Source organism: Bos mutus, chromosome 11 (genome assembly GCF_027580195.1).
Source record: "Bos mutus isolate GX-2022 chromosome 11, NWIPB_WYAK_1.1, whole genome shotgun sequence".
Lineage (NCBI taxonomy): Eukaryota > Metazoa > Chordata > Mammalia > Artiodactyla > Bovidae > Bos > Bos mutus.
Genome location: NC_091627.1, coordinates 65,819,155 through 66,107,512, shown reverse-complemented (window position 1 = coordinate 66,107,512; position 288,358 = coordinate 65,819,155). Strand labels below are relative to the sequence as shown.

Below are 288,358 nucleotides of genomic sequence, written 5' to 3'. Positions count from 1 at the left end.
CAGATGCATCAAATTTATGGTTTCTTCTTCTTGAGATATTTTGCCATCAGCAATGGCTCAATGTTTTTCTTAGTAACTGTACCTGTGGTTCTACTGCCTAATGCCGTTACTGTGAATTTGGACCCAGAGCTATTCAAAGCATAGACTGGGGTTATATAGATTTTTCTTACCCATGGCACTAGAAAATTCTGGTTTCTTATTGCTTCCAAGCCACCAGATAATTTTTTCCTATTCTCAGTTTCCTGAACATAGCAATTCTCTAGCTCAGTTTCAGCATCCTGATTTGCCTGGATTTAATTTCTCATCACATGTTCATGTAGATATTAAAACCCAGGCATCAAGGTCCTGAGATCCCCCATGAGACATTCAACTTCAGTAAGAGCTCACTATTCTACCTGATTTCAGTCTTTTTTTCTGGCAGGTAAGTTTTCCATTTCTTGGGTTCACATTCAAATGTACATTTCAATTATTATTTTTCCTAACACTTTCTGTGTTTGGATCCGGAAAGTGATTGGGTGGAATTTCACATCACTTAAGGCTGCCCTCTTGACTGAAAGTATCACAATATTTCCTAACATACAATTCTGACATCAGTTGGGTTTTTTCATACACGAAAGGTGAGTTGGAACACTAACTTAATTGTACATTTTGGAAAAGAAATGTTCATCTTGATTTTATATATTTTGTTTTCTGTTATTTGTTTTGTATTTTGTATTCCATTACATGACCTGAATTTTCTACTAAGTACTTCATGTTTTAGTAAAAGTTTTATTGTTGTTTACATAGTAAGTGTATAGTATCCTTAATATATGAGTAGTTCATTCAGGTAGATTCAGGATTAAACCAAATAAGTGTCACTAATTTAATCCACAAACAACTCAGACTTCTTCTGAAGCCCAGCTTCAGAGTCCAAGAGAACCTGAAAGTTGAGATGTTTGAAGTATCCACATAAGGAATACCTTCTCATTTCTTTTAGAGAATTCAGATTTGGTAATAAAATTATCCAATTTTAAACAAAGTAGCTTAAAACAGTAGTATCATCCCCTGTTTGTTATAATATTTTAAGAAGAATATAATATTTCTGCAATAATTTATAAAACTGCCAAAGGATATATAAGTTAATAATACTGTATAATAGATCACTAGATTTAGAACATCTGACTGGAAAAGCTGGAAATGAGAAGTTTAAAGTTCAAGGAGGTCTGAAATCTAACAAGCTTAATCAAAGGAAAAGATGTGAAATTTTCACAAAAAGGAGTCTGCAAAGCCACACACACAGAAAGACTCTGCCAGTGTGGGAAAAGAATGGCAACTTTTTCCTATTAAGAAAAAATAAAAATAGGTCACATTGTTGACCTTGGCCATCCTCTGGCATAGTCATGTCACAGTCATGACACAGAGCATCACATAAATGGCCAAGGGGCTCACAACATGTGAGAACAATTTCTGAAAAAGGGGTAGGAAATCAATTCATACTAATTTTATCTCCCTCTTGTTTCTGCAAAGCCTCATCTTTATTTCTTGGTGAACTTTAACCCTCTCAGACTCCTTGACACAGTTCAGTTTTTGTGCAGTTCCCCTCAGACTACAAAAGAGATCACTGGACCATAGACAGTGCAACAGATAAACATGACCCATCTTGTACTAAAAATGAGTATGTCATGCTGAGCTGAAAGAAGAGAATTAGACAGGGTAAATATGGTCCAGATGTAGGACCAGATCACAGGCAGAAGGGCATCAAGATTTACCTTTCAAAACGGCACAGCAGTTTTTTATACTTATCATCAAAAACTTGATCAGAAAACAGCTCTAAATCTAAAATTAAATTCACTCCCATATCACTGGCTAGTGTTGCTCACACATCAACCAACAGCTCAAAGAAAGACACTCATTACATGTAAACTTGTATCCATATTTTGCTGAGCACTATTGTAAAGATAAGAAATGTAGAAAAATATCTTACATTTCAAAAATACTTTGTTATTTATAAAACACTTTGCTGTTAGCATAGGCAAAGGGTAACAGTGTCTATTATATTCCTCTCAATTTCTGATTACAGTAGATACACACTCACACACACCAAATTAAACAAAAGAGAAGTTGAGTATACAAATTATATATCAAATGTATGAAGAAAAAAGAGTTGGAAAGAGGAACTTTATGACTTTCCTGTTCATAGGAATGGACGGAAAAGAATATGTATTTGAATATCCTTAAATTCACTCCCTGAGACAAAATGGCGCAGATCACTTAAAAAAACACTTTAATCTACTCCTGTTCTAATGTGTAGATCCAGAGTCTGTATTTACCAGTAAACTGGTGAACATTTGTCAGCTGCAAGAGGCATGCTTTCTGAGTTTGACAGATTTCACCAGTAACCCTCCCCTTCACCAGTGCCTCTATTTACACACCTATTTAGACACTTAAGTTTTTAAATATTCACCATGGTTCTATATTTTGATTGAAGTGGTAGTTACATGACAATATGCATTTGCCAAACATAGAACTACTCTTTTTTAAAAGAGTGAATTTTAATCTCTGTAAATGATATCTCAGCAAAAAAGAAAAAGTAAGTTAAAATATGTACAATATGCTAAGAAGTAATGGGAGGCAAGGGTACTATTGTGTAGAACTTAGACATGTTGTTGTTTCATCGCCAAGTCATTGTCCAACTCTTTCACGACCCCAGGAACTGTAGCTCACCAGGCTCCTCTGTCCACGGGATTTCCCAGGCAAGAGTACTGGAGTGGGTTGCTATTTCCTTCTCCAGGGGATCTTCCTAATGGAGAGACAGAACCCATGTCTCCTGGTTGGCAGACAGATTCTTTACTACTGACCCACATGAGATGCTCTGAACTTGGATATATTTAAGAAAAAGCATTTCAAAAAAGTGTTGAGAAAGATTGATGTTTGCAGGCCAACAAAGTCTACAGGAAGCAGACTTTATTTATCTCATAGCATTTACCAAAACAGTGTCCAGAGAGGGTGAAGAGACATATGAATATAACATCTTCCTTGAAAATGTTTCACAAATACTGATTTTAAAAAGAATGGTTAACAATCTTCTTTTTTTAAATTGAAATATAGTTGATTTACATCACTGTGTTAATTTCTGCTGTACAACAAAGTGATTCAGTTATAAATTTATACATTCTTCTTTTTAATATTCTTATGCATTATGGTTTACCATAGGACATTGAATATAGTTCTCTGTGGTGTACAGTAGTTTTATCCATTCTATATGTAATAGCTTACATCTAGTAACCCTGACCTCCCACTCCGTTGCTCCCCCGACTCTCTCCCCTTGATAATCACATCTCTTCTCTATATCTGTGAGTCTGTTTCTGTTTCACAGATAGGTTCGTTTGTGTCATATTTTAGAGTCCACATATAAGTGACATGTGGCATCTGTCTTTGTCTTTCTGACTCACTTAGTATGAGAATCTCTAATTGCATCCATGTCGCTGCAAATGGCATTATTTCATTCTTTTTATGGCCGAATAATACTCCATTGTGTATATACACCACATCTTCTTTACCCATTCACTGGTCAATGGACATTTAGTTTGTTTCCATGCCTTGGCTGTTGTGAATAGTGCCCCTATGAACATAGGGGTACGTGTATCTTTTTTAATTAGAGTTTTGTCTGCATATATGCCCAGGAGTGGGATTGTTGATCATATGGTTCTATTTTCAGTTTTCTGAGGAACCTCCATACTCTTTCATAGTGACTGCACCAGCTTACATTCCCACCAGCAGTGTAAGATGGTTCCCTGTTCTCCACATCCTTTTTAGCATTTGTTGTAGTTTTTCATGATGGCCATTCTGCCTGGTATGGGATGGTGCTTCATTGAAGTTTTTAACAAGCTTCTTTGTTCGGGACTTCTCCAGGTGCTTCATCATGCATTTCCAAGAGGGAGAAGTAGCACGTTGTATCCCACAAACTTATTTGACCATTGAATGTTTTTCTCCTCACACATATGAAATCCCTCAGCAATCAAATAGCAACCAGAGACTAATTTCATCCACCAGAACAGTTAGAGGTCCTGAAAAACTGCCGTGCAGAACAGACTGGTCTGCTGCTGCTGCTAAGTCATGTCTGACTCTGTGTGACCCCATAGACAGCAGCCCACCAGGCTCCCCCATTCCTGGGATTCTCCAGGCAAGAACACTGGCGTGGGTTGCCATTTCCTTCTCCAATGAATGAAAGTGAAAAGTGAAAAAAGTGAAGTCGCTCAGTCGTGTCCGACTCTTCACAACCCCATGGACTGCAGCCTACCAGTCTCCTCCGTCCATGGGATTTTCCAGGCAAGAGTACTGGAGTGGGGTGCCATCTCCTTCTCCAACAGACTGATCTAGAGACCATGAAATGCTGACTTTCAAATCATGGACAGATCTAGGTGCAAATTATCTCAGAGCTAAAATACACAGTTAAGAGGACTAAGATACAACAATGTGTTAGGCATGTAGCTCCTGTTTAGATGTCCCTGAGTTCACAATTAAACAAATATGTATATATATGTTACATTAAAATATGTAAATATTTATCTGCAATATGCTGCTGCTGCTGCTGCTGCTAAGTCGCTTCAGTCGTGTCCAACTCTGTGCGACCCCATAGATGACAGCCCACCAGTCTCCCCCATCCCTGGGATTCTCCAGGCAAGAACACTGGAGTGGGTTGCCATTTCTTTCTCCAATGCATGAAAGTGAAAAGTGAGAGTGAAGTCTCTCAGTCGTGCTGGACTCTTAGCGACCCCATGGATTGCAGCCTACCAGACTCCTCGGTCCATGGGATTTTCCAGGCAAAAGAGTCCTGGAGTGGGTTGCCATTGCATTCTCCAATCAATATAAATATGCAAAAATTCTGAAACAAGAAAAAAATTTGGAATAAAAGCATGTTGCTGAAGTTGCATCCTATGCAAAACATAAGAATACCATGTTCAACATTTATTTAATGTAACAAAAAAAATCTAAATGATGATGAAGCAAGAAGCAAGGAGTCATGAGAGGGCAATGTTCTAAGATGGAATGGGACAAAGAAATGAAGCTGGCAACAAAATAGGCAAAGCAACAAATAACTTTTAAAAGTAACAACAGAGTAAAAAATAATTGCATCAGGAAAACCCAAAATTGTCATCATTAGAGAAAACCAAATCAGTAAAATGAAGGCAAACTCAAAAGGTTCTCCCAGTGTTAGAAGAAATGGATAATGAGAATACAATCCAAATGAATTGGCCTAGCTTCCAAAGTTCATTACCAGCTGGCCTTTGCCAGACTCTTCATTTTACCACCATCTCAACCTCTTCACTTACCACAGCCCACACTTTAGCCTTAAATAATTACATACAACTCCCTGAATATGATGCTACTCTTTCATTACCCTAATTTAAAAGCATCAGCTATGGAGTGAAATGCCAACTCAGATTTCAGTTTTTCCAATGACTAACTTTATGATCCTGAAAAAATTACTTTACCTTTCTATGCATCAGGTACTCCAACTATAAAATAGGGATCATTCCTCAGCTTTTAATGTTTTTCTTCCTCTTTTCCAAAGAGCTAAATCCTACTCTCTCTAGATCTCAGTGTTTACTATCATTCCCTGGTCTTCTGGTCTATGTTAGACATTTTAAAAATATCCAGTTTTTTCAAAACAAGATCTATGTCTTTATTATTGTATCTTCTAGCATCTAGAATTGAAAGTGTTCGTCGCTCAGTCATGTCCAGCTCTTTCAACCCCCATGAACTATAGCCTGTCGAGTTCCTTCTCCATGGAATTCTCTAGGCAAGAATACTGGAGTGGGTTGCCATTTCCTTCTCCAGGGGATCTTCCTGACCCAGGGATCAAACCTGTGTCTCCTGCATTGTAGGCAGATTCTTTATCATCTGAGTCATCAGGGAAGCATCTAGAAGAGTGTACATTAAAAAACCCTAATAAGTATCTATTGGAAGTGCAAATAAGTGAATAAATTAAGAGGTTAATGATAATAGCTGAATAATGCTAAATTTCAATCAAAACAATAAAGATAGTAGTCTAGCTTAAGATGGTAAGAATTACTAGCTAAATAGAAATTTATGAAGAGAAGATATTGGATGCCATGGAAGAGCTTATTTTTAATCAGAAGCTAATGGTCTCAGGTTTGTTCAGTAATTTCTTGGTTTGGGTAGAAATTCTACTAGAAATCCTCTGTATTCTATTCCAGCTCTTAAATTTTAGGAGACTCTGGTTTTTAACAGATATAATTTTATGGAGGAAATGAAATTTGAAATGAGCTATAAAGAATGGGTTGCATTTCACTAGCAAAAAGAGGAAGGGGATTCAGGTTAGGGAACAACATGTACCAAAGCATGAATATTTCAGTTGTCTTACAGTGAAAAGGAAATGAATCACTGAAGTTAGATATAAGAAATAATGAAAATCCCATAAGCTGCTAACAGAATTCACTACTGTTGTTGTTGTTTTTTTTTTTTTTTTTTGATCATGCTCTATTTTGAAAACCCAGAGAAAAATCATAGTGTGAGAGTTAAATTCATATTCTCTGAAGCTAGTTGGCCTGCTTTCTGATTCCACTTCTGACACTTAGAAGCACTTTGGACAAAGTTGTAAGACTCTCAGTGCCTCAATTTACTCATCTATAAAAAGTACAATAAAAGCACTGCCTCATGAAGTGGTTCTAATGGTTAAATAACTTAATACATGCAAGTCACTTAGAACAATGACTACCACATTTAAATGCTCAATATTGTTACTTAAGAGCACAAGACTTTCTCATGAAGGTTAGGTATATATCGTTCAACATTTAGCATAGTTAAACTAAGTCTTTTCTAACTTGGAATTATAGTGACTCACTGCCACTTTAAGACAGTTTCCAGCACTAGCAACACTATCTTATTTAGGGTAACATGGGGCTTAATGCCATAAAAGTCAAAGGAAGACTAATTCCTGTGAGAATACCCCATTTTTATTGATGGTATTCAAAAATCCCCAATACAGGTGCATTAGAATGAGATTATGCTAACCAATGGGTTATTCTTAAAAGCAAAAAAATCCCTAGAAAAAATGAGAAGGAAGGGAGGAAAGAAAGAAGGAAGGAAGGGAGAAAGAGTGGGAGGAAAGGGGAAAAAGGTGGAAAGGAAAAAGAAAATAAAGAGGAAACAAAGTTTAGACTTTGTTCCTATTCAACCTGGAAAAGGGCTTCCCTGATAGCTCAGTTGGTAAAGAATCCACCTGCAATGCAGGAGAGCCAGGTTCGATTTCTGGGTTGGGAAGATTTGCTAGAGAAGGGATAAGCTACCCACTCCAGTATTCTGGCCTAGAGAACTCCATGGACTGTATAGTCCATGGGGTTGCAAAGAGTCAGACACGACTACGCGACTTTCACTTCACTAACCTGGAAAAAATTATAGCAGAAACTGTGTAAAGACCCTAAAATCTTCTTTCTAGATCACACTGCACATGAGCCATTGGTACTGTTTGTTGCCCTTGACCAGATTCATTCAGAGTTACTGAAATATTAATCTGATCTGTGATTTGGAAAATGTTTCTCAATAAAAATATTCAAAAGCCTGACTGCTTCTCAGCTCTCAGATGAGTTAAGATTTAACTCTGACATGAATTGAACCTCTCTCTGGGGATGCTTCTCTTTACGGGGGCTGAGATCACAGAGTTCATCCTTCCGGCACTAGCAGCTCTTTGATTTTTGTCAGGAAGGCCTGCCACCAGAGCGCAATGCATAGCAACGTGAGGGTATGTCTCCCCAGTTCCCTAATGAAAAGCTAGCCTGGAGAGTGGGGGTAGGTTGGAGGGTAAATTTCAAAGAGGGGAAAGGTCATACTTTCTTGGTGAAAGTATGAAGAGCTTATGGAAGAAAGAAAACTTCGAAAATAAAGCATTAACATAAATTACTGAGCACAGGCTTTCAAGTTCTATAGAAAGAGATGAACCAATGCTACTACGATAAAGGGTCCCCTTTTTAAAGGATGTGTCCATCTTTGTCCTCTTCTTATTGCTTCAGAAAATTATCAGAAATGTCGGTAGATAATTCTATTTGAGCTTCTTAAAGAAAACTTTACAGGCATTGACACTTAAAGAGATCCCACCTCTTAAAATCAGAAAGGTGTTAAGGTCATGGGGTTAGCTTTCTGGGAAGAAAATAAAATCTAACTTTCTCAGGAGAAGAGCCTTTACTAACTGAGGAGGAAATAGTTAAGCTAACATAACATAAAATGCATCAGTTCAAAGATACGGGGACACAAATCAGTGTCAATAATACGGTAAATTTAATAATCTGTAAGTAAACTAAATAATTATTTCCACAAAGTACAGATTGGGATGGGAGAAGAGGGGCTGTTTTCTACAGGGTTTGAAGGAATAACATAATTAGCCAGTTTTCTACTACCAGAGTGATAGAAGGACAAAAATATTCAGAAGGATTCAGAAACAAAAACTCAGCAGAAAGACTATGGTGAATACTTCAGTTCACTGCAGGCAAGAAGTCAAACATGGTGGCTTTGGCCTTAGGACCCCTTTTGAAGACCCCCAGAGACCATTTGTATATGGATTACATAGTTCAACATTTGCTCTTTTAAAAATTAAAACTGAAAAGTGTTTATTCATTTAAAAACAATAGCCATAAACTTGCTCTATATTAACATAAATTACATGTATTTTTACCAAAAATCTCTGTATTTTCCCAAACAACAAAAAAAATTATTGAGAAGAGTGACATTATCTTACACTTTTGCAAATCTCTTTTAATATCTGGCTTAATAAAGACAGCTGAATTCTCTCTGCTTCTGTATTCCATCTGTTGTGATATCTTAATTTTAATTAAAAATATCAAGAAAATCTGGTCTCACACAGAAATGTAGTAGGAAAAGGAAGAAGCATTTTAACAGCCTTTTCAGATAAATCTGGGTACTCTTCTCTGATACTACACTAATATCTGACAAGTGATAGCGTCTCAAAGGTTACTTGCAATGTAGAATCTGAAACCACATCAGTGGCCTTTCCATACTCTGTTACGTTGAAATGCATTGATCAGTAGGGTATTTTGAATGGATCTTTTATCTGTGCGTGATTTGTAACCTCATACATTTGTCATTTAGAAAAAATAATAGTTTGCTGGGTTATGTAGCTCTTCTATTGCAATCACATTCATTAATATCACCACCAATCTCAGAAAAAAAAAAAAAAAACACTTTAGAGAAGCTGTCAAACTCACAGTAGTGGATAGGAGCTTTACAAAAACTTAATTTTTCCCTGAAAGCTTAAATTTTATTATTGGTGATAAATACTGTTAGTGGTTTCCTTAAAGAGATTTTTTTTCTCCATTCATTATCAAGCAAATATTATCGCCTACATTATCATAGTCTTTCTGTCAATCATTCTTTCAAATAGAAATAATGTTTCATGAAAACAAATGTGTCTAGTTCTACATACTTCTCAAATGATCACTTAAGTTCTTTTGTCCGAGACAGTTACTGTGTTCCAGTGTACAACAGAAAGGATTTATGCATTTTTCCTGCCTTGTCATATAGTATTAAAAAGATGTACTCAAAGGTGAAGATTTAATACAGTAATAAGTTTTATTTTTCATCAAGAACACTCTCAGTAAAATTGTTAAAAAAAAAAGAACTTTGAGTCCAGTTTGGTAATACTGACTGGAGTCATGCTAAGGCATGCTAAGGCTTTTTACCTACCACCTTTGCTTTTTCATCATCCGTAAAAATGCCAGTATGAAGAAACAATGTCTTAGTGTTATCATAAAATATTTTCTTTTATTATAGAAGTTGCAGGTATGGAGCCCTATAATTCAAGATCCACATATACCACAAAATGATCAGCAGCACAAGTCTAGCTACCATCCATCACTTTACTACTGATCCCCTTCACTCATCGCATCCACCCCGAACCCACTTCCTCTCTGGCACCATTAATCTTGTGCTCTGTATCTGTGAGTTTGTTTTTGTTTGGTTTGGTTGGTTTTTTAGATTCCACATATGGATAAAATCATAAGGTATTTGTCATTCTCTGCTGACTTGTTTCCCGTAGCATAAGAACCTTTAGGGTTGATGCATGTCGTTGCAAATGAAGGATTTCATTCTTTTTTGTGACTTAGTAGTATTTGTGTGTGTGTGTGTGTGTGTATGTATCAGTGGACACTTGTTTCCATATTTTGGCTATTACCTCATAAACCACCAAAAATGTCTTGTGGACTCTCAAGGGTCCTCAAGTCATACTTTGAAAGCTAATAAAAATAGAGAAAAGTTGGCTAAAGCTCAAAGAATAGGAAGTATTATGAGATGCTATAGTAAGAGCAGATGAAAAAGCTTCTGATTTTTTGCTTTTTATACTGATCAATTAGGCAGAGATATGATGAGCACCATATCCTGAAAGAAGGCAAACATGAGCAGTCAGTCACCTTTTTAAAAAAATCTGTATCTTGAGTGGAAAGAAGGAGAACTAGCTACAACTGATTGGATATAACTGTATCCACAAGGCCTTGGAAGAATTTCAGCCCAAATTAAAATAGGAGATCTCTGAACTCTAGGGAAGAATGTCTTCCAAAAAAAAAAAAAAGAAATTCTAAGCAACAGACAAAATGAGGAACAAGCTAAATATGGCTAACATTTTCCTTGTCTCAACAAGAAAAGAAGGGTGGTTCCAGGTCTAAAAGAAAAACAAAAACTATACAGGAAAGTCTGATCCAAATAAGATCCAAACAAAGTATAATATGATTTGAGCAATGGATGGAAGTAAAGAAGAGAGAATCCATTTATTGAAGCCTGGAAATTTCTCTTTTGAATTAATAAGAGATTTTGACTTTGGATTTGTAGAGGAGAAAGTACTTGCATGTCTTGTAATAATATAAATACTATTTACTCTCTATATACATATATAACTGTACACAACTTTTAGGTTAATTATATACATATTTCAGTTAAATATACATGTTATTTACATACATGTAATTACATATGTATGTGCTCAGTCAGTCATGTCTGACTCTTTGCAACCCCTTGGACAGTAGCCATGTAGCTTCAAAACTGAACCAGATTGTCAGTTCCTACTCCTGGGGATCTTCCCGAGCCAGAGATCAAATCCATATCTCTTGCAGCTCCTGCTTTGGCAGGCAGGTTCTTCACCACTAGCATCACCTATATAACCAAAACAAAATAAAGATTTCAATATGGTTGCAGAACAATGTGTTAATGTCTATATTATAGATGGAGGGCAGAAGACATGTAGAGGGAATGCGAATCCCTGAGAATCTCCTCAGTAATGGGGAGTCAAGGAATGCAATTTACAATTAACAGAAAAAGAAATACCGGGAAACTTAAGTATTAAGTATTCTTTAGCATTATAAAGTTAAGAGATTTAGAAAGTCATACAACTATCATAAATTGGGAAAAGTGGGAGAGATAGGTCTTGTGAATGAGCTAAACGTTTTTTAATAGTGCTGACTCAAGAGATAATGTTTAATTATGATAAATCCAAAAATGAGAATATAAATTATATTATTTGTGGTGGTAGTTTAGTCACTAAGTTGTATCCCTCTCTGTGACCCATGGACTGTAGCCCACCAGGCTTCTCTGTTCATGGAATTTCCCAGGCAAGAAGACTGGAGTGGGTTGCCATTTCCATCTCCAGGGGATCTTCCTGACCCAGGGATGTATCTCCTGCATTGCAGTGTTCTGCATTGCAAGCCGATTGTCTACCACTGAGCCAGCAGGGAAGCCCAAATTCTATTATTTAGATGGCCTTAATATTAAAAATATTTAACAACTATTAATATTGTAGGATAGGCACATGGTGATCAGACCAGATGTCTATATGTTCAGAGCGAAAACTGCCTGGGACATACTGGCTCTGTATCAACTCTTTTTAAAACAGAATTGGGGGACTTCCTTGGTGGTCCAGTGGTTAAGACTCTGAGCTGCAATGCAGGGGATAGCGGTACAAACCCTATTCAAGGAACTAAGATGCTGCACGCCAGTGATATGGCCAAAAAGAAATAATTCTTTAAAACAAAGAAGAAGGCCGAATTACATTTGAAAACACAAACAAATCAACAGAATTAGGAAGATAACAACTACAAGAAATTAAGACAGGAGCAGGCCAAAAAGTAGTCAGGGCTAAGGTAGGAAACTGTTACTTTTCATTAAAAGCCTTTCTCTGCTATTTTAATTTTTACTATATGCATGTATTACTTTGATGAGAAATAATATTAATGTATAAAAGGGATTTTTCATCCTATTAGTTGTTAAAACTCTTTAAATATTGTGCCATCATTCTCCTTAACATCTGTAAGCAATTGATGTTCAGTAGAAATAAATTTAATAAAATATCTCCTTAGTAAACATTTCCTTGGTTTAGTAGCAGACTTTTTAATGTATCCTCATATATATTCTCAAGCATATATAATGGAATTACTTCAAATTTTAATTTAAAAGATAATTCATACTTTTATTTCTTTCTCATGATGACAGGGAAGCAATGGAAAGTATCCTAAAACATATAGCTTGTCTCTAGGGCACATTCCTTTAAAAGTTATCAATGCTTTTAAATGGTAGGAGAATCTCCTTACCAAAATTAAAGATGATGTTGGGGATTTTATTTTACTTTTAATGAATAGGCTCCAATGACCCATAACTTGTATCTCTATGGCACAATTAACTATCCTTACTGTTCTTTAGATCACCACAGAGAACAAGAGGCCTACAATAATTACTAGAAGATGTATTTTGAGGACATTGCTTTACTTGAATTTATGAGTAGCACAATTAGTCACAGATATTGTTGGGTACAAGAAATAAGTCCATGAAAAATAGTCTCCTAAGTAACATAGATGCCTGTGCTAAGAATTATTTGCATGTTGGACTAATTCATTCCGAAAGTATATGAAGTCAGTAAAGGAAATTACGTAGTAAAAGTTATCAAAACATGAAACTTAGTTGCCATTTTCATATGTTTCAAAACCTAGAATTTTGTAAACTCTTGTGTATGTTTATAGATATGAAAAAATGTTTATAATATTGGACAGCTGTTATGTTACAAGGTGTAGAGGTATGGGAAGTGGACAAGTCAGGATACTAGAGGTTTGGGTTCACTTGGAGGAGGGCCGGACACAAATTTAAAGTTACAGTCCCTCTAACCAGCACCTCCATCTTGAGTCGCTTCCTCAATGCATTATATATCAGAGTCTTTGTATAGTAGTTTGGGTCTCCAGGGTCAAATAAAACAGCATTTCAGGTCACATGGCTCTATTCTTTTGTAAGTTTCAAACTTTCAATTTATAGTTCCTTCTTTACTTATGCTTATTATTTAATTTTATAGATTTCATGCAATATAAATATGTTTATTACATAGTTTAGTCATACCTATCAAAAAAGTGGAATTTCTGCATGTAGGCATATAATATAACTACGAGAAATGGAAACGAAACCTTCCCTTTAGTGAGCATATTAAATTATTCAAATCGAATAGCTTTCCATCTGTACACATATGTCTACAACAGCCTAATCAAAAGCAAAGATAGAAAGTTAATAATTCAAAGCTTTGGTTATCTTTAATCAAATAGGTGGACTTTTGAGGCTATAAAAATCATATATACATAAATATGTAAAGTACATAAATATATAAAAAGTCTGAAAGAATATTGCTAAAGGCCTGTATTTATTTAAAGTACCAATTAAGTATTGAGTCATTTGTTAAAACCATGAGTTCTAGCAAACATCTGTAGGAAGATATCAAAATTAGTCTTAGACTTAGTATAGGTTTATCAGCTGAAGCAACAAGTTTACATAAGTCATATTACTAAAGTATTTGTTTTTATCCTATAGTTAAAGTATTTGGAAGCACAGTTCTTAGGGTCTTAGGACATAACAAATGAAAGTGTATTAAAATCTGTTTTAAAGCACATTATTTCTACCTAAAAAAGCAAATTTAATGCACTAGCTTCTTCTCCATTCATTCAATTACTTATTCACCATTCATCTCATAAATATTTATTGAGCTCTCTGCTCCTACACTACTGTAGGGAAAGCAGAAGCATAAAGTATATGGCCATAATAGCGTGCGATAAGTGCTCTGGGTTATTTACCAAGTTAGGCCATTCATGAGAACAAATAAGTTAATTACAAAAAGTCCCTCAATAATGTTACTTCCAAAGTAACTGGGTTTAAAAATAAAAAGTTGCCTACATTAGGCTTCATTATACTGTAAAAGAACTGGTGAGTGAAAAACTCTAGAATTATTATATTTACATTAAGGAAAATTAGGCAAGATGCCTATCTTCTTAACTTCATATTCATTTAATGGATGCTCATTCTTCATCTTTTCTCTTCAGTTATAGAAATATTTAAAAGGCATTATAACAGGTTCATTTTAATAAGAGAGAGGACAATCATATAGAAAATGGCTAAATTATTCTCAGTTTAGGGTTTCACTGTTTATTTATTTATTTATTTTTGCCTCAGGCTTTGGGGACATTAAGGCCATGTTATAAATCCCTGGTCACTGCTTTTTCTAAAGAGCAAAAATGAGAGTTTATTAGCATCTCAGTGGTTGCCTCAATAATGACAAAACAGTTGCTCATTACTGCTCATTAGCTTCATATTAGATTCATTTGCAGTAGCAATACATCTTCTATTCATACTCGATTGCAAAACACCCAATATGATTTGACACCTGCTGTACAATAGAATTCATTAGATAGTAATAACATAAATAGAAATTCAGGAGCTGGACTTCTATTTGCCTCTCTGATGACTCTGTACAGGAAAAGGCCTCTGAAATCATCTAGGCTAGAATAAGATAAATATGCACAGCAGATAATCAAGGTTTTCAAATACCAAATTTTTTTTGTCTACAGCAATATTCTGTAACACAATGTAATATTTTTATGAGTGACATAATTTCCAAAATAATAAAGCATCCTACTATACAGGTGAAATGAAATGTTATTTTAAAAACCATATTGAATAAAAAACAAGCCTAAGATTTTTTTAAATCACAAGATAGACCAAATTTGTTTTCATACACTTCATATTTTTCATACATTTATGCTCTAATTCATGGGAAGGAATCAGGTTTCAAAATGTACCTAATCATTACTTCTGATATTCAATTATGTTTGTTTACTTGAATTCTTGTGAATGTTGCTACATGTCACTGAATATAATAAAAGAAGAGGATTTCAAATAGTATTCTTTTGTTTAGATTCATGTCCTCTAAATCACCTAAGTGTAACACAGAAATTCAAAATGAATGACTGCTCTTGCTTACCAGAAATGTTTTAGGGAAATCTAAAGTGCTTTGTTTCAGGTAAGAAAGTCAATTGTTAACTTTTTTATATTTCCATTTTCATTTCCTCCTCTGAAGGAGGAGATGAATTTGGATAGGTGGAAACTGGGGAACAAATATTTTAGAGAAGAGAAAAGAACCGCCCTCAGTTTAAAAGTAGAAATGAGCATAGGAAATATTGATGATGTCTACAATAGCTATTTTACAATATATTGGGTTGGAAAAAGCCCGAAAGAACTTTTTGGCCAACCAAATATTTAAAGCTTGTAAATAAGATATTTTCCTATATATGCTGCCTCTTTTCAGACATCAGAAGAAGTTTTTAAAAGTCACATTACTAAAATATGTGTCATGAGTCATGAATAAGTCATAATTTATTCTGTTCCATTTCACAACCATTTTTTTAGGTATTCACACTATTCCAGGGGTTATGAAGCCATGATAGTCATACTTTTTGCAAGTAGAATTTAACAACACTTTGCCATTTCCATCACATTATAAACTCCAAAGAATCTCAATATTGGCCAACTTTTTGGCCAACCCAATATTTAAAGTTTTTAAATAAGGTATTTTCACATATATACTGCCTTTTTGCAGATATCAGAATATGGTGGTCCCCTTTATTCAGGGTTTTGTTTCATAATTTTAATTCCCTGCTGTCAACCACGGTCCAAAAATGCTATTTTATTCCTTAATAGTCCTCAATAATGATTGATTTTCTTCAATTGTATCTTTTATCAAAAAACTAATACTCAAAGCAAAGAGTAGAAATGTTTCTAACTCTTTTATATATGTGGTTATATTGGTTAAGTTTTAATAGGCTACATAAATAAAACTTCTCTTAGATAAACATTTACCTGGGTTCTTTCACTGAATCAGACAAAGAATCCAAACACTTTGTTTTGTGAACTGTCAAAAATTTTGAAGTTGATCAGGGAGTGTTGAAACATAAACTAGTTCTTCCAGTCCAGTAGAAAACCATTTTTAAAACTGTATAAGAAATAGTCTATCATATTCTCAGCAGTCGCAGTGAATGTAAAGACTTAAAGACTAGCTAGCTAGCCACTATTCTAATTCCAAAGGCCAGTTAGCTGAACATCTAGTCTAATTTCACAGTTGAAAAGCAAAGAAATTTCAAAATATTCAGGCATTAACATTCATGTGATGAAGATTTGCAGTTTTACTGATCATCTAGAAAGTATTCATCAACAATTGTCAAATACACTGTCTTCTGTTCGATACGTCTTTATAAATTAGCTTGGTCAGTATGTAGGAATTTAGATGCAAAAACTCTTTTGCCAGGAAACAAGGCTTACATAGGGATTAATTTATTAAAAGAAAAAATATCTAAGAAGATAAAGCTATTAATACTTTAAATAATCATCAAAATGGATTGTTTTTTCTTTAAAAATCATTTATTTCTTTTTTTCAAAAGCAATGTAAGCTCATGGTAGAAAATTTGAAAAATTTAGAAAGGGCACAGATTAAAATTAAAATAATTTCATATTCCAATATGAAATATTGGAATTTCTAAATACTTTTTAGAAAGCATTTACTTTTTGATACATGTATTTCTAATCTTCCAAGTATTAATTTGGTTTACAAAATAGGGATTATATTGGGTACTGTTTTTAACAATAGGGTAATTAAATGTAAGATGTCAATAAATGAAGTAAAAAGCATTTTTGACCTAATTGAATAAAAGTTAAGATGCAAAATAAATCTGATGAAATGATATAAAAATGTAGTAAGAAGAAAAAGTATAAGACATAAAAGAGGAATTAAAAACATGGGAGAACGATTGAAAATGTCGGTACCAATATTCAAAAAGATAAAATGTAAACATTCTTCCAGAGTTGTTTTAAATATCAAAATTCAGATTAAGAATACCAGTCAATCTCAAACAGACTTAAAATTCTTAGACACAATTGTATATTAATACATCTTAGGTAAATATAGTGAGTGAGTGAAGTGAAGGTTGCTCAGTCATGTCCAACTCTTTGCTATCCCACGGACTGTATATCCATGAAATTCTCCAGGTAAGAATACTGGAGTGAGTAGCCTTTCTCTTCTCCAGGGGATCTTCCTGACCCAGGGATCGAACCTAGGTCTCCCGCATTGCGGGCAGATTCTTTACCAGTTGAGCTACAAAGGAACAGCATATATAAAGAAAAGATTTCAAAATTTTCTAGCAATAGTTTTACTTTAAAAAATTGAGTAGAGAATCCTATTTCCAATAATTGGGAACTTGGAAATTTTGACCAGTCTTCCTCTGAGAACTAGGAAATTTGAACAAAAAGATTGTTTCAAATCATTAGACGATAACAGGCATTGAAAACTTATGTATCAAAGATAGAAAATGAAAAAGAAACTCAGAATGTAAAACCAGGCATTTGATAGCTTTCTCCTTAAAAACTTATACTGATTCTGGAAAATCTAATCCACCTGAGAAACTGAGCAGAGACTTCATTGGACTTGTGAAGACAGAGAAAAATTAGCATGTGTAGTCTGAAAAAATACGGAATCTGGGGGAGCTAGGGCATGGAAAGTCTATTGGGCTATAAACAAGGAGTAAGGGTGAACCAGACAGACCTTTCTTTTTAGAGACTGAAGCTTAGCTTTGAATAAAACTAATATTTGATTGATTTAAGGTAATCAGGAATTGTTGATTGTTTCTACTAGCTTTCTACCAGAAGCAAATATAAATTATCTATGGAAGACGGAAACATCATCCTATATCTCAAGTATCTCAATATCTGTCACTCAATCAATAAAAAGCATATATATGAAGAAAAAAGATAAAGTGACCTAAACTAAAAAAACCAATAGGTACTAAATATTAGTAAAGGTTGATTTCTTTCTTATTTTTATTGGGTAGGCCAAAGATTTGTTTAGTTTTTTGCAAGGGATGGCTCTAGCCTTTAGTCATTTTTAACTTAATTCGAAACAACTTCGTTACATTGTATTGTGACAGCTGTCATATTAACACGCATTTTTTAAAAACTTACCAGAATTGGTGACTTTTTGTGTGGACATTTTAATATTGAAGATGGAAAAAAACCAGCAAGTCTTTTAGCATATGATGCTTTGTTAGGGCTTCCCAGGTGATGCAGTGGTAAATAATCCACCTGCCAATGCAGTAGGTACAAGAGATGTGGGTTTGATCCGTGGATTGGGAAGACACCCTGGAGAAGGAAATGGCAACCCACTCCAGTATTCTTGCCTAGAAAATTCCATGGACAGAGGAGCCTGGTGGGCTACAGTCCATGGGGTCACAAAAAGTCAGACACAACTGAGCGACTGAGCACAACCACACATGCTTAATTATTTCAAGAAAGGTAAAAATACAACTGAAACACACAGAAAAATGATTTTGATTTGTGCAATGTGTGAAGAAAATGCTGTGACCAATTGAATATGTCAAAAGTTGTTTGCAAAGTTTTGTGCTTGCAAAGTTGAAGTTGATAGCAATCAAATCGAGACATTAACCGAGAACAATTAATGTTATACCACACAGGAGATAGCCAACATACTCAGAATATCCAAATCAGGCAGTGAAAATCATTTGCACCAGCTTGATTATATTAATCGCTTTGATGTTTGGATTCTATGTAAGTTAAGCAGAGGGGGAAAAACCTTCTTGACTGTATTTCTACAGGCAATTTTCTACTTAAATGTAATGAAGATGTTCTATTTTTAAAACAAATTGTGATGGGGAATGATAAGTGGATACAGCGCAATAATGTGGAATGCAAGAAATCATGGGGCAGGTGAAATCAATCACCACCAACCACACCAAAGGCCAGTCTTCATGCAAAGAAGGTGATGTGTGTATATGGTGGGATTGGAAGGGAGTTCTCTGTTATCAGTTCCTTCCAGAAAACTAGACTATTAATTCCAACAAGTACTGCTTCGAGTTGAGATCAACTGAAGTCAGCCATGGATAAAAGATTACAGATTTAGTCAACAGAAAATGCATAATCTTCCATCAGGGAGACCACATGTTTCTTTGATGACCAGGCGAAAACTGTTACAGCTTGACTGGGAAGTTCTGATTCATCAGCCATATTCACTAGACATTTCACCTTCAGACATACATTTATTTCAGCCTTTACAAAATTCTCTTAATGAAAAAAGTTTCAATTCCCTGAAAGACTGTAAAAGGAAGTTGGTACAGTTCTTTGTTCAAAAAGAACTAATGTTTTGGGAAGATGGAATTATAAAGTCTGAAAAAATGGCAAAAGATAGTGAAACAAAATGATGACTATGTTGATCAATTAAAAAAAAATTATCTTTTGTTTTTACTTAAAAACCAAAGGAAATTTTTTGCCCATCCAGTAGTTTAAAAGTAATATAATTAATAGATCTATTATGTCTTCTTATACCTGATCACTTTGCTTTCACATCACCTGTGATGTTCACACCTTGAATTATATGCATATTTTATTTAATTTCTAATTTAATGTTTTGCTGTGTCAGTTTTGATCATTCTTCTCTTTGCATGTCATCTACTATTTCAGGCTATTCCAGTTTTATTTTATTCCTAAAGCTCATATTTTATTGAAATCATAAAGAGTACAACATAGTTGCTAATTTTTTTCCTAAGGTAAGTAGGGTTTAGATATGCATTGACTAATGAGATTATGTTTTGTTGATTCCTCATGTTGATTTTTTTTTTCTGGATATCTCATTCTTTAATGAGGAGCAACCAGTATATCCAGGCCTACATGTTGTAAATTGACAATGTGAATATGCATTCCAAATTTTCTTCTACTCAGTGTCTACTGGGATACTGACAAAATTCTCCTCTCTTATATTAATCTGGAGAACAATACATGTGTACTCTCAAGTTTATGGTTTCTGGTTAATGCTTATTTGGTGCGACTGAGACAGAATTGTTTTATCCTCACTGTTGTTATTGTTGACTCGCTCAGTTGTGTCTGACTCTTTGCAACTCCATGGACTGCAGCATGCCAGGCTTTCCTGTCCTACATTATCTCCTGGAGTTTGCTCAAATTGATGTCCATTGAGTCAATGATGCTCTCCAACCATCTCATCCTCTGTTGCCCCCTTCTTCTGTTGCCTTCAATCTGTCCCAGCATCAGTCTTTGTCAGTGAGTTGGCTCTTCACATCAGGTGGCCAAACTGTAGGAGCTTCAGCTTCAGCATCAGTCCTTCCAATGAATGTTTCCTTTATGACTGATTGATTTGATGTCCTTGCAGTCCAAGGGACTCTTAAGGGTCTTCTCCAGCATCACAGTTCAAAAGCATCTATTCTTTGACACTCATTCAGCCTTCTTTATGGTCCAACTTTCACACCCATATATGACTACTGGAAAAACCATAGTTTTGACTGTATGAACACTGGTCAGCAAAGTGATATCTCTGCTTTTTAATATGCTATCTAGGTTTTTCATAGTGTCTCTTCCAAGGAGCAGGCATCTTTTAATTTCATGGCAGCAGTCACCATCTACAGTGATTTTGGAGGCCAAGAAAATAAAATCTGTCACCGTTTCCATTGTTTCCCCATCTATTTGCCATGAAGTGATGAGACCAGATGCCATGATCTTAGTTTTTTGAATGTTGAGTTTAAGCCAACTTTTTCACACTTTTCTTTCACCTTCATCAAGAGGCTCTTTAGTTCCTCTTTGCTTTCTGCCATAAGGGGGGTGTCATCTGCATATCTGAGGTTATTGATATTTCTCCAGGCAATCTTGATTCCAACTTGAACTTTATCCAGCCCAGAATTTCACATGATGTACTCTGCATGTAAGTTAAATAAGCAGGATGACAATATACAGCTTTGATGTACTCTTTCCCAATTTTCAAACAGTCCACTATTCCACATCCGATCCTAACTGTTGCTCCTTGATCAACATACAGGTTTCTCGGGAAGCAAAGGTAGTCTTGTATTCCCATCTCTTTAAGAATTTTCTACAGTTTTTTGTGATCCAGTCAAAGGCTTTAGCATAATCAATAAAGCAGAAGTAGATGTGTTTCTGGAATTCTCTTGCTTTTTCTATGATCCATCGGATGTTGGGAATTTGATCTCTGGTTCCTCTGCATTTCCTCTGGTTCCTCTTATCTCCACTACCTGGTTCCTTTACAATGAGAGGTCAGTCTGGTGTATTGTTTAAAAGCACAGTATCTCAAAACATATCACTCAGGTTCAAACCCAGCTCTGCAACCTATTGGAGGTGTGACCTTGGGCAAATCACTTAGCTTGTCTCTGCTTTAATTAGCATATCTCTAAAATAGAGATGATAATCCTTACCTCACAGTGCTGCTATAATTCTGTGGCAAATGAATGTAACTGCTTATTAATTTATGTTTGGGTCTTTCTTTAATATTTTTTTAAATTTATTTTTAATTGAAGGATAATTGTTTTACAATGTTGTGTTGATTTTTGCTGTACGACAGCATAAATCATCCATAAGTATATGTATATCCCCAACCTCTTTATGTTCCCTCCCACCTCCCCATCCCAGAGCACCTGGCTAAGCTTCCCATGTTGTACAGCTACTTCCCACTAACTATCTATTTTACACATGGCAGTGTATATATGTCAATGCTACTCAATTCATCCCACCCTCTCCTTCTCCTGCTTGCCAGTTGAAAATAAAAATCTCTACACAGTACTGCCGCTGCTGCTGCTGCTAAGTCACTTCAGTTGTGTCCGACTCTGTGCGACCCCATAGATGGCAACCCACCAGGCTCCCCCGTCTCTGGGATTCTCCAGGCAAGAACACTGGAGTGGGTTGCCATTTCCTCCTCCAATGCATGAAAGTGAAAAGTAAAAGTGAAGTCGCGCAGTTGTGTCCAACTCTTCGCAACCCCATGGACTGCAGCCCACCAGGTTCCTCCGTCCATGGGATTTTCCAGGCAAGTGTACTAATTCCCTTAATTCCCTATGTTTTTCTGTTTCTACTCTCACTTACAGCTGATTTTATATCCAGGCATTATAGGCTTCATCAGTCCCTATTCACCTCTGTCTAGTTTACATACTATGACTTTCAGACACTCAATTGATAGGAAATTTACTGTTGGTCAATTTTGTTTGCCTCAGCCAGGGGAATAATCACTGCTCTTTGTGGTTGAACACAGGCCTCCATTTCTGATATAGGAATGGGGAATAGGGACTCATTCCCATCTACTATCTGCCTATCCATGCAACACTTTTGGGGGCCCAGACGTGAGTGCCATCCTTATCAATCTGATACTTTTGCAAAATTAATACTTTAAGTTTGGCAACTCTGTGTATCCCTCCCCCTCATAGAACACTTTTACAGCCTCACTTTATAAAGATGAAAGAACTGAGGTTCAGAGAAACTTAGCATCACAAAGCTAGTAAATGGATAAGCTAGACTTATTTTTCACTCCCTCATACTACAAATGATTCCTCTCTCTACCCTCAAACTGGGTCAACTTTCGTTGTTCCTACATCATTAATGATGCCACTATTCCTCTAGTTTTGTGGACTAAATTTCTGAGTTCGCCTTAACACTTCCTGGTCCCTCATCATCGCTCATGTCGCATTCATTTTTCACTCCTGTTTATTTCACTTCTGAAATAGAACTAAAGCCATCCACTTCTCTCCCTTTCTACCTCCACAATATCAGTGCATGCAGACATCATCTTTCCCGGGACCCCTTCCGTAGGCTCACCCACATTCACTCGGATGTTCCCCCAATCTATCCTCCAGGATGCTGTCAATGTAGTTTTTCTGATTGTTGAAAGCTCTCAGGCACAGTCTGGCCATTTCCTACCCCTCCCAATGCTGACTCACATCCTTTCCTACTACCTCTCAGTTTAAGCATCCCTTTCTTGGGGAAGCTTTCTCTGACTTCCCTCAATTACCTGAATCCTTCCAGGTTAATTGTGTTTTGTCTGCCTCTACCCTGCCCAGAATGATATCTCTAAAAAGACAAGGAATTTCCTCTATATGTTTACCTAAAGCAGTGCCTGGCCCAGAATAGGCCCTCAAATAAATATTTAACACATTATTCACTTTATAGTAAAGTTGCAACTCTACAAGTGTTCCTGTGTTCTCAGAGGCTTTCCAGTGGGGAGCTTGATCAGACAAAGCTTAGTTGACCACCGTAGCTTGGAAGTCAAGTGCATTATTTTAAAAGCCAATCATTTGGACTTTCTGCAATACATATCAGATTTTTAAAAAATATATAGTTAATAGCCCAGAGCATCTTTTCTTTGGTAATGTCAGAGAAGACAATTGAAGTCACTGAATTTGCATTAGGAGCAGCAACTTTCCCTCAAACAGTAGCTGTCTTAGGGCAAGGGCAAATGTTCAGCAATGCTGGCTAGACTGGGTTGGTCATAGACCCTGCTCTAGACATACCATCCAATGAGATTGGTTTTGGTTACTAATACTCATGGCATTCCTTTTAGGGTTTTTTTCCAATTCTTTTCAGTTCTAAAGTTCTTACTCTATTTATGATGATTTCAACTGCCAGTCAAAAAGCTTCTATCCAAAACTGCTAGATGAGAAGATGCTTGAATTAGAATTTCTATTAATAAATATTATAAACAGTGACTTAGTGTCATTCATCTAATAAGTTATATTAAATCATGGAAGAAATACGCAAGATGTGTCTGGTGTGTTTTTCCTCCTGATGGATTTTTTCTCTGCCCAATAATAGTCCTTAAATTGTTAAGATGATAGGAGATGTGTGAAAGTGAAAGTGAAGTAGTTCAGTTGTGTCCGACTCTTTGTGACCCCATGGACTATAGCCTACCAGGCTCCTCTGTCTATGGGATTTTCCAGGCAAGAGTACTGGAGTGGGGTGCCATTTCCTTCTCCAGGGGATCTTCCCAACCCAGGGATTGAATCCAGGTCTCCCGCATTGTAGGCAGATGCTTTACCATCTGAGCCACAAGGGAAGCCCAAGAGAGATGTGTTCATGGCATTTACTCCTCCTGACATTTCATTTTTGGGTCTTGTTAATATACTGGGAGATTAAAACTAGTTCCACAAAATGAAATTGTTAACAGTTGAAATCCAGGGGTTCTCATTGTTATGCCACAAATTCAAATTCATAAAATCATTTACTGTTACATAAATGCTATTATCTGAACTAAATATCACTTACTATGGGCTCGATAAAGGACAGAAATGGTATGGACCTAACAGAAGCAGAAGATATGAAGAAGAGATGGCAAGAATACACAGAAGCACTGTACAAAAAAGATCTTCACGACCCAGATAATCACAATGGTGTGATCACTCACCTAGAGCCAGACATCCTGGAATGTGAAGTCAAGTGGGCCTTAGAAAGCATCACTACGAACAAAGCTAGTGGAGGTGATGGAATTCCAGTTGAGCTATTTCAAATCCTGAAAGATGATGCTGTGAAAGTACTACACTCAATATGCCAGCAAATTTGGAAAACTCAGCAGTGGCCACAGGACTGGAAAAGATCAGTTTTCATTCCAATCCCAAAGAAAGGCAATGCCAAAGAATGCTCAAACTACTGCACAATTGCACTCATCTCACACGCTAGTAAAGTAATGCTCAAAATTCTCCAAGCCAGGCTTCAGCAATATGTGAACCGTGAACTTCCAGATGTTCAAGCTGGTTTTAGAAAAGGCAGAGGAACCAGAGATCAAATTGCCAACATCCGCTGGATCATGGAAAAAGCAAGAGAGTTCCAGAAAAACATCTATTTCTGCTTTATCGACTATGCCAAAGCTTTTGACTGTGTGGATCACAAGAAACTGTGGAAAATTCTGAAAGAGATGGGAATACCAGACCACCTGATCTGCCTCTTGAGAAATCTGTATGCAGGTCAGGAAGCAACAGTTAGAACTGGACATGGAACAACAGACTGGTTCCAAATAGGAAAAGGAGTACGTCAAGGCTGTATTATTGTCACCCTGCTTATTTAACTTTTATGCAGAGTACATCATGAGAAACGCTGGACTGGAAGAAACACAAGCTGGAATGAAGATTGCTGGGAGAAATATCAATAACCTCAGATATGCAGATGACACCACCCTTATGGCAGAAAGTGAAGAGGAACTAAAAATCCTCTTGATGAAAGTGAAAGTGGAGAGTGAAAAAGTTGGCTTAAAGCTCAACATTCAGAAAATGAAGATCATGACATCTGGTCCCATCACTTCATGGGAAATAGATGGGGAAACAGTGGAAACAGTGTCAGACTTTATTTTTGGGGGCTCCAAAATCACTGCAGATGGTGATTGCAGCCATGAAATTAAAAGATGCTTACTCCTTGGAAGGAAAGTTATGACCAACCTAGACAGCATATTCAAAAGCAGAGACATTACTTTGCCAACAAAGGTTCGTCTAGTCAAGGCTATGGTTTTTCCTGTGGTCATGTATGGATGTGAGAGTTGGACTGTGAAGAAGGCTGAGCGCCGAAGAATTGATGCTTTTGAACTGTGGTGTTGGAGAAGACTCTTGAGAGTCTCTCCAAGGGACTGCAAGGAGATCCAACCAGTCCATTCTGAAGGAGATCAGCCCTGGGATTTCTTTGGAAGGAATGATGCTGAAGCTGAAACTCCAGTACTTTGGCCACATCATGCGAAGAGTTGACTCATTGGAAAAGACTCTGATGCTGGCAGGAGGAGAAGGGGACGACAGAGGATGAGATGGCTGGATGGCATCACTGACTTAATGGACGTGAGTCTGAGTGAACTCCGGGAGTTGGTGATGGACAGGGAGGCCTGGTGTGCTGCGATTCATGGGGTCACAAAGAGTCGGACATGACTGAGCGACTGAACTGAACTGATATGGAAAGCAATATCCACATATGTCATTTTCCTACAACAATTCTCTAAATCTCTGATACCAGCTGGGTATTCTACAATTCATTCATATTCTGACACTAACTACCCAGAGTTAGCATCAGACTCCATAGATATAACGGCTCAATCACTTAAGACTACATTCACTTCAGACACCAGTCACAATTCCTGGTCCTACACTTCTGTCAGACTTGTCTAAAACTCAGGAGCTCCCACAACCTACCCCTACCCTCAGCTTCAGTAATTATTAATAGAATGATTCATAGCAGTCAGAAAAATCACTGTACCTGGATTACTGGTTTATTGTAAAGGTTACAACTCAGCCAAATGGTTGAGATGCGTGGGGCATGGTATTAGGAGGAAGGAGCAGAGCTTTCAGGCCCTCTCCAGGAAAGCCACCCTCCCAGCACACTGAGGTGTTTACCAGCACAAAGCTCCCTGAATCTCACTGGTTTTCAAGGTCTTGTTCCTTAGACCTGCTTGATTAAATCATTGGTCACAGGCGATTAAACTCCATTCCCAGCCACTTTCCCCTACAACAAGTGTGGCCAGTTTCTCCCTTGAAATTATCTAAAGGGCCACTTTAAGTCACGTCTTGAACATAAACTCATAGTGAAAAAAGTTCATTTCTATGAACAACAGAAGACACTCCATCACTTAGGAAATTCAAAGGTTTTTTAAGAGCTCTGTGACAGGAACCACAAATAAAAACCAATTTTTTTATACTGCTGCTGCTGCTAAGACGCTTCAGTCGTGTCCGACTCTGTGGGACCCCATAGACGGCAGCCCACCAGGCTCCCCCATCCCTGGGAATCCCCAGGCAAGAACACTAGAGTGGGTTGCCATTTCCTTCTCCAATGCATGACAGTGAAAAGTGAAAGTGAAGTCGCTCAGTCATGTCCAACTCTTCTCGACTCCATGGATGGCAGCCTACCAGACTCCTCTGCCCATGGGATTTTCCAGGCAAGAGTACTGGAGTGGGGTGCCATTGCCTTCTCCGAATGAGAGAGCAGTGGCAGAATACTTGATCTAGATAATATATTTACATATTCTGATTGCTAATACCTTATGTTATGTTGAAAAAAATAAGTAAATTAAAATGTCTTCCAGTGCTAGCCTTGTAAAGAATTTAATTTCAATTATCTAAAAAAATTTTTGAATATGTAGTTCCCTTCCTATATTTTTAAAATAAGTAATACTTGCTAAAGAGTTCTGTAAAAAGAGACAGGTATAGTAACTTGTTCAATACAAACTGATTAAATTTTCCATGTTATTTTTATATTGAACTGCAATATGTTCTCAATTTACTCAAATTTTGCACATGTTATAGGTTAATCCTTTAATAATACTTTCAGAAGAAATATCACTTAACAATGATATTGCAGTGTTTCTACTTTCTTATAGCAAGGATTTAATAGCAGCTATTCTTAGCTGAGATAATTCTTTGCTAATTAGTTCATATTATCAGTTTTTTAAAATTGATACGTGTACTAAAAAGTCATGCACAAACTTGGGAACATACTATGTTGTAGTTTGCTCTAGCTGGTGCTCTTTTCTATCTTCCTAAAGAGATAAACCACTGAATCTATACAATGTACACTGGACAATGGCAGTGTAAATTATCACTACTATATGAGCAAGTATAATTCCAATTAATACAATGTCCTTTGTTATATTTACATACCTATCTTAATTTGTATTATGAGGTTTTCTTTGATTATTAATTTCGATTCACTCCTTTTTCTTTTTCTAGAATTAAGTCTCTGGGCTCTTGAGTTATACTGCCTAACTCTACCACTTACAAATCTTCAATCTTTCAACAAGTTATTTAACTCTTCTGTGCCTTGGTTTCCTCATCTGTAAAATGGAGAACATATTAGCGTTCACCTAATAATACCATTGTGAGGATAACATCTCATTGCATGTAAAGGATAAAAAAAAGACTCTAGCACATAATAAAAGGTTAACAAACATGAATTATTATTGATAGTCTTGTCACCATATTCCTATAGAACTTCTAATTTATAGACTCTTCATTGTGTTTCAATTTTGAATAGGGTTCGCATTTAAATCCAATATTTTAAATTTTCTAAATTGCTACATTTTCATGGATGCCATGTTTTCTAGACTCTTATGGGGAACATGAACTAGAGAGTTTTGAAAATTTGCTTCTGTTTCTTGAAATAAATCTCTTTTATTACCTGCAAAGGTAATTTGCTTTATCTCCTCACAGTGGTTTTCTTCCCCAGAACTACTACATATTTCCATTGGCTTGATGATTTTTCTTTTTTTTTTTTAAATTTCATTATTATTATTATTATTTGCTTTATCTCCTCACAGTGGTTTTCTTCCCCAGAACTACTACATATTTCCACTGGCTTGATGATTTTTCTTTTTTTTTTTTTAAATTTCATTATTATTATTATTTTACTTTATAATATTGTATTGGTTTTGCCATACATCAACATGCATCCACCACGGGTGTACATGTGTTCCCCATCCTGAACCCCGCTCCCACCTCCTTCCCCGTACCATCCCTCTGGGTCATCCCAGTGCACCAGCCCCAAGCTTCCTGTATCCTGCATCGAACCTGGACTGGCGATTCGTTTATTACATGATATTATACATGTTTTAATGCCATTCTCCCAAATCATCCCCCCTCCCCTCTCTCACAGAGTCCAAAAGACTGTTCTATACATCAGTGTCTCTTTTGCTGTCTCGCATAGAGGGTTGTCGTTACCATCTTTCTAAATTCCATATATATGCGTTAGTATACTGTATTGGTGTTTTTCCTTCTGGCTTACTTCACTCTGTATAATAGGCTCCAGTTTCATCCACCTCATTAAAACTGATTCAAATGTATTCTTTTTAATGGCTGAGTAATACTCCATTGTGTATATGTACCACAGCTTTCTTATCCATTCATCTGCTGATGGACATCTAGGTTGCTTCCATGTCCTGGCTATTATAAACAGTGACACGATGAACACTGGGGGTACACGTGTCTCTTTCAATTCTGGTTTCCTTGGTGTGTATGCCCAGCAGTGGGATTGCTGGGTCGTATGGCAGTTCTATTTCCAGTTTTTTAAGGAATCTCCACACTGTTCTCCATAGTGGCTGTACTAGTTTGCATTCCCACCAACAATGTAAGAGGGTTCCCTTTTCTCCACATCCTCTCCAGCATTTATTGCTTGTAGACTTTTGGATCACAGCCATTCTAACTGGCGTGAAATGGTACCTGGTTGTGGCCTGATGATTTTTCTGTTGTTCAACTTTACAGAGTGAGACTCTTGTTCAGTTGGGGGAGTTGATGTGGGATCAGTCAGCAGTTAGGAAGGTTTCATTTCTGTTTTAGTTACAGTCAAAGGGGAAAAGGAAACATCTTCATTTTCTGAGGCTTTATTTTGCTGGATCTGAGAGTCCCAAATGCCTTCAGGAGTTGTCTGGGAGAAGGACCCACATGACAAACATTTCTGCTGTGGAAAGAGGGTTTCTTTTCCACAATTGTTGAATCCCAAATTATAGGTGAGCACCTGGCCCTACCTTTTCCACCTAACGGTACTAATCTCATGGGTGGTCTGTCATGATACCAGCCACCTCAGCCAGTTTTTCTATTGGTGCCCTGTATTATTTGCCCTCCATTCACTCACTACTGGAGGGGACTAAATCTTCAGGTTCTGTTCAGAGATTGGACTTTGTCAACGACGTTAGGCAATCTTGTTTTCTTATTTCCCACGTGAAATTTTTTGTTGTAAGTGTCTTATCACAAACTAGTTTTTTATGACTTTCCATCTGCTCCCATCTGCAATAGATTTTGTAGGGACGGTCCTCTAACATGGGCCTCTTAATGGACTTCTTTCCTGTTATACAACATGTTAATGATTTTTAAAAAATTTCTCCCATTATTTATATTTCTTTGATCAATTTCTTGGAACAGTGTTAAATATATGTGCTCACATTACTATCCTGAAATGCAAATCTCCTGTTTTCTTTTTTTTTTTTTAAATGGGAGATCCTTTCTTTTCCAAAGCACTGACATTAGTGTATTATGGACCCAAATTTGAAATATGTGATTAAATATGTAATATATCTCCTTGAAAAAGTAAGTTACCTTATTTCTTGTTAATTATACTAAGTCCATTCTCTTGGATTTGTTGTTGAATTTTTGTTAAACAAATAAATAAGCAAGATACCATGAATTTTTAAGCTGCTACTTGATAATTATATGAAAATATTCATAGAATATGTTGCAATGTAATAAAGACAACAAATGTGTAGAAAATAGTCTCTCTTGGATATTAGAAAATAGAAAACATATTTTCAAAAACAAAAGCTTTGAATCCACTGAATTAAGTCCAGTTCTTTGATGAGAGGAAAGTTTTACTTTTACTTGGTTCATCCTACCTTATTAATTCTAAAAGATCTTATTTTATGACTCCTGTACATGAGTATTTTTCTCCTTTCCAAAATTCATGTTCATTTGCAGCACATATTTGTTAAGGTCTTATGTTCCTAAAATTTGTGTTTCAAAAGGTATTTTTTCATTTATAGATGTAGCATGATCTTGTAATGTTGAAGTATACTTTTTTCAAATTATAACACTTCTGCAGAAATTCTGATATGCCCTGCAGGCTCCTTAAGTATACATCTGACTTCTCCCTAATTCCTCTGAATAAAAATGATAGTCTAAAAGAAAAACACTGGTTTATATGGAGAAAGTACATCGAAATCTTTGTTTTGCTTATTTATTTTTATAGTAGAGATACTGTCTGGCTAAGAACCAAACTCTGATTTTTCCTTTTAAGTGAGTGAAGTCGCTCAGTCGTGTCCGACTCTTTGCAACCCCATGGAGTGTAGCCTATCACGCTCCTCCATCCATCGGATTTTCCAAGCAAGAATACTGGAGTGGATTGCCATTTCCTTCTCCAGGAAATCTTCCTGACCCAGGGATTGAACCCAGGTCTCCTGCATTGTAGGCAGACGCTTTACCGTCTGAGCCACCAGAGAGGTCCTTTTCTTTTTAACGCTTCTCTATATGGTCAAGGCAGAGCTGACCACTTCCAGCTCTAAGGGTGCAAATAACAGGTTCTGTCCATTCTGCAGGTTTTATTCCATTCACTTAAAATGCCTCTCTAGTCCCAGGCCTTCAGAGTTACCTACAGTACATCCTAATCTCATCCAAATGACCTCCACATAACTGTAACTATGGGTTATGTGCCCCCTTCTCTGGGAGTTTTCCTGAACCAAGCTTGGCTTATACTACCTACATACGTTCATCACTAATACACTTCTTCTCACATAGTATTGAAAAATACCTCTTTAAATGCCTTTCCTACCTAATGAAAAGCTCAGCAGGCAAGAACTATTCCTTCCTCAAATTTCTATTTAAAGTACCAGGCATAATATCTGCTCTCAGAAATATTTGTGAGTTAATTACTAAATGATGTTACCATACTAAACATTCAAATGATAAGGAGAGAATTTGAACACCACTATCACAGAGCTGGCAACCCTAAGAACATTAGTAACTACTCGTACTTTAAGTGTGGGGGTAATCTATGCTTTATGACTAACGAATAAATATTTCTGAGTTATTTTGTAAAAATTTTGCAGTCATCATGTAAATGACAGCATTATGTAATGTTGACAGGAGTTAAAATTTAGCCATGACTCATATTCATATCAGGTTTTCATGGCAAATGTGACAGAGAAATAAGACAATTATCCAGGAAATCAGGGTGTGTGGTGGGAATAGAAAGCCTTGACCTAATGAAAGTGAGTTTAGAATTTAATTCAGCTTTGATTTTCAATTATGACAGAAAAAAGAGTAGCACTCCACTTATTTCAGGATCCTTCAGGCTTCCTAACCTCCTGGTTCTGGTGCAGACTTTCTTTCTAAACAAATGCTTTTCATCAACATAACCTGTGGGATTCTGTGCATAAAGCTATACTTCTGAGGAGAACCATGCATCTAACAACTACTCAGAAGTATACTAATTCTCTTAATGCTTAAAGAGTAAATAGATATTATTCCAAGAAGGAAAAAATTGAGTATTTATACAAAATTACAGTTATAGAGGGCTTTCCTGGTGGCTTAAACAGTAAAGAATCTGCCTGCAATGTGGGACACTTGGGTTCGATCCCTGGGTCGGGAAGATCCCCTGGAGAAGGGAATGACTATCCACTCCAGTATTCTTGCCTGGAGAATCCCGTGGTCAGAGGAGCCTGGTGGGCTACAGTCCAGTGGGTCACAAAGAGTCAGACACGACTGAGCAACTAAAACACATAGTTACAGAGAAATAACTAGAGAAACTGGAAAAACTATGCACTTTCAACGTTTCAAACCATTTGAACTTTTAGAGGGAAAATATAAATCTACTTGCAAAACAAAGAAATACAGGCAATTAGGGATGGATTAAAAAGAAGCATTAAAAACAAACCAAAAAAAAGCATAAAGCAAGGGGACATAACCAAGAGTAAACACATCAAAACATGCAGAATATCTATACACAGAAAATATTAATCAGTACTTAGGGACATTGTTTGAAATAGTAAAATACTGAATGCAATCAAAAAAGATCAGATAAAGTAGGGATCCTTCGTATAATCAAATACAACTTAGCCACTAAAACTTAGAAATGAACTGTTTTCTTTATACTGACATGGAGCAGTTGTCAAGATATACTGTAAAGTGACAAAGCTAAAGTATAGATTATTGTGTAAAACAGAAAAAATTAATGTCCTATATAAATATATGTATATACAATATAATATAATATATATGACATATATGCTTAGATTTGAATCAAAAGGCTCATGAAAATAATGGTTGCTTCTGGTGAGTAGCATTTGGGGTAAGAAAGAAACTTGCTTTTCATTATATAATTTGTTGTGTTATATAACTGAATATGTTTTAATGTGCATGAATTATCTTTTAAGTTTTTTTACATAATAAGATAAAATCCCTGTTCTGACACTTAAAGTTAAAAGCCACTGGTCTAGTATGATCATTTAGACCTTAGTAAAGTCACTGTGGGAGAAGGCAATGGCACCCCACTCCAGTACTCTTGCCTGGAAAATCCCATGGACGGAGGAGCCTGGTGGGCTGCAGTCCATGGGGTCGCTAGGAGTCGGACACGACTGAGCAACTTCACTTTGACTTTTCACTTGCATGCATTGGAGGAGGAAATGGCAACCCACTCCAGTGTTCTTGCCTGGAGAATCCCAGGGACGGGGGAGCCTGGTGGGCTGCTGTCTATGGGGTCGCGCAGAGTCGGACACGACTGAAGCGACTTAGCAGCAGCAGCAGCAAAGTCACTGTGTAGCAGAGGTTCTTAACATGGTTCTGTGCCATGGACCCCTTGCTAGACCAGGAGAGCTTTTGGACTCATTCCTCTTAAAGTTTTGACTTTTTTAACTGGATAAGGTAAAATAATAGACATAGGATCATAAAAGAAATAAAATTATGAAATTAGTTATAAAACTTTTTTAATACCTAGATCTGACGTTGGGTCAGATTTTTGTAATAGTGATGAACATAAATGATATTTTGAGATATGCAAAACAGCTCTGTTATGATATGAAAATATCTTCAGTTTCTTTTGGTGAAAAAATCATAAGTAATGCTAATGCTACATTGTTTGCTACATAGGTTAAATCCCTGTTAAAATTAGTGAAAATAAATATTATATATATATATATTTTTTTCCCCTCACTTTCATAGTCACATTCACAGACTTCTCTGTCTATCCAGGAATTTACTGAGTGTCTGTGGACTCCAAATTAAGAACCTTTTCTTTATAAGAATTCTCTGATAGTAAATTCTTTCAGATTCAAAAAAAATAGTGCATATCTTTGTCATAAGGGTTTCAGATGAGTAGCTAATGTGTTAACTATAGAATTTTTCTTAATTTCCACTTATAAATATGTTTGAATATGTTTGGGATATTAATTTTTTCTAGATACCACAGTCAACAAGTCAGTCAGAGATACTGTGACAATTTTGAGTTTATACTAATCTATGAAATGAAAAATACATCAATCAGTTACCCAGTGGATCGTTTCCATGCAGACATCTGTTATTATTGATTCTAGGTTTGGGGTTTTTTTTTTTTTTTTTTTTTGGTAATTAAACTTCATCTTTTTTCTCCAGCCGGCCCTAAAATCAGTGAATTACAGCTTTTTTCATTTTCTTTACTTTTTACACAGGCCTTAGCTGCGATTCATGGGGTTGCAAAGAGTCAGACACGGCTGAGCAACTGATCTGATCTGATCTAATCTAGCTAGTAACAGCTCCCATACGTCTCCATACCAGGACAGGTGGCTACTAAAACCTACATCTTCATTTGGTTTTATACAGCAGTGCATTTTTTTAGCCTGGAATATATGATTGAATGAAATTGCTCAAATTCCAACGCCCTTGCCTTTTAAACAATCGTTGCTTCTTCATTTTGTCTCAACCAGCAATGCTGTTAATACTTTGAACCCTCTTTAAGCTGCAAAATGCCCACTTGAAAACCTTAATCAGTCAGAAAGTTGGTAAATTATACCTTTATGCTATCCATATTGAATACCCATTACTCCTGGACATAGCACATTAACTGACTCATTAGCTATTTCAAACCATATGGACTTGGGTTTGGGCGGGTCATTTTGATAATATCCTGAGGTGAGTTTCCTAATTATTGCAATTATGTGATCTCAATCATGAGGCCAGGCTCACAAAATAGTGTCAGTGCCTTTAGAATGAGTGTCAATGCACCCAGACAATGACTGAGATGAGCAACATGCTCTTTGGTTGTTATAAGTCCCTTGATACCCAAAAAGTAATTACTTGAAAAGTTCTGAGAAAATGCCAGAAACAGTCTTGAGAATCAAGTAAGCATGGAATGTTGCAGTGCTTGACAGCCATGAATAGATGGGCCAGAGCTGAAAGTGGGGAAACTTGAATATTTAATATTGATGCTGTTTAGACATTATGTTTCTAATATAAACCTCAAATAGTATTTTAAGCAACAAGCAGATTTTTTTAAAAAAGGGAATGAGAAAAGAGTAAATGTAAAAAATATGTAGTCTGTGGGAAATTCTGTAAAGATATTACAGAAAACAAATGTGGGAGATTAGAAGTTCACATACTTGAGGTGATGGAGGGGAACAAGAGTTTTTTTTTTTTTTATAACAAAGATTTTTACTGTAAAGTATACATGAAAGTTATCATTGAAAGTGTACAGTTTTGTGGCATTACATGCATTCTCATTGTTCTGCAACCATCACCACAACTATCTTCAAAATTTTTCATCCTGCAAAACTGAAATTCTAGCCTAATGCAGTAAGTCTTCAGTCTCTCCTCCTCCTGGCCCCCGGTAATGACCAATCTGCTTTCTGTCTCTGAATTTGTCTACTCTGGGTACCTCATGTAAGTCTCATCATACAATATTTATTCTTTTGTGACTATTCCTATGTCACTTAGCATATCTTTAAAGTTCATCTATATTATAGCATGTGTCAGAATTTTCCTCCTTTTTTAAGGATGAATAATATTTCTGAATGTATATATGTATTTTTATACATATCACATTGTTTATCCATTCATCTATTGGTGGACATTTGAGCTACTTCCACCTTTTAGCTACTGAAAATGAAACAGAGGAAATCCCCAAAACTTACCACTTCCTTTAATTTTTCTGGCATCTTTACCTAACAGCCAAAGATAAACATTCAGTTCAATTCGGTTTAGTCACTCAGTCATATCTGATTCTTTGCAACCCCATGAATCACAGCACATCAGGCTTCCCTGTCCATCACCAACTCCTGGAGTTTACCCAAACTCACGTCCATCAAGTTGGTGATCCCATCCAGCCATCTCATCCTCTGTCGTCCCCTTCTCCTCCTGCCCCCAATCCCTCCTAGCATCAGGAGGGATTCTGATGAGTTGATTCCAATAAGTCAACTCTTCACATGAGATGACCAAAGTATTGGAGTTTCAGCTTCAACATCAGTCCTTCCAATGAACACCCAGGACTGATCTCCTTTAGGATGGACTAGTTGGATCTCCTTGCAGTCCAAGGGACTCTCAAGACTCTTCTCCAACACCACAGTTCAAAAGCATCAATTCTTCGGCGCTCAGCTTTCTTCACAGTCCAACTCTTACATCCACACATGACCACTGGGAAAACCATAGCCTTGACTAGACGGACCTTTGTTGGCAAAGTAATGTCTCTGCTTTTGAATATACTATCTAGGTTGGTCATAACTTTCCTTCCAAGGAGTAAGCATCTTTTAATTTCATGGCTGCAGTAACCATCTGCAGTGATTTTGGAGCCCCCCAAAAAATAAATTCTGCCACTGTTTCCACCGTTTCCCCATCTATTTCCATGAAGTAATGGGATGATCTTGATCATCCATGATCTTAGTTTTCTGAATGTTGAGTTTTAAGCCAACTTTTTCACTCTCCTCTTTCACTTTCATCAAGAGGCTTTTTAGTCCTCTTCACTTTCTGCCATAAGGGTGGTGTCATCTGCATATCTGAAGTTATTGGTATTTCTCCCGGCAATTGTGATTCCAGCTTGTGCTTCCTCCAGCCCAGCGTTTCTCATGATGTATTCTGCATATAAGTTAAATAAGCAGGGTGACAATATACAGCCTTGAGGTACTTCTTTTCCTATTTGGAACCAGTCTGTTGTTCCATGTCCAGTTCTATCTGTTGCTTCCTGACCTGCATATAGGTTTCTCAAGAGGCAGGTCAGGTGGTCTGGTATTCCCATCTCTTTCAGAATTTTCCAGTTTCTTGTGATCCACACAGCCAAAGGCATTGGCATAGTCAACAAAGCAGAAATATATGTTTTTCTGGAACTCTCTTGTTTTTTCCATGATCCAGCAGATGTTGGCAATTTGATCTCTGGTTCCTCTGCCTTTTCTAAAATCAGCTTGAACATCTGGAAGTTCACGGTTCACATATGCTGAAGCCTGGCTTGGAGAATTTTGAGCATTACTTTACTAGCATGTGAGATGAGTGCAATTGTGCGGTAGTTTGAGCATTCTTTGGCATTGCCTTTCTTTGGGATTGGAATGAAAACTGGCCTTTTCCAGTCCTGTGGCCACGGCTGAGTTTTCCAAATTTGCTGGCGATTGAGTGCAACACTTTCACAGCATCATCTTTCAGGATTTGAAATAGCTCAACTGGAATTCCATCACCTCCATTAGCTTTGTTTGTAGTGATGCTTTCTAAGGCCCACTTGATTTCACCTTCCAAGATAAACATTAGCAATCAAAAATTTCTTCCTATGGCTCTAAAATACATGTGAAAGGATTAGCACAATCAGAGCTGCTGAAGTGGGTCATCTGGAGACAACACCTAAGCACTATTACAAAATCAATATGGAAGCTTTGGAGGGGAGTGGTCATGCTCAGGCTGATGTAAACAACAGAACTGTTGAATTCAGAGGTTTTCTGGGAAATGTGGGGTTTCCCTGGTCAGCAGTAAAGAATCCTCCTGCAATGCAGTAGCCACAGGAGATGTGGGTTTGATCCCTGGGTCAGGAAGATCCCCTGGAGGAGGGCATGGCAACCCACTCCAGTATTCTTGCCTGGAGAATCCCATGGACAGAGGAGCCTGGTGAGCTACAGTCCATAGGGTTGCAAAGAGTTGGACACAACTGAAGCGACTTAGCATGCTTGCACGTGCTGGGAAAAGGAAAGAAGTCTGTAATTCCACAGCTGAGTGATGAGCAGATAGCTACCTAGGGAGAAACATTTTAAATATTTAAAATCTAGAGATAGGGAGACACAAGAACAAATTCTGAGATAAATATACATTTAGGCTGGAAATGTGATCAGTGTGAGTAGGTCTCAGCTTGACAGCACTTGTGAATAGCTCAAGAGTTCTAGGCAGATATTTCCAATTTAGAGGCTGAAATAACAGGCTTAGAAATCAGAATAAATCAGGAATTAGTAGTAGTTTGTGTGTGTGTGTGTGTGTGTGTTTCATTCTGTTAGAAGTATTAAAGCACTTGATAGAGTGTGACATCATTTGTTAGTGGGAATCTAAATTCAGTGGATATATGATGTTCAGCCCATGGAGAAGACACTCTCACTGACTTTAACAATTCTAAATTATTTTTGGTCAGAAAGAGAATCATGGCTTTCTTGATATTTTATTTTGGAAGTGTTTGTTCTAAAATTGAACCTGTCCAAATTTATTCCTAGATAGCCTATCCCCTGACCCATTGAAGCAAATCTGTTACCTAAGTAAGGGCTGAATACCTTAAAGACATTTTATTTCAAGGTTTTGAAACTCTCATAAAGACCTGACTCATAAAATACTAAGCTCTTAAAGTGTAACATAATATTTTTGAGTAACTGTGCATGAGGGTGCTGAATTTAGTTGCTTAATGTGACAGCAACTTTGTGAAAAAGATTAATAATTTTTGGAAATAAAGATTATCTGAAGAGCCTCAAATATAAAGGAAAAAACCTTCACTAGAAACTAAATGTAAATGTGGGTGATAGACCTTGTTTTATCTGCCTGAGGGTTATTTTGTGGAATAAAAGCAGAAGGACAAGGTGGTAAGGCTTCTCTTCTGGACAAAGGACACTTCATATGACCACTGTTTAATTGAGCCATCCTGTCCTCAATCCCATTTAACACCCAACTTTGTACAAAGTGTAGCAGAATGGTTGAAAGTACAAATTCTGCAGCTGAACTGCCTGGATTCAAATTCTGTCTCCATTGCTTGCCTGCTGTGTGATCTTAGACAATGAACTAAACAACTCAGATCCTTGGGTTCATCTACTGTAAAATAGAGACAATAATATATATAGACATACGTATGTATGTATACATATATATATGTATATGTAAACTTCATTTTTTGACTATTAAATGAATTAATATCTAGAAAGCAATTAGAACAGGGCCTGGAACATATTAATAGCTCAATATGTGGCAAACCATTACTGTTGCTCTCACTGTGGTTTCCTCCTTTCATTTGACTTTCTAACAAGTGTTCAAAAACCATTTCTACAGTGTATTAATGCATATATATGAAATTTAGAAACATGGTAATGACGACCCTATATGCAAGACAGCAAAAGAGACAGACATACAGAACAGACTTTTTGGACTCTGTAGGAGAAGGCGAGGGTGGGATAATTTGAGAGAATAACATTGAAACATATGTGTTACTATATGTGAAACAGATGACCAGTCCTAGTTCATTGCCTGAAATAGGGCACTAAAAGCTGGTGCACTGGAACAACCCAGAGGGATAGGATGGGGAAGGAGATGAGACGGGTTCAGGACAGGGGAACACATGTACACCCATGGCTGATTCATGTCAGTGTATGGCAAAAACCACCAAAATATTGTAAAGTAGTTGGCCTCCAATTAAAATAAATAAATTCATTAAAAATAAAATAAAATTATATTTATGTATAAAAGGCCAATTCTGAGAAAGCCCAAACTGAAGAATCACACAAAAAAAGAAAATCATAGGCTAATTTTTTTAATTAAAATATTTACCATATCTTAATTATTTCTAAGTCTTTTATCTGCCTTTATGTTCATTGCTTAGGGCTTTCAGGTCAATTATGATCATGCGTAAGTCATGGTTTATCTTCTTACCTGTCTCAGAGCTGAGGGCAGCTGGGAACAGTGGCATGAACTTTTTTCAGGGACAGAATGAACCCCCTAGCTGGATTAAAGATGCTCTTATATCTTGGAAGGCTTTTTCCTAGTGTTTTTCAAGGTTGGTTCAGCTTACCAGAAGGGATGACAGTTGGGTGGCTTTTATGGAAAGGTAAGCTTCTGCTTAGAGACACTCAAAAACCTTTTGCTTGACCTTTGCAGACCACTGGTTCCTCTATTAGCCTTTCCAAGTAGTGCCTCCTTTACCTAACATTTTTCCCATACTTCTAGGCACTGTTCATCTAATTTATAATGTGTAGTAAGCATTCATCAGTTAGCAATGCTCCCTGTGATTTCAGCATAGATGACTACCCTTCATGTATTAGTGTTCTATAAAACTATGTGTAAATGAAATAAAATGTGACTCTGCTATGACTTCAACTACTGCAAGTCTTCCCTCGTTTAGCTTTCTCTGTTTCACTTCTTCTATTATGTCATAGAGATGTACCTAGCACATTTTCCCTTCTGAGAGAATAACAGAAACTCTTTCCATTGCTGAGATTATTGAAATGTCTATTGCCTAAGAGTGGGGGTTACCAATGAGACCAAAAGCAAGTGTGTGAAAGAGAAAAAGATAAAGAGTGAGGGGGACAGTTTAACATGTAATTTATATAATTAATTTCTGTAACATGAAAACATTTTATATATTTGGCTAAGGAACATTGATATGACTCCTGAAGACAACAGATGCACAGCACTCTTCCTATAAATATGAAATAGTGAAAAACAGGTTTTCAAGTAAAAAATAATTTGCAGGTCATGAATTAAGCTTGTCAGTATTGGTGTGTGCAGTTTTTTGGAGAGTAAATATAGTTCCATTTAATTTGTAAACTATATTGACATTAATGGAATAAAAGAACCATTTAATTTTTCTTTTAGCCTAGTGGCTAAAGGGAAATCTTTGTTAACTGCTGAAGACGTATGAATCTGCAAATGTTAGTGAGTTTTAGCTACCCTATGGCTTTATAGTTTTAAACTTCTATATAAAAAAGTAATAATTTAAACTATAGTACCATTTAACTTATTATTACTTTTTAATATAGAAGTTTAAAACTATGTAGCCATAGGGTAGCTAAAACTCACTAACATTTGCAGATTCATACCAGTAACACTGAAGAAGTTGAAGTTGAACAGTTCTATGAAGAGTTACAAGACCTTTTAGAACTAACACTCAAAAAAGATGTCCTTTTCATTATAGGGGACTGGAATGCAAAAGTAGGAACTCAAGAAACACTGGGAGTAACAGGCAAATTTGGCCTTGGAGTACGGAATAAAGCAGGGCAAAGGCTAATAGAGTTTTGCCAAGAAAATGCACTGGTCATAGCAAACACCCTCTTCCAACAACACAAGAGAAGACTCTACACATGGACATCACCAGATGGTCAACACTGAAATCAGATTGATTATATTCTTTGCAGCCAAAGATGGAGAAGCTCTATACAGTCAGCAAAAACAAGACAAGGAGCTGACTGTGGCTCAGATCATGAACTCCTTATTGCCAAATTCAGATTAAATTGAAGAAAGTGGGGGAAACCACTAGCCCATTCAGGTATGACCTAAATCAAATCCCTTATGATTATACAGTGGAAGTGAGAAATAGATTTAAGGGACTAGATCTGATAGATAGAGTGCCTGATGAACTATGGACAGAGGTTCATGACATTGTGCAGGAGACAGGGGTCAAGACCATCCTCATGGAAAAGAAATGCAAAAAATCAAAATGGCTGTTTGAGGAGGCCGTACAAATAGCTGTGAAAGGAAGACAAGTGAAAAGCAAGGGAGAAAGGTAAAAATATAAGCATCTGATTACAGAGTTCCAAAATATAGCAAGGAGAGAAGAAAGTCTTCCTTAGTGATCAATGCAAAGAAATAGAGGAAACCAACAGAATGGGAAAGACTAGAGATGTCTTCAAGAAAATTAGAAATACCAAAAGAACATTTCATGCAAAGATAGGCTCGATAAAGGACAGGAATGGTATGGATCTAACAGAAGCAGAAGATATTAAGAAGAGGTGGCAAGAATACACAGAAGACCTGTATAAAAAAGAGCTTCATGACCCAGATATTCACAATGGTGTGATCACTGACCTAGAGCCAGACATCCTGGAATGTGAAGTCAAGTGGACCTTAGAAAGCATCACTACGAACAAAGCTAATGGAGGTGATGGAATTCCAGTTGAGCTATTTCAAATCCTGAAAGATGATGCTGTGAAAGTGCTACACTCAATATGCCAGCAAATTTGGAAAACTCAGCCATGGCCACAGGACTGGAAAAGGCCAGTTTTCATTCCAGTCCCAAAGAAAGGCAATGCCAAAGAATGCTCAAACTACCGCACAATTGTGCTCATCTCACATGTTAGTAAAGTAATGCTCAAAATTCTCCAAGCCAGGCTTCAGCATACATGAACCGTGAACTTCCAGATGTTCAAGCTGGTTTTAGAAAAGGCAGAGGAACCAGAGATCAAATTGCCAACATCCGCTGGATCATGGGAAAAACAAGAGAGTTCCAGAAAAACATATATTTCTGCTTTGTTGACTACACCAAAGCGTTTGGCTGTGTGGATCACAATAAACTGTGGAAAATTCTGAAAGAGATGGGAATACCAGACCATCTGACCTGTCTCTTGAGAAACCTATAAGTAGGTCAGGATGCAACAGATAGAACTGGACATGGAACAACAGACTGGTTCCAAATAGGAAAAGGAGTTCGTCAAGGCTGTATATTGTCACCCTGCTTATTTAACTTATATGCAGAGTACATCATGAGAAATGCTGGGCTGGAGGAAGCACAAGCTGGAATCAAGAGAAATATTTCTCCTTGCCAGGAGAAATATCAATAACATCACATATGCAGATGACACCACCTTTATGGCAGAAAGTGAAGAGGAACTCAAAAGCCTCTTGATGAAAGTGAAAGAGGGGAGTGAAAAAGTTGGCTTAAAACTCAACATTCAGAAAACAAAGATCATGGTATCTGGTCCCATCACTTCATGGGAAATAGATGGGGAAACAGTGGGAACAGTAGCAGACTTTATTTTGGGGGGCTCCAAAATCACTTCAGGTTGTGATTGCAGCCATGAAATTAAAAGACGCTTACTCCTTGGAAGGGAAGTTATGACCAACCTAGATAGCATATTAAAAAGCAGAGATATTACTTTGCCAACAAAGGTCCATCTAGTCAAGGCTATGGATTTTCCATTGGTCATGTATGGATGTGAGAGTTGGACTGTGAAGAAAGCTGAGCACCAAAGAATTGATGCTTTTGAACTGTGATGTTGGATAAGAGTCTTGAGAGTCCCTTGGACTGCAAGGATATCCAGCCAGTCCATCCTAAAGGAGATCAGTCCTGGGTGTTCATTGGAAGGACTGATGCTAAAGCTGAAACTCCAATACTTTGGACACCTCATGCTAAGAGTTGACTCATTGGAAAAGACCCTGATGCTGGGAGGGATTGAAGGCAGGAGCAGAAGGGGACGACAGAGGATGAGATGGCTGGATGTCATCACCAACTCGATGGACATGAGTTTGAGTGAACTCCGGGAGTTGATGATGGACAGGGAGGCCTGGTGTGCTGTAATTCATGGGGTCACAAAGAGTCAGACACGACTGAGCGACTGAACTGAACTGAACTGGTAGTACCATCTAATGCAAATTAAGGGTGTCCTTCCCTTTTAAATCTTTTCCCTTAATAATTGTCTAGAACCTCCATCCCATTATATTCCAGATCTAAGGACACCCAATTCAGGATGCCCAAGGAGGCAGCAGAATGAGAAAAACCTCAGTGGAGGCCAGTGAGAATTCAGGGTTATACATGAAGACAAAACACCTCTCATATGAACTCTGTGAACACAAATAAAATCCCACAGTATTCAAATTACAACTAGGGAAAGCAACAGAAATGAGCAGTGGTGAGACAATTTGTATAGCATGAGAGCAACATTATGATGGATAACATAGCATCTAAGATGACAGAATATACATCATAAGGAGTCTTTTAAACAACAAGAGACATGGTTTCCCCTACTTATTAATAATAAAATTATGATTTCTCTTTAGGTCACATTTTAGAGATAGTGATGGAGGGAGTGTTGGAAAGGGTATAAAAGAGATTGCTGGATTTGGAAGCTAATGTGGAAATGGGGGCTGAGAGATAAAGAGAAGAGTCAATCTTAGTTTGTCAACTGTATAAATAAAAATTACTTCTTGTACATCTGAATCAAGGTATATAAATAAATGTTGATTCTAATACAGATAAAATTATTGATAGAATATTCTCATAAGCTTTTCAGACTAGGAAAACAATACTGGCTCCATCTACAAAATATATAGAAGTATAAGTATCCAACATGGGATATGACAGAGGGGAATAGGAATGGCTACATAAATAAAAAGGAAAAAAAAACACTGGTCTCTGAACAGATGTGCTTGTATTTCCATAAGTGTGGCCAGTATTTTATTTTTTATTTTACCATTGAAATAGCAAATTTTTATAATAAGTATTTGAGATAAGCTGTTTTCACAAATAGTCTGGATTTGTCTTCTATAAATTTCATAAAATTTTCAAATCAGATTTCAACTGGACCTTTGTCATGCTTTCATTAAGTGCAGCTCTATGGTTGTAAAATCGCATAGTATTTGGTGTTTTCAGGGATGTGGGAAATGGGCATGTTGGCAGCACAGGATCACTGGAGATGGTTGATGCACAGGAAGTGCGTGAAGGAAGTGAACCTAACACATGTGGGGAGGGCACCCAGTGGCCACCTGTGACTGGGGTCACCGCTGACGCCACCAAACAGCTCATGGGGATAGAACCTTCCCTTAAGTTAGAGAAGAAAAATAAACCACAGCCTACATTTTTTTCAAGAATTAGGCATTAAAACTTTAATCGTTTCCAAATGTCCAAATGGGCAAACAAATGATCCTGTGAATTTTGTTCAAAGATAATCAAAGCAAAGGGACAAAATTCTCCTCCAGGTGAATAAAACTGTTAGTAGGTAAAATATGTTAAACTTTTTATTAAAATTAAAAATTTTTAATAATCTTGTTGATCTAGTGATACTTAGTTCAGTTTTCCACTCTGCTTTTATTTTTAAAAAACTGAAAAAGGCAAGTATTTTAAAACAGAAATCTTAAGAATAATTTGAAATGAAAAAAAAGAAAAGAATAATTTGAAATGGCTGATGACAAAGTTCTAATAAAATGAGGTAAGGCTACAGTATATGTCTATCTAGTGGAGGAGTGAAATACCATGGCTGGGACTAGATTCAAAGGAAGAAGGGCCTGGTAAGAAAGACAGTGACTGCTGTTAAATAGAGCTCAAACAATCTCATAATCTAGGTCTTTAATCTAATGGGAACTATCTCACTGCTACCTCTGGATTTACCAGCTACTCTTAAAATTCAGAAGAGAGGAAATTTTTACCTTGGGATATCTACGAATCCAGATGTAGTGCGTCATACTCCAGTGTTCCCAGAGAGAGAGAGACAGCTATTAACATCATTTCCTGGTCTTCGCTATAGTTCCTGTTTACTACTGTTCTATAACGAAGATTCAATTCAGTTCAGTCGCTCAGTTGTGTCTGACTCTGCAACCCCATGAACAGCAGCACACCAGGCCTCCCTGTGCATCACCAAACTCCCAGAGTTTACCCAAACTCATGTCCATTGAGTAGGTGATGCCATCCAACCATCTCATCCTCTGTTGTCCCCTTCTCCTGCCCTCAATCTTTCCCAGAATCAACGTCTTTTCAAATGGGTCAGCTCTGCGCATCAGGTAGCCAAAGTACTGGAGTTTCAGCCTCAACATCAGTCCTTCCAATGAACACCCAGGACTGATTTCCTTTAGGTTGGACTGGATGGATCTCCTTGCAGTCCAAGGAACTCTCAAGAGTCTTCTCCAACACCACAGTTCAAAAGCATCAATTCTTCGGCACTCAGTCTTCTTCATAGTCAAACTCTCACATCCATATGTGACTATTGGAAAAACCATAGCCTTGACTAGATGGACCTTTGTTGGCAAAGTAATGTCTCTGCTTTCAAATACGCTGTCTAGGTTGGTCATAACTTTCCTTCTAAGGAGTAAGCGTCTTTTAATTTCATGGCTGCAATCAAAATCTGCAGTGATTTTGGAGTCCAAAAAATAAAGTCAGCCACTGTTTCCATTGTTTCCCCCATCTATTTGCCATGAAGTGATGGGACCAGATGCCATGATCTTCGTTTTCTGAATGTTGAGCTTAAGCCAACTTTTTCACTCTCCTCTTTCACTTTCATCAAGAGGCTCTTTAGTTCTTCTTCACTTTCTGCCATAAGGGTGGTTTCACCTACATATCTGAGGTTATTGATATTTCTCCCAGCAATTGTGATTCCAGCTTGTGCTTCTTCCAGCCCAGCGTTTCTCATGATGCAGTCTGCATATAAGTTAAATAAGCAGGGTGACAATAGACAGTCTTGATGTACTCCTTTTCCTATTTGGAACCAGTCTGTTGTTCCATGTCCAGTTCTATCTGTTGCTTCCTGACCTGCATACAGGTTTCTCAAGAGGCAGGTCAGGTGGTCTGGTATTCCCATCTCTTTCAGAATTTTCCAGTTTGTTGTGATCCACACAGTCAAAGGCATTGGCATAGTCAATAAAGCAGAAATAGATGTTTTTCTGGAACTCTCTTGCTTTTTCGATGATCCAGCAGATGTTGGCAATTTGATCTCTGGTTCCTCTGCCTTTTCTAAAACCAGCTTGAACATCTGGAAGTTCACAGTTCACATACTGCTGAAGCCTGGTTTGGAGAATTTTGAGCATTACTTTACTAGTGTATGAGATGAGTGCAATTGTGTGGTACTTTCCTCATTCTTTGGCATTGCCTTTCTTAGGAATTGGAATGAAAACTGGCCTTTTCCAGTCCTGTGGCCCCTGCTGAGTTTTCCAAATTTGCTGGCATATTGACCTCAGCACTTTCACAACATTATGTTCTAGGATTTGAAATAGCACAACTAGAATTCCATCACCTCCACTAGCTTTGTACATAGTGATGCTTCCTAAGGCCCACTTGACTTCACATTCCAGGGTGTCTGACTCTAGGTGAGTGATCACACCATCGTGATTATCTGGGTCATGAAGATCTTTTTTGAACACTTCTGTGTATTCTTGCCACCTCTTCTTAATAGCTTCTGCTTCTGTTAGGTCCATACCATTCCAGTCCTTTATTGAGCCCATATTTGTATGAAATGTTCCCTTGGTATCTCTAATTTTCTTGAAGACATCTCTAGTCTTTCCCATTCTGTTATTTTCCTCTATTTCTTTGCATTGATCACTGAGGAAGGCTTTCATATCTCTCCTTGCTATTCTTTGGAAATCTGCATTCAAATAGGTATATCTTTCCTTTTCTCCTTTGCTTTTTGCTTTTCTTCTTTTCACAGCTTTTGCAAGGCTTCCTCAGACAGCCATTTTGCCTTTTGCATTTCTGTTTCTTAGGGATTATCTTGATCCCTGTCTCCTGTACAATGTCACAAACCTCTGTCCATAGGCACTCTGTCTATTAGATCTAGTTCCTTAAATCTATTTCTCACTTCCACTGTATAATCATAAGGGGTTTGATTTAGGTCCTACCTACCTGAGTGGTCTAGTGGTTTTCCCTACTTTCTTCAGTTTAGTCTGAATTTGGCAATAAGGAGTTCACGATCTGAGCCATGGTCAGCTTCTGGTCTTGTTTTTGCTGACTGTATAGGGCTACTTCATCTTTGGCTGCAAAGAATATAATCAATCTGATTTCGATGAAGGCCATCTGGTGATGTCTGTGTGTAGAGTCTTCTCTTGTGTTGTTGGAAAAGGGTGTTTGCTATGACCAGTGTGTTCTCTTGGCAAAATTCTACTAGTCTTTGCCCTGCTTCATTCTGTACTCCAGGGCCAAATTTGCCTGTTACTGTAGGTGTTTCTTGACTTCCTACTTTTGCATTCCAGTCCCCTATAATGAAAAGGACATCTTTTGGAGGTGTTAGTTCTAAAAGGTCTTGTAGGTCTTCATAGAACGGTTCAACTTCAGCTTCTTCAGCGTTACTGTTTGAAGCACAGACTTGGATTACCACGATATTGAATGGTTTGCCTTGGAAACGAACTGAGATCATTCTGTCGCTTTGGAGATTGCATCCAAGTACTGCATTTCAGACTCTTGATGACTATGATGGCTACTCCATTTCTTCTAAGGGATTCTTACACACAGTAGTAGATAATAATGGTCATCTGAGTTAAATTCACCCATTCCAGTTCATTTTGTTTGCTGATTCCTAGAATGTCGACGTTCACTCTTGCTATCTCCTGTTCGACCACTTCCAATTTGCCTTGATTCATGAACCTAACATTCCTGGTTCCTATGCAATATTGCTCTTTACAGCATTGGACCTTGCTTCTATCACCAGTCACATCCACAAGTGGGTGTTGTTTTTGCTTTGGCTCCATCCCTTCATTCTTTCTGGATTTATTTCTCCACTGATCTCCCGTAGCATATTGGGCACCTACTAACCTGGGGAGTTCATGTTTCAGTGTCCTATCCCTTTGCCTTTTCATACTGTTCATGGGGTTCTAAAGGCAAGGATACTGAAGTGGTTTGCCATTCCCTTCTCCAGTGGACCACATTCTGTCAGACCTCTCCACCATGATCCGGCTGTCTTGGGTGGCCCCATACAGCATGGCTTAGTTTCACTGAGTTAGACAAGGCTTTGGTCCATGAGATCAGATTGTCTAGTTTTCTGTGATTGTGGTTTCAGTCTGTCTGCCCTCTGATGCCCTCTCTCAGTGCCTACCATTTTACTTGGGTTTCTCTTACCTTGGACGTGGGGTATCTCTTCACGGTGGCTCCAGCAAAGCGCAGCCACCGCTCCTGACCTTGGATGTGGGTTATCTCCTCTCAGCTTCTGCTCCTGACCTTGGACATGGGATATCTCCTCTTGGCTGCTCCTGCAGCTCCTCCTAATAACAAAGATTAGGAATATACAAAAAAGGAAGCAGTTTCTTCCAAAGAGTAATCCATTAGAATAGTTTCTGTGATTCTTGAAACTCTTGACACTTATACTAAAACACTCACCAATTTGATCTCTCTTGAAAAATACCTGTAGACCTTCTGGAAGATGGAAGATCTAATTGCAGTTTGTAAAGTGAAAGTCACTCAGTTGTGTCTGACTCTTTGTGACCCCGTGGAATATACAGTCCATGGAATTCTGCAGGCCAGAATACTGGAGTGGGTAGCCTATCCCTTTTCCAAGGGGTCTTCCTGACCCAGGAATTGAACTGGGGTCTCCTGCATTGCAGACGGATTCTTTACCAACTGAGCTATCAGGGAAACCCCCAGTTTAGTCAACCAATAACTGCAAAAAGCTAGCTGAGAAGCCTATTCAGTATTTGTTGTTGTTCAGTCACTCAGTCATATCTGACTCTTTGCGACCCTGTGGATTGATTGCAGCACTCCAGGCTTCCTTGTCCTTCACCATCTCTAGGAATTTGCTCAAACTCATGTCCATTGAATCAGTGATGCCATACAACCATCTTGTCCTCTGGCGTCCGCTTCTCCTCCTGCCCTCAATCTTTCCCAGCATCAAGGTCTTTTCTAATGAGTTTCATCAGGTGGCCAAAGTATTGGAGCTTCAGCTTCAGCATCAGTCCTTCCCATGAACACTCAGGACTGATCTCCTTTAGGATGGACTGGTTGGATCTCCTTGTAGTCCAAGGGACTCTCAAGAGTCTTCTCCAACACCACAATTCAAAAGCATCAATGCTTCAGCACTCAGCTTTCTTTATAGTCCAAGTCATCCATACATGACTACTGGAAAAACCATAGCCTTGACTGGATGGACCTTTGTTCACAAAGTAATATCTCTGCTTTTTAATATGCTGTCTAGGTTGGTCATAGCTTTTCTTCCAAGGAGAAAGTGTCTTTTAGTTTCATGGCTGCAGTCACCATCTGCAGGGATTTTGGAGCCCAAAAAGTCTGACACTGTTTCCACTGTTTCCCCATCTATTTGCCATGAAGTGATGGGACCAGATGCCATGATCTTAGTTTTCTGAATATTGAGCTTTAAGCCAACTTTTTCACTCTCCTCTTTCACTTTCATCAAGAGGGTCTTTAGTTCTTCTTCACTTTCTGCCATAAGGGTGGTGTCATCTGCATATCTGAGGTTATTGATATTTCTCCTGGCAATCTTGATTCCAGCTTCATCCAGTCCAGCATTTCTGATGATGTACTCTGGATATAAGTCATCTGCATATCTGAGGGAGTTCCTTTAAAAGTCTAAAGAGCTCTATGGAAGCTGATGCACTGCTTTCTATTTATATTACAAAGAAGATAGAGGGGAAAAAATAAAAGGGAAACCTCTGGGCATGAAGTGATCTATATAACTTAATCTCAATTTTTTCTCCACCTTCCATATCCTTCACCTATTTGGCCAGCATCCACAATTATTTTGTTTTTAGACTGGTTTCCTCACAGGCACTTTGGACTTCAACTCTAAAAGTCTCTGATTTCCCTTTCTAATGTTGTTCAGATGGGAACTTTGTGCTTTGCATCAGTTCAAGTAGAAACTGATGTTATGAAAGAAATTTTTACTAACATTTAGGAAGAAAGTTAAGTAATTCTATACTAACCAAATGTAGACTTAACCAGGAGCTAGTAGTATGGCTGGTTTGCAAGATCTTCCCCTATATTCTTTTCTTAGCCACAGTCTTTTCTCATGACTTGATTGTTCAAATCGCTAGGCTAAGGCAGACATAGGCTGCTTTTCTTGTCATATTGAGGTCCTTAAGAGTTTTCACTTTTGATTTTGTATCAGAATGGACACTTAGGCTCTGAGATGTGTTTAACTCCTGGTCTACAGTTATCTTTGACTGGTAATTGTTACCTTTTATAGTCATCCAACTTTTCTTGAGTATCTGGAAGAAGTCACATTCTTCTGGCTGCTAATAATGCTTTCTGATATTCCAAGACAAACGTCTCACAAGACACTTAATCGTTGTATTTATCCTTGTAGAATATTATTTGAGCTCTAGAGTCATCAGTCAGGTCTTCTAGTCCAAACACCTGAGTGATCAGACCTTCAGATGGTGCTAGCACCCAGGCTGTAGGTCACCCTACCTGAAAATCACCCAACAAGGGCATGCCATCCTCTCTAAGTTTCTGACACACAGAATATGTGAGCTTAGTAAGATAGCACTTGTTTTATGCCACTAACTTTGGATTGTTTATCACTCCAAATGGTAACTGAAACAGCTGAGGATATAAATTTTGGAGTCTACAACATATACATTGCATTTAAAGCTTTGGTACTAGATAGAATAAAAGATGATCAGTGTCTGAGCCCTGAATAAAGGCTGAGTTGAGACAGATTAAGCAAAGTACATTTAGAGTGAATAGCCAGTAGACTAGAAGAAGCACCAGGAGATCACTGATATCATGGAAGCCCAAGGAAGAGACCTGAGATTGGAAAGGATGCATTTTTTGGTGATGGGACCAAAGGTATGATTGCCAATTTCCTACCTCCCTTCAGAGTAACTGGCTTCAGTTGACTTGACTTCAGTAGGAGTGGAGGAAAAAATTGCTAAAGTTGAGAGGTCAAATAAAGAAATCTTTTAAATACATTTAAAATGATATTTAAAACACTTATTTGGAGTTCAAATCATCAATGGCTACTACCATTATATTCCAACTGTAAATTTTGCAATTTATATGCAGTTGAAATGATAACCATGTGCTTTCCAGTCTTTCCAGATCTACCCTTTAAAATTTCTATGGATTTTTAGGGGCTTTCATTTTCATAGCTACTTCTGGTATGTTGCTTCTTCATGTGCCATATCTGATTTGAATCACATTTGCTCAGATGTAGACATGAATTCTTCAATTTACACACTCGCACAAACTGGGAAACAAATGGGAGGAAGGTAAAAGAGAAGCTGAAATCACAGCAACTCAAACAACTTTAAGTGAAGCAATAGACATTATCATTCTTGAACGATCTCCTATAGCCAACGTCTCTATAATGATCTCTTACTTCATTCAATATCCAGCTTAATACCATCTCTCTGGTTTTCATGTTCTTTCTTTCTCACTCTTACTCCTGTAAATCTCCAAGAACTTCATATTTTTCTTAATTCTAGAGAGCAGTTTTCCCTTCAAGTTGTCCAGCCAATGAAATTTTCTTCCATTGGTGATGGTACAGTTATGAATAGATAGAAAAAAACTTTGTTCTTACTTTTGACTTATTTTAGTATTTTTTTCCTCCATGTCCGTAGACATGTTATTCAAGTCAATTTGCTAGTATATATTCTGACTTTTACTTATTTGATGATATCTCCATTTGTGTCATCATGCATAAGAATAACTTGACTGTGTTTAGCATTCTTAAGTCACAATCATTTTATTTATATCTCTGTGGTCAATTCTTTTTTTCTTTTATTTAGAGTCTTAGAGAGTAATCTTTGAGGCCCATTTAATCGCTGGTAAGTAGATTTTTGTCCTGCCATATTATGGATATTTTCCCTTATCTCTGAAGCTTGTTATCCTTTCTTTTGAATTCTAAAATATTTTTGTAAGTTTATCTTCTACATTACTAATGTTGCCTTTTCAGATGTAACAACTTGGGTTACTTTCAGCTTTGCTTTGTAATTTAGAATTATGTTATGTGTTTTTAATTTTTTTTTATCCTTGATCCATGAGAATTTTTTTCTAGAATGCTTTGTGGTAGTTAGAATAATGACACACCACCGCTGCACACCCACTAAAAATGTCCATGTTCTGATCCCTGGAAACTGTGAATGTTAGTTTACATGGCAAAAGACCTTGGAGACGTGATTATGTCAAGGATCTTGAGAAGGAAACATCATTCTGGATTATCTGCGTCAGAGCAATGTATTATCAAAGGTCCATATAAGAGAGATCAGGAAAGTCAGAACCAGAGAGGAGTACTGGAAGATGGTACACTGCTGGGCTCTAAAAGCAGAACATGGAACCACAGGCCAAAGCGTGCAGGCAGCCCGTAGAAGCTAGAAAACTCAAGGAAATTGACCCTCCCCTACAGTGTCCAGAGGAACACAACCTACTCTCATCTTGATTTTAGGATTTCTAACCTCCACTCTATAAGAAGATAAATTTGTGTTGCTTAAGTCATAATTTTGTGCTAATTTATTAAACAGGAATAAGAATTTAATACATACTACTATTAGTTTCATAGTAAAAATGGCTTCTTTTATTTTGCACATGACTCAAGAAAATTTTAGAATCGTTTTCTGCTTATTGTAGGAATTTTATTATTTGAAATAGGTAGTTTTGATTTTTCAAAAAAGGAATATAGTGTAAATTAGAGTTTCTTTCCTTGAGTGTGGTAATTTTTCTATGTTTGGTCATCCACAGATGACTGTCTGTACTTTCTTAGTCTTAGGCTAAATCAAAATAGATATGATTTTCCCACTAATATCTCCTGTATAGATCAAGTAATAAATGGAAAAGTTACAATTAATAGTGTAACTCTGATGTCTTCCCAAATCTCAAGGCTTTTGAATCAACTCCTCCATCATAGAAATGAAGTAATTCAGGCTCCCATTCAATGCGAGTGAAGATAGTGTAGTTGTTGCCCAAATAATTTCTGAGGTCTCAGTGAGTGCTTACAAATTTTAATAACCATTTGCCATTTCCCACTATGAATTATTAAGACAATGATTACTCAGAGTAATCCTAAAATGTAGATAGTATCATGTCACTCCCTTGTTTAAATTATTCAGTGGCTCCTCATTTCACTTTGGAAAAAGGAAAAAAAAAAAATCTTTAAACTCACAGACCTCAACATTATCTGTCCTGCGCCTACCTCTCCAGGATCAGCTGTCTCTGTCATCTCTCACTGTCATCCTTTTGGGGCCTTAAATACATCAAGTTTCTTCCTAGCTCAGGACTTTGCATAAATCCTTTCCTCCATGAAATGTTTTTTCTCCCCACCTGGTCTGCCTCCTAACAACTCTTCATCCTTCAGGTCTCATTTTAAGTGTCAGTCTCTCAAAGGTTTCCCATGACCTTGCCTGCCAGTTAAAATTAGCTCCTCCTGTTACAGCTGCTAATAGATTCTATAAATTCTCTCAGTGATTATTTAATGCCTGTCCCCTCTAAAAGGCAATAAGTTTTAAGAAGGCAAAGACTATGTCTTTTGTTACAGTCTACCTCCAGAGCCAAGTACAAGTAATATTTGAGTAAGTGACTGAATCTGAATTGCTGTTTCTGGTCTCTCCATGGTGATTTCTGGCCATTGCGTTTCATCCTCTGCTCTATTTTGTTAATCTTTCTTAGCCACAGAGCATGAACATCACCTCTCATCTTTGTTTTTCAGTCCCCAAGTCAGTGCTAAAGGAAGGCTGATGCCAGGTTGCAGGTTTGTTTCTATTTTTAAATTTCATGTGTTCATTCAAACTATTTGCACTGGGCACTATTCTAAATGTTTTTCTTTCTTGGTGTAGGGAACAAGATGCAGTGTTGGCTGCTCATAGTTCTATAATATGTTGCACCCTTGATATGGTCCAAATGTTTTGGTCCATGTACATGAGGTAATGCTCCGAATGATACAATGCCTGGAGTTCAAGTTTAACCCTAATATTTCTGAATTTCAGAGGATGGTGTTAGTAATTGATCACTGTTTTCTTTACTGCATTATGAACACATTGCTCTTTTAAAAGAGGATATTTGACATTGGCACTCCATGACTTCCTTTGATACCATTCTATCTATATTACTTTTAACAGAAATGCATCAAAAAGTATCTTGCATATGGCCAGTATGCATCTTTACTTTTTATTGCTAATGTGGAATTTTTTCCTCTTTCCCATTTAAAACAAATATGGTATTGGGCATCACAATCAGAATTTGAAAGCTGGAAGATAAAAGTCTGCCTTTGTCATTATCTTGCCCAGAAGCTGGCAATGATTTCTTTACCAAGCTCTGGTTTCCTTACCCTCTATCTTTCGGTTGTCTATTTATCAGTTTATTTTTGTTATGGGTAGGTACTGCATTCTAGGAAATTACTATGTATATTAAAAACTCAGGAGTATCCATATAGCGTGAAATATCCTGTAATAGATTGTCCCGATTGCTTCAGAGGAAAAATTCATGACTCTAGTAACATTTGCATTTCATAGTTGATTGAGTACCTTGTGAAATGAATGAGCACTGTCAAGAATACTTCACTCTGTTGATTCACTCCAATATACTGGCATTTGAATGTTCATCACCCCTATCAAATCAATTCAGCATTACTAACTTCACTTCTAGGGAATGGATTTTTGTAGCCTTCTTCTCCATAACCTGGCAGAAGAGAAAAGAGAAAGCTCCATGAGGTATGAAAGAGTGCTAGAATTCCTCCATTTTAGAAGTGAATTAAAGTGGCATCAGATGAAACTCAATCACATATGTGTGAGGATATGAAACACTAAGGTGTGGATAACATTCAGACAGAAAATGAGATTACTATCCACAAATAAAGTTGTTCTTTTGAACTGCATTATTGGAAAATAATCTTGGAAAGAAGAACTTCTAATACTAGTTATGGCTGTAATCCATTAGAATGATTTCCTAAGAATGGCTTATAAATATTCTCTTAAATATACTTGAATAAGAAGAATTTTTCTCTTGTGTGCTTGACGTGGCTAAATAAAGCATGGTCCTTCCAGAACTGAGACCAACACAATAGATCATTAATTTTATCCAATTGTTTCCTGAAGTGACCCCAATTATCTGATTTTTTTTCATCTAATATAGTTCATTCACAGAAAGTGGAATATAAGTAACCTTGTATTTCATTGTCCACTAAGAAAGGGAGTTTATTTGATATAATAATATTATTTTGGACCCTTTATATTGAAAAAAAGAATGTATACCCCTTTAAACTACAAAGTATCTACATTCAACTGGGTACCTAATTATCTTCCCTGAGAACTTTTTTAAAAGAACAAATGTGGTGAGGCAATGAGTATATCATTTATTTTGTTTTATAGAAATAACACTCATGTGTTTTTCTTTGTCATAGTAAGTAAAACATTTCAGAGATCTAAAATAAAATATTAATCCAATCCCAGCTTTCCAGTTCCACATGCTGACAGAACCCAACGTAACCAGTATCAGAATAATGTCTATCTTCCACATTATTTTCTATGTTTATACAAATAGAATATGTGCACATAATATGAAAATACCCAAGACAATATAAAAAGAAATTAAATCTGTTATAAAATTACTGTAATCAAAAGAATATGATATTGGCTGAGGAGCAGACCTGTCACATACACACCACTCTATATTCTGTGGGGCTATCACACATGAGCAGTTAGTGTCAGCCTCCTGCTCAAGTTTCCATTGATTCTCCACTGTCTGTAGTAGTTCTGTCCAACAAAACTTTCTATGATCACAGAAATGTTCCATAACCTGTTCTATCCAATGAGGTAGCTACAAGCTACACGTGGCTATTGAGCATTCGAGACATGGCTTGTGAAACTAAGGTACTGAATTTTAAATTGTGCTGAGTTTCAATTAATTGAAATGTAAATGGTCATAAGTGTTTTATAACTTGTGTACTGGACAGCACAAATCTGTAACGTCAAACCCAGATTTCTTATCAAGCATTTAAGATTCTCCATCATTTTATCTCAGACAACCTTAGATCAAGACCTATAGGATCTTAGAATTAAAAACAGAAAGACAGTGGTGCTGCAAATATGGGAAAAGAAAGCCTAAAAGTGTGGACTGCAGGACACAGGGGAAAACTGCTCTTACCTCTACTTTGAATATATCATCAGCTTAATTCTTATTGAAAGCACAGCTTCCACTTAAAAATCATTCAGCAAGTTCCCCTTCCTCCTTTTCCAGTTTATGTTTTTGCTTATTGCAGGCATATTGGTGGGGAGAAAGAGGATGTAAAGGGTAAATGCAGTTTTATGATTAATTAGCCTTTTATGGTTCTTCCCTTGTAGCTCAGTCGGTAAAGAATATGCCTGCAGTGCAAGAGACCTGGGTTCGATCCCTGAGTCAGGAAGATCCCTTGGAGAAGGAAATGGCAACCCACTCCAGTATCCTTGCCTGGAAAATCTTGTGGACAGAAGAGCCTGGTGGGGTGCGACCCCTATAGCCTATGGGGTTGCAAAGAGTCGGGCATGACTGGGAGACTAACACTTACTTACTTAACCTTTAAGATGGTTGTATTGGAGAATGCATACAGTAGGACTAAGAAGCACACTTTTGACTAGCCAATATTAGGTTTTATTACATTCAGTTGTTTGAGAGATAATTCAATACGTACTTCCTTCCAGTTGTTTAGCAGCAGGGCTGTACTGATTAATATCTCTGGAAAATATTTTACGGAGTCATTGACATACTAGCAAAGTAATGCTCAAAATTCTCCAAGCCAGGCTTCAACAGTACATGAACCATGAACTTCTGGATGTTCAGGCTGGATTCAGAAAAGGCAGAGAAACCAGAGATCAAATTGCCAACATCCTTTGAATCATAGAAAGAGCAAGAGAGTTCGAGAAAAACATCTATTTCTGCTTAATTGACCCAAAGTCTTTGACTCTGTGGATCACAAAAAACTGGAAAATTCTGAAATAGATGGAAATACCTGACCTGCCTCCTGAGAAATCTGTATGCAGTTCAAGAAGTAACAGTTAGAACTAGACATGGAACAACAAACTGGTTCCAAATAGGGAAAGGAGTACTTCAAGGTTGTATATCATCATCCTGCTTATTTAACTTATATGCAGAGTATATGCAAAATGCTGGGCTGGATGAAGCACAAGCTGGAATCATGATTGCCGGGAGAAGTATCAATAACCTCGGATATGCAGATGACACCACCCTTATGGTAGAAAACGAAGAAGAACTAAAGAGCCTCTTGATGAAAGTGAAAGAGAAGAGCGAAAAAGTTGGCTTAAGCTCAACATTCAGAAAACTAAGATCATGGCATCCAGTCCCATCATTTCATGGCAAATAGATGGGGAAACAATGGAAACACTGACAGACTTTGTTTTCTTGGGCTCCAAAATCACTGCAGATGGTGACTGCAGCCTTGAAACTAAAAGACACTTTATCCTCCGAAGAAAAGCTATGACCAACCTAGACAGCATATTAAAAAGCAGAGACATTACTTTGCTGACAAAGGCCTGTCTAGTCAAAGCTATAGCTTTTCCAGTAGTCATTTATGAATGGATGTAAGAGTTGGACTATAAAGAAAGCTGAGTGGCGAAGAGTTGATGCTTTTGAACTGTGGTGTTGGAGAAGACTCTTAAGAGTCCCTTGGACTACAAGGAGATCCAGCCAGTCCATCCTAAAGGAAATCAGTCCTGAATATTCATTGGAAGGACTGATGCTGAAGCTGAAACTCAAATACTTTGGCCACCTGATGTGAAGAAATGACTCATTAGAAAAGACCCTAATGCTGGGAAAGATTGAAGGCAGGGGGAGAAGGGGATGCCAGAGGATGAGATGGTTCTATGGCATCACCGACTCAATTGACATGAGTTTGAGCAAGCTCCGAGGGTTGGTGATGGACAGGGAGGCCTGGCGTGCTGCAGTCCATGGGGTCACAAAGAGTCAGACGTGAATGAGGGACTGAACTGAACTGACACACTGACAAATGACAGAAAGACATTTTATTGTGTCCTTGTCTTTCATTTATATGGGCAATCAAGATTATGTCTTTTGGACAAACAAGTTCGTACTTTGTAATGGTCTTGTATGTGAAGAATGCTAAGGACATTTGGTCCAATTGTTTATCTGATAGCTTTGAGATTCCATTTATCTGAATACTATTACTTTCAAAATTTCTATGTCAGTAACTGCTTAGTGCTCCAGGGATTGTGCATTTGTGAGTGCAAATGGCCTCCTGATTTTTATAAAACAGAACTAGCTTGTTTGGCAGGCAAAATGTTTCCAGTGAAATGATCTACTTTTCTCACATTAAATAACAAAGATTGGACTTTTGTAAATGTCTTGTCTATGCAACATTTTTAACACTTTAATTGATTTGAAATGATCTTGGCCTTGTAAAGTATGCTAGCTAAATGCTGAGGATTTTCTTTTTTCTTTGAACCAATGCAAGTATTTCTATAGCACCTGGTTCTTTGAAAAGCAGAACCCATGCCATACCTACAGGCTGGCACACCGCCAAGAAAGTCCTTTTGTTTGTGTGTGTTTGTGGTAAATCATTCATACTCTATGAGATCTATCAAAATAGTGTTGTTTGAAAACCTTGTTTTTCCCTACTTTTTTCTTCTGATGATTCATACTTCATTGCTTTCATGTCTAGATTCTCTTTTCTTTCTTGTTTCTCATCATGTTCATTCAGAAGATGTTCTTTCAGTAGTTTCAAAATTTGTATTTCTATATTCTGTCAGTTTTCATCTTGAAACATACACACAGCAATATGCTCTGAATTATAAAATTCTGCATTAAATACTAACACTTAAAAACATCCCACATATTCTCAACACAGGTTTACCTGCACTTCTGTTCTCATTTTTATTTAGTACAAATTTATTAGCATTTTAATTTCATTAGCGCTTGAAACTTTATCTGTTAGGAAGATTTTGACTGTGAGAAACATAGAACCAATGCTAAGTGGCTTTAACAGTAAGGATACTTCTGTTAATACTTCATGCATGAATATGAAAAGCATGGTGGCCTCAAGGTTAGGTGAGTAAGTGTCAGGCGAGTGTATGCTCCTTGGTTTTTGTCTCATCACAACAAAGATTTGGAGTGACGGACATTAAAGCCCCATCGGTGTGTCACAGCTCTTGGGTAGCGAACGGACCGTGTTATAGCTCTTAGACAAATCAGTGTTACAGCTCTATTTTATTTAGAAGATAGCAGGAAAATCCATCTTTGAGGTGTGAGGGCACGTTGATCCAAAGACACGAAGAGAAGAGCACCCCAGCGCGTGGGAGAGAGAGAGAGAAAGAGAGAGCGAGCCCTTTGGCTCCTCTTTTTATGTTTTTTTCTTCCCCCTGGGCCTGTCCTATGCAAGTTGGGCTTAGCCAGGAGTGCCATTCTACCTGAAGTCCTCATTCTGGTCCTTGGACCTTCCTTTGACCTTCCTCTGTTCTATTTTTGCGGGTTTTTTTCCTTCCTTGTCTTTTAGCCACTGCCATTTTGGACTCCTTTTCCCTATTCTAACTACCTAACATTCCCCCCCTCAAGACAGGGAGGCCCAATTCTTTGGGAATAGGGGTGTCGAGGTCTTTCTGGCTACTTCCTGCTGAACTGGGATGGCGAGGGGTATTGGGCCTCCCCCTCTTGCTAGTCTCAAGCCTCAGAGTCCTTATAGCAATGTCCATCTATGGGTGAGTGATACTTTCCGTGGTCGGCTGTAGTTTTATATTTTTGTTGAACTGGCACTGCATGTTGTAGCTTGTTGACCTGGTCAGAGACAAAACAGGTTAGACAATTGACAGTACATGGAGCAATCATAAGCAGCAATACAGCATAACAAGGACTAGTAGGGCCATTAGCCAATTATAAATTCACATTGCCAGGATGGCTCAAGTCCCTACTTGCTCAGGGATCAGAAGATCTATCTCCTGTCTGTTTTGGAGTACAATCTCTGTCAAGCTGTGTTGGCTCTTTAGAGCTATCCTGAGAAATCTTATCCCCAGAAACCGGATTTTGGGGGTGTTCATTTGAATGGCACTCATTTGTAGTCCTGAATAGGTATCTGAGATCTCCCAGGGGCTCACAGGTGTATTGAGTGTCCTCTTCTGTTTTCTTCCATGGCTTGATTCGTGAGTAGTGAATCCAGGAGTCATGTCCTGGCACCTTAACTGCTATGGGGGTAGAAAGTATTACAGGGTAGGGGCCCTTCCACGTGGGCTGGAGTTGAGCCTTTGGGGACCCATTTTCCAGACTTTAATTAGGACTTGAGTCCCTGGAGCATATAGTGGTGACTCCTTAGAATCTTTTGGGTCCTGGTTCATACCCCACAAGCGTTTATCCTGTTGGAATTGTCCAATGGCCGTATAAGACTGGAGGGTCTGAACCTCTGGATCTAGAAGAGGTCGTTGACATAAACAAAAGGTCTCCCATATAGCATCTCATAAGGACTAAGACCAACCTGCTCCTTAGGGGCAATAAGGGTGCAGAGGAGAGCTATTGGTAAAGACTCCTTCCATCCCAGGGAGGTCTCCTGGGTTATCTTTTTTATTGCTGATTTTAAGAATTGGTTGGCTCTTTCTACTTTTCCTGAAGACTGAGGCCTCCAGGCACAATGGAGATAATAAGTAATGCCCAATGCTTTAGAGACCCCTTGGGTGACCTTAGAAGTAAATGATGTCCCATTGTCACTTTGTAATGACCTGGGCAGACCAAATCTTGGAATGATTTCATGGAGCAGTTTTTTTTACCACCTCGTCAGCCTTCTCAATCCGGGTGGGAAAGCCTTCAATCCATCCTGTGAATGTATCTATCATGACTAATAGTTACTTATACCCTTGAGAAACTGGCATCTGGGTGAAGTCCATCTGCCAGTCTTCTCCTGGATAGGTCCCACGTCATTGGATGGGCTGGGCCAGCTGGGGTCTTCAAGCTCCTTGGGGATTGTTTAATTGGCAAGTGGGGCAGGAGGAGACCACTTGTCTTATAGTTGTTTGGAAGCCTGTTCCTCTGAAGGACCTTTCTAGTAATCTTTGGAGAGCCTTTTCCCCTAAGTGAGTGGTGGTGTGTAAGGGGTTAACCAACTTCCATTGGAGGTTCCCAGGAAGAAAGAGGAGTCCCTCCTTTTGGAACCCTCTATATGATCTTCTTGAAAGCCCTCACTCTTAGCTTTAAGAGTCTCACCTTCAGTATATGAAGGAGTTTCTGGCAAATTAGTCTGTGGAACTAAGGTGGCAACCCCTATTATGTCATGGTTCTGTAATGCTGCTCTCTTAGCTGCCCGATCAGCTGCTTGGTTCCCTCGTGCCACTTTCATGCTCCCTTTTTGGTGTCCTTTACAGTGGGAGACTGAAACCTCAGTGGGCAGATGGACTGCCTCCAAGAGTCTAAGAATTTGATCACCATATTTGATTGGGGACCCTTGGGTGGTCAAGTGGCCCCTTTCTTTCCAAATAGCAGCATGTGCCTGTAACACCAGAAAGGCATACTTGGAGTCAGTGTAAATGGCTATTCTTTTTCCTTTTCCTAGCTCTAAAGCTCGAGTCAGGGCTATGAGCTCAGCTAATTGGGCTGAAGTACCTGGTGGCAGAGGCTTAGCCCTATGGTCTGAATTGGTCAGACCGGTAGAAAGTATTGGTTCTCAGGATTGATCAGAGGACCTTCTGACAATCCCTCTCGGGGTTTTGTCCAGTGGTCCAAGGTTTATAGACAAGAGTGAAAAGGGAGAGAGCCCTTGGGGGTAAGGAGGAGGGTGCCTGGGTTAAGAACCTCACAAGGGGATATAGTGAGGCCTGGATTTTCCATCAGCATTACTTGATATCTGAGGATTCTTTGATCAGACATCCATAAATGGCCTCTCCCATTTAGGAGTTGTTTTACTTGGTGGCTGGTAAAAATAGTTTGCCTCCAAAGGAGAGTTTTAAAGCATCTTCTATCATGATTGCAATAGCTGCAAGATTTCGAAGGCAGGGGGGCCAGTCTCGGGTGGTTAGATCGAGTCTCTTGGATCAGTAAGCTACAGGCTGGGGCTCAGATCCCAACCTTTGAGTTAACACTCCCAAGGCTATTCCCTCTCTTTCATGGACATAAAGTTGGAATGCTTTTTCTGGGTCTGGCAACCTCAAGGCAGGTGCCTGAGTTAAGGCCTGTTTTAGTGTAGCCTCTGCCTTCTTTTGAGGAGTTCCCCACATCAGTAGGATTGAATCATGTCGTCCCTTTAAGCTTTCATAAAAGGGCTGGGCAATTAGACCATTGTTGGTATCCGGATTCTACAATACCCAGTTAGCCCCAGGAAAGCTCGCAATTGTTTTCGAGTTGTGGGGGAGGGCACCTGGAGGATTCCTTGTACCCATCAGAGGACAGCCTCCTAGACCCGTGTGTAATCTGAACTCTCAGGTAAGTGATTTTTGTCTCGACCATCTGTGCCTTACCAAAAAGTTTAGAACCTGAATTGCATGTTGTTGGGTATTTTCCTCTTCTGGAGAGCAGATCAGTAGGCCATCTACATATTGTAATATTTCCCATTAGGTCCCAGGTCCAGATCTAAGAGATCCCGGCTAAGGGCCTGTCCAAACAAGTGGGGGCTATCTCTGAACCCCTGAGGTAATACTATCCAAGTCATCTGTTGGTGTTTTTCTCCTGGGGCCTCCCACTCAAAAGCAAAAAGATATTGGGATTCTTTAGCCAATGGTATGCAAAAAAATGCATCTTTGAGATCCAAGACTATAAACCACTTGGCACTGGGTGGGATTTCTCCCAAGATTACATAGGGATTGGGTACTGTGGGATGGAGGGGGACTATAGCTTCATTTATGATCAAGAGATCTTGAACCATTTGCCAGGTTCCGTCCTTTTTCTTTACTGAGAGGATTGGGGTGTTGCATGGCAAATTGGTGGGGACCAATAGCCCACAAGCAAGGAATTTATTTATTTAAGGCTATAGGCCTTCCCAAGCCTCTCTTTTGAGGGGATATTGTTTCCGGTTAGGAAACCCAGTGGGATCTCGGAGGACAATGATGACAAGTTCAGCTTGGTGGGCTCGTCCAGGAATCCCCTGATCCCACATCTGGGGGTTAATTTTGTCTTTCCATAGTTTTTGGTCCCTCTATTGAAGAAGGTGTAATGGGTTAGTAGTAACCAGGATCTGTAGAGCTCTAGGGGCTGAAAAGCTTCCCATCACAAAGGTGGTCCCCAATTTAGTGAGTATATCTCTTCCCAGTAAGGGAGTAGGACACCCAGGGACCACCAGAAACTGGTGGGAAAATATTTGTCCATCCCAGCAACAAAGAAGTGCTCGGGTGAATCTTTTAGTAGTTGTTTTTCCTGTAGCACCCAAAATGGTACAGGTTTGGGAGGAGAAGACTCCAGAGTAGGAGATCAAGACAGAGTAGGTAGCTGCTGTGTCAACCAAGAAATTCTCAGACCTACCTACCACATCCAGTTGCACCCTTGGCTCCAGCCCCGTGATGGTTATCTGTGACAGGCGGGCTGGCTGGAGCAGGCTGCTTCAGTCCTCTTGAACCATCGTGAGGGTAGGCTTGGCACTTGACCTTGAGGCTCTTGGGTCCCGAGGGCAGAGTGCTGCCCAATCTCCCAGTTGATGGCATTTGTGGGAAGCCATTCTAGGAGACTTGTCATGGTTTGGACACTCTTTGGCCCAATGTGCCGCCTGTCTACAGATTAGGCATTTGCCTCATGCCTTGTCCTTCAAGGACTCATGGTGTACCATAGGGCGTCTCTGGAGGGCAGCCAGCGTCTGGGCATACCTTGTCTCTTTCCTTCTCTCCCTCTCCTGGGTCTTGGCCTCCTTCTCCTGTTCTCTGTTATAAAAGGTATTGGTGGCTGTCTGGATCATCTCATCTAAAGAGGCAGCAGGGTCCTGCTGCTGTAGCTGTTGTAACTTAATTCTGATATCTGATGCACACTGGGACAGCAATTTGTCGTTTAAAATCACCTGTCCCTGTAAGAGTCTAGGTCCCAATTGGTAAACTTTTGGAGGGCCTCTTTTAGCCTTTCCAGAAAGGCAATGGGGTTCTCGTTGGGCTCCTGAGTTATTGCTGAGACCTGGGCATAGCTGATTACTTTTGTTGGGCTGCTTTTAGTCCTGCCTTCACACAGATTAGAAAATGATCTCTTTCCCAGATGTGCTCAGGGTCATTATAATTCCAATGAGGATCAGAGGAGGGGACTGCAGTTTCCCCTACTAGGTATCTATCACTTGACATGTGAAGCCCTGTTACATACCTCCGGGCTTCCTTTAAGACCCTGGTATGTTCAGGATCAGATAAAGTTTGACTAAATATGACCATGATGTCCTTCCACGTCAAGTCAAAGGCCAAGGTAATATGTTGGAATGTATCTATATATTTGCCTGGGTGATCTGTATAGCTTCCCAGGTCTTGTTTGATCTTAGTTCTAAGAGGGAGAAGGGCTTATGGACCCGGGTTGGTCTGAATTCTCCTCCAGTTTCAACTAAGGGACATACTCGAGCTGGCTTTTGTGGAGGGGGTGCTCCTGGATATGGAGGCATTTTTGGATACATGTCTGAATTGGATAAATGTTTGGATAATTGTCTGAAGAAGCACCAGACAATTCGGGAGCTATGGGAGGCTCCAGTCTCTTTGGAGGCATGGGAGATGAGCCTTTTTTTTTTGGGGGGGGGTGTCCTTCTCGGTTGCCTGTGCCTAACACCATATGCCTAGTAGGCTCACTTTTAGGGCATACAACAATCCCATACTTAAGACATAGTTCCTTCATATCTCTTAGTCGGAAGAAAATTTGGACATAGGGAATTTCTGTCCATTTTCCTTGTCTTCTGCAGAATAATTCTAGCTGCAGGATGGTATTGTAATTTAAACTCCCATCCTCAGGCCAGTGTTCCTCATCCCCCAGTGGATATTGTGGCCACGCAGTGGCACAAAAGAATTTTAAGCGACTCCTCAGACTTAGAGGATCGAACAGCTTCCAGTTATCAAAGATGCATCTCAGGGGCGTCTGCCGGGAAGTGGATTGGTTATTTCCCATCTTAACCGGAGGTTTTCTGGAATCTGAGGCTGAGCCACATGAACTTTCTGCTGAGTTCGTTTTTCGCTGTCCCGGTTTCCAGCACGATGGGCCCTCCCCTGCGCTGGGTTTTCTTCGTGTTCAGCTTCTCCTGCAGGAGCTTCACTGAATTGGGCTCCTGCTGTACTTGGCCTCTTCCGCACAGAGGTTGTTCAGCCAGGTTAAACCCGAGTCACGGCACCATAGATGTCAGGCGAGTGTATGCCCTCGGGTTTTGTCTAGTCACAACAAAGATTTGGAGTGACGGACATTAAAGCCCCCTCGGTGTGTCACAGCTCTCGGGTCTTGGACAGATCGTGTTATAGCTTTCAGGACTCGAACGGACCGTGTTATAGCTCTTAGACAAATCAGTGTTACAGCTCAGTGTTACAGCTCTATTTTATTTCGAAGATAGCAGGAAAATCCATCTTTGAGGCGTGAGGGCATGTTGATCCAAAGACTCGAAGAGAAGAGCAGCCCAGCTCGCGGGGGAGAGAGAGAGAGTGCGAGAGAGAGAGAGCGAGAGAGAGAGAGAGAGAGAGAGAGAGAGAGAGAGTGAGCGAGCCCTTTGGCTCCTCTTTTTATATGTTTTTTTCTTCCCCCTGGGCCTGTCCTATGCAAGTTGGGCTTAGCCAGGAGTGCCATTCTACCTGAAGTCCTCACTCTGGTCCTCGGACCTTCCTTTGATCTTCCTCTGTTCTATTTTTGCGGGCTTTTTCCTTCCTTGTATTTTAACCACTGCCATTTTGGACTCCTTTTCCCTATTCTAACTACCTAACATAAGGAATCGGAGAAGGCAATGGCACCCCACTCCAGTACTCTTGCCTGGAAAATCCCATGGACGGAGGAGCCTGGTAGGCTGCAGTCCATGGGGTCGCTGAGGGTCGGACATGAATGAGTGACTTCACTTTCACTTTTCACTTTCATGCATTGGAGAAGGAAATGTCAACCCACTCCAGTGTTCTTGCCTGGAGAATCCCAGGGACTGGGAAGCCTGGTGGGCTGCCGTCTATGGGGTCGCACAGAGTCGGACACGACTGAAGCAACTTAGCAGCAGCATCAACATAAGGAATAATGGTCTCAAGGATTCAGGTTCCTCCTGTCTTTCTCTTCAGTCATTCTTTCTTTTTTAACAGTTTTGTTGAAGCATAACTTACAAACAATACAATTCATGAATTTTAAGTGTACAATTAAACGAGTTTTGACAAATGTATAATCATGTAATCACTGCCACAATCAAGAATTCCAAAAAGTTTCACTAGCCCTTTTGTAATCAATTGCATCCCCCCAATCTGCTGCTGCTGCTGCTAAGTCGCTTCACTCGTGTCCGACTCTGTGGGACCCCATAGACGGCAGCCCACCAGGCCCCGCAGTCCCTGGGATTCTCCAGGCAAGAACACTGGAATGGGTTGCCATTTCCTTCTCCAATGCAGGAAAGTGAAAAGTGAAAGTGAAGTCACTCAGTCATGTCCGACCCTCAGCGACCCCATGGACTGCAGCCTACTAGGCTCCTCCGTCCATGGAATTTTCCAAGAAAGAGTACTGGAGTGGGGTGCCAGTGCCTTCTCCACCTAGTCCCTGGCAATTTCAATGGAATTATACAGAATGTAGTCTTTTTGTGTCTTCTTATCTTAACAAAGCATCATGCTTTTGAGATCCATCCAGGTTGTTGCTTGGATCAATAATTTGTTCCTTTTTATGCTGAGTGATGGTTCATTGTGTAGGAGATATATTGCATACCATAATTTGTATACCCATTCACTAGATGATGGGAATTTGAATTGTTTCCAGTTGTTGGCTAGGAAGTTGTTATAAACATTCACATACAAGTCACTGTGTAGATATAGGTTCATATTTCTCTTGGGTAAATATTTAGGAACATGAATACTGGGTCATATGCTAATTATATGTTTAACAGTATAAAAAACTGACAAACTGTTTTCCAAAGTAGCTGTGCTATTTTGGATCCCTACCAGGAGTTTAAGAGAGTTCTAGTTACTCCACATGCACACTAAAACTTGGTGTCTTAGTGCTTTCTGAAGAGCAAAAGTTTTTAATAATTATGAAGTTAATTTATGAATATCTTTATTTAGGTTTTCAGCTTTCCCCCTGCCCCAGGTATATTCTCATTACACAAATTCAAAGATTACAAAGATTTACCTGTTCCAAGATAAAAATCTTTCTCCCAGGTTTTCTTCCAAAAGTTTTATAGCTTTAACTCTTGTACTTAGATTTAGGTTTATGATCAATTTCAAGTTAATTTTTCTGTGGCATGTAAGTTAAGTGTTGAGGTTCTTTTCTTTGTTAACAAGGAGTTGTCTGGAGCAAGCGTCAATAGCACCAAGGTTGAAAAACACTGTTTTAGGTCATAGTGAGGACGGGCTAACAATGACTGAATTAGAATGACACTGAAGTGTTTTGAGCAGAGGAGTGATCTAAGCTTTTAAAAAAAGACCATGTGGCTGTTTGTTGTGAAGGGACTGAAGGGGTGGAAGGGTGAGAAATAGGATTGCTTTTAGGATGGTACTATCAGTCTGCAGCAAAGACGTGGTTTCGACCAGAAAGACAGAAGTACGGGCAGTAGTAAGTGATGGATTGTGGGTACATTTTGAAGGTTGAGCTCGCAGGATTTACTAACTGTCATGGGCTAAATGTTTGTGCCCTCCTAAAATTTGCATGTTGAAATGTAATTCCCAACGTGATGGTATTTGGAGGTGGAGGCTTTTAGGAGGTGACTGAGTCATGAACTTCTCAGCCTCAGAACTGTGGGAAATGCATTTTTGTTGTTTAAAACCACCTAGTCTATGGTATTCTATTATAGCAACAGGAAAGGGCTATGACACCAACACAAGTAGGCATATATAGGTATGGAAGAGAGGAGCTATGTATGACGCCTTAAGAATAATCTGTTGTGCCTGGTGCTGGAGCCTGGGGAGTGGATAGAAAGCTGAACAAATTTAGAATGGGAGATTTAATGCCCAAATAAATGTTTGGCCAAGAAACAAATAGCATGTTACATATGTATCTTATGGAAATAAGAATGGATGTTACATTAATGAATGAGTATCTTAAAGCACACAATTATTCTGCATACAGATTATTGAGTTTCTTTTTAAAATGCTTTTATATCCACAACATGAAATTTTTTTTTAAGAAGTGTCTTTTCATGCCATTTTTAATTTGGCGATATTTTGATAGGTGTAGGAAGTCCTAAAACTCTATTCCATCAAAGTCATTAAAAGATCTTGACTTTCCTTTCAGTATTTGCATCCCAAGCAATTATTGACTTCCTATAGAAAATGTTGATGTATTGTTTAACAATTTCTTTCTGGGCATTTGTTTTGCCTACCCTAAAATATTATATTTTAGGAGGAGAAGAAGATGACAGAGGATGAGATGGTTGGTTGACATCACCGACTTGATGGACATGAGTTTGAGCAAGCTCCGGGTATTGGTGATGGACAGGGAAGCCTGGCCTGCTGCAGTCCATGGGTTCGCAGAGTCAGACATGACTGAGAGACTGAATTGAACTAACTGAAAATATTACAAGCTATGAGTCCTCATTCTATATTAGAAAACAGCTTATTTTTCCTTCTTACTTACTTATTACCATAATCTTGTAACCAATAAACTGACAAAGATCCTTTCCTTGACCAAAGTCTACTTAGGCTCACCTGAACTCTTTCCCAAATAGGCTTTCACTTTTGGACTTATATGGTTTCTCCATACTGTCCAATATCAGTAAGCATCTCCCAATGCTAAGTTTAGCCAGCATCTCTCAATCCTCCATTGGAGGATTCAGTTCCTCAGCTTCTACCATCCCGCAGGGTGATGTCTGATTACCCGGACCTGCCTTGGGCAAGAATTCTGTTAGCACTATTTAGCAAGTACTCTCTTTAACCCCTGATATTTCCTCGTAGTAAATATCATGGCATCCGGCCCCATTACTGCATGGCAAATAGAAGGGGAAAAGGTGGAAGTAGTGACAGATTCCCTCTTCTTGGGCTCCAAAATACTGTGGATAGTGACTGTAGCCATGAAACCAAATGATTGCTTCTTGGCAGGAAAGCGATAACATAGACAGTGTGTTGAAAAGCAGAGACATTACTATGCAGACAAAGGTCCATATAGTCAAGGCTGTGGTCCTCCCAGTGGTCACGTATGGTTGTGAGAGCTGGACACCATAAAGAGGACAGAATTCCAAAGAATTGATGCCTTCCAACTGTGGTACTGGAGAAGACTCCTGAAAATCCCTTGGACAGCAAGGAGATCAAACTAGTCAGTCTTAAGGGAGATTAGCCCTGAATATTCACTGGAAGGACTGACACTGAAGCTGAAACTCCAGTATTTTGGTCATCTGATGTGAACAGACTTATTGGAAAAGTCCCTGATGCTAGGAAAGATTGAGGGCAGAAGGAGAAGAGGGCGACAAAGGAGAAGATGGATGGAGGGTATCACCAATACAGTGAACATGAACTTGGGCAAACTCCAGGAGATGGTGAGGGACAGTGAGGCTTGGCATGCCACAGTTCATGGGGTCGCAAAGAGTGGGACTGAACTGGGCGACTGAACAACTCTTTGCCCTGATATTTCCTCTTAGTAATTTTCTATCCACTGACCCCTACCTGTTCCTTGGCCATAAATTCCCACTTTTGTTTTCTGTAGATAATTGGAATTGAGCAAAGCTATTTCTATTTCAAGAGTTCTTTTTCAAACTTTTAAACCTTTTATTTTGTATGGGGGTTCGCTGGTGGCTCAGACGGTAAAGCGTCTGTCTACAATGTGAGAGACCTGGGTTCGATCCCTGGGTTGGGAAGATTCCCTGGAGAAGGAAAGGGCAACCCACTCCAGTACTCTTGCATGGAGAATCTCATGGAGGAAGGAGCCTGGTAGGCTACAGTCCATGGGCTCGCAAAGAGTTGGGCACGACTGAGTGACTTCACTTCACTTCACTATAGCCAGTTAACAAAGTTGTGGTAGTTTCAGGTGAACACCGAAAGGACTCAGCAATACTTATACACAGGTATCCATGCTCAATGTTACAATGCTCTGTGCCAGCCAGGATTGGGGGCGGGGCGGGGGTTGGGGGGTAGGTAGAATGGTTGCATTCTATTGCAAGAGTTTTTAATAAAGTCTTCCTTATCATTTTAAGAAATGCCAGAATAATTTTTTTAATTTAACAAATTTTATTAACCTAAACCCGACTCTAGTACTCTTGCCTGGAAAATCCCATGGACGGAGGAGCCTGGTGGGCTGCAGTCCACGGGGTCGCCAAGAGTCGGACACGACAGAGCGACTTCATTTTCACTTTTCACTTTCATCCATTGGAGAAGGTAGTGGCAACCCACTCCAGTGTTCTTGCCTGGAGAATCCCAGGGACAGGGGAGCCTGGTGGGCTGCCGTCTATGGGGTCGCACAGAGTCGGACACGACTGAAGCGACTTAGCAGCAGCAGGAGGCTTATTTCCACTTCACAGACAAAAAAAATTAGAAAATGTTTTTGAAGTTTTAAAGTAATTACGGTTGCCCCCAGGCCTGGGCTCGGGCTAGGCTCCGCGGAACCCCGGGCCGGCGTCTCCGCCCTGGGTGAGCGATGCGAACCCAGGCACAGAAAGTTAGTTTGGCCCCTACCGAGGGCCGCGCCGACTCCGGGCCCGCCTCCCCGCGGGATTGGAGGCCTGCCGCCCCGCCCGGCCTCGCGAGGCCCAAGGGAGGCGCCGGGCAGGCCGAGAGCCTGGCAAGCCTCCCCTCGTCCCCGGGTCCCGGGAGTCACGGCGAGACCCCGCACTTCCGCGTCCCGCTTGCCCCGCCCGTGCGGCGTCCTAGGCCGGGAAGGAGCTGCCGTCGGAGTGAGACGCCGGGCCGGGAGGGTTCCCTGCTTACGCGGTGGGTTCTGACTTTTTAAAAACTCAGCGCGAAATCCTGGCGCCCCTTCCCCACGCGTTTGCTCAAAACGCGGGGCGGGGAAGTTAGGCGGGAAAAGGGATTGGGTTTCTTTTTCCACCGGCCTAGAGGGGCTAGAGTGAGAGTCCGGACGCCGGCGGACTTCCGGTGGTTCGGGCCGGCCCTGGGCGTGACAAGAAGTGGGGAGTCGGGTGGGTAGGAAGCCAAAGGGGGTGTCTTGGACGGCCGAGGAGTCAGGCGGGCGGTGGGCCGCGCTGACCCGCCCTTGGCCCCGCCGTCACGGTCCTTCTCCGAGGCCTCCCCACGCCTTGGGTTCAGGCCTCTGGGTACCGGTTTGTCTTCGGAAACTCATGTTAAGCACTTCTCATCCTAGCGGGGAGGGCCCTGAAACAGCAGGGACTAGCTTGTCTGGGACTTGCCTTGAGAGGAGGTTGGCGCTTCCTCCTGTGCCTTGAACCCTGGATCCATGCCGCGGGTGTTCATTGTATAGACACCTTTCAGGCCTCAGGTTATGGTGCCACGGACTTGCCCAAACGCGTTTTATCTTCTTCATACTGATGGAGAATGTATGCCCTGCTGAAAAGTTGTTATCTGAAGACTTAAGGTTTTAAATCAGCAAATAAGTGTTGGAGAATGAAATGGCAACCCATTCCAGTATTCTTGCCTGGAGAATCCCATGGACAGAGGAGCCTGGTGGGCTACAGTCCACGGGGTCGCAAAGAGTCGGACACGGCTGAGCGACTTCACTTCACTTCACCAGTATTTAAAGTCAAGATATTGGTCAGTATATATAAAGTGAAAATGTCAGTCAGTTGTGTGACTCTGCAGCCCCATGGTCTGTAGCCCACGAGGCCACCCTGTCCATGGGGCAAGAATATTGGAGTGGGTTTCCATTCCCTTCTCCAGGGGATCTGCCTGACCCTGGGATCCAACCCAGGTCTCCTGCATTGGAGGCAGATTCTTTATTGTCTGAGTCCCCAGAGAAGCCCCTAGTATAAAGTACTGGTCAGAACTTTTCCTTCTTTTGGGCACTGTTCATATGAATTCCCAGCTTCTTTTGTGTTCGAGTTAGGAGAACAAGTGAATATTGCTCTACCCAGGTGTTGCTGCTGAGTAAGATAGGGCATTGGGTTAATATAAGTGAAGCAGGGAAAGCCTACTGGAAGGAACAGAAACTTCATTCAGAAGATGGATAGATTATACAACGAAGACTACTTTGATTTCGAAGGCACTCACCAGGTTTAAAAAAAAATTCTTTCAAACTATTTGGAAGATTGTGGTTACCTTCACACTTGGTTCCAGGCTTACATGCTGTGTGTGTGTTTTGTTTTCCCTAAGAAATTTTCTAGTCCTACTCAAAAATCTCTAGTAAGATTCACTAACCTATGTACAATTACAGTTAATTGGTTAAAGTTGTGTGGCTATCACTATGGCGTTTCTACAACTGTTTTTGGTAGTGCTGCATAAATTTCTAAGGCAGGGCAGTTTTCACTTCGGTGATAATGGGAAAGGGACAGGGTAGAGAGAAGCAGAAAGAAGTTGAAACAGTAGTGTGGTAGCCTTAAAAGTAACTGCACAATGGCCTAGTGCTCTGCTTAGTTACACATCCATGAAAATCCTGGGCTTATTTAACCAATATTTATTGAGTTGTATCAGTTGCTGGATTTGATAATGACGTACATTGCCATTGTCCATGTTATCTCAGCCAAGAGCTGTATTTTTTTTTTTCTAGTGACTGAAGAGCTTTTCATCTTTGACATTTAGCATTCTCAATGAAAGGAGTATTTTCATATATATGAAATTTATTTTCTCTTTGTAGTTGGAAATTAACTCATTTAAGGTGTGTTCTGAATGATTAATAGGTATTTTGACCCCCTAACTGAATTTTGGAAATGTTAAGTGAGGTTCAACACACTTTGTTTTTTTTTAGTATCAGTGTCTCTTCGATTTCAATATTGTAATGTTGGTGAATCTCCAGTTTGAATATAATATGTGGGTTTTCCCAACCCCAGTTGACTTCAGAATCCTTATTTCTGGGAACGTGCCCCATAGAAGACATTTTGAGAAATGTATTTAAGTGGAGGTTTCTTTGTTGTTGTTTTTATTTTTAATCACAGCCTCACCCCTTCTGTCAACAGAAGTGATGCCACCAAGAAGAAAAGAGAAATACAAGCTTCCTATTCCACTTCCGGAAGGCACAGTCCTGGATGACATGGAAGGAAAACAGTGGGTGCTGGGCAAGCTGGTTGGCTCTGGAGGATTTGGTTTGATATATTTAGGTAAAGTATAAATCACCAGATTCTCTTTATGTGTGTGACTGTGACTTCTTAATATTTTGAAAATTGAAATAAAATAGAATTCATAAATGTAAGTTATATGAAGATAGGTAGTGTTTAGTAGAATGTCTCTGCTAGGTTCAAGATATTACTGACCCTAGTCTCTTCTTGTCCATGTCTTTCTAAATGACTCTTAGAAAGTCTTTTCAGAGCACAGTTACACAGTCTGCCAGACAAATGGTTAATGTTCTGTTTTGAGAGTGTGTTTTCTTGGAAACATCGATTTTTATGACTCAAGAGAACACAACTCTATGATTATGAACATTTTCCATTTGTGAATCTTAATCATTAATGTTGAAGTAGTGTAAGGTTTTGGTCATTTCTTCACTAGGTCTCACTAGAGAACTGGGTCTTAATACTCCAAGGCCATCTATTGCGTGGAATGAATTAACTTCTCTCTTGTACATCTAGATTGGTACTAGTTATATGCTATCTTTAGGATAATTAACAGACACTTAAATATAGTTTCTGTGTTTTTTGGTACAAGTAAGGAACCTAAGTTGAGTGTGTTTTTATACTACATTAAAAAAATTTTAAATCACATTGACTTTAAAAGGATTGTTCAGGGATAACAAAAGTTTTTTATAAATAAAAAACTTTTATCTATAGTTTTAAGGATCGAGGGATATCCATTACAAGATGAGATTTAATTAATAAGATGAATATTAGTGATTAAAAAAAAATCCTCTCAAGGAGAAATTCTAAATATATTGACTTATTACATCTGTGTCTGGAGGCGTTTAAGAAGTTGGTAAAAAAGCCTTCTTTGGAAGAATCTTGGGTTCCTTATTAAATATTTTAGAGTACAGGGGAGGAAAGACATTCCCTTTGCTCTCCTAAGTTTAATATCTGGGTTTATGAAATAAACTGATAGAAGGAAGATTAACAGGAGAAAATGTATACAAATATATTAATTTTTTGATGTTATGTGCACAGTAATATTACAGGGGGAAAAATAGTTGAATAAATATCCTAAAGCATGGTAAGATTTGAGAGCTTACATGCCATCTTAATAAGGAACAGTACATGATTTTTAAGAGACATTACTAGGTCTGTAGAAGAGTGGATGGGGGCTGTGATGTGATAGTCTGTAACAAAGTTTGGGAGTGATGTCAATTTCTAATCTCTTCTGTGATGAGTCAGTCTTTCCTGGTTAATGAAGCTCTCCTAGATGTAATTTAAAACAGTTGAGTTGTGGGTTGTTTTTTTTTTTTTTTTTGGTGAGAGGGTTGGGTTCTTGTCTTTAGCCAAATAAAGGGAGTTCAGAGAAAGCCTTTCCCTGCATTTGCTATTTTTCAAGTGCCTTCAGTTCAAAATAATCCTTTGGCCAAACAGGCATATTTTACGGTGACCTTTTTGAACTGTGGTGTTGGAGAAGACTCTTGAGAATCCCTTGGACTGCAAGGAGATCCAACCAGTCCATTCTAAAGGAGATCAGTCCTGGATGTTCTTTGGAAGGACTGATGTTAAAGCTGAAACTCCAATACCTGGGCCACCTCATGCGAAGAGTTGACTCATTGGAAAAGACTGATGCTGGGAGGGATTGGGGGCAGGAGGAAAAGGGGACGACAGAGGATGAGATGGCTGGATGGCATCATGGACTCGATGGACTTGAGTTTGAGTGAACTCCGGGAGTTGGTGATGGCAGGGAGGCCTGGTGTGATGCATTCAGTTCACGGGGTCGCAAAGAGTCGGACACGACTTAGCGACTGAACTGATTCTGCCACCCTTCTCATGCAAATGTGTTTCATGGATCTTGAAGGATTAAGCTCCTCTTCTAATGAAGTTGAGTTTGTAGTATTGAATAAATGGGTGAAATACAGTGAATAAGTAACTTCTTATTAATCACCTGAGTGTCTAATCTAGTTGGGAAGATAAGACCAACACAAAAGTATAGTGTGGGTTAGATAAAGAACAACTTCCCTATTTAAAGGGTTTGAACTTGCTTGGAAAATGTTAAGTACTAGATTTAGTGACACAAGCAGCACTGTTTAACAGAAATGTAATGCAAACCACATATGGAATGTAAAATTGTCTAGGAGCCACATTAAAAAAAGCAGCTGAAATTTATTTAAATAATATGTATTATTTAATGTGATATATCTAAAGTATAATTCCAACACATTATTAATATTAAAAAAGGGAAATATTTCACTTCTGTAGTTAAGTGGGACTAAACCAGGATATGTCTAGTCCCATTTTAGGGGCCCAGTAACTACCTATAGGTAGTGGCTTCCATGTTGAATGTTGCAGATAAAGACCCTGAGAGGACTTGGAGTCTACAGAGTGTATATTCTTTGAAGAATTAATTGTTGGTTGAAACTCTGAATTGATGAATTCTCTTGTATAGATGAGCGTTAAGATCTCTAGTATATTGTCTTGACTCATGGTCAGAGAAATGGAGTTGAATAAGTTATTTCTGATGTGGCTTGGATGTAGCCTTGGATTGCACAGCTTATCAGTTATTCTAATGTTTGAACTATTTTGAGTAATTTCAAAGAACTACAGAAAAGTATTAATTTAGTCTTATTTCTTTTCTCTTTTTAAATGTAAATATTATATGTGTTAATATGTATTTAAATTTAACAGCATGTTTAATGTGTGTGTATGCATACATATATGTGTATACATGTTACTTGTGTGTTTCCTGTTGTGAAAAAGGAATTTAGGCACGTGGAATTAGGAATTTAGGCTTAGTCATGTGATTTATTTGCCCCTATTGAAATATAGAAAAAACCTTGCTTCTTTCAATCTAAGTGATGCACATATTTTTTACTTAATTTTTCTCAATAATATTTAGTTTGCAACAATTTTCAAGATTTCATAGTTATGAAGTACCCACTACTAATTTTAGAACCTGGATCCTGGATATATGAGCAAATGTATGTGACTGGCGTAAGATTTTAAAGAAATGTTTAGCTATTTTGAGGAAAAGTTGTGTGTTGCAAATGTTGTTACTGTTCTATCAAAAGTGGCACTCATAAATTATAATCTCAGCTCTTCAGTGAGATGCTGTCAGCAATAAGTTTGTTAAAATTAGTTTTTACGTATTATTTTCAAGCTGAGACAATCCATATGAAATTATATCATGTTTTGCATTTTAGCATGGTTCTCATCATTTCCTGTATAGATGAAGTAGCCTGCCAGTTCAGGTTTCCCTAATACCTTCGTGTCCAGCTACATTGTTAAGCATTATATTTTCCAGATACACTTTGAGCAGACGCTTCATCAGCACTTGTCACCTAAGGCTGAGAAGAGACTAACCGCCCTGACTGACTCATCTGTGCATGTGCAACTGTCCTGTAGTTTTGAGATCAATAGCCAAAGCCTTTCAGTAGTCAGCAAGAAGTAAAGGGGAAGGGGCAGAGATGTTTTGTGTTTACTCTCAACTTGGAGAAATAATGTTCCTGTAGCAGTAACAGAAGTAGTAATAAGAGGGAAAAGAAAGTCTGAACATAAAACAAAGTTCTTCCTTTGCATTTGAAAAGAGAGGAGAGGAAAAGGAAGAAAGGAAACTGTTTCAGGGAATGCGAAAGCTTGCAGTAACCTCAGGATCAAATAAGTGAAAAAAAAAGTTCTAAAACTTCAGGAGACAGAACTAAGATTTTGAATTTTACTTTAGTGCTAGGTATAACACAGAACCAAGCAAACTGGGGAATTTCATAAATTACAGCTTAAGATTTTGACCTGAGCCTTTTGCAAACTGAGTGACTTTCATCTACTCAGGAATCTCTGTTTCTATCCTCTAGGATTGAGGTAGTAATACTTGCAATGATTAAGGTAATATTTTTAAAGAATTCGGAACTTGATAAGCCGTTCACTGGAATTGATTTATTTATTTAGAACGTCTCATTCTCAGTGATGGCTGAACTCGAAATTCGGTGTCTGGTGCTCAGATTAGCACGGTGACTAAGACATGTATGGGAGGGTTTTTCCATTTGTCCTCCCATGGACTGTGATGGGCTTAGCTACTAAATGTGGTAAAACTGAGAAACAGAGAATGTCAGTGGAAGTCTATAACATTTTACTTGCCAAAGTGTATGTTTTTCCCATTTCAATTTACAGTAGTAGCCATGATGACATAGTGAAAAGTTCTCACATAAGCTGTGTCTTATGTTTCAGATATGAAACGTACTATGTTTCAGAATTAGTCAAAAATCTAGAAAAACAGAACTGTAGCTAATAAACTTTAGCCAAATTCCTTTAAAGTCTTCTTATATGGCTTTCCCAGGTGGCTCAGTAGTAAAGAATCTGCCTACCAATGCAGGAGAGATGGGTTTGACCCCTGGGTTGGGAAGATCCCCTGGAGGAGGAAGTAACAAATGATAGAATGATTCATCTGTAGTTTTATTTTTTAGAATTTGAGCAGAGCCATGACCATTAGCACAGGCTATATGTTTACCAGTTATTTGCCTCAGAGATTGAGACTGAAGTTGGACCACTAAACCCACACAAGCCAGTTTGCTTTTTTTTCCATAATTATAGATGTCACCCTTAACTCCAGCCTGTAATCTTAAACATAACACTCTTAGTCATAAAAACTTGAGACAAATTAACTATAAAATCTGTATATGCTTTATTGACAGTAAATCAAGAGCATTATATTTTATAAATAATGTTATTATAACTAAAATTAATTCTTGAAGCATTAAGATCAATCATTTATTCATGGATAAATGTTTAGATCAAGTGACTGCCATACATTTCTTGGGTAATCCTCTCAGATTAGCTCAATTTTGTTCTTTAAAAATAGAAGAAATCTTTGTGGGGTGGGGCAGAGAGAAAATAGAGTAACTGAGAGTTGTAGATATTGTCAAAGTTTAACTTACTTATCGATGAAGAAATAGACTTCTATCTAAATAGAAAAACATTTTTATGTGTGGTTTTTATTTATTGTATTTTCTTGTTTGGTGGCTCAGTGGTAAAGAATCTGCCTTCCAGTGTGGGAGATGCTGGTTTGATCCCTGGGTCGGGAAGCTCCCCTGGAGAGGGAAATGGCAGCCCAGTCCAGTATTCTTGCCTAGGAAATCCCATGGACAGAGGAGCCTAGCGGGCTACAGTCCATGGGGTCGCAAAGAGTCAGACACGACTTAGTGACTAAACAATAACAACTTTCTAGTCAGCTAGAATGGATTGATTTTTAAGGTATGCTGAGTTATGTTCTGAAGAGCCTAACGATAATGCCGGCAACAAAATAAAGTCACTAAAACATGCATTGCTTCATAATATATTGCTGTGTTAAATGTTATTTTGGCAGTGTGTTATAGAGAACACTTTGAGATAGGCAGTTAATCTGACCTAACACAGTGCAACATTGTGGTCCCACCACAGTGCTGCTGCTGCTAAGTCGCTGCAGTCGTGTCTGACTCTGTGCTACCCCATGGACGGCAGCCCACCGGGCTCCCCCGTCCCTGGGATTCTCCAGGCAAGAGTACTGGAGTGGGTTGCCATTTCCTTCTCCAGTGCATGAAAGTGAAAAGTGAAAGTGAAGTCGCTCAGTCGTGTCTGACTCTTAGCGACCCCATGGACTGCAGCCTACCAGGCTCCTCTGTCCATGGAATTTTCTGGGCAAGATTACTGGAGTGGGTTGCCATTGCCTTCTCCCCCCACCACAATAGTTACTAGGAAATTTTGCAGATGATACCCTGGAGGTGAGAAGAAGGAAATAAATATGAAATAAGGATAACTTGTACTAGAAACTGTTGTATATAAGATAAATTAGTTCCCAGCTGAAGGTTTAAGAGGTAATAGTTGGTATAATCCTGAGAAGGCAATGGCACCCCACTCCAGTACTCTTGCCTGGAAAATCCCATGGACAGAGGAGCCTGGTAGGCTGCAGTCCATGGGGTCTTGAAGAGTCGGACACGACTGAGTGACTTCATTTTCACTTTTCACTTTCATGCATTGGAGAAGGAAATGGCAATCCACTCCAGTCTTCTTGCCTGGAGAATCCCAGGGATGGGGGAGCCTAGTAGGCTGCTGTCTATGGGGTCGCACAGAGTCGGACACGACTGAAGCGACTTACCAGCAGCAGCAGCAGTTGGTATAATCTCAACAGATGAAGAGATTGCTTGGGATTTTGTGAATTTAATAAATGTGTTGTACCTTTCATAAGAATTTAAATTTCCTAGAAGTTGTATTTTAATTTTGTATGTGCTGACCATTGGCTGTTAATTTTGAGTTTTAAAAGCACAGTGTTCATTTAATTACCAGCTAAGAAATCTGCTGCTGCTACTGCTGCTAAGTCACTTCAGTCGTGTCTGACTCTGCGACCTCATGGACTGCCCCCCACCAGGCTCCCCCGTCCCTGGGATTCTCCAGGCAAGAACACTGGAGTGGGTTGCCATTTCCTTCTCCAATACATGAAAGTGAAAAGTGAAAGTGAAGTCGCTCAGTCGTGTCTGACTCTTCAAGACCCCATGGACTGCAGCCTACCAGGCTCCTCTGTCCATGGGATTTTCCAGGCAAGAGTACTGGAGTGGGGTGCCATTGCCTTCTCCGGCTAAGGAATCTAAATACCTGCAAACGTTTGGATTCTTTGTATAAAAAGGAAGCATTCTCCTAAGGTTTACTTAGTCTTTGCTTATCTTTTTCATTTTTGTAAGTGTCCGATCTTTTTAACATATTTTATATTATGGGTCTTCATTTTCAGCATTCTACTGTCAAACTCTTTTGCTTTAAGGGAAGATTTACAAACTGCTCTGTTCTTCAATAATTTATGCATTATGTCTCTTCCACTGCACCTGTTACTATCTTACAATGGTTTCAGTGGTCAAGGTTTTTAAATTTGAAGCCTATCACTATAGGGAAGTTTCTTCTTCATGAAATGAGTTCACCTGTATTGTCACACACACACACACACACAAAACTCTCAACTTTCGGGAGCTTCTGGCTTCCTTATGAAATATGAATGGAGTTTAGCTTCTGAAGTGTTTTAGGCTTTTTTCTTTAGGTATGGAAGAAGAGTAAGAAGTAGTCTTCTTTAAGAAACAGGAATATCTATGTTTATAAAATAAATGAGAAGAAAATTAAGAAACTCTAAAGCTCTAAATAGGAGTATTCACTAGAAACTAGCTATTTGGATGATGAAAATTTGTTCACCCTCCTCACTTAACGATGTTTCAAAAATGTTCATGGATCCTATACTGCTTACATACTTGGTTTTGCAGTTCGTGCATCTTCAGAATGTTTGTCCCTTGTAACTCCATTACATGAACTGAGTATATTATGCAATTTTCTACATGAAAGGGCATTTTAAGAGGAAGGACATAAAACTCAGCAATTATTTCAAGAAAATTTTTGAAGGTTTCCATTCTTTTAAAAGGGAAAAAGACAGTCGTCCTGACTTCATTTAGTCAGGAAGACTTTGCTTTAACATCTCCAATCAAGTAATACTTGAGGGAAAAGATTCTGTAGAAAGATATCCATTGAAGGCCAGAAACATCTACAGATGCAGTGTGATCCTAGGCAATGAGGCATGTGGCCCTTCATTGGCATTATATGATAACAGGAGGATCTTCTGGCAGAAGAGCTGACTTTTGCTGCGTTCTGCATGCTGCCCCTCCAAGCCCATCTTTGATTGGCACCTATGCCCTATTGAAACTGGCATCACACCTTCTGAATGGGCACAGTGCCAGCCAAGCAGATGGGTATGGGCAAAAGCATGCCAGAAACCCAGTATGTGCATCAAGTTTAAGTATCAGGGGCCCAAACTCCCATCCAGGGATATAAAAACTGCAGTCTGTTGAGAGCTTTTTGTGCTTAAGGTTAAAGGACATGCCATTTCTACTCCAGCTTAGAGGTTGATTAATTTTGAAAGTCAAACAGGAGCTCCTGTGGCAGTGTCAAGCAAAATTCTATCTTTGGTGAATGAGAATTACTACATCATGTAGGGAAGAGAAAAGTATTGTAATGAAGTTTCCAGTGAGAGTTACTCTCCTGCAAGTGCCTCCAGCACTTAAGCAGCATGCATTCAGTGGAGATGAATATTTCTGTTCTCCAGCAGAGCCAGGTGCATTCAAAGCCAGATCTTCAACCTGCTGCAGTAAAGAACCCTAAATTTAGAAAGGGCAGGTAAAGTTTGGAAGAACTCCTTGGTGGCAGCTCTCACCATGAGCCGATGAGGCTTCACAAAAGTGTATAAAGGAGATGAAGGAAAAACTCCAAATTAAAAACCTTCAGATTACTTCAATCTGAAACAGAAAGATCTTTAATAAAGGGAAAAGTTTAGTCCTTTCTCTAAATGCAGAAAATTTTTTGAATTTTATATCAATAAAAAGTTAGTTTACCAAAACGTTAGAACCGACTTAATGCATAAGTAACAAAGCTTCCTATTCTAACATTTATTTCATTGCATGTCTATCATGTATATAAACTTCCCTTCTTGAATAATGGATTTTGCATAAAATTGAGTTCTAAATATCATATTCCTTATGATCGTCTCACACCAGCTACAGAACTGGGCAAAAATGAAAAAAAAAAGGGCATCATTTCTTGTGATCACTTTAATCGTATTCTCTAAATGCTCTTAAATTTACAAGAATGCCTATAAGACCAGCTGTGGCCAAGAGAAGCTTTTTGTAATCGCCTTATAGCCATTGCTTTTTCTTTTCCACTGTGTAAACTTTATCTATGGAGCAGATTCCATGAGACCATTGTGAATACTTCAACGTATTCAAAACATATAACTGCCACAAATTAAACTACTAAAACTAAAGCTGGTGCATTGTAACTGCCAAGTAAAGCTGGCACGTCCCTCCGTCAGACTGCGGGAGAGTATGCCATACAGTCCTCAGAAAACACAATTCATCCAGAAGCACTCTTGTCACTTGCTCTGATATTAAACCAGAGAAAGTGACATTAATTAAAGAAGTGACATGAGCCAACAAAAGCAATGAAATTCTAAGCTTTGGCTCGTGCAGACCTTACTCCAACTTGCTCTGCTTAGGTATCATGGCCATGTAAGAGGAGTATGGCTACTTCCCTTCTCCTCCTCCTCTCATCTTTCCATTCAGAAACATCGTTTTCAGGCAACTAAAATTTCATGCCCAGGGTTGCCCTAGCCAGTTGGTACACTGCAGGGTTTCCTAAAATAGTCATGTGGTGGCATGTGATGCATTTACTGCAGTTGGTAACTGCATGAGATGAACAACTAGGGACGGAGGCGAGTTGGTCTTACAAAAAGGCAAACAGCAGCCGAATTGAGCAGAGTCCATAGACTGAGTAGACTGAGAGCTAGGGGAGTCTGTTGCTAGGATCACTGGTGGAAACAAATGATGGCTGGTAGGCCTTATGAAAATTCTAACACACTAACGAGGCAAGCAGGGGAGTAGCCACCACTTTTCTTGCTTGCTCTTTGTTCCTTCCTGTAATACGTCCTTTCGCAGTGCTTATCTTATTTCCTGTGATTTCCATTTGTAAACTGTTTACCCTCCACCAATACTAGATTATAAACTCCTTGTAGGCCTTCTCTCAGAATGCTTCGACAAGGCCCGATACATAATAGCTTAAAAAATGATTGGTTAAATTAAAACTAGTCTGTTGGGGAAAAATAATTTTCCCAACAGTTGGCTTATCTGTGATGAAATTTTGTGCTGTTGGTATTATAACATGTGGCATGTGTGTAAGGTTCTGTGTTTTTAGAGTTAGAGGCCTTATTTTATTTATCTTGGGGAGCTTGAGGGGATATAAGTTTCTGTTCATTCTCTTTCCAAGTATGTTTTTTAAATATAAGAAGCCATGTACTTAATCCATAGATTATAGGATTTACTGAGGGAGTCTACTTTGCTAATGCACAGCACAGAGAGAGTTAAAAAAAAATGGACATTAAGATTAAACATTAAGTTTTGTGTTTAGAATGAAACAGTTCTACAGAGTAGCACTTAATTGAAGTAGCCTTAACAGCAAGTATAAACTTTTGTGGAGAAAATAGATGGGGTTTAATGTTAAATGGATTGACTTATAGGCATGTAAATATATTTCAAAAATCTACTTTTCAAAGAATGTAAACACAACTTTAATGGAAAATAAATTGTTGGTATTTCTATTAATCCAAGTGAATGAAAGATTTGATTAAGAGTTTTGTACGTAGTCAGAAGCTTTTGTTATAGTTTCTGGGCATGGGTGTTTTATGTTTGAGATCAGGAATTTTCTGTGTAATTAGTCATGAGGTTTAATGTACATTTTTAATATCAGACAGACAATGGCTTCAAAGAGACAGCAGTGCTGCAAAGGAGCAAGAAAAGAAGGCCAAAGTTGACACACACAGAGGCAAAACAGTGTAGGAAAAATCAACACGTTTTGCAAAATCAATCATTGAAAATGTGTCAGTGTTCAGGAGACTGTCTTTAATTTGCAATCCAAGTGAAAAAGAGTATTTAAATATGAGAGGCAGTATTATTGAGCCCAGCATGCCTGCTACCACTTGTTTGACTAGCTCAGAATAGAACACTGAGAGGCAAGGGCTCAAAGTTAAATGAACATTTATACATTTTAAAATCAAATGAAAGATTCAGAGTATATTCATGAATTAATTTTTTTTCAGAACCCTAAATTTAATCAGCTGGAATTACTTTTAAAGTGCCATTCTATTTAACTTTTGGGAATGATGAATTTGCCTTTTAATAGGAATGCTGTATTTTATCATGAAGATGAAACAAACTGTCTTTTGTTAATTATTCCCCAGAGACACTGGCCATTTTTCTCTCCTATGCTTAGTGTGGAGTAAAGGCAGCTTCCCGCAATTTATATCAAGCAAGAGCAATCGGAAGCTACAACATGTGTGAAAGAGGCTCGTGGAAGGCTTAGCTTAGCATCCATTGTAGCTGTTCTGAAGGCCACCTAATGAAATTCACAGAGGTGGTGTTAACCAAAGCCTCACTGTGGAGGCCGTGAACACAAGACACAGAGCAGTGAAAAGGAATGAAAGTAAGAATCCCTGGTAAAGACTAGCAGATGAGTCATATGTGTCTGGGGCATGCTGCCAGGCATAGTTTCTGAAACCTTTTTTAGGAAATCTTCATCCTCATCCACTACTAATAGAATCTTTTACTCAGTGTGTGCCAAGCTCTGTGTTAAATGCTTCATATGGATTATTTCATTTAATTCTCCCAGCAGCTTGACAAGGCAGTTTTGAGGCCTAGGAATTTTAAGTAATTTGTCTAATTGTCTTCCATCTCCATTTGAACTCGGGTCTCTCTGCTCTCCTGGTTGGTGTCTTTTGTCAAAGAACACTCTGAATTTATTACTAGCCAGAGAAAATAGTGACAAATGACATGCCTGTGACATGCTCATTTCTAAAGTAACTGAAATATTTAATTGATAGTATTGGCAGCTAATTTAAGAAATATGTTAGCGCTGATGCTGATAATAGTGTCATTTTCATTCAGATTGACAACTTGAGGTGTAGAGCATTCGTGATATGTTTTTAATATTTTCACAAAATCTGTGAAAGTACATCTGATATTTATAGTAAATCTAATGTTAAGAACTGGAAAAAATACATATACTAAAAATGTACCTAGAACAAACAGTATTTTTATGAAAAAAAACGTGAGAATAATCAATCAGTAGTGCATACAAACTGATGGGAAAGATTAGATTTTTCTGCTTTTTAAAAATAAGTATGTCAAAAAAAATAAGTATGTCGAGTTTATGGGGATATTATGCATTTGTTTTGAGGGTAATAAGCAACAAGGAGATCAAAAGAAGCCTCTTTAAATCCCTATGACAGACTTTAATAAGCATCATGTGAAAATAGATTTTTTTACAAATATTGAATTGTTTTTGGCATGTCTTTTTTCCATTGGGTAATAATTAAAAGATATACTATTTAGGAAACTAAGTCTTTTAAGAAAATTAAAAAAACCCAAATACTTGGATAAGTGAAATGTTGATAAAGAATATGTTTCTTTATAGAATTTGTTCATATACCAAAATATTTATAAGTATAGTTTAAAAAAATTATTCAGTCAACATATTATCAGATCAGATCAGATCAGATCAGTCGCTGAGTCGTGTCCGACTCTTTGTGACCCCATGAATTGCAGCATACCAGGCCTCCCTGTCCATCACCAACATATTATTATACACCAATATTTATCATGTACCCATAGATGATTTTATGAAAAAACTATAACATTTCATGTACAGGCAAATCTTTATGTTTTTAATGGAGAAGTGATACTTATTAGATATTGTAATGCTAGTTTCATGCTTTGATACTTTTTTCTTGCCAGTATATACATAGCAAGGAAAAGAATGAACGAAGTATAATATTGCATTAGAGGGCATGTTACTGAGCACTTTTGGTGATAGTTATTAATTTCAGTTTCTGGAGAATGTGAAGAAAAATGCTCTTCATTACACTTCATCATGTTTCTATTAAAGGATTATGTGTTACACTTCTGACATAGATTTCCAGTATCAAATGTGAGTACTGTATTACAGTTGAGGATGGAATATTAGTTATATAAACCTTCTGTCTTACAAAGTGTTAGGAGGATGGTAGAAGGAAAAGTAGTAAAACCCACTGAACAATCCCCATACAATACACTTCAAGACAAATGAAAAGAAAGCCATAGAATAGCCAGGACATGGAAGCAACCTAGATGCCATCAGCAGACAGATGGATAAGAAAGCTGTGATACATAAACAATGGAATATTACTCAGCCATTAAAAAAATACATTTGAATCAGTTCTAATAAGGTGGATGAAACTGGAGCCTATTAGACAGAATGAAGTAAGCCAGAAAGAAAAACACCAATTCAGTATACTAACACATATATATGGAATTTAGAAAGATGGTAACTATAACCCTGTATGCGAGACAGCAAAAGAGACACAGATGTATAGAACAGTCCTTTGGACTCTGTGGGAGAAGGTGAGGGCGGGATGATATGGAAGAATGGCATTGAAACATGTGAATTATCACATGTGAAATGAATTGCCAGTCCAGGTTTGACGCATGATACAGGGTGCTTGGGGCTGGTGCACTGGGATGACCCAGAGGGATGAGATGGGGAGGGAGGTGGTGGGGGGGTGAGTTCAGGATGGGGAACACATGTACACCCATGGCGGATTCATGTCAATGTATGGCAAAACCAATACAATATTGTAAAGTAAAATAAATAAATAAATAAAACTGAAAAAAAAAAGGTTCAAGAAAAAAAAAAAGAAAGTCAAACAAAGTTGCATATCTAACAGACCATTGTTGTGTGATGAAAAGGGGAAGAAGAAAAGCTGTAAGACTTCCATGAGACTAGAATTCTCATTCTAGTAGAAAACATTTGAGCAAGTACAGATGTTCTGAAATTAACTACTTTAAATTGAATGCATTATGGAATCTATGTTAAAAATAAGAGGTTTTTGGTTGGGGAAGGACCTTTAAATTCCTTCTGACTCTGAGAATCTGTGAAATCCTGAAAGATGGTGAGAGATACTAAAACATGGATAAAGGCTTTAAGGAAAGAATTGACCCAGCTGAACAAAGAGTTAGTTCTGCTATTAATAAGCAAGCAAAATAAATCTAAGCCACAGAAAAATGATGTAAAGAGATCATCAAGAAGAAAAACATAATGGTTCTATTATCTGTTTATTTAGTATGTTTTTGGAGAATAAGAATATTATATGAAAATGTAAAGACTTGCAAAATAGAGACCATGTGGAATGATATAAGGAAGATTTCCCTTATTTGAAACCTAATTTCATCATGAATATTAGTGTTTCAAAAAGTGAGAGTGGAGCCAAAACTCTTGCATAGTAGCTTTTTAAACATAAAATATATAATATCAGGAAGGGAGTTCAATAACTACTTCAGCCCTTAATTCATAGACTGACAATAGAAAGAGACCTAAGAGAAATATGGCTATCATTCCAGTATACTATTTGGCCAAACTGAATTCCTCTTAAGAGAGAAGGAAACATTTGAGGATTTAGGAAGTCTGAAATGATTTTATAATAGATTACCACAAAGATAAAGTAGACTTGAAAGTATGTAAGTGAATAAGACTTCCAAGAGATAAATGAATTACAATATTGAGAAAAGATTGATGATACAAAGTAAAAAGTTGAGTGAAAACTGGAGCTATGGACATAATTTTATAATACATTTTGCATTTCTAAAATAGAGTCAAGAACTGTGGTTAGGACTTACAGGATTACGAGTTAAGCAGAAAAGTTGTTATGTATCAACTCATCAGGCAAGCTCAAAATGTATTTAGTTAATAATAAGGAAAACATCTGAATTAGAGTATATCGGTGTGGAGTGAGAAATAAATGGATTGAAAGATAGTCTATTATAAGATAAAATGTGTAATATATACCACAACCAGTAAATAATTAGTGAAGGGGAGCAGAAAAGAATAACAATAATATAAATTTGCAGAGTGTTGTATTATAACTTGTTATTTGTTGTTTAGTCGTGTCCGACTCTTTGCAGACTCTAGGGACTGCAGCATGCCAGGCTTCCCTGTCGTTTCCCATCTTCCAGAGGTTGCTTAAACTCAAGTCCATTGAGTTGGTGATGCTGTCCAACCATCTTGTCCTCATATCATAATTGTATTATAATCAGTTCAGTACAGTTCAGTTCAGTCGCTCAGTTGTATCCGACTCTTTGTGACCCCATAGACTGCAGTACAATTGCCAGTTACCACACTAGACAAAAAACTGTCTGAAATCTATTAAAAAATATCATTGACCAAAACCCCATAACTACTTGCCAAAAGAGAAATACTTGAAAACAATAAAATATTAAGATATTAAAGAATCAAGTTTTTTCATGCACGTGTAAGCAAAGAGTAAGATGAGCATTTCAAAAAATTATCTTATTTTCTACAGTAAAATATCATTACGAGAACTAGACAAGATAAAACCAAGTGAAAATAAAACGATAGAATTTGATATGGCCAGATTGCTAGTGTTGTGTTTTTTTTCTTAGAGAAAAGAGAAAAAAAAAAAAAAAAAGAAAATCTAGCAGATATTCAAGAACATGTTACAAATATAACTAGAGGTATTATAAACAAAGTCAGGAAATGACTAATCAGTCACCTGTTAGGTCTTCATACTGGTCTCTATGGAACCCAAATATACAGGTAAAAGGAGTAGGGGCTCTGGTCCCTCCACCCATGTTTCAACCTGAGCATTCTCCATTGTTCTAATCTTTTTATCAGGCTGAAAAGAAACATTTCATTACTAAAAGAGTTTGAAGATAACTGATTATACTCTAATAATTAGTAAGCTCCAAAGTAAAGCTCCCAAAGAAAGGCAGTGCCAAAGAATGCTCAAACTACCGCACAATTGCACTCATCTCACATGCTAGTAAAGTAATGCTCAAATTCTCCAAGCCACGCTTCAGCAATACGTGAACCGTGAACTTCCAGATGTTCAAGCTGGTTTTAGAAAAGGCAGAGGAACCAGAGATCAAATTGCCAACATCTGCTGAATCATCAAAAAAGCAAGAGAGTTCCAGAAAAACATCTATTTCTGCTTTTTATTGACTATGCCAAAGCCTTTGACTGTGTGGATCATAATAAACTGTGGAAAATTCTAAAAGAGATGGGAATAGCAGACCACCTGACTTGCCTCTTAAGAAACCTGTATGCAGATCAGGAAGCGACAGTTAGAACTGGACATGGAACAACAGACTGGTTCCAAATAGGAAAAGGAGTACGTCAAGGCTGTATATTGTCACCCTGCTTGTTTAACTTATATGCAGAGTACATCATGAGAAACGCTGGGCTGGAGGAAGCACAAGCTGGAATCAAGATTGCCGGGAGAAATATCAATAACCTCAGATATGCAGATGACACCACCTTATGGCAGAAAGTGAAGAGGAACTAAAAAGCCTCTTGATGAAAGTGAAAGAGGAGAGTGAAGAAGTTGGCTTAAAGCTCAACATTCAGAAAACTAACATCATGGCATCTGGTCCCATCACTTCATGGCAAATAGATGGGGAAACAGTGGAAACAGTGTCAGACTTAATTTTTCTGGACTCCAATATCACTGCAGATGGTGACTGTAGCCATGAAATTAAAAGACGCTTACTCCTTGGAAGGAAAGTTATGACCAACCTAGACAGCATATTAAAAAGCAGAGACATTTACTTTGTCAACAAAGGTCTGTCTAGTCAAGGTTATGGTTTTTCCAGTGGTCATGTGTGGGTGTTAGAGTTGGACTATAAAGAAAGCTGAGTGCCGAATAATTGATGCTTTTGAACTTTTGTATTGGAGAAGACTCTTGAGAGTCCTTTGGACTGCAAGGAGATCCAACCAGTCTATCCTAAAGATCAGTCCTGGGTGTTCATTGGTAGGACTGATTTTGAAGCTGAAACTCTAATATTTTGGGCACCTGATGTGAAGAACTGACTCATTTGAAAAGACCCTGATGTTGAGAAAGATTGAGGGCAGGAGGAGAAGGGGACGACAGAGGATGAGATGGTTGGATGGCATCACCAACTCAATGGACATTGGTTTGGTTGGACTCCGGGAGTTGGTTATGGAGAGGGAAGCCTGGCGTGCTGCAGTTCATGGGGTCGCAAAGAGTCAGATATGACTGAGCGACCTGAACTGAACTGAAGTGAAAGTTGAATATGCAATTAACAAGAATTTATATTTGGAAGGGATTTAACAGCATTATCCAGAATAAGATTTTTTCCCTAATCGTATAAGAACTCATTTTGTGTGTGGTGATTTTAGTAAATTAAAAAAAATCAGAATTTGTATATGCCGTAGTCTTGGACACAATGGTGAAAATATATACCAGTAAGTCTCAGTGAACTCCGGGAGTTGGTGATGGACAGGGAGGCCTGGCGTGCTGCGATTCATGGGGTCGCTAAGAGTCAGACACGACTGAGCGACTGATCTGATCTGATCATCTTGCTAGCTTTGTTATTCTCTTATAACCTGCATTCTGTCTCCACAGTTTCTGTGTATTCAAATTGTGTTTATTTGAAGTTCCCTTCCCCCTTGAAGTCTATTGTTTTCCTTTTTTACATTTTCTGCCAGAGTTGTATATTTTTTGTACTTGTTTTCAATAATATTTTTGCCTGTCTTTTGTCAGAGACAAAATTTTGGAGAGTTTACATTGAAGATATGTTGAGTTTTCAATTCAGAAATACAGTATCTTTCTCCATTTCTGTAGGTCTTTGATTTCTTTCATCACCGTTTTGGCTTCTAGCATATCAATCCTGTACATGTAATGTTTGTATATATGTTTTTCTCTTTTCTTTTGAAATGTTTAATGCTATTGAAAATGATACTGCTTTTGTAATTTTGTTTTCCAATTATATATTATTAGTGTATAAAAATACAATTGATTTTTGCTTGTTGACCTCATCTTGGTAAACTTGCTTATTAGTTCTAGGATTTTTTTTTCAGATTCTTTGGAATTTTCTATATAGTTAATCATATCATCTGGGAGTAGGGACCACTTTATTTCTTCCTTTCCAGTGTGTGTACTTTTTGTTTCCTGATGTTTTGCACTAGCTAGGATTTCCAGCACTTTATTGAGTAGGAATGGTGAGAGTGGACATCCTTGGCTGTTCCCAGTTTAAGGGAGAAAACATTCAGCCTATCATCATTTATAATAATACTAGCTATATGTTGTTTCTAGATATTCTTTTTCAAGTTGAGGAAGCTGTCCTTTAGTGTCCGAGAGTTTTTATCTTGAATGGAGAGATTTTGTCAAATACTTTTTCTGCATCAATTGATGTGATCATTTGGTTTTTTTTTTTACATTCTTAATATGGTAGGTGACATTAATTTCTAACTTATTTTATTTTATTTTTTATTTTGCATCAACATGAGAGGAGGCTATTGGTCTGAGTAGTTTTCTTTTTCTTTCTTTCTTTATGCTTTTTTTTCCCCTCTACTATCTGTCTGGTTTTGGTTTTATGGGTAATGCTGGCTTCATAAAATGAGTTGTGAATTATTCCCTCCATTTTTGCTTTTTGGAAAAGAGTATACAGAATTGATGTTACTTCTTTTCCATGTGTTTTGTAGAATTTTACAGTGAAGCCATCTGGGGTTAGAGATATCTTTTTTTCTGAACAGTGTTTGTTTAAAACTTGATTTCATCTGGGACTTGTTTGGTTAATTTGTTTCATTTCAGGTAACTTTTAGTAGTTTGTGATTTTTAAGCAGTTTCATTTCATCTAAGTTGTCAAATTTCTGTCCATAGAGTGTTCATAATACTTGTGTATTATACTTTTAATACTAGTTTTCTATAGTGACATTCTGTTTTCATTCCTAGTATAGGATCATTTTTCTCTGTTTTCTCTTTTGTTAGTCTTGATATCATTTTATTGGTCATTTCAAAGAAACAGCTCTTGGTTTTGTGGCTTTACTGTATTTTTCGGTTTTCAATTTCACTGATTTCTGTTTTTATCTCCTTTCTTCCATTTGCTTTGGGTTTGGTTTGTTCTTTCCTTTTTTCCGTCAGATGGAAACGTACTTATTTGAATTTTTCTTTTGTAGTATGAGTATTCAGTGCTAAATTTGTTTCTAAGTCCTTCTTTGGCAGAACCACACACATTTTGATATGTTGTAGTTGTCTTATATATTACGTCTAGACTAATTTAAATTCCTCCAGACCATATTATAATTTTTGCTTCAACTATGAAATACATTTTAACTGAAGAAAGGAATAATCCATTGCATTTTCCCAATATTTACTATTTTTTCTCTTTTATTCCTGGTAGTCTACATTTCCTTGTATGATTTTCTTTTCTTTTTTGGATATCTTTGTTTAGCAATTCTTATATAGCAGATCTGCTGGCTATGGCTACTCTTAGTACTCCTCACTTGAGAATGTCTTTATTTAATTCCAGAAAGATGTTTTTGCTGGATATTGGATTGACTGTTATTTTCAGCACTTCAAATAGGTTGTGACTCTTCCCTCTGGTCTTCAGGGTTTCTGATGCGAAATTCACAGTAATATGAGTCATTTTACCCTGTAACTAACTATTTTACTCTAGCTCCTTTCAAGGTTTTTCTTTTAGTTTTCAGCAGTTTGTGTGTATGTGTCTGGGCGTCGATTTATTTGGGTTTATTCCAGTGGAGAATTTACTGAACTGTAGGTTTATGTATCTATAAAATTTGGGACATTTCAGCCATTATTTATCAAATATTTTTCTGCACCACACTCTTTACTTTTCTTCTTTAGGAACTGCAGTACCATGAAGAATTGTTAAATGTTCTGTTATTGCCTGAGATTCTGTTCAATTTTTTTCATGTTCTATTTTGCTATTTTTCGGGTTGGTATATTTTTATTGATCCATCATCAAGTTCCATGACTCACATGTCATCTCTGTGATCATATTGAACCCAATCATGTGTTTAAAAAATTTTGTTTTGGTCATTGTATTTTTCAGTTCTAAAAGTGTTATTTAATTTTTTCTTTGTATATTCTATGTCTTTGCTACACTAATCTGTCTTTTCCATTTATTCCAAAAGTGTTTGCTGTTACTTTCTGGAATATTTTTATTATAGTTTCTTTGAAGTCTTTATCAGATAGTCCCCAGTTTTGTGTAATTTTGGCATTGATGTCTTGAATTAGTGTGATGGTTTTGTTACAATTTATTAACTAAAGTCCATCATTTACATTTAGTGTTCACTTATATAGTAAAGTTTTATGGGTTTTGACAAATGCATGATGTCATGTATCAACCATTATAGTATCATGCAGAGTAGTTTCTCTGCCTGAAGTTTCTCCTGTGTTCTACTAATTTATCCTTCTGCCCCCTGTTTCAGAATGGCATATGGTTGAAATCTACATTATATAACTGTTTCAAACCAGCTTTTGTTTCCTTTGAATATATCCAGAAGTGGAATTGCTAGATCACATGATAGTTCTATTTTTAATTTTCTGAAGAACCTCCACACTGTTTTCCATAGTGGTTATACAAGTTTATATTCCTTCAAAGGGTTTCATTTTCTCTACATCCTTACCAGCATTTGTTATTACTTGTCTTTTTGATAATAGCCATGCTAACAGGTGTGAGGTAATATCTCATAGTTTAATTTGCATTTCCCTGGTAATCAGTTATGGTGAACACTATTTCATGCACCTATTGCCATTTGAATGTTTTCTTTGGAAAAAAATCTATTAAAAATAGCCTTTATCCATTTAAAAATTGGGTTATTTATCTTTTTTTGGGTATTGAGTTGTATCATTTTTGTATGTTTTGATACTGGATATGTGATTTGCAAATATTTTCTTATTCCATAGGTTGCCTTCTCATTTTGTTGATGGTTTCCTTTGCTATGCAGAAGTTTTTAGTTTTTTAGTTAGTCTCACCTGTGTAAATATTTTTGCTTTTATTGCCTTTGTTTTTGGTGTTAGATCCACAAGAGTCATTACCAAGACAAATATGAAGGAACCTACCCCCTATGTTTTCTTCTAGATCTTTTATGATTTTAGGTCTTACTCACAAGTCTTTAAATCCATTCTGAGTTGATTTTTATATACAGGATAATATAGGGGTCCAGTTTAATTGTTTTGCATGTGGCCGTCTAGTGTTCCTAGCACCATTTACTGAAGAGCCTGTCCTTTCCCCATTGTGTATTCTTGACTTCACTGTCAATTCATTGACCATGAATTTATAGGTTTATTTCTGGGCTGTCTGTTCTGTACCATTGATTGATGTCTGCTTTTATACCAGTACCATCCTGTTTTGATTATTACAGCTTTGTAATCTGGTTTGAAATCATGGAATGTGATGCTTCCAGCTTTGTTTTACTTGCTGTGTATACTTTGGCTATTCAGGATGTTTTGTGGTTCCATGTAGATTTTAAAACAATTTCTATGAAAAATACCACTAGAATTTTGGTAGAGATTACATTGAATCTGTATATTGTTTGACTAGTTTGCATATTTTAACACTATTAATTCTTTTGATCCATGAGCACATAATATCGTTCCATTCATTGTGCTTTCTTTCGTCAGTGTTTTAAAGTCCTCTGTGTACATAGTTTTCATATCCTTGGTAAAATTTATTCATAAGTAATGGATTCTTTTTGCCACTATTGTTTGTAGGCTGGAGTCATATGGATTTTCTCCATAGGTGTCATCTATAAACAGATAATTTTACTTTCTTTCTTCACAATTTGGATGTCTTTTATTTCTTTTTATTGCCTGACTTCTCTGGCTAGGACTTTCAGTACTATGTTGATAAAAGTTGCAAGAGTGGGGATCCTTGTCTTGTTCCTGATCTTAAAGGAAAAGCTTTCAGCCTTTTACTTGGGTACGATGTTGGATGTGGGTTTCTCATAATTAGCCTTTGTTAGGTTTGGGTATGTTCTTTCATTACTCAGTTTTTGAGAATTTTTGATCGTGAAAGGATTTTGAATTTGTCAAGTGCTTTTTCTGTATCTATTAAAATGATCTTAAGGTTTCTATCCTTCATTTTGTTAATGTAGTTGATCATGTTAATTGATTTGCATATTGAACCATCCTTGGATCCCCAAAATAAATCCCACTTGATCATGGTGTATGAGTCTTTAATGTACTGTTGAATTCAATTGGCTAATGATTTGTTGAGTACTTTTGCATGTATGTTCATCAGAGATCAGATCAGATCAGTTGCTCAGTTGTGTCCGACTCTTTGCCACCCCATGAATCGCTCGCATGCCAGGCCACCCTGTCCATCACCAACTCCCGGAGTTCACTCAGACTCACGTCCATCGAGTCAGTGATGCCATCCAGCCATCTCATCTCATCCTCTGTCGTCCCCTTCTCCTCCTGCCCCCAATCCCTCCCAGCATCAGAGTCTTTTCCAATGAGTCAACTCTTTGCATGAGGTGGCCAAAGTACTGGAGTTTCAGCTTTAGCATCATTCCTTCCAAAGAAATCCCAGGGCTGATCTCCTTCAGAATGGACTGGTTGGATCTCCTTGCAGTCCCTTGGAGAGACTCTCAAGAGTCTTCTCCAACACCACAGTTCAAAAGCATCAATTCTTTGGCGCTCAGCCTTCTTCACAGTCCAACTCTCACATCCATACATGACCACAGAAAAACCATAGCCTTGACTAGACGAACCTTTGTTGGCAAAATAATGTCTCTGCTTTTGAATATGCTGTCTAGGTTGGTCATAACTTTCCTTCCAAGGAGTAAGCATCTTTTAATTTCATGGCTGCAATCACTATGTGCAGTGATTTTGGAGCCCAGAAAAATAAAGTCTGACACTGTTTCCACTGTATCCCCATGTATTTCCCATGAAGTGATGGGACCAGATGCCATGATCTTAGTTTTCTGAATGTTGTTGAGCTTTAAGCCAACTTTTTCACTCTCCACTTTCACTTTCATCAAGAGGCTTTTGAGTTCCTCTTCACTTTCTGCCATAAGGGTGGTGTCATCTGCATATCTTAGGTGATTGATATTTCTCCTGGCAATCTTTATTCCAGCTTGTGTTTCTTCCAGTCCAGCGTTTCTCATGATGTACTCTGCATATAAGTTAAATAAACAGGGTGACAATATACAGCCTTGATGAACTCCTTTTCCTATTTGGAACCAGTCTGTTGTTCCATGTCCAGTTCTAACTGTTGCTTCCTGACCTGCATACAAATTTCTCAAGAGGCAGATCAGGTGGTCTGGTATTCCCATCTTTTTCAGAATTTTCCACATCAGAGATACTAGTCTGTAATTTTCATGTAGTCTTTGAATTGATCGTTTCCATTGTCCTTCTAGTTCTATTTCATTTATTTCCATTCTGGTCTTTATTTCCTTTTTCTACTAATGTTGAGCTTCCTATTTCTAGTTCTTTGATATGTAAAGTTAGAATATATATTGGATTTTTCATTTTTCATAGTATAAAACTTTATTGTTACAAATTCCTTCTTAGAACTGTAACCCATAAGTACTGATACGTTTTGTTTCCATTTTCATTTGTCTCAAGTTATTTCTTGATTTTTGAAAAGGTGTTCTTTGAGCCAGTGATTGTTCAAGAGTATATTGTTCCAGTTTCCATATATTTGTGAATTTGCTAGTTTTTCTCTTGTAATTGATATCTAATTTTGTATCATTGTGGTCCAAAAAGGTACTTGGTAATACTTTATATGATTTCATTTTTCTTAAGTTTGTTACAACTTGCTTCATCACCTAAGATGATCTAGCCTGAAAATATCTTCCCTGTGTACTTAAGAAGAATATATTCTGCTGCTGTTGTTGGACTCTTCTGTGTATGTCTATTAGATTTCTCTTATATAATGTTTAGTTTACATCCATTATTTCCCCATTAATTTCCTATCTGGATGATCTATCCATTGTTGAAAGTAGGGTATTGAAGCCCTATACTATTTTATTGCTATTCCCCCCTTTAGATCTGTTAATATTTGCTTTACATATTTAGGTTCACCTATCTTGGGTACATAGATATTTACAATTGTGATATCCTCTTGATGAAGTGATCCCTTTATCATTATATAATGATCTTACTTGTCTCTTGTTATAGTTTTTGGTTTAAAATATATTTTGTTTGACATAAGTGTAGTTTCCTTTGCTTTCTTTTGGTTTCCATTTACATAGAACATCTTTTTCCACCCCTTCACTTTCAGTCTTGTATGTCTTTGAATCAGAAACAAATCTCTTGTAGATGTCATATAGTTGGGTCCTTTTTATTTTTTTATACATTCAATCACCCTGTCTTTTGATTGGTTGATGAAGCCTGCTTTCTTGGTAAAAGTATGGGCAGTTAAAAAAATGTTTTATGTCAGGTTGAAAAGAAAATATATTCTTTTTTTTAATGTGGCCTTTAGATAAAAACTGTTAATTGTATTGTTTCAATTTATTTTTGTTGGTTGCCTATACATTATGAAATTGTATTAAAATCTTTCATGATTTTTCCAGCTTTCTTTCAGTTAATTTCAGCTAATTAGTTTCTTATCTTTTTATTTTGTTTCTCTGTATCACTATGTTTTAGTTGTCTTATAAATAGTATACATGTATTTATTTTTTAACAACCTTAAAGTTTCTTTAGCTGGTGAGCTTAATCTACTCAAATTTATTATTATTATTGACATTTTTAAAAAATCAAAGATATTATTATAATGTACATCATCATTTTATATATGTATGTTAAGTCTCCACTGTGTGTGCTGCTAAGTTGCTTCAGTCGTGTCTGATACTTTGTAGCCATGTGTACTGTGGCCCACCAGGCTCTTCTGTCCATGGCGTTCTCCAGGCAAGGATACTGGAGCGAGTGGCCATGCCTGCCTCCAGGGAATCTTTCTGACCCAGGGATTGAACTCATGTCTCATGTCTCCTGCATTGGCAAGCAGCTCTTTTACCATTAGCACCACCTGGGAAACCCTAAGTCTCTACTAGGTGCTTGAAAGTTCATAATTGTCTTCCTCATGAATTATTTTTGTTTATTTAAGATCTACTGTATATGTAATGCCTGACACTGCCCATTAAACTATGACACAGTACCTTTAAAATAATCTTACATATGGAACACTCAATTGTTGCAGGCTGTGTAAGTCTTTGGTTGCCAATTTCAGAATCTCAAATGAATTTAACTAAAAGAGAGATTTATTAACTCTTGTAAGTGAGAAGTACAGGACTTTTTTGGCTTTAGGTATGAGTGACTCCAGGGCTTATGCAGTGTCACTAGGGCTCTTTCTCTCTCTGTGTCTTAACCCTACTTTTCTCAGTTCTGGATTTTATTTTCAGGCTTTATTTTCCATTTACTGGAGAAAAGTGATCCCTGATATTTCTAAGATTTTGGTATCCTTAAAGTTTATCATCTGTCTTGTGTTACTTAGTTACATCAACTGCTACGGAAGACTCTTCTGCCTAGTTGAGCACTTTGCTTTTTCTGAACTAGTTATGGTGGCCAGTGGGCTTGTACATTCTAGATCGTCAGGCTTGGTCATGTGCCCAACTCTGGAATGTAAGGGAGGATACACTATGATCGAAGCCCTACTAGGTCTACACAGATAGTTTGAGGTTGGGTTCCTCAAAGGAAAAATCAGGGAAAGTTTCCAGTGGATAGAAAAGAGATGCTAGGAAGGCAAATACCATGTATGTGTACAATGCATCCCTTTTCAGGTCATCAGACACCTCTTCAGAAATTTAAATAAAGATGTGAAACTACTTTTTTTTTTAATTAAATTTTATTTATCTTTAAATGAAACAAAGATGAATATTTTTAATGATAAAAGTTACAATTCACAAAGAAGATAGATAAAAGATTAATATACTGCTAAGTCACTTCAGTCATGTCTGACTCTGTGCGACCCCATAGACGGCAGCCCACCAGGCTCCCCCATCCCTGGGATTCTCCAGGCAAGAACGCTGGAGTGGGTTGCCATTTCCTTCTCCAATGCATGAAAGTGAAAAGTGAAAGTGAAGTTGCTCAGTTGTGTCCGACTCCTAGCGACCCCATGGATTGCAGCCTACCAGGCTCCTCCGTCCATGGGATTTGCCAGGCAAGAGTACTGGAGTGGGTTGCCATTGCCTTCTCCAGAGGATCCTCCCAACCCAGGGATAGAATCTGGATCTCCCACATTGTAGGCAGATGTTTTACCATTTGAGCCACCAGGGAAGTTTACAGTAGAATTGTTTAATTAATTAACTGATTATTATAACGAGACCTCCTTGATCACTAGGACAATTTATTTGTTCACTGTCCATCTCCATGAGCCTTCTGGTCAATTGATTTTGAATTTAGGCCCTCCAATATAATCTGACTTGGAACTTTATAGAGAATATTGTATAGCTATCAAATGACAAGTGTGGGAATGATTCAAGTGTATGTCAACACATGATTATGTTCATGTGAAATCATACGAAGAGAAGATTCAGATTATAGAGTGGAAAAGGTATATGGATTGAAATCAGCAAAGAGAAAGACATTGGACTGGTTGGATATCTTTTCCCCTACTTGCAATGTAATAAGTTACATATCGAATTAAAACTCTCGTTTTCTTTTTGGGCTTTTATGTTTCTTATATTCTGCTTTTCTGGCCACTTGCTTTCAGAATAGAAGCAGGGAGTCTCTACCAGCTTCTACCTCAGGAAGCAAAGACCATTCAGTTCAGTTCAGTCACTCAGTCGTGTCCGACTTTTTGCGACCCTATGAATTGCAGCACACCAGGCCTCCCTGTCCATCACCAACTCCCAGAGTTTACTCAGACTCATGTCCATTGAGTCGGTGATGCCATCCAGCCATCTCATCCTCTGTCATCCCCTTCTCCTCCTGCCCCCAATCCCTCCCAGCATCAGAGTCTTTTCCAATGAGTTACCTCTTCGCATGAAGTGTCCAAAGTACTGGAGTTTCAGCTTTAGCATCATTCCTTCCAAAGAAGACCCAGGACTGATCTCCTTTAGAATGGACTGGTTGGATCTCCTTGCAGTCCAAGGGACTCTCAAGAGTCTTCTCCAGCACCACAGTCCAAAAGCATCAATTCTTTGGTGCTCAGATTTCTTCACAGTCTAACTCTCACATCCATACATGACTAGATGGACATTTGTTGGCAAACTCATGTCTCTGCTTTTGAATATGCTATCTAGGTTGGTCATAACTTTCCTTCCAAGGAGTAAGCGTCTTTTAATTTCATAGTTGCAATGACCATCTACAGTGATTTTACAGCCCCCAAAAATAAAGTCTGCCACTGTTTCCACTGTTTCCCCATCTATTTGCCATGAAGTGATGGGATCAGATGCCATTATCTTAGTTTTCTGAACGTTGAACTTTAAGCCAACTTTTTCACTCTCCACTTTCACTTTCATCAAGAGGCTTTTTTGTTCCTCTTCACTTTCTGTCATAAGGGTGATGTCATCTGCATATCTGAGGTTATTGGTATTTCTCCCGGCAATCTTGATTCCAGCTTGTGCTTTTTCCAGCCCAGCATTTCTCATGATGTAATCTGCATATAAGTTAAATAAGCAGGGTGACAATATACAGCCTTGACATACTCCTTTTCCTATTTGGAACCAGTCTGTTGTTCCATGTTCAGTTCTAACTGTAGTTTCCTGATCTGCATATAGGTTTCTCAAGAGGCAGGTCAGGTGGTCAGCTATTCCCATCTCTTTCAGAATTTTCCAGTTTGTTGTGATCCACACAGTCAAAGGCTTTGGCATAGTCAATAAAGCACAAATAGATGTTTTTCTGGAACTCTCTTGCTTTTTCCATGATCCAGCGGATGTTGGCAATTTGATCTCTGGTTCCTCTGCCTTTCCTAAAACCAGCTTGAACATCTGAAAGTTCACAGTTCACGTATTGCTGAAGCCTGGCTTGGAGAATTTTGAGCATCACTTTACTAGCGTGTGAGATGAGTGCAATTGTGCGGTTGTTTGAGCATTCTTTGGCATTGCCTTTCTTTGGGATTGGAATGAAAACTGACCTTTTCCAATCCTGTGGCCACTGCTGAGTTTTCCAAATTTGCTGGCATATTCAGTGCACCACTTTCACAGCATCATCTTTCAGGATTTGAAATAGCTCAACTGGAATTCCATCACCTCCACTAGCTTTGTTCGTAGTGATGCTTTCTAAGGCCCACTTGACTTCACATTCCAGGATGTCTGGCTCTAGGTGAGTGATCACACCATCGTGATTATCTGGGTCTTGAAGATCTTTTTTGTACAGTTCTTCTGTGTATTCTTGCCACCTCTTCTTTATATCTTCTGCTTCTGTTAGGTCCATACCATTTCTGTCCTTTATTGAGCTCATATTTGCATGAAATATTCCCTTGGTATCTCTAATTTTCTTGAAGAGATCTCTAGTCTTTCCCATTCTGTTGTTTTCCTCTATTTCTTTGCACTGATTGTTGAGGAAGGCTTTCTTATCTCTCCTTGCTATTCTTTGGAACTCTGCATTCAGGTGCTTATATCTTTCCTTTTCTCCTTTGCTTTTTGCTTCTCTTCTTTTCACAGCTATTTGTAAGGCCTCCCCAGACAGCTGTTTTGCTTTTTTGCATTTCTTTTCCATGGTGATGGTCTTGATCCCTGTCTCCTGTACAATGTCACGAACCTCTATATATAGTTCATCAGGCACTCTATCTATCAGATCTGGTCCCTTAAATCTATTTCTCACATTCACTGTATAATCATAAGGGATTTAATTTAGGTCATACCTGAATGGTCTAGCGGTTTTCCCTTCTTTCTTCAGTTTAAGTCTGAATTTGGCAATAAGGAGTTCATGATCTGAGCCATAGTCAGCTCCTGGTCTTGTTTTAAAGACCATTGCCTAGTTTCAATTACTGTATTGAGTGGACCAGGGTTAGGGCAGAATTACTTCTCTTCAGGCTTGGGGACCATACTGGTAAAAATAGTTTGCCCTAGGGTGGGAGGAGGAAGGGGTTTCCTCATCTTTTCTTCTGTCAGGACTGGACCCCTTTACAGACTTTCTTCACTATTTTGTTTCCTAGGTATGGATAATTCATTCTTCCTGTGTTTCCCTTGGGACTACTGCATGGGTGAAAATGTAATGACTTTTATGTGAATAAAGATGTAAATAAGTTTAGTTTCTTTGTTACTGTGAAGAGGTATGGCTTCACAGTTTAACTAAAATTGAAATAATTTCTTCAACTGAGTAATAGCATTGCTAACATCAAAGTTTTTGGAGATTGATTAAGAAAATTGTGCATGAGTTGGCTTAATTGTGAAAGAGATTTAGTAAATTTATAACATTTTTTGCGTGTATTAAGTAATACAGTAGAGAAAAGACAAGGTGATAGGTAGGAGAAAGGGGTTAATGTTAGTAGTAATGAAAGGACATAGCATTTTGGTAAATACACTGAAAATTCACCTGAAAAATTTAATCTTATTCTCAATTTAAGTTTTTAATACTAGTTTGACCTTTTTACCTTTACTTTCCTAATATGCTAGCCTCTTGATAAATAAATATTTGTTAGTTGAATGAATAAAGAGATCAATGAAGAGTAAATAGATGAATGACAAAATTCTAAACCTTCACAATACAAATAAATATACATGTCAACTTCTCTTATTAAGATTTGAAAACAAAATAATCTTTTAATTTAGATAATGTAGATGAAATGATTGATTTGGTTTAAGAATTTCAACAGTGAACTTTTCATAAGTTGGATTACTATGTCTAAAATGCAAATAGTAATAAAATGAAGTAAGATAACTTGAATTTGAAATGAGCTTATATAATGAGATACATACTCTTTAATTTAAGAATAGTTGATTGCTACATTCAGGAGATGATTCTTTTTAAAGGCTTTATTCTCTTCAAACTTGATTTACTTTAGAATTTTGCCAAGTAAAAGTTGTTTTGAAGTTTCTACTTAAAATGAATCAGTTTTCACTTTGAATTATCATAGATTTTAATTTAGCAAAATGGAGTGAATAGATTATACTGTATATCATTTTGGGGTGTAATGCTGTGTGTCTAGAAAATAGTTTCTCCTGCATTTGGATCTATATGATTAATATAATCTACTGGTTTCCATGTTTGCATATTTGAATATGGCTTATGGTAAAGAGTATAGGCTATGGTGTCAGATTTGAATTTCATTCCCCAGTCTGCTACTTAGTGAGCAGATTATTCAACTTGTTAAACCTTAAGAAGGATCTTGTATAAAACAGAGGTGGTACCATAAGAGGTTCTTAGCACAGTGTCTGGGGACATAGTAAACAATCAGGAATTGGAAACAACCGTTTTTTCCCCTCACTGTCTTTGTTTTGCAGCTTTCCCCACAAATAAACCAGATAAAGATGCAAGGCATGTAATAAAAGTGGTAAGTATTACTCTTAAATTTATGTTTCACATACATTTGACTTTTTTATTTTCTGTTTTATTTCATTTTTGTAAAAATGTTTCTCATCTTAGTCTTCATGATTTTATGATTAACACAACAAACATTATTATATATTTTTACATTATAAAAATTTAAAGACTAGGGAATTTTGTTGTTCTTCATTGACGTTCTTCATTGACATTTATCATCCTTGTATCTTATCTAGATATCTATTTTCTCCTTCTCTTTTCCTCTCTGTTCTAGATGGTGAAGTCCATAATGGCAGGAATGAGGTTTTATTTGTGATTGCACCCCCTGTGCCTAGTATAATTAATGAAATATAGGAGAAACTCAGTAAAAGTATCATGTATGAATGAACCACCAAGGTAGTTTGCAGTGTATCCACTGTTTTGCATGTTAGTACACATGAATGTCTGTGTATGTGTACAATTCTCTTGATGAAGGTAAAAGAGGAGAGTGAAAAAGTTGGCTTAAAACTCAACATTCAGAAAACGAAGATCATGGCATCTGGTCCCATCACTTCATGGGAAATAGATGGGGATACAGTGGAAACAGTGGCAGACTTTATTTTTGGGGGCTCCAAAATCACTGCAGATGGTGACTGCAGCCATGAAATTAAAAGATGCTTACTCCTTGGAAGAAAACTTATGACCAACCTAGACAGCATATTCAAAAGCAGAGACATTACTTTGCCAACAAAGGTCCGTCTAGTCAAGGCTATGGTTTTTCCAGTGGTCACGTATGGATGTGAGAGTTGGACTGTGAAGAAAGCTGAGCACCAAAGAATTGATGTTTTTGAACTGTGGTGTTGGAGAAGACTCTTGAGAGTCCCTTGGACTGCAAGGAGATCCAACCAGTCCATTCTGAAGGAGATCAGCCCTGGGATTTCTTTGGAAGGAATGATGCTAAAGCTGAAACTCCAGTACTTTGGCCACCTCATGCCAAGAGTTGACTCATTGGAAAAGACTCTGATGCTGGGAGGGCTTGGGGGCAGGAGGAGAAGGGGATGACAGAGGATGAGATGGCTGGATGGCATCACTGACTCGATGGACGTGAGTCTGAGTGAACTCCGGGAGTTGGTGATGGACAGGGAGGCCTGGTGTGCTGTGATTCATGGGGTCACAAAGAGTCGGACACGACTGAGCAACTGAACTGAACTGAACACATGAGTGTCTGTGTATGTGTACAATTCTCAGTGTTTTTAGTAAGTTCTTTCCATAAGAAGACTGCTTCCATGTGTAAGACTATATAGTGATACCATTACAAAATATTAAAAATGAGATTCTTTATTTAGTGAGAAAATCTTGAGATTTTTGTGATTCAGGTACTATTATTTATTATATATGTATATTCGTATTTTCACATTTGAAATACCAATTCCATCTTTAAAACTTTTTTCTAATAAAATCAATTGTTCTTTTCTTTTATAGGAATATCAAGAAAATGGCCCATTATTTTCAGAACTTAAATTTTATCAAAGAGCAGCAAAAAAAGACTGTAGTAAGTAAAATAAGTAAAAAGACTGTATTAAGTAAAATAAGTAAAGTAAGCTACTTCTATATATATGTTTGCTAAGTGGGAGTTAGTATTTTTGTCTTTTTCTGGCCTTATGGAAAATTTTTTTCAATTAGAAAATTTTATTATAAAATGATACAGTTAATTGTTATGTAAAAACGACAGAGGTATATAAATAGTGATATTATGTACATAATGGGTTATATATTTCAAATCGAAGTTATTTGTTACCTTACATAAAATGTTGGATTGTTGATCGAAGCCACCAAGAGTTCTTCACGTGTAAAAGATGGAATGAAATTATTTCTTTTGCAAAAAACCATTTGGATGGAAAGGATATAAAGAAAAAACATTAAAATGGGCAGTAGATTATAAATTAAAGGAATGACCATAGAATAGATTAGGCCAAAGCATATGAAAATGATTATAAACATTAAAATGATTTAGAAAATAAGTTAAAAATATTGAAAATTTTTATGTTGGGAAATTAATTGGAGCTGAATATCAGATGTAAGAACTATTAGTTAGAGGATTAGACTATGAAGTAAATATGAGCAAGGCTAAGAAGAATAAAAGCATTTTGTAAAAACTATATGATACAGATGGATTTGTAAAGCTTGAAGGAAATTGATATGAGTAATGCCTGTATAATCAAGGTCATTTACATTATGTTTAGGAAAAAGAATGATGAGTCTCACGTCAATAATTAACTTTGTTTTCTTTAATAAAACCTTCTGAACATCAAGACTGTAGTCTTTACTAACTGCTTAAACTATGTCAGAGTGACAAATAGAATCCATTAAACGTCATTGTTTATCAGTAGAGCTGTCTTAAACATTAAGCATATTTGGTAGAAAAGTGAAAAATTAAATAAGCTGCCTGATTTTTAAGTGGATTTGTTTTTTTTTTTAAACAAAATTTAATCAAAACAGTTTCTGTACAATATAGTTTCAGAGTAAGATGATTCTCCTGACCAATTTCTATTTTTTAAAAAAACCTTATTAATATTTGGCTCTGCCAGGTCTTTGTTGCTGCTTGGGCTTTTCTCTAGTTGCAGTGAGTAGGGGCTACTCTCTAGTTGCGGTGCACAGCACAGGCTTCTCGTTGTGGTTTCTCTTGTTGCCGAACATAAGCTCTGGGGCGCATGGGCTGAGTAGTTGTGAGGCAGGGGCTCAGTTGCTCTGCAGTAATGTGCAATCTTCCCGGACCAGGGATTGAACCTGTGTCTGCTGCATTGGCAGGTGGATTCTTTCCCACTGAGTGACCAGTGAAGCCCCTATTTTTTTTTTTTTTTTGCTACTCTGGTTTTAGGTTTTTAGTAATAAGATAGAAAAAGCTGTCTTTCTACTGCTCCTTTGGTAGTTATCATATTTTTTTTATTTAAAAATTTAACAAGCATATAAGGGAATGAATTTTGTTAATGAATAGAACTGCTACTGCTAAGTCACTTCAGTCGTGTCCGACTCTGTGTGACCCCATAGACGGCAGCCCACCAGGCTCCCCCGTCCCTGGGATTCTCCAGGCAAGAACTCTCTGGGTTGCCATTTCCTTCTCCAATGCATGACGTGGAAAGTGAAAGTGTTTTATAGTTTCTGGTCTTACGTTTAGATCTTTAATCCATTTTGAGTTTATTTTTGTGTATGGTGTTAGAAAGTGTTCTAGTTTCATTCTTTTACAAGTGGTTGACCAGATTTCCCAGCACCACTTGTTAAAGAGATTGTCTTTAATCCATTGTATATTCTTGCGTCCTTTGTCAAAGATAAGGTGTCCATATGTGCGTGGATTTATCTCTAGGCTTTCTATTTTGTTCCATTGATCTATATTTCTGTCTTTGTGCCACTACCATACTGTCTTGATAACTGTGGCTTTGTAGTAGAGCCTGAAGTCAGGTAGGTTGATTCCTCCAGTTCCATTCTTCTTTCTCAAGATTGCTTTGGCTATTCGGCAAAACTAATACAATTATGTAAAGTTTAAAAATTTAAAAAAAAAAAAAAAAAGTGAAAGTGAAGTCGCTCAGTTGTGCCCAACTCTTAGCAACCCCATGGACTGCAGTCTACCAGGCTCCTCCATCCATGGCATTTTCCAGGCAAGAGTACTGGAGTGGGGTGCCGTTGCCTTCTCCAAATGGATAGAAACATTTGGATAAATAGTGTGTCCTCAGTTGCTCAGTCGTGTCCGACTGAGAGCCCCATGGACTAGCCCACCAAGCTCCTTTGTCCATGGAATTTTTCAGGCATGAATACTGTAGTGGGTTGCCATTTTCTGCTCCAGGGGATCTTCCTGACTCAGGGATCAAACCTGTGTCTCTTGTGTCTCCTGCATTGCAGACAGATTCTTTACCACTGTTCCACCTGAGAAGCCCCCATACTACACTTGATCTTAGCTAAAAGGGTGAGAAGCAATAAATGATATTGGTGAATTTTATGACTATGACTATTTTTGTTTTTGTTGCGTATTTATTTATTTACTATTATTTTTTTGGAGTATATTTAATATACAATATTGTATTCATTTCTTCTGTACTTTCTTTAGATTCTTTTTACATATAGATTATTAGAGTATTGAGTATAGTGATTATGACTTTTTAAATGTTAGAAATCTGTATTATGTATTTAATATTATCTGTTAATTATTGCAATAAATAGAATTTGAAACTGTTAGCTAGATATATTTGATTTAAAAAAATATATTTTTAGGAAGGTCTGATTTCTATTTGTTAGCTAAATAAATTTAAGCATCTACACAAGTGTAAGAAATACCTTTCTAAAAATACATACTTTTTTCCTATTAAATTTGTCTTTACAGTCAAAAAATGGATAGAACTCAAAAAGCTTGATTATTTGGGAATTCCTCTGTTTTATGGATCTGGCATAACTGAATTCAAGGGAAAAAGGTAAAATGGAATTACTATAATCAGATATTGTCCTGTAACTATCTCTTATATGGTCTGTTAGTTATTTGTAGCTATATAGCTAGTTACCTAAAATGTAGTGGGTTATAATGACAAACTAATATTATCTTAGTTTCTGTGGGTCAGTTATCTATATAAAAATGGCTTCCCTAGATAGTTCTGGCTCAGGACTTCTCATGAGGATGTAGTCAGATGTCTTCTGGCTCTAGTCATTTTGACTGAGGAAGCTCATTCATGTGGCTATTGGCAGGCCTAAGAAGATCTGATTCTAAATTCACTCATGATTGTTGGCAGGCCTCACTTCCTTACTATGTAGGTCTCTCTGTTGGCTGCTTGAGTGTCAAAAAGACATAGCAGCCAGCTTCCAGTAATTGAAAGAGAGGACAGAGCACACACGAGAGTATACAGCCAAGAAGAAAGTCACAGTCCTTATGTAATCTTATTTTAGAAGTGATATCCCATCATTTCCCCTTTCTTAATGGTGCATCCATACCATATAATACTGTGCAGCCCATTAAAGAAATCAATTAGAGCACTACCAGTTGATTTGGAAGGATTTCAATGAGGTATTATTGAAAAAAGTGTGATGCAAAAAAGTTCTTATAAGAAGATCACATTTTTGTAAAACAGATGTAAAAATTTCTATATGCCTTTGTGTGTGGCTACATAGATACAGAACAGGGGCTGATGTGAGTATGTAAGTGAAGGGAAGTGAAGAAGAGGAGGAGGTCTCAAACAAAAGAAAAGGAAGAAGTGCATTTTTTTAAAAAACACAAGTTTATAAATGTATAGAGAAAGTAAATATGATTTTATAAGGTCAAGAAACAAATGTAAATAAAATATTCTGTATGGGAAAATAATTTGCTCAAGGCCATATGTCAAGAAGGTAGTAGAATCAAAATAAATTAAGTTCAAGACTAATTTAGAAGGACTCCTCTTTTCATGATCTAAGACCATGTAAGTGGCTCAGCACAGCTTGCTCTTCTACTTGGAAACTATCTGCAAAGTAAATACTTAGTAATGTGTTTCTGCAAAAGGCCAAGATTATTAATATGCATTCATTCTCAGTTAGTTCAGATTGGATCATTCTTCACTGTTAGGTTGGGGGCATTTTTCCGTTGTTTCAAATTCGTAAATGGACCGTTTCTGCATTGCCGTTTTAACATCTCCTTTTGACTTCTCCTTCTTATAGTTACAGATTTATGGTAATGGAAAGACTGGGAATAGATTTGCAGAAGATCTCAGACCAGAATGGTACTTTTAAAAAGTCAACTGTCTTGCAGCTAGGTATCCGAATGGTAAGAAAGAATGACTCATTTCCCATGCTCCATTTTCAGATTATTTACTTGTTACAACATACAAATTGTTGCCCTTTGTGGAATTATCAGAGAATGAAGGATTATTGCCCTAGAAATGTCAGTTATTGAGAGTAGACGCTATTTTGGTGAAATTGATAACAGTGGGCTCTGTAAGTGACAGAATGTGCTGTGTTTGGCACTACAAACTCAATTAGGCTTTGGTTCTACTGTCTGATTTTTTTTTTTTTCCTCACAGCTTTGTTTTACATACCAGGACAAGCTTGCATTGCTATAAGAATAACCTCTCTTTGTCAGTTATTTTTATGACTATGCAAAGTATGGCAAAATATATTATTTTCCAAACTACACATGTGATAAGGGGGTGCTATAAAGTTTTTATTATGAGTTTGGGATGTTGGTAGTCATTAACGTGGCCATGAATAATATCAGTGTATACTTTCCCAAATAAGAAGCAATGAAGTCTTACTAGCACCCATGCACACATTTTGTTTATACCACAAATTTGTCTTATCTTGTGGGTGTTTGGTTTGCCTAAACTTCATTTTATTTTTTCCAATTTAGATAGAATGTGACTGCCCCTGCCAGGTTGGGATGTGGCAAATAGAGTTCATTAATTTCCCCACTCGTCCTCTAGCCAGCCAACAAGTGTTTTTTGAGCACTAGGTGTAGGTAACATGCAAGTCGCAAGGGCTTCAGAGAGGAAACAGATGTTTTCTGTTGCTCTACAGAGGGAGAATGGCTTTCTCTGTGGTAATGGACACGGTGTTTTGCTGAGTGGGCGTCATGATTATTTCACTTCAGTTCTCCGATTTTGCCATGTTTCTCCTCTTTGGACAGAAGATTTGGGCATCAGACTGTCGGGGGTATTGCTGAGTCTTGGCTTCCTTTCCATCAGAGGTGCCCTTAAAACATTAAAACATTTGGTGTTCAAGGATCCTTTTATGCAACTTTTCCCCAGGATGCACGACCAGAACATGTGATAATTTTAGAATAGATAAATGCACAATTGGGAAATACATCACTTTGTCATTGTTAATATGAAAAAAAATGTGTTATTTTCTATTCAAAATGCTCAGGTTGATCATGAGTTCTAAATTGACATCAGTATAACTGTATATATTTCTTTTTACAGTTGGATGTTCTGGAGTATATACATGAAAATGAATATGTTCACGGTGATATAAAAGCGGCAAATCTACTCTTGGGTTACAGAAATCCAGATCGGGTAAATACAGTATTAAACTGTTGCCTTCAGTAAGGATCCTCAAAGTACTATACTGAGACAGATATTCAGAAAACAAACTCCTAACTGGGAAGAGTTTGCAAATGAGGACTTAACATGATGAGTGTTATAATTTATCTTATCTTGCTTATCTAATTTAATGCACTAAACTAATAAGTAGGGCTTCCCTGGTGGCTCAGATGTTAAAGAATCTGCCTGCAGTGCAGATTTCAGCTTCAATCCCTGGGTTGGGAAGATCCCCTGGAGGTGGAAATGGCAACCCACTGCAGTATTCTTGCCTGGAGAATTCCATTGACAGAGGGGCCTGGCAGGCTAGTCAGTGGGGTTGCAAAGAGTCAGACACAACTGAGCAACTTTCACTTTTTGAACTAATATGAGGAAACTGAGACCTGGTTCAGTTCAGTTCAGTCACTCAGTCGTCTCCAACTCTTTGTGACCTGATGGACTGCAGCACGCCAGGCTTCCCTGTCACCAGTTCCCATCACCAATTCCCGGAGCTTACTCAAGCTCGTGTCCATCAAGTTGGTGATACCATCCAGCCATCTCATCCTCTGTCATCCCCTTCTCCTCCTGCCTCCAATCCCTCCCAGCATCAGGGTCTTTTCCAAGGAGTCAACTTTTCGCATGAGGTGGCCAAAGTACTGGAGTTTCAGCTTCATCATCAGTCCTTCCAATGAACACCCAGGACTGGTCTCCTTTAGGATGGACTGGTTGGATCTCCTTGGAGTCCAAGGGACTCTCAAGAGTCTTCTCCAACACCACCGTTCAAAAGCATCAATTCTTCAGTGCTCAGCTTTCTTTATAGTCCAACTCTCACATCCATACATGACCACTGGAAAAACCATAGCCTTGACTAGACGGACCTTTGTTGGCAAAGTAATGTCTCTGCTTTTGAATATGCTATCTAGGTTGGTCAAAACTTTCCTTCCAAGGAGCAGGCGTCTTTTAATTTCATGGCTGTGATCACCATCTGCAGTGATTTTGGAGCCTAAAAAAAATAAAGTCTGACACTGTTTCCACTGTTTCCCCATCTGTTTCCCATGAAGTGATGGGACCGGATGGGACATTTTCTGAATGTTGAGTTTTAAGCCAACTTTTTCACTCTCCTCTTTCACTTTCATCAAGAGGCTTTTTAGTTCCTCTTCACTTTCTGCCATAAGAGTGGTGTCATCTGCATATCTGAGGTTATTGATATTTCTCTTGGCAATCTTGATTCCAGCTTGTGCTTCTTCCAGCCCAGCGTTTCTCATGATGTACTCTGCATATAAGTTAAACAAGCAGGGTGACAATATACAGCCTTGATGTACTCCTTTTCCTATTTGGAACCAGTCTGTTGTTCCATGTCCAGTTCTAAGTGTTGCTTCCTGACCTGCATATAGGTTTCTTAAGAGGCAGGTCAGGTGGTCTGGTATTCCCCAGCTTTACTGAGGTTTAATTGACAAAAATTGCATATGTTTAAGTTGCACAACATGAATTTTTAAGGTACACAAAGTGATGATTTATTATACATATGTATTGTGAAGTGGTTAATCAAATTAACACATCGATCACTTCAAATAGTTGCTTTTTGTTTTGTTTTATGGTGAGAACACATAAGATGTACTCTTTCAAAAAATATGAAGTACATAGTCACCGTGTTGGGCATTAGATCCCCAGAACTTACTCATCTTCTAACTAAAAGTTTGTACTCTTTGACCAACTCTCTCCATTTCTTCCAGCTCCCTCCCCCCACCAGCCCCTAGCACTACTGTTCTACACTCTGGTTCTATAAGTTACCTTTTGTATATGCCACATGTTAGTGAGATCATGCAGTGTTGTCTTGCAGTGTGTCTTATTTCACTTAGCATTATGTCCTCTGGGTTCATCCATGTTGTTGCAAGTTGTGTATTTCTATCCTTTTTATGATTGATTGTACATGTATATAGCACATTTTCTTTATCTGTTTATCCATCAGTAGACACTAAGGTTGTTCATATGTCTTGGCTACTTTTAATAATGCTGCAATAACAGGGGAATACAGATATTTCTTCAAGATAATGATTTCTTTTCCTTTGGATATATATCCAGAAGTGGTTTGCTGGGTCATATGGTAATTCAGTTTTTAATGTTTATTTTATTTTTTTCCTGAAGACGCTCCATACTGTTTTCTGTGCTTCCCAGGTGGCACTGTGGGTAAATAATCTGCCTGGCAATGCAGGAGACTCAAACCTGCAGGTTTGATCCTGGGTCGAGAAGATCTCTTGGAGTAGGAAATAGCAATCCATTCCAATATTATTTCAGGAAAATTCCGTGGACAAAGGAGCCTGGTGGGCTGCAGTCCATGGGGTTGCAAGAATCAGAGAGGACTGACCACGCATGCACGCACACACATACTGTTTTCCGTAATGACTGTACCGGTTTACATTCCCACCAACAGTTGTCCAGGGGCTCCCTTTTCTCCAAACCCTCACTAACATTTGCTGTCTGTAATAGCCTTCTAACAGGTATGAGGTGATGTCTCATTATGGTTTTTATTTTTCGTTTCCCTGATAATTAATAATGTTGAGCATTTTTTCATACACTTATTGACCATTTGTATGTCTTCTTTGGAAAAAATGTCTCTCTAGGTTCCCTTGTCTGTGTTTTAATTGATTTATTTTGTCTTGCAAGTGAGTTTTATGGGTTCTTATATATTTTGGATGTTAACCCTTAGCAGATATGTGGTTTGCAGGTATTCTCTCCCATCCCATCGGTTGCCTTTTCATTTTGTTGATGATTTCCTTGGCTGTGGGGGATCATTTTCGTTTGATGTAGTCCTACTTGTATATTTTTGGTTTTGTTTACCTATACCTTTGGTTTCAGTTGCAAAAAAATCATTGCCAAAACCAGTGCTTATGGATTAGAAGAATTAACATTGTTAAAATGTCTATACTACCCAAAGCATGCACATGAGTTTGGATGAACTCCAGGAGTTGGTGATGGACAGGGAGGCCTGGCGTGCTGCAATTCATGGGGTCGCAAAGAGTTTCACACAACTGAGCAACTGAACTGAACTGAACTGAACCCAAAGCAGTCTATAGATTCAGTGCAGTCCTTCCCAAAGGTCCAGTGATATTTTTCACAGAAATAAAAACCCAGTCCTCAAATGTGTATGGAAGCAAAAAAGACCCTGAAAAGCCAAAGCACTCTGGAGAAAGAACAAATCTGGAGGCATTATACGTCATGATTCGAACTATATTGCTGTGCTCTAGTAATCAAAGCAGTATACTATTGGCATAAAAGCAGACCCAGCACAATGGAACAGAATTGAGAGTAATGCATATATGATCAGTTAATCTTTGACAAGGGTGCCAGGAATATTCAATGGGGCAGAGATAGTTTCATCGATAAATGGTGGTGGGAAAATGGGATATATACATGCAAAAGAGTGGACTTGGATTCTTATACCATATACAAGAATAAGCTCAAAATTTTTCAAAGACTTAATTGGAAGACTTGAAACTGTACATCTAGAAGAAACCTAGGGAGGCAGCTTAATTTTAATTGATTTAAATTTATAAGCCACATGTCGCTAACAGCCAATGCATCAGCAGAGATTTAAAAAGTTAAAAAATGGAGTGTATAAAAAAATAGCATTTAGCTGGTTGTTTAACTGAACTGTACACGAAGAGAGAAATTTCTTAATAAAAATACCCCTAAAATCTTAGAAAATATGGAGAAATTTCAAGTTTTAAGATGTCTGTATATTTTAAAAAATTGGAAAAGGAAAGGCAAATGAAAAGCTGAGAAGTATTTATGACAGACAAACTTTAGGATATATAGCAAGTTTAAAAAAATTAAAATAAAAAACAACAGTTTCTTAAAACAATGATTAAAAAGAATGAACAACATAGAAGAAATAGAACTGTTTGAGAAATAGATGAAAAAAAGTTCCCCATCACTAACAACTGAGATGTACAAATCAAAACAGTGAGGCAACATTTCATAAGACTTACCAAATAGGAAAAGTCTAAAATAATAATCCGATGACATTCAGGCTGATGAGCGTACAGGCACTTGTAGAATGCCAGTGGGAATGTAAATTAAATGAGAGTAGGAGATAAAATCAAGTTAATGGAAGTACAATTTGGAAATATATATTAAAAGCCTTTAAAAGTGTGCCTGCTTTTTTAAGGTTAGATTTATTGAAATATAATTTATAAACAATAAAATCCACCTTAAGTATATAGTGTGGTGTGTATTTACACATGTATATTGTATAACCAGCATCACAAGACATAGAGCATTTCTATCATCCTCAGTCAGTCCCCTTCTCTTACCGAGGCAATGATTTCAGGCTTTTTTTTCCCTACGTTTTTAGCAATGCCATATAAATGGACTTACAGGTTTTTACTCTTTGTGTCTGGTTTCCTTTACTTAGCATATTTCTGAGGTTGATCCATGCTGTAGTTCGTTAGTAGTTTATTCCTCTTTAATGATAGGTAGTAGTCCATTAAAAACTATTGCAGTTTCTTTCCTGTTTACTTCTGGATAGATATTTGTGTTGTTTCCAGTTTTTGAGAATGAAGATGTATAAATTTGTGAATGAGGGTGTATAAATTTGTGAATGAGGGTGTATAAACACTTACGTACAGGTTTTTGTATAGGTTATATATTTTAACTTCTTCTGGGTAAATAACTAGGCATGGAATTTTCAGACTATGTCAACGTGTATGTGTGCTAAATCGCTTCAGTGGTATCCAGCTCTTTGTGACCCTATGGAACATAGCCCAGCAGGCTGTTCTGTTCATGGTATTTTCCAGGCAAGGATACTGGAGTGGATTGCCATGCCCTCCTCCAGGGGATCTTCCCAATCCAGGGATCAAACCTGTGCCTCTTGAGTCTCCTGCATTGGCAGTTGGGTTCTTTACCACCAGTGCCACCTGGGAAGCCCCATGTGAATGTGTATGTATGATTTTAAAAGAAATAGCCACATTGTTTTCCAGAGTGATTGTACCATAATATATTCCCAAAGGCAATGTAGATAATTCCAGCTGTTCTATTACATGCCACCATTTGGGCTTCATTAGTTGTAAAAATTTAAGCCATTATAGTAGATGTGTGGTTATATTGAAGGTTATTTAGGTTATAGTAGGTTATTTATTTATTTTTGGTGACGCTTGGTCTTTGCTGCTGCCTATCAGTTCAGTTCAGTTCAGTAACTCAGTCGAGTCCGACTCTGCGACCCCATGAACCGCAGCACACCAGGCCTCCATCACCAGACCTGGAGTCCACCCAAACCCATGTCCATTGAGTCGGTGATGCCATCCAACCATCTCATCTTCTGTTGTCCCCTTCTCCTGCCCTCAATCTTTCCCAGCATCAGGGTCTTTTCATATAAGTCAGCTCTTTGCATCAGGTGGCCAAAATATTGGAGTTTCAGCTTCAACATCAGTCCTTCCAATGAACACCCAGGACTGATCTCCTTTAGAATGGACTGGTTGGATCTCCTTGCAGTCCAAGGGACTCTCAAGAGTCATCTCCACAACCACAGTTCAGAAGCATCAATTCTTCAGTGCTCAACTTTCTTTATAGTCCAACTCTCACATCCATACATGACCACTTGAAAAACCATAGCCTTGACCAGATGGACCTTTGTTGACAAATTAATGTCTCTGCTTTTTAATGTTATCTAGGTTGGTCATAACTTTCCTTCCAAGGAGTAAGCGTCTTTTAATTTCATGGCTGCAATCACCATCTGCAGTGATTTTGGAGCCCAGAAAAATAAAGTCAGCCACTGTTTCCCCATCTATTTGCCATGAAGTGATGTGACCAGATGCCATGATCTTAGTTTTCTGAATGTTGAGCTTTAAGCCAACTTTTTCACTCTCCTCTTTCACTTTGATCAAGAGGCCCTTAGTTCTTCTTCACTTTCTGCCATAAGGGTGGTATCATCTGCATATCTGAGGTTATTGATATTCAGACTGATTTGAAGAAAGTGGGGAAAACCACTAGACCATCCCCAAGAAAAAGAAATGCAAAAAAGCAAAATGTCTGTCCGAGTAAGCCTTACAAATAGCTGTGAAAAGAAGAGAAGCAAAAAGCAAAGGAGAAAAGGAAAGATATACCCATTTGAATTCAGAGTTCCAAAGAATAGTAAGGAGAGATAAGAAAGTCTTCCTCAGCGATCAATGAAAAGAAATAGAGGAAAAGAACAGAATGGGAAAGACTAGAGATCTCTTCAAGAAAATTAGAGCTACCAAGGGAACATTTCATGCTAAGATGGGCTCAATAAAGGGCAGAAATGGTAGGCACCTAACAGAAGCAGAAGCTGCTGCCTATAGGCTACTCTTTATTGCGGTGTGTGGGTTTTTCACTGCAGTGGCTTCTCTTGTTGTGGAGCACAGGCTCTAGGTTGCACACGTTGCAGTAGTTGTGACATGGGGGCTCAGCTGCCCTCCGGCATGTGGGATCTTAGTTTCCAGACCATGGATCAAACACACATCATGCATAGGTAGGTACATTCTCAACCACTGGACCATGAGAAACGTCCCCTAGTAGCAGGGTTTTTTTTAAGTTGTTATTTTATTTATCCCACCTACAGTGGGAGTGTAAATCCAGCCATTTTATTCCCACTTTGCCATAAGTCGGCTTCTCTTGTGGCTTAGCTGGTAAAGAATCCACCTGCAATGTAGGAGACTTAGGTTCAATCCCTGGGTTGGGAAGATCCTCTGGAGAAGGGAAAGGCTACCCTCTCCAGTATTCTGGCCTGGAGAATTCCATGGACTGTATAGTCCATGGGGTCACAAAGAGTCAGGCAGGACTGAGCGACTTTTACTTTCACTTTGCCATAAGTAAAAAGGACCAGTTTTTAAATTTTATTTATTTATTGTGAATAGTTTGCTCATGTCTTTTGCCCATTTTTCTGATATGTTTTTGTCTTTAGTCCTTGATTTTGAAGAGTTCTTTAGATGTGAATTATATCAGCTTTCATCTATTACATATTTTGCAGATATTTTCTCCCAATTTGATTTTTGCTCTTTGATTATACTTATGTTGTTTTATTTCCATGTAGAAGATGAATTTTAAAATTTTTAGTGGTCAAATTTACCAGTCATTCATTACTAAGGATGTTGAGTCATGGTTAGTAACCTTGTTCTTGCTGCTTAGTTGCTAAATTGTGTCCGACTCTTTTGCGACCCCATGGACTGTAGCCTACCAGGCTCCTTGATCAATGGGATTTCCCAGGCAAGAGTACTGGAGTGCTTTTCCATTTCCTTTTCCAGGGGATCTTCCTAACCCACAGATCGAGCATGTGTCTCTTGAGTCTCCTGCATTGGCAGGTGGGTTCTTTACGATTGAGCCACCAGGGAAGCCCATCTTGTTCTACAAACAGGTTTATATGAATTTTATTATATGGTTTCATTTTTTACATTTAAATCACTTATTCACTTAGAGTTTATTCTTTTACATGACAGGAGGTGTCAACCCCATGTTATCTTTTCCTAAATGATTTTCCAAGTTTTCAAAAACTTGGAACTATTTTATAATAGTTCTATAAACTATAAGCTATTTTTAAAAAGCAAAACTTTGCTTCAGTGATGTTAGATACCGCCTTTGTTATATACTAAATTTCCATATGTACTTGAGTTTATTCATGTACTTCCATTGGATCTTTCTGATTTGATGTCTGTGCTTCATTCCCATACTAGTGCATTAATTTCTGAGGCTTTGTAATGTATTTTAATATCCGGTAGGTCTGATAGTGCCTTGTAGAGTTTCTTTTTCAGTGTTAGTCTAGCTATTCATATTTTTCTATGTTCTGTTGTATAGCTTCATTTGAAAAAATACTTGTTGGTGTTCTCATTGAAATTTTGTTAAAACTTTTAAAATTAACTTAGGGAATACCCGACATCTTTATGATGTATAGATGTTTATTCAATAACAAAGAATGTTTTTGAATTCCATCAGTTTTTGCATTTGTTTCTTCTGAGTGATTATTGTTTGTATATATGGAAATACTGATTTTTGAGCATTCATGGTATATTCTGTTAATTTACTAAATTTGTTGGAGGTGGTTTTAGTAGTGATTGTCCAGGGTTTTCTTGGGAAATTGTTGTATCATATGCAACTAAATGTAATTTTCCTTCTTTTCCAGTTCTTATGTTTCTGATTTGTTTTGCCTAACATGGATCCAGTATATGGTAAATTGTAGTAAAAGTCATGATCATCTTTTTCTCTTCTTGATCTTAGTGAAATGCCTAAAAGTAGTACCTCATTAAATACGATACTGGCTTTAGGACTAAGGTGTGCATGTGAGTGTGTGTGTATGTCTTTATGGCTATAATAAGGAAATAATCAGTGGAAACAGGGACAGACTTTATTTTTGAGGGCTCCAAAATCACTGCAGATGGTGACTGCAGCCATGAAATTAAAAGACACTTGCTCCTTAGAAGAAAAGTTATGACCAACTTAGACAGCATATTAAAAAGCAGAGACCTAACTTTGCCAACAAAGGTCCGTCTAGCCAAAGCTATGGTTTTTCCAGTGGTCATGTATGGATGTGAGAGTTGGACTATAAAGAAAGCTGAGTGCTGAAGAATTGATGCTTTTGAACTGTGGTGTTGGAAAAGACTCTTGAGAGTCCCTTGGACAGCAAGGAGATCCAACCATTCAATCCTAAAGGAAATCAGTCCTGAATATTCATTGGATGGACTGATATTGAAGCTGAAACTCCAATCTTTTGGCCACCTGATGTGAAGAACTGACTCATTTGAAAAGAGTTGGGAAAGATTGAAGGCGGGAGGAGAAGGGGGCGACAGAGGATAATATGGTTGAATGGCATCAAGGACTCGATGGACGTGAGTTTGAGTAGGCTCCGGGAGTTGGTGATGGACAGGGAGGCCTGGTGTGCTGCAGTCTATGGGGTCGCAGAGAGTCAGACACGACTGAACAACTGAACTGAACTGAAGGAAATAATCACCTGTTTCTCTGTTCTTGAATGGGTGTTTTGTTTTTATGGAATGAGTATTAAATTTTGTCAAATGATTGTTTATCATGTATTGAAATGATCATGGTTTTCTCAGGTCAGTTAATATGGCATAATATATTATGCCATAATATAATATGGCCTTTCTTCTAATAGTGAACCAACCTTACTTTCCAGAAATAAATCTCATTTGTTATTGTATGTTATTTACTAAATATGGAAATGAAGTTTGTTCACTAATATTTTATGTAGTTTTTATTTATATTGGTATTTGTAAGTGATACTCTCTTCATTTTCTGTGTTCTAGGACTATTTCTATTACATTGATACCATTTGCTTTTTTAATGTGAAATTGTCTGGTTCTACTGAGGATATTGCTTGTTACTCTTGATTTTTTTCCCTATGGAAATTGGTTGTTAAGCTCTTTATCTCTACTTGGGTCAATTTTGGTAGTTTTCAGTTTTGTCTGGTTTTTCAAATTAATTTCTGTGGTGGTCTGCATTGTCATTGTTTATGGCTTTTAAATTTCTACTTCAGTGGTTGTTTCCTTCTGTTTTTTTTTTTTTTTTAAATTCTTGCTTTCTCTCTTTTTTTCCCCTTGATGAAAATAGCTAGTTTGTCCATTATATTAATTTTTCAACAAAATTGGATTTTGACTTATTAATGAGATATATTGTTGTTTTCTATCATTAATTTCTGACTTTGCCTTTGTTGTATCTCCTGCTCTTTTAATTTGACCTTTTTGTTCTTTTTCTTGTCCTTCAATTTGGGATCTAATTCATTTATTTTCATTTTTACATTTTTCACTTCTGTAGGTGTTTAAGGCCACAATTTTTCCTCTGGTTCCTGCTTTGTATTGTACCTCATGGATTTTGATATGTAGTGTTTTTATTGTCTTTATTTTTTAGAAGGTTATATTTCTCCTTCACTAAAACAGTTAAGTAGAAGAATTTTAAATTTTCATATAGAAAAACCTCTTAAAAAATTTTGGTTTACTTTTAACAAGATGGTCAGAGTATTATTTTTAGTAATTTTATTCTTTGAAGTTCACTGAAGCTTTTATCACAACTTAGAACAGGATCAATTTTTGTCAGTCTTCCCTGTTTTCTAGAAAAAGAGATAGTCTCTGTTTTTATAGTGTAAAGTTTAGTATCTATCCAGAAGATCTCCCTATTGACTATATTATTCATGTGATCTGTATCTTAGTTTTTGTCCACTTGATCTGTTTTGTACTGTGTTATTTAAGCCTTCAGTGTGTGTTTGTCTCCTTGATTCTCTAATAAATTCTGTTTTATAAGGATCATTGCTGTACTATTTGGTAAATAATTATGTTTTCTGTGTTTCTTCTATATTTTCTTTGGTCTTAAACTCTGGGAGTTGGTGATGGACAGGGAGGCCTGGTGTGCTGCAGTCCATGGAGTCGCAAAGAGTAGGACGTGACTAAGCAACTGAACTGAACTGAACTATCCATTTAAGTTTTTTTGCAGGGAGGAGTCTATGAAAGTTTGTACTTTTGTTATTATCATAATCTTGGTGTTTATACCTTTTAAAGATGCTTTGAGTCACTCCTCTCTATTTAACTTTTTAGTACTCCTCTGATAGTCTTTTGTGGCATTTTTTTTTAACCACAACTTTAGTAAGTTCACTATCAGTTACCATATTTTACTTTTTTCCTTTCCTTACTGTTGTCTTGAAGTCATACTACTTTGTCAGAACATATGTTATTTGTATATTCTTCATTTATCCCTCCCTTGTTTTTTAGTCTTAGCGATAACATATTAAGTGCTCACCCTTCTGTCTTTTTGCCAAAGTTACTCACCTTTTGATTAATTGAAGCTAATCTTCTAGTAGATTGTTCAAGAAGTGCTGATGGATATAGCATTCCCTTGCATGTATAAAATGTTTCTCAATAGTATTAATGCCTAAAGGATACCTTGGGTAGATTTAAAATATATAGTTCACAGTTTTCCCCTTGAATTTCTTGAAAATACTGATCTCTTTTTGCCTTGTTGGTGTTTGCTTTCAATAAGTCTGCTGCCAGTTTAATTCTTACTATTGTATGTTATTAGTCCTTTTTGCCATCCTGTCTTTAGGACTTTTTCCTTTATTAATGATGTCTAATCATTCAGGTATGACCTAAATCAAATCCCTTATGACTATACAGTGGAAGTGAGAAATAGATTTTAAGGGACTAGATCTGATATATAGAGTGCCTAATGAACTATGGACTGAGGTTCGTGACATTGTACAGGAGACAGGGAGCAAGACCATCCCCAAGAAAAAGAAATGCAAAAAAGCAAAATGGCTGTCTGGGGTGGCCTTACAAATAGCTGTGAAAAGAAGAGAAACAAAAAACAAAGGAGAAAAGGAAAGATATAAGCATCTGAATGCAGAGTTCCAAAGAATAGCAAGGAGAGATAAGAAAGCCTTCCTCAACAATCAATGCAAAGAAATAGAGGAAAACAATAGAATGGGAAAGACTAGAGATCTCTTCAAGAAAATTAGAGCTACCAAGGGAACATTTCATGCGAAGATGGGCTCAATAAAGGACAGAAATGGTATGGACCTAACAGAAGCAGAAATATTAAGAAGAGGTGGCAAGAATACACAGAAGAACTGTACAAAAAAGATCTTCAAGATCCAGATAATCACGAAGGTGTGATCACTCACACTCACCTAGAGCCAGACATCCTGGAATGTGAAGTCAAGTGGGCCTTAGGAAGCATCACTATGAACAAACTAGTGGAGGTGATGGAATTCCAAATGAGCTATTCCAAATCCTGAAAGACAATGCTGTGAAAGTGCTGCACTCAATATACCAGCAAATTTGGAAAACTCAGCAGTGGCCACAGGACTGGAAAAGGTCCGTTTTCATTCCGATCCCAAAGAAAGGCAATGCCAAAGAATGCTCAAACTACCGCACAGTTGCACTCATCTCACATGCTAGTAAAGTAATGCTCAAAATTCTCTAGGCCAGGTTTCAGCAATATGTGAACCGTGAACTTCCAGATGTTCAAGTTGGTTTTAGAAAAGGCAGAGGAACCAGAGATCAAATTGCCAACATCTGCTGGATCATGGAAAAAGCCAGAGAGTTCCAGAAAAACATCTATTTCTGCTTTATTGACTATGCCAAAGCCTTTGACTGTGTGGATCACAATAAACTGTGGAAAATTCTGAAAGAGATGGGAATACCAGACCATGACTTGCCTCTTGAGAAACCTGTATACAGGTCAGGAAGCAACAGTTAGAACTGGACATGGAACAACAGACTGGTTCCAAATAGGAAAAGGAGTATGTCAAGGCTGTATATTGTCACCCTGCTTATTTAACTTATATGCAGAGTACATCATGAGAAATGTTGGGCTGGAGGAAGCACAAGCTGGAATCAAGATTGCCGGGAGAAATATCAATAACCTCAGATGACACCACCCTTATGGCAGAAAGTGAAGAAAAACTAAAGATCCTCTAGATGAAAGTGAAAGAAGAGAGTGAAAAAGTTGGCTTAAAGCTCAACATTCAGAAAACTAAGATCATGGCATCTGGTCCCGTCACTTCATGCAATAGATGGGGAAACAGTGGAAACAGTGGCTGACTTTATTTTTCTGGGCTCCAAAAATCACTGCTGATTGTGATTGCAGCCATGAAATTAAAAAACGCTTGCTCCTTGGAAGGAAAGTTATGACCCACCTAGACAACATATTAAAAAGCAGAGACGTTACTTTGCCAATAAAAGTCCGTCTAGTCAAGGCTATGGTTTTTCCATTGGTCATGTATGGATGTGAGAGTTGGACTATAAAGAAAGCTGAGCACTGAAGAATTGATGCTTTTGAACGGTGGTGTTGGAGAAGACTCTTGAGAGTCCCTAGGACTGCAAGGAGATCCAACCAGTCCATCCTAAAGGAGACCAGTCCTGGGTGTTCATTGAAAGGACTGATGCTAAAGCTGAAACTTCAGTATTTTGGCCACCTCATGTGAAGAGTTGACTCATTGGAAAAGACCCTGATGCTGGGAGGGATTGGAGGCAGGAGGAGAAGGGGACGACAGAGGATGAGATGGCTAGATTGTATCACCGACTCGATGGACTTGAGTTTGGGTGAACTCCGGGAGTTGGTGATGGACAGGGAGGCCTGGCGTGCTGCGATTCATGGGGTCGCAAAGAGACAACTGAGTGACCTGAACTGAACTGAACTATTTAACTTATTAACTGAACTACTTAAGTATTAACTGAACTGAACTATTCATTTGGCTGCATCTCCCAGCATCAGTAGTGAAGGAAGTTGAAGCATTTTAGCTTAAGTGATGGTTTGTGCCCATCTTTTTATTTCATTGGTGCTGATGTGCTCCTCATGTGTGAAAGGCCACAGAACCACATTTTTTTTTTCAGGCAAAGCTTACATCCCAGCTCTTACTTTCTTAATGATTCTTCTGCACTGATCTCCATTTCTAATTTCCTTTATCTTCTAATGTGTATTTTAAATGAGCAAGTGTTTAAGTAAAATCTCGCTTGTCTTGTTTTGTCTTATATTCTGAACAAGAATGATGAGGAGGCTTGAGGTTTGTATTTAGGAAGGTATACTTTTCTTCCTTCTTTTGAATTCCTTACAGCACCTAGGTTAGTATTCCTTTATTAATAACCCTTCAAGAAATACTTCATTGACTTCTTAAGTCAGGAGGCTGATACCTCTCATTTAGTTAGGACTAAGTGGTACTTGATTATTCAGCTCCTTGACCTCACCATGCCCCATGTGTTTCTGCTACGGAGATCCTACTAAATCGAAGGGGATGGCCCTCATTGGTAGAGGGAAACAATTCTTCATGTCAACATCTGGAGTGATAAATATACCATAGGATACTTGCGATTTTTATAAACACTTGTTTAATTACTGGGATTTATGTTGGACTGAAAGTCAGGAGACCAGGTTCTGGTCCCAGCTCTGACACTTGAGCAGAATTGCAGGTTTCAGAAAATTATTTCACCTGTGTGGATTTTGGCTTTTTTCTCTGTAAAACATGGAGGTCTGGCTAAGTGAACTCAAAAGTTTCTTCTTGCTGTAAAAGGCTGTGATTCTCTGAAAATGTTTTTTCCAAGTGCTTAATACTTATTGCCAAAGGTGATGTTTCTTGAACTGTTTTCAACATGTGTTGCTTGCTGTTGTGTGGGTAAAGAAGTTAAAAAGTTCAAATTTAGAAAAATAATTTAATGATGTGGGAGCAGGAATTGTAGCACCTGACCTGTGTCTGCTGGCAAAATGCTCGCTTTCAGATTCTCTAGGATATCCATAGGATAGGGTCATAAGCCTCATTAAAGCTGCTTGTTCACTGTTTGCTAGAGGGGATTCTAACATAATCCATTTATCAATCACGGTTACTTATAAGATGGAGTGTGAATTTGTATTTGTAAGAATATTGCATGGTATGTGAACCCAATCTGGTTACCATTTAGAGAGAGCATTTCCTTTGTGGAACGTATATAGTCCTGATAACTGAGAGAGTCATATCCTAGGCAGGTTGATAGGGAGTCTAGGGGTCCCCAAGGAGAGAGGGGTCTGGAATTCTCAAGGAGGAAGAAAAGACAAACTTTTTTTCTTTCTCCACATTCCTTAGGATTATATAACAATAATGTATCCTGCCTCAGGACAGGATTCAACCTTCTGTTATCTTAAAATGTTAATTATGGGAGTAGACCTGGTCTTTACAAGGATGTATCTTGCCTGAGGACAGTGTTATCTTAAAACGTAAATTATGGGAGTAGGTCTGATGAGGTCTTTACAACCTCCAGATATTCTTTGGATTATATAACTTCATTGTTAACACTAGCAAGCGGGTACTCTTTCTACCCCCTTCTGATGCCTATGTCAGAAGCTTTCTCTATCTCCTTTATACTTTAATAAAACTTTATTACACAAAAGCTCTGAGCGATCAAGCCTCGTCTCTGGCCCCGGATTGAATTCTTCTCCTCCAGGGGCCAAGAATCCCGGTGTATTTGCGTGATTCAACAACAACCTTTCATAACATACCTCTGTATTTTATTATTTCCAGAGTAGCATTATATGATCTTAGCTTGATGATACCATAATATTGCTAGATGGTACAGCTGGCAAAGCTACTTTAAAATATTTTGATATTGCATGTATAGAGTTATGCTGCAGATTAAATAACATGGTAGTGTTTATAGTCACTTAAAGCATAGAATAATGTGCATGTTATTTTCTTTCTTCCTAGTGAGTTTCTGCTATATTTTTTCAGTTGAGCAATAAGACTTTGAAAATTGTTGGTATGATTTTAGGTATTTGAACTTTGAAAATTAATATTTTATGAGTTTTATATTAATAGAATTATTTTAAAAATATACACTTTCATTGGCATTTTATCTCGGTGTAATTATTTGTCATATGGATATATTGTTTTAGATTTAACAGGTTGCATGTATCTGCTATTCATAGATCATTTCTACAAACTTTCTGTTTTGGAATCCTTTCAGAATGACTTGTCAAATAGCTCCAAATTTTATTTCCGTCTAACATTCTGTAGTGTGTTAATACTACCAAGTTTTACTATACTCCAATTTATTACTTTATAATTATTTAAGTAATCAAATGTATTTCTAGCTTTCTTATCTGATATTTAATAGTGTTCCTATAATTAAAATTTCTGTACATGTGTGTATTATAAGATGTCTGATTTGAATCAGATTAGCTCCATATAAAAATTCTTATTTCAAAATACTTTCCAAATGACAGCTATAGGAATATAGACTACTGGAGTCATTATTGGAGGGTGATGATGGGTAGGAAATTATTGAAGAAAAACATCATAATATAATTTGAAAGCCATGGTATCCATATTTAAAATTAATCTTTTATAAAGCTTATTTCCCAGTACTGAGACTCTTGAGAACCCATTAAGGGCTGTATATGGTTTTATTTACCAGTTAATATGGAAAAGTGGCATTTCTGCATTCTAAGTTAACTCATTGAACTGTATAAACTGGATGGATTAAGAGGCATGCCTGTTTTTGCTGTGCTGTGCTCAGTTGTGTCTGACTCTGCAACCCCATGGATTGTAGCCCCCAGGCTCCTCTGTCCATGGAGATTCTCCAGGCAAGAGTACTGGAATGGGTTGCCATGCCCTCCTCCAGGGGATCTTCCCAACCTAGGGATTGAACCCAGATTTCCCACACTGCAGGTGGATTCTTTACTGACTGAGCCACCAGGGTTTAGGGGCTGTTAAAAAATGGTGGACTGGAAATTTCCTGGTGGTCCAGTGGTTAGGACTTGGCACTTTCGCTGTAAGAGCCGTAGTTCAATCACTGATTGGGGAACTAAAATTCCATGTGCTGCATGGCCATGAAATTAGATGATTACTTCTTGGCTGGAATGCTGTGACAAACTTAGTGAGTGACAGTCGCTTAGTCGTGTCTCTTTGCAACCCCATGGACTATACAGTCCATGGAATTCTCCAGGCCAGAATACTGCAGGTCTCCTGCATTGCAGGAAGATTCTTTACCAGCTGAGTTACAAGGGCCCTAGACAGTGTGTTAAAAAGCAAAGACGTTACTTTGCCAACAAAGCTCCTTATAGTTAAGGCTATGGTCTTTCCAGTAGTTATGTGCGGTTGTGAGAGATGAACTGTAACGGCAGAGCATCGAAGAATTGATGCTTTTTAACTGTGGTGTTGGTGAAGATTCTTGAGAGTCCCTTGGACAGCAAGGAGATCAAACCAGTCATTCTTAAAGGAAATCAACCCTGCATACTCATTGAAAGGACTGATGCTGAAGCTGAAACTCCAATACATTGACCACCTAATGGGAACAGCTGTCTTGTTGGGAAAGTCCTTGATGCTGGGAAAGATTGAAGGCAGAAGAGGGTCACAGAGGATGAGACGATTGGATGGCATCGAACAATGCAGTGAACATGAATTTGGGCAAACTCTGGGAAACGGGACAGGGAGGCCTGGCTTGTTGCAGTCCATGGGGTCACAAAGAGTTGAACATGACTGAGCAACTGAACAACAACAACATGCTTCATGACATCACAGAAACAACAACTGTGGTCCCCCCAAGGGGAAATACACATAAGAATGGCGTGATTGCGGACAATTTCAACATTGTCTTGGAAATGAATAGAATTTGTAGTTAATGTAGAGCAAGGAGATGTTTTTGAATGTTTAGGTAACTATGTTTTATGTAAACACAACTTACTTTATAAAGTGAAACTTTTTATAATATAATAATCAGAGTCAAATTATATCAGCTATTATTTTGTATCTTCTGTTAAAGATACAAGCTCTAATAATGCTTTGTTGTTCAGTCACTAAGTCACGTCCAACTCTTTGTGACCCATGGACTACAGCACTTCAGGCTTCCCTGTTCTTCACTATCTCCTGGAGTTTGCTCAGACTCATGTCCCTTGAATACCATCCAACCATCTCATCCTCTGTCACCCTTTTGTCCTCCTGCTCTCAGTCTTTCCCAGCATCAGAGTCTTTTCCAATGAGTTGGCTGTTTGCATCAGGTGGTCAGAGTATTGGAGCTTCAGCTTCAGCAGTAGTCCTTCCAGTGAGTAGTCAGGATTGATTTTCTTTAGGAATGACTTGATCTCCTTGCTGTCCAAGGGATTCTCAAGAGTCTTCTCCAGCTCCACAGTTCAAAAGCAGCAATTCTTCAGTGTGCAGCCTTCCTTATGATCCAACTCTCACATCCATACATGACTAATGGAAAAACTGTAGCTTTGACTAGACAGACCTTTGTTGGCAAAGTAATGTCTCTGCTTTTTAATCCACTGTCTAGGTTTGTCATAGCTTTTCTTCCAAGAGACAAGTGTCTCTTAATTCTGTGGCTGCAGTCACTGTCCATAGTGATTTTGGAAACCAAGAAAATAAAATCTGCCACTGCTCCCACTTTTTCACTATTTGCCATGAAGTAATGGGATCAGATGCCATGATCTTCATTTTTTGACTGTTGACATTTTAGTTAACTTTTTTACTCTCCATGTTCATCAAGAGGCTCTTCAGTTCCCTTTCACTTTCTGTCACTAGAGTGGTATCATCTGCATATCTGAGGTTGTTGATATTTCTCCCGGCAGTCTTAATTCCAATATGTGATTCATCCAGTCCAGCATTTTTCAGGATGCACTCTACATATGCGTTAAATAAGCAGGGAAATAATATATAGCCTTGTCATACTCCTTTCTCAATTTTGAACCAGTCTGTTGTTCCATGTCGGTTCTAACTTGTGCTTCTTGATCAGTATCCAGGTTTCTCAGGAGGCAGGTAAGGTGGTCTGGTATTCCCATCTCTTTCAGAATTTTCCACAGTTTGTTGTGATCCACAAAAGTCTTTAGTGTAGTCGATGAAGCAAAAGTAGATGTTTTTTGGGAATTCCCTTGCTTTTTCTGTGATCCAGTGATATTGATGATTTCCTCTGCCTTTTCTAAATCTAGCTTGTACATCTGGAAGTTCTTGGTTCACATATTGCTGAAGCCTAACTTGAAAGATTTTATTACCTTCTGAGCATGTGAAATGAGTGCAATTGGACAGTAGTTTGAACATTCTTCAGGCCTCCCTGGTAGCTCAGCTGGTAAGGAATCTGTCTGCAATGAAGGAGACCCCAGTTTGATTCCTGGGTTGAGAGATATGCTGGAGAAGGGATAGACTACCTACTCAGTATTCTTTGGCTTCCCTAGTGGCTCAGATGGTAAGAATACACCTGCAATATGGGAGACCTGGGTTCGATCCTTGATTTGGGAAGAACCCCTGGAGAAGGGAATAGCTACCCACTCCAGTATACTAGCCTGGAGAATTCCACGGACAGAGAAGCCTGCAGGCTACAGTCATGGGGTCGCAGAGTTGGACACAACTGAGCGACTTTCACTTGAACGTTTTCTGGCATTGCGTTTCTTTGGAATTGGAATGAAAACTGACCTTTTCCAGTCCTGTGGCCACTGCTGAGTTTTCCAGATTTATTGGCATCTTAGTGCAATACTTTAACAGCATCCTCTTTTTAGAATTTGGAATAGCTCAGCTAGAATTCCATTGCCTCCACTAGCTTTGTTCATAGTAATGCTTAAGTAATGCCAACTTGACTTCACACTTCATGATGCCTAGCTCTAGATAGTGCCCACACCATGTGGTTATCCAGGTCATTAAGACCTTTTTTGTATAGTTCTTCTATATATTCTTGCTACCTCTTCTTAATCTCTTCTGCCTCTGTTAGGTCCTTGCTATTTCTGTCCTTCATTGTGCCCATCTTTTTTTGGAGAAGGAAATGGCAACCCACTCCAGTACTCTTGCCTGGAGAATTCCGTGGACAGGGGAGCCTGGTGGGCTGCTGTACATGGGGTTGCACAGAGTCAGACACGACTGAAGTGACTGCATGCATGCGTGCATTGGAGAAGGAAATGGCAACCCACTCCAGTATTCTTGCCTGGAGAATCCCAGGGACAGAGGAGCCTGGTGGGCTGCTGTCTATGGGGTTGCACAGAGTCAGACACAACTGAAGCAACTTAGCTTCCATGAAATATTCCTTTGTATCTCTAGTTGTTTTCTTCTGTTTCTTTGCAATGTTCACTTAGTAACGGTTTCTTATCTCTCTGCTATTCTCTGGAACTCTGCATTCAGTTGGGTATATCCTCCCCTTTCTCCTTTACCTTTTGTTACTCTTCCTTTCTCAGCTACTTCTTAGGCCTCCTCAGACAGCACTTTGCCTTCTTGCATTTCTTTTTCTTTGGGATGGTTTTGGTCGCTGCCTCCTGTTCATTGTTATGAACCTGCATCCATAGTTCTTCAGGCACTTTGTGTACCAGATCTAATCCCTTGAATCTATTTGTCGTTTCTACTGTATAGTCATAAGGGATTTAATATAGGGCATACCTGAATGGCTTAGTGCTTTTCCCTATTTTTTTCAATTTAAGCCTGAATTTTACCATAAGGAACTGATGATCTGAGCCACAGCTCCAGGTCTTGTTTTTGTTAACTGTATAGAGCTTCTTCATCTTTGGCTGCAAAGAATATAATCAATCTGATTTTGGTATTTGCGATCTGATGGTGTCCATATGTAGAGCTGTCTCTTGTGTTGTTGAAAGTGGGTGTTGGCTATGACCAGTGTATTCTCTTGGCAAAGAGAATGTTAGCCTTTGCCCTGCTTCATCTTGTACTCCAAGGCCAAACTTGCCTGTTACTCCAGGTATTTCTTGACTTCCTACTTTTGCATTCCAATCCCCTATGATAAAAAGGACATCTGTGTGTGTGTGTGTATGTGTGTGTGTGTGAATTCTAGAAGGTCTTGTAGTTCTTCATAGAACAACCGTTCAACTTCTTCAGTATTAGTGGTTGGGCATAAACTTGGATTTATGATACTGTGATGTTGAATGGTTTGCCTTGGAAGCAAACCGAGATCATTCTGTTATTTTTGAAACTCTACCCAAATACTGTATTTCAGGCTCTTATTTTTTTTTGACTATGAGGGCTACTCCATTTCTTCTAAGGGATTCTTGCCCAACAGTAGTAAATATAATGATCATCTGTATCAAATTCACCCATTCCCTTCCACTTTAGTTCACTGATTCTTAAACTGTCGATGTTCACACTTGCCGTCTCCTGCTTGAGCATGTCCAGTTTACCTTGATTCATGGACCTAACCTGAACCATGTACCTAACGCCGAAGAATTGATGCTTTTGAACTGTGGTGTTGGAGAAGACTCTTGAGAGTTCCTTGGACTGCAAGGAGATTAAACCAGTCAATCCTAAAGGAAATCAGTCCTGAATATATTCATTGCAAGGACTGATGCTGAAGCTGAAGCTACAGTATTTTGGCCCCCTGATGCAAAGAACTGACTCATTGGAAAAGACCCTGATGCTGGGAAAGATTGAAGGTAGGAGGAGAAGGCGACGGCAGAGGATGAGATAGTTGGATGGCATCACTGACTCTATGAATGTGAGTTTGAGCAAGCTCTGGGAGTTGGTGATGGACAGGGAAGCCTGGTGTGCTGCAATCCACGGGGTCACAAAGAGTCAGACACTACTGAGCAACTGAACTGCACTGATGGACCTAATATTCCAGGTTCCTGTGCAATATTGTTCTTTACAGCATCACACTTTTCTTTCACTACCAGACACATCCACAACTGAGCATCATTTCTGCTTTGGCCCAGCCTCCCTTTCTTTCTGGAGCTATTTTTCCACTCGTCCCCAGTGCATTTTGGACACCTACTGACTTGGGGTCTCATCTTCGGGTGTCATGTCTTTTTGCCTTTTCATACTGTTCACGGGATTCTCAAGGCAAGAATACTGGAGTGGTTTGCCATTCCCTTCTCCAGTAAATGTTTTGTCAGAACTCTCTACCATGACCTGTCCATTTTAGGTAGCTCTGCATGGCATGGCCCATAGCTTCATCAAGTTACACAAGGCTGTGGCCCACATGATCATTTTGGTTAGATTTCTGTAATTGTGGTTTTCATTCTGTAGGCTGTGGGTTTATGCAAGCTTCCTGATGGGAGGGACTGGCTGTGGGGAAAACTGGGTCTTGCTTTGGTGGGCAGACCCATGCTCTGTTCAGTTCAGTCGCTCAGTCGTGTCCGACTCTTTGTGACCCCATGAATTGCAGCACGCCAGGCCTCCCTGTCCATCACCACCTCCTGGAGTTCACTCAGACTCACGTCCATCAAGTCAATGATGCCATCCAGCAATCTCATCCTCTGTCGTCCCCTTCTCCTCCTGCCCCCAATCCGTCCTAGCATCAGAGTCTTTTCCAGTGAGTCAACTCTTGGCGTGAGGTGGCCAAAGTACTGGAGTTTCAGCTTTAGCATTCCTTCCAAAGAAATCCCAGGGCTGATCTCCTTCAGAATGGACTGGTTGGATCTCCTTGCAGTCCAAGGGACTCTCAAGAGTTTTCTCCAATACCACAGTTCAAAAACATCAATTCTTTGGTGCTTAGCCTTCTTCACAGTCCAACTCTCACATCCATACATGACCACTGGAAAAACCATAGCCTTGACTAGACGGACCTTTGTTGGCAAAGTAATGTCTCTGCTTTTGAATACGCTGTCTAGGTTGGTCATAAGTTTCCTTCCAAGGAGTAAGTGCCTTTTAATTTCATGGCTGCAATCACCATGTGCAGTGATTTTGGAGCCCAGAAAAATAAAGTCTGAAACTGTTTCCACTGTTTCCCCATCTATTTGCCATGAAGTGATGGGACTAGATGCCATGATCTTCATTTTCTAAATGTTGAGCTTTAAGCCAACTTTTTCACTCTCCACTTTCACTTTCATCAAGAGGGTCTTTAGTTCCTCTTCACTTTCTGCCATAAGGGTAGTGTCATCTGCATATCTGAGGTTATTGATATTTCTCCTGGCAATTGATTCCAACTTGTGCTCCCTCCAGCCCAGCGTTTCTCATGATGTACTCTGCATATAAGTTAAATAAGCAGGGTGACAATATACAGCCTTGATGTACTCCTTTTCCTATTTGGAACCAGTCTGTTGTTCCATGTACAGTTCTAACTGTTGCTTCCTGACCTGCATACAGATTTCTCAAGAGGCAGGTCAGGTGGTCTGGTATGCCCATCTCTTTCAGAATTTTCCACAGTTTATTGTGATCCACACAGTCAAAGGCTTTGGCATAGTCAATAAAGCAGAAATAGATGTTTTTCTGGAACTCTCTTGCTTTTTTGATGATCCAGCGGATGTTGGCAATTTGATCTCTGGTTCCTCTGCCTTTTCTAAATCCACCTTGAACATCTGGAAGTTCACAGTTCACGTATTGCTGAAGCCTGGCTTGGAGAATTTTGAGCATTACTTTACTAGTGTGTGAGATGAGTGCAAAATGCGGTAGTTTGATCATTCTTTGGCATTGCCTTTCTTTGGGATTGGAATGAAAACGGACCTTTTCCAGTCCTGTGGCCACTGCTGAGTTTTCCAAATTTGCTGGCATATTGAGTGTAGCACTTTTCACAGCATCATCTTCCAGGATTTGAAACAGCTCAACTGGAATTCCATCACCTCCACTAGCTTTGTTCATAGTGATGCTTTCTAAGGCCCACTTGACTTCACATTCCAGGATGTCTGGCTCTAGGTGAGTGATTGCACCGTCGTGATTATCTGGGTTGTGAAGATCTTTTTTGTACAGTTCTTCTGTGTTCTTGCCACCTCTTCTCAATATCTTCTGCTTCTGTTAGGTCCATACCATTTCTCTCCTTTATCGAGCCCATCTTTGCGTGAAATGCTCCCTTGATATCTCTGATTTTCTTGAAGAGATCTCTAGTCTTTCCCATTCTGTTGTTTTCCTCTATTTCTTTGCATTGATCGCTGAGGAAGGCTTTCTTATCTCTTCTTGCTATTCTTTGGAACTCTGCATTCAGATGCTTGTATCTTTCCCTTTCTCCTTTATTTTTTGCTTCTCTTCTTTTCACAGCTATTTGTAAGGTCTCCCCAGACAGCCATTTTGCTTTTTTGCATTTCTTTTCCATGGGGATGGTCTTGATCCCTGTCTCCTGTACAATGTCACGAACCTCAGTCCATAGTTCATCAGGCAGTCTATCAGATCTAGTTCCTTAAATCTATTTCTCACTTCCACTGTATAATCATAAGGGATTTGATTTAGGTCATACCTGAATGGTCTAGTGGTTTTCCCTACTTTCTTCAATTTAAGTCTGAATTTGGCAATAAGGAGTTCATGATCTGAGCTACAGTCAGCTCCTGGTTTTGTTTTTGTTGACTGTATAGAGCTTCTCCATCTTTGGCTGCAAAGAATATAATCAATCTGATTTCGGTGTTGACCATCTGGTGATGTCCATGTGTAGAGTCTTCCCTTGTGTTGTTGAAAGAGGGTGTTTGCTATGACCAGTGCATTTTCTTGGCAAAACTCTATTAGACTTTGCCCTGCTTCATTCCGTGTTCCAAGGCCAAATTTGCCTGTTAGTCCAGGTGTTTCTTGACTTCCTACTTTTGCATTCCAGTCCCCTATAATGAAAAGGACATCTTTTTTGGGTGTTAATTCTAAAAGGTCTGGCCCATGCTCAGTAAATCTTTAATACACTTTTCTGATGGGTGAGGCCCTGCTCCCTCCCTGTTAGTTGTTTGGCCTGAGGCTACCTAGTCCTGGAGTCTTTAAGCTCTGTGGTAGGGCTAATGGCAACCTCAGAGGACGTATGCCAACACACGCCTCCCAGGACTGCTCCTGCCAGTGCCCCTGTCCTTAAAGCAGAACACTGCCAACCCACACCTCCACAGGAGACCCCCAAACACTCACCAACCGGGCCGGCTCAATCTCCTGTGGGATCACTGCTCCTTTCCCTTGGGTCCTGGTGCACACAAGATTTTGTGCCTTCCAGAAGTCTGTTTCCCCCTGTCTTGTGAAATTCTGACATCAGATCCCACCAGCCTGATAATAATGTTTACCTGCTTACCAACATATTGCAAAGTCTTAAGCTTCTGTTTGATTTAGACGAAGAGGAGGATTGTAAATTGGATGCAATTCAGATTATCCTCTTTGTTTATTTTGTTTAAGGACAAACACAAGCACTTTCATATCAATTGGAAATCAGAAAGAGAAGGTATTGTAGGTTCTTTCATTTAATTGAGAACTTGTGTCAGAAGAATGAATTGGAAATTGACTGTAATTGAAAAAATTTCATTTTGTAAATGTGGCGTTTTTAGTAAAGAGGCAATTGTTAACCTATGTATTATTGAGGGAATTTCCCCCCAAAGTCTGGAAAACATATTAAGTTATAGCCCAACCATCTTGGATCAAATAGGCTTCCAGATATTGCTTGAAGAACCAGGTTGGAATAGGAGAACACGTTGGAATATAATAGGTTATAGGGTCAAAATCCCTAAATATAACTCAGTATTTTGTTATGATACTTGAATTTATGGCACCATTTCAAGGAGTCATAGACTTGGGTGTCATGGAACAATAGATGGAGTGAAGAGATAGTGAAAAGGCACACCTTTCTGCTTTTTCTTCACATGATAACTTCATGGATGTGTCTTTAAGTCTCTTAATCACAGTGAATATTAAATATAAAGGAAAAAAAAAAAGATAAAATTCCAGTAAATAGTTGTGAGATATAGGAGGAGAAAAGAAAAACCCAACATATACAGTACATGTAAACAGTATATAAGATCAAACTATAGCTTTGAAAAATATACCTTAATATTTATTCTAATAAATCCCATGTTTGAAAAGTAACCTGGCACCTTTTAAAAGTCATATTCTGTTGTCTAGGCTGTTATTAATAGGACACAGTGTCATCTGCAATGTTGTGTTAATGGCAAAAGGAAGATAGGGAAGTTGAGGAAAAACAAAAAAGTACCGTATAAAAAAAGAATAAAAAGAGCAGATTTATATCAAAATGTAGTAGCATCTATGAGGCTGCATATAGGTTTCTGGTAGATAGGAATGACTTCTGTGAACATAAACATGCTGCTTATTCATTCCATGCTTCATTCCCCTTTTGGCATGTAGTGGTTTCCATTAGTCAGTAAGCATTTAGTTTATTGTGAAGATTTTCACATTATGGTATCTTGTTGAGAGAATAGGAAAATATTATGTGCTATTGAAATAAGATAAATGCTGCCTTTTTTTATAAGAGCCTCTAAAGTTGCTGAATAAGTCTATATATTTTCCTACAGTTTTGAAAGTGTTTTCTAAATTGCGATTAAACAAAATCATGAATAGTGACTATCTCCCTCCACAGTATAATTTCCATCAGTCTCTGATGAGAGTTTAAGACGCATTTCTTGCTACAACAGGATATGCTACTTAAAAGACTTTAATTGTATAAAGTAGTCTAAATTATGATAAGGTGATTAGATTTTACAACAGGAGAGATTTAAGTTCTTGAAAAGTGAATCACATTTTGGGACTGTATCCACATCTCTTTAATGTGAATCTACAGAGTGGAGGTTAAGTCGTAATATGATTTAGTGAGTGGTCACATCTCAATGAGCAATGGCATTTGTCCACATGAACATCTTTTTTTCTGTTCCAGCTCTGTTATCTCTTGCACCCACTTCTCCACCTCACACTTGGCTGTCTGTCATGGAGGTGTTGAGAAATGCTTCTGTATGAGCTGTTCTGGCTGCCTGGTACTTAGGTTTCCTGGTTGCTTGAGGAGCAGGAAGGCAGCAGATTTGACTCTTGATGGGAAGGAGGTCCTTTATGTTTTCCATCATCCGTGAATCTATCACTCAGCTCTGCATAAACTAAGAGAAGCAGAAACTAGTGGAATTAGTGTGTTAGCCATCAGTCAATCAGTTTGCTTTTGATAGAAAGATGAGTAAATCATTTTCTTTCTGAATTTTCTCTTTTTCCTCCTTTTCTCTTTTTGCCAGGTCATTGAATCCTAACTCAACTAGCCACGCTGTTTTTAGAGTTACTTTTGACTCTCAACCCTCTTACTGTTCTCTTGTCTTCTTTCTTTGTTCACTAGTGCCCTACTCCAGCCTCTCATTGTCTCTTGCCTGGACTATTATCATATTTTCCTAAATGGATTCTCTGCTTTCATTTCCCCATTATGATGCTGCCAGCGCTGATAATATTATTCCTTGCCAAAAAACTTTGGTGACTTCTTTCTGCATGCAGAAATTGTGTCCCAGCTTCTTAGCATGGTTTTCAGAGCTTCCTATAAATCCATTATAACTGTTTTTTGTTTTTGTTTTCCTGGCTTGTAATGTGTTTCTAATAACCTCTACATTCCCAGCAGACACTAATCCAGCCCTGGTTTTCCTTGTTTTATCTCCTCTTCCCTATCTCCATTCGTGAAAATCTTAGATATTTTTCAAGGCCCAACTCAATGTCACTTTGTTCTTTGAGTTCCCCAATTAGGAAATAACCTGTCTCCACCCCTACTCTAAAATATTATTATTTTAAAATCTGTTAGGCTTTTTTCAGAGTGGATGTCACTTCTAGATGTGCTGGTGTCACCCCTCCCTCCTCTGTGTGGGACATTGGAAAAACCTCAGTCTTCTGGTTAGGCTGATTTAGATTCTGATCTCAACTTTGCCAGTTACTGTAGGTTTATTTGTTTTGCACAGAGAACCTAAACACTTATCGTCTTTTCTCATCCTCAAGGTATCTTAAAATAGCTTGCTCTTAGGGTCATGAGGGTTAAATAATTTGACTTCTGTAAAGCGTATATTGCCTTTGCATAGCAAGTATTCAATCATATGCATTCATTTTGTTTTTCTTTCCTTTTAAAAATGTATGATTCTTCATATTTGATCATGCTTGGCACTCAGGTGGCTGTTGAAAGGGATTTACTTCTATTTGTCCAATTATTACTATCAAGTCAGATCAATAAAATTTCATTTAAGCTTCCTGTGCAGAAGACCTCAGAGTAGGTGCTGTCATGGATATAAAAATGTATATATCATTATCATTGTCCTATAGGAGTTTATAGCCTATACATGTGAAACTAAGGCATAAATAAAAGCTAAATAACTTTGTACATTTTTAAATAGTAAATCCATCTGAACACAAATGAAAACCCAACGAGTAGCCTTGTGTTTAAAAGGGTCTACTTATCAGAATAGGATTCAGGTATGAGTGGTGGATCTTGGAAGTGTGAGGTGTCAATCCAGGAGGTATGGTAGGAAGTGGAGAAGAGCCCTTGGGGTGTTCCTGGAGGGGTGCTGAACTGAAGACAAAGGCCCTTCCAGTGTGATTCACTGCAAGGAAGAGTTATCACACACTGCTCTTTAATCATTCCTTTCTCTCGTCCATTTGGAAAAACAAAGTGTTACAAGATCCCACAAGCATAAGAAAGCAGGGAGAGGGAAGGAAAGATTTAGTTAAATGTAGAACTTGAGAACCTGGCCTCAACTATACAGTCCATGGAATTTTCCAGGCCAGAATACTGGAGTGGGTAACCTTTCCCTTCTCCAAGGGATCTTCCCAACACAGGGATCAAACCCAGGTCTCCCACAATGCAGGTGGGTTCTTTACCATCTAAGCCACCAGGGAAGCCCAAGAATACTGGAGTGGGTAGCCTATCCCTTTTCCAGGGCATCTTCCCGACCCAGGAATCGAACTGGGGTTTCCTGCATTGCACCTGTATTCTTTACCAGCTGAGCTATCAGGGAAACCCGAACCTAGCTCTGTGGTTGTAAATTTGGCTAGGTAAAGTAGGAAGTTGGTTTTTGAGGCAGATCTATTTAGTATAGGAAAAGTTATGATTTTCATGGTCATCAAAAGCTAATTTGTTTTTCATCTTTATTAGTTTAGTGCTTTTAATCAGGGCTATAATTTACTATCTGTGTCAAATTCATTTTTCAGAGACACAGATGTGGAGACAGCATTAGGAGTACAAGCTCTTTATTGAGGCGAGGGAGTATAGTACCTGTATAGGAGAAAAGCACTAGCAGTAAAGAACCCACCTGCCAATGCAGGAGACATAAGAGACACAGGTTCAATCCCTGGATCTGAAAGATCCCCTGGAGGAAGGCATGGCAGTCCCCTCCAGTATTCTTGCCTGGAGAATCAGATGGACAGAGGAGCCTGGTGGGCTGGAGTCCATAGGATCGCAGAGTCAGACACAACTGAAGCGACTTAGCACAGCACAATAGAAAGATAAAAGGAGAGGAAGTGTGCTTGGACAAGGAAAGCTTTCAGAGTGAGATGTTGCAATGACACCTATGAAAGAAAAGGAAACAAGAAGATTGGGCAGGGAGAGCTCAGACTGTGATATAGTTCCGAAAAAATCTTGGCCAATTAGGGATGACCAGAGCTAACGGGTCCCCTTTGAAGAGTCTCCATTTGGGTAAAAATGGCCACACAGCTTTCCCACCATGATCATTCTTCAGTAGGAGCTGCCAGGGGAGAGTGTGGTTTTGGCTCACTTGCTGTGCTGGTTCCTAGTGGTGCTGCCTCTGGAGGTTGTCAGAGTATTGCACTCCTCACAGGTGAAAGACCAGTTCTTTCTTAATGAGGTTGTGTCTCCATGGCTACTATACTACCTTTTTAATAATAAAATATTAAAATTGAAAGTCCTTGAAAGTATTAGTGTAGATTAGATGTTTTTTGAGGGGGAGGGGACAGCCGAAAAATTCACTAAAGCAATAAAATGTTTTGTAGAAGCTGAATTTAGTGAGTGTTGGATGACTTGCATTATTTGGGTGTATCATATTATTTTTCATCTGTTAAATGTGTATAGTGATACATCTTCCCTACCTGTCTCACAAGGTTGTAAGAGAACAAAACAAAACTGAATAACATACAAGGGAATCCCCATTAAGGCTATTAGCTGATTTTTCAGCAAAAACTCTGTAGGCCAGAAGGGAATGGCAGGATGTATTAAAAGTGATGAAAGGGAAAAACCAACCAAGATTACTGTACCTAGCAAGAAGGAATATAATTGCTTTACAATGCTATATTATCTTCTGCTGTACAATGAAGTGAATCAGCTCTATGTATAAATATATCTCCTCCCTTTTGGACCTCCATCACACCCATCTAGGTCACCACCGAGCACCAAGCTGAGTGTCTTGTGTTTTTTAAAGGTTCCCACTAGCTATCTGTTTTACACATGTCAATCCTAATTTCTCAGTTCATCCCACTATCCCCTTCCCTGTCTGCCATGTGCTCACATGTCTGTTCTCTACATCTGTGTCTCTATTCCTACCCTGGAAATAGTTTCATCAGCACTGTTCTTGTAGATTCCACATGTATGTGTTAATATAAGATACTTGTTTATCTCTTTCCAACTTACTTCACTCTGTATGACAAACTCTAGGTCCATTCATGTCTCTACATATGACCCTTTATTGTTTCTTTTGGTGGCTGAGTATTACTCCATTGTATATATGTACCACATCTTTATCCATTAATCTTTAGATGGATATTTAGATTGTTTCCATGTCCTGGCTATTGTAAATAGTGCTGCTATGAACATTGGGGTACATGTGTCCTTTTGAATTATGGTTTTCTCAAGGTATATGCCCAGTAGTGGGATTGCTGGGTCATGTGGTAGTTCTATTTTTAGTGTTTTAAGGAACCTCCATACTGTGCTCTACAGTGACTGTATCAATCTACATTTCCACCAGCAGTGCCAGAGGGTTCCCTTTTCTCCACACCCTGTCCAGCATTTTATTGTCTGTAGATTTTTTGATGATGGCCATTCTGACCAGTGTGAGGTGATACCTCATTGTAGTTTTGACTGGTATTTTTCTATTAATTGGGCTTCCCTTGTGGCTCAGCTGGTAAAGAATCTGCCTGTAATGCGGGTGACCTGGGTTTGATCCCTGGATTAGGAAGATACCCTAGAGAAGGGAAAAGCTACCCACTCCAGTATTCTGGCCTGGAAAATTCCATGGACTGTATAGATTTTGTACATTTTGTATAGAATTTATAAATTCCATGGACTGTTTGTAGATTTTTTGATGATGACCATTCTGATCAGTTTGAAGTGCTCTTTGTAGTTTTGATGTGTATTTTTCTAATAATTAGTGATGTTGAACATCTTTCCATGTCCCTCTGCCATCTGTATGTCTTCTTTGAAGAGATGCCTGTTTAGATCTTAGGCCCATTTTCTGCTTGGGTTGTTGGTTTTTTGTGTTGATCTCTATGTGCATGCTGTATGCTGAGTTGCTTTAGTTGCTTTGCTACTGCTGCTGCTAAGTCGCTTCAGTCATGTCCAACTCTGTGCAACCCCAGAGACGGCAGCCCACCAGGCTCCCCTGTCCCTGGGATTCTCCAGGCAAGAATACTGGAGTGGATTTCCATGCCCTCCTCCAAAGGATCTTCCCAACCCAGGGTTCAAGCCCACGTCTCTTAAAAGTCTCCTGCATTGGCAGGTGGCTTCTTTATCACTTGTGCCACCTGGGCAGCTTTTTTGTATTGAGCTCCATGAGTTGTTTGTATATTTTTGAGATTAATCCTTTGTCCATTGCTTCATTTGCAAATATTTTCTCCCATTCTAAGGGCTGTGTTTTCCTCTTGTTTATGGTTTCCTTTGCTGTGCAAAATATTCTATGTTTTATTAGGTCCCATTTGTTTATTTTTGTTTTTATTAGGAGATAGGTCAAAAAAGATCTTGCTATAGTTTATGTCACAGTCTTTTTCCTTGGTTTTCCTCTAAGAGTTATATAATGTCTAGTCTTACGCTTAGGTCTTTAATGCATTTTTAGTTTATTTTTGTGTATGGTGTTTGGTCAGAGAAGGCAATGGCAACCCACTCCAGTACTCTTGCCTGGCAAATCCCATGAATGGAGGAGCCTGGTAGGCTGCAGTCCATGGGGTCGCTAAGAGTCAGACATGACTGAGTGACTTCACTTTCACTTTTCACTTTCATGCATTGGAGAAGGAAATGGCAACCCACTCCAGTGTTCCTGCCTGGAGAATCCCAGGGACGGGAGAGCCTGGTGGGCTGCCGTCTCTGGGGTCACACAGAGTCAGACATGACTGAAGCAACTTAGCAGCAGCAGCAGCAGCAGCATGGTGTTTGGTGATGTTCTAATTTCATTTTTTTTTACATGTAACTGTCCAGTTTTCACAGAACCACTTACTGAAGAGGCTGTCTTTTCTCTATTGTACATTTTTGCCTCTTTTGTCATAGATTAGGTGACCATAGGTGCCTGGGTTTATCTCTGGACTTTTTATCCTGTGCCATTAGTCTACATTTCTGCTTTTGTGCCAATACCATACTGTCTTGGTTACTGTAGCTTTGTACTATAGTTCAGAATTGGGGAGCCTAATTCCTCTGCCTCTGTGTTTCTTTTTCAAGATTGCTTTGGCTATTTGGTGTCTTTTGTGTTTCCATAAAAATTGTAAAAATTTTTCTTCTAATTCTGTGAAGAATGCCATTAGCAATATAATAGGGATTGCATGGAATCTATAGATTGCTGTGAGTAGTACATTCATTTTGACAGTGTTGATTCTTCCAATCCAAGAACATGGTATATCTGTCTATCTGTTTGTGTCATCTCTGATTTCTTTCATTAGTGTTTTATAGTTTTCTTGAGTATAGTTCTTTTGCTTCCTTAGGTACATTTATTCCTAAATATTTTATTCTTTTTGTTGCAGTGGTGAATGGAATTGTTTCCTTAATTTCTCTTTCTGATCTTCCATTGTTATTGTATAGGAAAGCAAGACATTTCTGTGCATTAGTTTTGTATCCTGCAGCTTTACTAAATTCATAGATTAGTTCTAGTAGTTTTCTAGTGGCATTTTTAGGATTTTAGAATTGTCTATGTACAGTATCATGTCATCTGCAAATAGTAACAGTTTTATTTCTAATTTTCCAGTTTATATTCCTTTTATTTCTGTTTCTTCTCTGATTGCCATGACTAGGACTCCTAAAACTATGGTGAATATGAGTGGCAAGAGTGGACATCCTTGTCTTATTCCTGATCCTAGTGGAAATGCTTTCAGTTTTTCACCATTGAAAATGATGTTTACTGTGGGTTTGTCATATATGACCTTTATTATGTTGAGGTAGATTCCCTCTGTGCCCACTTTCTGGAGAGTTTTTATCATAAACGTGTGTTGAATTTTGTCAGAAGTTTTTCCTGCATCTGTTGAGAAGATTGCTTTTTTATTCTCTAATTTGTTAATATGGTGTTAACATTGATTGCTTTGTGTATATTGAAGAATCCTTGCATTCCTGGGATAGATCCCACTTGATCATGGTGTTTGATCCGTTTAATGTGCTCTTGGATTCTGTCTGCTAATATTTTGTTGAGGATTTTTGTGTCTTATGTTCATCAGTGATCAGATCAGATCAGATCAGTCGCTCAGTTGTGTCCGACTCTTTGTGACCCCATGAATCGCATCATGCCAGGCCTCCCTGTCCATCACCAACTCCCGGAGTTCACTGAGACTCATGTCCATCGAGTCAGTGATGCCATCCAGCCATCTCATCCTCTGTCATCCCCTTCTCCTCTTGCCCCCAATCCCTCCTAGCATCAGAGTCTTTTCCAATGAGTCAACTCTTCGCATGAGGTGATACTGGTCTGTAATTTTCTTTTTTCATGATATCTTTGTCTGGTTTTGGTGTCTGGCTAATGGTAGCCTCACAGAATGAATTTGAGAGTGTTCCTCCTTCTGTAATTTTTTGGAAGAGTTTGAGAAGGATTGATGTTAGCTCTTAAAATGTTTGATAGAATTTACCTGTGAAGCCATCTGGTCCTGGACTGCTGTTTCTTAGAAGATTTTTAATTATAGTTTCGATTTCATTACTTGCGATTGATCTCTTTACATTTTCTAATTCTTCCTGGTTTAGTCTTGCAGAGTTGTACCTTTCCATTAATTTGCCTGTTTCTTCCAGGTTGTCCATTTTATTGGCATATAGTTGCTTGCTAGTCTCTTATGATCCTTTGTATTTCTGCAGTGTCAGTTGTACTTTCTTTTTCATTTCTAATTTTATTGATTTGAGTCCTCTCCCTTTTTTTCTTGATAGTTTGGCTAAAAGTTTATCAATTTTGTTTATCTTCTCTAAGGACCAACTTTGAGTTTTATTGATCTTTGCTCTTGATTTCTTCATTTCTGTTTATTTCTGCTCTGATCATTATGATTTCTTCTACTGACTTTAAGTTTTGTCTGTTCATCTTTTTCTGCTTGCTTTAGGTGTAAGGCTAGATTGTTTATTTGAGATGTTTCTTGAAATGAGATTGAATTGCTATAAAATTCCCTTTTATAACTGCTTTTGCTGCACCCCATAGATTTGGGTCATTGTGTTTTTGTTGTCATTTTTTTCTATGTAGTTTTTTTATTTCCTCTTTAATTTCCTCAGTGATCTCTTAGTTATTTAATGCTGTGTGTTTTTTTGCTGTGTGTTTGTGATTTTTTTTTACAGGTTTTTTTTTTTCTCCTGTAATTGATTTCTAATCTCATAGCATTATGGAAATGACACTTGATGAAATTTCAATTTTCTTAAACTTTCTAAGGCTTGATTTGTGACCCAGTATATGATCTATGCTGGAGAATGTTCTGTGTGCACTGGAGAAAAAAAAGTGTATTCTGCTGCTTTCAGGTGGAATGTCCTATAAATAGCAGTTAAATCTATCTGGTCTATGGTGTCATTTAAAGCTTGTGTTTTCTTTTTTGTTTTTTTCTTTCTGGGTGGTCTGTCCATGTATTTTCTGTCCACTAATGTAAGTGGGGTGTTAAAGTCCCCCACTATTAAAGTGTTATTTTCAGTTTCCCCTTTTATAGCTGTTAGCATTTGCCTTATGTATTAAGGTGCTCCTATGTTTGGTGCATAAATATTTATAATTGTTGTATTTTCTTGGATTGAACCCTTGATCATTATGTGGTGTGCTTCCTTATCTCTAGTAACAGTCTTTACTTTGTAAAGTCTTTTTTATCTGGTATAAGTATTGCTACTCCAGCTTTCTTCTGATTTCCATTTGCATGGTATATCTATTTCTCTCCCCTCACTTTCAGGTTGTATGTGTCCCTAGATCTGAAGTGGGTCTCTTGTATATATACAGGACTTGTTTTTGTATCCATTCAGCCAGTCTATGTGTTTTGGTTGGAGCATTTAGTTCATTTACATTTAAGATAATTATCAATATGAATGTTCCTATAGCCATTTTCTGAATTGTTTTGGGTTTGTTTTTGAGGGTCTTTTTCTTCTCTGTGTGTCCCACGTAGAGAAGATCCTTTAGCATTTATTGTAAAGCTGGTTTGGTGATGCTGAATTCTCTTAGCTTTTTCTCATCTGTAAAGCTTTTGATATCTCTGTTGAACTGAATGAGAGCCTTTCCATTTGCTATCAATATCTACATTCTCAGGATGTCTACTTTGCAAAGTGAAGTCTATTTAGTTCTCAAATAAAGATAAAAATGCATCATAAATAGTGAAAGCAAGCAACCAGTTTTACATCTGATTCTGAAGTGCAGTTACTTTGGGCAGTTACTCCTGAAGCCATGTTGAGAAATGGCATCTGTGAGTGAGAGACAAAACTGAAATATCATGTTTTCATACAATCTAGCAAGCTATGTTCTTCAGCAAATGAAGGAAACTGTGTTGTTTATATTTTGAAGTTCAGAATATCTTCTACTTAGGCTGTCCTGAAACCAACAACTTCAATTAAAATTTAATTTTCTTTTAATAGGTATCTTTTAAAATTCCAGTTGTATTATAATATTAATACTCTATTGTCTTAAAGCTGAACATTGTGAAGTGTTGCCTTATTCCCTAAATTTTAAAGAAATACATGTGAAACAATCCATTTTAAAAGTTGAAGCTGCTTTCTTTTCCAGTAGTTTAGAGGGGAGAGGATCATGGTAACATGTATGTGGAAAGTATAATATGCTGACGTGCGTGCATGCTGTCGCTTCAGTTGTGTATGACTCTTAGCACCACTTTGGACTGTAGCCTGCCAGGCACCTCTGTCTGTGGGATTTTCCAGGCAAGAACACTGGAGTTGGTGCCATTCCCTTCTCCAGGAGATCTTCCCAACCCAGGGATTGAACCCAGGTGTTCTGCATGCAGACTGACTCTTTACCATCTGATATATGTTAGAATAAACGTCTAATCATAACATATCCCTATTCAGTGTATGGTCTATCTGTAAAACTACTTCTCCCCTCCCTTCTTTCTCTCTCCAAAAGTAACCTTAGGAAAATTCACTTGAGTTACCATCTGACTTTTCAACAATCTATATTCTGTTTGGATACCCTGCTTAGATTCTGACTGACTTACAAAGATAACAGTGATGATATAGATTGGTCTGAAAGACCAAAAGTACTGCATTGATGTTCCATTCTGAAATACGGACAACATGATGCTGGGTTTTTTTTTGTTTTGTTTTTTTTTAATTTTGACAGTTATCTCTTATAGTCTGTTCACTGTTTTTATGCTTCCTGTTAATGGAGATTCCTGTAATATTAGCTTACTATTTTTAGATTGTTCTCATCTCCCCTCCCTGTTGAAATAGTTTTATGTTACAGGGAGGGGTTACTAAGAAAAAAGGCTGATCCTCATAAGCTGTATGAATATAGATAAAAAGACATATTGTGGTTTATGACATCTACATGCCCACCTGGAGGGAAGGGAATTTAAGAGCAGAATAAAAAGAATGAAAATCTAAGTCAACTCAGAAACAAGATATGCCTATGTTGAAGTAAGGATTTAAGTTAGACAGTTCATTGTTATGGCCCCCAGTTGTATATATTTTATCTGAAGGCACCGTTTGGTTTAATAAAATACAGATCTGAGGTTCTCTTAACCTATCAGTTTCTTAAGACTTAATTATAAAGGTTAAATTTTCAAAGGACAAAAACATTATTCATTTATCTGTTCACATCTTCCAGGTTTATCTTGCAGATTATGGACTTTCCTACAGATATTGTCCCAATGGGAACCACAAACAGTATCAGGAAAATCCTAAAAAAGGCCATAATGGGACAATAGAGTTTACCAGCTTGGATGCCCACAAGGGAGTAGGTAGGTTTCTTTTTTTTATTTCAGAAAAATTAGAACAAAGTCCTAAGGCTCCATGAAATGACCTTTTTGCCTGGTCAGTTTGAAGAATGAGAACAGTGGTGAGATTTTTATCAAAAGTAGTGAATTCCTGTATGTCAACAAATACTCTTCTAACTGAGAGAAGAGATACAGACTTTTGACAAGTGAAAAAAGAATAAAAGATGTCAAGTAAGCAAAATTTGTTGCTCATTTGGAGCAGCCTAAAGTACTAGTTGTTTACGTTAAACTTGAAAGTTAACAACTGAATTTTTATGCTTTAGAAACTCTTTCGGGTTTGGTGCAGGTACATGTGTGAAGAATGATTCATATTTTTCATTGTGCTCTCACCAGAGATTTAGAAGATACCATCTCAACAATAAGGAAGTCTTTTCTGAAACTATGAAGTGTTAACTTGTGGAAATCTCTCCTAGTCACCTTTCATATATCTTACTTATTTAAACTCACTTTGATGGTATTGGAAACACATTTGCAGGTAAATTACATACATAGTCCTTTTATTGGATATTGATTGTACTGCCTTGCATTCCAAGGCAGACTTAATTCAACAATTCCCTAATTAGTTAAAGTCATAACCTATGTCTTGTATTCATTTACCATTAATTAAACCTTAGCTGTTTATTACACTGCAGTCCAAATCCAATAGCCGACCCAGAAAGCCATGGAAAAGGAAGTAGGAGTTCAATATTGAAAATATATGGTGCAGAGTCCCCCCTGATGGTTGCTTTGTTCACAATCAATATGGTCAATGCAACTGTACTTTCTTAGTTGCTCTGTCAGCAAGACAAAAAGTCAATTCTAATGTTATGCTAGTAAAAAAAAAATGGTGACTTGAAAAACTTTGGCTTTCAAAATTATATTATTCATAAACTTTGTTTACAAAAGTATTTTCAAATGTACTAAACCACACAAATAATTTTTAAACAGCTTCAAATGGACCGCATTTTCACTAAAAGGCAGTTAGATATTTGCACTTGTTAATGGCTGTTGAACTGTTACCCTAAACTGATACTTTCTAACAAGTTTTTGTTGGTGCAAACAACTGTATATCATTGCCTTTTCTATTAAAAGGATCATTGACCATGTAATGTAGAGGGTCTTGATAATTTTCGAGGGCATTTAAAACCCACTGTAGTTTAAGGTCAGTCAGTCAGTTCAGTCACTCAGTCGTGTCCTACTCTTTGCGACCCCATGAATCGCAGCATGCCAGGCCTCCCTGTCCATCACCAACTCCCAGAGTTCACTCAGACTCACGTCCATCGAGTCAGTGATGCCATCCAGCCATCTCATCCTCTGTCGTCCCCTTCTCCTCCTGCCCCCAATCCCTCCCAGCATCAGAGTCTTTTCCAATGAGTCAACTCTTGGCATGAGGTGGCCAAAGTACTGGAGTTTCAGCTTTAGCATCAGTCCTTCCAAAGAAATCCCAGGGCTGATCTCCTTCAGAATGGACTGGTTGGCCACTGAAAAAGTGGAACAAGGGTGTCAGTTGTATACCTTCTTCCTTTCAGGAAGAATCATAGGTTAAATTTCGGGGGGTTGGAAATTAGCTCATATAACTCCTGATCAGAGTAAGAGAAATCACTGCATTTTTTTTCAAAGATAGTTTGGTTTTCACCATTAACATTGTTAATGAATAAATGGCCTTTTAAAAATGATATAAATGGGACACTGGCTTTAATTAAGGGCTTCCCTGGTGACTCAGACGGTAAAAAAATCCACCTGCGGTGCAGGAGACCTGGGTTTGATCCCTGGATTGGGAAGATCCTCTGGAGAAGGGAGTGGAAACCCTCTCCAGTGTTCTTGCCTGGAAAACCCCATGGACAGAGGAGCCTGGTGGGCTGTAGTCCATGGGGTCGCAAAGATTCAGACAAGACTGAGCGATTAAGGACAAGGAATGTAAAAGTCAAGTGTTCACTGATAATGTTTTGTTTTATTTTTTTAAAGTTCTCAGTGAATTTTGTTCTTTACTATTGCAAGATGTATTAGTATGAAAGAATATTTAGAGACCTGAAAGTACTTTTTGATAGTAGTATAACTGGAAATTCATCATACAGACTCTTAAGCATTGGTCCAATTACATTATTGACGATGTTAACTTATGATTGGGCCACCAAGTTCAACCAGTAGCTCTAATACTGATGTGATTAGATTTTGACCATTATAAATATAACTGTGATTGTGGAATGGGAAAGTGGAGTTGATGGATGTTGGTCTGATCACTGTTTGGACTGTGGTAATTCTGAAAATCCTCCTCAGTTATTCCATAGTTTAGGTAAATATTTTCATTATGCTACCTTCATGAAAGATTTGAACAATATTTTATTCTGTAGTGTATTTAAGTTTTTTGCTCCCTAAATAATAGTACATGTTGATGAGCTGGGTAGATTTCACCATGCTAGGTCTTTGGAGAGAAGAATGAACTGAGAATAGTAATAGAAAGATATTACCTCTTTGGGAAGACTACTCAGGTTGGAACCTCCACTACCTATTTTTGGGATTTGCTGAAAAGTTATAACCTGGAGTGAATATTCATTTTTACCACAGGTTTAAAAAGATTTCTATAAAAATTAGATTCCCTTAATGCATTAAAAATAGAGTATACAGTAAAGTTCTCACCATATCTGTATTTACATATATAGGTATACATATATATGCATATGCCTTCACATATATGTGTACACACATATATACTTCCACACACAGATGCATAGATGTGCATGTACACACATTTGCTGAAATATTTGAATACTATTCATTCCTAATGTTTTAGATTTAATTTTCCAAAATAAAACATTTCACTTTAGGATTTTATTCAAAATGAAGTAATCATTTAGTCCTATCTAGAAACTAGTATAAACAAGGCCATAAATCCTGTAGGTAAATGCAGAAGGTCAGATTCATAAATATTAATGTGTTTACTTTCAGTATACATTATGTAGTTTAATCTCAGAAAAATCTTTTCTATACCAGTGCAGCTATGAGATCAAATAAATACTGAGACAGATAATGCAAGGGAAAACATAAAGAGCAAAACAAGTTATCACTAGAAAATAGAATCTCTAGTTGTCAGAGCATTTGTTATGTTTTAGGTTTATCTTGGCTTGATCAGGCCCTGGGAAATATCCAGCCTTCAATGTAAGACTGACTTATGGATTAGACACTTAACAGATATATTGCTAACCTGGTCAGACTGTCTGGTCTGTTACCTTTGTAGTGGTTATTCAGAAACTGAAGCTAACTCTCATGTTTCTGTGGATTATTAATAGTTGGGTTTTCATAATAAATTTGTATAAGGTGCCAGTCATCAGTTTTACATAAGCATTTTTAGTTCAACTGTGTAAAAGGAGGGTAGCTTGTATTATTATAAGTAAAAATATGAATAGAGATATATAAAGGTGAATGAACAGATGGGTGAATGGATAGATAACTATTCTTGAGCTATTGTACATGTATATATCTGTATTTTTTCAAATTGTAATCATTCTTCTAAACTCAGTTCTCTTATATGACCTAGAAGTGTTTTTTGAGTGGCTGAAGTGCTTCATTTAGTGTAAAATTAGAGTAATACATGTTGGGCTTATCTCATCTATTATTAATCTTTTATTCATAAAAACCAACATGTATAAACATTGACATATTTTTGGGCTTGTTGCCTGATAATTAAAGGGAATTATATCTGTGTCAAATACACTATTTTAAAATTTGTTACATTCTTAGTAATGTTAAAAAGCAATATTGGGATCAATGTGTGGTATGGATTTTTGTAGATTTTTCTGCTCACTGAGGCATGCAGTCAATACCTAATTTCTCTAGAGATATACTGCACTTAACATATTGAGCTTTTTTAAATACTTCAGACCTGTGCATTGAGTGTATAATACCTGTTTTAATTTGACATCATTGATGACCATACAATGTGATATCTAAATTGCATTTTAAATGTCCATTTGTTTATATGATATATTCAGTATCAAGGAAAGAACTATATTGCATACTTTTAAATTTTTTTGCCAATTGCTACAGTTTATGAAATCCAAGTCTTGTGTTATTTCCTGCATGGCTGCATTTCACTCTAATATGGCACTCCAACTTACAAAATATATGTGAGATAAACTGCGAATGTGTTTTCATGCTACCAAACTTGGGGAAATGACATGGTTTACACAATATTTAACTTCCTAAACAATAATTCAAAAAAGGGAACCCATTTTTCAATTATAAGATATTAAGGTAAACCTTCAAGTTACTATTGAATCTACTAGTAGTCAGAAAAACATACCGTTGATTTTTATTTTTAAGTAAATTTCACTGCTATAAATACTCCTTGGTTGATGTACAAATAAATGTTAATGAAGGCACTATTCCCTCTATGTGGCATAACCCAATTTTGACATTTAGACAAGACTTTCAAAGTCCTGGCATAGATCTTAAACTGTTTGGTTGGGTTAAGAATACACATTGCCCAAATGTAAGACACCTTTGCTCTGTTGAATAACTTCTCCTGAGATCACACAGTAGTGTTTCATCAAAAACTAAGGCCTAGGATTTAAAAGGTACTGAAGAAATGAGAGCCCTGATTTTATTTATTTGAAATGTGACACATTGCATTCTACTTTCCTAATATCCTAATTGCAGTAAATTGGAGCCACCTTAAAGTTCCCTAGCTCTTTTTATATCTGAATTGGAAAAACTACTAAATAACATAGGTTAAAAAATAAATAAAAAATAACATAGGTTACTAGTTGGAAAAACAAGAGTAACCTTTAAATTTGTTCTGCATATAGTCACAATTCACTTCTCAGATAAGCGTCTTACTGAGATGTTTTCTGCTTTCCTATTGTCATTTCTGAATATATAAACTAGTATTTTGAGCAATTAAACCCTGTTTGCTTAAGGCAGAAGTTTTCAGGTTCATTTTATTATTTCCTACAAAAACTTGTTTTTCCTCCTACTTTGTAATGTTACTCTATATAAGAAAAAAACTGTTGTCTATATAGAAAACATGTTAGGCAAATAATCAGATCCATTTGGGGATTAACACTGATATTTTTCTTTTTCTCCCAATTCTTTCATTCCATTTGGTGAATCTCACCCAGATAAGTTTACTGCAGTTTATCTTCATAGTAAGGACCAGTTCTCCAGTGTGATTTCTTTGTTGTTTCTGTTCCAGCTTGGAAGAACCATTTAACACTTTATAAATTAATGTTTTAACTAGACAGTCTTTTTCATCAGAATGAAGTAGTTTTAAACAAATAGTTTCATGAAAGTTTGGTTGCATGAAAAATTTTGTTAGTGCTGCAGCTTAGACCTCGATCTGCTGCTTATTTCTTCCTTGCCAGTATACCTGTCTTTGGTCAGTATATCTTTTGGAGTTTTAAGTTAAAATACCTGCTTCAAATACTTCCCTAACTATAGAAGCAGTATATATAATGTTGTCTAAATGGTGTTAAAACTAACAAGGGAGGCAAAGTAATCGGCAGATTTGAGTGTTGGCTTTGGATTCTGAACGTTTTGGATTTCAGTGCAGAGCTCTGTGAATATTTGCTCTGTGATACTGAGCAAGTTGTTTAACCTCTCTGAGACTCTGTTTTCTTATTTGTCAACAAAGTTAATGATACTTACCTCATGTTATTATTAAGATGATTAAATAAGATAAAAGCAGTTAGAGTGTCTGGCACAGTAGCAGCTTCATAAATCACATGGATTGTTTTTATTTTAGTTATGTATTCTAGTGTCAGCTGTTTCTGGTATCTGCTTTCTAGGGAAATAGAATTCAAGTCCCACTCCACCTGTACATTTTTTGGGGGGTGTTTCTCTTGGCAATAATCATTTAGAAATGTTGAGCAACTGAGAACACCACCATATTAAAAAGCAAAGTAAAAATTGGATGCTAATTTATATTTAGAAAGTGACATGAGAATGTAGAAGAAAAATATTAATAACTAAATTTTCCTATATTTCCAAGCAGTAATACCATAAGTAAAAGTATGACTTTACATATAGGAAATATATATGAAAATATGCTGTTAATGATTATATTAACTATCAAGTGCACCTGATAAACTTTATGTATTATAATAAATTATACAGAAATATAAATTATACAGAAATAAAATAATCCACAACATATGTTTCAGCTTTCAAATTAAAAAATATTTTCATAGTTAGATATTGTCTTCTTCAGCGGTGATCAACTCTTGTTTTTTAATTTTCAGCATTTTGTTGTCAGATGTACAGGAAATAACAGAATAATACAGTAAATATCCAAATGTTCGATTCCTAGATTCAACAGATATTATATTATCTATCTTTTGTTTAAAGTACATCTACATTAAATTTAGATATATGATCAATTTACTGTGTTAATTACATACCCACTCATAGATGCTAATATTGTCATCCAAAATATTTTAATTAATTTAACCAGTGTTAAAAATGCTCTTCTGTATGTAGTAGATGGAGAGATGACATAGTCGTTGGTACGGTCTTAGAGTTTAGATTCTCAAGTAAACACATCACACTTTGCAGTTTGTTTCCCTGAGATGGAGTTTTCAGGGAGAGGTGTGTGCTTGGAAGCATTTTTAATCCTGTCATCTCACCGTTCAATAGTGGGAAAGAGTTACTGTAGAATTTTTTCTTTAACATTACGTGTATATCTGTAGAACTTAGTGGAAACAGTGGTAAAACATTTACCTAACCATAGTTATTAATGTATATATGTAGTAAAAGTAAATAAAAGTTTGAAAAGTGTGATGTCATAGTTTAATTAGGTAAGACTGAACTATACTAGTGAAGTAAAGTTAATTCTCAAAGGGCTATTTCAAATGAAGACCAGTTTATGAAAGATTGGCTTCAGGAATCTAAATGACTTGTCATTACTTACAGCTTCATATCAATTAATCCCTCAGTTGGAGGGTTGGGGGAAGTGGCTGGAAATGTTCATTCTATTTTAATTCTGGTTGTTTTTCCTCAGAGGGTCTCTTGTGGGTAGCCTATATTGTCCAAACAGGTGCCAGAATATAATTTTTTGAAAATTAGAGGATGTGAATTTTTTTAAGTAGTAGTAATCAGAAATTGCCATAATGGGAAAGGGACTTGTGAACACATCTGTACAAATGGAACCATTCCATTATTAATGGGAGATTTATTACTGAAGAAATCACTGCAAAACAGCATGGTAGAGATTGTGTTTTTATTTTAATAGGGGAGCCAAGTCTTGCATTAGGACATTGTTGAAGCTGTGCAGAAAGGAAATGATACCCATGAGACTGTTGCATTCTACTCGATTGAAGGGCCTTTAATAATCCAGTACTCTAATAGCAGTTAAGATAGAGTATGTGTGAGAGCTAATCTTGTCTTCTGCTTTTATAATAACTTATGTATGGTGACCAAAAGTAGTTATGGTGTGCTAGCAACATTGTTCTTAGTAGACGACTTTTAAAATTAAAAACTGAGTTTACTGAGTGACTTTTCAGAGTATATTTAATGAAAGATAATAAAACAGGATACCTGTTTACAGCAGGTTTAGCAGCCATGAATTACACTTAGGAGATTTTATATCCCTACACAGGTGAACATTCAAATCATGGTAGAAATCTAAGCCGACCTATTGTTTTATAACAATTTGGAATGGTTATAAAAATGAGTTTATTTTGTGGGACTTTGTTAATGTTTTGATCATTATTTCAGTAATATTTTTTACATTTTGATATTTTACTAGATTTCATTGTCCTTTTGAAATCAGCTACTTAAAAAAAACACATAAAATTATCATGAAATTAGTCTGTCATTTAGTAATTTTACATAAATGATTTTACAGTGACCTCAAAGTATTCTTTTACTGTATTTTTTAAATGAAAAGCCATCTTATATTAAATTCTGGAAGCCTCTATTTTGCTTTAAAATCTACTTCCCACCACCTCCACCTTCATCCTTCACGCACTCTATTGCTTTACCTTTTTTTTTTCAGGATGTTTGACCAGAATTTCACCATAGCACTGCTTATATCTAAAATTATATTCATAAAATTCTAGATCTGTGTACCCACAAAACAGGCGTATTTTTCCTGTACTCTCATTTAATTGAAAAGTCTTAAGACCTGTATTTTAATACTGCACACTAGATGGCAGTTTTGTCATATTCTTCCAATTTCAAAGGCTACTAGTTCGAGTGGAACAGGAAAGGCCATCAATGTTTAGTCTGCACTCGAAGGGTCTCTGCATGACCAATGCAGACCCCATGGACTTCCTGGAACATATGTTAGCAATTTAGCTGCAGACATTTATTTCTTTGTTTTACTGCTTGGCTCTTTGAGAAAGTGTTGGTGCCAGGTTATGGGTTGTCTGGATCATGTCAGAGGCCATGGAGATCAAGTTCATGTGACAGGCCAGACTAAGGAAGGATGAAGTTGGAGGAGGTGAGGAAACTGACCCTTACTTTCAACAGCAACAAGTCACTGCCTGTCTGTGGACTGGGGCCAAATGCCTGGGCGTTTAAGCTTTTCTCCAGCTGAACAAACAAAACACATCGCCCATTTGGCTTTTTCATATTTCATCAGTGGTAGTTCATTCAGTGATTTCTCTATTTCTCAAAACTTGCTTATCCCTCATCTTTCTGTCTTAATGCTTATTCCTATAGCCCTGTCCAGACGAAGTGACCTTGAGATCCTCGGCTACTGCCTGCTGCGGTGGTTATGTGGGAGACTGCCCTGGGAAAGGAACCTGCAGGACCCTGTAGCTGTCCAGGCTGCGAAAACAAAGTACATATTTTCAAGTATTCCATCATTTACAGCACCAGGGCTGAAAGGATACACTAAAGCAAGTTAATATCCCAGAAAAGACTGCCATTCAACTAACATGATAGCCAAAGCAAATTTCTTAAATTTGAAAAATATTTTAAAAAAACCAAACAGCTTACAGACATACACTCCATTAAGCTAACACCTATGAAATCACATCTATTGAGTTGTAATGCAAAATATAAAGTGAAATATTTGTTACTTCACAGGGTGTTTTCCAAAGCTTAGATTCTAGGTGGTGGTATTTTCAAGGAAGAGAATTTTCAAATTATCATTGTACAAGTACATGGAGTTAGTGTGAGCTTGGTAGCTTGGTGTGATTGATATTAACTGTGCAAAGCAACAGGGTGGAGTGGGACAAACAGGACTTATTTTTTCAAGTGAGAAGAACATACTTCTTTTTAATCCTGTGTTTTGGGAGGGAGAATGTTCGGTTTCTTAAGGAAGAAACAAACAAAATTTGTATATGAGATGTTTATCCAAGAGATCATTTTGCAGCCACATAAACATTTATAATATTCCACATTCAATTTTTATCACCTAACCTCTATTAGCATGAGAAATAGGTTAGACTAAGAGCAGAGTGGGTTACTCTTTTACTGTTCTTCTCACTTTTTTCTTAGGCCTTTTGATCAGGCCTAAGAAAAAGTCAATTGCTTATAACACAGCATAGTCAATATTTCATTACGTACCAAGATATTCTCAACAGTAGTTATGTACAGATATAATATCATGATTGGAAAAAGCTGCTGTATTTTAAATAAGACAAGTCACAACAGAAGTTTACCGAAGGGGTAACTAATCCTTAGAAATCAGTCTTTCAAATTCAGTGTGACATCAGTTCTTAACAGAGAGGGAAGCTAACCCTCAGATAGAGAGTAGTACAGATTGCATTTGTAAATACTGACATATATTGTAAGATATATCTCTCCACTTCAGTCTTGATCATTCTAGTCCCTTACCCCAACTAACACGTTTGTATGTCAGCATTAGAACGATCTCGTCAGTTATTTACTGCAGTGACTCATGTGTCCATCTCACCCTCAGGTAACTAATGCTCTTCAATATGTGAGTCAGGGTCAAAGCACAGTAATGGGCACATGTAAGCAGTCTTGGTTTCCAATTTCTCACCTCAGTTTATCTAATTTAAATAAAATGCTTTATTAAAAAAACTAGCATATTAATTCTAATGATAATATATATGTTTTTCTTTTCACAAGACTTACAGATATTCACAGACTTACAGATTTTTTTTTGGTCTTTTATCAATATGCATGTATACATGTGTTCATTGTAGATCTCTTTAATGAATATGCCTGCATGTATATATTTGAAGGTAATAGGGTATCATATAAATAATAAAACATAATACTAATAAATATAATCCCCATTTATATTTTTAGATCCCTTGCCTGTGTTAATATATTTATTTTGGCCTGATTAATAGCATAAAGCTATTGACCAGTAAAGCTAGTATTATGAAGTTTATAATTAAGGCATATATATGTATATTAATAAGATATATATTCAATTATGATATAAATATATTCAAACTTCTTATATAGTACATAATCATAATTTATTCAACTTGCTGAGAAGGCATAATTTCCCAATAAGGGCAGGCTTGCATATTCAACCATATTGTATCTCCCTTCCGTCCTTTATGTTCCTGACATCAGGTAATATTAGATCAGTACATTTACTGTTGCAATTGTGCCTATGCCTGAGTTAGTGAATTGTTCATATAAGTAATTTTAGTTGAGTGTTTATATATTTGTGGCTGAAGCAACTTAAGAGATTTGTACTTGTTCAGTCTAAAACACTGAAAAGTCTTAGAATAATGGGTTTGGGGGGGGCTATTTCTTATTAATCTGTTTAATCTTGTGCTTCATTGCTCAGTTCTGTGTTCAATTCTTTGTGACCCCGCAAAGATTGTAGCCCGCCAGGCTCCTCTGTCCATGGGGATTCTCCAGGCAAGAATACTGGAGTGGGTTGCCATGCCCTGCTCCAGGGTATCTTCCCAACCCAGAGACTGAACCCAGGTCTCCCGCATTGCAGATGGATTCTTTACCGTCTGACCCACCAGGGATAGCATAGCATAAAAACTGCCCAGTGAAGAACAATATACATAAAAAGGAAATAATTTACCCCTTCCCAGTGGTAAATACATGAGGAAAAATATTTTGTAAATCCAGGTAAAATTTTTCCACATATCTTTTTCTTGAGATTTTTACAAAAAAACCATGTATCCCTACTTCTACATTTGCATATACAGACCTTGTATTAAAGCATTTATACTGTATTTGTATGTTTAGTTTCTAGGTGATTGATATAAAATTGATCAGTGAGATTTGAGGGATTTCCCTTATCCCGTACAGGTGGGTAGGAAAAAAAAGTATGGAAAGTCACACTATTAGTGACCCATCAACAAGTTTTGTTTTCTGATCAAAACAGCATGTCACAGGATTGCAAACAAAATTCACTGTGCCTTACTCTCTGTTTCAGTCTGTTGGATGAGCTCCCTGAGTCGGTACTTCAATGGGCTCCTTCCGGAAGCAGCTGCCGTAAGTCAAATGATAACTTCTATCTCCCCCTGTAGGATTTCCAGGTCACTGCATGTGTCACTCGTCACTTTTTCTGCACCCAATCCCCTCCCCACAGTGGTGGGAAGAAACCCCCCAGGGTTCCTAATAGGTGGCTAGAGAAGAGAACTTTTAGATCCTCTTTTCATTAGGACACAAGAATGCTGCAAGAACTTGCTCAGGGAGTGTTCTCAGCTTTGCTGATGGCACTGCTTTCTTTCAGATGTATGCTTGGGGAATTGTGCACAAGTTCAATGGCCTACTATATCTGGTACTTCTAGAGTGGACTTTCTGGTTTTGTTTCTCTGAAGATAAAGTTGATCTAAGGAAAGACTGCTTTCAATTAATAATTTAAAAAAGCAAACTATTAAACATTTGAATGCTGTTTAGACCTGGATTATAGTCTGACCCAGCAACCTGAAAAATTTTTTTGTTGGTTTGGCAAGGCATGTGACCTGGGGATTCAGAGTATATTTCATTAAATGGGTTTCTCTTTCATGTTAGTATAGACCGTTTTGGAATTCTTTAATTGGTAGCACTGTCAGTAAAAATAGCAAGGCGATTCAGAATTACCCAAGTGCTGCATGGCACATTGTTCAGCCCCAATTTAACAGCCGAGTTAGATTGCCTCACAGAACAGAGCCTGCTTCTGCCGTCCGGTTTGCTTTCTTTCCGAGAAGATAAGCAGAGTGAATCTTGATCTCTATTTGTATCGGGCAATTTCAGTTAGCTTTTAGCTGACTTATGAAAGCAAATATGTACACTGACTGTCTAGAGAAGGTCAAATAGTATCAGTTTCCACATGAGAGTTTGAAAGTAGAGTTAAATCATTTTAAACTTATACTTACAGCCCTTCTTTGACCAGAAACCAGAATTTTCATTTCCATAGGAAACAAACAAACCAGCCGTGCTTTCCCACTTCTATTTCCCAAGTCCCATAAGTCTGCCCCGTATGAGTCTTGCTGCTGCTTCACTCAAATGGGACAGTAGTATTCTCATTGGTGGGGATGGGCTGCAAGATGAAAGCTTTTTGTTTATGTAACGTAACTCCACTGAGTAACTCAGTCAATATGCCAATATTCATTTTTGGCTAATATTCTTATTGGCATTTTTACCAAATCGTACAGCTTTCATTTTACTCAATAAGACAGCAAAATGAGAGATGAAATGTTAAAAAAAAAAAAAAATTTAATTGTGTATCTGTCTTTTATTGTCCCTCCTGCCTAAAAAGTAAACTGTTGAGTTTAGGATTAGAAAAGAAAGCCCAGGTGCCCTGAATCATACACAATAAATGCCTATGGACCAGTGTGTGTTCTGGGACACTGCTGTTGCTAGAGATGAGATTTGAACGATGAGAAACAGTAGGAGGAGTGCCAGGCTCCTCTTTTTCAGTACAAACCATTTGTTTGAGTCTATATAGTTATTTTATAAAACGCAGATTTCTATTTTTAAAGCACAAAATGTTGAAACTTTATGATTAACTGAAAGTCTCAAGTTGTTTGTGCTTAGGAGAAGTGGGTATTACTAGCATGAGAATTAATCTGATTTACAAAAGGTTTGCTACTAAGACATTTTATGATATAAAACAGCTGAAAAGTTTGCAGCATGCATGTCCCACTCAGTGTAATAATAATAGTTTCAAAAGTTTCTGTCTCTTGAAATGATACTAATGATACTTAATATTTCACTAGCTTAAAAAGCAGATGATTCAAGAATATCATAATTTCATACTACTCAAAGCATTTTGTTTTATAGCTCTGGAAATATGCTAGTAAATTAAAAGGTGTACCTAATATAATAAATCTAGATCTTGAAACGCTAACATTTAAAACCAGTACTATATCACAATTGTCTGAGCATCAGGTTTATCATAATAAATTCGTAACAGAGGTGGCTCTTCTCTTTTTCTTCCTCTCCTACCTCATGGTACCTCATTTTTTTAAAGCCCAGATCCACGAAGGCTTTCCAGCACAGCTGCAGTCAACTGGTAGAGCACCAGGAGTCTTCCATGTCTTCTAACAATGATTTGTGAAAACTATGCCCAGCATATTCACATATTCAGCTCTCTTCTCCATTTGGGATATTCTGGTTGATAGCATTGTAGGGCTTCCCTGGTAGCTCAGCTGGTAAAGAATCCGCCTGCAATGCGGGAAACCCTGGTTCAATTCCTGTGTCAGGAAGATTCCCTGGAGGAGGGCATGGCAACCCACTCCAGTATTCTTTCCTGAAGAATCCCCATGGACAGAGGAGCCTGGCAGGCTATAGTCCATGGGGACTTAAAGAGTCAGACACAACTGAGCGACTAAGCACAGCATACCAAACCAGGCTTACCAATCTTAAAGAACAGCAGAATATTTACATTAATATTTATATTAAAATGGTAGTGAATATAATTTAATCTTTTTTTGTTTTGTTCATCTCTTCAAGAATCGGATGCCCCCTAAAGGGCTTCTGGAAACATGAGATATAACTTTGATGAAGCTGTAGCACTTGCTAGTTATAGATCCTGGTTGAGCAAATGGTAGGTAACAGAATTTTGACATCTTATACATTCAAGAGGAAAAAAGGAGGTTGCAGAATTGCCACAGTTTCCAAAATGCCAAAAAAAACAAACTCTGGAGACAAGAGTTTTCAGTTTATCCATAGTAGCCTTCTGCTCCTAGAAAATAGTTGTGGACAATACGGTGTAAAATGGTCACTCTCTGACATTCCTTGCGGGGAGAGATGATGACTGTTCTTTTCGAATTTTTCCCTGTCGGGAGTGATACCCAGTGCCTCTGCAGTTCCCTGCTTGAAAGGAGGTAGACCTGGAGGGGAGCAAAATTTTAGGCAGTTACTTCTCCCAACTCACAAAGCTTCCCCAACTTCCCCACCATAGGATATAAACAACTTAGTGAGAAAGTAAGAGCTCCTTGTGTCTGGGTTAGTAATAAGTTTTTGAAGAGGAAAGCCTTGTAAAAACTAGTTTATGGAGTGTAAACATCTTTGAACAAATGAAAACATGCCAGTTTTTAGATAGTGTATGGTATTATCACTTACTTGTATCTCAGACTGAACCTCCACCTGAAGCAAAAATGCAAACTACGTTTGTTTTACAGTGGTTGTATTCGTCATTTTGGTTACGGATTCTGTTCGTGCTGAATGTATTTAAAAGTTTGTAGTTGGCAGCTTTTTTTCTCGTGGGGAGATTACTACACTGTTCTGGGGAAGAGAAGAAATAAAAGATGGCAACTTCTCATCCTTGTGCTCTATATCAGAAAGATTATGCTGTGATTGCACTGGTCTAGATTGGTATGGGAGACCTGATATTGGCAAATCCTAAAGTCAGTCATGGCTAAAACCATAGAATTCAAGGTCATTTCTAAATGTACTGTTGTATTCTCAAAATCAAAGCCTTAATTAAAATTTTCAGTGATTTTTTTTTTTTCCTTTAAGGAGGTCGATAGTAAGTATTCCTAACTGAATTTTTAAAACTTCAAAAAAAAACTTATTTTTAACTGAATTTTGAAAATGTTAGGAAAAAAGTGTGAAGCATGGCTAGTCTATTATTCATGTAATTCTTAGTAGTTGCACCCCATAAATTCAAATCACTAACTATAGTTTTTCAATGGCTTCCTTTGATGAGTGAATTACAAACTTTATCAACAAAGACATGTAAATAAAAGCCCACCTGTTTCTCCATCCTGTCAAATTTGTAGGTCAGTTTATGTCAGTCAAGTTCGGGTATCATTTAAAAGTACTTTACATTGAGTTGTTCACTCTTAGATTCTTCATAGAGGATGTATGTGTGCACATGCACGTTCTGGTGTAAGAGAAAAACCACCGAGATTTTGAGAATACTGAAGTCTTGACAACTTTTGCCTATTATGAATGACATATTTAAAAAACTTAACACTTCACAGGTGAAATAGCCCAGTATTTGGTATGTGCTCATAATTTAGCATATGATGAAAAGCCAGACTATCAAATGCTCAAGAAAATTCTGAACCCAAGTGGAATACCTTTAGGACCACTGGAGTTTTGCACTAAAGGAGACAGCTTAAATACGCATGCTCCAGACAATCAAAAGGTAAGTAACAGTTCCTGCAATCCAATGATGACCTTCTCTGAAGCTTATCTACCAAATGAAGTTATTTTAGGTGTCAGAATGAGTCTGACAGTCCTGTTTCTTACTTATAATTTCTAATTCCTGTATCCCCTAACTGAGCTCCAAGAAATTTTGTTGAAGGTCCCTTTGACTTGTCTTTTAGAGAAAAATAGTAGAACCTGTGTGCCCCGTTGTATATTATTAAATAAATAAAGCAGTCACTAATATCATAGAGATAGGACTAGAGTAAGATATTAAAGGCTAATCCAACTTTATTCATGAAAAATATTTTTTTTTTTCTGTTTTCCTTCAGATTTTCTTTAGTCATCCCTCTGCTTTTGCTTACTTGTTCGGCCATAATTTGGTGGTAATAATAATATTCTTAGATTTTACCAGGTTATTTGTATGTGTTGATATTTCAATGTGTAAAAACAATTTTTGAAATAAGTTATTTTTTAAAGTTTTGCCTTCCACTTTATCTTCCAACTGACTCCCTCACAGCAGCACTAAAAATTAAAAAAAGAATTAGAACTGGAAAGAACAGAAAAGAATTAAAACTTGAAACATTTTTAAGAGGATGAGGGAAACCTGAGACTGCTATCAACATTACTGGACAGGCAGCTAGATGTTCAGCCCTGCCGTGACACTGCTCATGTGCAAAAAAAATGGGGAGGGCTTTGTTTCCTGATGCATGTACATTGGGGTAGGGTCAGGATGCCATTCATTTTTAATATTTCTTCTGAACTTTGGATCATCATAAGTGTTCACAAGCCAAGAATGCAAGATGCAAACTAATGTGACTGATAGGCTGCTCGATGAATGGTGAGTCAAGTATCAGTGCACAGATGGTTCTGATTTGCTGAATTTTGTAGCTGCTGCAACTGAAGACATAAAATATCCTTCTAGTCATAAATTAGCTCTTTGGAAGCAAAACCTTGGCACCAGAGCTTTACAACCTTCAATTAGTAGGGAAAGAAGTATTTGAATGACTGTGGTATTGACATCTGTAGGCCTGCATAGTAATCATTCCTAATAGAAGAGAATATCTGTTTGAGGAGGTTTTGCATGGCTAATTAACTACCAGTGAGAATATGTAATTTTTTCATGATCTCCTGATTGTCACCTTTCTCTCATGATACAATTACATTTTATTGTAGCAAGTGCCTCACAAACCAATTGTCAGCACTATTTACGTATTGCAGAAGGCAGAACAAAAGTTCATGTTTAATAAAAAGCCACTGGATTTTGATCTTGGTAATTACTGAGACTTATTTTAACAGTTTTATTGACTTTTGTGTTTTTATCACTTTTGCAACAAAACAAAGAGCCATTTCCTTGACATAGTATTTCCCTTGCAATAATGGTCACCACTTAATCTACACTAATTTAAGTAGATTTTTTCCTTTTTTGTAGTTTTTCAGTTTCATAAACTTAATGGAAATATAAAAGAAGCCATTTAAAAAACTGATAGCTATATCCTCTGATATAAAATTCTAATTATTATCCACCAGAATTTTCAGTTTCATCAAATTCAGTGGTTTGCTGTGAAACCATTTTTTATATGCAGAGATAGAACATAAAACATTTTTTTCCAATGAGCCTCAACCAAAAATATTGTATTTCCTTTTTTATTAGAGCATTTTGATTATGAGTAAAAAGAAAACATTAAGAATAATATGCATTCTTAAGACTTTAGTTAATTTCTGTTGGATCAGCCTCAGTATATAGAAATTGAGATGAATCAGGATATACTTCATAGCAGATCAATATTTATTGAACATTGACTTTATTTCTCTAGTATTTTGAGAATAGTGGAAACAGTGGCTGACTTTATTTTTCTGAGCTCCAAAATCACTGCAGATAGTGATTGCAGCCATGAAATTAAAAGACACTTACTCCTTGGAAGGAAAGATATGACCAACCTAGACAGCATATTAAAAAGCAAAGACATTACTTTGTCCACAAAGGTCCATCTAGTCAAGGCTATGGTTTTTCCAGTGGTCATGTATGGTTGTGAGAGTTGAACTATAAAGAAAGCTGAGTGCCAAAGAATTGATGCTTTTGAACTGTGGTTTTGGAGAAGACTCTTGAGAGTTCCTTGGACTGTAAGAAGATCCAACCAGTCCATCCTAAAGCAGGTCAGGCCTGGGTGTTGATTGGAGGGACTGATGTTAGAGCTGAAAGTCCAATACTTTGGGCACCTGATGTGAAGAGCTGACTCATTTGAAAAGACCCTGATGCTGGGAAAGATTGAGGGCAGGAGGAGAAGGGGACGACAGAGGATGAGATAGTTGGATGGCATCATTGACTCCATCGATAGGGGTTTAGGTGGACTCCAGGAGTTGGCGATGGACAGGGAGGCCTGGCGTGCTGTGGTTCATGGGGTCACAAAGAGTCGGACACGACTGAGTGACTGAACTGAACTGAATATATTTAATAATTATAGTATATAGATTCACCATATGTGACCACACCTTAAGTATCTTTTTATTTTTAAATTAAGTTTACAGATTTTGAAATGCTGCAAAACCCAGACTTGAAGATGATCAAAAACACAGTATGATAATATAAACTGTCCTGAACTCAGTTCTCCTGAATGATCAAGAACAGGATAGTTTCCAGAGTTCATTGCTTCCGTAACAAAAATCATTTTTAAGTCCAGAATGAATATCAATCACATGGCCCAAAATTTCTCTCTTTTTAGACAGAATTCCCTTGTTAGCAGCTAATAACATTTCTTGTTTCTCTATTCGTGGACCTAATTGTTTAACAGAATAAATAATGAACTCCAGATTTGTGCTTTTTGGACAAAGATTCTTGAAAAAAAGAAGTCAGTAGACAAGGAAACATATATAATTAGATAAATAAAATGTTTCTAATTCAGTCTTCAAACGAAAGTTATGAATATTTAATTTTTAAATGTTATTTCCCTCAGCTTGCTTTGCGCCTTTTTTTTATTTTTTAAATATTTATTTTTGGCGATATCAGTTCTTATTTGTGGCATGAGGAATCTTTGCGGGCTCTTCAGTAGGGCTGCAGGGTTTCTCTCAAGTTGTGTTGTGTGGGCTCCAGGGTCTGTGGGCTCCACGGCACGCAGGCTCTCTAGCGAGGTGCACAGGCTCAGTAGTTGCAGCGTGCAGGCTTAGTTCCCCTGAAGGCATGTGGGATCTTAGTTCTCTGACCAAGGTTCAGACCCACATTCCCTGCATTGGAAGGGGGAACTGTTAACCACTGGATGATCAGGGAGGTCACAGTTGTACCTTTAAATTTAGTAGCTATAACAAAAATGTTTTGTTTAGGCATTGGAAGATAGCATATCACCATAAGAATCTTAGAAACTTATAGCATCTTTTTGAAAAAAAAAAAAAGAAGGGAAGGATTTTACCAATATTAGGCATCATAAACTGTTTGCGGTAAACTGAGCTGCCTTCTTGAAATCCTCAAATACTATTAATGGAAATAACTGGAAGTAAACGTTTGTTTACTTAGGTCAGGAGGGGCGACCCTGAAGAGATACCCCTGGTCCAAGGTAAGGAGCAGCGGCTGCGCTTTGCTGGAGCAGCCTTGAAGAGATACCCCACATCCAAGGTAAGAGAAACCCAAGTAAGATGGTAGGTATTGCAAGAGGGCATCAGAGGGCAGACACACTGAAACCATACTCACAGAAAACTAGCCAATCTGATCACACAGACCACAGCCTTGTCTAACTCAATGAAACTAAGCCATGCCGTGTGGGGCCACCTAAGACAGACGGGTCATGGTGGAGAGGTCTGACAAAATGTGGTCCACTGGAGAAGGGAATGGCAAACCACTTCAGGATTCTTGCCTTGAGAACCCCATGAACAGTATGAAAAGGCAAAATGACAGGATACTGAAAGAGGAACTCCCCAGGTCAGTAGGTGCCCAATATGCTACTGGAGATCAGTGGAGAAATAACTCCAGAAAGAATGAAGGGATGGAGCCAAAGCAAAAAGAATACCCAGCTGTGGATGTGACTGGTGATAGAAGCAAGGTCCGATGCTGTAAAGAGTAATATTGCATAGGAACCTGGAATGTTAGGTCCATGAATCAAGGCAAATTGGAAGTGAAACAAGAGATGGCAAGAGTGAACATTGACATTTTAGGAATCAGAGAACTAAAATGGACTGGAATGGGTGAATTTAACTCAGATGACCATCATATCTACTACTATGGGCAGGAATCCCTTAGAAGAAATGGAGTAGCCATCATTGCCGGGGTCCAGCCCCGGTTTTGATCCAGGGAATTCGAAGGGGAGACGGCTTCAGCGATCAGGATACAATAGAATTAAAGATATAAAGAGTGGTTAAATAAGGATAGCTCAGTGAGAAAATTCAGTGGAGAAAAAAGGCTGAATAACTTGGTTTACGTGGAAAGCTAATAAAATTCCAAAATAAGGAATTTGCATCACCTACCTAGGCCACAGGCGTCCTCCCATTCTCCCGAAGGAGAGGAGACACTAAGGCCTCCCCGGTCAGATCTTAGAAGCCCAGGCATAATTAGTAGGCTTGACGAGCCTCCACGCTCAAGATGGGAATTCAGCCGGAAGGTGAGAGAAAGAACGACATGGGAGACTAAGTTTCGGTGAACAAGGCCTTTATTTTCCAAAGTAGTTTTTATACCTTAAGTTATGCATAGAGGATAATGGGGGAAGGGGTAGAGTCATGCAGTAAGCCAGGCTTTCTTCCTGCAAACTTATCATATGCAAAAGTTTAGGTGATTTACATCATCTTCTGGCCCGGAGGCCTGTCAACATTTTAAGATCCTTTTTTCAGAAAACTTATTTTTCTCTAAAGGTGATTATTCTAAAATCAGGTGCCACCCTCCGAAAGCATTAGATAAAGTTGCATTCCTATAGGGCAAAGGTGTGGTGGGCTATAACAAGAAAAGAATTAACTCAGGGGTCCAAGGTTACAAACATTAAAGCTACTACTTACATTCCTATACACAAATTATATTAATCAATACACTGCCAGGGACACAGTAAGTAAGGGATATGGAAACTTAGCAGCAAACATTGGCCCAACAAGTGAAAAACCCTTCACCAATACAATTTCTAATCAATCTTTTAACTACTCAAAGGAATCTGTATTTAGACAGTTTAGAACATCTCATGCCTCTCACGGTTGGGAGGCTCTGAACAATTACATGTGGCCGGAAGAACCTATTCAGGCAGGCTAGAGGACTTCCAAAGAGTTTGTAGGTTGAAACACTCTTGTCACGCCCAGGAACTTTATTAACTGGAGCTGTAAGTTAACTCTTTTTCGGATAGAGGTGGTGGGGGACAGCCCCCCATAAAGTCAGAGGTGTAGGTGAGAGCACAAAGCAGTAAAGTAGGCAGACTCTGATTTTGGGGGTAGGTGCTTGAGAATTTCCAGGGGGACTCCTGAGGCTCGATCCCACCTTTGTGTATGCTGAGCCTCCTTCCTCATGACCTTTGCCACAGGTGGAGTTCCTCACACTGGCTCCCAGCACATCATGATCAACAAAAGAGTCCAAAATGCAGTATTTGGATGCAATCTCAAAAATGACAGAATGATCTCTGTTCGTTTCCAAAGTAAACCATTCAATATCACAGTAATCAAGCCTATGCCCCAACCAGTAACGCTGAAGAAGCTGAAGTTGAACGGTTCTATGAAGACCTACAAGACTTTTTAGAACTGACACCCAAAAAAGATGTCCTTTTCATTATAGGGGACTGGAATGCAAAAGTAGGAAGTCAAGAAACACCTGGACTAACAGGCAAATTTGGCCTTGAAGTACAGAATGAAGCAAGGCAAAGGCTAAAAGGCTAATAGAGTTTTGCCAAGAGAATGCACTGGTCATAGCAAACACCCTCTTCCAACAACACAGGAGAAGACTCTACACATGGCCATCACCAGATGGTCAACACCGAAATCAGCTTGATTATATTCTTTGCAGCCAAAGATGGAGAAGCTCTATACAGTCAGCAAAAACAAGACCGGGAGCTGACTGTGGTTCAGATCATGAAGTCCTTATTGCCAAATTTAGACTTAAGTTGAAGAAAGTATGGAAAACCACTAGACCATTCAGGTATGACCTAAATCAAATCCCTTATGATTATACAGTGGAAGTGAGAAATAGATATAAGGGACTAGATATGATAGACAGAGTGCATGATGAACTATGGACAGAGGTTCTTGACATTATACAGGAGACAGGGATCAAGACCTTCCCCAAGAAAAGGAGATGAAAAAAAGCAAAATGGCTGTCTGAGGAGGCCTTACAAATAGCTGTGAAAAGAAGAGAAGCAAAAAGCAAAGGAGAAAAGGAAAGATATAAGCACCTGAATGCAGAGTTCCAAAGAATAGCAAGGGAAAACCTTCCTCAGTGATCAATGCAAAGAAATAGAGGAAAACAACAGAATGGGAAAGACTAGAGATCTCTGCAAGAAAATTAGAGACACCAAGGGGACATTTCATGCAAAGATGGGCTCGATAAAGGACAGAAATGGTATGGACCTAACAGAAGTAGAAGATATTAAGAAGAGGTGGCAAGAATACACAGAAGAACTGTACAAAAAATATCTTCACGACCCAGATAATCACAATGGTGTGATCACTCACCTAAAGCCAGACATCCTGGAATGTGAAGTCAAGTGGGCCTTAGAAAGCATCACTACGAACAAAGCTAGTGGAGGTGATGGAATTCCAGTTGAGCTATTTCAAATCCTGAAAAATGATGCTGTGAAAGTGCTGCACTCAATATGCCAGCAAATTTGGAAAACTCAGCAGTGGCCACAGGACTGGAAAAGGTCAGTTTTCATTCCGATCCCAAAGAAAGACAATGCCAAAGAATGCTCAAACTACCACACAATTGCACTCATCTCACACGCTAGTAAAGTAATGCTCAAAATTCTCCAAGCCAGGCTTCAGCAATACATGAACCGTGAACTTCCAGATGTTCAAGCTGGTTTTAGAAATGGCAGAGTAACCAGAGATCAAATTGTTAACATCTGCTGGATCATGGAAAAAGCAAGAGAGTTCCAGAAAAACATCTATTTCTGCTTTATTGACTACGCCAAAGCCTTTGACTCTGTGGATCACAATAAACTGTGGAAAATTCTGAAAGAGATGGGAATACCAGACCACCTGACCTGCCTCTTGAGAAACCTATATGCAGGTCAGGAATCAACAGTTAGAACTGGACATGGAACAATAGACTGGTTCCAAATAGGAAAAGGAGTATGTCAAGGCTGTATATTGTCACCCTGCTTATTTAACTTATGTGCTGAGTACATCATGAGAAATGCTGGGCTGGAAGAAGCACAAGCTGGAATCAAGATTGTCGGGAGAAATATCAATAACCTCAGATATGCAGATGACACCACCCTTATGGCAGAAAGTGAAGAGGAACTAAAGACCCTCTTGATGAAAGTGAAAGAAGAGAGTGAAAAAGTTGGCCTAAAGGTCAACATTCAGAAAACTAAGATCATGGCATCTGGTCCCATAACTTCATGTCAAATAGATGGGGAATCAGTGGAAACAGTGTCAGACTTTATTTTTTTGGGCTCCAAAATCATTGCAGATGGTGATTTCAGTCATGAAATTAAAAGATGCTTATTCCTTGGAAGGAAAGTTTTGACCAACCTAGATGGCATATTCAAAAGCAGAGACATTACTTTGCCAACAAAGGTCCATCTAGTAAAGGCTATGGTTTTCCCAGTGGTCATGTATGGATGTGAGAGTTGGACTGTGAAGAAAGGTGAGCGCCGAAGAATTGATGCTTTTGAACTGTGGTGTTGGAGAAGACTCTTGAAAGTCCCTTGGACTGCAAGGAGATCCAACCAGTCCATTCTAATGGAGATCAGTCCTGGGTGTTCATTGGAAAGACTGATGCTAAAGCTGAAACTCCAGTACTTTGGCCACCTCAGTACTTTGGCCACCTCATGCGAAGAGTTGACTCCTTGGAAAAGACCCTGATGCTGGGAGGGATTGGGGGCAGGAGGAGAAGGGGACGACAGAGGATGAGATGGCTGGATGGCACCACTGACTCGATGGACATGAATTTGGGTAAAGTCCAGGAGTTGGTGATAGACAGGGAGGCCTGGCGTGCTTGGCTTTGATTCCCATGCTGTGATTCATGGGATCGCAAAGAGTCGGACATGACTGAGCGGCTGAACTGAACTGAACTGAAACTTTTGTGAAGGTGCTGGAGATATTGATATTTTGTCCTGAAAAGCAAATCTTTGGGGGTATATGCCTCAATCAAGGTGGCAGTAGGCTATCTGAAATACTCTCTGATAGTTGTGAAGAGACTAGAGTTGAATTAGAAGAATCTATGATCAGGGCCACCTCAGTCTATTTATGACATCCATTGGGATGTCATGTCCAGAATTCACTGAAGGAAACCATATTCAGTAAGAATGCTTATGGAGGTAGGGAGTAGCTATAGGTCATAGTTTAAAATATTCAAGCTATCCGACATTTCAGGCAAGAAAAAGTTTGTTCCTTCTTTCACCCTAAATCTGAGGTTTGCATAGCAAATGCAGGGGCGAATAAATTATTATGGGTAGTAGTAGTCTTTGTATTGACCTTAAAAGTCTACAGATCTTTCTTGAGCTTTACATCCCAAAATAATTCTGTTAAACTTGTCTTCATATTCATTTTCTGTGTGAGAAAAAGTAGCATATACATTCTTAATTATAAGCATATTTTTGCTTATTTAATTTTAGGAGTATAAAAGTATTCCTTTTTTTGTAAAATAATGTGAAGGGTCAATGGAAAATTAAATAAAAATTACCTCATTTGAATAGCCACTTTCTGGAAAGTGACACACATTTGGATAGTGTCCTTCTATTTGATTATGTGAGATATCCAGAGTGTTTTCTATACTTAGTTTTATATCTTTGAGAATAAGTTTTACTCTGTTCACAGTTAAGGATTAAACTTCATGATCCCACTTCGCTCTTTCGATTTTAAAAGTTTCCCTGCTGCTGCTAAGTCGCTTCAGTCATGTCCAACTCTGTGCGACCCCATAGACGGAAGCCTACCAGGCTCCCCCGTCCTTGGGATTCTCCAGGCAAGAACACTGGAGTGGGTTGCCATTTCCTTCTCCAATGCATGGAAGTGAAAAGTGAAAGGGAAGTTGCCCAGTCGTGTCCGACTCTTAGCAACCCCATGGACTACAGCCTACCAGGCTCCTCCATCCATGGGATTTTCCAGGCAAGAGTACTGGAGTGGGGTGCCATTCTCTTCTCTGAAAGTTTCCCTAGAAATAGAAGTTTTCCATAAACTGGATATCATTTTATCAGCTAGAAGTGCTCACGGCAGCACAACTTACCCATCCAGCCAACAGACAGCAGATCCAGGAAGGCACTCTCTTCCAGGAGGCCTCACAGAGGACTGAATATATTAGAACAAATTTTGTTTGTGCATCAGAGGCTTCTGGGCCCCAAACTGTCATATCTAAAGTGCCTAGCATACAAGAGACACCAAAATCATCAATTAATATCTCAACTAATCCTTTATGTCACAGAACACATTTCATGATGATTGGCATGTCAGCATTTTATTAGGATAGAACTGTGTAGAGCGGCCTTGGGAAACCCTTTGTTTCACACTCGTGGTATGATGGGCATTTATTACCAAGATGACTTCAATGGACAACTGGCTCAGAAGGTGGTTACACATGAATTTTCCTAGGAGTTGGAGAGAGTTGAGTGATAGAAATAAAGAACCCCTGAGAGATCAGACAGCAATTCCAATTTTCAGGTTACTGAGAAGCAGTGGCTTTGCTACCCTTTGAGAACCTGGGATCCGGGAGGAGGGGTGAATAAAGAATGGTGTTGTGACAGCTTAAACCTAGCCACAAAACACCAGCATATTTTAAAGGGAAAGAGTGAACACATTTGGCAACAGAAGCCAAAAATTGGGAGACTACAAATTAAGGCTCTGCTTGCCCAGCCAATGTAATTCATTCTCTAGTTTGGCACTGGCTACTCCATTATTTCCCCTTGTACTGTTCCTATCTTCTGCCCCCTATTTAACCCATGAAACAAAGGTGATGGCACTTTCAGCTGCTGTAAACATGAAGCTGCTGAACAAATACTTCACATAAGGATCTTCACTGTGGCTTTCAATCTTCCAACTGTATTGTGGGAGCTGCCCTTCTATTTCCGTGTCTCCTTCAAGGTTATTGAGAGTCAGTCATCCCCCCAGATAACAGCATGGTGTGAAAAAGAAACCTTAGAGACAGCAAGCTTGTTATAGAATTTAACCTCTGATACTGGTACACAGAATTAGATGACATGGACTGTTATTCATCTGTTCAAAGGTTAAATTACCTGTATAAAAAAGTAAGCAATATCATAAGCTCCTTTTATATGTTCACATTAATTAGGCTCACTTCAATGATAGGAAACTAAGATTCTAATTAATAAGAATTTAAACTGAAAAGATGTGCTGGATCCACTCCCAGCAAAGGTTAATAATGAATTCATGTGCAGTTTTAAAATGTGACAGTTTTCTGTAAAAAATGCTGTTTTCAATAAGCAAGTTATCTGTAGAGATAATTTCTAAAGAGTGCACACCAGTGACACTAATTTTAATTGGTCTTGTCCTATTGAGAATAGGCCTGGATCTTGCCAACTACTGTATTTTTCTGTAACTTCCATTTGTTGGTTTACTCTTTATTTCTTCCTTTTTTCAAAGATTGGCAAGTATAGAGTTTTCAAGAATCTGGACATGAATGCAGTTTTCTTTTACAAATGTCAGTTTTCACTGTGTATGTCATTACTTCTTGTGTGTCAACAGGTTGATTCACGAAAGGCTGCGGCAAAACAAGCCTATCAGGTGCAGAATACGTTAGTAGGAAAAAAAGGCCACAGTGACAGAAGTGCTGAGTCCCGTACACCACGGAGAAAAGTGCAAGAGGAGGAGAAGCTGACTGGAGTGCGTAACAGTGAAACAGTGCAGGTAAGAGGTGTTCTCTCGTTGTCTTCCTTAAGGTTACATTAGAATATGCCCTTTGGGAATAAAGCCTTTTATTTTCTCCTGAGGACCAAGGTTGTACAGTTGCGCTAAAAAAGAAAGGACAAAATATCCTATCCGGCAGATAAAACCAAAGCAGCCAACACCAGTTATCACAGAACAGAATGACAGTGAGCACCTTTGCCTGCAGATCTGATTCTTTCTTCAGCCTGAGAATGTAATGAAATGCACTGGAGTTTGTTATGCTGTCTGTGATCCCTGAGGGACTCACCGTATTCCACACTTTTACATAGACTCCTCCAATGTCCAGCTCATCAGCAGGTGTGAGTGTCCCTGTCACCGTGGTTGTATTTACTCTTCTTTCTTTACTTATTTTTGGCTGCACTGGGTCGTCCTTGCTGTGTGCAAGCTTTTTCTAGTGCAGTGAGTAGGGATTGCTCTCTAGTCCTGATGAGCTGTGGGCTTCTCATCGTGGTGGCTTCTCATTGTGGTTCACAGGCTCTAGGGCACACCCCTGCATTGGCAGGCAGATTCTTAACCACTGGATCACCAGAGAAGTCCAGTTGTATTTTTAAATGACATATTTTTTATATCATCCAATCATTTCTTTGGCTAGTGACTCACCTCTAGCAGATGACTCATTCAAGCAACAGCAAATCTTTCCTAATTTAACCTTTTTTGACAAGAGGCATACAAGGTATTTATATCTGCAGTCAAAACATTTTTTCCCAGAACAGCCAACATTTTATTATTTAAATAACATCATTTCCCCCAAATGACTTGAGGTAGTTTACAATATGAAACAAAATAATTTAATGCCCCCTCCTTCTATTTCTTCCCCACCCAAAGAAAGAAAAACAAATTGGTTAATCAGCCAACTGGGATGTTAATTGCTAAAGTGAGCAAATCAGAAGCATACTAGGTAGGCATTTCTCATGTAACCAGCAAGCATACAAGTGTATCGAGAGAGAGATGCTTTTTAGTACTAATAGGAGTCTTTTACATTTATTGTTATAAACAATGGTAGCATCATTTGTTTTCTGTTTTCTTTTTAAATTGATAATCTACTTCAAATGAACAGAAGTTCCCATTTATAAAATTTTATAGCTTTATAGTTCCCATTTATAAAATTACAGACAAATATTACTCAGTGACAAAGTTTAGAGATTCTTGAATGCTCTTTTTCAACCCTTAATGGGCACTGGTATCACCTGAGTATGTAGTAGAGAGGGATATAAAAATACTGATGCCCACATTCCAAGAAAAGAAATGGATTTATTTTAATTGGGATGGTAGTGCGATAGGTGTGTATAGATTTTATCACTCCTGAAAGTTCTTTGTTCCTTTTGTCAGTCAGTCCCCTTCCCTCAGGGGCAATTTATATTCTGATTTTTGTTGCTAAATTTAGTTTTGTTTAAATCTGGGTCTCCTGCATTGCAGGCAGATTCTTTACCATCTGAGCAACCAGGGAAGCCCCTCACAAACATGTAGTCGTATGCCCTCTTTTCTAGCTTCTTTTACTCAGCATGGTTTCTTGAAATTTCTCCATATTATTGCACCCACCAGTAATTTGTTCTTTTTCGTGTTGAGTAATACTCCACTGTATAGTTACACTATAATTCATATATACGTTCTCCTATCAGTGGGCACCTGGGCTTCCCCTGACCCTTCTTGTTGTCGTTCAGTTGCTAAGTAGTATCAGACTCTGACCCCATGGACTGCAGCACCCGAGGCTCCTCTGTCCTTCACTATCTCCCAGAGTTTGCTCAAATTCATGAAATTGAGTCGGTGATGCTATCTCACCATCTCATCCTCTGTGGCCCCCTTCTCCTCCCGCCCTCTTCCTGATCTTTCCCAGCATCAGGGACTTTTCCAATGAGTCAGCTCTTCGCATAAGGTGGCCAAAGTACTGGAGTTTCAGCTTCAGCATCAGTCCTTCCAATGAACATTCAGGATTGATTTCTTTTAGGACTGACTGCTTTGATCTCCTTGCTGTCTAAGGGATTCTCAAGAGTATTATCCAGCACCACAGTTCAAAAGCATCAATTCTTTGGCACTCAGCCTTCTTTATGGTACAACTCTCACATCCATACATGACTACTGAGAAAACCACAGCTTAACTATATGGACTTTTGTTAGCAAAGTGATGTCTCTGCTTTTTAATATGCTGAGTTTATCATAGTTTTCCTTCCAAGCAGCAAGCATCTTAATTTCATGGCCAGTCACTGCAGTTATGACACAAGTCCTTCTATGGATATGTTCTGTTTGTCCTGAGAACTGGAATTGCTGGATAACAGGAGAGATGTATGTTCAACATTATAAAAAGCTAACAGATACTTGCCATTTTATACTCCCACCAATAATGTATGCAAATTCCAGCCATTCCACATCCTCCCTCTGCACTACTTGGTGTTTGTAAGTCTTTCTAGCCATTATAGCGTTGTGTGTATTAGTATCTCATAGTCATTCTAGTTATCATTTACCTGATAACTAATCATGGTGAGCACCTTTTCCTGTGCTATCCACTCGTATATCTTCCTTTGTGAAGTGCCCTTTCAAGTGTTTTTATCTTTTATTTGGATAATTGTTTTTAAGTTGTAGGAATTCTCTGTATTTTCCCTGTCCCCTGTTCAATATCTATATTGCAGAAATGTTCTCCTTGTGTGCATCCTGCCTATTTATTTAGTCTTTTATGCACAGAAACTGTTTTTATTTGAAATTCAGTGTATCAATTTGCCTACTACTTGAAGATCACAAAGTTATTTTGATATCTTTTAGAAGGTCTATAGTTTTATCTTTCATATTTGGGTCTATGAGCCATCTCAGATCAATTGGGTATGGTGTGAGTGACATAGAGGTTGACGTTCATTTTTTCAATGTTGTAAGCCAGTTATCCCAGCACCGTTTCTTTAATATTTATTTATTTGGCTGCACTGGGTCTTAGCTGTGGCATATGGGATCTAGTTTCCTGACCAGGGAGCAAACCGAGGCCTCCTGCTTTGGAAGCACAGGATCTTAGCCAGTGGGCCACCAGGGAAGTCCCAGAGTACCATACTTAAAAAGATTTTTCTAATTTCTTTCGAGCCCTTTTCAGAAGTCAGCTGACTATATAAACATGGGTCTATTTCTAGACTCTCTTTTCGATCAATTTATTTGTTTATCCTTAGTTCTGAAATCAGGTAGTCCTTCAGCCCCTTTCTTTTCTCCAAAGATGCCATGGCCATTTTAGATCCTGGTCCCCTCCATTAAAAATTTAAGAATCATCTTGTCAATTTCCACTAAACAGCAGAGTGGGATTTTAATTGGGACTACACTGAATCTAAAGATCAGTCTAAAGGGAACTGAAATCCCAACAACATTGAATTCTCCAATGCAAGAACTTGACACTTGTCTCCATTTGTTTCTTTAAACATTTTTTAGTGTAGATAGCCTACACTGCTTCCATTAAAATGATGTCTCAGTATTTTGGTTTTTAATCCTATTGTAAATGTCATTTTTCAAAAACTTCATATTCCAGTTATTTGTTGCTGGTATGTAGAAATGAAATTTTAATGGCCTTGTGTCTTGAGATCTTCCTGCAATTCACTTCATTAGTTCTAGTAGTTCTTTTGTATGCTTAGGATTTTTACATAATCAATCATGTTTTCTGAAAGTTTTCTTCCTAATGTTCATGTCTTTCATTTCTTTCATGTCTTATTACACCTGCTGGGACCTCTAATACTATGTTGACAATTCAATGTAGTAATGAGTGGGCATCCAACTTTATATTCCTCATTTTAGGGGGAAAGCATTCATTCTTTCACCATAAGTATGATGTTAGCTGTAGATTTTTCCTAAATGCCTTTTATTATCAGGCTGAGGAAATTTCATTGTATTTATAGTTTACTGAAGAATAAATTTTAGTCAGGAATGGGTATTGTTTTTTGGGATGTGTTCAGATCATATAATTTTTGATCTTTACTAGTATAATAAACTCCACTTAGTTATGATGTGTTGTCATACTGAATTCAATTTGCTGTTTTTCCATTATAGATTTTTATATTTCTATTGATGAGAGATAGTGGTCTGTAATTTTTTGTTTCCGTATCCTTGTGTGATTTTGTTTTTCAGTCACTGTGCAAGTTACATTAGAGGGAAGTATCTATTTTCAGAAAATGTTTCAATAAGATTTGTCTTTCATGAATGAGAGTTTAGCAAGAAAACTATCTAGGTCTATAGTTTTGTTGTAAAATTTTTAATTATGAATTTACTCTCTGTCACATGATTATTAGATTTTCTTTTTATTCTTATGTCAATTTTTATAATTGATCTTTCAAGGAATTTGTCCATTTCATGTAACTTGTCAAATCTGTCAGCACTGTGTAGTTCCTAATATTCTTTTATACTTTTAACATCTTCAGTATCCTGGTAATGATAACTGAATTCATGTTGCTTTACAGTGACATGGTCTCCCCAGTTCCCAAACCCTGGAAAGCATTGGTCTGTTCTGCATCACTGTAATGTTGTCATTTTGAGTATGTCAGTATAAACCAAATTATACACTATGTAACTTCAGATTGGCTTTATTTCTTTCCCCATAATGTGTGTGAGATCCATCCAAATTTTGCATTTATTGATAGTTCATTCTTTTCTTATTGCTAGGTGGTATTCTGAGGTATGGATGTAGTGTTGAAGAACATGTGAGTTTCTTCCAGTTTTTTTGCCTTTTGCCATGTCTAGTAGTTCTCAGTTAATTACTAAAAGCAATGTTTTCTAGTAAGGAGGATGTGAGATACTGCCTGTTTGCTATCCCGTGCTTAATGCAAAGTAGTGGTGGTCGGTAGGGCTGTGTACCAATAAAACTTTACTCATAAACAGTGAGCCACTTATCCAGTCCTACCATAGACTGTCTTTCCCAATCAGAGCTCTCAGGAAGACAGCTGAGGGTTAAATCCTTCCATGAGTGCTTTCCCATTTGACATCATCTGTTGTTGCTTAAGGAGAGACAAGGTATATAGGTCACACAGGAGAGGACTGTCTTGAAATTTCAATAGTCGACTTCTATTTTTACCTAGATGGGGACTAACTAGATCATTCGTTTCTACATGTAAGTTAAGTTGTATGTAAATACAGTTTAAGTTAGCTTACCTGTGGCTCTTATCCTTTAGAAATACGATTTGATGGTATATTTCTTTGTGAAAGAACTATGCTTTATTGGCCTACTATTAACTCATTTTGCCTTTTTAGTGAATTAAACTGACAAAACTTTAGGAAACTTTCATTTGTGTGACTTTCTTAGCTCTCAGGCAGCAGTTTATAGTTATCTCAGTAATTTCTTAATGGAAAAGCTGAAGAGCCTTCAAGACATCTCTTTGGGCATGGTAAAACTAACTTGTATAGACTGATTCCTTTTTGCAGAGGAGGTTAGAGTGAGCATCTTTTCTCAAGTCAATTTCTGAACAAATAGATTTTTACCAGCTGTCTTCTTGAGGTCTGTTATGGGAAGATAAGGGTGCTTGGGCAGGAAGCTACAGTGGACAGGCCACTGGCTGATACCACTCTATGTGGGTGCCCAGTACACAAGGACCATCGTGCTCCAGTGCTTCCAGCATCTTTAATTATTACTGACCAAAAAGCCTTCTAATGATGACTTCTCTTATCCCCATAAGATTAAGCCTGGTTTTTTTCTTGCCAAAAAAATCATTATTTTCATATGCTATCCTATTTTTAGATTATAAATTATTTAAGAAATAGCCTACTTCTTGGTTTAAAAGATCCAATCAAATTAACCAGATTGATTGTTTGATGCTTTATAAATACTTAAAATCCAGAACCTAAAAATAACTTCTCAGGAAAAAATGAAAAAGCACACAAAAACTTGATCTTATGTAACACATTTTATTTAGCATTCTTAAAAGAGTACACTAAAATACTTGGATAACTCAAACCTAACACATAATAAATATGTATTTTCTCATAGGAAAGCACAAGAAGAAGACAAAAATATTGTGAGTCTCAAGAATTTCAAAATGATGTAAAAAGTTCTCCACACGAATCCAGCTGTATACAATTCCCAAATTCATTTTATGAACCCCATCAAGATTTTACCAATCCAGATATGTTCAACAAGTCAAGCTCTCCATCTTGGTACACAAACACTTCTACAACTGGTATGGAGGTCACAGAATTAGACAGTTCTACAGGATTTTGGCTTACAGTGTCCCAGTTTACATTTAGCGAAGAGATGAAACTAGATATATATTATTATAGCTTTACCATTATTTTTCTTTTGATATTAGTATGTCTTGCTTTATATTTTCTCTGAAGTTATCAAATAAAATCCTTTTGATAATTTAAGTTTCTAGCTCTTCACAGGAATGCTACATTCTTATTTCAGGCTTTTCTCCCAGACATTTTCAAGGTAATTGGCTTATAGAAAGAGAGGAATGCTTTATATTAGAAATGTTGTAATGATAGGTAAGAATAAATAAGATAAAATACTTAAGATTCAGATCTAGGAAAACTAGAAAAGGGGTTAACCTATTTTTGATCAAAACAGAGTTCTTTAAATTAAAATATTAATAGAGGCAAATTTATCTTAGAAGTTTTTTTTTAAATAAATTGACCTAAATGTTTCTAAAAGTTTTATATATACTGATATAAAATTATATACTACATGTATATATATATATAAATCTTCTATACTATATAAATAAATCTTCTAAAACACATTACTGAAAGCTAGGTACAGTTTTATGAAATGTGACAAATAATTTGCTTACCTTACTACAATATGGACATTCACCAAATATGATGTTAAAACTCTGTCTACTAGTCAGTAGTCCTCTCAACCACTGAAAATTTTGAACAGAGAAGAGGAGGAATGTCAACATGATTACAGGTACTCTAAATATCATTTCATTCTTTTTGAGTACATTATATTTTTATGTCAGAAGATTTGCCTTCTTAATTTTCTTTTGCAAGAGTAAGAGAAGCATTTTCTGAGCCAATACCAAACTACTAAAATGCTAAAAAACAAGGGGAAACCAGTATGGATTTTAAGGTCTGTACCACTGATTTATAATCAAATTACAGGCCCCTTTAAGAACCTGATAAAATGCATGCACCTTCTCTACCCTAGCACAGCTGTACACAAAAATAGTGTGTTCAAATCCATGGAGTTCACAGACCTAACCTAAATCCATGAATCACAAATTAAGAACTCCTGCTATATAAGGTACTTTTATAGGCTCTTAAAATTTAGGTATTAATTCTGATCTTAATCAACAATAGTGGGGTTAATTCTCAACCCATTAATTACAAGCAGGAGGCAACCCATTTTTAAAAATTAAATGAATTTTCATTATTACAAAAGAAAGCATATGTTCCCTTAAGAGTATCTCTATAATTAGACCTCATATTTTATGATTTTATATAAGGTAAATTGACATCCCTACCTAATTCTCCACTGTTAAACTGCAGATAGCACCAGCCACTAAACTAATCACAAAAATCATGAGGTGATTTTAAGGAAGTCTTTGAACAGTGAAAGCACTATGCAATGCCAGGCTGTTTCTGTCGACAGAGGCACACATAGGTAATTGTATGTCCACTGTGCCCTAAGATAAATGCTGGAGAGCAAGCGGCTGCAGACAGGAGTGAAAGCAGACTTAACATATAATAAACAGTAAGCGTCACTGACTAAGTGTTGTGAGATATTCACATCACAAAATGCATTCTTAATATCAAAAGTAGGATTAACATTTATTCTATTCTTAAATATAGCCTGAAAAGTAACAGGTACTCTGTAGTACTAGCTCCCTTTCACTTTATTGCCACCATTAGTCCTACTTGTTTGAGTCTACACTGTGGTTACATGAGATATTTACACCAAGATTCCAATGTTCCATCAGAATCTTTAATTTGTTATACATCAGTGAAAAATCCATGAATATAGTCTAGATACATGTCCCCCCTTCTTGGATACTTTAGAACATTTCTAAGTTCATCAGTAACCATGAAGAAGTGAAACACGGCATTTGGAATGAATGGTAAAGGAGCTAATGGCAAAAAAGGTGATCACTATTGACTAAACAGGTTTTATTTTAGATTTCACATGTGTATTTCCTACGCTGTCAAGTCTTGCTGATATTTTTATTTTTACCTCATATAAGCATATATAATGGAAAGACTGGCCACATTGTGAATTATCACACACTTGATCAGGAATGGCACCATCAAGTTGATAGGCATAACAAATCCCACAATCCATAGAAAAATCCTTCAAAAGAAAAGAAATATTTGGGGATGGGTGGGAGGAAAAAAGAAATAAGAATACACAAGGTGAAGTAAAGAATGAATATGGTGTTAGATAAAGTTAAATTTTTATAACATTTTTATAAAGGTAACTATATTGCTATGTTATAGAAAATACAGTCACATCACTGTTTAACACCTTATAAAAGCTATTTGCAAGAGAAGGCTTCCTTTTTCATCCAGTAAATAATAAACACAGATATACTAAAAAACAGGTTCTACTTCTGGCTCACTAGATGTTTGGGCTTAAGTAATTTTTCTAGTTTGTACATCAATATAATGCCACGATAGAATGCAAAAACAAGAATTGACATCAGTTTGTGATTATACTAAACTTCAAAAGTACATAACAAAGGAAAAAGACAAAAACATACCACCAATTTAGTAGTCCACGTTCATCATAAATCACTTCTATTATTTTTGCAATGTAGTAGTATCTATTCAGTTTTAAAAAACTATACTGCCATCTTTCACAAAGACTTCTTTCAAACTAATTAGAACTTTATTTCAGTAAGCCATAAGTAGACAGTATAGACAATCCAAACATCTCATTAGCTATACTGGAACTTTCCCCCTATTTTTAATAATAAAGATGTCATTAATCACTTTACTGCTTGAAGACCATGAAAAAAGTACACTTATAACACCAATCAAAGGTTAATAAGTTCTCTGATGCAACTGTTGCTTGCAGGTCAGAAATCTGTTGTAATATTTTTCCAGTTCCTTCCCTCTCAGCCTCATTTTTCTCTGGTGCCTAAAAGAACATTTAAGTTTCATTATGCAATACCATTTGGAATATCAAAGCACTGACAAAACTTACAGATTTTTCCAGGATAGCACGAGCTGGAAAGTCAATTTCTAAAACATCTTTCAAATTTTGTAACAGACTGTTTTCTGGATCCCTGAAAGTATGAAAAAAAAATTGTTATTAAATTTGTTTAATCATAGAAAAAAGTAAAAATTGTATTGCAAAGATACCTACCACAAATGTATGTTTCTGCTCAGCCTAATTCCCAGGGGTTTTACCACTTTAGATATTTTTTTAAAAAGAAAAAAAAAATGTCAATTTAGGGTTTGCTGCTTTCATTTTTAAAGTCACATTTGGCACAGAATTTGTCTCTTTATTGAGCTATATAACTGATAACACTATATTATACATTTAGGTATACAGCATAATGATTTGGAATCTGTATTTTGCAAAATGATTATCACAAGTTTAGTTAACGTCTACCATCATGCAGTTACAAAATTTGAAATATACATAGTATTTGTTAATTACAGGATTTCGTTTCCTATTTTACTAGAAAATCTAAATCATATATATATATATATATATAAAGAAACACAGAAGTAGAGTTCATGATGAGACATTTTCATTTAAGATATTTACCATTAGTATATTAATACATTAGAATATTTAATTATTACAGTAGTGGACAAGGATTTTATGATTCTGTTAAAAACATTTAAACCTGAGATCTCATACCATGGTCAGCTCCAAGAAAACAGCACTCAGGAAGCATGGTGGGATGCCTGGGGTCTACCTCTATATTTATTGAAACGTTATTCCCTAGAATAAAAGAATATTAAAGCTTTTAGAATTAGAACGGTTCATAAAAAAAATATAAAGGAGTAATTTGTCTGGGTACTTAGTTCATTGTATATCCAAGGAAAGATTGTTTTATATGGTTTTTTACAAAAGTAAATACATTACTAATTCATAATTTAAAAGAAGTGAAGTAATTTTAAAACTTTGATCATGACTAAAGATTTGGGATCCTGAGTTTCAAAAAACAGTGCCAATTCATAAGCTGTGTGTGTGCGCCCAGTTGCTCAGTTGTGTCTGACATTTTGCGACCCTCCCTGGAAGACCCTGCTGGGTCCCTCTGTCCATGGGATTTTCCAGGCAAGAACAGTGGGGTGGTTGCCATTTCCTCCTCCAGGGGATATTTCCAACCCAGGGATTGAACCCACATCTCTCCTACATCGGCAGGTGGATTCTTTACCACTGAGCCACCTGAATTCTGGTTGGAATTCTATTGAAGTTTGAATTACAATTTTCTATGAAGTAATAAAGATCTTTAATATAAAAAATTACAAGTTACAAACTGAAAAATACTCTAAATGACTTCTATAACTTTCTTGAAAAGAACATAAAGGACTAAAAATACAATAAATGGTAAAAATAAATGTTTAAGATTTGAATTTTATACAAACATTGTTTCTCCATGTGAAGATTTCCTATGTAGGCTAACAAAGGGTTCAATTTATATTAAATGTTTGGAAACTGTTCATTTAATATCAAAAACAACTAACAGTTCATGAAATCTAAGAAGTAAGCAATTTCTACTTGATACTACATTCTTCAATAAATTTTAACTATACTATAGTACAAATTTCAGAAATGTTATTGCTTTTATTGAAGGTACATATAGTGTAATTGTTTAAGGTTAATTTGGATTTCATTTTTATGGTAAAAATGTCTTGATAAATTCTATACACTATAGCATAATCCTTTGGCTAAGGTTGGCAACAATATAAATACAATTATTACAGATCTGGCAAAAAGAGATAATCAAGTAAAATAAAAAATGAGTACAGTAATTCAATAAGAAAAACAAAATTACAAAGTTAACTTATAATCTCACTGTTTAATGCATTTTTTACCACAAACACAAATTTCACGTTAGCCTTTAGCAATATCATCTGCTAATGGCTGCAGAAACTACTTTTCACTTAACAACAATGGTCATACTATCGAACCTTTTGATTAATTTGCTGAAAACTTGGTCCTAGAAAGCCAAACCAATGCCTGAAGCAAAAAAAAAAGTAGCTAAAACGTAAATATATAAAGAAAGTGAATGTATACCTGTGGCGGATTCATTTTGATATTTGGCAAAACTAATACAATTATGTAAAGTTTAAAAATAAAATAAAATTAAAAAAAAAAAAGAAAGTGAATAAAACCAAGGTTGTTTATGCTGAACCTTGAAAAATAAAGTAAAAAGTGTATTTAACCATAACCTGGAGAAATAATTATATAATGGGGCCATTAATACTATACTTCTTTGGAGACAATATTTTCATTTTAATATATACTTGTTCACAAATATACTGTAACTTGGTTAATTATTCTAAATTAAATACTGTTAAGACTTTTTCAAACTCAGTAAGTAACAGTACTATTTGTAGAACTGCTGCACTTCTCTTACTTCTCGTAGTAACGTATCCCTTTCCCCACCTAGATAATCTATTATGCCTAGGTAGAAACTATGCAAACTGCTCAGTAATTTGGATATGATTCACATCAAAATATCCTTCTTAAAATTATAGTTTATTTACTGTGATCTCAAATATAGTTTTAAAACATCTAAAATCTTGAAAGGTTGAACTTTAAAACTGATTTCATGTATTGCTTGCTCATAATAATAATATATAAAACAGTAATTTCATAGTAAATAGAATATGGTAATATTGCCAGGATGATATTTATGGTTATTCCTTATCTTATTAATTTCATATATTTATAGTAAAGAAAATCTATTATAATACTTTATTATTAATACTAATATAATATATAATACTTAATACTAAGTAGTACAATACTTAAAATATATTCAATTATTATTTTGTAAAGCTTTCTTTTTACTCTTCAATGGCATGCATGGCCCACTTCAGGTTCTTTTATCCTCCTCTACATTCCTGTTAGAAAATATTCCCAGACTTGTTCGTACTAATCTTGTCTAGTTTCACAAATGAAGACTTCATTATTTCTAACAGCTTTTTCCCAAGTAATGGAAGTTTAAAAAAAAAATCTACTCCACAATTTCCATGCTAACTAAAAGCTAATTAAACACTATCTGAATGCTACATCCATGGATTAGATCATCACCTTTTATAATGAAAGACCTCAGTACTTGTCCTTTCTACTTAAAATATTTACATTTAAATATGTACTAATAAATCATAGTTCATCCCTCATACAAAAAAGTCTCATCTAAAATCCAATGTCATCTTAGATTCCTTTTCCAGAGTAATACAAAATACACTCAAACATCTTTAAAAAAAACAAAAACAAAAAACTTCCTTAATCCTCTTTTACCCTACCTAATACAATTCTGCGTGCTGTAGCACTCCGTGTGGGTTTTTCTGGCTCAAGTACCCAAGTCTTCTCATCAATTTCATCCATAACATCCCAGAATGTCTTCAGTGATTCCAATGCTGTCAAAAACTGAGTATAAATGCTTATTAAGGAGCTCTGTGAAAAGACAAGTGAAAGCTGAGTAAGTTGCATGACTATCAATAGCAGATAATCTTCCATTTACAACTCAGTTTACAAGTTTTAAGCTCTGTTTCATTTCAGCTAAAACTAGGCTCTAGTAAACAAGTTAACTCTCCCTGCTTCGTATCTCTTCACCACTATTAGTATTAACAGAATTCTTCTTTGACTGTCACTGAACTGTGCACTTACCAAGTAAACTTTTTAAAAACCATATTTATTTTTATTATGATTAATTTTGTACTATATGTATGGAAAAGTAATTAATACAAAGTATATTTAAACTACTAATGTATATAATATATATTCAGCAGTCTACACAATTTTTAATATGAAAAAGTTTACCCAGTTATCAAGCACTGTGTTTACAGTGCTCTTTTATACACTATTAATAAGTAACTTTGCAGACTTAATTAGACATAGATTATGAAAAGGCTTTCTTCATTTTTAAAGAATTCAAACAGAAATTACAAGATTTCTTTTGATGTTAAATTTTTAGCCAGTCTCTAAATTCAGTATTTCAGGCATTAATCCTTTATGGGAATTAAATACATTTCACTACATAACAAGAATTAAAGCTGTCACTGACTTTAAAAATCAATTTATAATTACCTGATTCAAAGTCAAGAGTTTCTCAAAAAATAATGTATGATTAAAAAGATACAACTATTTACTAAATATTTTATATAAAAAGCAATCAAAACTAAAACCATTAAAAAAGAATTAGGGATTTTATTTATTGTTTCAAATAAAAAAAAAGTCACCAAAAATACTGCAAATGTACTCATCCAAAATAACTGATACAAGCCAATAATTTAAGAATATGATACACCCTGAGTAAGATGAAAAGAAATAACTCCTTTAAAAATGTATTTGATACTTATGTACTTAAGAAAAATCTATTTCATCTCACTTCAGCAGGGTTTTACACATAGATGGATTTCATAGCTCAGATTCACAAAGGTAGTTTCAACTCTTCTAACCTTCTATACACAGAAAAAAAGAGTAGGAACTAGAACGTAATGTCCAAAAATAACCTTTTAGGAATTTGAGGGTAGGATGTCTGTTCTCTTCTAGTATATCATACTTATCTACAAGTTTAAATGCCAGAATCCAGAAATCAAAAAACTACAGACTCCCAAGTATTTTTTTTTTTTTTAAACTATGAGATGTCCTTTATTTCCTCTTTCACTGAACACACCATCATTCTTTATATACCCAACTAAGAAACCAGTTTTGACCCTTGTAGATTTCTGGTCTTATCACCTAATAAGTTCAAAAGCTAATATGAGACGTAAGTCCATATTTAACATTTCTTGGTAATTATCTTAGTATTCTATACTATCAAAATAATCCATTATTCTTATTTCCATATCTAGATTTGCCATCCTTGACTTCATCTACCTTCCTGCAGGGTACCCTATTTAAAATAAAGCCTTGAACGTATCAGTCCCTCTCTTAAAACCATGTAAGTCAACATTCCAACTGGATTTTTTTCCCCTCTAGTTATATTTCCCTAAACCCACCATTTACATTGCAATTGATTTTTGTATTCTACAAACCTGATACTATGATTTCCTGGTTTACATTGCACATTAAGTGCAGTTCTTCTCAAAGTGATGTTTTTGTCCTTGTGATACTACCATGGAATAAAAGCAACACAAATTCTAAAAACTGTTCAATAAACATTTGTTTAAATTGAACTAAACTATTTGACATTAAACTATAACCACTGATGACCTTCATCATTCTATTTATTAGGATTACCATTATTTACAAGTAGCTTGCAAATTATGTTTTATGTTATCAGTGATTAAAACCACAGTTCTTTGTCATGACTTACAGTTAATATTGTTCAATATGCATACAAAGATATGTTTATATAAAATGAAATACTTTCTGTGGGTATATTTACTACTCCAAGCTTCAATAACCACATTCTCTATGATGATTCACAATTTATTTAGCCCAGAGAATCCAAAACTAGTCATTTCTATATTGATGATATCTATATGGCTGTCTAACTTGCACACCCTACTGAGATGGTCATCATCTTCCCAAAGAAGAATTCCCTTCCTGTTTTGTTTTTTCTTAGTGAAGGGACTACTACTTTTCCTACTGCCTAAGCCAGGAATCTAAGCATAGTTTTAAGTAGATTACTAAAACAACCTTCTAACTGAATTTTCTTCCTTTAGACATAGCCCTCCTACTGTAATGGACTTTTGTACTCTGTAAATCTAATACTGTAATTTCTTTGCTTACAATAAAAGTCATTAACCATTAGATGCAAATACAATAAACCATTTGCTAGACAGTATGTTGGGATTTTTAATAGTTTTACTGAGGTATACTTGTCATACAAAGAACTGCACATATTCTGTGTATTCAGGTTGATGACTTTGGGCATATGCATATATCCATAATACCATCACCACAATCAAGGTAATAGATACAGCCAACACTTTCCAAAGTTTCCTTATGTCCTTTTGGGGTTTTCTTAACAAAGAACATGAGATCTACCCTCAACAAATTGTAAAATGCATACTACTTGCATTGTAAACTATCTTGTACACATGGTCCCTGACCTAGAGAAATTCACAACCTATCAAATCAGAAAAGATCTGCACCACATTAGACAAAGGATTAACACCCTTAATATAAAAGGTTACTTACTGAAAATCAACTTTCAAAATACATACATACATCTTAAATAGGGGATAAAGTTTCCCAGAGAAAAACTTCACATAATCATTTAAAAAATACTTCACCTCATAAGTTTAGACATTATTTCTAAGTGCAGAGTTTCAGGTATGATGAAGTAAAGTGCAAAGTTTCAGAGATGAGCAAAGCCTCCGATTTAAGAGGATGGTACAAAAAACAAGGTATACTGGATTGGGGGGTGGGGGTGAGTCTGCTTTCCCAAAGTAGCTTTTCTTTCAATAACTAGATAGCTCAATTCCATGGTATGGCTTCTTTCTTACAGCCCTCCCATTACTAGTCACTGCTTTATTACAGAACGCCACTGAAGATGTGAGCATTTTGAAAATTCTATGGGACCATGGTATAGGCCCTTAATCCATTATGTAATAATGGCTTTGTTATGATTCAACACCAATGATTCTGATTCAGGGCTTCATTTGTCACTAAGTAGTATGGTTTTTAAAACGACTCTTTTAATGACAATTTTTATTTTCTTTGTACTTGTCCAGGCTCCCCACAATATTATATATTATTTGTATAATCACAAAAGAGCACAGATAGAAACAGAAATAAAAGGTCTGTCCACTATCATTTCATGATGTGTATAGTGAAAAATGTACTAAATTTAATGAAACTAATATTTCAACCATGCATCAGGACTATGTTAGGATCTCCAATACAAAGATAAAAGAACCCAGTTCACAAAGATATCACCATTCTAATCTTGTAGGGTAACAAAGTATCTGATCAAGACATACTCAGCCTCTTGAAGCCTTAATATTATGTCTATAAATGTGAGTGTGCCATAGAATCAAAAGCATAGATAACTTTTAAGGTGACTTTCAGATCTAAAGTCAAGAATTCAAATATAACTTTGAAAATTCATAAAATAGAAGATTCTGTCCACTCAAAAGTACATATATTTTCTTTCAAAATGCCAGTTATTATAAATACTCCCATTTATTTCCAATTTATGTTTATAAACATTTTCTCTTTCACATTATAAATAATTTATGATTCACTATAGAACAAACATTTCCTCTTTAATTAAAATAACTGTTATACCAGGATAAAAATATTTGGATTACATTTTCTATCCTCACATATTTAAGGAGAGAAGTCAAAAATGCATTATACAATTGCTATTATTTTCTAAAATATAGGGACAAGATTTCAGTCTTCTAAAACTTTTGAGTTTTGAAATAATTTATAAAATCATAAATTTCTAGTAGAAATATAAAAGAAATAAATATGAACATCCAAAAATTACATATGGAACACTGCAACTGATTATTTCATTAATTAAAGGAAAATGTCAATCGTTTTTGCACATACACCTGATTAAAAGAAATAGAGGGAAAAAGCTGTAGGCGGAAGACAAAAGAAGTTAGCAAAATAAAACAATTAAACAGAAAAGGCTTAGTGTCCCAAAAGCAATAAATTGTTACAGAGAAGAAAAGTACCCCAGTAACCAAGATTATGATGTAGAAGCTTCTCACGTAAGCCGTGCTATGGTGGGGAGAGGATGTGATGCTAAACAACCTCTTGTTCTTAAAGCATTTTTCAAATTAAAATAGAAGTCCTGAGAAAGTTAAAAAATATCAAACAAGATGAGAAGAGCACATTCTATATTCTCTACCTACTCCAAAGATTTGTAGCACACCATTTCAATGGCATACCAACCATATTATTTTATCTATGTATTTTTCATTCTATTTTTATGTGGGGTAGGGCAGTGACAGGCAAAAAAAAAAAAAAAGACACAGACTAACCACCAGACATTGGAAAACTATATCTGTAACATTCCATGCATTGGGAGCTCAAGAGCTAGGTTTAACAGGGAAGAGAGTCTCTGAGATGGAGACCAATCTTGTGTGAAAAGCAATGGTCAGAATATTAAAAAAAAATGTATTAATCTCAAAGAAAAAAGACATCTTGACGTGATTTGAAAAGAGCAGGCATAAAGATATTAAGAGATCAATTTCACATTGGGTTCACCTAAGGCATTTAATGAAATCCTCTGCACTGAAATTAGGATACCTGGACCATTGTGTATACAGGTGAACTGTATGCGAGATCCCTGTGTTGATGCACTAAAAATTTCTGAATAAACACAATTCTGAACAGTTTGTTGGGTATGACAGATTTGGCATTTAAACCTTTAGATCATGAACCATTCTGGGCAAATGTCACCAAATTATGGCCTTACCAAAAAAATTAAAAGGCATATTCTGTCTCCTGACTAGTTAGTTATATTACTGAAACAGTCATTTTGGAAATGCTTGCCAATTTTTATCGCAGGGAAGTGTGATTAATCAAGTGCCCCAACAATTAAGCAGAGGAAGGTAAAGTTGGTTATTCTTGTTTTATGTTTAATAAATAAATAAACCATCAGAAAACTAGATTATATCGGAAATCCTAAAGGATATCACCTTTTCTCATGACATACAGCCAACAAATAAGGAAGGAGATGAAAATGCTATATTTAGTGAAAGGAATTGGTGCTCTGGTTTCCACTGGCACCACTCACTGAGTGGTTTATATGCTAAAGTCTAAACTCTTCAAAACATGCTAGTCCTGATTACTGAAAGGTTAATGATCTCTTTTTTATGTTTGACAAAGAAACTGGTTAACAAGTATAAGCCAAGAAGTTAGTGGCTGTGACCCATTATTATATAGAAGGTGTATAAAATTTTTCAAATAGTGGTGACAAGTCAAAGGAAGCTGATAACAACTGTAGAGAAAAAGTTCTGTAGGGGTAAGGACATCATTTGAGAGATTAGTATACTCTTTGAATTAAAATAAATTGAGTTTTTAAAAGAATTGTCAAGTTATATTGCTTAGAAGGTCACATAGAGCTGCAAAGGTTTTGTTCAATCTTGAAGAACAAATGAAACACACAAAAGGCAAACACCAGGATTTTTTCAGGAAGGTAAATTTGTGGGCCATAAGTTTAACTGGTGTATTTGGACCACTGTCCTACATCATCTTTATTTGTAGCTATAACATTAAGTGATATATGCAATGGTAATTTTAACTTGGAAATCTCCCCCAAAAAGCAAAGCCTGAGGCAAGGGCTGGCAGTACAGATAGGTTATTCAAAGTAACCTTAGGGACTGAGGGAGTAGGGACTGGAAAGAGTACAAGAGAAGAGAGAAAGCTAAAGTAAGGAGGTACTTTCAAGATGGTCACTGTGGTCAACGGTGGCTCTGTGAGAAGTTCTGGAGAAAGTTCCTCAGAATTGCCACCCAAGAAACAATTCAGGAGCATTTATTCACTGGCTTCCATTCCTGACTGGTCGTGTTGCTCTAAGTGGGGTTACACATTCTCTCACATTCCAGATCTGCATACATACGTACGCCTGGTGGCTCACACAAGCATCACTGGTCCCAGCATTAGAAGAGCTCTGGGGTAAGAGTGTTGGTAGAGCTGTGGTGAGGAGCTTTGTCAAGATACACAATCATGAAATGAACTGAACCAATGAGGCTGAGTAAAAAGTGGATGCAAAGGAAGTGAAGTAGGGAGCAAGGATTATCTAAGTCTTAGCCATGTCCCAAAAAGGGAAGTGACATATTGACATATGGTCAATTCTCCAAGAGTTAAATATGCCTATTTTGAATAAACTTTCCTCTTAAAATTGATTTATATAAAGCTTTAATAGTAATAAAAGGGATTATTTCAAATAGGATGTATACATATGTCTGTGTGTGTATATAAATTCTGCCTATTTGGGGCTGTTGTCTTATTACTGAGCTTTCAGAGCTCTTTGTATATTCTAAGCACATGTGCATTATCTATATGTCTTGCAAATATTTTCTCCTAGTCTATAGCTTGTCTTTTTGCTCTCTTAACAGTATTTTTCAAGAAGGAAAAAAAAAAAAACAAAAAACTGTACATCTCCTATGTGATCTAGCCATTCTAACTCTAGGTATTTTCTGAAAGGAAATGAAAGCATATATTCATATAATAATATTCATATAATGTTCATAGTACCTTATTTATAACAGTAACATCTTGGAAACAACCCACAGGTCCATCATAGGTAAACAAACAATATGTGATTATATTCATACAAAGGAGTACTACTCAGCATAAAAAGAATGAATTATTAGTACATGCTATGACACTGATAAATCTCTAATTATGCTGAGGAAAGAAACCTAACATAGAAAAGTACATAGAATTACATAAAACTCTAGAGAGGAGAGCAGTAGTTGTCTGGGGATCAGGAGGAGGGACAAGAGGGACAAAAGGGGAAGGGGAAACTTGGTTGTTGTGGAAATGTTTATTATCTTGATTGTGGGGTTGACTTAACCCATGTAAACATTTCTCAATGATCACCAGATCATACACGTTAAATACATTCAGCTTAATGTATATCAATTATACCTCAAAAAAAAACTATTTAAATGGAGAAGGAAATGGCAATCCACGCCAGTATTCTTGCCTGGAAAATCTCATGGATGGAGGAGCCTGATGGACCCAGGACATAGTGTCTCAAAGAGTTGGACATGACTATATGACTCAGCATGCACACACCAGGCTGTTTTAAAAAACACTCATCTGATTTCTGGATAGTAATGGCTCTATGTAGCAGTATCTTCTTTGCAACAGATTTGTAGTGTATTTCTCAACATTTAGGAGCTAAACAGTTTACAAAATAGCAATTTACAAAATAGCCAAATTTCTAACACCAAGGACAAAGGCAGAAGAGTAACTGTTCATTAACCCACCATTTAGAGAATAAAGTTTTATCACTTGTATATGTATATATTGAGCAAGGAAGGAGAAAGGATATATATGGGAACTAAGATGTTAGCTATTCCCTCATAACTGTTATTAAATTATGTTAAACTAGGAAAGCACTTAAGCAGAAAAGTGTGAACACTGCCAATCTCAAAATGTAACGCTTATTATCTTTAAAAGCATTTTGTTACTTTTATAATACCTGAAGTGATATAATAATGTCAGTCACTTAACCAGATCTTAGAGTATAATATCTTCATCTTAAGTACTATTATTTCCAGTATTTTAATAATTTTCTCACAGTCCCGGAATGTGATCTTTTGTGCTCTGATGACACTTAAATTAATAGCATAATTTTCTGGTACTTGCAACAGTTGCTTTCCATTCTGATTTTTTTATACTTTCCTATAATACATGCAGATAAATCCTCTAATAATCATTTTTGTCTTTATCTCGGAGGGATTCAAAAAGCTTCAACAGAATAAGGAAATATCAAGAGATTAAACTTTTAGAGAAATTTAATTTTAATATTAATTGCAATATTCCCAATAAGATATCTTTAAAGAGATGATAAATCTCTTAAATATCAGTTCATTTGCTCTTATTTGCAAGCTTCATTGATGTTCTCAACTCTTTCTGTAGGTATAACTAAATCTATTTAATCAAATACTGTTCTCTGGCATATAATCCATATGGCACACATCAACTCTTCTTATAGTTTACTTTTACTATAACTGACCGCTTGCTACTATTCTTAAGACATGTGGAGAGTATATATGCCCAAAATCAAATGAAACATACTCACTCCATGTGTAGCCATTACAGAATGTAGCAACTCTGCTTATAAAAAAGATAAGGGAGACAGGGAAAGAGAAGCAAATAAATTCTGTCAGGTGTATGTTGAAAATATATAGGCACTTCCAATGTAGTCCAAAGCTATCCTATATTGTAGACCATCAAAAAAGAAAAAAAAAAGTAAAGCTAATTAGATGAGGATTCTGGGTAGACTACAAAGTAGAAAGCAAAGTAGGAATCCGTCTCCCCACCTAGACAACAAATGCACTGTCAGAAACTATTCTGGAACTCTCAAGTCCACTGAAGGCTTGCAACTCTGGTCAATTTCAGCTCAGCTTCACAGGGGCTACCCGTCACCCTGCTCCCTGACAGGCAGCTCTGCACACACTACATGAGCACCTTGCACACAGTCTACATGAGTCAGGGTAAGAACAGGATGTGTCCTCCAAATATAACGTGTCTGTGATCTGATGACTGGTTGCCACTTCTCATCTCAGAGGAAAAGACAAAGCAGCAGCTGGATATCGCTGTTGCACTTCCTTCAACTGTTCTTCCTTCACTTCCTTCAATCTCCTGCAAAAGTGACTTGCAGAGTACTGTGAGTCACTGCCCCTTCCCCCCTCTTCATTTTTCTTTTTCCTCTTCTGAGTGTCAGGTATTAAAGACTAACATTCAAAGCAACTCAACTGGGATCAGTGAAATAGGTGAGGAAAATTAAGACCTATAAACTTCCAGTTACAAAATAAATGAGTCATGGGGGTGAAATGTACAATGTGGGGAATATAGTCAATATTATTGTAGTATCTTTGTATTGGACAGATGGCAAACTAGATTTACAATGGTGATGTTTTTGAAATGTACAGAAATACTGAATCACTGTATATTGTGCACTAGAAATTAACAAAGTGTTGTAGGTCAATTATACTTCAAACAACAAACTCAGAAAAAGAGATCATATTTGTGGTTACTAGAGGAGGGGGCAGGGTGGAGGGTAGAAGAATCAGATGAAGGTGGTCAAAAGGTACAAACTTCCAATTTCAGTTATAGTAAATACTAGAGATGTAATATACATGATTGATATAAGTAACACTTGTATATGAAACTTGTTAAAAGTAAATTCTAAAAGTTCTCATCACAAGAAAAAATAATTTTTGCCTTTTTTTATCTATATGAGATGGACAGTCACTAAACTTATTCTGCTATTCATTTCATGATGCATATACGTCAAATCAATATGCTGTACAGCTCACACTTACCCAGTGCAATATGTCAACTGTATTGCAACACAACTGAAAGAAAAAAAAGGCAACTCCCATTACAGGAAAATTTAGGAAGTCACTCTGCATGCCCAGGGAAAGGTACAGGCTCAAAAAAGACCCTAAGTTTATACCTCAGGCTGATCCTGGACAAGAAGATGGCCTACAACAATCAAGAACACACACGCACACATACACACACACACACAAATTGACAAAAAACAGGAGAGAATTTGATCTTTCCTCCCTGGGGAGAGGGGACAATCCAATTTCTATAGTTACCACATTATATGATTAAAATTTCCAGTTTTCAACAACAACAAAATCACAGGGCATCAAAAACAAAACAAAGTGTAGCCCTGACTCAAAGGAAAAACATAAATTAACAGAAAAAACAAACAGCTCCCAAAAACAGACCTGAGAGTATCTCCACTAGACAAAAAAGTTGAAACAACTGATACATATGCTTTAAAGTAACATGTAGAGAACCAATGTATAAAAAATACAGAAAAAGAAAACCTTGAAAAAAACATAAAAAGAAAATAACAATAACTAAAATGAAAAATTCACTAAGAGAATCCAAAGATGAGTTTGAACAGACAAAAAAAAATCTGTGAAAATAAAGACAGGACAACAGAAGTTACTATGTCTGAGAAGTAGGAAGAAAAAAGATGGAAGAAAAGTGCACAGAGTTTAAGGAGACTGTACAACACCATCAAGTTAACCAATATGTGGATTGTGGGATCCCAGAAGAAGAAGAGAAAATGGCAGAAAGAATATTTGAAGAAATAATGACTAAAAAATCCCCAAATCTGGTGACGTACATAAATATACACATCAAAGAAGCTCAATGAACTCCAAGAGATCCAGAAAAGACACATTAAAATCAAGCTTTCAAAAGACAGCCTTCAAAGAGACTGAGATGTGACTCATCACATACAAGGGATTCTCAAAAACTATCAGCAGATTTCTCATCAGAAATTTGATGAGCAGAAAACAGTGGGTGATATATTCAAAGTGCTAAAATTTTTTTTAATTCACAAAAAATCCTAAAGCTGGCAAAATTACCCATCAATGTAGTGAGAAATGAAGCCATTCCCAGATACACAAAAGGAGTCTGCTACCATTAGACCTGTCCTTTAAGGAATGTTAAAAAAAAAAAGTCTTGTGAGTGGAAATGAAAGGACACTAGACAGTAACATGAGCCCTATGAGGATTTAAAGATCTCGGTAAAGGTAAGTACATGAGGCAAATAATAAAAGCAGTATTATTATAAAAATGATTGTTAACCCCACTCCTTCTTTAGTACATGATTTAAGAGTTTAACGTATGTTTTAAAACTAAGAATTATTCTACTCAAAGCTAATGTAACAGGAACTTTGGTTTGTAACTTCACACTTCATTTCCTACATAATTTAAGAGACAAATGCATTTAAAAGAATTATTAGTTTATGGTTTTGAACACATGCTATGTAAATATGTAATTTTTGACAACTGATAAGGGTCAGTATAGAGCTGTAAAGGACCAAAGTTTGTGTATTATTGAAGTTAAGCTGGTATAAATCAGAGGATTATAACTTCAGGATGTTAAATGTAATCCTAACAGTAACCATAGAGGAAATATAGAATATCCAGGACAATATATGACAAAAGGAATTTAAATGTTTAACCTCCAAAAAAATCAATTGAACTCTAAAGCAAAATGACAGGTTAAGTGCCTCCTTATCAGTATTAAACTATAAATGTAAATGGATTGAACTCTCTAATCAAAAGACATATTGGCAGGGTGGGTATACAACTACATGCTATCAATAACATTCTCACTTTAGATCCACAGACACAAATGAGCTGAAACTGAAAAAATGAAAAAAGATACTCCATGTAAACAATCACCAAAAGAAACAGGAGTGGCTATACTAATATGAGACAAAATAGACTTTAAATCAAAATAGATTATAAGAAACAAAGAAGAATATTATGTATTAATAAAAGGTTCTATTCAGCACAAATTTATAAGAATTACAAACTTTCATGCAGCTCATAACAGCCATCAAAACATGAAACAAAATAGAACTGAAGAGAAATAGTTGTACAATAATATTTGGGAGACATCCATACCCTGCTCTCAATAACAGAACAACCAGAAAGATAAATAAGGAAACAGAGTACTTGAGCAACACAACAAACCAACAAGATCTAACAGACATATATTGAATATTCCACACAGTAACAAAAGTACATATTTCCCAAATGCACATGGAATATTTTCCAGAACATATCATGTTCCAAGCTATAAAACAGATATGAACACATCTGAAAAAACAGACACCATATAAAGTATCTTTTCCAACCACAACTGAATGTAGTTATAAATCAGTAATAGAAAACTGGAAAACTCACAAATTTATGGAAATTGAACAACATACTCTTGATCAATGGATCAAATAAGAAATCACAGTGTAATCAGAAAATTGACTATTGTTGTTGTTTACACCAAGGACTGTAGCCCACCAGGCTTCTCTGTCTGTGGAATTTCCCAGGCAAGAATACTGGAGTGGGTTGCTATTTCCTTCTGGAGGAGATTTTCCTGACCCATGGATCGAACCCACGTCTCCTGAATTGGCTGGCAGATTCTTTACCACTGAGCCAAGGGAAGCCCGATTAGAAAAAAGAGACAAAAAATGAAAACACAGCATTTAAAACTTACAGAATGTAGCAAAAGTAGTAGTAAAGAGGATATTTATAGTTATAAATACATACATTAAAAAACAAGAAAAAGTTCATCATCAACAACCTAACTTTACAACTAAAGAACCAAACTAAACTCAAAGCTAGCAGAAAGAAAGGATTAGAGAAGAGATACGTAAAATAGAGCATGAAAGACAACAGAAAAATCAATGAAACCAAAGGCTGATTCTTTTAAAAGTTCAAAAAGTAGACAAATTTTTAGATAAATTGACTAAGAAAAAAAGAGAATTCAAATTATTAGAATCAAATATCAGTAGGGATATTACTACCATTCTACAAAAACAGGAATTATAAGACAGAAAAACTTCATGAAGTTTTATGAAAAAATTTCATGAAATTTTATGAAAAAATTGCATAGCCTTGATGAATAAATTCCTAGAAACACAAAACTTTCCAAGATTAAACCACAAATAAATAGAGAATCTGAATAGAATAATGAGGAGTAAGGAGACTGAATCAGTATTCAAAAGATCTCAACAGAGAAGTCCTGGACTTGATAGTGTCATCGATGAATTATACCAAACATTTTAAAGAACTTAACAAAATATCATCAACCTCAGATATGCAGATGATACCACTCTAATGGCAGAAAGCAAAGAGGAACTAAAGAGCCTCTTGATGAGGGTGAAAAGACGAGACTGAAAAAGCTGGCTTAAAACTCAACATTCAAAAAACTAAGATCATGGCATCCAGTCTTATCACTTCATGGTAGATAGAAGGGAAAAGTGGACACAATGACAGATTTCATTTTCTTAGGCTCCAAAATCACTGTGGACAGTGATTGCAGAAGATATTTGCTCTTTGGAAGGAAACGTATGACAAAGTTAGCATATTAAAAAGCAAAGACATCAGTCTTCTGACAAAGGTCCATATAGTCAAAGCTATGGTTTTTCTAGTAGTCATGTACATATGTGAGACTTGGACCATAAGGCTGAGCGCCAGAGACTGATGCTTTCAAAATATGGTGCTAGAGAGACTCCTGAGAGTCCCTTGGACAGGAAGGAGATCTAACCAGTCAATCCCAAAGGAAATCAGCCCTGAATATTCATTGGAAGGACTGATGCTGAAGCTGAAGCTCCAATACTCTCGACCACCTGATGCAAAGAACTGACTCACTGGAAAAGACCCTGGTCCTGGGAAAGATTGAGGGTGGGGGGAAGAAGACGGTGACACAAGATGAGATGGTTAGGTGGCATCACCGACTCAATGGACATAATTTGAGCAAACTCTGGAAGATAGTGAAAGACAGGGAAGCCTTGAGTGCTGCAGTCCTGGGGTCACAAAGAGTTGGACTTGACTTATTGACTGAACGACAACCACAACCACCAATACTTCTCAGACTTCTCCAAAAAAACTGATAAGGGTAAAATACTTTCTAACTAATTTTTAGGTAAGTATAAAGAGGCTGTCTTTCAGTCAGTTCAGTCACTCAGTCACGTCCGACTCTTTGCAACCCATGAATTGCAGCAGGCCAGGTCTCCCTGTCCATCACCAACTCCTGGAGTTCACTCAAACTCATGTCCATTGAGTCGGTGATGCCATCCAGCCATCTCATCCTCTGTCGTCCCCTTCTCCTGCCCCCAATCCCTCCCAGCATCAGAGTCTTTTCCAATGAGTCAACTCTTCACATGAGATGGCCAAAGTGTTGTAGTTTCAGCTTTAGCATCAGTCCTTCCAAAGAACACCCAGGACTGACCTCCTTTAGAATGGACTAGTTGGATCTCCTTGCAGTCCAAGGGACACTCAAGAGTCCTCTCCAACACCACAGTTCAAAAGCATCAATTCTTCGGCACTCAGCTTTCTTCACAGTCCAACTCTCACATCCATACATGACCACTGGAAAAACCATAGCCTTGACTAGATGGACTTTTGTTGGCAAAGTAATGTCTCTGCTTTTTAATATGCCATCTAGGTTGGTTATAACTTTCCTTCCAAGGAGTAAGCGTCTTTTAATTTCATGGCTGCAGTCACCATCTACAGTGACTTCAGAGCCCCCAAAAATAAAGTCTGACACTGTTTCCACTGTTTCCCCATCTATTTCCCATGAAGTGATGGGACCAGATGCCATGATCTTCGGTTTCTGAATGTTGAGCTTAAGCCAACTTTTTCGCTCTCCTCTTTCACTTTCATCAAGAGGCTCTTTAGTTCCTCTTCACTTTCTGCCATAAGGGTGGTGTCATCTGCATATCTGAGGTTATTGATATTTCTCCCAGAAATCTTGATTCCAGCTTGTGCTTCTTCCAGCCCAGCGTTTCTCATGATGTACTCTGCATATAAGTTAAATAAGCAGGGTGACAATATACAGCCTTGACGTACTCCTTTTCCTATTTGGAACCAGTCTGTTGTTACATGTCCAGTTCTAACTCTTGCTTCCTGACCTGCATATAGGTTTCTCAAGAGGCAGGTCATGTGGTCTGGCATGCCCATCTCTTTCAGAATTTTCCACAGTTTATTGTGATCCACACAGTCAAAGGCTTTGGCATAGTCAATAAAGCAGAAATAGATATTTTTCTGGAACTCTGTTGCTTTTTCAATGATCCAGCAGATGTTGGCAATTTGATCTCTGGTTCCCCTGCCTTTTCTAAAACCAGCTTGAACATCTGGAAGTTCACAGTTCATGTATTGCTGAAGCCTGGCTTGGAGAATTTTGAGCATTACTTTACTAGCATGTGAGATGAGTGCCATTGTGCGGTAGTTTGAGCATTCTTTGGCATTGCCTTTCTTTGGGATTGGAATGAAAACTGACCTTTTCCAATCCTGTGGCCACTGCTGAGTTTTCCAAATTTGCTGGCATATTGAGTGAGGCTATCTTTACTCTGATACTAAAGCCCCAAGAAAACTAAAAACCATGATACCTTTTGAATACTGATAGAAGAAAAATCCTCAACAAAATACCAAATTTAGCAGCATATCAAAAATATTACACACAGAGATCAGGTAGGATTTACTCCTGGAATACAAAAATGGCTCAAAATATGAAAATCAATAAAATGTAGAACACTATACTAATGGAATGAAAAAAAATCCATTTAATCATCTGAACTGACCCAGAAAAAAATTTGACAATATTTAACACCTTCTCATGATAAAAACTCAACAAAGATCAAAGAAAATTACTGCAACAAAATAAAAGCCATATTATAAAAAAGAACAGCAGACATCATACTCAATGCTCAAAGAGTGAAAGCTTTTCCTCTAAGATCAAGAACAAAGCAAGGATACCTACTTTCATCACTTCTATTCAACACAGTACTGGAAGTTCTAGGTAGATCAATTAGGCAAGAAAAAGAAATTAAAGCATCCAAATAAAGGAAGAAGTAAAATTATCCTTGCTTGCAGATGATATAAACTTACAGGCAAAAAATCCTAAATACCGCCCCCTGCCAAATTGTAGGACTAAGAAGTTAATTCAGCAAAGGGCCAGGATACCTCTTTGACCACTAGTTACATTTCCAAACACCAACAATAAACAACCCAAAAAAGAAATTAAGAAAACAATTCCACTTACAATATCATCAAAAAACAAAACAAAAAAAGCCTTAGTAATTAACCAAGAAGGTTAAGGACATAAAATGAAAACACAAATGGTTATATCACTCTGATAAAAATTAACAAGACATCAATAAAAGGAATCTCAACCCACATTCATGAACTGGAAGACAATGCAATCCTTATCAAAATCCCAATGACATTTTTGGGGGGCACAAACAGAAAACCCCATCTTAAAACTCATAGTATCTTAGGAAACCCTGGATAGCCATACAATCTTGAAAAAGAATAACAAACACGGAGGAAAAAAGTGGAAAGAACAAAGTGGAAATCACATTTTCTGATTTCAAAACTTCCTATAAAGCTACAGGAATCAAAACAATGTGGTCCTAGCATACAGATAAAATACAAAGGGAGCAGGAGAAAGCCTAGAAATATACACTCATATACATGATCAAATGATTTCTGACAAAGTGTCAAGGTCATTCAATGAGAAAAGAACAATCTTTTCAACTAATGGAGCTAGGAAAACTGGATATCAATATGCAAAATAATTAAGTTGGCCCCTTATCTAGTACCATATACAAAAAGTGACTTAAAATGGATCAAAGACATAGATTTAAGAGCTGTTTAAGTATAAAACTCTCAGAAAAAACACAGGAGGGCAGAAGCTCTATGACACTGGATCAGGCAATGATTTCTTCAGTATAGAACCAAGGGCACTGGCAACAACAGGAAAAGTTAGACTTGATGAAAATTTAAAATTTTTGTGCATCAAAAGACAACAGCAACAGAGTAAAAGGCAACACACAGAATGGGAGAAACACTTGCAAATCATGTATGTGATAAAGGATAAATATCTAGAATATATCAGATCAGATCAGATCAGTCACTCAGTTGTGTCCAACTCTGCGACCCCATGAATCGCAGCACACCAGGCCTCCCTGTCCATCATCAACTCTCGGAGTTCACTGAGACTCACATCCATTGAGTCAGTGATGCCATCCAGCCATCTCATCCTCTGTCGTCCCCTTCTCCTCCTGCCCCCCAATCCCTCCCAGCATCAGTCTTTTCCAATGAGTCAACTCTTCACATGAGGTGGCCAAAGTACTGGAGTTTCAGCTTTAGCATCATTCCTTCCAAAGAAATCCCAGGGTTGATGTCCTTCAGAATGGACTGGTTGGATCTCCTTGCAGTCCAAGGGACTCTCAAGAGTTTTCTCCAACACCACAGTTCAAAAGCATCAATTCTTTGGCGCTCAGCCTTCTTCATAGTCCAACTCTCACATCCATACATGACCACAGGAAAAACCATAGCCTTGACTAGACGAACCTTTGTTGGCAAAGTAATGTCTCTGCTTTTGAATATAGAGAACTCTTAAAACTCAACAACAAAAACAACCTATTTTAAAAAGAATACATTTGAATCAGTTCTAATGAGGTGGATGAAACTGGAAACCTATTACACAGAGTGAAGTAAGCCAGAAAGAAAAACACCAATACAGTATACTAACACATATATATGGAATTTAGAAAGATGGTAACAAAAACCCTGTATATGAGACAGCAAAAGAGACACTGATGTATAGAACAGTCTTTTGGACTCTGTGGGAGAGGGAGAGGGTGGGATGATTTGGGAGAATGGCATTGAAATATGTATAATATATATGAAACGAGTCGCCAGTCCAGGTTCGATGCACGATACTGGATGCTTGGGGCTGGTGCATGGGGACAACCCAGAGGGATGGTATGGGGAGGGAGGAGGGAGGAGGGTTCAGGATGGGGAACACATGTACACCTGTGGCAGATTAATTTTGATATATGGCAAAACCAATACAATATTGTAAAGTTAAAAAATAAAATTAAAAAAAAAATAAACTGGGCAAAGCGCTGACTAAGACATTTATCCAAAGAAGATACAGAAATGGCCAATAAGTACATGAAAAGACACTCAATATCTCTTAGGGAAATGCAAGTCAAAACTGTTATAAGATCATTTCACTCACACTCATTAACAGAAAGTAAGTGTTTAGGAGGATGTGGAGAAACTGAAACTCTTGTACACTGTTGTAGGAATGTAAAATGGTACAGGAGCTCTGGAAAGCAGTATAGCAGTTTCTCAAAAAATTAAAGATAAAATTACCAATTAATTATTGGTAATTTAGTTACCAATTAAAAGTGGGAACTCATAGAGCTATATATGCACATCCATGTTCACTTGCAGAATTATTCCCATGAGCTAAAATGTGAAAGCAATTTAAGTCCATCAGTGGAGGAAGGATAAACAAAATGTGGTTATATACATGTAATGGCATATTTTCAATCTTAAAAAGGAAGGAAATTCTGACATATGCTACAACTTGTATGAACCTTGAGCATATTATGCTCAGTGAAATAAGCCAGTCAAAAAAGACAAATGCGGCATGATTCCACTTACGTAAGGTACTTAGCATAGTCAAACTATAGAGTTAGAAACTAGAATGGTGGCTGCTAGACACTGGTGAAGAGGAGAAGGGGAGTTACTGTTTAATGGGTATAGTGTTTCAGTTTTACAAGATTTGAAAAGAGTTCTGGAGATGAATGGTAGTAAAGGTCACCAACAACTTGATGAATGTATTTTATACCATTGAACTGCACCTTTAAAAATGGTTAAGATAGTAAATTTTGTGTATCTTATCACAACTTTAAAAAATAATAAAGATGCTAAGAATGCCAGGATAGGCCTACAATACCATGGCAGCCTGAGCCTGACTGATGAACAAACCCCTGTAGCTGTTTATCCATTTATATCTCTCAGATTGTTAACTCTGAGAAAAACCACGTCTTGTACAATGCTATTTAAGACCCCTTACTATTTGGTTCAAATACATTTCTAATATTCTGTGTTAACTGTTTTTAACTTCCTTTACTTTGTATTAAAATAAAGTTCTACATAATAAAAAAAAATTAAGCCAATCAGAAAAAAGCAAACTAGTCTAGCTTTTTGTTCTAGGTAGGACATACCACAAAAAGGTTCTACTCTACCCTCATCAAAAAGTTGACTATATCTAATTGTTGTTATTCACACTAAAAACAACAAAATAAGGAAATAAATGTTCACAAAAATCTTTGCTTTCAAGAAGGTCAAGACTAATAAAATGTGTGTGTTGCTGGCTATCAATGTTACCTTCACAGCCAGAGCCAGGGAACTATATGCTAACAGGAACATCACTTAAAAAAAAAGAAAAAAAATACTGTTCCATTGCCTCTGCTATCTACCAACTCCAAAATTCTGGTTTGCTTCATTATATCCATCTGCTAAGTTAGTTTGGCTTCTCATATTCAACATTTTTTTTTAAGCACAAAAAGAGGATAAGAGTAGGTATATATAGCTGAGAGTATTAATCAGTGATTCTAGCAGATCATACTTGAATCAGCATCTTTCATATTTGAATTATCATTTCTGTCTTCTGTCTACTGGAACTCTATTTTCAATACGGGTATCTGTTCTTCCAAATGGATGGCTTAAAACACACACGCACATATATACCAATATTCACATATTTTAAAATAGCCCTTGGATTAAAAAAAAAAAAAGTACAAAGACATAGTATATTAATTTGCTAGAGTCCCTGACAGTGACAAAATATGAGGTAGAGAATGTTAAAAAATTGTGTTTGTGTTGAAATAAAATTGCTTTCCTGATAAGCTAAGACAATCCTTTTTATCCAAAAGCATTTTAAAATATAAATCACAATGTTAAGAAGCCATTTGGAGACTGATACTTATGTATTTTCTTTTACCTAGGACACTTGCTATATAAGAATATTTTATTGGTTTCCTCCAAACTATAGTCCAAGTATTAGTAATACATTAACCAGCACACTGTAAGACCAAACAGTATTTCTCAATATTTCTGTTGAGAAATATTGTTACAATGTATATATATATTACTTGGTTTATGTTATGTTAGTTTGTTACTTATGTTACAATGTATATACAGTCATCTACCACAACCAGAGAGCCTGGTGAGGATGGTGGTTGTTTTGCATTAATCATCTCTATTTCATTTTTCAACACCAGAATACTTCCTGACTATTGCATATAAATAGAAATACTGTCTTTATAGAGTATATGTAGCTCAACATACAAAGAGAGAGATACCAATTACTTGTCACACATGGATGTGGGTGTGTTTATACAATTATACAACATAATGTAAATGTATATTGAAAGCGGCTTATAGACTGCTGCTGCTTGCCCAGCAGTGTTGGTCCACTCTTGCCATAAGGGAGCATCTTCTGTTTGCTCAGTAACTTTTGTAGGCAGAAGGCTAAATAAGAGAGTCTTCTTCAACAAATCAATCAAAAAGACCTAAAATATTGACATCTGGGGTAATCTATTCTGAGATCTACTCAGGTGATTCTACAATGAGGTTCACAATTGACAAGCCCCCAGTCATGTACTTAGAGCCTTCAAGTAGTTTATAATAGCTGACTTTTAATCACGAGCAAATAACCACAGACGGTAAGAAAAAGCAACTCAAGGAAACAGAAACTATTCAGATGGGAAAAAAGATATATTATTATTAGTATCTCTGGGGACAAAAGAAGATATATCAATGAAGTAAACTCTTAGAAATTAACATGACTGTATTAAAAAAAAAAAAAACTCAGAAGGAAGGTTACCAGAAAACATTGATGAAATTTACCAGAAAGTAAAGCTAATAGGAAACCCCATGTAGATGATTAAGAGTAGATTTAGACAACTGATGGAAAATTGTGGATTGAATGAGTTTTAAATACACAGAAAACTAAGAAAATGAAATAGACCATTGTTAATTAACTCTGCTGCTGCTGCTAAGTTGCTTCAGTCATGTCCGACTCTGTGCGACCCCATAGACGGCAGCCCACTAGGCTCCCTCATCCCTGGGATTCTCCAGGCAAGAGTACTGGAGTGGGTTGCCATTTCCTTCTCCAATGCATGAAAGTGAAAAGTGAAAGTGAAGTTGCTCAGTCGTGTCCAACTCTTAGCGACCCCATGGACTGCAGCCTACCAGGCTCTTCCGGCCATGGGATTTTCCAAGCAAGAGTACTGGAGTGGGGTGCCATCGCCTTCTCCGATTGTTAACTCTAGGTGGTAACAAAAACTGGGGCAACAAAGGAAAAATAATATTGAATACTAATTAACTACATGGTTTATCTGTGCGTGAAAGTGAAGTCGCTCAGTCGTGTCGGACTCTTTGCAACCCTGTGGACTGTAGCCCACCAGGCTCCTCCACCCATGGGATTCTCCAGGCAAGAATACTGGAGTGGGTTGCCATTTCCTTCTCCAGGGGATCTTCCCGACCCAGGGATCGAACCCAGGTCTCCCACATCGCAGGCAGACGCTTTAACCTCTGAGCCACCAAGAAAGCTTATCTCTGCATAGTATACGTATATGCTCACCATAATAATGTAAACAGAATATTGATAATCAAAATTACAAGATAACCATCTGAGAAGAAAAAGAACACAGGAAGTATTTATATGTGTTTGGAGTGGGGGAAAGGCAGAAGAAATAACAAAATGAAATAGCAAATTCCTCATTATCTACAGTGGGAAGTTAACAGATAATGGCCAAACCAAACCAACAAAAGGTAGTATAATTACAAGAGCATGTAATAATACAAATTACATTGTAACACCAAAAGGATCAGCTAGCAATTAAAAATGGTTGGCCCTGGAGAGGGAGAAAAAGGTGGGAAGGATGCTAGGTCATGCTGTTTTGTCTGAAAAGAAAACAAACAACAGCAACAAAAAAAAAACCTTGTAAATCTAACTCTTTAAACTATGTTCATATACTACTTTTATTAGAGTATACACTTTTTAAAAAATCAATAGCTTTCCCTATTATAAACTAGAAAACATGATTTTAAAAAAAGACCAAATAGGCAACAGCAACAAAAACTATACTATAAGTAGGAATAAACTCAACAAAAATGTACAAGATGTGGATTAAGTAACTATAGCTACTTAACTGGGGGACCTAAATAAATGTAGAGATAATCAGTTCCTAGACTGTGAATATATTAGTTCTTAATTGTATGGATAAATGTAAACCCGATTATAACTAAAAACTAAATTATCCTAAAGATTATCTGGAATAATAAATGCACGGCATTATCAATAATATTTCCAAAAAATGAAATATTTTGTTAAGTGATAAGCACAGGTTCAGATTAACCAGTGACATCCCAACTCTATAAATGAAGGCATTAAAGGTGATTTCACATTTTTAAAATTTTGCTTGCTTTTATTTTCTCTTTTTTTTAGAATCAATGTAGGGGTACTTTTAAAATACATGTTATTTTTGAAAAAGAAAGAGAAGCAGTTAGCAAGTTACTGAGTTCAATAGGATACCATATCACACAGGTCAATCACATCACATAGTCTCAATAATGAACTAAGTTTCTTTGTTATGATTCCGTTGATGTCTTTTTATCCATACCACTGTAGCAACAATAAGATGGCCAAGAAACCAAAAGTATATTTAATTAACCAATTAAAGACTGAACAAAAATCCAGTTGTATGAGTTCCCCAACAAGGACAGCAGAGAAAAAATGGAAAGAAAGATAATCCAGTAGATCAAAAAAGCAGAGTATCTTTAGGATCCATACAGTATGATACTGAGTGTTTTCTCCATCTATCATTCCATTTGTTTTAAACCAGCTGAGCGCCAAAGAATTGATGCTTTTGAACTGTGGTGTTGAGAAGACTCTTGAGAGTCCCTTGGACTGCAAGGAGATCCAACCAGTCCATTCTGAAGGAGATCAGCCCTGGGATTTCTTTGGAAGGAATGATGCTAAAGCTGAAACTACAACACTTTGGCCACCTCATGCAAAGAGTTGACTCATTGGAAAAGACTCTGATGCTGGGAGGGATTGGGGGCAGGAGGAGAAGGGGATGACAGAGGATGACATGGCTGCATGGCATCACTGACTGGATGGACATGAGTTTGGGTGAACTCCGGGAGTTGGTGATGGACAGGGAGGCCTGGCGTGCTGTGATTCATGGGGTCGCAAAGAGTCGGACACGACTGAGCGACTGATCTAATCTGAAATTTATTTTCTTAACATCTCTTACAAAAAGTTCACTATTTCCATATACATACGAACTGAGGCAAAGAACAGCCTTGTGATTTGTTTGAGATTATACAATTAAGTCAATGGCTGAACTGTAAACAGAACCAAGGATACCCAACTGCTAGTTTGTTGCTCTAACTAATGGATCATGCTCACTGCTATGTAATAGGACTGTTTTCCTTTAATTACAATTTCTTCATTCACCATTAGATTATCAGCCACAGGCTTTATCATTAGTTTTGCTCTTCTTATATTTATGGCATTACTCCCAAGAATATGATATTTACATGAAAAAAATATAATGACCACTGTTTACTATATCATATCCAACCTCTGAAAATTCCAGTCAGCATGACGAGGCTAGTGCACTGAAGCCTACACTTAATGGCATATTTACAGATAAAGGTACAACTTTAGCATCTATTTAGGGTTGATCAGCGACCTGGAGAAAAGTAATTTTGTTTTTACAGAATCACTAATGTCAATGCATGTAAAATCTTACATTAGAGCATCCTATGGTCTTATCAGTCAACATTATTCATATATATGATCTAGATATACAAGTCCAAAGGGCAGCAGATTAGATACATTTTAGAGAGTTTGTGATGTTGGGAAGTAGAATAAGATAAAAATCGTGACATGCTCTTACATTCCTACGCTGAAATCTATAAAAGAAAACTGACTGGGTAAACGAAGTAAATATGTGAGAAGAGGTGTGCAGTCACTTGTCTTTGAGAAGCACTTTGTTTCTTTGGCACATAGCGCGGCAGCAGTAGAAGCAGCAGCCTTGCCCTTGGTGCTCATTTCTTCCCACTCTAAATGCCTCCTCGGAGCCAGAATACACTGGCTGTTGCTGATCATGCTGTGAGACACCTGCACTGGCTACTAGGCTTGTCATGACGCACAAAACCCCACCATCTTCAGCTTGACATTGTGCAAGTTATAATTATTCATCCAAATGGATATGTCAGAGCAGCAGCAGCAGACCTCTCATCAGAGCAAAAGAAAAATACATCAAAACATTATCAACCCAGCAGGAAGACAGGGACCATAAGGAAAATTACCCATTTTTAATATGGATGCCACAAAGTCATGCCTATTATTTTACAGAAGAAAGGAAAATAAAGAGCTTCCAAGTTTAAAGTCCAGAAACACTGAATCCAAATAGGAAATGTACAAAAAGGAGACAGGGAATTTTTTAAAATCAATTATCTGGCACCTGTTTACAATCTTTTAAATGTAAGTTTGCCGTTAGACTACAATACTACAATTCTTTAAGAACCACAACTGTTTAAAAATTGTTTTAAAAAAGGGAAAAGATAGTAATTCTCACAAGCAGAATTGTTTCCAATAGGTCAATGAAAAAAGATCACACACAGCAAAGAAGTTTGATGTTGCTTCACACTTTCAAACATAAACTAACACTGCCAACACTTTCATCATGTCTAAAACACTCAAGAGTTCATCTGGAAATAGCAGCAAAATGCTTAACAATGTACAGCTAAACTCTAACAATGGACAATTTTAGTAGTACATGGAAAAGAAAAATAAAATCAGACCTCCACAAATGAAGATACATCCAAATTTTATAAGCATATGTAAAAAGGCAAGTGTAAATATAATTCCTATCTCATATTTAAATGTGAAGAAAGTATAACTTTTACAATAAACTTTCAATGAATATCTTTTTAAAACAAGATACAAAAAATTTTCTCATTCAAGACACATAAAGCAGAAATCACAACGAAGAGACTGATAAATGTGACCACATTGAATATTAAACTTCTGATTGACAAAATATATCAAAGTTAAAAAGCATGCCACAGGGATAAGACACTTATATCCCATATAACCAATACATAATTAGTATCCAAAGTACGTAAGGATTGCTTATAATAAAAGACAAAAAGTAGGCAAAGATTATAAACACAACAATAAAGAGTATCAGTTCTTGATAGCAATTAGGATCAGAGTAAAATCAGAATGACTTAGAAAGGGTGTGGGAAAGTAGAAATTACTATGCATTGCTGGGTAGGAGTATAAAGCTATACAACAAATTTGGGAAAATAACTTGGCAATGTTTAGTAATCTCAAAGAGGTACACTCCTTACAATCCAGCATTTCCACTTCAAAGCATAAACCATTCTAAAAGTGTCACATGTATAAAAGGAAACATAGAAAGATGTTTACAGCAGCACTCTTTAGTAAGAAATTGTGCAAGAAATTATGATCAACCACATCATTAGGACACTGAATAAACTAACTGGTGGATTCATATAATGAAATGATATAAAGCACTTAAAATGTACTATACAGGCACAGATCACGGGTGAATCTCAGAAACAACGTTGTTTAAAAAAGACTGAAAATACTATAGAATATGGCATAAACAAATGTAGCAAAAGAGTATGCATGGATATCATACACATCAATTCCAGGCAAAAGATTTTCCTCTAGAAAGGGACAGAAGGAAAGAAAGGAAAGGAGAGTAGAAGAGGAACAAAATTTTAAGTCCCAGAACATTTTATTCCTAAAAGAGAGACAAAAATATATCTGAAACAAATGTGATAAATATTAAACATGTCAAATGTGAGTTGTGGTTAAAATGATATCTAAATTTTTATCTGTACTATACTAAGAATTTTAATATGTTCTTTTAATTAAAAAAAAAGATGCAATTCCAGTTACTACTAATTAATTCTGTATTCTTAGAACTAATACAAAATAGAAAACCTGACGTATGACACAATTAAATCTAAATCTGGATTTGAATTAATATTATAAACACTTATTCCATGCTTGTATGTGCAAGGTACTTAGCTGGTGTTAAGGAGGGACACAAAATTTAGAAGAAATTGCTCTTAAGATTTTGTAGTGTTAGAGTCACAAACTAATTTTGTTAAATGGCAGGATAAGGTAACTGCTAACAGTCCTTTTGTGGAGATGTGAACTTCTTTGCAGATTAAAGTCTGGGGAAAACTTGCATGATTAAACATGTTAAAAAAGAAAACTAGGAAATTAATCAAAAACATTCTTCAACCTTGGGATTTTGATAAATATTAAATTATAATCTAGAGATAACATATGGAAAGAGTAATACAATCTAGGTACAATGTTATCTCATGATCTCACATAATATATAAAATTTATAGAGGAAAACTGAAAATGTATAGTCATATTTTTCAAAAACTATTCAATTTATGTATAATTCCAATTCTTAAAAAAAAAAAACCACAGTATTTCTTATGTATTTATAACATATATCACAATACCAAAAGCAAATCATAGTGTTTTTCATCACCTATATTTTGCTGTGTTTTCTTGATTTCTATTGGAAGGAGGGAGACTGTTTTGTTTTTAAAGAAGAAAATGACAAAAATATATTTTAAATGTAGATGGTATAATTTAATATTTGAAACCTCATAAAACAATGTAAATGCTGTTAGGCTTTTTTTTTTTTTTAAACTAACAAGACAATTACTTTACTCTATATATTAGAATTTAAATGTAAGCATAAATTTTCACTTGAACCTACCAAAATTTCATAACAAAAATAAGGGTAGACTCTACTCAGAGAGTATTTGTTAAATGTCACTAGGAATTTTTTTCACTTTGCATAAGAATAGAAAGATTCTCTTCATTTTGGTATCGATTTACTTGGTGAGACATTAGATTACCTGTCATTAGATTTCTCTTTGAACCTAACCACCATCCTGCCAGATGTTTAAAAGTCACACATGTCAATGTTGATGACAGAACTATTGATAATCATACCACGTTTTATCTACATAATGGTACAATTTACAGTGCACTCTTAAATACATTAACTTGTTAGATATCACCAATGTATTGAGAAATTAAACTGACAGGAGCAGGAGAAAGAATCAAAGTAAGAATATTCCAAAGCATATGCAAAAAGAATATAGTATAAGTTCAAGGACAAACAAAGGACAAATACTTTAAAACAATAAAAACTGAATAGAAATGGCAGGATTTATATTTTCAGTCTTAACTCATTCTCCTCTGAAAAAGATTCTCTGATATTATGTCTGAAAAATTTCACCCAATTTTTAACCTACTGCTCACTGCTTTATAAAAGAGCTCCTTCGGATTTAAAATTAAAGGACAATTTCTGTCAACAGAGCTTTTTCATGTTTATTTAAAATGAAGCATAAAGATCTAAAGGCTGAATGGGGTGTCTGTGTGGGTGTGTTTGGAGGATGAGAAAGGAGGCGGGGAGAGTCAGAGGGCAGGGAGAATGGACATCAACTGCTAGGAAATATGAAAGCAGCACTCTCAAAATCCTGTTTATTCATAAATGTTTAAAGAAAACTGAAAAAACCACTTTATAATGGCCACTTAAAATGCTTTTTAGCTACTTAAAATAAATTTAAGAATTTACCTGTGGTGTCCAGGAAACAGAAAATGGAACAGGAAAATCCACAACACAATCTGGTGATTCAGCAGGGTACTAAAAAAGCATAAAATTAGGGTCCTTTTTGTTTCACTGTGACAATTTCACATAAATATTTTAGGAAAACTGTATATATTAGGAAAAGTATTTCTATAAATGCAAATGTATCATATATATTTTGGATCTACTATTATAAAGGTGTTAAGAGCCGATAAACAGTCAACAAGCTCAAGAGGTACAAAGTGTAGTGATGTGGGGATGCCAAACCAATCAGTTTTGAACACAGAGTAATGAATTAAGTCAGTTTCTGGGCAGCTGCTAATGTGATTTGAGGGGCAAACCACACTGAATCTCAGTTTCTTTATCTTTAAAATGAAAAATCAAAATGGTTGATATTTCATTTCTTTTCAGTCTAAAATTTAACCTCAAACAGCCTCAGTCACTATTTAAAGAGGCAATACTTGTTAAAAGAATCAAGAAATGCACAAAATGAACACATATAGTTATCAATTAAAGTATTTTCCACAACAAATGTTGCATTTAATTTTAGCAAGAAGACAAATAAAAAGAAGGAAAAAAAAATATTAGTTTTAAGAAAAATCTTTTCATGGTTGATAAACAGAAAACTAATCCCCCAATAGTTTTATACAAGAAGTGACAGCCAAAGGACTAACCACAATTCTAAATTAACAAAGACAAAAGATAGCTTCCTTAAAATCAATTTTGTTATTAGAGAATTCTAGTATATGATTTCTCTAAGATTCAGTTTGGATTCTTAAGTCATATTTAATTTTTAAAATGCTCACTTCTTTTCTTTAAAAAGCTAAATTTACTAAAAAGAAAACTCATTTTAGGAAAACTCTTTTCTCTCATTTGACAAAATAACCTAAGTTTTAGACTTTCACTTTTTTCAACCTTTTATTTTTAACTACTTCTCTGCATAGCAAAAGGGCACAAAAAATGATCACAACAGTATTTGTTACAAACATCAACCCATTTGAAATCAATGCTTCAAAAAGAATTAACATTTAGTTTTGACAGGCTGGCTAAAAATAAACCTGTCATTGTATGCTCTGACTAATGGAATCTGGCTATGCAGAACTGATATCACAAAGGTAAATACAAGGAAACCATATAAACATATAACTATGCTCTAACTTGTGGGGGAAGAAAGGAAGATCTGGCTGAGATTACAGACGAAGCCCTACTTTAGACAATTCAAACTATTAGATGATGTTCTTCCAATTATAACTGCTGCAATCACTAGAAAAACAGTTTGCATGCAATTTTTACAAGTCATGTGATTATCTCAAAGTAAATGCAGGCAGAGATCTTAGCTTTCTTTGGTTTATGGTTCTGCTAATTAACTCCTGACCTTGGACAAGTCATTTAACTTCTCTGGCTGTTTTATATGTAAAAATAATAGAACACAACCAAAAGCATTGTAAAATCTCTTTTCCCTCTAAAATGTGAATTTTCTGCCCAAAAAAAAAAATACAAACTTAAAACCTCCTTGGGTCAAAAATGGAAAAATTAATTTACCTTGAGTTGCTGCTATTTGTCTATTTGGCTGACAATGAACAATATCAACTCTTTAAACAATCATCAATCAAGGTTAAGAACTTAATGTTTACTGTATACAGAATAGATAAACCCAGTAAAAAGTACCTGTAACTTTGGAAATCATTAAGCATATATGGCACATTATATTAAAAGAGAATTATGATCCTACATTCAAATAGGGCTCAGGGTACTAAATGGCACATATGTACTAATAAAGAGAGCCACAAGGAATTAAACAAAAAAGAGATCCACAAGGAGTTAAATAAAAAGCAGGTTAATGTATAGAACAGTCTTATGGACTCTGTGGGAGAGGGAGAGGATGGGAAGATTTGGGAGAATGACATTGAAACATGTAAAATATCATGTAAGAAACGAGTTGCCAGTCCAGGTTCGATGCACGATACTGGATGCTTGGGGCTAGTGCACTGGGATGACCCAGAAGGATGGTATGGGGAGGGAGGAGGGAGGAGGGTTCAGGATGGGGAACACATGTATACCTGTGGTGGATTCATTTTGATATTTGGCAAAACTAATACAATTATGTAAAGTTTAAAAATAAAATCAATCAATGCAAAAAAAAAAAGGTTAAAATAAATATGATTCCACATATATGAGATAACATTCAGATATATATTTAGGTACATTTATGCAAACACACAAATATGTATACAATAAATTAGACTGATCTATAAATAGTTGGCTTTACCAAGTCAATGTATAAATATTGTATTATATTCACATTCAAGATCACTTCTGTTTATATAATAAATACTACATAACTGTATCAAACCTAAAAGGCACAAATTTATATAATTCTGGATGATTTAACATGACTCATGCAGTAGCATCCCTAGATACTCATTTTTGGAGTTGTCTATATTGTTATCAGTCGCTCAGTCATGTCTGACTCTTTGCAACCCCATGGACTACAACACACCAGGATTCCCTCTCCTTCACCGTCTCCCAGAGCTTACTCAAACTCATGTCCACTGAGTAACACTAACCATAATATATATAGCCAAGTATGATACTGTAAAATGACTATCAAATTCAGTATTTTTCAAGCCACTAGAGATTGTCAAAGTTTTACTTTAGAAATCTAGTTAACAATAATAACTAAAGCTCCACACAAAGAAACTGAAAAATAGGTACAGTAATTAATATAGTTTTTCAAGTCTCACTTGAAACAATTCAATCAAATTAATAACTGTAAGAGAATATAATCATATAATATTGAGTATATACTTTCATAACAAACAATATTTGTTAGACTCTATAGCATACGTTCCTAAGGAAAAATTTAACCCAACTCAATTCATGACTGGACTCCCTGGCAGAATAATACATAAAATTGCAGCAGACTATTTATAAAAATAGTCATCAGAGTGCCCAGTCTCAGAAACATCTATGATTTGTTTTTCAAGCAGTTCTGATCTTGACCAAAGCTAAGGAAGCTCTGGGCTACCTCTTTTATAAAGAAAAGACTATGGTTTAGGATGAACTGTAAATACTGCATTAAAAATACACATAAAAATGCCAAATTCAACTGATTTCCTTATGGTATTTATTTTTGATTATATGTTCACTTTTCATAGAGGAAGTCTGGACAGAATTTATATTATTTTCTTTGTGGGTTTTTGGAGACAGGCAGAGGGCCAGAACTGGTAGAGTTGTATTCAAGAATAAAAACAAACATATTACTAGATATCAAAAAGTACCAGATAAAAGAAACAGGTTTGTGTATTTACAAAAATAACCATGTTGCAAGGTTTGTCAAAAAAATAAGCCTGACCCTATAAAATTCAGTTTGGATTAAGATTTTGCATTGTATTAAGGACCCTTTAACATGTAAGTTTTAGCTTTCACTGTTTTTAACTGACAATCCCAAATATTCTTAAGAAATAAAATGACCACACCTGAAAGACAACTTTGGTCTCTATGAAAGTTGAACTAAATGGACAAATTAAGACTAATAAGTCATACCAATATAAGATTCATTTAGTTTCTGACTTTTTTAAAAAATGCAGATTATTTTTCTTCCTAATTTCTTAAAAACTCAAAGCTTTCTCTTCTTTCTTGCCAGAGCATCCATAATAGTGCTTTATAGCTATTGGTGCTGCAGAAATTCACACCTGAAAATATTCTCCAGAGGAATATTAAAAGGGTCACCTTTATCTACTTTGAAAAATTTTAAGAAAAAGCAGAGAGGATGGACCATTCTAGTGGCTACACATCCTCCCTCTGAATACTATCAAAAATATCATTAATTAGAATTAATAATAAAATCTTATAGATGTAAGATTTACATCATTCTCAGTAGAAAAGATGGCAAGAAATGAGGCTATCAGAAAAAACAGAATCAGGATAGGATGTATTTTAAATTCTTCATTTTGGTCTTCATAGCAGCAACTTTTTTCAATGTACAAAATACTAGAATATTAAAAAAAAAAACAAATAAAACTCTGAAGAAACTGACAGAACCTTGCCACTGGCAGTATGTGACCTTTGGAAGGATAAAGGCAGATTTCTCCTTGATTTTAAAAAAAAAATTTTTTTAATTAAAAGGAAATGTTTTCACTTTCATTTAATAAAAATATTCATGGAACTTATTTTACAATTAATATTTATATCCCACTAATATTTTCTCAAAACTTATCACATATGAATCTTAAAACTATAAACATTCAGTGTGTAAGAAAAGAATGAGTCGTTTCTCAATTTGTCTGATATAGAGGCACTATAAGATATCAACTTTTCTGTGTCACCCCAGCGCAGCTTTATATATTAATTCTCTCATGAAAAGCTTAAATGCCAGACACATTTTTAAAAAGGACAAACACAATTGATCTTTTCATCACTATAATCTTCTGAAATAGAGTTGATTGATGACTTGTAAGAACAAAAAAAAAGTTAGATGACCTGGTTTTCTCAAATTCTTATGTTTCTCCAGTGATTACTAAGTATATGATTAATATCCTGAACTTGCTTGTTCTACTTATTTCTCAAAATTCACAATGTATAATTAAAAAATGACAAAATAGCTATGCATTATGCCAATAAAATTAGTAGTTATAGATCACAAGCCTGTAAGGGCTCTATAAATAGAGGTATATAACCTCTGCAAAATTTTTAAAACCAGAAGTAAAAAAATTTCAGCCAAGAAAATAAAAAGTATCCATATGTATGGGTCTGTGTTTGGGGTGTGGTGGGAAGTCAGAAATAAGAACAAAGGTAATTCATCAAAAAATAAAAGTTGAAGACAAAAGACTTCTTCAGTAGAACTTGGAATAGCAGAAACTTCCAACTCTTTTCTACATAGGGTGTTACAAACATAACATTATGGTACTGTGGAGCTGCCAAGCCTTATTTGATTAAATCTGAACTAAAACAGTGACATGAAATTATATCTAGGCTTTGGGAAACTTAATGAATAAATCAGAGGCATTCCAAAATAATTTCTTTAGGGGTCATATATACATTTTTTAGAAGCAACTAGACCTTGTTTACATTAAAAACATTTTCAGAATTCACTTCACAAGGTATTTCCTGGTCAGAGTAACAGTCTAACGAAGCACATACCTTCGCCTTCAACTTGACAGTGATTAGATGCTCTCTACCAGAAACATCTGCTTTTAACTTGATGGTACTAAAGCAAGGATCCACATACACAAGCCTGGTGAGTAGAAGGAAATAAAACAAGATCACAATGGGGAGGGTGAGGCTGGGGGAAGGAAGAGGTTGGGGGATGGTAGGAATTGAAAATATCTGCTATATTCCTATTAATCCATTACAAAAATTAATCAGAGGAATTTCTGCATGCCATCCCATTATGCTGCTATAGATTTACTGCCGTTAATACACCAGCCCAGTGCCTAATGCAGTCATAGATCTCTGGATTATTTACAACGTGTGTCAAGGCTCATGCTGTGGTCAGTGAGCACTATGTTTCGGTTTTCCATCACTGGAACCTTTGGCACACACAGCATGTTCCTGTCAGACTCTACTTATGTACACATTAAACTTCCTGTCAAACTCTTTGATCCATTTCTGTAGTTTTATACAGTATGAGACTTTTATGCTTCCTTTATTTGTTTTTCTCCTCGATGAACTTCTCCTTTATTATCAATAATGTTACTGTACAAACACCTGGCTAATATTAGTTCATATACTCAAACTGATCCTCTCAGGAAAGTGCTGTATAAGCACAGGTACCACCTGGTCTCCCAACAATAAATTTTCTTGTTGTGCAATATATAGCTTCTGACATTTAACCTGGGCATGTATTCAAGATGACTAATATTTTAAACATATAGCACAAGCACAATTGTTTTGGCTTTAAGTTGCTCTAAATGCATGAATTTTCTCAAATGGAAACCGATACCCTTTGAAATATGTCATTCTGTAAAAATACAGTCCCTTGAGTAGCATAAGCTACTGCCAAAAAGGATCAAATTTAGCAGTATATTTACTGGTGAACTGGGCATGTGGATATTTTTTTGACATTTTTACAATACCATTCTCTTGTAAAGATAAAAAGTAGCCTAAGAGTATTGTACAACTTATCACCCAGACTGATGGCAAAACCTATTAGAGTTCAACACTAACATTAGCCTCCTAACCCAAGAATCATTTTTTTTTAAACACTCTGTGCTGTTAAGTCACTGGCCAGATATAATAGTAAAATAGGTCAATTTCAAGAAATTCTGGGCAGTAGAACTGTGGAATACTATCTGTAATGAAAAGATCTCAAACTGAAAATACAAATCTTGAATAATAGAATAAAAAGTAAAACAGAAAATCCTTATCAACAGAAAAAAAATTTATCATAATCTATGAAAACTCTAGGTCTTAGAAAACAAATGAAGCTAAAATTATTCTAGAAATGACTACTTACATAAAAGTATCAATGAATTTATATAGATAATCATTATTTTCTTTCAGCTTTATCTGTAAACATCACAAATTCCCCTCCCCCCCAAAATTTAGAACATAGGACTTTATCGCATGTTTTATCAATATGACTGTCAGGGTTAGATACACAGGCATCTGACTCTTTGAAGACATCAACACTCCAGATTCAAGATGTTGAGAAGAATGTATGTATTTACATCTTCTCTACTCATATACAAAAAGTGGAATTTCAAAGAGACATACATAAACCCACAGTTACAAAAAGCACCAACCAAAGCAAATTTTCAACAAACTTTATAAAAATGTAAAGTGGTCAGAAGTGCACTGACTGACAAAACAGATCAGAAGACAGAAAAATAAGACTCTAGAAGGGAGCTGGCTGGCCAAAATAGAAAGTCTACAGAATAGAGGGTATTGCTTTTATATGGGAAAAAATTAAGAAAAATTTTTAAAAATATAAGAAACCAAAATGGGAAGAGGAAATTTTGAACTCAATTATAAACAATAAAAGCTATGTTAAAAATGGTAATTGCTCTACCATTAGCTTTTCAGTGAAAAATATTTATGTAGTCATAAAAAATTAAACTGCTTACTAATTACAATTTTTAGAATTCAGCAATAGACAAAGCTAGCAGACTTAATTATAGTTACAGAAATGAATGTAAATATATTTGATCATTGCAATTTAAAAGAGAGACGACAAAAACTGAGAAGTAGAAAGGGGAAAGATATGAGGAGGGAAGATTAGAAACACTGAATTTTGTAATTGCTAATTTGAGAGTAAGAGATACCATCTTTAAGCAGACACATAAGAAGTTTAAGAAATAGTAAAGCTAATAGAAGAATAAAAGAATAGTGATGAAGGGAGAGAGAAGGTAGTATATGAACTAAGTTTATTTTTATTACAGTAATTAATCAGTATGTAATTCTGATAAATCAAGTAATGCTGAATATAGGGATATTTTTTAAAAATATAGAAGTTACTTATAAACATGAACATTTCAGAGTGTCTCAAAGAATAAGACCAGGGATGGGAAGTGGTGTGGAAAAAGCCTGTTGCTTTCCATTATAAACCCTAAATTGTTTAGAAGCATGAAGAATATATACACATAGAGAAAGCAAGAAGGAACATGGAGACAGAAGGAAAAACTAAATCACCAACTAGTACTTTTCATACTCCTCATTGCTGCTCGGCATCAACATGTTCAAAATTATAGAACGTCTATTAAAAAAGACAGAAATAAACTAAAGTTCTAGTCTTTTGTTTGCAATCACAAGAACAAAAGATTATCTTGCCACAAAGTTTAAGATGTAGAAATAATACATTAGAGAAAAACAGGTTCATGCTCAAAGTATTGCCCTGAATCAAAAGGATTATAAGGTTAATTCCATTGAACTGTAAAACATAATTCAAACTTTAAAAAATAATAATTTCAGGTTAATCTCATCAAGGTCACTTAAAATGAAACAGTTTACCCACAATGATTCTACTTTGAGAAAAATGGAGAAAACTAAATGTGATCATCATATTAAATACATGTGACCTAGATTGTCAAGTGTCCTCTAGTATTTATTCTTAGCTTCTTTCATTTGGTAATAGGATCCCTGCCTCCACTCCCAGCTAAACCAAGTTTTGGCTGAGTACACTCCATCCAGCTAGTAACCTTTCCAGCTGCCCTTGGGTATCAGCATATCATTAAATTCTGGCCAATGTACTACAAGCAGAAGTGATATGTACACCTTTCAGATCATTTGTAACCAAATAGTGGCTGTACCTCCCACCACCCCTCCCATTCTCTCTTCCGATAGTGTAGAACTTAGGCTAATATGACCCATCAAACTCCATACAGACTTTGACTTTCTGAAGACATCAACATTCCAGATTCAAGATGCTGAGAAGAGTGTATGTATTTATATCTTCTCTCTACTAACATAACAAAAAATGGAATTTTTAAGAACAACCTCTTAACACAGCTCTGACCAACAGAACTTTCTGTGATGATGGTATCTGCACTGTCCAAAGACTGGCCATTAAACACCTGGAGCTATGGAAGACTTAAAACGTAGCTAATATAAATATCAATATTAGCCAACTCATTGGAAAAGACCCTGATGCTGGGAAAGATTGAAGGCAGAAGGAGAAGAGGGTGACAGAGGATGAGATGGCTGGACATGAACTTGGGCAAACTGTGGGAGATGGTGAGGAAGAGAGAGGCCTGGCTGCAGTCCCTGGGACTGCAAAGAGTCGGACATGACTTGTTTTGTGTGAAACTCTAAGGATTTGGAGTTTTTTGTGAACAGCAACTCAGCCTGTGCCTTAACTAGCATAATATATATCTCTATCTATTCGCAACAGAAAAGAATATCTTAATGTTTGGCCTACAGAATAGATGTTAAACAGGAAAAAAGCAGTAATAAGCTCTTACAAATAAAATTAAAATCAGTTTTTCTTTAAAAAAGTTATTTTAAATGTTCTATTTTACTGTTAAATTGGATAGTTCAATTTAAACAATATGAAATAATTTCTACTCATTTAAATAATACATTTGGGGAACTTTATTGGAAAACTCACTTTTTTGAGAAGCTATAAAATCATATTTAAAATTTATATTTAGAAGGAGTCTAGGTATCTACTACTTAGCTAGACATATTCTAAAATTGACTAAGAAAATATAAAAACAAAAATATAAAATCCAAAGAAATAAAACACTATACTTTTTGCACTTGAATTTCCATTTATCATTTGCTGCATTTCTTTATAAGTTACTGCTTACAATAAGTAAATGGTACTAAAACTTAAAGAGTTAAGTTTTTTAAACATTTGAAAGGGATACTTAAACTTTAGAGAGGTTGTTGTTGTTCTGATTAATAGGTGAATGTTATCAATACAGAAAAACAAAAAGAATGTGCTTTATATCTCTTGAAATACTTGGTATTTATTTTGACCAAAAGCTTGTTTTATAGTTTCTTTAAATATCTAGATGCATTTATGAAGTAATAACACCAAAAGGGAGACTGAAGACTTGCATGTTTTAATAAAGCATCACAATTTGTTTCCATTCTTAAGTATTAACTTTTTCAAAAAATCACTTCCCTAATTGACATTTTAACTTCCTATATTTTCTGTGTGTGTGTGCTCACTCAGTTGTGTACGACTGTTTGAGACCCCCAGAGACTGTAGCATGCCAGGCTTCTCTGTCTTTGGGATTTTCCAGACAAGGATAATGGAGTGGGCTGTCATTTCCTTCTCCAAGGAATCTTCCCAACCCAGGGATCAAACCAACATCTCTTGTGTCTCCTGCATTGGCAGGCAGATGCTTTACCACTGCACCACCTTGGAAGCCCCACACCTCTATCCTGCCTTCTGCTAAATAATCTTTCCAAGTATCTTATTGACATATCAACCATTTACTCAAAAAAATCCAGTGAGTCCCCATCGCCTGGCATATAAAGAATCCTTAGTTTAATAGTTAAGACCTTTCAGTCTGACCCTGATATTAATCCTCTTACACAACCAACCAATCCACTCTGAAGTCCAAAAATGAATTGCCCATTTCCATCACCTCTGCCTTCTTTCCTCCATTCCCACCCTTTTAAGGCTTTCTATATTCCTTCCAAACTTTCCCAATGTTCACCTCCTCTAAGAACCTTCCTAAATTATCTGTAGTGAAAAAACACTTCACCTCTCTCAAAACTATCATACAGCTCCTTTTCATGGAAGTTTTGCCTTCCAATCAAGTAACTTTTTTAAAATAAGGAATATTTAAGTTTTATTAATATTTACCTATGGATGTATCAATGTTTTATGTATCAAATAACATAAACAAGTTGCTGTCAGACTGGTTCATATTTACTGATTCATATGTAAGTCTTATACAATAAAAGCAAATTCTGTTTAGATACACTAAACATATTACCAATTTAGAAAGACAATTTTTCAGTATCAACTAATTCGCGTTCAGTGATTTGGATATACGTTTGAGGTAAAAGCACTCTATAAAGGTAATTCAGAAACAAAGTCATACTTTTAACATCTATGTTCTTATGCGTTATGCAACAAAATTATTGTGATAATTAAATCATGACACTAACTATATGCTGTAAAACTCACATGTAGTTGGACCTTTTTGGTGAACTATATTCTCAAGAAATTTAAACTTACTTTACAGAAGGAATTATTTGAGTCACATAACTTATATTTCTTTTCAACCCTTATTACTAAATATCATTGGTTTCATTTAAAAAATGAAAACTTTGTGGTTCTGAGAGGTTGTTACTTGCCCAAGATCACACAGCTGATAAGCCAGAATTAAAGCCTTGTCTAATTACTGTAATTAATTTAGTCTTAACAAGTATCTCCATTTCTTCCAATATGTTATAAAATTCTTTTAAATGCACTGATAATTACAGAAAATATCACCATCAATGAATTAAGTCTATTGCAAAAACACTGGACTTAACTAAAAATATAATTCAATATATGTTGACGATATTTCAGCATTACAACAAATTTACTAAAATTTAACTCTTTACCAAAACAAATTTGAAAGGCCAAATAGTTTAATTTTACTCACTCTAAATGATAAATAATATTGTCCAGAAGGGACAAAAACATCAGATCATACCTCCTGTCTGAATCATTTAATCTCTGAATTTTCTAGGGTCATGTGATTACTAAAACAAACGTTGTTGTTCAGTCGCTAACTCATGTCCACCTCTTTACGACCACGTGGAATGTAGCACGTCAGGCTTCCCTGTCCTTCACTATCTCCTGTGGTTTGGTCAAACTCATATCCGTGGTGTTGATGATGCCATCCAACCATCTCATCCTCTGTCACCCACTTCTCCTGCCTTCCATCATTCCCAGCATCAGGGTCTTTTCCAATGAGTAGGCTTCTCACATCAGTTGGCCAAAGTACCAGAGCTTCAGCTTTAGCATCAAGTCATTCCAATGAATATTTAGGATTGAATTCCTTTCGGACTGACTGGTTTGATCACCCTGCTGTCCAAGGGACTCTCAAGAGTCTTCTCCAGCACCACAATTCAAAAGCATCAATTCTTCAGCACTCAGCCTTCTTTATGGCCGAACTCTCACACCTGTACATGACTACTAGAAAAACCATGAAAGTGAAAGTGAAAGTCACTCAGTCATGTCCAACTCTTTGTGACCCCATGGACTAAATGTTCCATGGAATTGTCAAGACCAGAATACTAGAGTGGGTAGCCTCTTCCTTCTCCAGGGGATCTTCCCAACCCAGGGATTGAACCCAAGTCTCTGGCATTGCAGGTGGATTCTTTACCAGCTGAGCCACAAGGAAAGCCCAAGAATACTGGAGTGGGTAGCCTATCCTTTTTCCAGAGGATCTTCCCCACCCAGGAACCAAACTGGGGTTTCCTGAATTGCAGGCAGCTTCTTTACCAACTGAGCTATCAGGGAAGCTATCAGAAAAACCATAGCTAAACATAAGGTAGTCTATACAAAATGACTGCATTTCTTTCAAACTGGGACACATTTGCCTTTTCATACCGATGATAGGATTCTCAAGGCAAGAATACTGAAGTAGATTGCCATACCCTTCTCCAGTGGACCATGTTTTGTTAGAACTCTCCACCATGACTAATCCATCTTGATGAGTCATGGTGCTTAGTTTCATTGAGTTAGACAAGACTGTGGTCCCTGTGATCAGAGTGCTTAGTTTTCCGTGATTATGGTTTTCAGTCTGTCTGCCCTTTGATGGAGAAGGATAAGCAGCTGATGGGAGAGACTGACTGAGGGGGAAACTGGTTCTTCTTCTGATGGGCAGGGCCATGCTCAGTAAATCTTTAATCCAATTCCCTGTCCATGGGCAGGGATGTGTTCCCTCCCTGTTATTTGACCTGAGGCCAAACTATGGTGGAAGTAATGAAGATAATGGTGACCTCTTTCAGAAAGTCCCATGCACACACTGCTACACTCACTGACCCTAACCCTACAGCAGGCCACCGCCAACCCATACCTCCACCAGAGACTCCTAGACACACATGAGCAAGTCTGGGTCAGTCTTATGGGGTCACTGCTACTTTCTCCTGGTGGACTCAAGGTTCTGTTTGTGCCCTCCAAGCATCTGTTTCCCCAGTCCCATGAGGTAAAGTCTGATACCGTGAAGAGCAATACTGCATAGGAATCTGGAAAGTTAGGCCCATGAATCAAGGCAAACTGGACGTGGTCAAACAAGAGATGACAAGAGTGAACATCAACATCTTAGGATGTTCATCAAGAGAACTAAAATGGACTGGAATGGGTGAATTTAACTCACATGATCATTATATCTACTACTGTGGGCAAGAATCCCTTAGAAGAAATGGAGTAGCCATCATAGTCAAGACTATGAAATGCAGTACTTGGATGCAATCTCAAAAAAGACAGAATGATCTCTGTTCATGTCCAAGGCAAAACCATTCAATATCATAGTAATCTAAGTCTATGCCCCAACCAGTAATGCTAAAAAGCTGAAGTTGAACAGTATGAAGACCTATAAGACCTTCTAGAAATAACACCCCCAAAAAGAAGTCCCTTTCATTATAGGGCACTGGAATGCAAAAGCAGGAAGTCAAGAAACACCTGGAGTAACAGGCAAATTTGGCCTTGGAGTACAGAATGAAGCAGGGCAAAGGCTAGTAGAGTTTTGCCAAGAGAATACACTGGTCATAGCAAACACTCTCTTCCAACAACATAGGAGAAGACTCGACACATGGACATCACCAGATGGTCAACACTGAAATCAGACTGATTATATTCTTTGCAGCCAAAGATGAAGAAGCCCTATACAGTCAGCAAAAACAAGACCAGAAGCTGACCATGGCTCAGATCATGAACTTCTTATTGCCAAATCAGACTTAAACTGAAGAAAGTAGGGAAAACCACTAGACCATTCAGGTAGGACCAAAATCAAATCCCTTATGATTATACAGTGGAAGTAAGAAATAGATTCAAGAGATTAGATCTGATAGACAGAGTACCTGAAAAACTATGGATGGAGGTTTGTGACATTGTACAGGAGGCAGAGATCAAGACCATCCCTAAGAAAAAGAAAATGAAAAAAGTCAAAATGGTTGTCTGAGGAGGCCTTAAAAATAGCTGTGAAAAGAAGAGAAGTGAAAGGCAAAGGAGAAAAGTAAAGATATACCCATTTGAATACAAAGTTCCAAAGAATAGCAAGGAGAGGTAAGAAAGCCTTCCTCAATGAAAAATGCAAAGAAATAGAGGGAAACAATGGAATGGGAAAGACTAGAGATCTCTTCAAGAAAATAAGAGATATCAAGGGAACATTTCATGCAAAGATGGGCTCAATAAGGACAGAAATGGTATGGACCTAACAGAAGCAGAAGATATTATAAAGAGTTGGAAAGAATACACAGAAGAACTGTACAAAAAAGATCTTCATGACCAAGATATTCACGATGGTGAAATCACTCACCTAGAGCCAGGCATCCTGGAATGTGAAGTCAAGTGAGCTGTAGGAAGCATTACTATGAACAAAGCTAGTGAAGGTGATGGAATTCCAGTTGAGCTGTTTCAAATCCTGAAAGATGACACTGTGAAAGGGCTGCACTCTATATGCCAGCAAATTTGAAAAACTCAGCAGTGGCCACAGGACTGGAAAAGGTCCGTTTTCATTCCAATCCCAAAGAAAGGCAATGCCAAAGAATGCTCAAACTACCGCACAATTGCACTCATCTAACACGCTACCAAAGTAATGCTCAAAATTCTCCAAGCCAGGCTTCAACAGTACGTGAAATGTGAACTTCCAGATGTTCAAGTTGGTTTTAGAAAAGGCAGAGGAACCAGAGATCAAATTGCCAACATCCACTGGATCACTGAAAAAAAACCGAGTTCCAGAAAAACATCTATTTCTGCTTTATTGACTATGCCAAAGCCTTTGACTGTGTGGATCACAATAAACTGTGGAAAATTATTCAAGAGACAGGAACACCAGACCACCTTACCTGCCTCTTGAGAAAACCATATGCAGATCAAGAAGCAACAGTTAGAACTGGACACGAAACTACAGCCTGGTTCCAAATAGGGAAAGGAGTACGTCAAAGCTGTATACTGTCACCCTGCTTATTTAACTTATACGCAGAGTACATTATGAGAAATGCTGGACTGGATGAAGCATAACCCGGAATCAAAGATTTACAGGAGAAATATCAATAACCTCAGATATGCAGATGACACCTGCATGGCAGAAAGTGAAGAAGAACTAAAGAGCCTCTTGATGAAAGTGAAAGAGGAGACTGAAAAAGTTGGCTTAAAACTCAACATTTAGAAAACTAAGATCATGGCATCTGATCCCATCACCTCATGGCAAACAGATGGGAAAACAATGGAAACAGTGACAGACTTTATTTTTTTGGGCTCCAGAATCACTGCAGATGGTGACTGCAGCCATGAAATTAAAAGACACTTGCTCCTTGGAAGAAAAGTTATGTCCAACCTAGACAGCATATTAAAATGCAGAGACATTACCTTGCAACAAAGGTCCATCCAGTCAAGGCTATGGTTTTTCCAGTAGTCATGCATGGATGTGACAGTTGCACTATAAGGAAAGCTGAGCGCTGAAGAATTGATGCTTTTGAACTGTGGTATTGGAGAAGACTTTTGAGAGTCCCTTGGACTGCAAGGAGATCCAACCAGTCCATCCTAAAGGAAATCAGTCCTGAATATTCATTGGAGGACTGATGCTGAAGCTGAAACTGAAATACTTTGGCCACCTGATGCAAAGAACTGACTCACTGGAAAAGACCCTGATACTGGGAATGATTGAAGGCGGCAGGAGAAAGGGATGACAGAGGATGAGACAGTTGGATGGCATCACCAACTCAATGGACATGAGTCTGAGTAAACTCTGGGAGTTGTTGATGGACAGGAGACCTGGCATGCTGCAGTCCATGGGGTTGTAGAGTCGGACATGACTGAGCAACTGAACTGAACTGTACTGGGACACATTTGAGACTAAAATCGGCCAAGATAAAAGGAATTAGTTAGGACTATCCTAGGTAACTGCTACTGCTAAGTCACTTCAGTCGTGTCCGACTCTGTGTGACCCCATAGACGTCAGCCCACCAGGCTCTCTTGCCCCTGGGATTCTCCAGGCAAGAACACTGGAGTGGGTTGCCATTTTCCTTCCAATGCATGAAAGTGAAAAGTGAAAGGGAAGTTGCTCAGTCGTGTCCAACTCTTAGCGACCCCATGGACTGTAGCCTACCAGGCTCCTCCATCCATGGGATTTTCCAGGCAAGAGTACTGGAGTGGGGTGCCATCACCTTCTCCAATCCTAGGTAAAGTGAGATACAAATCAACCATTCTATTATGTTGGTGCAAATTTAATTACAGTTTTGGACAGTGAATTTTAAATAATTTTAACTAGGCTCAAACACATTTTTATTCATCAAAATAGGGAATCATTACAATCAACACATTTTTGTCAAGGAAAAATAACTTTGTTTATTCCTGTAGTGCAAAAGGCCATGCCTCGGGATTGATCAACTCTTGAAAGCATGTTCTGCCTCTTGCTGGTTGTAGAAGCGTTTTCCTACAAAAAGTTGCTTGAAGAAATGGTTGGTTGGCAAGAGGTCAGGTGAATATGGAGGATGAGGCAAAACCTCAGAACCCAATTAATTCAACTTTTGAAGCATTGGTTGTGCAACTTGCTCAAAAAACTGGGTCCTGTTAATCAATGCCAGCTGAAAGCATTGAAGTTTTTCGATAGTTATTGATTTGCTGAGCATACTTCTCAGATACAGTGGTTTCACTACGATTCAGAAACTTGTACTGAATCAGACTGTCAGCAGACCACCAAACAACCATCAAACACTGACCGAGACCTTTTTTGGGTGGAAGTTTGGCCTTGGGAAGTGCTTTGGAGCTTCTTCTCAGTCCAACCGTGGAGCTGGTCATCACCAGTTGTCATATAAAATCCACTTTTTGTCACATGTCACAATCTGATGGAGAAATGGTTCATTGTTGATGCACAGAATAAGAGAAGACCACACTTCAAAATGATGATTTTTTTTTTAATCTGTGGTCAGCTCATGATGCACCCACTTATTGAGTTTTCTCACCTTTCCAATTTTCTTCAAATGCCTCATGACTGTAGAATGGTTGATGTTGAGTTCTTCAGCAACTTCTCATGTAGTTGTAAGAGGATCAGCTTCAATGATGCTCTCAACTGGTTGCTGTCAACTCCGATGGCCTGCCACTACACTCATCTTCAAGGCTATTATCTCCTTTGCAAACCTTTTGAACTTCCACTGCACTACATGTTCAGTTAGCATTTTCTTGGCCAAATGCATTTTTGATGTTGTGAGTTGTTTCCCCTGCTTTATGGCCCATTTTGAACTCAAATAAGAAAATCACTCAATTTCTTTTTGTCTAACATCATTTCCATGGTCTAAAATAAACAGCAGCCGTGAAGAGATATCCCACGCCCAAGGTAAGAGAAACCCAAGTAAGATGGTAGGTGTTGCAAGAGTGCATCAGAGGCAGACACACTGAAACCATACTCACAGAAAACTAGTCAATCTAATCAAACTAGGACCACAGCCTTGTCTAACTCAATGAAACTAAGCCATGCCCGTGGGGAAAACCCAAGATGGGCGGTTCACGGTGGAGAGATCTGACAGAATGTGGTCCACTGGAGAAGGGAATGGCAAACCACTTCAGGATTCTTGCCTTGAGAACCCCATGAACAGTATGAAAAGGCAAAATGATAGGATACTGAAAGAGAAACTCCCAGGTCAGTAGGTGCCCAATATGCTACTGGAGATCAGTGGAGAAATAACTCCAGAAAGAATGAAGGGATGGAGCCAAAGCAAAAAGAATACCCAGCTGTGGATGTGACTGGTGATAGAAGCAAGGTCCGATGCTGTAAACAGCAATATTGCATTGAGACCTGGAATGTCAGGTCCATGCATCAAGGCAAATTGGAAGTGGTCAAACAAGAGATGGCAAGAGTGAATGTCGACATTCTAGGAATCAACGAACTAAAATGGACTGGAATGGGTGAATTTAACTCAGATGACCATTATATCTACTACTGTGGCAGGAATACCTCAGAAGAAATGGAGTAGCCATCATGGTCAACAAAAGAGTCTGAAATGCAGTACTTGGATGCAATCTCAAAAATGACAGAATGATCTCTGTTCATTTCCAAGGCAAAACCATTCAATATCACAGTAATCTAAGTCTATGCCCCAATCAGTAATGCTGAAAAAGCTGAAGTTGAACAGTTCTATGAAGACCTACAAGACCTTCTAGAAATAACACCCCCAAAAAGAAGTCCCTTTCATTATAGGGCACTGGAATGCAAAAGCAGGAAGTCAAGAAACACCTGGAGTAACAGGCAAATTTGGCCTTGGAGTACAGAATGAAGCAGGGCAAAGGCTAGTAGAGTTTTGCCAAGAGAATACACTGGTCATAGCAAACACTCTCTTCCAACAACATAGGAGAAGACTCTACACATGGACATCACCAGATGGTCAACACTGAAATCAGACTGATTATATTCTTTTGCAGCCAAAGATGAAGAAGCCCTATACAGTCAGCAAAAACAAGACCAGAAGCTGACCATGGCTCAGATCATGAACTTCTTATTGCCAAATCAGACTTAAACTGAAGAAAGTAGGGAAAACCACTAGACCATTCAGGTAGGACCAAAATCAAATCCCTTATGATTATACAGTGGAAGTAAGAAATAGATTCAAGAGATTAGATCTGATAGACAGAGTACCTGAAAAACTATGGATGGAGGTTTGTGACATTGTACAGGAGGCAGAGATCAAGACCATCCCTAAGAAAAAAGAAATGAAAAAAAGTCAAAATGGTTGTCTGAGGAGGCCTTAAAAATAGCTGTGAAAAGAAGAGAAGTGAAAGGCAAAGGAGAAAAGTAAAGATATACCCATTTGAATACAAAGTTCCAAAGAATAGCAAGAAGAGGTAAGAAAGCCTTCCTCAATGAAAAATGCAAAGAAATAGAGGAAAACAATGGAATGGGAAAGACTAGAGATCTCTTCAAGAAAATAAGAGATATCAAGGAACATTTCATGCAAAGATGGGCTCAATAAGGACAGAAATGGTATGGACCTAACAGAAGCAGAAGATATTATAAAGAGTTGGAAAGAATACACAGAAGAACTGTACAAAAAAGATCTTCATGACCAAGATATTCACGATGGTGAAATCACTCACCTAGAGCCAGGCATCCTGGAATGTGAAGTCAAGTGAGCTGTAGGAAGCATTACTATGAACAAAGCTAGTGAAGGTGATGGAATTCCAGTTGAGCTGTTTCAAATCCTGAAAGATGACACTGTGAAAGGGCTGCACTCTATATGCCAGCAAATTTGAAAAACTCAGCAGTGGCCACAGGACTGGAAAAGGTCCGTTTTCATTCCAATCCCAAAGAAAGGCAATGCCAAAGAATGCTCAAACTACCGCACAATTGCACTCATCTAACACGCTACCAAAGTAATGCTCAAAATTCTCCAAGCCAGGCTTCAACAGTACGTGAAATGTGAACTTCCAGATGTTCAAGTTGGTTTTAGAAAAGGCAGAGGAACCAGAGATCAAATTGCCAACATCCACTGGATCACTGAAAAAGCAACCGAGTTCCAGAAAAACATCTATTTCTGCTTTATTGACTATGCCAAAGCCTTTGACTGTGTGGATCACAATAAACTGTGGAAAATTATTCAAGAGACAGGAACACCAGACCACCTTACCTGCCTCTTGAGAAAACCATATGCAGATCAAGAAGCAACAGTTAGAACTGGACACGAAACTACAGCCTGGTTCCAAATAGGGAAAGGAGTACGTCAAAGCTGTATACTGTCACCCTGCTTATTTAACTTATACGCAGAGTACATTATGAGAAATGCTGGACTGGATGAAGCATAACCCGGAATCAAAGATTTACAGGAGAAATATCAATAACCTCAGATATGCAGATGACACCTGCATGGCAGAAAGTGAAGAAGAACTAAAGAGCCTCTTGATGAAAGTGAAAGAGGAGACTGAAAAAGTTGGCTTAAAACTCAACATTTAGAAAACTAAGATCATGGCATCTGATCCCATCACCTCATGGCAAACAGATGGGAAAACAATGGAAACAGTGACAGACTTTATTTTTGGGCTCCAGAATCACTGCAGATGGTGACTGCAGCCATGAAATTAAAAGACACTTGCTCCTTGGAAGAAAAGTTATGTCCAACCTAGACAGCATATTAAAATGCAGAGACATTACCTTGCAACAAAGGTCCATCCAGTCAAGGCTATGGTTTTTCCAGTAGTCATGCATGGATGTGACAGTTGCACTATAAGGAAAGCTGAGCGCTGAAGAATTGATGCTTTTGAACTGTGGTATTGGAGAAGACTTTTGAGAGTCCCTTGGACTGCAAGGAGATCCAACCAGTCCATCCTAAAGGAAATCAGTCCTGAATATTCATTGGAGGACTGATGCTGAAGCTGAAACTGAAATACTTTGGCCACCTGATGCAAAGAACTGACTCACTGGAAAAGACCCTGATACTGGGAATGATTGAAGGCGGCAGGAGAAAGGGATGACAGAGGATGAGACAGTTGGATGGCATCACCAACTCAATGGACATGAGTCTGAGTAAACTCTGGGAGTTGTTGATGGACAGGGAGACCTGGCATGCTGCAGTCCATGGGGTTGTAGAGTCGGACATGACTGAGCAACTGAACTGAACTGTACTGGGACACATTTGAGACTAAAATCGGCCAAGATAAAAGGAATTAGTTAGGACTATCCTAGGTAACTGCTACTGCTAAGTCACTTCAGTCGTGTCCGTCTCTGTGTGACCCCATAGACGTCAGCCCACCAGGCTCTCTTGCCCCTGGGATTCTCCAGGCAAGAACACTGGAGTGGGTTGCCATTTCCTTCTCCAATGCATGAAAGTGAAAAGTGAAAGGGAAGTTGCTCAGTCGTGTCCAACTCTTAGCGACCCCATGGACTGTAGCCTACCAGGCTCCTCCATCCATGGGATTTTCCAGGCAAGAGTACTGGAGTGGGGTGCCATCACCTTCTCCAATCCTAGGTAAAGTGAGATACAAATCAACCATTCTATTATGTTGGTGCAAATTTAATTACAGTTTTGGACAGTGAATTTTAAATAATTTTAACTAGGCTCAAACACATTTTTATTCATCAAAATAGGGAATCATTACAATCAACACATTTTTGTCAAGGAAAAATAACTTTGTTTATTCCTGTAGTGCAAAAGGCCATGCCTCGGGATTCGATCAACTCTTGGAAAGCATGTTCTGCCTCTTGCTGGTTGTAGAAGCGTTTTCCCTACAAAAAGTTGCTTGAAGAAATGGTTGGTTGGCAAGAGGTCAGGTGAATATGGAGGATGAGGCAAAACCTCGTAACCCAATTAATTCAACTTTTGAAGCATTGGTTGTGCAACTTGCTCAAAAACTGGGTCCTGTTAATCAATGCCAGCTGAAAGCATTGAAGTTTTCGATAGTTATTGATTTGCTGAGCATACTTCTCAGATACAGTGGTTTCACTACGATTCAGAAACTTGTACTGAATCAGACTGTCAGCAGACCACCAAACAACCATCAAACACTGACCGAGACCTTTTTTGGGTGGAAGTTTGGCCTTGGGAAGTGCTTTGGAGCTTCTTCTCAGTCCAACCGTGGAGCTGGTCATCACCAGTTGTCATATAAAATCCACTTTCTGTCACATGTCACAATCTGATGGAGAAATGGTTCATTGTTGATGCACAGAATAAGAGAAGACCACACTTCAAAATGATGATTTTTTTTTTAATCTGTGGTCAGCTCATGATGCACCCACTTATTGAGTTTTCTCACCTTTCCAATTTTCTTCAAATGCCTCATGACTGTAGAATGGTTGATGTTGAGTTCTTCAGCAACTTCTCATGTAGTTGTAAGAGGATCAGCTTCAATGATGCTCTCAACTGGTTGCCGTCAACTTCCGATGGCCTGCCACTACACTCATCTTCAAGGCTATTATCTCCTTTGCAAACCTTTTTGAACTTCCACTGCACTACATGTTCAGTTAGCATTTTCTTGGCCAAATGCATTTTTGATGTTGTGAGTTGTTTCCCCTGCTTTATGGCCCATTTTGAACTCAAATAAGAAAATCACTCGAATTTCTTTTTGTCTAACATCATTTCCATGGTCTAAAATAAACAGCAGCCGTGAAGAGATATCCCACGCCCAAGGTAAGAGAAACCCAAGTAAGATGGTAGGTGTTGCAAGAGTGCATCAGAGGGCAGACACACTGAAACCATACTCACAGAAAACTAGTCAATCTAATCAAACTAGGACCACAGCCTTGTCTAACTCAATGAAACTAAGCCATGCCCGTGGGGCAACCCAAGATGGGCGGTTCACGGTGGAGAGATCTGACAGAATGTGGTCCACTGGAGAAGGGAATGGCAAACCACTTCAGGATTCTTGCCTTGAGAACCCCATGAACAGTATGAAAAGGCAAAATGATAGGATACTGAAAGAGAAACTCCCCAGGTCAGTAGGTGCCCAATATGCTACTGGAGATCAGTGGAGAAATAACTCCAGAAAGAATGAAGGGATGGAGCCAAAGCAAAAAGAATACCCAGCTGTGGATGTGACTGGTGATAGAAGCAAGGTCCGATGCTGTAAACAGCAATATTGCATTGAGACCTGGAATGTCAGGTCCATGCATCAAGGCAAATTGGAAGTGGTCAAACAAGAGATGGCAAGAGTGAATGTCGACATTCTAGGAATCAACGAACTAAAATGGACTGGAATGGGTGAATTTAACTCAGATGACCATTATATCTACTACTGTGGGCAGGAATACCTCAGAAGAAATGGAGTAGCCATCATGGTCAACAAAAGAGTCTGAAATGCAGTACTTGGATGCAATCTCAAAAATGACAGAATGATCTCTGTTCATTTCCAAGGCAAAACCATTCAATATCACAGTAATCTAAGTCTATGCCCCAATCAGTAATGCTGAAAAAGCTGAAGTTGAACAGTTCTATGAAGACCTACAAGACCTTCTAGAAATAACACCCCCAAAAAGAAGTCCCTTTCATTATAGGGCACTGGAATGCAAAAGCAGGAAGTCAAGAAACACCTGGAGTAACAGGCAAATTTGGCCTTGGAATACAGAATGAAGCAGGGCAAAGGCTAGTAGAGTTTTGCCAAGAGAATACACTGGTCATAGCAAACACTCTCTTCCAACAGCATAGGAGAAGACTCTACATATGGATATCACCAGATGGTCAACACCGAAATCAGACTGATTATATTCTTTGCAGCCAAAGATGGAGAAGCCCTATACAGTCAGCAAAAACAAGACCAGGAGCTGACTGTGGCTCAGATCATGAACTCCTTATTGCCAAATTCAGACTTAAACTGAAGAAAGTAGGGAAAACCACTAGACCATTCAGGTATGACCGAAATCAAATCCCTTATGATTATACAGTGGAAGTGAGAAATAGATTTAAGGGCCTAGATCTAATAGATAGAGTGCCTGATGAACTATGGACTGAGGTTCGTGACACTGCACAGGAGACAGGGATCAAGACTATCCCCATGGAAAAGAAATGCAAAAAAGCAAAATGGCAATCTGGGGAGGCCTTACAAATAGCTATGAAAAGAAGAGAAGCGAAAAGCAAAGGAGAAAAGCAAAGATATAAGCATCTGAATGCAGAGTTCCAAAGAATAGCAAGAAGAGATCAGAAAGCCTTCTTCAGCGATCAATGCAAAGAAATAGAGGAAAACAACAGAATGGGAAAGACTAGAGATCTCTTCAAGAAAATTAGAGATATCAAGGGAACATTTCATGCAAAGATGGGCACAAAAAAGGACAGAAATGGTATGGACCTAACAGAAGCAGAAGATATTAAGAAGAGGTGGCAAGAATACACAGAAGAACTGTACAAAAAAGATCTTCATGACCCAGATAATCACCATGGTGTGATCACTCACCTAGAGCCAGACATCCTGGAACTTGAAGTCAAGTGGGCCTTAGGAAGCATCACTATGAACAAAGCTAGTGGAGGTGATGGAATTCCAGTTGAGCTGTTTCAAATCCTGGAAGATGATGCTGTGAAAGTGCTACACTCAATATGCCAGCAAATTTGGAAAACTCAGCAGTGGCCACAGGCCTGGAAAAGGTCACTTTTCATTCCAATCCCAAAGAAAGGCAATGCCAAAGAATGCTCAAACTTTCGCACAATTGCACTCATCTCACACACTAGTAAAGTAATGCTCAAAATTCTCCAAGCCAGGCTTCAGCAATATGTGAACCATGAACTTCCTGATGTTCAAGATGGTTTTAAAAAAGGCAGAGGAACCAGAGATCAAATTGCCAACATCCGCTGGATCATGGAAAAAGCAAGAGAGTTCCAGAAAAACATCTATTTCTGCTTTATTGACTATGCCAAAGCCTTTGACTGTGTGGATCACAATAAACTGTGGAAAATTCTGAAAGAGATGGGAATACCAGACCACCTGACCTGCCTCTTGAGAAATTTGTATGCAGGTCAGGAAGCAACAGTTAGAACTGGACATGGAACAACAGACTGGTTCCAAATAGGAAAAGGAGTACTTCAAGGCTGTATATTGTCACCCTGCTTATTTAACTTATATGCAGAGTACATCATGAGAAACGCTGGGCTGGAAGAAGCACAAGCTGGAATCAAGATTGTCGGGAGAAATATCAATAACCTCAGATATGCAGATGACACCACCTTTATGGCAGAAAGTGAAGAGGAACTCAAAATCCTCTTGATGAAAGTGAAAGAGGAGAGTGAAAAAGTTGGCTTAAAGCTCAACATTCAGAAAACGAAGATCATGGCATCTGATCCCATCACTTCATGGGAAATAGATGGGGAAACAGTGGAAACAGTGTCAGACTTTATTTTTTTGGGCTCCAAAATCAGTGCAGATGGTGACTGCAGCCATGAAATTAAAAGACGCTTACTCCTTGGAAGGAAAGTTATGACCAATCTACATAGCATATTCAAAAGCAGAGACATTACTTTGCCAACAAAGGTTCGTCTAGTCAAGGCTATGGTTTTTCCAGTGGTCATGTATAGATGTGAGAATTGGACTGTGAAGAAGGCTGAGCGCCAAAGAATTGATGCTTTTGAACTGTGGTGTTGGAGAAGACTCTTTAGAGTCCCTTGGACTGCAAGGAGATCCAACCAGTCCATTCTGAAGGAGATCAGCCCTGGGATTTCTTTTGAAGGAGTGATGCTAAAGCTGAAACTCCAGTACTTTGGCCACCTCATGCGAAGAGTTGACTCATTGGAAAAGACTGTGATGCCGGGAGGGATTGGGGGCAGGAGGAGAAGGGGACGACAGAGGATGAGATGGCTGGATGGCATCACTGACTCGATGGACGTGAGTTGGGTGAACTCTGGGAGTTGGTGAAGGACAGGGAGGCCTGGTGTGCTGCAATTCATGGGGTCGCAAAGAGTCAGACATGACTGAGTGACTAACTGAACTGAACTGAACTGAATGTCATTAGCAAAAAAAAATGTAAAGTGAGAAATGTAAATTAAAATGATGTATAACTTAACCACATTCAATGTATTTTAATATCAAATGTCAAACTTCAACAGTGCAAAACTGCAATTATTTTTGCACCAACATAATGAAAAGCAAACAATGCTTTCAACTTCAGGACATCCTTAATACCAAGCAGAAAATCCTGTTAAACCCTAAGGATTCTGCTTAATTCTTACTGTTTTAATGAGCCATTCTATAACACAACACAAGCAAAAGTTAACAGAAAGCTATCATGACACTTTTTTGCATCACTCAGTTTTTTGAGCCAGTTATAAAACCCAAAATTATCCACAACTTCATTTTACCCTAGGACAACTTGTGTTTTTAGTGTGTTCTTATGAAAGTTGAAGCAAGTATAGAAATTATAACAATAGCAATCAAACAAGATCAGCACTATTTCTCACTGTGTTTCTATTAGAAAGGTACACAAATATAGAGAGTAAAGGAAAGATTTCAATCATATTTTAAATATTTCCTTTTTTCTAACTTTAGTTTTTTTTTTTTTTTGTTTTTTTTCCACAAAACCTGATCCTATAGAGTTGATTACATATGTCAAGTATGTAATTTAAAAACACAACTAAGTTTTCCTTACCTTAAAAAAAAATCCTTCTTTTATGATTGGGTTTTACTATTCCACTAACAAATCTACAAGATTATTATTTAGAGTGGAAGTAAAATATAGACTGTATTGACATGGTCGAGGAATCATGAGAGTTTGAAAATCCATTTATATCCATTTGTCATGCAAATAATTATGTATGTTATTTTTAAAAATATTTTAAATTAAGAAGTTGGCCAGCAGCTCAGGCAGGGCCTCAAAAAAGCATGAAGACAGTGGTTCAGGTCTCATTTTTAACTCCATGGGTCCTGAAATCCAGTAGTGTCAGTGTCTCAAGTGTACTAGGCCTGATTTAAGAATTAACTCACAAAAATAAAATTGAAAGATGTTTTTGCTTTGCCAGACAGTGGTGGATAAATACTGACAAAACCTTACTATATGGCTTCTCACAATCCATGCAGATAACTTCTCTTCTGCTACACATTATTTGTAAAGACTATGAAACAAATGATTAGGTAACAGCAGGTATATTCTAATTCAATCACGCATCCTAACTACTATAATTAAACTATGATTTTTCATAAATCTAAGCAACAGATTTGAAAACTATCATTTTTTTCACATGGCAAATTTTTTCCATAAGGAGAGTCACACTTTGAGGCTGAAACTAATAAAATCTATGTCCAATTACTTGAGGGAGCTTTACTAAAGGCTCCATATCAGAGCCATCTCCAGAGCACAACTCCAAGAAGCATCATCAAGCCAAATATGATGCTGGCCAAGCAGCCAGCCTTGGCCATGTACACGCATCTTATAAGCGAAGTTGGGGATAAAAATACACATCTTGAAACTTTTTCGGAGAATTAAATAGGAACAGCACCCCACTCCAGTACTCTTGCCTGGAAAATCCCATGGACAGAGGAACCTGGTAGGCGGCAGTCCATGGGGTCGCACAGAGTCGGACACGACTGAGCGACTTCACTTTTCACTTTCATGCATTGGAGAAGGAAATGGCAACCCACTCCAGTGTTCTTGCCTGGAGAATCCCAGCGACGGGGAAGCCTGGTGGGCTGCCGTCTATGGGGTCGCACAGAGTCGGACATGACTGAAGTGACTTAGAAGCAGCATAAAGTAGCTAGCAGGAACTTATAATTGGAATTTCCTATATATAATAACCTTAGTCTAAAGAGAAGACAAACACTAATACTGTGATGAATGCTACAGTAGAGTATTCATATCCTTACCTTGGCTTTCATCTATTATCTGAGTTAGAAACCTGTTTCTTTTTTTCTCCCATATCAGAAGAATGTATATAAAGCAAAGCAAAAGTCAGTACTTTCTATGTGTCTATAAAAACACTTATTCCATAAAATATTTTATATACTTGCACTACTTCTAACTTTGTTGCTAACAGATCTCAAAAAATCCTTTAAGTATATTCCATAGTATCTACCTGGGTTAGAATTAAGTACTACTGGAATCATCTACTTAAATTCTGAGTCTTCTACTAGATGTAAGTTCCATGAGGCATCTTAAGTCTTGACTGTGTATCTTCACTGCCTTATATTATAGGCATCTGATAAACAATAGGTGGAAAAAACTAAATTATTCAAAAATCTGATATTCGCATACTCAATGCTTCAACTAATACTCATTATTGGAGTTCTCCCAATAATGTGACATCTACTTAGAAATTGCCTCAAACTATCAAAATAACAGAAATAAAACAAGAACATTGCTTCTTCCCTTTCCAAGGCCTTCCTACATCCCTATCTTCTAAACACTAAAATCTTAATATTTAAGCATCAGAAAATAAGTCAAAGTAATTTTTCTCTTCTATCACTTCAAATCCAAAGAATAATCACGTCCATGACATAAATGGCTCAGATGTTAAAGAATCTGCCTGCAATGCAGGAGACCTGGGTTCAATCCGTGGGTCAGAAAGATACCGTGGAGAAGGGAATGGCTACCCACTCCAATATTCTTGCCAAGAGAACTCCATGGACAGAGAAGCCGGGTCTACAGTTCCATGGGGCTGCAAACAGTAGGACATGCCTGAGCGACTTTCACTTTCAGGACATCAATGCTTGAAGAAAAATCTTTTTAACTTCAGCAGGATTGTTAAAAGTGCACCTCAATGCATTACTTGTCTTCTCTGTCTCTATCCCAAATCCTATTCAGGAATGACACCTTATCAGATAAGGTTAATTTCATGAATATGCACTAACCAGTTCTCAATTTCACCATAATGGTACCTTTAAAATTATACATAACATCCATTTCTAGATAAAAAATGGAGTACCTTAGACCAAAACTTCCAATGAGAACAACTAAAGCAGCCTGATAACAAGGAAAAGAAAAAGAAAGTTTCAAGGTGTCAAAAAATTGCTAAGGCAACCAGGACTTGACAGACCAAGGTCCTGAAGAAGGGGGAACAGAGGAGAAGTAAGACAACGCTTCAGCCATTTTTCCCTCACAGTATCTAGCAATTCCCTCAGGGGAAGAAAAGGAGGATCTGAGGAAATGGGGCAAGCAGAGAGTTATAAGTAGCCAAACAAACAAACAGAAACAAAAGAACAAAAACCAACTCAGCAGCATTTCTGGCAATCTCATGAGAATAGAGGAATAAAAATAAGAGACTTATCCAGAATCTGGTGAAAAGTTAGGGTCAGAGACTGGAGCCTAATATTCTGGCAATTTTTCATCAAAACTTTTCATAAATTGCAAGGTATAAGAGGATAAAAAGCCAAGCAGAAAGCCAATGAAAAACAAAGTGTAGTATTTAGAAATCTCATAATATTGAAGAGAAATTAATTAGAATTTAGAACCCACCAGTGGGGAAAAGTCCCAGTGAACATACCCATGCCCTCAGTGGGAATCCCTGGAGGGCTAACTATAAAAGCAAAGCAAACAAGATGCATATGAAGCACTGCCCCAGATGGAGCCCAGACTCTAATGGAGAGGTAAACAAGCCTTACAGACAAAGATTAGAGTTTAGGGTCTACCAAGGGAGAAATCCAAATGAACACACTTGGCTCCTGCTTGAAAGCTCTGGAGGGTTATAGCCTGGGGGTGGAGAGGGGACAATGAGAACCCTGCAAAAACTACAACCCATCCTGAATCACTGCAGTCTCTATGGCAGCTTGCCCCCACTTTATTTTCCTAGCAAAAAAAAAAGTAAACCCTTTGTAGAAGAAAATATCATCTGGAGCCTCTATGTTTTTTAATACACAATTTGCAACACTCAACAAAAGATTATCAGGCATAGCAATGAAGCCTGAATGGCCAAGGGCAAAACACTGAAGAACAGCCAGCAGGATAGTAAAAAAGGAAAAAAGGGGCATTAGCTAGAATGCATAGAAATTAAGACAGCTTCCTCATTTCTCCTCTTTTTGCCTTTTTTTTTTTTTGGCTCAGATGGTAAAAAATGTGCCTGCAATGCCGGAGGTCTGGGTTCGATCCTTGGGTTGGGAAGATCCCCTGGAGAAGGAAACAGCAACCCACTCCAGTGTTCTTGCCTGGAGAATCCCATGAACAAAGGAGAAAGAGTTGGACATGACAGAGCGACTAACACTTTCACTTTTCAATCATGTTACTAAGCAGAAACAGGGAGACAACATTTTACATTTTTTGTTGTTGTTATATAATATTCAACTTTGTACTGAATCAATTGTGACAATAAAGGAAAACCTTTACTTTTTGCTCTTAAAAAAAAAGTCTAGGTCTTGGTATTTACCTAACAGAGTTAAAAAATAACATCCACATGAAAAACCTGCACACAGCTGTTTACAGCAGCTTTCATAACTGCCAAAACTTGGAAGCAAGCAAGATGTCCTTCAGCTTGTGAATGGATAAACTGTGGTTCACCCAGACAATGAAATATTATTCAGTGCTAAAAACAAATGAGCTATGAAAAGATTGAGAAGAAATTGAAATACATAGTACCAGTGAAATAAGTCAACATGAAAAGACTTCATAATGTATGATTCCAATCACATGATATTTTGGAAAAGGCAAAACTTTTGGAGAGAGTGAACAGAGCAGTAGTTGCCAGGGGTCAGAGCAGAAGAAGGGATGAGTAGGTAGAACATAAGGTATTTCAGAGGTAGTGAAATTACTGTGTACCGTATTATAGTAGCAGATACATGTTTTTATACATTTGTCCAAAACGAGAGAAAGCATATGACCAAGAGTATATGCTACCGTAAACTGTGGTTTGGGGGTGATAACAATATGTCAGTGTGGGTTCATCCACTGTAACCAATGTACCACTCTGACAGGGGATGCTGATAATGGGGGAATCTAAGGGTTTATTTGGGGGAAGAAAGCATATGGAAAATCTCCATACCCTCCTAATTTTGTGATGACCCCAAAATTACTCTTAAAAAAACAAGTCTATTAACAAAAATTAATAAAAGTACCAGGAATGCCAAGATCCAGGACTATATTGACAGAAAATCACACAAAAATAATAAATTAAAAATAGACTCAAGTGGATCTAGATTACGGGAGTAGGTAGGAAAAATTTTAAACTATGAAAATATAGAGAAAAAATAAGAGGATTTCAATAGAGCATTAAAATCTAGTAGAGTTATACTAATACCCAACAAAGTAGACATTAAGGTAAGAAATATTACTAGATACATAAAGAAACATTTAATGATGAGGGAAAATCACAAGGAAGATGCAGCAATTATAAATCTATATGCACTCTAAAATTAAAAACAGAACTTCAATATGATTCAGCAATTCCATTTCTGAGTATATGTCTGAAACAAATCACAATGTCAAAGAGATACCTGCACACCCATCAATGCAGCATTATTTACAACAGCCAACACGGAAACAACCCAAGTGCCCACGGACAGATGAATGGATAAATAAAATGTGGTCTGTGTGTGTATATATATATACATACACCATGGAATATTTTTCAACCATAAAAAAGGACATTCTACCATTTGCAACAACATGGATGACCTCTAATGCGCACTATGCTAAATGAAATAAGACAAACAGAAAAAGGCATGATGTCACTTATATGTGGCATCTAAAAAGTATCCTAAAATACTAAATTCACAGATACAGAGAAAAGACTGGGGGTTGCCAGAGATGGCTGTGGAAGGTGAGTGCAATGAGTGAAAAGAAATCATCAGGTACAAACTTCCAGTTAGAAAATAATTAATCGGAGTGTAATTGCTTATATACATTACAGCTTATATAGTGACTGTAGCTTATAATATTGAACAGATGACCCTTGAACAACATGGGGGTTAGATGCACCAACCTTCAACACAGTCGAAAATCCACCTATAACTTTACAGTAGGCCCTCCATTGCTGCAGTTCCACATCCATGCATTAAACCAACGGTAGATCAGACAGTACTGCAGTAACATTCACTGAAAAAAATCTGCATATAAGAACCTGTGATGTTCAAGGGTCAACTGTATCATAGATTTCAAAGCTGCTAAAAGTAAATCTTCCAAGTTCTCATCATAAGAAAAAAAAAATATGTATGTATGCTTACAGATGTTATCTAGACTTCTTGTGGCAATCATTTCATAATGCATAGACACACTGTATGCTGTACATGTGTATGAGTTCAGTCACTCTGTTGTGTCTGCCTTTTACAACCCCGTGGACTGTAGCCCACCAGTTTCCTCTGTCCATTCAATTTTCCAGGCAAAAATACTGAAGGAGGTTGCCACCTCCTACTACAAGGGATCTTCCTGACCCAGAGATTGAACTCATCTCTCGCTGCACTGGTAGGCAGATTCTTTACCACTGAACCACCTGAGAAGTTCATTACATTGTACACCTGAAACTAGTATATGGTCAAGTATACCTCAATAAAAAAATATTAAAAGCAATTCTTTAGTCAGAAGGAAAATTATTCCAGACATGATAAAAATGCATTAAGGAAGGAATAAAGAACACTGGGAGAAATAATTGTGTGTGTATGTATAAACACTGACTTTAAAAACAATAATAATGTTTGTCAAATTTAAATATAGAATTAAAATGCATTATAACAATAACAACAGGGGGAGAAACTGCAATAGAATTTTAGATCCTCACAACATAAGAAAACTGGTAAAGATAACAATATACATTTTGCTATGTGTCTATTGTAATCTCTAAGATAACCTCTAAAAGAATAAAAAAGTATATACCTAACAAGTTAATAGAAAAATATAATAAAAATTGTGATTAATTCAAATAAAGGCAGATCAAGAGAAAAACACAAAATATATGAGACAAACAGAAAACATGCAGCAAGAGAGTAGATATAAAACTAAGTAAATCGGGTGATGTCAGTCATTGGCAGTCGGAAGCTCCTAAAATTCTCCTCTCATACAATAGCAACAAGAAATTGACCCAAAAATTTCAGCAAAAAAGTATACAAGATGAGTGAGTGAAAGTCGCTCAGCCGTGTCCGACTCTTTGTGACCGCATGGACTGTAGCCCACCAGGCTCCTCTGTCCATGGGATTCTCCAGGCCAGAATACTGGAAGAGGTAGCCTTTCCCTTCTCCAGGGGATCTTTCCAACCCAGGGATCAAACCCAGGTCTCCAGCATTGCAGGCAGATTCTTTACTGGGTCACAAGAGAAGCCCGTATGAGGTGAGGGATAAGCTAATTAATGCAACTGTGGGAATCCTCTCACAATGTACAGGTATATCAAACCACCACACAGTGCACTTTAACTATGTTAAAATTTTATTTGTCAATCATATCTCACTACAACTAAAAGAAAACAAAGTAACATTGATAACTTCTTAGCTTACTGTGTACATAAAAAGGTTATTTTTTCCAAATTATATTTAGTATTTTACCTTGTAAGTCAATTTTTTATGCTGACACACCTTTAATTCATATTCACAAAAAGGATCAGATACTCTAACTACAATGAAATGCTTTGACTAAAAACTGCTAAAGCTGCAAATATATCAAATTGAAATGTGTTAAGAAATAGGCATTTCTAAAACATATTTTAAAATAGACATACTTATCCCAACCAAGAGTTCTTATTTCTCCAATAAGGCTTGAGTAGAACTTGGGAGGAGAAGGTAGTACATATGGTTCTTTTTTATTCTTTAAAGCAGCTTCCTGTTTAAAAGAAAAAATGTGAATCAGCTGTGGAATGCTACACAATGAATTATTAGTACCTGACTACAAAACACAACTCTTGCACCTCATTAACATGTCCGTTATTTTTATAGCAAATCCAGCTGATTTCCCTCCTCATAAAAAAAAAAAAAAAAAGACAAAAAAGGGGTAAAGGACTGTACCAAAGGTAACGTAAAAATGTCAATTATTATACCATACAAACTTAAGTCTAATATTCTCCTAAACTATCATGTCTATCACAGATGAAAAAGGATCACCAAAAAACAAAGCAAAATCCTCATCCTCAAGGCTTTACTATTTTTCTACCCCTGTGGATATAATGTTTGATAGAAAGAAACATGTACCTTTAAAAAAAAGCCTGAATTCTATGTACATGGCCTAGACCGACATATTTGTACACCATTATGAATCACATTCTTACAAACAAAAATCCTTCTTTATCACAATAAATAGTTAACCTGTTAATTTCCTTTACTGACTTCCACGCTGTATAACTCCCAGACCAGCAAAGCATTTTGCCATCTATCTGGTTAGATCACAGCTTCTTTCTCCACTAAACCTACCTATGACATCTTTAAGATGATTTATGTTCCCCTGAACAAAACTAAAATTTACATTTTTTACAAGCAATACAAGCATCACTAGAGTTGCTGAGGCTGAAAATTACCAATTACTTCAAAGGTGTTAACCTGGACAGTATCTTACTTGGAAAGTAAAAAATAAATGTACATATGAATTACACAGAGGTTCATATTGTTTGGGTTATTAAAAGGTATTATAAAAAACAGGCTTCCCAGATGGCTCAGTGATAAAGAATCCACCTGCCAATGCAGGAGACACAAGAGACCCAGAGTTCAATCCCTGGGTCTGGAAGATCCCCTGGAGAAGGAAATGACAACCCACTCCAGTATTCTTGCCTGGGAAATCCCATGTACAGATGAGCCTGGCTGGCTACAGTCCATGGGGTTGCAAACAGACATGACTAAGCACATTATAAAAATTAAAGAAATAAAAAATTTAAAAAACAGATATAATAACAAAAGAACATAAGAACAAGTATAAAATTATAAAGATTTCTGGTAACCTTAATAAAAAGTATACATTTTTATTCACTTAAATATGTTTATTAACATGGATAGAAGGCTACTAAATTAACACTACAAAAGACTAGACTTTTACAAAACAGCATTTCAAAAATCAGGACTGCTAACTGAAACTACTTAAATACAGTTCTAAATCTGCTTTAAGATAAAAACAAACAAACAAAACCCTGAAAGCTGGTTAGTAAGGGCTAGAATGTCAATTTGAATTAGAAAGGAAGCTCCTAGAAGACAAAAAGTATACTGCCTTTTCATAAACTACTTAGTGCTGTATATAAACAACCTGTGGTCCACAAAATTAGTATTAAGATTCTCCTGTTACAAATACGACTAACAGGAGTCAGTATAGTTCCTGTACTTACAAACATGTAAGAGTACACAGTATTTCTTTGGAAATTTTTTTCAATTCAAAAATATTAATTACTGTTATTAATATATACTGAAGATAAAAACAAACTTGGATAATAATTTACTGGGATAAAAGAGTACTTTAATCCTAGATTTATGGCATTTGCTAACTCTGCCTTCTGCTTTGGGTCAGACAAGTTATTCCTATTCTAGAACTGTAACAGAGAAAAGTGCAAAGACAGAGAAGCAAAGTGTTCTTGTGGAGAATGAAGCAAAGGTACTTAGAAGAAAGAACACAGGCTTTACAAACCAGGAGTTTAGATCCTAACTTTAAGCAATTAAGTTTTGAGGCCTTAGGCACTCAGTGACTCAGCTCTAAAAAAGGAATAAAATAACCTACCTGTTGAGTTCTTTTAAAATATAATTGTTCATTTAATAAATATGTATCAAACTCCTACTACATGCCTAGTTAGCACTAGGAAACTCCAAGAAAAATTTAACAAAATGTCCTGAAATAAGTTCAACAGCTACTGATTTCATTTGGGCAACATTCTCAATATTTTCACCAGGGATTATATTAGGTTAACCCTATTACTAATAATACAACCCAATAAATAAACTAATAATTCTTACATCTTTAGGTAGACTGCCACAAATGTACAACAGTATTACCAACCCTGTCCACAATTTTAGAGAGTTAAAGTACAGGATCTCATTTAGGAAAGCAAAAACAAATGTACTAAACAGACTACTATGAATTAGAGATCAATCACACTATTTTAAACTAATGAGTATTTCTTCAAAATTAAATGACCGTGAGAGCTTAAATTAGCTTCACAGTAAAGCCTAATGGGCCACATAGTTTTACTCTGGTTCTCTTAGTCCTATTTGTGTAGCTTATCGAAATTATGATAAAAAGCCAAAAGAAACTTTTTCAACTTTTGTCCAATGTCAAGGAGACGCAAACCAAAATGTTTCACTACTTCAACCTTTTTAAGGTTATCATGTTGTAGCCTTTGACAAAATTTACAACGAACTTTGATAAACCTCATAACTACAGTTTACAAATTTATAAGTCAAAATTTAAACTTTAGAAAGTGACTTTTTAAATACTTTCATTTGATCCCAAACTTTTCACCAAAGCCTCTGTCATGAATATTAAAAAAAAGAATTCAAAACAAATCTAGCAAGCAAATTAAGTTCTCAATATGTGGCAGCTGCTGCTAACAATAAAGAGAAAACAGAACCACAAAGAAATAACAAAATGCTTTCAGTTGTTAGTAGAAATACAGTGGCATTGTAATTTTATAAAACAAATACAAGAAATATTTTATAGGTGTGAGAAATGCATAAGTAAAACATAAAATTATAACTATGTTAATACTCAAAATGGAAAAGAAAAACTAAAAATAGAATTACCACATGATCCAACAATCCTACTCCTAGGAATTTAACCAGACAAAATTAACTCAAAAAGACACAAGCACCGTATTTTCATAGCAGCACTGTTCACAACAGCCAAAACATAGAAACAACCTAAATGTCCATCAGCAGATGAATGGATACAGAAGATGTCGTACATGTATAAAATGGAGTACTACTCAACTATTAAAAAATAATAATAATAATGCCATTCGCAGCAACATGGCTGCAAATAGAGATTATCACATTAAGTGAAGTCTAAGAAAGAGAAAGACAAATACTGTATGATATCATTTGTATGTGCAATCTACAATCTGGCCAAAATGAACCCATCTACAAAACGGAAACAGACTCATAGACATAGAGAACAGATCTGTGCTCGCCAAGGAAGAGGGGAGGAGGGGGAGATGGCCTGGGAGTTTGGATTTGGTAGATACAAACGATTACATTTAGAATGGACAAACGAGGTCCTACTATACAGCACAGGGAACTATATACAATATCCTGTGATTAACCATAATGGAAAAGAATATTAAAAAGAATGTATATGTGTGCATAACTGAGTCACTCTGCTGTACATAAGAAACTGGCACAACACTGTAAATCAACAGTACTTCAAAAGAAATACTAGAAATGAAAACTCAGATTTAAGAGGAAAGAGATACAAGCATAAAAGTCAAAGAAGTAAAACCCCTATGCCAGATGTGAATTGAAAATACTGAAATGAACACAGGTAATAGCAAAGGTCTGAATAGTCAAAGCTATGGTTTCTCCAGTAATCATGTACGGATGTGAGAGGTGGACCATAAAGAAGGGAGTGCTGAGTGCTGAAGAACTGATGCTTTCAAATTGTGGTGCTGGAGAAGACTTCTGAGAATCCCTTAAACAGTAAGGAAATCAAACCAGTCAATCCTAAAGGAAATCAACCCTGACTATTCACTGGAAGGACTGATGCTGAAGATATTTTGGCCAGGTGATGTGAAGAGCAGACTCATTGGAAAAGATCCTGATGATGGGAAAGATTAAGGGCAGGGGGAGAAGAAGGTGACAGAGGATAAGATGGTTGGATGGCATCACCAACTCAATGGACCTGAGTTTGAGCAAACTCTGGCAAATAGTGAAGGACAGGGAAGCCTGGGGTGCTACAGTCCATGGGGTCACCATGGACTGAAGAGTCCATGTCTGAAGAGTCAGACATGACTTAGTGCCTGAACAACAAATAGCAATGAACATGCCAGTTTCAAGACTGTGGCATCCAAATACCATTTTCTACAAAGAAACCATATCTCTTTGGTAAAACAGGGTAAGTGAATGAAACTGGGGCAACTGGTGCCACAAAGCGAAGCTTATATTGTGTTAAAAGAACTCAGCAGCCAACATGAAAGGACTTATATTTACCAAAACTGGTAAAATTTAAGCATTAAAAAGAATAATAATCGCAATGGACTAAAGTTAGTCAAATACTTTAAAATACACGGGTTCATAATATTAAAAAAATCATTAGTTCCCTTTGAATTCCTAGGTACCAACTCATTATTCTTAAAATTGATTTTAAAAAAAGGAAAAAAAATCAAGCACTTATCCTCATTCCAGTATGGGCAAGATCTCAAATTTACCAAATAAATGATGAGGGGAACTTCTTTTCTGTAAAATTTTCAGCTAATTAATGTAGACGATGGATTTTTAAAAATCACCATTTGCAACCCCTAACAAAACAGTGGATGTAGTTAATGACCATCACTGGAAGCTAAAATCAGTAGGTGATAGGATGATCAGAAACTTTATATTGGATGGATCTAAACCTACTGACTAATCTTAACTCTATTAAATGAGGAACTACCAGACACCATGTACCTCCTATGCAGAGTAAGAAGTACAGAGCATAAATTATTATTATCAGGAGAAATGCATGCAACTTCCTTCAGACCTCTAGATTTAACTGCCAGATTACAAAAAAAAAAAAAGTAGAATATGATAAGAGATAGCATGAATATCTAATGAACCAAATTCAGAATGTAGGAAACCTTTTAAAATGCTCCAGTCCCCTTCTCCTAAAAGAGTAGGTAGGTAAAGAAATATCTTAGGCAAAACTTTGAATTTTGCTCATGGGTCCTGGGTATTTACTGTAGTCATCCTTCCTTTGCTAATCAAGTATCTTATGTATCCATGCATGCTAATTCGTTTCAATCATGTCCAACTCTTTGTGATCCCATGGACTGTAGCCTGCCAGGTTCCTCTGTCCATGGGAATTCTCCAGGCAAGAATACTGGAGTGGGTTGCCATGCCTTCCTCCAGGGAATTTTCCCAACCCATGTCTCTTATGTCTCCTGCATTGGCAGACAGGTTCTTTCTCACTAGCGCCACCTATGCAATTTATGCACAGTTAACTGAATAATCAATTGTACATAACTGTATATATGTAATGAAGCTTAACAAGTTTTTCAGAAATCTGTAACTGTATATGAAATTATTTCTACATTGTACTGTATCTTTAAGAGTGATTTTTTAATCTCTGTTGATGTTACATTCTCTAACAGACCAGAAGTACACTTTATTTCTTCACCACCTGTCCAAGTCTAGCGTCACGTGTACCCATCAAATTGGTTCTTACACACAGTTCTATTCCTCTTGCAGTTCCAGAAAAGTACCATCCACATTTATGCACTAGTAAAATAAAACATTAAATGACTGAGAGTTGAGAAGTTTTAAATTCTAATGTTAGTTTTTAAAGGAATTACAAAAACACACCAGATTTACAGAGTATAATGACAGTGTTAAAAAACAAATCCTTACCAAAACCATCTTCAACTCCATCATAAAACTCACTAGATCAGGAGACTGCTGCATTCTCTAGACCAAAACATATTTTTAATTAATTTCAGTGTACAATGAATACTCCATGAACTGGAAATGGAAACTTAAGTCCATATAGATATAAAAAAAATTAACTATCTTAAAAGTATAAGAATTGAATTATTGGTCATCAACAGTATTATTTCTACCACTTTCATTCTGAAAGAGTAATTAAAGCCCTCAAATCTAATTTGGTGAGATATGCTGAATTAGGTAAGCATGGCACTTAAAGTCTCACACATGACTCTATTTCTTCAGCACTGACTACTGTCAAGTTTAGCAAATCTAGCAAACCACAGCACTATTAAAAAAAATAGTATGACAATGTCAAGAGGAGTATAAAATATAAAAATCAGGCAAATCTATACAATTAAATCTAGTTAGAACAATGAATTAACTAATCAATAATACTGTCTATTTTAATTTTTTCTTTGACCTTAAACACTGCCTATAGTTGTTAATTTTGTCCTTTCACAACTAACCTGTATTAATTCAAAAGGAGTCAATCTTTCAATAAGGTAAAACAGTTACAGTAATACGACAAAAAGGAAATAACTTCTGAAGTACAATGTTAAAGTGTCAGGGCTCCATTTCCTAGAAATCTTTGATTCTTAAAAGAAAATTATTATAAAATAAAAGCAAAAAAATTCTCATTAAAATTGCTCTATTAAATAAATCTACATCATTTCTCTGCTTGAAATCAAAATAATGTTATTTTTGCTACTTTTTCTAATGCACTGCACTACCACCACACAGTTCTAAAGCATATATGTAAATCTCAGTTTTTAGAGGAGAAAAATAATAATCTAAAGTATTCAACAATACACGAGGCATATGATTCATACCTTAATGTAGCTTGGTAGGGCACATGTTTGCAGAACAAATCTTTGACTTTCCCTTCTTCTATATATTTCCCCTGTAGTTGACTAGTGATGAGTAATAAATTATACCAAAAGTGTGCAAACTACAGCTCAGAGGCTAAATCCAGCCCAATAGCTGTTTTTATAGAGTTGTAATGAAATGCAGCCACGCCTATTCATTTACCTCTTGTCAAAGCTGCTCTGTGCTACAAGGGCAGAGCTATGTAGTCATAACTGAGATCTTAGGGTCCACACACCTGTAAAATTTACTACCTGGCCCTTCATAGAAAAGACTGCTGACCACACCTCCCACTTTGACTCACATTTAATGAAGTTAAAAATGATACCAGGAAAGAATAGTAACGTTCACCTGGACTTTGGAATAAAACAAAGACTAAAACTAATACTGGGTTCTACAGTATTGGAGGGCAGCGGGGGAGATACATAATTGGGACTTTTTCTAGGAACTCTCTTGGTGAATTGGTGGAGAAAAACTTAGGAATCTTAAGTCTTCATTAAGAGTTTTTCTTCCAGCTATTTAGCTACCTCATTAGATTCATTTCTTAAACTTTAGCATACAACATAGTCTCAGTGAAACGGGAGGGGACGGTGGAGAGAACACAAAGAGAAATCATTTAAACATTCCCTTAAACATATGCTGTAAATTATATTGCCAGCAATGACAGTCTACTTTCTACAAATCAAACAATTTCCTGTATTTCTTTGTGGTTCAGTACTGCTTTAAGTGAGAGTAACTGTCATTGTCATTTACCATAGATAATAACCTGCTTTAAGATAGAGAAAACAGATCAGGAAACACACACAAATTAATAAACCATTAAAAGAAAGGCAGTTCTATTTACATCTACTTTTCTACGAGAGGTTTTTCATTATTTTCAATTGCTTCCGTAACTGATTTGCTTGTTTCTCTAATCTTTAAAAGAATTTTCAGGTAGAGGAACCTAAACATTACGAATAACTGAATTTGGGTGGGGATGTTGATAAAGTGGGTGAAGGGTGTCAAAAGCATAAACTTATAAATTAAAAAAATAAATAAAAAGTAACTAAATAAATCCTGCCTATATTTCATCTATGCTGCCTTTACATCTACTCTTATTACATACGCATACATGATCCTAAGTGATTTCCACCCCACTTTTTTGTAGCTAATCTTGAACTACAATCACATTTTTGCCACAGATAACCTACAACTCCTAAATGAGTCCTGGGATAATTTTGGTTATCACTGCTATTCAGGAAGAGAGAGTGAATGCATTTGAAGGCCCTGAAGTTCCAAGCATGGAAATAAAGTTTCAACACAAATGCTACCGGGAAATGTGCTGAGGATTTTAGACAGAAAATATTTTACATAAAATAGGGCTCCTTAAAATGCTTGATAGAGAAAAAGCCTACAGAATTCAGCAACAACTAAACCAGTGTGTTATATAACACTTTGCAAAATAGGTTTTAAAAAGAGCATATTTAGTAACTTCCTAACCTCACTTGGCAAAATGGTTGTCTGGAAAGGCCTTAAAAATGGCTGACAAAAGAAGAGAAGCGAAAGGCAAAGGAGAAAAGGAAAGATATACCCATTTGAATGCAGAGTTCCAAAGAACAGCAAGGAGAGATCAGAAAGCCTTCCTAAGGGATCAGTGCAAAGAAATAGAGGGAAACAATAGAATGGGGAAGACTTGAGATCTCTTCAAGAAAATTAGATACCAAGGGAACATTTCATGCAAAGATGGGCACAATAAAGGAAAGAAATGGTATGGACCTAACAGAAGCAGAAGCTATTAAGAAGAGGTGGCAGGAATACACAGAAGAACTATACAAAAAAGATCTTCATGACCAAGATAACCATGATGGTGGGATCACTCACCCAGAGCCACACTTCTTGGAATGTGAAGTCAAGCAGGCCTTAGGAAGCATCACTACGAACAAAGCTAGTGGAGGTGATGGAATTCCAGGTGAGCTATTTCAAATTCTAAAAGATGATGCTGTCAAAGTGCTGCACTCAATATACCAGCAAATTTGAAAACCCCAGCAGTGGCCACAGTACTGGAAAAAGTCAGTTTTCATCCCAATCCCAAAAAAAGGCAATGCCAAAGAATGTTCAAACTACCTCACAATTGCCCTCATCTCACACGCCAGCAAAGTAATGCTCAAAATTTGCCAAGCCAGGCTTTAACAGTACATGAACCACGAACATCCAGATGTTCAGCTGGTTTTAGAAAAGGCAGAGCAACAAGAGATCATATTGCCAACATGCGTTGGATCATAGAAAAAGAAAAAGAGTTCCAGAAAAACATCTACTTCTGCTTTATTGACTATGCCAAACCTTTTGACTGTGTGGATCACAACAAACTGTGGAAAATTCTGAAAGAGATGGGAATACCAGACCACCTTACCTGCCTCTTGAGAAATCTGTATGCAGGTTAAGAAGCAACAGTTAGAACTGGACATGGAACAACAGACTGGTTCCAAATCAGGAAAGGAGTATGTCAAGGCTGTATACTGTCACCCTGCTTATTTAACTTATATGCAAAGTACATCATGAGAGACATTGGACTGGATGAAGCACAAACTGGAATCAAGATTTCCGGGAGAAATTTCAATAACCTCAGATATGCCAATGACAGCACCCTTATTGCAGAAAGTAAAGAACTAAAGACCCTCTTGATGAAAGTGATCCACACAGTCAAAGGCCTTGGCATAGTCAATAAGGCAGGAGTAGACGTCTTTCAGGAACTCTCTTGCCTTTTCTATGATCAAGTGGATGTTGGCAATTTGATCTCCGGTTCTTCTGCCTTTTCTAAAACCAGCTTGAACATCTGGAAGTTCACAGTTCACGTATTGCTGAAGCCTGGCTTGGAGAATTTTGAGCATTACTTTGCTAGCGCTTGAGATGAGGGTCAATTGTGAGGTAGTTTGAACATTCTTTGGCATTGCCTTTCTTTGGGATTGGAATGAAAACTGACCTTTTCCAGTACTGTGGCCACTGCTGAGTTTTCCAAATTTGCTGGTGTATTGAGTGCAGCCCTTTCACAGCATCATCCTGTAGGATTTGAAATAGCTCACCTGGAATTCCATCACCTCCACTAGCTTTGTTTGTAGTGATCTTCCTAAGATCCACTTCAGTTCACATGCCAGGATGTGTGGCTCTAGGTGAGTGATCCCATCAACGTGGTTATCTGGGTCATGAAGATCTTTTTCATACAGTTCTTCTGTGTATTCTTACCACCTCTTTTTAATAGCTTCTGCTTCTGTTAGGTCCATACCATTTCTGTCCTTTATTGTGCCCATCTTTGCATGGAATGTTCCCTTGGTATCTCTAATTTTCTTGAAGAGATCTCAAGTCTTCTCCATTCTATTGTTTCCCTCTATTTCTTTGCACTGATCACTGAGGAAGGCTTTCTGATCTCTCCTTGCTATTCTTTGGAACTCTGCATTCAAATGGGTATATCTTTCCTTTTCTCCTTTGCCTTTTGCTTCTCTTCTTTTCACAGCTATTTGTAAGGCCTCCTCAGACAACCATTTTGCCTTTTTGCAATTCTTTTTCTTGGGGATCGTCTTGATTTCTGCCTTCTGTACAATGTCACGAATCTTCACCATAGTTTTTCGGTCTCTCTGTCCTTCAGATCTAATCCCTTGAATCTATTTCTCACTTCCACTGTATAACTGTTGGGGATTTGATTTAGGTCATACCTGAATGGTTTAAAGGTTTTCCCTTCTTTCTTCAATTTAAGTCTGAATTTGGCAATAAGGAGTTCATGATCTGAGCCACAGCTTCCGGTCTTTTTTGCTGACTGTATAAGGGCTTCTCCATCTTTGGCTGCAAAGTATATAATCAATCTGTTTTTGGTATTGACCATCTGGTGACATCCATGTGTAGAGTTTTGTCTTGTGTTTTTGGAAGACGGTGTTTGCTATGACCAGTGTGTTCTCTTGGCAAAACTCTATTAGCCTTTACCCTGCTTCATTCTGTACTCCAAGGCCAAATTTGCCTGTTACTCTCTTAACTTCCTACTTTTGTATTCCAGTCCCCTATAATGAAAAGGACATCCTTTTTGGGTGTTATTTCTAGAAGGTCTTGTTGGTCTTCATAGAACCATTCAACTTCAGCTTCTTTAGCATTACTGGTCGGGGCATAGACTTGGATTACTGTGATACTGAATGGTTTGCCTTGGAAACGAACAGATTTCATTCTGTCGTTTTTGAGAATGCATCCAAATACTGCATTTCAGACTCTTGTTGACTATGATGGCTACTCCATTTCTTCTAAGGGATTCTTGCCCACAGTAGTAGATATAATGATCTGAGGTAAATTCACCCATTCCAGTCTATTTTAGTTCACTGATTCCCGAGGTTCACTCTTGCCATCTCCTGTTTGACCACTTCCAATTTGCCTTGATTCATGGACCTAACATTCCAGGTTCCTATCAATATTGCTCTTTACAGCATAAGACTTTACTTCCATCACCAGTCACATCCACAATTGAGTGGTGTTTTTGCTTTGACTCCGTCTCTTCATTCTTTCTGGAGTTACTTCTCCACTGACCTTCAAAAGCATATTGGGCACCTACCGACCTGGGGAGTTCATCTTTCAGTGTCCTATCTTTTTGCTTTTTCATACTGATCTTGGGGTCTCAAGGCAAAAATACTGAAGTGGTTTGCCATTCCCTTCTCCAGTGGACCACATTTTTTCAGAACTCTCCACCATGACCCATCCATCTTGGGTGGCCCTACACAGCATGGCTCATGAGTTAGACAAGGCTGTGGTCCATGTGATCAGATTAAGTAACTGCCCTCACTTAAAACAAAGCTTTTAACAAAAAGGACTTACCTGTTGTACTATGTGATGATATCCATTAAGTGCTGTTTTCAGCTGCCAACTACATAGTAATCTAAAATTTTAATGGAACAAAATGGTTTGTTCACTGTTTAGAATTAAAAGGAAAAAACATTTGTATGCCAACTCTAATATGTACATACATACAAAAGAATGACAAAACATAATTCTGACAAGTTAATAAAATTTTTACCGCTAGTACTGTTGAAACTCATGTCTTCAAACTGTTGGTACTAACTTTATTTCAAAATATAAATGACTGCAATCAGCAAATGACATGCAAACAAACAGTACGTTTTTTTTTAATTTTAACATATCCAAAGCAATGTTTTCTTGAACTGGATTCTTTTCCAAGGTAGGTTAAATAAAACCAATAGTTTTGATCATAATTTACAGAACTTGTATTTGAGAAACCAAATGCATTATAACAATCTGTGTTTGCTCTGGCTTAGTCGTGTCTGACTCTTCGAGACTTCGTGAACTGTAGCCCCATAGGCTCCTGTGTCCATTATAACAATCTAATCTTAAATTCCAGATTAAGGACATACATACTTTTAACTGTGTAAGTAGTGATAAATAATGTTCATCTATCTACCGGCTCACCCTCAGCTGCATTCTTAACACTGTTAGGTAACTCTTCTAGAAATGCTTTTACTTACCTAGAAGTAGAAAGTCTGAGTTTTCTCAACCATGGTCTTTTCAAACCATCATGACTGTCCTTTTCTGGTCTGCTAACCCGCATCCTCTCTGCTATCTCCTATCACAGGGGCAGAATAGCTCATTCGACTGCCCATGGGAAACCCCATCTTCAAATATACTTTCCACCTCCTGCCACCAACTCAGTCACATCAATTCACTAATTACTCCTTTACTGTGGTATCCTTACTCTCCGCTAGCATTTTTTCCTCTGTAACTTGTTTGAGCAAATCTTCTTTTTAAGAAAACACATAATTATAACTCTTCCTTGACTGCACACCTTTCTATAGCCACTCCTGTTCTTCAAGTAGTTTTTACTGTTTACATTTCCTTTCTACCCACTCCAAAAACCCCAGTACAAGCCGACTTCAACCACTACATGAAACGTGCAATCTAACCTGACCCCTTTGCAACACTAAGCACTGTTAACCACTGACTTTTAAGCTGCTCTTTCTTTGATTTCAGAAATAACTGTCCAGGTTTTCCTGTTAAATCTGGTCAATACTTCGTCTTCTTTCAAGGTCTTCTTTATTTACCACACCTTTAAATATTGTTATGCCCTCAAGATTATGTTACTAGCTTTCTCTTCTCACTCTATCCATGCAGGAAAACCTATCCACATTCATGGCCCTAAATCCCATGCCTACTGTGACTTCTACACACATCTCCACTCCAAGCTTCATGCTTAAGTTCCCCACCAAAACACTGCTACTGCTGCTGCTGCTGCTGCTGCTGCTGCTAAGTCGCTTCAGTCGTGTCCAACTCTGTGCGACCCCATAGACAGCAGCCCACCAGGCTCCTCTGTCCCTGGGATTCTCCAGGCAAGAACACTGGAGTGGGTTGCCATTTCCTTCTCCAACCAAAACACTGCTACCTACTAAAATCTCCTCTTCATACTTCACATCTGATATGCCTTAAAACAATTCCCCTTCAACTTCTTCCATCTGTGACTTCTTCTCTAGTTTAGTGATCTGAGTTAGGAATTTGCAAAGAATCCTCCACTCCTCTCCCCCTCTTATCTCCCACTTCTGATCAGTCACAAAATCCTGTCAGTTCTACTCATAACTGTCTCTGGATTCTTCTTCCCTTCCTACCCTCAGAAAAATTTTGGAGCAGAAATTAGATTTTGGGTGCTACCTAAATTTCTATTCTCATCTCTTGACATTCCTTGAAGGGCTGTCAATACCTATAGCCCATGTTGACACCTAATTTCTATCAGGGCAGAACTGATGCTGTGGGGCTTCCCATGCCTGAACATACACATAATTAACATCAGTCAAAAGTTGGAAACAAAGTTTTCTAATTATTTTCTATTCTCCAAATATTTTCACTTGTTGTTTACTGCTTTAAATAAAAAGTAAATTAGACTGTTTTGCTGTTGAAGAGCACTTCAACACCACAGAAAATCATTTAAAAAGCACACTGATTGGCAAAAATCAGAAATGCTTCTGGTTAACTAATTAATAAACAGAACTCTAACAAACAGAATCAGCTTATACAGATGTGACTGCCCATCCCGCCAAGATGCCTGTAGAGTATATAACAAAACACCACATTACCTGGCATTCCTCAGCTGCAAATCTTTGGGCAGCAATAGTCTCAGGTGGAAATCTCTTCCCTGTGGAAAATATTAAAAAGGTGTGAACTCAAATTAAGAGAAGTCAATCAGAGTCACATAAAAAAGGCAACATTTTCCTGTATTTTCTAAAAGGTATCAACTTTATTCAAATACTTGTTAAAATATAAGCAACAAAACAGTGCATTTAAGGGAAAATAACTCAAAAATATGTCAGAAACTTTTGTGATTACTGGGTAATCAAAACACTGAGACAGGATTTTGTTTTTAAAGAAAAAGTCATTCACATAAATAAGAAATACTAACAAACTGTTATGCAGACATAAAGGAGAAAGTTAAATGTTATTTCTTAGGGAAAAAATTCAAGAAAAAAGAAATTCCTTCAAACTGATCTGAAGATAGAAGGAAAAAACATGACATACCCCATATTTGTAGTGTTCCAAATTTTAATAAAGTGAAAATATATTTAAATAATCTTAATATACAGACATCAGAGAAATATTTTCATAAATCAGAGTATATTTAGTTCTCCCACACTTGCAGACCTTTAATAAATAAAATCCTTGAAACACTGTTACTTATTTTAATTTAAATATTCATTAACTATAATCTGAAAAAACTAAATTTTACTTAAAAGTCTTTCTAAGGAACGAAGGACAGTTCTCTGAGAAATATACTGTTCTACTTTCTTGAGAAAGTGAATGGGAAAGCAGCTTAAACTTTGTACCTTAAATAGCATAATACACATGAAATCTAAGCAAAGGTAAGCAGAAAAAGACAAACAGAAATATAATCTTTTACTCCAACAGTATAAAATGAAAAAGAGTAATAAAATTCTTGAAAAACAATTACCACGAGAATTTTATCAGAATCTCCCTCAAAGCAGTTTCAAAAATAGAGGAACACAATTAAATGTACCCCATAACCTTTACTTTCATGGTAATATTGCAGTTCTGACTTTCATTACATTTAAATGTCCTTTAAAAAAATGAAACAAAATGTACTACTGACCTTTTCAAAAGGTCAAGTAACAATAATTCACTATTTCATTAAACCACTAAAAAGTATTATGTAGTAACCTTAACCTAACTTTATAGACATCCCACACATAGGTGTAAGAACAATCTGGAACTCAAAATTTACATGAAAAATAGTTACATAAAATAATAAAATTCCAAAGTCCCTAATTTGCAAAATCCAACCATTTTAAAAGTCAAATGCCATGTCACATGCCATAATACTTTAAAATTATCTTTTTTTAGTTAAATCATAGAAAAAAAAATACGTCAACTGCTCTCATGAAGAATTTCCAAATTTACAGCAAACTAAAGTATCGACAGTTGTCTAAATCTGAATCTCTCTACATACCATTCCCAAAAAATATGTACATCAAAATTAAGAGCAAATAGAACCACAAAAATCCCCTGTCTTAGGCAGAGGCAGAAGAAAGAGAACAGTATAAACTTCAAAACTGCCTGTAAGAAGAAAAATACAAACCACTTTCCAGTGCCTTCCATCCTGGGGCTCCTACATCAAGTCCTTTGAGAGAGCTAGGGGATTCAGGAAATTAAAAAAAAAAAAAAAAAACAGAAAACAGAAGAAGGGATTAGATTATGTGTGAAAAATAAAGAATTAGCAACATAAAAGTCAAGGATCTCATCTTGGATAAGAACTGTAAAAGCAGAAGATGGTAAAAGGGCTATCCTTTGGAAACAGTGTTAGGAGGAAAAAGTACCAACTATGGGAAACTGAGGGTCTTACATAACATTAAAAATGCTGGATTCTTCCTACAACACTACCAAAAAAAAAACCATCCATCAAGTAAACTACATTTTGCAGACAGAAGAGAATACTTTTTTTAATTAGAGAATAGTTGTTTTACACTGCTGTATCAGTTTCTGCTGTACAGCAAAATGAATCAGCCATACATACACATATATTCCTTCTTTTTTGATTTCCTTGCTATGTAGGTCAAAAGAGGGTATTCTTGAGGAATTTAACAAATTACTGCAGCCAACGGTTGACAAACACAAAGATAATGTCTCCATCAACGATAAGCTCAGTTCAGTTCAGTAGCTCAGTCATGTTTGATTCTTTGCTACCCCATCACCAATCCCCAGAGCTTGCTCAAACTCATGTTCATTGACTTGGTGATGCCATCCAACCATCTCATCCTCTGTCATCCCCTTCTCCTACTGCCTTCAATCCTTCCCAGCATCAGGGTCTTTTCAAATGAGTCAGTTCTTTGCATCAGGTGGCCAAAATATTGTAGTTTCAGCTTCAGCATCAGTCCTTCCAATGAAAATTCAGGAATGATTTCCTCTGGGATGGACTGGTTGGATCTCCTTGCAGTCCAAGAGACTATCAAGAGTCTTCTCCAACACCACAGTTCAAAAGCATCGATTCTTCGGCACTCAGCCAAAGTTTATAATCCAACTCTCACATCCATACATGACTACTAGAAAAACCATAGCTTTGACTAGATGGACCTGTGTTGGCAAGTAATGCCTCTACTTTTTAAGATGCTGTCTAGGTTTGTCATAGCTTTTCTTCCAAGGAGCAAGCGTCTTTTGATTTCATGGCTGCAGTCACCATCTGCAGTGATTTTGGAGCCCAAAAAAATAAAGTCTGCCACTGTTTCCACTGTTTCCCCATCTATTTGCCACAAAGTGATGGGACCAGATGCCATGATCTTAGTTTTCTGAATGCTGAGTTTGAAGCCAACTTTTTCATTCTTCTCTTTCACTTTCATCAAGAGGCTCTTTAGTTCTTCGCTTTCTGCCATAAGGGTGGTGTCATCTGCATATCTGAAGTTATTGCTATTTCTCCCAGCAATCTTTTGATTCCAGGTTGTGCCTCATCCAGTCCAGCATTTCATATGATGTACTCTGCATATAAGTTAAATAAGCAGGGTGACAATATACAGCCTTGATGTGCTCCTTTTCCTATTTGGAACCAGTCTGTTATTCCATGTCCAGTTCTAACTGTTGCTTCTTGACCTGCATACTACTATGACCTGCTAAGCTACTATGAGACAAAAACAAAATGTGGAGAGAGAGGTGGGAGGGGGATTCAGGATGGAGGGGACATTATGTATACCTATGGCTGATTCACACTGATGTATGGCAAAAACCATCACAATACTGTAAAGTAGTTGTCCTCCAAATAAAATAAATATATAAATTTTAAAAAAATAAGAACTGAGACATTTCAGGTGACAACAATCCCTCAACGTAAACAAAAACCACAAGGCATAAACAAATTACAATACTGAATTAAATGTTATTTGGTGACTATTTGCACCCAGATTCAGAAATTTTAAAACCTCATAACAGAAACTGAAGAGAAAAAAAAGACAAAATAATATTAAAATGGAAGGATAAATTAAGAGCTGTTCAAAGAAGAATAGAGTAAAATTAAAATTTCTTACCTTTCAAGACAAAAAGGTAAGAAAATGACCAAATGAGAAAAAATTAAAAACCACCTGAGAGCAGCAACTGAAGCGGAACACAAGCAAAAAAAAAAAAAAAAAAACCAATAAGAAAAAGATCAAATAACATATGGGAAATAGAATAATACTGGCACCAGACATCTTAAAACAAGACTTTAAAAAGCCACAGTGGAACAAACTTTTAATAATGTGAGTGAAAATGCTCACTTAATAATATATAATTCAGTATTCCTTTAAGAAACTGAAAGGGAATGCCCTTTAGTTTATACAATGGAACAACAGGGAAGGATTTACCTTCCCATGTTAACCAAAAGATTGGACAAAATATCTGAAACAATGATTTTTAGACATCAAACAACAGGCAGCACAGGACAATGACCCCTGAAAGAAGGGAAACAAAGGAGAAAAGTCTCTGTAATTGGCCAGCCTGGAGAATTTTCAGGCTGCACAGCAAGGACGAAGAACCAAATAGAGCCTAACATTTTCTATTATTTGAGAAGACAGGCCTGAGTAAGGGGAGGCCAAGGCATGTAGAATTTACAAGATACAGTACAAAAGAGGAGAGAAATACATGGAGAAAAATTACACAGAGAATAATTCTACAGAACTTCAGAGAATTCCTAAAAAGTGTTCTTCCGCTGAGTACTGATTGCCACAGGATGTGAGACTACCTAAAGACGGAGAGATAAGAGAATACCTCGAGGCACTCACACAAAGCTAAAAGAAATCATGTTCTAACCAACCAGAGTGGAAAATCTTGTACTATAAGAGCTACTAAACAGTACTCTTAAGAGTGTTGTCTCAGTGGTACAACCAAATCTCTAGGCTCAAGTCTGTTCTGTTTCAGCTTAACAAAGCTTAAAAGTAAACCTTGGAAAGATTTGCTGTTTCCAAGTAATTTAATGGTTGTCATTGAGTCACTAAGTTGTGCCCAACTCCTTGCAACCCCATGAACTACAACATGCCAGGCTTACCTGTCTTTCACTATCTTCCAAAATTTGCTCAAACTCACGTCCACTGAGTCGGTGATGCCATCCAACCATCTCTACTTGTTGCCCCTGTCTCTTCCTGCTCTCAATCTTTCCCAGCATCAAGGTCTTTTACAATGAGTTGGTTCTTTGAAATCAAGAATATTTAAGAGAACAAAAAACTTCATACAACCAGTGGAATGCACAATGTATGTCAACCAATCAAAACATACCAGGTATGCAAAGAAGCAAGAAAATAAGATTAAAAAGAGAAAAATCAAGAGAAACAAATATAAAAATGGCAGATAATAGAGCTTCCCCTCTCATACTTAAGCAGTTATAACTGTATTATGTATGTTCAAGAAGGTAGAGGAAAGCATCAGTATGCTAAACAAACACAAAAAAAACCCAAAAAGACTCAAGTTGAAGAGATGAAAAATACAATGTCTGAGATGAAAAATATGTTACAATGCAGTTATTAACAGCAGATTAAACATTGAAAAAAATATATTTGTGTACCTGAAAACACAGAAGTAGAACATCCAAAGAAAGCAGAGAAACTGACTGAAAAAAAGAAAAAAAAAATCAACAAATTATGGAAAAACTTAGAGTGGCTTAATGTGCATGTATTTGGAATCCCCAACATAGGAAGCATGAAGGAACAAAAAACTTTTTGAAGAAATAATGGCTGAAGTTTTTCCAAATTAAATGAAAATACAGATCCAAAAAGCACAATAAACCCCATGAAGGAAAAACATGAAGAAAACTACACCAAGGAACATCACAAATTGACAGAAACCAGTGAGAAAAATGTTAACAGCCAAAGAAAAACAATATACTTACAGAGGATCAAAGATAAAAAGTACAGATTTCTCATACACAATAAAACAAGACAATGAAACAAAACTGCCAAAGCACTAAAACAAAAAGTCAACCTAGAACTTTATACCCAGTGAAAGTATCTTTCAAAAGGCCAAATAAACAATTTTTGAGACATAAAACAGCTAAAGAATTCATCACTAGCAGACAGGCACTATAAGAAATGTTAAAGGAACAAGTTTAGGAAGAAAGTAAATGAGTCCACTGGTAGCAAGGACTTGGACATGACTGAGTGACTGAACAACAATAACGACAAAATAAAACAAGATGGAAATCTGGATATAGAACAAAGAGTATCAGAAACAGTAAATATATAGATAAATATAAAAGACTTTTTTCTTATCTTTTAAAATCTCTTTAAAGCATAATTAATTGTGCCAAAGCTGGAATAACTTAAGCAACAAATAATGTAGTGCTAGAATATAATTCAAAATATAAAATATCTGTATGTCCATACTGATATAAATGATTGAATTAAGAAATGGAGAAATTAATCTCCCATACAGAAGAATTCCAGATAAATTACAACTGACTCTTGAACAACATGAGTTTGAATTGTTCAGGCCCACTTATACATAGATTTTTTTTTTTTTTTTTACAGTAACTACATACTGTAGTACTATACAATCTGCACTTGGCTGATTTCACAGATGGATTTTCAAGCCCACAAGGTTTAGCACACTTAAGCTTTGCGTTATTCAAGGGTCAACTGTATATAGATACTCCACTTGAAAAGGGAGGCAGTATAATTCCCCACTTTTTTTTTTCTTTTTTCTTTTTAATTTATTTGTTTTAATTGGAGGCTAATTATTTTACAATATTATATTGGTTTTGCCATACATCAACATGAATCCACCACAGGTGTAAGGGCTGCTCTTAGTGACTTCTTCCAAAGAATACAGTATGGGAAGGGTGGGAAAAAAGTGACTTCCCAGTAGAGAAACCTACAAACACAACTTCAGCCAAGTGATCAAAGTCAACATCAACAGTCATAAATCATGTTGACAATATGTACCCCTAATATGATGTGATGAAATGGTATCTAAACTTCGCGACGTTTCTCTCAAAAACCCATAAAGCCTAATCACGAGAAAAAAAAGGCAAATCCTAGTAGAGCAGTGTGTCCTACAATAAACTTGACTAGAATTCTTCAAAGGGTCATTTCATAATCATAAAGGAGTCAGAGTCATCAAAGACAAGAAAGGTCTAAGAAATTATCAGCTCAGAGAAGCCTTCATGGCAAATAAATGGGGAAACATTGGAAACAGTGAGAGACTTTATTTTGGGGGGCTTCAAAATCACTGCACTTGGTGACTGCAGCCATGAAATTAAAAGACACCTGCTCCTTGGAAGAAAACCTATGACAAATCTAGACAACATATTAAAAAGCAGAGACATTACGTTGCCGACAAAGGTCCACCTAGTCAAAGCTATGGTTTTTCCAGTAGTCATGTGTGAATGTGAGAATTGGACTATAAAGAAAGCTGGTGGCTGAAGAATTGATGCTTTTGAACTATGGTCTTGGAGAAGACTCTTGAGAGTCTCTTGGACTGCAAGGATATCCAACCAGTCCATCCTAAAGGAAATCAGTTCTAAATATTCATTGGAAGGACAACACAAAAGACGACTCTACACGTGGACATCACCAGATAGCCAAAACCGAAATCAGACTGATTAGATTCTTTGCAGCCAAAGATGCAGAATCTTTATACAGTCACCAAAAACAAGACCGGGAGCTGACTGTGGCTCAGATCATGAACTGCTTATTGCCAAATTCAGACTTAAATTGAAGAAAGTAGGGAAAACAACTAGACCACTCAGGTATGCGCTAAATCAAATCCCTAATAGGAAGTGAGAAATAGATTTAAGGGACTAGATCCAATAGACAGAGTACCTGATGAACTATGGACATAGGTTCGTGACATTGTACAGGAAACAGGGCTCAAGACCATCCCCCAAAAAAATAAATGCAAAAAAACAAAATGGCTGTCTGAGAAGTACTTACAAATAGCTGTGAAAAGAGGAGAAGCAAAAAGCAAAAGAGAAAAGGAAAGATATACCCATTTGAATGCAGAGTTCCAAAGAATAGCAAGGAGAGATAAAAAAGCCTTTCTCATCAAGCAATGCAAAGAAATAGAGGAAAACAATAGAATGGGAAAGACTAGAGATCTCTTTAAGAAAATTAGAGATACCAAGGGAACATTTCATGCAAAAATGGGCTCAATAAAAGACAGAAATGGTATGGACCTAACAGAAGCAGAAGATATTAAGAAGAGGTGGCAAGAATACACAGAAGAACTATACAAAAAAGATTTTCATGACCCAGATAATCACCATTGTGTGATTACTCACCTAGAGCAAGACATCCCAGAATGTGAAGTCAAGTGGGCCTCAGAAAGCATCACTATGAACAAAGCTAGTGGAGGTGATGGAATTCCAGTTGAGCTATTTCAAGTCCTAAAAGATGACTGTGTGAAAGGGCTTCACTCAATATGTTAGCACATTTGGAAAACTCAGCAGTGGCCACAGGACTGGAAAAGGTCAGTTTTCATTCCAATCCCAAAGAGCAATGCCAAAGAATGCTCAAACTAGCACACAATTGCACTCATCTCACACGCTAGTAAAGTGATGCTCAAAATTCTCCAAGCCAGGCTTCAACAGTACGCGAAATGTGAACTTCCAGATGTTCAAGTTGGTTTTAGAAAAGGCAGAGGAACCAGAGATCAAATTGCCAACATCTGCTGGATCATCAAAGAAGCAAGAGAGTTCCAGAAAAAATCTATTTTTGCTTTATTGACTATGCCAAAGCCTTTGACTGTGTGGATCACAAGAACCTGTGGAAAATTCTGAAAGAGATGGGAATACCAGATCATCTGACCTGCCTCCTGAGAAATGTGAATGCAGGTCAAGAAGCAATAGCTAAAAGTGGACATGGAACAAAAGACTGTTTCAAACAGGAAAAGGAGTAAGTCAAGGCTATATATTGTCATTCTGCTTATTTAACTTATATACAGAGTACATCATGTGAAATGCTGAGCTGGAGGAAGCACAAACTGGAATCAAGATTGTCAGGAGAAATATCAATAACCTCAGATATGCAGATGACACCACTCTTATGGCAGAAAGTGAAGAAGAACTAAAGGGCCTCTTGATAAAAGTGAAAGAGGAGAATGAAAAAGTTGGCTTAAAGCTCAACATTCAGAAAAGTAAGATCATAGCATTCAGTGCCATCACTTCATGGCAAATAGATGGGGAAACAATGGAAACAGTGGCAGACTTTATTTTGGGGAGCTCCAAGATCACTGCAGATGGTGACTGCAGCCATGAAATTAAAAGACGCCTACTCCTTGGAAGGAACCAACCTAGACAGCATATTAAAAAGCAGAGACATCACTTTGTCAACAAAGGTCCATCTAGTCAAGGCTATGGTTTTTCCAGTAGTCATGTATGGATTTGAGAGTTGCTCTATAAAGCAAGCTGAGGGCCAAGGAACTGATGCTTTTGAACTGTGGTGTTGGAGACGACTCTTGAGAGTCCCCTGCACTGCAAGGAGATCCAACCAGTCCATCCTAAAGGAGATCAGTCCTGGGTGTTCACTGGAAGGACTGATGTTGAAGCTTAAACTCCTTTGGCCACCTAATGTGAAGAGCTGAGTAATTTAAAAAGACTCTGATGCTGGGAAGGATTGAGGGCAGGAGGAGAAGGGGATGACAGAGGATGAGATGGCTGGATGGCATCACCAACTCGATGGACATGAGTTTGGGTAAATTCAGGGAGCTGCTGATGGACAGGGAGACCTGGCGTGCTGTGCTTCATGGGTTGCAAAGAGTTGGACAAGACTGAGCAACTAAACAAACTGAATGCAGTTGGAAATTTCAATGCCCTCTTTTATTAACTGAGCAACTACAGAAACTCAGTAAGGATATACAAAACTTGAATAGCATTATGAACCAATCTGACCTGACATTTATAGAACACTCTACCCAACAGCAGCATAATATACATCTTTCCAAGTATACACAGAATATTTACCAAAATAAACCATATTCTACACCATAAAGTGCGATCCAATTATTATTAAATTTAACAGAATTCATATTATATAAATAATATTGTATCTACACTACAAAAGAAAAAGGTCTCATTATCAAAGACCTAATCTTCCACCTAAACAAATTAGGAAATTTAAGATCAGGAATCAACGAAACAGAAACAGAAAATATCAGAGAAAAATAAAAAATCAAAGAAGGTTCTCTGAAGAAATCAGTAAGACTTACAGATATCCAAATCCATCAGGAAAAAGAAGAGAGACACACACAAAATACCAATATCAGGAATGGACATGAGAGCTATCTATATAGTATATTCATAATTTCTTTGCCACTTCTACCTTAAAGCATTGGTGCCTCATCTCCTTTTAATATGAATCAGATTTGAGACCTTGCTTCTAACAAACAGAATAAAACAGAAATAAATGTGTAACTTTAGAGGCTGGGAGAGAAAAAGCAAGGTGCAGCTTTCTGCTTAACTTCTCTATCAGTCACTCAGGGGGAAGACAGCTGCCCTGTTGTGATGACAGTCAAACAACACTATGAGAGGTCCACATGTGAGGAACTGAGGCCTCTATCAATAGCAGTAAAAAACTGAGGCCTCTAATCTATAACTAGTCAAGGCTATGGTTTTTTCATACATCCACATGTATGGATGTGAAAGTTGGACTGTGAAGAAAGCTGAGCGCCGAAGAATTGATGCTTTTGAATTATGGTGCTAAAGAAGACTTGAGAGTCCCTTGGACTGCAAGGAGATCCAACCAGTCCATTCTGAAGGAGATCAGTCCTCGTGTTCTTTGGAAGGAATGATGCTAAAGCTGAAACTCCAATATTTTGGCCACTTCATGCAAAGAGTTGGCTCATTGGAAAAAACTCTGATGCTGGGAGGGATTGGAGGCAGGAGGAAAAGGGGATGACAGAGGATGAGATGGCTGCATGGCATCACTGACTGGATGGACATGAGTGTGGGTGAACTCCGGGAGTTGGTGATGGACAGGGAGGCCTGGCATGCTACGATTCATGGAGTCGCAAAGAGTCGGACACGACTGAGCGACTGCACTGAACTGAACTGAATCTATAGCTGTGTGAATAAACAAACTTGGCAGCAAAATTTTCTAGCTCTAGTCAAGTTTTTAGATAACAGACATCCTGGCCAACATCCTCACTGCAATCTCAGGAGAAACACTGATCCAAGATCATCCAGCTGCTGCTGCTGCTAAGTCACTTCAGCCATGTCCAACTCTGTGCAACCCCGTAGATGGCAGCCCACTAGGCTCCCCCACCCCTAGGATTCTCCAGGCAAGAACACTGGAGTGGGGTGCCATTTCCTTCTCCAATGAATGAAAGTGAAAACTGAAAGTGAGGTAGCTCAGTCGTGTCTGACTCTTCGAGACCCCATGGACCGCAGCCTACCAGGCTCCTCCGTCCATGGGATTTTCCAGGCAAGAGTACTGGAGTAGGGTGCCATAGCCTTCTCTGTCATCCAGCTGAGTCATTGATCCACAAAAATTCCTTATCCACAGAAAAGGTGAGATAATTTAATGTCTGTTATTTTAAAGCACTAAGGTGTGGAACAGTCATATACAGCAAAAGGCAACCAAAATAGGGAGCATCATTACAGATCCCAAAGCCATTAAAAGGATAATAAGAAAATATCATAAACTTTTAAACCAATAAATTCAAAAATCTAGATGAAAATCTTCAAAGGAAACAAACTACCAAAGCTTACTCAAGGGTAGATAAAGAATCTGATAACAGAGAAAACACCTTTTAATCACACACAGATCACCCACAAATAAATAAAATCTTATTTTTACAATCATCACTGTTTATTCACAATGCAATAAAACCAGAAATAGCAAATTAAAATGAAAAAAAAAATTCCATGAGAAAAATTTTAGATCTTCTATTAAATAACTCCCAGGTGCAGGGGAACTACAAATTAAAATTAAGTTCTAAAAAATAAAACATACATGTTAGCATCTACAGGATACCTTTAAAACGGTAATGAGGGGAAAATGCAGATTGTTAAAAACACATCAAGAAAAATATTCTCTCACTGGCCAAATCTGGAATAATTTAAACATCAAATAGGAAAGAAAGGATTATAATCCATTAGATAAATTACTTTTTAAATCCATAAGCCTGATATAAATAAATGGTAAAGGGAAAGTCACTCTATCACAGAACGCCAATTAATAAATATAGAAGAAAATCATCATTGGGAAACATCAATTAACTGACTGGAACAAGAGTCAATGGCTGCTACAATGGAGGTGGTGGGGAGGGAAAAGAGTTTGATGTCTCAAAGTAGCTTCCTCTAAGTCCTTAATAATTACAAGAGGAAAATCTGGCAGATGCCACCTTAAACCTGTGATCAGAGATAACATCATCAATAATGAGACCTGCTGACATCCCACGCCCTAAAAAGGATACGATATTCTTTCTGTGGCATGTGTGTCAGAACTGCATAACCTGAATTTAACGATGAGGAAAAGAGTCAAATCTAAATTGAGGGACATTCTACCTAATGACCAGCCTGTACCCCAAAAATGTCAAGTTCATGGAAAACAAAGGAAGACTAAGGAACTACTCCAGATTAAAGAGACAGGACAACTAAATATAATGTGACATTTTACATCAGATGGTTAGGGGCTGGGAAGGGGTATAAAAAACATAACTGGCAACAGTAAAAAAAATCTGAATTTGGACTCCAGATTAGATAATGGTATTATATGATGATAAAATTTCCTGATTTTGATAATGGTACTGAGGCTATGTTATGGGTGTGTCCTTGTCATGAAATACACACTTAAGTATTTAGGAATACAGGAGCACTGTGTCCGCAACTTAATCTCAAACTGTTCAGGGAAATAATGTGTGTACACACCCACCCACATACACAGACTCAGAATAAATCAAATGACACAAATAGAAAATAGTGAATCTCCTCACATGTATACACAAATTTTTCCTACATCCTTGCTATTTTTCTGTAAATTTGAAATTATACACAAGACAAACATTTTTAGAAAAACCGTGCTTCACCAAAACAATGTTAAATAAGATCTTCAGGTTAGGAGTTCAACAAGCTGCTTAAGCCAAGTAAAATGAAAATTGTAGCTATAAGCAAGGATCCTAATAAAATTTCATCTAATCTGACTACTGATGGCTACATGTTTTCTAAGAAGCTTCAGCAGATACAAGCAATATCTCTTCAACTTTTCTAAATGTTGTGAAAGTTTTCAACTCGGTAATTCAAGACCAATACTTCCAACTGGGGAAGGAAAAGGTGGATTAACTTTATTCCAGAAGTAACAACGAAATTTAACCTTTCGTGATGAAAACTACTTTCTGTGATGGTCACAATGAATTTGAAAACAAATGAAGTTCAAGTGTGTGGTCTATAATCTTTTCTTAATCTTGGGGTCGCAAAGAGTCGGACACGACTGAGCGACTGAACTGAACTACAGCTAATATTCTTAGGAATAGGTAAAATCTTCATTTAGCATGTGAATTTAAATAATTCACTCAATATTCTTGATTGTGTTTTGAGGAAACTTCGAAACATGTGGTAATTGCTAGAACATGGCCCCTATCCTCAAAAAAATACGTGCGCTAGTTGGGGAGAGGGCCAATTTGTCCAGAAAGCAAAGTCGATACTCAGAATTCTAACCTAAGGTAGCTTAGTAGAGGAGGAAAACCTACGAGTGGCATTAGATATACTGAGTTTAAAGGAGTCTGTTGCAATCAAGGACAAGTAACTTAATCCCCCCCAATTCCCCATGCCGTGATTTACTCAACAATAAAACGAGAAAAAAAAATTTTTTTTCTGCTTCAAAAGACTGAGGATTAGGCGAGGTATTGTAGCTGGAAAGCGCTTTGTAAACTTCAAAGCCCTACACGTGTTTACTATGTGTAATAAACTCTACAAGAGAGGCCACCTGGAATCGGCAAAGGTAATTCGGTTGTCATGCTGCTGCTGCTGCTGCTAAGTCGCTTTAGTCGTGTCCGACTCTGTGCGACCCCATAGACGGCAGCCCAGCAGGCTTCCCCATCCCTGGGATTCTCCAGGCAAGAACACTGGAGTGGGTTGCCATTTCCTTCTCCAATGCATGAAAGTGAAAAGTGAAAGTGAAGTCGCTCAGTCGGGTCTGACTTCTAGACCCCATGGACTGCAGCCTACCAGGCTCCTCCGTCCATGGGATTTTCCAGGCAAGAGTACTGGAGTGGGGTGCATTGCCTTCTCCGCGGTTGGCATGAGTTCCTACAAAATACCACAACTGGATGTGCTCTGGTACACTGGATTTGGCAGAGAGCTAAAATGAGGTTCTCCCCAAAAATGTTCTTTCTGCAGGAAATACCAATACAATGAGAGAGCGCAGACACCCCTCTGAATGGCCTCCAACCTTCGCGGGGCTGGGCGAATGTTAACTATCGCGGCAAGCAAAAACTGACCAATTTTTTCAAAACGTGAAACGTGCGACCAACGCTAACTTAGGAGCCGGGCAGAGAGGGGCGGGGACGAGGGGGCGTGGCCCGCAGCCGGTTTCCCCCCCGCCCCCAACGCTCCACTCTCCCTGCGCGCGCGGACCTCTTGGCGTCTCCTGTAGGCGGTTACCCCGGCCCAGGAGTGCAAACGGCGGCGAGGAACGGATTTCCAGCAACAGCCCACAATTCTCAAACTTCTACTCTCCGAGGAGCCCTCGCGGGCCACCCTTCTCAAAAACCGCAAGTCCGATTCCCCTAACCCTTCAGGTCACAGACTTCCACCGCCCGGGCTGCGCCGCCGAAGGAAAGCTCTCCGAACGAAAGAGCATCAGCCGGGCGAATACCTGAGCCGAAATGAAGCCTTCATACACGGTTTTCGACCGGTTCTGGGGCAGAAAGAGCGGAAACTGGCGCAGCAGGGTTGCTTCCGTCTCCGCCATAGCTCGCGGTCCGTGGCAACGTTGGGGTACTGGCGGCCGCTGGTCCCGCACATGCGCAGTCTTGCCTGCGCCTTGGGCTCCGAGAGACGTACATCCGCGCGTTTGGCGGGAAGTCTCGAGCTTTCCCTGCGCAAAAATCAGGGTCCGGTGGTAGTCGGGATGCCTGGGCTCAGCTCCAGCCAGAGTAAATTCGGCTCAGCAGGAGGCAGCATTGAACCCAATGGGAGGCAGGAGGAAAGATTGTTTTCTGAACCTGACCGAACCTGATCATACTAGCTTTGATTGTCCCAAGAACCGTGTTGGATGTTTATATTAATACAGACTCAAGGCTCAACACCAGGCTCCTGGTGCGTTACACTTGCGAATATCTAAGGCAAAACAGGAGGGGAAATTGCTAATGGACTTGAGGAACCGAATTTAATTTTTCTTTAACAACCCTTTCTATGTGCCATGCTAAGCCACTTAAGTCGTGCCACTTAAGTAGGACCAACACAAAGATTATGTGACCCTATGGACTGTGGCCAGCCAGGCTTCTCTGTCCCTGGGATTCTCCAGGCAAGGATTCTGGTATACATATTTCTAACTCAGGAATGGTACTTATCCATTCCTTTTTTTTTTTTTTTTTTTTTGTACTAAGGGGTGATTAATTAAGGAACTTAATATTTACTGCACATTTGATTTCAATCAATATTCAATGCAATATTCAATATTGCAATCAATGCAATCAATATTCAGTCAATTCATATTCAATATTGTATTTTTGAACCCTTGTATTTGCCAAACGTCATTGCAGTAGGCTACAGGTTGTGCAAAAATGAGTAAGATTCACACCCAAACGTTTTGATTGCCCTCAAAATCGGATGACACTTTTTCAAGACTCTTAGTTTGACAAGAATTATAAGTTTTCTGGATGCTTAGAGAAAAACAAGAATGTTAGCAATGTAAATATAAATTACTCTAAAGCAGTGGCTTTCCAAAGATCCTGGATCCATTCGCATAACCTGGGAAATTTTACATCACCTTTACAGAAAGGCAAATTCTCACCCCTCTGTCTCAGACCTGTTGCTGCTGCTGCTAAGTCGCTTCAGTCATGTCCGACTCTGTGCGAGCCCATAGATGGCAGCCCACCAGGCTCCACCATCCTTGGGATTCTCCGGGCAAGAACACTGGAGTGGGTTGCCATTTCCTTCTCCAATGCATGAAAATGAAAAGTGAAAGTGAAGTCGCTCAGTCATGTCCGACTCTTCTCGACCCCATGGACTGCAGCCTACCAGGCTCCTCCATCCAATGGGATTTTCCAGGCTAGAGTACTGGAGTGGGGTGCCATTGCCTTCTCCTGTCTCAGACCTAGGGAGTCCCAAACTCTGAGAGTGACGCCCAATCATCTGTGTTACAACAAGCCCTCAAGGTACTATGTTGCAAAGGCTAAAGTTAGACAATCTCCCCAGAGGCGTGGCATGCCTCCACTCAAGTTATGCAATTCGTTTATTAAAGATGACAGGCTACAAGTTTTGTGAGGGGCATAAAGTGAAGGTTGTTAAAACAGTAGGACCAACACAAAGATTATAAACACGTATAGACACTGCCTTCAAGGACTTATGAGTTAAAACACTTGCTGTTACCAAGGATTTCCCTGATGGTCCAGTGGCTGAGACTACTCCCTCCCATTGCAGGGTTAGGGTTAGGTTCAATCCGGATTTCTGATCAGGGAGCTAGATCCCACATGCTTCAACTAAGGCCCAGAGCAGCCAAATAAGTAAATAAATAATTTTTTTTTTAATTGGCTGTTTCCAGTATTTCAAACTTGTCCACCACCCCCACTATCAGTTCCCCATGGAACTTCGCCCCTTCCTTCAAGGCTTTCTGAACTGCTACCTCTTTTTAGAAACCTTTTCTTAATTGATGAAAATTATTGCTTTCACTAATCACTTGCTATATTTCTTGGTACATTGTTGGTGTTCATTAACTATTTACTAGAATGTTAATTAATATCCAGCAGTTCTATATGCCGGAGAAGGCAATGGCAACCCACTCCAGTAATCTTGCCTGGAAAATCCCATGGACAGAGGCGCCTGGTAGGCTGCAGTCCATGGGGTTACTAGGAGTCAGACACGATTGAGCGACTTGACTTTCACTTTTCACTTTCACGAATTGGAGAAGGAAATGGCAACCCACTCCAGTGTTCTTACCTGGAGAATCCCAGGGACGGGGAGCCCTGTGGGCTGCCATCTATGCGGTCCCACAGTCAGACACGACTGAAGTGACTTAGCAGCAGCAGCAGCAACAGCAGCAGTCCTATAGGCAGATTACAAATAAGTCTTGTGACAATTCAGAAGAATTAAGGAACTTTTCACAAGATATTTAAGTTGGTTTCCATTTATTATATCATAATAATCATAATAGTGCTGCATAGCAATAGTATAGACTTTATCTGATTTATTTAAATTATACTAAAACTAGCATGTGTAAAGGACTTTCATATATATTCATATTTTGTGATAGTGTTCTTTCAGTTCAGTTCAGTCGCTCAGTTGTGTCCGACTCTTTGCGACCCCATGAATCGCAGCACGCCAGGCCTTCCTGTCCATCACCAACTCCCGGAGTTCACCCAGACCCACGTCCATCGAGTCAGTGATGCCATCCAGCCATCTCATCCTCTGTCGTCCCCTTCTCCTCCTGCCCCCAATCCCTCCCAGCATCAGAGTCTTTTCCAATGAGTCAACTCTTGGCATGAGGTGGCCAAAGTACTGGAGTTTCAGCTTCAGCATCATAGTGTCTGTTTTGTATAAGAGTAAACTGAGATTTAATGATATTAAATAAGTTGTTTAATATAGTAACTTAGTGACTTGTATAATGATTAAATTCCAGTGTTCTAAATTTTAGATTCAATAAAATTTCTATTAAATCAGCACAGATGCACTGCCCATCATGAAACTCAGAGGAAGTTAATCTAAAGTTGTTAATGACTCATGCTAGCTGTGGGGTTTCAGGAATTTAATTTTGATAGTTGATAATGGATTTACAAAAATACTATATTTCTTCTGAATATAATCATAACATTTTCTACCTACAATCCTCATATGTGAGAAAATATCCTAAGAACATTTTGTCCAACAGGTTCATTAGAAACTAAAGTTTTTCCATTAAAGCAGCCTTGGAGAGTTTATACTACAGCACCCTCATTTCACAGATTAGAGAAATGAAGTCCAGAAAATGTACTGTCCTAAGTTATTATATTTTATTTATTAAGTTCAGGTCAGGTCAGTTCAGTAGCTCAGTCTTGTCTGAGTCATTGCAACACCATGAATCGCAGCACGCCAGCCCTCCCTGTCCATCACCAATTCCCAGAGTTCAGCCAAATTCATGTCCATCGAGTCAGTGATGCCATCCAGCCATCTCATCCTCTGTTGTCCCCTTCTCCTCCTGCCCCCAATCCCTCCCAGCATCAGGGTATTTTCCAATGAGTCAACTCTTAGCATAAGGTGGCCAAAGTATTGGAGTTTCAGCTTTTGCATCAGTCCTTCCAAAGAACACCCAGGACTGATCTCCTTTACAATGCACTGAATAGGATCTCCCTGCAGTCCAAAGGACTCTTAAGAGTCTTCTCCAACACCACAGTTCAAAAGCATCAATTCTCCGGCGCTCAGCTTTCTTCACAGTCCAACTTTCACATCCATACATGACCACTGTAAAAACCATAGCCTTGCCTAGACAGACATTTGTTGGCAAAGTAATGTCTCTGCTTTTGAATATGCTATCTAGGTTGGTCATAACTTTCCTTCCAAGGAGTAAGCATCTTTTAATTTCATGGCTGCAATCACCATCTGCAGTGATTTTGGAGCCCCAAAAAATAAAGTCTGACACTGTTTCCACTGTTTCCCCATCTATTTCCCATGAAGTGATGTGACCAGATGCCATGATCTTCGTTTTCTGAATGTTGAGCTTTAAGCCAACTTTTTCGCTCTCCTCTTTCACTTTCAAGAGGCTTTTTAGTTCTTCTTCACTTTCTGCCATAAGGGTGGTATCATCTGCCTGTCTGAGGTTATTGATATTTCTCCCAGCAATCTTGATTCCAGCTTGTGCTTCCTCCAGCCCAGCGTTTCTCATGATGTACTCTGCATATAAGTTAAATAAGCAGGGTGACAATATACAGCCTTGATGTGCTCCTTTTCCTATTTGGAACCAGTCTGTTGTTCCATGTCCAGTTCTAACTGTTGCTTCCTGACCTGCATATAGGTTTCTCAAGAGGCAGGTCAGGTGGTCTGGTATTCCCATCTCTTTCAGAATTTTCCACAGTTTATTGTGATCCACACAGTCAAAGCCTTTGGCATAGTCAATAAAGCAGAAGTAGATGTTTTTCTGGAACTCGATTCCTTTTTCCATGATCCAGCAGATGTTGGCAATTTGGTCTCCGGTTCCTCTGCCTTCTCTAAAACCAGCTTGAACGTCTGGAAGTTCACATATTGCTGAAGCCTGGCTTGGAGAATTTTGAGCATTACTTTACTAGCGTGTGAGATGAGTGCATTTGTGCGGTAGTTTGAGCATTCTTTGGCATTGCCTTTCTTTGGGACTGGAATGAAAACTGACCTTTTCCAGGCCTGTGGCCACTGCTGAGTTTTCCAAATTTGCTGGCATATTGAGTGCAGCACTTTTACAGGATCATCTTCCAGAATTTGAAATAGCTCAACTGGAATTCCATCACCTCCACTAGCTTTGTTCGTAGTGATGCTTTCTAGGGCCCATTTGACTTCACATTCCAGGATGTCTGGCTCTAGGTCAGTGATCACACCATCGTGATTATCTTGGTCATGAAGATCTTTTTTGTACAGTTCTTCTGTGTATTCTTGCCACCTCTTCTTAATATCTTCTGCTTCTGTTAGGTCCATACCATTTCTGTCCTTTATCGAGCCCACCTTTGCATGAAATGTTCCCTTGGTATCTCTAATTTTCTTGAAGAGATCTCTAGTCTTTCCCATTCTGTTGCTTTCCTCTATTTGTTTGCATTGATCACTGAGGAAGGCTTTCTTATGTCTCCTTGCTATTCTTTGGAGCTCTTCATTCAGATGCATGTATCTTTCCTTTTCTCCTTTGCTTTTCTCTTCTCTTCTTTTCACAGCTATTTGTAAGGCCTCCCCAGAGAGCCATTTTGCTATTTTGCATTTCTTTTCCACAGGGATGGTCTTGATTCCTGTCTCCTGTACAATGTCAAGAACCTCCATCCATAGTTCATCAGGCATTCTGTCTATCAGATCTAGTCCCTTAAATCTATTTCTCACTTCCACTGTATAATCATAAGGAATTTCATTTAGGTCATACCTGAATGGTCTACTGGTTTTCCCTACTTTCTTCAATTTAAGTCTGAATTTGGCAATAAGGAGTTCATGATCTGAGCCACAGTCAGCTCCTGGTCTTGTTTTTGCTGACTGTATAGGGCTTCTCCATCTTTGGCTGCAAAGAATATAATCAATCTGATTTTGATGTTGACCATCTGGTGATGTCCATGTGTAGAGTCTTCTCTTGTGTTGTTGGAAGAGGGTGTTTGCTATGACCAGTGCGTTCCTTTGGCAATACTCTATTAGTCTTTGCCCTGCTTCATTCCGTACCCAAGGCCAAATTTGCCTGTTACCCCAGGTGTTTCTTGATTTCCTAGTTTTACATTCCAGTTCCCTATAATGAAAAGGACATCTTTTTTGGGTGTTAGTTCTAAAAGGTCTTGTAGGTCTTCATAAAACCGTTCAACTTCAGCTTTTTCAGCTTACTGGTTTGGCATAGACTTGGATTACTGCGATATTGAATGATTTGCCTTGGAAACAAACAGAGATCATTCTATCGTTTTGGAGACTGTATCCAAGTACTGCATTTTGGACTCTTTTGTTGACCATGATGGCTATTCCATTTCTTCTAAGGGATTCCTGCACACAGTAGTAGATATAATGGTCATCTGAGTTAAATTCACCCATTCCAGTCCATTTTAGTTCGCTGATTCCTAGAATGCCAACGTTCACTCTTGCCATCTCCTATTTCACTACTTTCAATTTGCCTTGATTTATGGACCTAACATTCCAGGTTCCTATGCAATATTGGTCTTTACAGCATTGGACCTTGCTTCTATCACCAGTCCCATCCACAACTGGATATTGTTTTTGCTTTGGCTGCATCCCTTTATTCTTTCTGGATTTATTTTTCCACTGATCTCCCGTAGCATATTGGGCACCTATTGACCTGGGGAGTTTCTCTTTCAGTATCCTATCTTTTTGCCTTTTCATACTGTTCATGGGGTTCTCAAGACAAGAAACTCAAGTGGTTTGCCATTCCCTTCTCCAGTGAACCACATTCTGTCAGACCTCTCCACCATGACCCACCCATCTTGGGTGGACCCACACGGCATGGCTTAGTTTCATTGAGTTAGACAAGGCTGTGGTCCGTGTGATTAGATTGACTAGTTTTCTGTGATTATGGTTTGTGTGTCTGCCCTCTGATGCCTCTAGCAACACCTATCTTTTGTTTCTCTTACCTTGAATGTGGGGTATCATATAGCCCAGTCTAAAACAGCCACCCTCAAATTCACAGGGTATACTCAGTATGTTTAAAAATCAGAAAGACAGTGAATTATCACTCTAACAAACTTCACACAGACCCTCACCAAAGTTCAGGCTCTTCAAGATGTCTAGGCATGACTTCTTTTACATCATGCTTAGTAGGTAAGTCGTGCCCAACTCTTTGCAACCCCAAGGACTATAGCCCTCCAGGTTACTTTGTCCATGGAATTTCCCAGACAAGAATAATGGAGTGGGTTGTGACTTCTTATATATTCTGCTGCAAGAGTTAGTAGTTAAATGCTATTTCTTAGGGAAGAACTATATGTCCTAACATAGAAAAAATCTGAAAACATTCTCATGACTGAAAAGTACAAGTTCCAGAATAACATGTTTACTACTATACCATTTATGTTTAAATAAACTCACAGTGTGTTTTTAGCAATGGTTACTTTTGGGGCAAGAGATAGGAGACAAGGAATGGGGGTGCCTGGGGAGACTTTCACCTTATCTGTAATATTTAAAAAACCTTTAAAATTTTAAGTTAAAATTTTGTCTTAAGTTTTAAGCAGAAGATATTAAGAATACACAGAAGAACTATACAAAAAAGATCTTCACGACCTAGATAATCACGAAGGTGTGATCACTCCCACTCACCTAGAGCTGGACATCCTGGCATGTGAAGTCACGTGGGCCTTAGGAAGCATCACTACGAACAAAGCTAGTGGAGGTGATGGAATTCCAGTTGAGCTATTTCAAATCCTAAAAGATTATGCTGTGAAAGTGCTGCACTCAATATGTCAGCAAATTTGGAACACTCAGCAGTGGCCACAGGCCTGCAAAAGTTCAGTTTTCATTCCAATCCCAAAGAATGCTCAAACTACAGCACAATTGCACTCATCTCACGTGCTAGTAAAGTAATGCTCAAAATTCTCCAAGCCAGGCTTCAGCAATATGTGAACCATGAACTTCCAGATGTTCAAGCTGGTTTTAGAAAAGGCAGAGTAACCAGAGATCAAATTGCCAACATCTGCTGAATCATCTAAAAAGCAAGAAAGTTCCATAAAAACATCTATTTCTGCTTTATTGACCATGCCAGAGCCTTTGACTGTGTGGATCACAATAAACTGTGGAAAATTCTGAAAGAGATGTGAATACCAGACCACCTGACCTGCCTCTTGAGAAACATGTATGCAGGTCAGGAAGCAAAAGTTAGAACTGGACATGGAACAACAGACTGGTTCCAAATAGGAAAAGGAGTACGTCAAGGCTGTATATTGTCACCCTGCTTATTTAACTTATTTGTAGAGTACATCATGAGAAATACTGGGCTGGAAGAAACACAAGCTGGAATCTAGATTGCCGGGAGAAATATCAATAACCTCAGATATGCAGATGACACCACCCTTATGGCAGAAAGTGAAGAACTAAAAAGCCTCTTGATGAAAGTGAAAGAAGAGAGTGAAAAAGTTGGCTTAAAGCTCAACATTCAGAAAACTAACATCATGACATCCTGTCTTATCACTTCATGGCAAATAGATGGGGAAACAGTGGCAGACTATTTTGGGGGGCTCCAAAATCACTGCAGATGGTGAGTGCAGCCATGAAATTAAAAGACGCTTACTCCTTGGAAGGAAAGTTATGACCAACCTAGACAGCATATTCAAAAGCAGAGACATTACTTTGCCAACAAAGGTTCGTCTAGTCAAGGCTATGGTTTTCCCAGTGGTCATGTATGGATGTGAGAGTTGGACTGTGAAGAAAGCTGAGCGCCGAAGAATTGATGCTTTTGAAGTGTGGTGTTGGAGAAGACTCTTGAGAGACCCTTGGACTGCAAGGAGATCCAACCAGTGCATCCTAAAGAAGACCAGTCCTGGGTGTTCATTTCAGGGACTGATGTTGAAGCTGAAACTGCAGTACTTTGGCCACCTGATGTGGAGAGTTGACTCATTTGAAAAGACCCCAATGCTGCGAAAGTTTGAGGGCCGGAGGAGAAGGGGATGACAGAGAATGAGATGGCTGGATGGCATCACTGACACAATGGACATGGGTTTGGGTGGACTCAGGGAGTTGGTGATGGACACGGAAGCCTGGCGTACTGCAGTTCATGGGGTTGCAAAGAGTTGGACAGGACTGAGCAACTGAACTGAACTGAACTTTAAGTACTTGTACCATTCTAATTCGGGTCTAACACTATTTTATTGCCCAAATTTTCAGCTTTGTCCCACATGTTTCTTCTCCCAGTTCCTATCAATATAGAAGTAGGCTGCCAACCATTGACATTAGTGAGAATAATATGGGAGAGTTTATTTGAGATTATTGAAGAAAGATAGTAAGAATGTTGGTAAATGCCAACATTAAGGAAGAATGGGGTAGAGCAGCCATGTGGAAGAGCCCTCTAGGTTGTTGGCAAAGATGATGGAGTAGAAAGACCCTGAGTTTATATCCTCCCATGGGCACACAAAAATGACATGTATTTACAGAGCGATTTCCTACTAGAACAACCTGAAAACTAGCAGAAAAGCATTTCCATAGCTAAACATATAAGGAACCACCGTGAGACAGGTAGAGGGATATACTCATGTATTAATACACACATACCCTGGGTCGATAGATATCACTCATAAATAGGAAGATAATCACAACTGCAGAGTTCTCTATAAGGAACAAGTGGTCCAAGTCCCACATTGAGCTCCTCAGCCCAGGAGTCCTGACCTGAGAACATGGAACCCCAAAACATGTGCCATTGAAAGCCAACAGGGCATGCATAGGGAAGTGCCAGAGGACTGTAGGGAAATAGAGACTCTGCTCTTAAAAGGTGGACACAGATTCTCACAGGCTCCAAGTTCCTGCACAAAGGCAGTAATTTGAAAGGATCCTATCAGACACATTTGCTGATCTTGGAGAGGCTTTCAGAGAGGCAAGAGTCAACTGGGATTTGCCCTGGGGACACTGATGCTGGTGAGAGCATTTGAGGGAGTATGTTCTACCACAAGGATGCTGATGCTGGCAAGCACCATTTTGGAGTCCTTCCTCTAGCCTGTTAGTGCCAAAAGCTTATGCATCCACCAGTGAGTCACTGTCAGTCCTCAGACCCCCTGGTTCAAGATGTCAGCTGTGCAGAGACCCATCCCTGCCCACCAGCAAGCAAGCAGCTACCACATAAGGCAGCACACTGGCAGCCAGATAGGCTTAAGGTTGGCACTGCTTACCATTGTGCTCACAGTTTTTGGCCCCACCACAAGAGAAGGGGGCCACACAGCCCACACAAATGGGGCACCTCTGAAGCACAGGGGACACCTCTAGTAAAAATGGAGTGAGCTTTTGGGCCGCATAAAACCTCTCCAACATGAGTCCATTTCTCTAAGATCAGGAGAAATAAACACAGAAAATCAGGTAAAATGAGGAGAGACAGGAATGTGTTTAAAACAAAAAAACAATACTTCAGAAGAACTAAATGAAGATAAGCAATACACCCAATAAGAAGTCCAAGGGAATGATTATAAATATGCTTAATGGATGAACATTGATCTTTATAATCATAAATCAAGGATGGATGAACTCAGTGAAAAGATAAGCAAAAAGTTCAAAAATATAAAGAAGAACTAAACAGAGCAGAGGAACACAATAACAAATAAATAATACATTAGAAAGACTCAACAGTAGATTAGATGATACAAAGGAATGGATTTGACAATCACTGAACTAGAAAATAGGGTAGTGGAAATTGTCCCAGCTGAACAGAAAAAAGGAAAAAGAATTTTTTAAAAGGAGGATAGTTTAAGAGACCTCTGGGATTGTGTCAATCTACAGATTCAATGCAATCTCTATCAAATATACCAATGGCATTTCTCATAGAACTAAAACAAATAATTCTAAAATATGTGTGGAACATAAAAGACCCTGAGTAGCCAAAACAATGTTGAGGAAGAATAACAAATCTGGAAGTATAATGCACCCTGATTTTTAAATATACTACAAGGCTACAGTAATCAAAACAGTATAGTGCCAGCATGAAAACAGACACATGGATCAATGGAACAGAATCAGATCAGATCAGTCACTCAGTCGTGTCCGACTCTTTGTGACCCCATGAATCGCAGCACGCCAGGCCTCCCTGTCCATCACCAACTCCCGGAGTTCACTCAGACTCACGTCCATCGAGTCAGTGATGCCATCCAGCCATCCCATCCTCTGTCGTCCCCTTCTCTCCCAGCATCAGAGTCTTTTCCAATGAGTCAACTCTTCGCATGAGGTGGCCAAAGTACTGGAGTTTCACCTTTAGCATCATTCCTTCCAAAGAAATTCCAGGGCTGATCTCCTTCAGAATGGACTGGTTGGATCTCCTTGCAGTCCAAGGGACTCTCAAGAGTCTTCTCCAACACCACAGTTCAAAAGCATCAATTCTTCGGCACTCAGCCTTCTTCACAGTCCAACTCTCACATCTATACATGGCCACAGGAAAAACCATAGCCTTGACTAGATGAACCTTTGTTGGCAGAGCCTGAAATAAACTCATACATATATGGTCAATTAATCTATGACAAAGGAGGCAAGAAAATGCGATGGAGAAAAGACAGCCCTCTTCAAAAATGGTGTTGGAAAAACTAGACAGCTTCATGAGAAAGTATCAAACTGTGCTACTCTTTCACACCATGCACAGAAATAAATTCAAAATGGATTAAAGTCTTACTTGTGAGAGCTAAGGCTATATAACACCTAGAAGGAAATGTAGACAGTAAATTCTTTGATATTGGTCTTAGAAACATTTGTTTTATATGTCTCTTCGGGCAAGGCAAACAAAACCAAAAATAAACAAATGGGACTACATCAAACAAAAGCTTTTACACTGTGAGGGGAAACTATCAGCAACCTTATTAGGCCACCTAGTGAATGGGAGGAGATATTTGCAAACAATACATCCAATAAGGGTTTAACATCCAAAATACAAAAAGAACATATACAACTCAACATCAAAACAACAAAAACAAACAACCCAATTAGAAAATGGACAGAGTCCTGAACTGACATTTTCCTAAAGAAAATAAACAAATGTCCAATAGATCATGAAAAAATACTCAATGAAAAACCAAAGGAGGGCAAAAAAAGTGCACACAAAGAGAAGATTCACAAAGTCCTCACTTTTATTCTGGAAAACTGAAGCTGAGAAATAAAAGGGGGTGAGAGGGGATGGGCTTCCCAGGTGGTGCTGGTGGTAAAGAATCCTTCTGCCAATGCAGGAAACGTAGACTGGAATTCGATCCCTGGGTTGGGAAGATCCCAACTCCAGTATTACCACTCCAGTATTCTTGTCTTGAGAATCCCCTTGGATAGAGGAGCCTGGAAAGGTATACTCCATAGGGTCACACAGAGTCAGACACAACTGAAGTGACTTAGCAGGCACGACTTGAGGGAACAGTTGTGATCTTTTTATTGTTGTTCAGTCGCTCAGTTGTGTCTGACTCTTTGTGATCTGGGTTCTCAATTATGGTTTTTGAGAAAAGAAGAGAAAGGCAAAGGAGAAAAGGAAACATATATCCATCTGAATGCAGAGTTCCAAAGAACAGCAAGGAGAGAGAAGAAAGCCTTCCTAAGGGATCAGTGCAAAGAAATAGAAGGAAAAAATAGAATGGGAAAGACTAGAGATATTTTCGAGAAAATTAGAGATACCAATGGAGTATTTCATGCAAAGATGGACACAATAAAGGACAGAAACGGTATGAAACTAACAGAAGCAGAAAATAATTAAGAAGAGGTGGCAAGAATACACAAAAAAAACTATACAAAAAATATCTTCATGACCCAGAAAACCATCCTGGTGTGATCACTCACCTAGAGCCAGACATACTAGAATGCGAAGTCAAGTGAGCCTTAGGAAGCATCACTACGAACAAAGATAGTGGAAGTCATGAAATTCCAGTTGAGCTATTTCAAATCCCAAAAGATGATTCTGTGAAAGTGCTGCATTCAATATGCCAGCAAATTTGGAAAACACAGCAAAGGCCACAGGTTTGGAAAAGGTCAGTTTTCATTCCAATCCCACAGAAAGGCAATGCCAAAGAATGTTCAAACTACCACACAATTGCACTCATCTTACATGCTAGCAAAGTAATACTTAAAATTCACCAAGCTAAGCTTCAAGCCTACATGAATGGAGAACTTCCAGATGTTCCAGCTGGATTTAGATAAGGCAGAGGAACCAGAGATTAAATTGCCAACATCCATTGGATCATAGAAAAAGCAAGAGAATCCCAGAAAAACATCTACTGCTTCTTTGACTACACCAAAGCTTTTATCTGTGTGGATCACAACAAACTGGAAAATTCTTCAAGAGATGGGAATACCACACCATGTTATCGGCCTCCTAAGAAGCCTGTATGCAGGTCAAGAAGCAACAGTTAGAACTGGTGATGGAAGAACAGACTGGTTCCAAATTAGGAAAGGAATATGTCTAGGCTGTATGTTGTCACCCTGCTTATTTAATTTATATGCAGTGTACATCATGAGAAATGCTGGACTGGATGAAGCACAAGTTAGAATCAAGATTACCTGGAGAAATATCAATAACCTCAGATATGCAGATGACACCACCCTTAAGGTAGAAAGCGAAGAGGAACTAAAGAGCCTCTTCATGAAAGTGAAAGAGAGTGAAAAAGTTGGCTTAAAACTCAACATTAAAAAAACGAAGATCATGGCATACTGTCCCATGGCTTCATGGCAAATAGATGGGGAAACAATGGAAACAGTGACAAGCTTTATTTTCTTGTGCTCCAAAATCACTGCAGATGGTGAGTGCATTCTTGAAATTAAAAAAAACGCTTGCTCCTTGGAAGAAAAGCAATGACCAAACTAGACAGCATATTAAAAAGCAGACATTACTTTGCTGACAAAGGTCTGTCTAGTAAAAGCTATGGTTTTTCCAGTAATCATGTATGGATGTGAGTTGGACCATAAATAAAGCTGAGCAGTGAAGAATTGATGCTTTTGAACTGTGGTGTTGGAGAAGACTCTTGAGAGTCCCTTGGACTATAAGGAGATCTAACCAGCCAATCCTAAACAAAAATCAGTCGTGAATATTCACTGGAAGGACTGATGCTGAAGCTGAAACTCCAATACTTTGGCCATCTGATGCGAAGAACTGACTCATTGGAAAAGACCCTGATGCTGGGAAAGATTGAAGGCAGGAGGAGAAGAAGATGACAGAGGATGAGATGGTTGGATGGCATCACCGACTCAATGGACATGAGTTTGAGCAAGCTCCAGGAGTTGGTGATGGACAGGGAGGTCTGGTGTGCTGCAGTTCATGAGGTCACAAGGACTCGGACATGACTGAGTAACTGAACTGAACTGAATCATATTAAATTATTTTAATACACAGGTGTGCAGGTTTATCCTCAACTAGTGTTTCTCAATGTTTCGTCCTTGGACCTGCATCCCCTGGGAACATGTCATTCCAGACCTGTTGAATCTCTTAAATCTGGGAGACAAGCTCAACAGTGATTAACAAATTTATTTTTTCACATTCGATTCTGATTCCATTGCCCTGGACTTAGTGAATCTACATTTTACATATGAATCTACTGTGCAGCTGACACGTCCGAGGTCAGGGACAGTGGCTGAGAGGAGCTACTTCACACCCGAGGTCAGCGGCAGCAGCTGAGAGGAGCTACCCCATGTCCAAGGTAAGGAGCAGTGGCTGTGCTTTCCTGGAGCAGCCATGAAGAGATACCCCACATCCAAGGTAAGAGAAACCAAGTAAGATGGTAGGCACTGAGAGAGGGTATCAGAGGGCAGACAGACTGAAACCACAATCACAGAAAACCAGCCAATCTGATCACATGGACCACAGCCTTGTCTCACTCAATGAAACTAAACCATGCCATGTGGGGCCACCCAAGATGGGCAGGTCATGGTGGAGAGGTCTGACAGAATGTGGTCCACTGGAGAAGGAAATGGCAAACCACTTCAGTGTTCTTGCCTTGAGAACCCCATGAACAGTATGAAAAGGCAAAAAGATAGGATACTGGAAGAGAAACTCCTCAGGTTGGTAGGT

General features: G+C 37.6%; 2 protein-coding genes across 8 annotated transcripts; one reads left to right on the top strand and one right to left on the bottom strand.

The window, feature by feature from the left end:
• The first annotated feature begins 71,129 nt into the window (after nt 1–71,129).
• VRK2 (VRK serine/threonine kinase 2) lies at nt 71,130–179,935 on the top strand. 4 transcript variants are annotated; one of them, XM_005888707.2, is made up of 15 exons: nt 71,131–71,339; nt 73,496–73,636; nt 103,343–103,392; nt 104,844–104,913; nt 107,734–107,821; nt 109,032–109,137; nt 110,291–110,383; nt 146,600–146,732; nt 155,406–155,526; nt 158,071–158,129; nt 162,050–162,216; nt 165,724–165,822; nt 173,028–173,189; nt 177,846–177,883; nt 179,164–179,302. In XM_005888707.2, the coding sequence occupies exons 2-14, from the start codon at nt 73,501–73,503 to the stop codon at nt 177,855–177,857; spliced, it is 1,296 nt and encodes a 431-aa protein (XP_005888769.1). In that variant the 5' UTR covers nt 71,131–71,339; nt 73,496–73,500; the 3' UTR covers nt 177,858–177,883; nt 179,164–179,302. The 4 variants fall into 4 exon arrangements, with proteins under 4 accessions (XP_070235635.1, XP_005888769.1, XP_070235634.1 ...); XM_070379534.1 differs by lacking the exon at nt 177,846–177,883 and having other exon boundaries at nt 71,130–71,339; nt 73,475–73,636; nt 179,164–179,935; XM_070379533.1 differs by lacking the exon at nt 177,846–177,883 and having other exon boundaries at nt 179,164–179,933.
• On the bottom strand, nt 179,476–274,961 carry FANCL (FA complementation group L). 4 transcript variants are annotated; one of them, XM_070379538.1, is made up of 15 exons: nt 273,674–273,786; nt 260,989–261,041; nt 259,475–259,533; nt 257,214–257,274; nt 251,451–251,507; nt 245,666–245,766; nt 218,171–218,264; nt 213,017–213,085; nt 185,607–185,757; nt 182,986–183,069; nt 182,482–182,527; nt 182,320–182,401; nt 181,348–181,464; nt 179,966–180,037; nt 179,476–179,612 (listed from the first exon to the last, which is right to left on the bottom strand). In XM_070379538.1, the coding sequence occupies exons 5-15, from the start codon at nt 251,502–251,504 to the stop codon at nt 179,577–179,579; spliced, it is 906 nt and encodes a 301-aa protein (XP_070235639.1). In that variant the 5' UTR covers nt 251,505–251,507; nt 257,214–257,274; nt 259,475–259,533; nt 260,989–261,041; nt 273,674–273,786; the 3' UTR covers nt 179,476–179,576. The 4 variants fall into 4 exon arrangements, with proteins under 4 accessions (XP_070235639.1, XP_005888766.1, XP_070235638.1 ...); XM_005888704.2 differs by lacking the exon at nt 260,989–261,041 and having other exon boundaries at nt 273,674–274,369; XM_070379537.1 differs by lacking the exons at nt 213,017–213,085; nt 260,989–261,041 and having other exon boundaries at nt 273,674–274,961.
• Nucleotides 274,962–288,358: the final 13,397 nt, after the last annotated feature.

Bases quoted from the DNA above. Each gene is read 5' to 3' on its own strand.
- VRK2 (XM_070379534.1), top strand. From the start codon at position 73,501: ATGCCACCAAGAAGAAAAGAGAAATACAAGCTTCCTATTCCACTTCCG. The intron at 146,733-155,405 runs GTAGGTTTCTTT...TTATTCCTATAG, and splicing joins GGATGCCCACAAGGGAGTAG to CCCTGTCCAGACGAAGTGAC. The intron at 155,527-158,070 runs GTACATATTTTC...TCTCTGTTTCAG, and splicing joins GTCCAGGCTGCGAAAACAAA to TCTGTTGGATGAGCTCCCTG.
- FANCL (XM_005888704.2), bottom strand. From the start codon at position 273,769: ATGGCGGAGACGGAAGCAACCCTGCTGCGCCAGTTTCCGCTCTTTCTG. The intron at 257,275-259,474 runs GTAATGTGGTGT...TTAAAATTTTAG, and splicing joins TTGCAGCTGAGGAATGCCAG to ATTACTATGTAGTTGGCAGC. The intron at 185,758-213,016 runs GTAAATTCTTAA...GTCTTTTCACAG, and splicing joins CTGTTTCCTGGACACCACAG to AGCTCCTTAATAAGCATTTA.